General features: G+C 51.5%; 1 protein-coding gene across 1 annotated transcript; it reads left to right on the forward strand.

Moving 5' to 3' along the window:
• The first annotated feature begins 97,563 nt into the window (after positions 1 to 97,563).
• LOC121274925 (flavin-containing monooxygenase 5-like) lies at positions 97,564 to 239,425 on the forward strand. The gene is made up of 8 exons (XM_041182302.1): positions 97,564 to 97,686; positions 102,014 to 102,202; positions 109,613 to 109,778; positions 115,415 to 115,557; positions 122,593 to 122,792; positions 126,794 to 127,146; positions 128,382 to 128,454; positions 239,080 to 239,425. The coding sequence occupies exons 2-8, from the start codon at positions 102,077 to 102,079 to the stop codon at positions 239,423 to 239,425; spliced, it is 1,407 nt and encodes a 468-aa protein (XP_041038236.1). The 5' UTR covers positions 97,564 to 97,686; positions 102,014 to 102,076.
• Positions 239,426 to 288,358: the final 48,933 nt, after the last annotated feature.

A 288,358-nucleotide genomic window follows, 5' to 3' on the forward strand; every position in this document is an offset into this window, starting at 1 on the left:
GGGAAGGGGATGAAGGGCAGAGACAGGAAACTAGAGTTGAATATATTCAAGACACAGTTAGATTTATTCATGGGCAAGGGAGTGAAAGTTTATTGGTGGGGAAGGGGATGTAGGGGAGAGACAGGAAAGTAGAGTTGAATATATTCAAGGCACAGTTAGATTTATTCATGAGCATTGCATTGAAAGGTTATTGGGGGGGAAGGGGAGGAAGGAAAGAGTCAGGGAAGTGGGGTTGAATATATTCAAGGCACAGTTAGATCTATTCATGGGCAAGGGAGTGAAAATTTATTGGGGGGCAGGGGGAGGTAGGGGAGAGACAGGAAAGTAGAGTTGAATATATTCAAGACACAGTTAGATTTATTCATGGGCAAGGGAGTGAAAGGTTATTGTGGGGGGGGAAGTGGAGTTAGGGGAGAGACAGGAAAGTAGAGTTGAATATATTCAAGGCACAGTTAGATTTACTCATGGGCAAAGGAGTGAAAGGTTAATGGGGGGGAAGGGGAGGAGGTGAAGAGAGAGGAAAGTGGAGTTGAATATATTCAAGGCACAGTTAGATTTATTCATGGGCAAGGGAGTGAAATGTTATTGGGAGGTAAGGAGAGGCAGGGGAGAGACAGGAAAGTAGAGTTGAATATATTCAAGGCACACTTAGATTTATTCATGGGCAAGGGACGGAAAGGTTATTGGGGGGAAGGGGATGAAGGGCAGAGACAGGAAACTAGAGTTGAATATATTCAAGACACAGTTAGATTTATTCATGGGCAAGGGAGTGAAAGTTTATTGGTGGGGAAGGGGATGTAGGGGAGAGATAGGAAAGTAGAGTTGAATATATTCAAGGCACAGTTAGATTTATTCATGAGCATTGCATGGAAAGGTTATTGGGGTGGAAGGGGAGGAAGGAAAGAGTCAGGGAAGTGGAGTTGAATATATTCAAGGCACAGTTAGATTTATTCATGAGCATTGCATTGAAAGGTTATTGGGGGGGAAGGGGAGGAAGGAAAGAGTCAGGGAAGTGGGGTTGAATATATTCAAGGCACAGTTAGATCTATTCATGGGCAAGGGAGTGAAAATTTATTGGGGGGCAGGGGGAGGTAGAGGAGAGACAGGAAAGTAGAGTTGAATATATTCAAGACACAGTTAGATTTATTCATGGTCGAGGGAGTGAAAGGTTATTGGGTGGGGTGGGGGGGTAGGGGAGAGACAGGAAAGTAGAGTCAAATATATTCAAGATATATTTAGATTTATTCATGGGCAAGGGAATGAAAGTTATCAGAGAGATAGGGAAGGTAGGGGAGAGAGAGGAAGGTTTAGTTGAATATATTCAAGGCACAGTTCGATTTTTCATGAGCAAGGGAGTGAAAGGTTATTGGGGGGGTGGAAGGGCGGTAGGGGAGAGACAGGAAAGTAGAGATGAATATATTCAAGGCACAGTTAGATTTATTCATGGACAGGGGAGTGAAAGGTTATTGGGAGGGAAGGGGAGGAAGGAAAGAGTCAGGGAAGTGAGGTTGAATATATTCAAGGCACAGTTAGACTTATTCATGGGCAAGGGAGTGAAAGATTACTGGGGGGGTAATGGGAGGTAGGGGAGAGACAGGAAAGTAGAGTTGAATATATTCAAGGCACAGTTAGATTTATTCATGAGCATTGCATTGAAATGTTATTGGGGGGGAAGGGGAGGAAGGAAAGAGTCAGGGAAGTGGGGTTGAATATATTCAAGGCACAGTTAGATCTATTCATGGGCAAGGGAGTGAAAATTTATTGGGGGGCAGGGGGAGGTAGGGGAGAGACAGGAAAGTAGAGTTGAATATATTCAAGACACATTTAGATTTATTCATGGTCGAGGGAGTGAAAAGTTATTGGGTGGGGTAGGGGTGCTATGGGAGAGACAGGAAAGTAGAGTCGAATATATTCAAGATATATTTAGATTTATTCATGGGCAAGGGAATGAAAGTTATTGGAGAGATAGGAAAGGTAGGGGAGAGAGAGGAAGGTTTAGTTGAATATATTCAAGGCTCAGTTCGATTTTTCATGAGCAAGGGAGTGAAAGGTTATTGGGGGGGGTGTGGAAGGGCGGTAGGGGAGAGACAGGAAAGTAGAGATGAATATATTCAAGGCACAGTTAGATTTATTCATGGACAGGGGAATGAAAGGTTATTGGGGGGGAAGGGGACGAGGGGAAGAGACAGGGAAGTGGGGTTGAATATATTCAAGGCACAGTTAGGTTTATTCATGGGCAAGGGAGTGAAAGGTTATTGGGGGGGTAGTGGCGTTAGGGGAGAGACAGGAAAGTGGAGTTGAATATATTCAAGGCGCAGTTAGATTTACTCATGGGCAATGGATTGAAAGGTTATTGCGGGGGGGAAGGGGAGGAGGTGAAGAGAGAGGAAAGTGGAATTGAATATTTTCAAGGCACAGTTAGATTTAATCATGGGCAAGGGAGTGAAATGTTTTAGGGAGGTAAGGAGAGGTAGGGGAGAGACAGGAAAGTAGAGTTGAATATATTCAAGACACAGATAGATTTATTCATGGGCCAGGGAGTGAAAGGTTAATGGGTGGAAGCGGATGAGGGGAAGAGACAGGAAAGAAGAGTTGAATATATTCAAGACACAGTTAGATTTATTCATGTGCAAGGGAGTGAAAGGTTATGGGGGGGGAAGGGGAAGTAGGTGCGAGACAGGAAGGTGGAGTTGAATATATTCAAGGCACAGTTAGATTTATTCATGAGCATGGCAGTGAAAGGTTATTGGGGGGGAAGGGGAGGAAGGGAAGAGTCAGGGAAGTGGGGTTGAATATATTCAAGGCACAGTTAGATTTATTCATGGGAAAGGGTGTGAAAGGTATTGGGGGCAAGGGGACGTAGGGGAGAGACAGGAAAGTAGAGCTGAATATATTCAAGGCACAGTTAGTTTTATTCATGGGCAAGGGAGTGAAAGGTTATTGGTGGGGCAGGGGACGAGGGCAAGAAACAGGGAGGTGGAATTGAATATATTCAAGGCACAGTTAGATTTATTCATTGGCAAGGGAGTGAAAGGATATTGTGGGGGGGAAGTGGAGTAAGGGGAGAGACAGGAAAGTAGAGTTGAATATATTCAAGGCACACTTAGATTTATTCATGGGCAAGGGTCTGAAAGGATATTGGGGGGAAGAGGATGAAGGGCAGAGACAGGAAAGTAGAGTTGAATATATTCAAGGCACAGTTAGATTTATTCATGGCAAAGGGAGTGAAAGTTTACTGGGGGGGAAGGGGAGGTAGGGGAGAGACAGGAAAGTAGAGTGGAATATATTCAAGGCACATTTAGATTTATTCATGGGCAAGGAAGTGAAAGGTTATTGGGGGGAAGGGGATGAGGGGCTGAGACAGGAAAGTAGAGTTGAATATATTCAAGGCACAGTTAGACTTATTCATTGGCAAGGGAGTGAAAGGATATTGGGGGGGAAGCGGAGGTAGGGGACAGAGGAAATCAGTGTTGAATATAGTCAAGGCACAGTTAGATTTATTCATGGGCAAGGGAGTGAAAGGTTAATGGGGTGAAGGGGATGAGGGGCTGAGACAGGAAAGTAGAGTGGAATATATTCAAGGCACAGTTAGATTTATTCATGGACAAGGCAGTGAAAATTTATTGGATGGGGAAGGGGAGGTAGGGGAGAGACAGGAAAGTAGAGTTGAATATATTCAAGACACAGTTAGATTTATTCATGGGCAAGGGAACGAAAGTTATTGGGGAGAAAGGGGAGGTAGGGGAGAGACAGGAATGTAGAGTTGAATATAAACAAGGCACAGTTAGATTTATTCATGGGTAAGGGAGTGAAAGGTTATTGGGTGGGAAGAGGAGGTAGGGGAGAGACAGGAAGGTTTAGTTGAATATATTCAAGGCACAGTTCGATTTTTCATGAGCAAGGGAGTAAAAGGTTGTTGTGTGGGGCGAGGGCAGTAGGGGAGAGACAGGAAAGTAGAGATAAATATATTCAATGCACATTTATATTTATTCATGGACAAGGGAGTGAAAGGTTATTGGGGGGGGGCAGGGGACGAGGGGAAGAGACAGGGAAGTGGAGTTGAATATATTCAAGGCAAAGTTAGATTTATTCATGGGCAAGGGAGTGAAAGGTTATTGTGGGGGGGAAGTGGAGTTAGGGGAGAGACAGGAAAGTAGAGTTGAATATATTCAAGGCACAGTTAGATTTACTCATGGGCAAAGGAGTGAAAGGTTAATGGGGGGGAAGGGGAGGAGGTGAAGAGAGAGGAAAGTGGAGTTGAATATATTCAAGGCACAGTTAGATTTATTCATGGGCAAGGGAGTGAAATGTTATTGGGAGGTAAGGAGAGGTAGGGGAGAGACAGGAAAGTAGAGTTGAATATGTTCAAGGCACACTTAGATTTATTCATGGGCAAGGGACTGAAAGGTTATTGGGGGGAAGGGGATGAAGGGCAGAGACAGGAAAGTAGAGTTGAATATATTCAAGACACAGTTAGATTTATTCATGGGCAAGGGAGTGAAAGCTTATTGGTGGCGAAGGGGATGTAGGGGAGAGACAGGAAAGTAGAGTTGAATATATTCAAGGCACAGTTAGATTTATTCATGAGCATTGCATTGAAAGGTTATTGGGGGGGAAGGGGAGGAACGAAAGAGTCAGGGAAGTGGGTTTGAATATATTCAAGGCACTGTTAGATTTATTCATGGGCAAGGGAGTGAAAGGTTACTGGGGGGGTAATGGGAGGTAGGGGAGAGACAGGAAAGTGGAGTTGAATATATTCAAGGCACAGTTAGATTTACTCATGGGCACTGGAGTCAAAGGTTATTGGCAGGGAAGGGGAGGTAGGGGAGGGACAGGAAAGTAGAGTGGAATTTATTCAAGGCACAGTTAGATTTATTCATGGGCAAGGGAGTGAAAGGTTATTGGGGGGAAGGGGAGGTAGGGGAGAGACAGGAAAGTAGAGTTGAATATGTTCAAGACACAGTTAGATTTATTCATGGGCAAGGGAGTGAAAGGTTATTGGGTGGGGAAGGGGTGGTAGGGGAGAGACAGGAAAGTAGAGTTGAATATATTCAAGATACATTTAGATTTATTCATGGGCAAGGGAATGAAAGTTATTGGGTGGGAAGGGGAGGTAGGGGAGAGAGAGGAAGGTTTAGTTGAATATATTCAAGGCTCAGTTCGATTTTTCATGAGCGAGGGAGTGAAAGGTTATTGGGCGGGGCGAAGGGTGGTAGGGGAGAGACAGGAAAGTAGAGATGAATATATTCAAGACACAGTTAGGTTTATTCATGGGCAAGGGAGTGAAAGGTTATTGGGGGGGAAGTGGCGTTAGGGGAGAGACAGGAAAGTTGAGTTGAATATATTCAAGGCACAGTTAGATTTATTCATGGGCAAGGGAGTGAAATGTTTTAGGGAGGTAAGGAGAGGTAGGGGAGAGACAGGAAAGTAGAGTTGAATATATTCAAGACACAGATAGATTTATTCATGGGCCAGAGAGTGAAAGGTTAATGGGTGGAAGGGGATGAGGGGAAAAACAGGAACGTAGAGTTCAATATATTCAAGGCGCAGTTAGATTTATTCATGGGCAAGGGAGTGAAAGGTTATTGGGGGGAAGGGGAGGTAGGGGAGAGACAGGAAAGTGGTTTTGAATATATTCAAGGCACAGTTAGATTTATTCATGGGCAAGGGAGTGAAAGGTTATGGGGGGAAAGGGGAGGTAGGTGAGAGACAGGAAGGTGGAGTTGAATATATTCAAGGCACAGTTAGATTTATTCATGGGCATGGCAGTGATAGGTTATTGGGGGGGAAGGGGAGGAAGGGAGGAGTCAGGGAAGTGGGGTTGAATATATTCAAGGCACAGTTAGATTTATTCATGGGCAAGGGTGTGAAAGGTATTGGGGGCAAGGGGATGTAGGGGAGAGACAGGAAAGTAGAGCTGAAAATATTCAAGGCACAGTTAGATTTATTCATGTGCAAGGGAGTGAAAGGTTATTGGGGGGGCAGGGGACGAGGGGAAGAGACAGGGAAGTGGAGTTGAATATATTCAAGGCACAGTTAGATTTATTCATGGGCAAGGGAGTGAAAGGTTATTGTGGGGGGGAAGTGGAGTTAGGGGAGAGACAGGAAAGTAGAGTTGAATATATTCAAGGCACAGTTAGATTTACTCATGGGCAAAGGAGTGAAAGGTTAATGGGGGGGAAGGGGAGGAGGTGAAGAGAGAGGAAAGTGGAGTTGAATATATTCAAGGCACAGTTAGATTTATTCATGGGCAAGGGAGTGAAATGTTATTGGGAGGTAAGGAGAGGTAGGGGAGAGACAGGAAAGTAGAGTTGAATATGTTCAAGGCACACTTAGATTTATTCATGGGCAAGGGACTGAAAGGTTATTGGGGGGAAGGGGATGAAGGGCAGAGACAGGAAAGTAGAGTTGAATATATTCAAGACACAGTTAGATTTATTCATGGGCTAGGGAGTGAAAGCTTATTGGTGGCGAAGGGGATGTAGGGGAGAGACAGGAAAGTAGAGTTGAATATATTCAAGGCACAGTTAGATTTATTCATGAGCATTGCATTGAAAGGTTATTGGGGGGGAAGGGGAGGAACGAAAGAGTCAGGGATGTGGGGTTGAATATATTCAAGGCACTGTTAGATTTATTCATGGGCAAGGGAGTGAAAGGTTACTGGGGGGGTAATGGGAGGTAGGGGAGAGACAGGAAAGTGGAGTTGAATATATTCAAGGCACAGTTAGATTTACTCATGGGCACTGGAGTCAAAGGTTATTGGCAGGGAAGGGGAGGTAGGGGAGGGACAGGAAAGTAGAGTGGAATTTATTCAAGGCACAGTTAGATTTATTCATGCGCAAGGGAGTGAAAGGTTATTGGGGGGAAGGGGAGGTAGGGGAGAGACAGGAAAGTAGCGTTGAATATATTCAAGACACAGTTAGATTTATTCATGGGCAAGGGAGTGAAAGGTTATTGGGTGGGGAAGGGGTGGTAGGGCGAGACAGGAAAGTAGAGTTGAATATATTCAAGATACATTTAGATTTATTCATGGGCAAGGGAATGAAAGTTATTGGGTGGGAAGGGGAGGTAGGGGAGAGAGAGGAAGGTTTAGTTGAATATATTCAAGGCTCAGTTCGATTTTTCATGAGCGAGGGAGTGAAAGGTTATTGGGCGGGGCGAAGGGTGGTAGGGGAGAGACAGGAAAGTAGAGATGAATATATTCAAGACACAGTTAGGTTTATTCATGGGCAAGGGAGTGAAAGGTTATTGGGGGGGAAGTGGCGTTAGGGGAGAGACAGGAAAGTGGAGTTGAATATATTCAAGGCACAGTTAGATTTATTCATGGGCAAGGGAGTGAAATGTTTTAGGGAGGTAAGGAGAGGTAGGGGAGAGACAGGAAAGTAGAGTTGAATATATTCAAGACACAGATAGATTTATTCATGGGCCAGAGAGTGAAAGGTTAATGGGTGGAAGGGGATGAGGGGAAAAACAGGAACGTAGAGTTCAATATATTCAAGGCGCAGTTAGATTTATTCATGGGCAAGGGAGTGAAAGGTTATTGGGGGGAAGGGGAGGTAGGGGAGAGACAGGAAAGTGGTTTTGAATATATTCAAGGCACAGTTAGATTTATTCATGGGCAAGGGAGTGAAAGGTTATGGGGGGAAAGGGGAGGTAGGTGAGAGACAGGAAGGTGGAGTTGAATATATTCAAGGCACAGTTAGATTTATTCATGAACATGGCAGTGATAGGTTATTGGGGGGGAAGGGGAGGAAGGGAGGAGTCAGGGAAGTGGGGTTGAATATATTCAAGGCACAGTTAGATTTATTCATGGGCAAGGGTGTGAAAGGTATTGGGGGCAAGGGGATGTAGGGGAGAGACAGGAAAGTAGAGCTGAAAATATTCAAGGCACAGTTAGATTTATTCATGTGCAAGGGAGTGAAAGGGTATTGGGGGGGCAGGGGACGAGGGGAAGAGACAGGGAAGTGGAGTTGAATATATTCAAGGCACAGTTAGATTTTTTCATGGGCAACGGAGTGAAAGGTTATTGTGGGGGGGAAGTGGAGTAAGGGGAGAGACAGGAAAGTAGAGTTGAAAATATTCAAGGCAAACTTAGATTTATTCATGGGCAAGAGACTGAAAGGATATTGGGGGGAAGGGGATGAAGGGCAGAGACAGGAAAGTAGAGTTGAATATATTCAAGGCACAGTTAGATTTATTCATGGGCAAGGGAGTGAAAGTTTACTGGGGGGGAAGGGGAGGTAGGGGAGAGACTGGAAAGTAGAGTGGAATATATTCAAGGCACAGTTAGATTTATTCATGGGCAAGGGAATGAAAGTTATTGGGGAGAAAGGGGAGGTAGGGGAGAGACAGGAATGTAGAGTTGAATATAAACAAGGCACAGTTAGATTTATTCATGGGTAAGGGAGTGAAAGGTTATTGGGTGGGAAGAGGAGGTAGGGGAGAGACAGGAAGGTTTAGTTGAATATATTGAAGGCACAGTTCGATTTTTCATGAGCAAGGGAGTAAAAGGTTATGGTTGGGGGGGGTGGTGGGGGGAGGGCAGTAGGGGAGAGACAGGAAAGTAGTGATGAATATATTCAATGCACATTTATATTTATTCATGGACAAGGGAGTGAAAGGTTATTGGGGTGGGGCAGGGGACGAGGGGAAGAGACAGGGAAGTGGAGCTGAATATATTCAAGGCACAGTTAGATTTATTCATGGGAAAGGCAGTGAAAGGTTACTGTGGGGGCGATGTGGAGTTAGGGGAGAGACAGGAAATTAGAGCTGAATATATATTGAAGGCACAGTTAGATTTACTCATGGGCAAAGGAGTGAAAGTTTAATGGGGGGGAAGGGGAGGAGGTGAAGAGAAAGGAAACTGGAGTTGAATATATTCAAGGCACAGTTAGATTTATTCATGGCCAAGGGAGTGAAATGTTATTGGGAGGTAAGGAGAGGTAGGGGAGAGACAGGAAAGTAGATTTGAATATATTCAAGGCACACTTAGATTTAATCATGGGCAAGGGAACGAAAGGTTATTGGGGGGAAGGGAATGAAGGGCAGAGACAGGAAAGTAGAGTTGAATATATTCAACACACAGTTAGATTTATTCATGGGCAAGGGAGTGAAAGTTTATTGGTGGGGAAGGGTATGTAGGGGAGAGACAGGAAAGTAGAGTTGAATATATTCAAGGCACAGTTAGATTTATTCATGAGCATTGCATTGAAAGGTTATTGGGGGGGAAGTGGAGGAAGGAAAGAGTCAGGGAAGTGGGGTTGAATATATTCAAGGCACAGTTAGATTTATTCATGGGCAAGGGAGTGAAAGGTTACTGGGGGGGTAATGGGAGGTAATGGAGAGACAGGAAAGTAGAGTTGAATATATTCAAGGCAAAGTTAGATTTACTCATGGGCAAGGGAGTGAAAGGTTATTGGCAGGGAAGGGGAGGTAGGGGAGAGACAGGAAAGTAGAGTGGAATATATTCAAGGCACAGTTAGATTTATTCATGGGCAAGGGAGTGAAAGGTTATTGGGGGCAAGTGGAGGAGGTGAAGAGACAGGAAACTGGAGTTGAATATATTAAAGGCACAGTTAGATCTATTCATGGGCAAGGGGGTGAAAATTTATTGGGGGGCAAGGGGAGGTAGGGGAGAGACAGGAAAGTAGAGTTGAATATATTCAAAACACAGTTAGATTTATTCATGGGCAAGGGAGTGAAAGGTTATTGGGTGGGGAAGGGGTGGTAGGGGAGAGACAGGAAAGTAGAGTCGAATATATTCAAGATACATTTAGATTTATTCATGGGCAAGGGAATGAAAGTTATTGGGGTGGAAGGGGATGAGGGAAAGAGACAGGGAAGTGGAGTTGAATATGTACAAGGCACAGCTGGATTTATTCATGAGCAAGGGAGTGAAAGGTTATTGGGGGGGAAGGGGAGGAAGGGAAGAGTCAGGGAAGTGGGGTTGAATATATTCAAGGCACAGTTAGATTCATTCATGGGCAAGGGAGTGAAAGGATATTGTGGGTGGGAACTGGAGTTAGGGGAGAGACAGGAAAGTAGAGATCAATATATTAAAGGCACAGTTAGATTTACTCATGGGCAAGGGAGTGAAAGGTTATTGGTGGGGGGGAAGGGGAGGAGGTGAAGAGAGAGGAAAGTGGAGTTGAATATATTCAAGGCACAGTTAGATTTATTCATGGGCAAGGGAGTGAAATGTTATTGGGAGGTAAGGAGAGGTAGGGGAGAGACAGGAAAGTAGAGTTGAATATATTCAAGGCACAGTTAGATTTATTCATGGGCAAGGGAGTGTAAGTTTATGGGGGGGGAAGGTGAGGTAGGTGAGAGACAGGTAGGTGGAGTTGAATATATTCAAGGCACGGTTAGATTTATTCATGAGCATGGCAGTGAAAGGTTACTGGGGGGGAAGGGGAGGAAGGGAAGAGTCAGGGAAGTGGGCTTGAATATATTCAAGGCACAGTTAGATTTATTCATGAGCAAGGCAGTGAAAGGTTATTGGTGGGGGAAGGGGAGGAAGGGAAGAGTCAGGGATGTGGGGTTGAATATATTCAAGGCACAGTTAGATTTACTCATGGGCAATGGATTGAAAGGTTATTGCGGGGGGGAAGGGGAGGAGGTGAAGAGAGAGGAAAGTGGAATTGAATATTTTCAAGGCACAGTTAGATTTAATCATGGGCAAGGGAGTGAAATGTTTTAGGGAGGTAAGGAGAGGTAGTGGAGAGACAGGAAAGTAGAGTTGAATATATTCAAGACACAGATAGATTTATTCATGGGCCAGGGAGTGAAAGGTTAATGGGTGGAAGCGGATGAGGGGAAGAGACAGGAAAGAAGAGTTGAATATATTCAAGACACAGTTAGATTTATTCATGTGCAAGGGAGTGAAAGGTTATGGGGGGGGAAGGGGAGGTAGGTGCGAGACAGGAAGGTGGAGTTGAATATATTCAAGGCACAGTTAGATTTATTCATGAGCATGGCAGTGAAAGGTTATTGGGGGGGAAGGGGAGGAAGGGAAGAGTCAGGGAAGTGGGGTTGAATATATTCAAGGCACAGTTAGATTTATTCATGGGAAAGGGTGTGAAAGGTATTGGGGGCAAGGGGACGTAGGGGAGAGACAGGAAAGTAGAGCTGAAAATATTCAAGGCACAGTTAGTTTTATTCATGGGCAAGGGAGTGAAAGGTTATTGGTGGGGCAGGGGACGAGGGCAAGAGACAGGGAGGTGGAATTGAATATATTCAAGGCACAGTTAGATTTATTCATTGGCAAGGGAGTGAAAGGTTATTGTGGGGGGGAAGTGGAGTAAGGGGAGAGACAGGAAAGTAGAGTTGAATATATTCAAGGCACACTTAGATTTATTCATGGGCAAGGGTCTGAAAGGATATTGGGGGGAAGAGGATGAAGGGCAGAGACAGGAAAGTAGAGTTGAATATATTCAAGGCACAGTTAGATTTATTCATGGGAAAGGGAGTGAAAGTTTACTGGGGGGGAAGGGGAGGTAGGGGAGAGACAGGAAAGTAGAGTGGAATATATTCAAGGCACATTTAGATTTATTCATGGGCAAGGAAGTGAAAGGTTATTGGGGGGAAGGGGATGAGGGGCTGAGACAGGAAAGTAGAGTTGAATATATTCAAGGCACAGTTAGACTTATTCATTGGCAAGGGAGTGAAAGGATATTGGGGGGGAAGCGGAGGTAGGGGACAGAGGAAATCAGTGTTGAATATAGTCAAGGCACAGTTAGATTTATTCATGGGCAAGGGAGTGAAAGGTTAATGGGGTGAAGGGGATGAGGGGCTGAGACAGGAAAGTAGAGTGGAATATATTCAAGGCACAGTTAGATTTATTCATGGACAAGGCAGTGAAAATTTATTGGATGGGGAAGGGGAGGTAGGGGAGAGACAGGAAAGTAGAGTTGAATATATTCAAGACACAGTTAGATTTATTCATGGGCAAGGGAACGAAAGTTATTGGGGAGAAAGGGGAGGTAGGGGAGAGACAGGAATGTAGAGTTGAATATAAACAAGGCACAGTTAGATTTATTCATGGGTAAGGGAGTGAAAGGTTATTGGGTGGGAAGAGGAGGTAGGGGAGAGACAGGAAGGTTTAGTTGAATATATTCAAGGCACAGTTCGATTTTTCATGAGCAATGGAGTAAAAGGTTATTGGGGGAGGGGAAGGGCGGTAGGGGAGAGACAGGAAAGTAGAGATAAATATATTCAATGCACATTTATATTTATTCATGGACAAGGGAGTGAAAGGTTATTGGGGGGGGGGGGCAGGGGACGAGGGGAAGAGACAGGGAAGTGGAGTTGAATATATTCAAGGCACAGTTAGATTTATTCATGGGCAAGGGAGTGAAAGGTTATTGTGGGGGGGAAGTGGAGTTAGGGGAGAGACAGGAAAGTAGAGTTGAATATATTCAAGGCACAGTTAGATTTACTCATGGGCAAAGGAGTGAAAGGTTAATGGGGGGGAAGGGGAGGAGGTGAAGAGAGAGGAAAGTGGAGTTGAATATATTCAAGGCACAGTTAGATTTATTCATGGGCAAGGGAGTGAAATGTTATTGGGAGGTAAGGAGAGGTAGGGGAGAGACAGGAAAGTAGAGTTGAATATGTTCAAGGCACACTTAGATTTATTCATGGGCAAGGGACTGAAAGGTTATTGGGGGGAAGGGGATGAAGGGCAGAGACAGGAAAGTAGAGTTGAATATATTCAAGACACAGTTAGATTTATTCATGGGCAAGGGAGTGAAAGCTTATTGGTGGCGAAGGGGATGTAGGGGAGAGACAGGAAAGTAGAGTTGAATATATTCAAGGCACAGTTAGATTTATTCATGAGCATTGCATTTAAAGGTTATTGGGGGGGAAGGGGAGGAATGAAAGAGTCAGGGAAGTGGGGTTGAATATATTCAAGGCACTGTTAGATTTATTCATGGGCAAGGGAGTGAAAGGTTACTGGAGGGGTAATGGGAGGTAGGGGAGAGACAGGAAAGTGGAGTTGAATATATTCAAGGCACAGTTAGATTTACTCATGGGCACTGGAGTCAAAGGTTATTGGCAGGGAAGGGGAGGTAGGGGAGGGACAGGAAAGTAGAGTGGAATTTATTCAAGGCACAGTTAGATTTATTCATGGGCAAGGGAGTGAAAGTTTATTGGGGGGAAGGGGAGGTAGGGGAGAGACAGGAAAGTAGAGTTGAATATATTCAAGACACAGTTAGATTTATTCATGGGCAAGGGAGTGAAAGGTTATTGGGTGGGGAAGGGGTGGTAGGGGAGAGACAGGAAAGTAGAGTTGAATATATTCAAGATACATTTAGATTTATTCATGGGCAAGGGAATGAAAGTTATTGGGTGGGAAGGGGAGGTAGGGGAGAGAGAGGAAGGTTTAGTTGAATATATTCAAGGCTCAGTTCGATTTTTCTTGAGCGAGGGAGTGAAAGGTTATTGGGCGGGGCGAAGGGTGGTAGGGGAGAGACAGGAAAGTAGAGATGAATATATTCAAGACACAGTTAGGTTTATTCATGGGCAAGGGAGTGAAAGGTTATTGGGGGGGAAGTGGCGTTAGGGGAGAGACAGGAAAGTGGAGTTGAATATATTCAAGGCACAGTTAGATTTATTCATGGGCAAGGGAGTGAAATGTTTTAGGGAGGTAAGGAGAGGTAGGGGAGAGACAGGAAAGTGGAGTTGAATATATTCAAGACACAGATAGATTTATTCATGGGCCAGAGAGTGAAAGGTTAATGGGTGGAAGGGGATGAGGGGAAAGGACAGGAACGTAGAGTTCAATATATTCAAGGCGCAGTTAGATTTATTCATGGGCAAGGGAGTGAAAGTTTATTGGTGGGGAAGGGGATGTAGGGGAGAGACAGGAAAGTAGAGTTGAATATATTCAAGGCACAGTTAGATTTATTCATGAGCATTGCATTGAAAGGTAATTGGGGGGGAAGGGGAGGAAGGAAAGAGTCAGGGAAGTGGGGTTGAATATATTCAAGGCACAGTTAGATTTATTCATGGGGAAGGGAGTGAAAGGTTACTGGGGGGGTAATGGGAGGTAGGGGAGAGACAGGAAAGTAGAGTTGAATATATTCAAGGCAAAGTTAGATTTACTCATGGGCAAGGGAGTGAAAGGTTATTGGCAGGGAAGGGGAGGTAGGGGAGAGACAGGAAAGTAGAGTGGAATATATTCAAGGCACAGTTAGATTTATTCATGGGCAAGGGAGTGAAAATTTATTGGATGGGGAAGGGGAGGTAGAGGAGAGGCAGGAAAGTAGAGTCGAATATATTCAAGACACAGTTAGATTTATTCATGGCTAAGGGAGTGAAAGGTTATTGGGAGGGAGGAGGAGGTAGGGGAGAGAGATGAAGGTTTAGTTGAACGTATTCAAGGCACAGTTCGATTTTTCATGAACAAGGGAGTGAAAGCTTATTGGGGGGGGGGGGGGGAGGGCGGTAGGGTAGAGACAGGAAAGTAGAGATGAATATATTCAATGCACATTTATATTTATTCATGGACAAGGGAGTGAAATGTTATTGGGGGGGGCAGGGGACGAGGGGAAGAGACAGGGAAGAGGAGTTGAATATATTCAAGGCACAGTTAGATTTATTCATGGTCAAGGGAGTGAAAGGTTATTGGCAGGGAAGGTGAGGTAGGGGAGAGACAGGAAAGTAGAGTGGAATATATTCAGGGCACAGTTAGATTTATTCATGGGCAAGGGAGTGAAAGGTTATTGGGGGGAAGGAGATGTAGGGGAGAGACAGTAAAGTAGATCTGAATATATTCAAGGCACAGTTAGATTTATTCATGGGCAAGGGAGTGAAAGGTTATTGGGGGGAAGGGGAGGTAGTGGAGAGGCAGGAAAGTGGAGTTGAATATATTCAAGGCACAGTTAAATTTATTCATTGGCAAGGGAGTGAAATGTTATTGGGGGGTGAAGGGGAAGTAGAGGAGAGACAGGAAAGTAGAGTTGAATATATTCAAGGCACAGTTAGATTTATTCATGGGCAAGGGAGTGAAAGGTTATTGGCAGGGAAGGGGATTTAGGGGAGAGACAGCAAAGTAGAGTGAAATATATTCAGGCACAGTTAGATTTATTCATGGGCAAGGGATTGAAAGGTTATTTGGGGGGAAGGGGATGAGGGTCTGAGACAGGAAGGTAGAGTTGAATATATTCAAGGCACAGTTAGATTTATTCATGGGCAAGGGATTGAAAGTTTATTGGGGGGGGAGGGGAGGAGGTGAAGAGAGAGGAATGTGGAGTTGAATATATTAAAGGCACAGTTAGATCTGTTCATGGGCAAGGGCGTGAAAAGTTATTGGGGGGCAAGGGGAGGTAGGGTAGAGACATGAATTTAGAGTTGAATATATACATGACACAGTTACATTTATTCATGGGCAAGGTAGTGAAAGTTATTGGGGAGAAAGTGAAGGTAGGGGAGAGACAGGAAAGTAGAGTTGAATATATTCAAGACACAGTTAGATTTATTCATGGGCAAGGGAGTGAAAATTTATTGGATGGGGAAGGGGAGGTAGAGGAGAGACAGGAAAGTAGAGTCGAATATATTCAAGACACAGTTAGATTTATTCATGGCTAAGGGAGTGAAAGGTTATTGGGAGGGAAGAGGAGGTAGGGGAGAGAGATGAAGGTTTAGTTGAACGTATTCAAGGCACAGTTCGATTTTTCATGAACAAGGGAGTGAAAGCTTATTGGGGGGGGGGGAAGGGCGGTAGGGTAGAGACAGGAAAGTAGAGATGAATATATTCAATGCACATTTATATTTATACATGGACAAGGGAGTGAAAGGTTATTGGGGGGGCAGGGGACGAGGGGAAGAGACAGGGAAGAGGAGTTGAATATATTCAAGGCACAGTTAGATTTATTCATGGGCAAGGGAGTGAAAGGTTATTGTGGGGGGGATGTGGAGTTAGGGGAGAGACAGGAAAGTAGAGTTGAATATATTCAAGGCCCAGTTAGATTTATTCATGGGCAAGGGAGTGAGATGTTATTGGGAGGTAAGGAGATGTAGGGCAGAGACAGGAAAGTAGAGTTGAATATATTCAAGACACAGTTAGATTTATTCATGGGCAAGGGAGTGAAAGTTTATTGGTGGGGAAGGGGATGTAGGGGAGAGACAGGAAAGTAGAGTTGAATATATTCAAGGCACAGTTAGATTTATTCATGAGCATTGCATTGAAAGGTTATTGGGGGGGAAGGGGAGGAAGGAAAGAGTCAGGGAAGTGGGGTTGAATATATTCAAGGCACAGTTAGATTTATTCATGGGCAAGGGAGTGAAAGGTTACTGGGGGGGGTAATGGGAGGTAGGGGAGAGACAGGAAAGTAGAGTTGAATATATTCAAGGCAAAGTTAGATTTACTCATGGGCAAGGGAGTGAAAGGTTATTGGCAGGGAAGGGGAGGTAGGGGAGAGACAGGAAAGTAGAGTGGAATATATTCAAGGCACAGTTAGATTTATTCATGGGCAAGGGAGTGAAAATTTATTGGATGGGGAAGGGGAGGTAGAGGAGAGACAGGAAAGTAGAGTCGAATATATTCAAGACACAGTTAGATTTATTCATGGCTAAGGGAGTGAAAGGTTATTGGGAGGGAAGAGGAGGTAGGGGAGAGAGATGAAGGTTTAGTTGAACGTATTCAAGGCACAGTTCGATTTTTCATGAACAAGGGAGTGAAAGCTTATTGGGGGGGGGGGAAGGGCGGTAGGGTAGAGACAGGAAAGTAGAGATGAATATATTCAATGCACATTTATATTTATTCATGGACAAGGGAGTGAAAGGTTATTGGGGGGGCAGGGGACGAGGGGAAGAGACAGGGAAGAGGAGTTGAATATATTCAAGGCACAGTTAGATTTATTCATGGTCAAGGGAGTGAAAGGTTATTGGCAGGGAAGGTGAGGTAGGGGAGAGACAGGAAAGTAGAGTGGAATATATTCAGGGCACAGTTAGATTTATTCATGGGCAAGGGAGTGAAAGGTTATTGGGGGGAAGGAGATGTAGGGGAGAGACAGTAAAGTAGATCTGAATATATTCAAGGCACAGTTAGATTTATTCATGGGCAAGGGAGTGAAAGGTTATTGGGGGGAAGGGGAGGTAGTGGAGAGGCAGGAAAGTGGAGTTGAATATATTCAAGGCACAGTTAAATTTATTCATTGGCAAGGGAGTGAAATGTTATTGGGGGGTGAAGGGGAAGTAGAGGAGAGACAGGAAAGTAGAGTTGAATATATTCAAGGCACAGTTAGATTTATTCATGGGCAAGGGAGTGAAAGGTTATTGGCAGGGAAGGGGATTTAGGGGAGAGACAGCAAAGTAGAGTGAAATATATTCAGGCACAGTTAGATTTATTCATGGGCAAGGGTTTGAAAGGTTATTTGGGGGGAAGGGGATGAGGGTCTGAGACAGGAAGGTAGAGTTGAATATATTCAAGGCACAGTTAGATTTATTCATGGGCAAGGGATTGAAAGTTTATTGGGGGGGGGGGAGGGGAGGAGGTGAAGAGAGAGGAATGTGGAGTTGAATATATTAAAGGCACAGTTAGATCTGTTCATGGGCAAGGGCGTGAAAAGTTATTGGGGGGCAAGGGGAGGTAGGGGAGAGACATGAAATTAGAGTTGAATATATTCATGACACAGTTACATTTATTCATGGGCAAGGTAGTGAAAGTTATTGGGGAGAAAGTGAAGGTAGGGGAGAGACAGGAAAGTAGAGTTGAATATATTCAAGTCACAGTTAGATTTATTCATGGGCAAGGGAGTGAAAATTTATTGGATGGGGAAGGGGAGGTAGAGGAGAGACAGGAAAGTAGAGTCGAATATATTCAAGACACAGTTAGATTTATTCATGGCTAAGGGAGTGAAAGGTTATTGGGAGGGAAGAGGAGGTAGGGGAGAGAGATGAAGGTTTAGTTGAACGTATTCAAGGCACAGTTCGATTTTTCATGAACAAGGGAGTGAAAGGTTATTGGGGGGGGGGGGGAAGGGCGGTAGGGTAGAGACAGGAAAGTAGAGATTAATATATTCAATGCACATTTATATTTATACATGGACAAGGGAGTGAAAGGTTATTGGGGGGGCAGGGGACGAGGGGAAGAGACAGGGAAGAGGAGTTGAATATATTCAAGGCACAGTTAGATTTATTCATGGGCAAGGGAGTGAAAGGTTATTGTGGGGGGGAAGTGGAGTTAGGGGAGAGACAGGAAAGTAGAGTTGAATATATTCAAGGCACAGTTAGATTTACTCATGGGCAAAGGAGTGAAAGGTTATTGGGGGGGCAGGGGACGAGGGGAAGAGACAGGGAAGAGGAGTTGAATATATTCAAGGCACAGTTAGATTTATTCATGGGCAAGGGAGTGAAAGGTTATTGTGGGGGGGAAGTGGAGTTAGGGGAGAGACAGGAAAGTAGAGTTGAATATATTCAAGGCCCAGTTAGATTTACTCATGGGCAAAGGAGTGAAAGGTTATTGGGGGGGGCAGGGGACGAGGGGAAGAGACAGGGAAGAGGAGTTGAATATATTCAAGGCACAGTTAGATTTATTCATGGGCAAGGGAGTGAAAGGTTATTGTGGGGGGGAAGTGGAGTTAGGGGAGAGACAGGAAAGTAGAGTTGAATATATTCAAGGCCCAGTTAGATTTATTCATGGGCAAGGGAGTGAGATGTTATTGGGAGGTAAGGAGATGTAGGGGAGAGACAGGAAAGTAGAGTTGAATATATTCAAGGCACACTTAGATTTATTCATGGGCAAGGGAATGAAAGGTTATTGGGGGGAAGGGGATTAAGAGCAGAGACAGGAAAGTAGAGTTGAATATATTCAAGACACAGTTAGATTTATTCATGAGCATGGCATTTAAAGGTTATTGCGGGGGAAGGGGAGGAAGGGAAGAGTCAGGGAAGTGGGGTTGAATATATTCAAGGCACAGTTAGATTTATTCATCGGCAAGGGAGTGAAAGGTTATGGAAAGGGAAGGGGAGGTAGGGGAGAGACAGGAAAGTAGAGTGGAATATATTCAAGGCACAGTTAGATTTATTCATGGGCAAGGGAGTGAAAGGTTACTGGGGGGAAGGGGATGTAGGGGAGAGGCAGTAAAGTAGAGCTGAATATATTCAAGGCACAGTTAGATTTATTCATGGGCAAGGGAGTGAGAGGTTATTGGGGGGGAAGTGGAGGAGGTGAGGAGAGAGGAAAGTTGAGCTGAATATATTAAAGGCACAGTTAGATCTTTTCATTGGCAAGGGAGTGAAAAGTTATTGGGGGGCAAGGGGAGGTAGGGGAGAGACAGGAAAGTAGAGTTGAATATATTCAAGACACAGTTAGATTTATTCATGGTCAAGGGAATGAAAGTTATTGGAGAGATAGGGAAGGTAGGGGAGAGAGAGGAAGGTTTAGTTGAATATATTCAAGGCACAGTTCGATTTTTCATGAGCAAGGGAGTGAAAGGTTATTGGGGGGGGGAATGGCGGTAGGCGCGAGACAGGAAAGTAGAGGTGAATATATTCAAGGCACAGTTAGATTTATTCATGGACAGGGGAGTGTAAGGTTATTGGGGGGGAAGGGGACGAGGGGAAGAGACAGGGAAGTGGATTTGAATATATTCAAGGCACAGCTGGATTTATTCATGAGCAAGGGAATAAAAGGTTATTGTGGGGGAAGGGGAGGAAGGGAAGAGTCAGGTATGTGGGGTTGAATATATTAAAGGCACAGTTAGATATATTCATGGGCAAGGGAGTGAAAAGTTATTGGGGGGCATGGGGAGGTAGGGGAGAGACAGGAATGTAGAGTTGAATATGTTCAAGGCACACTTAGATTTATTCATGGGCGAGGGACTGAAAGGTTATTGGGGGGAAGGGGATGAACGGCAGAGACAGGAAAGTAGAGTTGAATATATTCAAGACACTGTTAGATTTATTCATGGGCAAGGGAGTGAAAGTTTATTGGTGGGGAAGGGGATGTAGGGGAGAGACAGGAAAGTAGAGATGAATATATTCAAGGCACAGTTAGATTTATTCATGGGCAAGGGATTGAAAGGTTATTTGGGGGGAAGGGGATGAGGGTCTGAGACAGGAAGGTAGAGTTGAATATATTCAAGGCACAGTTAGATTTATTCATGGGCAAGGGAGTGAAAATTTATTGGATGGGGAAGGGGAGGTAGAGGAGAGACAGGAAAGTAGAGTCGAATATATTCAAGACACAGTTAGATTTATTCATGGCTAAGGGAGTGAAAGGTTATTGGGAGGGAAGAGGAGGTAGGGGAGAGAGATGAAGGTTTAGTTGAACGTATTCAAGGCACAGTTCGATTTTTCATGAACAAGGGAGTGAAAGCTTATTGGGGGGGGGGGGGAAGGGCGGTAGGGTAGAGACAGGAAAGTAGAGATGAATATATTCAATGCACATTTATATTTATTCATGGACAAGGGAGTGAAAGGTTATTGGGGGGGCAGGGGACGAGGGGAAGAGACAGGGAAGAGGAGTTGAATATATTCAAGGCACAGTTAGATTTATTCATGGTCAAGGGAGTGAAAGGTTATTGGCAGGGAAGGTGAGGTAGGGGAGAGACAGGAAAGTAGAGTGGAATATATTCAGGGCACAGTTAGATTTATTCATGGGCAAGGGAGTGAAAGGTTATTGGGGGGAAGGAGATGTAGGGGAGAGACAGTAAAGTAGATCTGAATATATTCAAGGCACAGTTAGATTTATTCATGGGCAAGGGAGTGAAAGGTTATTGGGGGGAAGGGGAGGTAGTGGAGAGGCAGGAAAGTGGAGTTGAATATATTCAAGGCACAGTTAAATTTATTCATTGGCAAGGGAGTGAAATGTTATTGGGGGGTGAAGGGGAAGTAGAGGAGAGACAGGAAAGTAGAGTTGAATATATTCAAGGCACAGTTAGATTTATTCATGGGCAAGGGAGTGAAAGGTTATTGGCAGGGAAGGGGATTTAGGGGAGAGACAGCAAAGTAGAGTGAAATATATTCAGGCACAGTTAGATTTATTCATGGGCAAGGGTTTGAAAGGTTATTTGGGGGGAAGGGGATGAGGGTCTGAGACAGGAAGGTAGAGTTGAATATATTCAAGGCACAGTTAGATTTATTCATGGGCAAGGGATTGAAAGTTTATTGGGGGGGGGGAGGGGAGGAGGTGAAGAGAGAGGAATGTGGAGTTGAATATATTAAAGGCACAGTTAGATCTGTTCATGGGCAAGGGCGTGAAAAGTTATTGGGGGGCAAGGGGAGGTAGGGGAGAGACATGAAATTAGAGTTGAATATATTCATGACACAGTTACATTTATTCATGGGCAAGGTAGTGAAAGTTATTGGGGAGAAAGTGAAGGTAGGGGAGAGACAGGAAAGTAGAGTTGAATATATTCAAGTCACAGTTAGATTTATTCATGGGCAAGGGAGTGAAAATTTATTGGATGGGGAAGGGGAGGTAGAGGAGAGACAGGAAAGTAGAGTCGAATATATTCAAGACACAGTTAGATTTATTCATGGCTAAGGGAGTGAAAGGTTATTGGGAGGGAAGAGGAGGTAGGGGAGAGAGATGAAGGTTTAGTTGAACGTATTCAAGGCACAGTTCGATTTTTCATGAACAAGGGAGTGAAAGGTTATTGGGGGGGGGGGGAAGGGCGGTAGGGTAGAGACAGGAAAGTAGAGATGAATATATTCAATGCACATTTATATTTATACATGGACAAGGGAGTGAAAGGTTATTGGGGGGGCAGGGGACGAGGGGAAGAGACAGGGAAGAGGAGTTGAATATATTCAAGGCACAGTTAGATTTATTCATGGGCAAGGGAGTGAAAGGTTATTGTGGGGGGGAAGTGGAGTTAGGGGAGAGACAGGAAAGTAGAGTTGAATATATTCAAGGCACAGTTAGATTTACTCATGGGCAAAGGAGTGAAAGGTTATTGGGGGGGCAGGGGACGAGGGGAAGAGACAGGGAAGAGGAGTTGAATATATTCAAGGCACAGTTAGATTTATTCATGGGCAAGGGAGTGAAAGGTTATTGTGGGGGGGAAGTGGAGTTAGGGGAGAGACAGGAAAGTAGAGTTGAATATATTCAAGGCCCAGTTAGATTTACTCATGGGCAAAGGAGTGAAAGGTTATTGGGGGGGGCAGGGGACGAGGGGAAGAGACAGGGAAGAGGAGTTGAATATATTCAAGGCACAGTTAGATTTATTCATGGGCAAGGGAGTGAAAGGTTATTGTGGGGGGGAAGTGGAGTTAGGGGAGAGACAGGAAAGTAGAGTTGAATATATTCAAGGCCCAGTTAGATTTATTCATGGGCAAGGGAGTGAGATGTTATTGGGAGGTAAGGAGATGTAGGGGAGAGACAGGAAAGTAGAGTTGAATATATTCAAGGCACACTTAGATTTATTCATGGGCAAGGGAATGAAAGGTTATTGGGGGGAAGGGGATTAAGAGCAGAGACAGGAAAGTAGAGTTGAATATATTCAAGACACAGTTAGATTTATTCATGAGCATGGCATTTAAAGGTAATTGGGGGGGAAGGGGAGGAAGGAAGAGTCAGGGAAGTGGGGTTGAATATATTCAAGGCACAGTTAGATTTATTCATGGGAAGGGAGTGAAAGGTTACTGGAAGGGAAGGGGAGGTAGGGGAGAGACAGGAAAGTAGAGTTGAATATATTCAAGGCACAGTTAGATTTACTCATGGGCAAGGGAGTGAAAGGTTATTGGCAGGGAAGGGGAGGTAGGGGAGAGACAGTAAAGTAGAGCTGAATATATTCAAGGCACAGTTAGATTTATTCATGGGCAAGGGAGTGAAGAGTTATTGGAGGGGGAAGGGGAGGTAGAGGAGAGACAGGAAAGTAGAGCTGAATATATTCAAGGACACAGTTAGATTTTTCATGGCAAGGGAGTGAAAGGTTATTGGGAGGGAAGGAGGAGGTAGGGGAGAGAGATGAAGTAGAGTTGAACTATATTCAAGACACAGTTCGATTTATTCATGACAAGGGAATGAAAGTTATTGGAGAGATAGGGAAGGTAGGGGAGAGAGAGGAAGGTTTAGTTGAATATATTCAAGGCACAGTTCGATTTTTCATGAGCAAGGGAGTGAAAGGTTATTGGGGGGGGGAATGGCGGTAGGCGCGAGACAGGAAAGTAGAGGTGAATATATTCAAGGCACAGTTAGATTTATTCATGGACAGGGGAGTGTAAGGTTATTGGGGGGGGAAGGGGACGAGGGGAAGAGACAGGGAAGTGGATTTGAATATATTCAAGGCACAGCTGGATTTATTCATGAGCAAGGGAATAAAAGGTTATTGTGGGGGAAGGGGAGGAAGGGAAGAGTCAGGGATGTGGGGTTGAATATATTAAAGGCACAGTTAGATCTATTCATGGGCAAGGGAGTGAAAAGTTATTGGGGGGCATGGGGAGGTAGGGGAGAGACAGGAATGTAGAGTTGAATATGTTCAAGGCACACTTAGATTTATTCATGGGCGAGGGACTGAAAGGTTATTGGGGGTGAAGGGGAAGTAGAGGAGAGACAGGAAAGTAGAGTTGAATATATTCAAGGCACAGTTAGATTTATTCATGGGCAAGGGAGTGAAAGTTTATTGGCAGGGAAGGGGATTTAGGGGAGAGACAGCAAAGTAGAGATGAATATATTCAAGGCACAGTTAGATTTATTCATGGGCAAGGGATTGAAAGGTTATTTGGGGGGAAGGGGATGAGGGTCTGAGACAGGAAGGTAGAGTTGAATATATTCAAGGCACAGTTAGATTTATTCATGGGCAAGGGATTGAAAGTTTATTGGGGGGGGGAGGGGAGGAGGTGAAGAGAGAGGAATGTGGAGTTGAATATATTAAAGGCACAGTTAGATCTGTTCATGGGCAAGGGCGTGAAAAGTTATTGGGGTGCAAGGGGAGGTAGGGTAGAGACATGAAATTAGAGTTGAATATATACATGACACAGTTACATTTATTCATGGGCAAGGTAGTGAAAGTTATTGGGGAGAAAGTGAAGGTAGGGGAGAGACAGGAAAGTAGAGTTGAATATATTCAAGACACAGTTAGATTTATTCATGGGCAAGGGAGTGAAAAGGTTATTGGGTGGGAAGGGGAGGTAGAGGAGAGACAGGAAGGTATAGTTCGAATATATTCAAGGCACAGTTAGATTTTTCATGAGCAAGGGAGTGAAAGGTTATTGAGGGGGAAGAGGAGGTGAGGGGAGAGAGAGGAAAGTAGAGATGAACTATATTCAAGGCACAGTTAGATTTTTCATGGACAAGGGGAGTGAAAGGCTTTTTTTTGGGGGGGGGAAGGGCGGTGAGGGGAGAGACAGGAAAGTAGAGATGAATATATTCAAGGCACAGTTAGATTTATTCATGGACAGGGGAGTGAAAGGTTATTGGGGGGGCAGGGGACGAGGGTAAGAGACAGGGAAGAGGAGTTGAATATATTCAAGGCACAGCTGGATTTATTCATGAGCAAGGGAGTGAAAGGTTATTGGCAGGGGAAGGGGAGGAAGGGAAGAGTCAGGGAAGTGGGGTTGAATATATTCACGGCACAGTTAGATTTATTCATGGTCAAGGGAGTGAAAGGTTATTGGCAGGGAAGGTGAGGTAGGGGAGAGACAGGGAAGTAGAGTGGAATATATTCAGGGCACAGTTAGATTTATTCATGGGCAAGGGAGTGAAAGGTTATTGGGGGGAAGGAGATGTAGGGGAGAGACAGTAAAGTAGATCTGAATATATTCAAGGCACAGTTAGATTTATTCATGGGCAAGGGAGTGAAAGGTTATTGGGGGGAAGGGGAGGTAGTGGAGAGGCAGGAAAGTGGAGTTGAATATATTCAAGGCACAGTTAAATTTATTCATTGGCAAGGGAGTGAAATGTTATTGGGGGGTGAAGGGGAAGTAGAGGAGAGACAGGAAAGTAGAGTTGAATATATTCAAGGCACAGTTAGATTTATTCATGGGCAAGGGAGTGAAAGGTTATTGGCAGGGAAGGGGATTTAGGGGAGAGACAGCAAAGTAGAGTGAAATATATTCAGGCACAGTTAGATTTATTCATGGGCAAGGGTTTGAAAGGTTATTTGGGGGGAAGGGGATGAGGGTCTGAGACAGGAAGGTAGAGTTGAATATATTAAAGGCACAGTTAGATCTGTTCATGGGCAAGGGCGTGAAAAGTTATTGGGGGGCAAGGGGAGGTAGGGGAGAGACATGAAATTAGAGTTGAATATATTCATGACACAGTTACATTTATTCATGGGCAAGGTAGTGAAAGTTATTGGGGAGAAAGTGAAGGTAGGGGAGAGACAGGAAAGTAGAGTTGAATATATACAAGTCACAGTTAGATTTATTCATGGGCAAGGGAGTGAAAATTTATTGGATGGGGAAGGGGAGGTAGAGGAGAGACAGGAAAGTAGAGTCGAATATATTCAAGACACAGTTAGATTTATTCATGGCTAAGGGAGTGAAAGGTTATTGGGAGGGAAGAGGAGGTAGGGGAGAGAGATGAAGGTTTAGTTGAACGTATTCAAGGCACAGTTCGATTTTTCATGAACAAGGGAGTGAAAGGTTATTGGGGGGGGGGGGGGGAAGGGCGGTAGGGTAGAGACAGGAAAGTAGAGATGAATATATTCAATGCACATTTATATTTATACATGGACAAGGGAGTGAAAGGTTATTGGGGGGGCAGGGGACGAGGGGAAGAGACAGGGAAGAGGAGTTGAATATATTCAAGGCACAGTTAGATTTATTCATGGGCAAGGGAGTGAAAGGTTATTGTGGGGGGGAAGTGGAGTTAGGGGAGAGACAGGAAAGTAGAGTTGAATATATTCAAGGCACAGTTAGATTTACTCATGGGCAAAGGAGTGAAAGGTTATTGGGGGGGCAGGGGACGAGGGGAAGAGACAGGGAAGAGGAGTTGAATATATTCAAGGCACAGTTAGATTTATTCATGGGCAAGGGAGTGAAAGGTTATTGTGGGGGGGAAGTGGAGTTAGGGGAGAGACAGGAAAGTAGAGTTGAATATATTCAAGGCCCAGTTAGATTTACTCATGGGCAAAGGAGTGAAAGGTTATTGGGGGGGGCAGGGGACGAGGGGAAGAGACAGGGAAGAGGAGTTGAATATATTCAAGGCACAGTTAGATTTATTCATGGGCAAGGGAGTGAAAGGTTATTGTGGGGGGGAAGTGGAGTTAGGGGAGAGACAGGAAAGTAGAGTTGAATATATTCAAGGCCCAGTTAGATTTATTCATGGGCAAGGGAGTGAGATGTTATTGGGAGGTAAGGAGATGTAGGGGAGAGACAGGAAAGTAGAGTTGAATATATTCAAGGCACACTTAGATTTATTCATGGGCAAGGGAATGAAAGGTTATTGGGGGGAAGGGGATTAAGAGCAGAGACAGGAAAGTAGAGTTGAATATATTCAAGACACAGTTAGATTTATTCATGAGCATGGCATTTAAAGGTTATTGCGGGGGAAGGGGAGGAAGGGAAGAGTCAGGGAAGTGGGGTTGAATATATTCAAGGCACAGTTAGATTTATTCATCGGCAAGGGAGTGAAAGGTTATGGAAAGGGAAGGGGAGGTAGGGGAGAGACAGGAAAGTAGAGTGGAATATATTCAAGGCACAGTTAGATTTATTCATGGGCAAGGGAGTGAAAGGTTACTGGGGGGAAGGGGATGTAGGGGAGATGCAGTAAAGTAGAGCTGAATATATTCAAGGCACAGTTAGATTTATTCATGGGCAAGGGAGTGAGAGGTTATTGGGGGGGAAGTGGAGGAGGTGAGGAGAGAGGAAAGTTGAGCTGAATATATTAAAGGCACAGTTAGATCTTTTCATTGGCAAGGGAGTGAAAAGTTATTGGGGGGCAAGGGGAGGTAGGGGAGAGACAGGAAAGTAGAGTTGAATATATTCAAGACACAGTTAGATTTATTCATGGTCAAGGGAATGAAAGTTATTGGAGAGATAGGGAAGGTAGGGGAGAGAGAGGAAGGTTTAGTTGAATATATTCAAGGCACAGTTCGATTTTTCATGAGCAAGGGAGTGAAAGGTTATTGGGGGGGGGAATGGCGGTAGGCGCGAGACAGGAAAGTAGAGGTGAATATATTCAAGGCACAGTTAGATTTATTCATGGACAGGGGAGTGTAAGGTTATTGGGGGGGAAGGGGACGAGGGGAAGAGACAGGGAAGTGGATTTGAATATATTCAAGGCACAGCTGGATTTATTCATGAGCAAGGGAATAAAAGGTTATTGTGGGGGAAGGGGAGGAAGGGAAGAGTCAGGGATGTGGGGTTGAATATATTAAAGGCACAGTTAGATCTATTCATGGGCAAGGGAGTGAAAAGTTATTGGGGGGCATGGGGAGGTAGGGGAGAGACAGGAATGTAGAGTTGAATATGTTCAAGGCACACTTAGATTTATTCATGGGCGAGGGACTGAAAGGTTATTGGGGGGAAGGGGATGAACGGCAGAGACAGGAAAGTAGAGTTGAATATATTCAAGACACTGTTAGATTTATTCATGGGCAAGGGAGTGAAAGTTTATTGGTGGGGAAGGGGATGTAGGGGAGAGACAGGAAAGTAGAGATGAATATATTCAAGGCACAGTTAGATTTATTCATGGGCAAGGGATTGAAAGGTTATTTGGGGGGAAGGGGATGAGGGTCTGAGACAGGAAGGTAGAGTTGAATATATTCAAGGCACAGTTAGATTTATTCATGGGCAAGGGATTGAAAGTTTATTGGGGGGGGAGGGGAGGAGGTGAAGAGAGAGGAATGTGGAGTTGAATATATTAAAGGCACAGTTAGATCTGTTCATGGGCAAGGGCGTGAAATGTTATTGGGGGGCAAGGGGAGGTAGGGTAGAGACATGAAATTAGAGTTGACTATATTCATGACACAGTTACATTTATTCATGGGCAAGGTAGTGAAAGTTATTGGGGAGAAAGTGAAGGTAGGGGAGAGACAGGAAAGTAGAGTTGAATATATTCAAGGCACAGTTAGATTTATTCATGGGCAAGGGAGTGAAAGGTTATTGGGTGGGAAGGGGAGGTAGGGGAGAGACAGGAAGGTTTAGTTGAATATATTCAAGGCACAGTTAGATTTTTCATGAGCAAGGGAGTGAAAGGTTATTGAGGGGGGAAGGGCGTGAGGGGAGAGACAGGAAAGTAGAGATGAATATATTCAAGGCACAGTTAGATTTATTCATGGACAGGGGAGTGAAAGGTTATTGGGGGGGAAGGGGACGAGGGTAAGAGACAGGGAAGTGGAGTTGAATATATTCAAGGCACAGCTGGATTTATTCATGAGCAAGGGAGTGAAAGGTTATTGGGGGGGAAGGGGAGGAAGGGAAGAGTCAGGGAAGTGGGGTTGAATATATTCACGGCACAGTTAGATTTATTCATGGTCAAGGGAGTGAAAGGTTATTGGCAGGGAAGGTGAGGTAGGGGAGAGACAGGAAAGTAGAGTGGAATATATTCAGGGCACAGTTAGATTTATTCATGGGCAAGGGAGTGAAAGGTTATTGGGGGGAAGGAGATGTAGGGGAGAGACAGTAAAGTAGATCTGAATATATTCAAGGCACAGTTAGATTTATTCATGGGCAAGGGAGTGAAAGGTTATTGGGGGGAAGGGGAGGTAGTGGAGAGGCAGGAAAGTGGAGTTGAATATATTCAAGGCACAGTTAAATTTATTCATTGGCAAGGGAGTGAAATGTTATTGGGGGGTGAAGGGGAAGTAGAGGAGAGACAGGAAAGTAGAGTTGAATATATTCAAGGCACAGTTAGATTTATTCATGGGCAAGGGAGTGAAAGGTTATTGGCAGGGAAGGGGATTTAGGGGAGAGACAGCAAAGTAGAGTGAAATATATTCAGGCACAGTTAGATTTATTCATGGGCAAGGGTTTGAAAGGTTATTTGGGGGGAAGGGGATGAGGGTCTGAGACAGGAAGGTAGAGTTGAATATATTCAAGGCACAGTTAGATTTATTCATGGGCAAGGGATTGAAAGTTTATTGGGGGGGGGGGAGGGGAGGAGGTGAAGAGAGAGGAATGTGGAGTTGAATATATTAAAGGCACAGTTAGATCTGTTCATGGGCAAGGGCGTGAAAAGTTATTAGGTGGCAAGGGGAGGTAGGGGAGAGACATGAAATTAGAGTTGAATATATTCATGACACAGTTACATTTATTCATGGGCAAGGTAGTGAAAGTTATTGGGGAGAAAGTGAAGGTAGGGGAGAGACAGGAAAGTAGAGTTGAATATATTCAAGACACAGTTAGATTTATTCATGGGCAAGGGAGTGAAAATTTATTGGATGGGGAAGGGGAGGTAGAGGAGAGACAGGAAAGTAGAGTCGAATATATTCAAGACACAGTTAGATTTATTCATGGCTAAGGGAGTGAAAGGTTATTGGGAGGGAGGAGGAGGTAGGGGAGAGAGATGAAGGTTTAGTTGAACGTATTCAAGGCACAGTTCGATTTTTCATGAACAAGGGAGTGAAAGGTTATTGGGGGGGGGGGGGGGGAAGGGCGGTAGGGTAGAGACAGGAAAGTAGAGATGAATATATTCAATGCACATTTATATTTATACATGGACAAGGGAGTGAAAGGTTATTGGGGGGGCAGGGGACGAGGGGAAGAGACAGGGAAGAGGAGTTGAATATATTCAAGGCACAGTTAGATTTATTCATGGGCAAGGGAGTGAAAGGTTATTGTGGGGGGGAAGTGGAGTTAGGGGAGAGACAGGAAAGTAGAGTTGAATATATTCAAGGCACAGTTAGATTTACTCATGGGCAAAGGAGTGAAAGGTTATTGGGGGGGCAGGGGACGAGGGGAAGAGACAGGGAAGAGGAGTTGAATATATTCAAGGCACAGTTAGATTTATTCATGGGCAAGGGAGTGAAAGGTTATTGTGGGGGGGAAGTGGAGTTAGGGGAGAGACAGGAAAGTAGAGTTGAATATATTCAAGGCCGAGTTAGATTTACTCATGGGCAAAGGAGTGAAAGGTTATTGGGGGGGGCAGGGGACGAGGGGAAGAGACAGGGAAGAGGAGTTGAATATATTCAAGGCACAGTTAGATTTATTCATGGGCAAGGGAGTGAAAGGTTATTGTGGGGGGGAAGTGGAGTTAGGGGAGAGACAGGAAAGTAGAGTTGAATATATTCAAGGCCCAGTTAGATTTATTCATGGGCAAGGGAGTGAGATGTTATTGGGAGGTAAGGAGATGTAGGGGAGAGACAGGAAAGTAGAGTTGAATATATTCAAGGCACACTTAGATTTATTCATGGGCAAGGGAATGAAAGGTTATTGGGGGGAAGGGGATTAAGAGCAGAGACAGGAAAGTAGAGTTGAATATATTCAAGACACAGTTAGATTTATTCATGAGCATGGCATTTAAAGGTTATTGCGGGGGAAGGGGAGGAAGGGAAGAGTCAGGGAAGTGGGGTTGAATATATTCAAGGCACAGTTAGATTTATTCATCGGCAAGGGAGTGAAAGGTTATGGAAAGGGAAGGGGAGGTAGGGAAAGAGACAGGAAAGTAGAGTGGAATATATTCAAGGCACAGTTAGATTTATTCATGGGCAAGGGAGTGAAAGGTTACTGGGGGGAAGGGGATGTAGGGGAGAGGCAGTAAAGTAGAGCTGAATATATTCAAGGCACAGTTAGATTTATTCATGGGCAAGGGAGTGAGAGGTTATTGGGGGGGAAGTGGAGGAGGTGAGGAGAGAGGAAAGTGGAGCTGAATATATTAAAGGCACAGTTAGATCTTTTCATTGGCAAGGGAGTGAAAAGTTATTGGGGGGCAAGGGGAGGTAGGGGAGAGACAGGAAAGTAGAGTTGAATATATTCAAGACACAGTTAGATTTATTCATGGTCAAGGGAATGAAAGTTATTGGAGAGATAGGGAAGGTAGGGGAGAGAGAGGAAGGTTTAGTTGAATATATTCAAGGCACAGTTCGATTTTTCATGAGCAAGGGAGTGAAAGGTTATTGGGGGGGGGAATGGCAGTAGGCGCGAGACAGGAAAGTAGAGGTGAATATATTCAAGGCACAGTTAGATTTATTCATGGACAGGGGAGTGTAAGGTTATTGGGGGGGAAGGGGACGAGGGGAAGAGACAGGGAAGTGGATTTGAATATATTCAAGGCACAGCTGGATTTATTCATGAGCAAGGGAATAAAAGGTTATTGTGGGGGAAGGGGAGGAAGGGAAGAGTCAGGGATGTGGGGTTGAATATATTAAAGGCACAGTTAGATCTATTCATGGGCAAGGGAGTGAAAAGTTATTGGGGGGCATGGGGAGGTAGGGGAGAGACAGGAATGTAGAGTTGAATATGTTCAAGGCACACTTAGATTTATTCATGGGCGAGGGACTGAAAGGTTATTGGGGGGAAGGGGATGAACGGCAGAGACAGGAAAGTAGAGTTGAATATATTCAAGACACTGTTAGATTTATTCATGGGCAAGGGAGTGAAAGTTTATTGGTGGGGAAGGGGATGTAGGGGAGAGACAGGAAAGTAGAGATGAATATATTCAAGGCACAGTTAGATTTATTCATGGGCAAGGGATTGAAAGGTTATTTGGGGGGAAGGGGATGAGGGTCTGAGACAGGAAGGTAGAGTTGAATATATTCAAGGCACAGTTAGATTTATTCATGGGCAAGGGATTGAAAGTTTATTGGGGGGGGAGGGGAGGAGGTGAAGAGAGAGGAATGTGGAGTTGAATATATTAAAGGCACAGTTAGATCTGTTCATGGGCAAGGGCGTGAAATGTTATTGGGGGGCAAGGGGAGGTAGGGTAGAGACATGAAATTAGAGTTGACTATATTCATGACACAGTTACATTTATTCATGGGCAAGGTAGTGAAAGTTATTGGGGAGAAAGTGAAGGTAGGGGAGAGACAGGAAAGTAGAGTTGAATATATTCAAGGCACAGTTAGATTTATTCATGGGCAAGGGAGTGAAAGGTTATTGGGTGGGAAGGGGAGGTAGGGGAGAGACAGGAAGGTTTAGTTGAATATATTCAAGGCACAGTTCGATTTTTCATGAGCAAGGGAGTGAAAGGTTATTGAGGGGGGAAGGGCGTGAGGGGAGAGACAGGAAAGTAGAGATGAATATATTCAAGGCACAGTTAGATTTATTCATGGACAGGGGAGTGAAAGGTTTTTTTTTGGGGGGGAAGGGCGTGAGGGGAGAGACAGGAAAGTAGAGATGAATATATTCAAGGCACAGTTAGATTTATTCATGGACAGGGGAGTGAAAGGTTATTGGGGGGGAAGGGGACGAGGGTAAGAGACAGGGAAGTGGAGTTGAATATATTCAAGGCACAGCTGGATTTATTCATGAGCAAGGGAGTGAAAGGTTATTGGGGGGGAAGGGGAGGAAGGGAAGAGTCAGGGAAGTGGGGTTGAATATATTCACGGCACAGTTAGATTTATTCATGGGCAAGGGAGTGAAAAGTTATTGGGGGGGAAGTGGAGTTAGGGGAGAGACAGGAAAGTAGAGTTGAATATATTCAAGGCACAGTTAGACTTACTCATGGGCAAGGGAGTGAAAGGTTATTGGTGGGGGGGGGAAGGGGAGGAGGTGAAGATAGAGGAAAGTGGAGTTGAATATTTTCAAGGCACAGTTAGATTTATTCATGGGCAAGGGAGTGAAATATTTTAGGGAGGTAAGGAGAGGTAGGGGAGAGACAGGAAAGTAGAGTTGAATATATTCCAGACACAGTTAGATTCATTCTTGGCCAAGGGAGTGAAAGATTATTGGGGGGTAAGGGGAGGTAGGGGAGAGATAGGAAAGTAGAGTTGAATATATTCAAGACACAGATAGATTTATTCATGGGCAAGGGAGTGAAAGGTTAATGGGGGGAAGGGGATGAGGGGAAGAGACAGGAAAGTAGAGTTCAATATATTCAAGGCACCGTTAGATTTATTCATGGGCAAGGGAGTGAAAGATTAATGGGGGGAAGGGGAGTTAGGAGAATGACAGGAAAGTAGAGTGAAATATATTCAAGGCACAGTTATATTTATTCATGGGCAAGGGTTTGAAAGGTTATTGGGGGTAAGGACAGCTAGGGGAGGGACACGAAAGTAGAGTTGGATTTATTCAAGACACAGTTAGATTTAATCATGGGCAAGGCAGTAAAAGGTTATTGAGGGGAAGGCGAGGAGGGGCAGAGACAGGAAAATAGAGTTGAATATATTCAAGGCAGTTAGATTTAATCATGGGTAAGGGAGTGAAAGGTTATTGGGGGGAAGGGGAGGTAGGGGAGAGACAGGAATGTAGAGTTGAATATATTCAAGGCACAGTTAGATTTATTCATGTGCAAGCGAGTGAGTGGTTATTGGGGGGAAGGGGAGGAAGGGAAGAGACAGGAAAGTAGAGTTGTATATATTCAAGGCACAATTAGATTTATTCATGGGCAAGGGAATAAAAGGTTATTGGGGGGAAGGGGGCTGTAGGGGAGAGACAGGAAAGTAGAGTTGAATATATTCAAGACACAGTTAGATTTATTCATGGGCAAGGGAGTGAAAGGTTATTGGGGGGGAAGGGGTGTAGGGATGAGACAGGAAAGTAGAGTTGCAACCAGGACCAGATCAACCAGGGTCTTATTGATTGGCAGAGCAGTCTCCTAGGGCCGAATGGCCTCCTCCAGCTGCTGCATGTTCCTATGTTCATTTCCAGCTCTGTAAACTACGAGAGTGAGATTCAGTAACTCGTACGCACTCATCACGCGTATTCGTAAAGGGCTGCTGGAGGTGAACGCCATCCATTTTCTGGCCACGTTGATTTGGTACGTGCAGGTATAACTCCCGTCGGCGTGGGCGTTGACATTGTTGAATGGGAAAGACGCAACCCGCATGCCTGACGAGAGCTCCCGCTCTGCAATGACCGTCCCAGCTTTCAGCACTTGAAATCGCCCCCCACTGTAGCCTTGCGGTGATGTACAAATGACCCTGAAGGAGCTCCCTGTCACATGCCTGGAATAGTCTGGCTGCTGAGAGATGGATGGCCGGAGCTTGGGATCTGAAATGAGATACGACATTAAAGGTTATCTTTGGCTCAGAATCTCTAGTGCTGGCGCCTCATAGATCGTTTTACGTGTTACCCAGTCCTATTTTCCCACCTACTTTGCAATTTGCAAATAGTCCATGCCTTTTTTTTTTGTAGTGCAATGCGTTAACATCAAAGTTTTTTTTTTCAGTTGAGAGAAAGATATTACACTCAGAGGAATGTATTTTTGTTGTGAACAGGTCACATTTCAAAGCCTTGAATGGAAATTGGTAAATACACCAGTGAGATTCACACTCAGGATCTTTGGTTTACTAGACAGTTGTTGGAACTGCTTTATTCAAAGCATCCACATAAACGCCAGCACACCAACTGTCTTCCCAAGCACTTGCTCCACTGCATGCCTAGAGACTCATGGACTGGGGCTCCCAGATCTCTCAGTGCCATGCAGTCGGCAGTCTTTCTCCATTGGACCAGTGAAAGTCCAGGCTCATGAGAGTTTCCTCGCTAATACATCATCACCATCATACACACGTAAGGCATCACTGGCCGGCCCATAATATGCTGGCAGTCTCCAACAAGCCCCTTGAGAAAGCGGCGGTGAAGCCGCCCTCTGAAAATGGGTGAGTCCTGCGCAGGGGGAGGCCACTCGGCCCATCGAGCCTGCTCGCACCGTTGAATAAGGCCGCGGCTGAACCTGATTGTTAACCCCAGCCCCACACAGTCAGGCATGGCTCTTCGGTTCCCTCACTCTGGCCCAATGCGCCTCCGCCTTTGCCACTCCACTATAGCCGCGTCCCCGCTGCAGTCCTCAAAAAAAAAAGATCCACCCGTCAATGTTGTTCCACCGAATCAGTTCCTTAGAGAAGGAATGGGCCCATTCAGCCTGGCCCGCTTTCTCTGCTATTGGAGACAGTCATGGCTGATCTGGTCGTGGTCTCAGCTCTGCTTTCCTGGTTGCCCGAGCCCAGTCCGACCCGCCCCACCCCCCACCACCCAACCCCCTCCTCCATCCCCCACAGCACCCCGACACCCCATAACCCTTAACCCTCTTTGCCTGTCAAATATCTGTCCAATCCTGCTCTCCGACGAAGGGAATTCCACACCCTAACGACCCTCTGAGAGGGGAGAAAAATTTTCTCATCTCCAATTCATCCTTAAGCTGTGCCCCTTAGTTCCAAACTCCCAAACCCACGCAGCATCCACCCTGTCGATTCCCCTCAGGATCTCCTATGTTTCAGTAAGGTCACCTCTCGTTCTACCAAGCTGCAGTGGACACAGGCCCAAACTGTCCAAGCTTTTCTCATAAGGGTAACACCTAACCCCTCCCCCCGACCTCATTCCAGGAATAAGTATTGTGAACCTCCTCTTAACTCATTCCGAAGCAACCAGCCTTTCACTTTACTTTCTTTAACGTCCAATAGGGGACCAAATTCTGAGCGATGACCCTTACCTGGGCTGCAAGTCACACCCGCATCTTCGTCGTGAGCGCAGTTCTGCTTCCCCCAGCCCGTGAAGCGACAGGACCGCAGGTTAGTCTCCGCCCCCGTGCACCCAACTTCATCCATCCAGATCTTCCCGGTGCCTCGCCCGAATTGAGCGTTGGAGTGCGCAGTTACGGCAGGACCACAGCGCAGCTCCTTGCAGACGACTCTAGCGTCCAAAATGCCCCAGTTGTCGTCACACACCGTGCCCCACTGCCGGTTGTGGTAGACTTCCACTCTCCCCGAGCAACGCCCAATACCATTCACCAGTCTCACCGTCAACCCTGAAAGGGGTGGGGGGGGGTTGTGGAGACATTAAGACATTATATCTGATCTACATGACAGCAGTGCTTACAGTTAGTGCTTCAGTTCCCCTTTGTGCCTATTGATTAACAAACATCAGTGAAGCCATGGTTTCTCAGTAATGAAGTGGCCACTTTAATTCATGAGACCTGCCCGATAGGTGTTACTTGAGACGCGGTAAGAGGTAGAATGTTTAATCAACCCACATGGTTGGCCTATACACTATGAAATGGCAGATGAGGAGAGTTTGAGTCAGGTAGAAGTCGCTGGAGTTCAGAAGAATTGGGGGGGGATCTCATAGAAACCTGTAAACTTCTAACATGACTAGGCAGGGCAGATGCAGGAAGGATGTTCCCGATGGTGGGGGGAGTCCAGAACCAGGGGGTCACAGTCTGAGGATATGGGGTAGACCACTTAGGACTGAGATGAGGAGAAATGTCTTCACCCAGAGAGTGGTGAGACTGTGGAATTCGCTACCACAGAAAGTAGTTGAGACCAAACCATTGTATGTTTTCAAGAAGGAGTTAGTTATAGTTCTTGGGGTGAAAGAGATCAAAGGGTATGGGGAGGAAGCGGGAGCAGGCTATTGAGTTGGATGATCAGCCATGATCATAATCAATGGCGGAGTAGGCTGGAAGAGCCGAATGGCCTACTTATGCTCCTATTTTTTTATGTTTCTACGTTTCTATAATTACTTCTCACTTCATGGACTTGCTCTGAGAGGGCTTTGGTGCCCATGGACATCTGTGCCCCAAAGTCATGGCTGCCCTTCGTTGGTGCCACATTCATTAACTCTTTTTTTTAAAGAAAATGATCTTCCCTTGTCTCACTTGATCATTTTCTGCCATCTCTCCTAATCATCACCGTATCAATTTCGGGGTTTATCGAACCCTCCATCTAAAAGGAGGGGGTAGAAGCTGATTCAATCAGTCATTAGCAGTTGGGAGTTGGATGGGTTCCTTTATGATGACGGATTTACAGGTAAGGTGTAGAGATGCCGAAAATAACGTGACTGCCCATTGCAAACACTCAACCAGCGCTGCAAGTGTCTCCGATTTTGTGAGTCTACACCCCGGAATTAAATCGGACCTTCATCCTTGTTTAATTTTTATTTAAATACCTTCCAACCCTTCAACGGACGTGAGCGCCTTGGGGAAGTCCAGCGTTGGTTACCCATCCCCAAAATTGGCCTTGAAATGAACGATGCAGAAAGGGTTCAAGAATTAATCGTGTTGCTCTGAGTCTAGAATCACATCTAGGCCAGACTGATGAAGGCAGCAGATTTCCCACCCAAAATGATGGATTTATTTTTGTTTGGTTTACACCTGTTGGTCATTACATGGTCACCATCGTTGTCGCTGGTTTAATATTCCAGGTTAATCAATTGAATTGCAAATATTGTAGCGGTATTTTAGCCTATGCCCAGTGGGCATTACACTATTTCGCCATTTCTACATCATGAATTTTCATTATATGCCCAATTGTCTCTTCCTGACCTTGGTCAGTAGAGGTCTTTTCGCCTCAGGTTGTACTAGCACCTCTTCATTGGCAGTGTGGTGTCTCCATAGCATCCTCATTGTCCCCCCTCAAGAACCATAAATCTGGACCCTCCATCCTTCTCTGCATGGCGTCCCGGATTGTCCAGCACTCGCTTCCCTCTGTCGAAATTAGTGCGATGCAGCAACCCAGGATTGAGAATCACAAGCACGCAACAGTGATCCGAGTTCACCCAGCCTACCATAGCACCTACATCTTTGAGTGGGTGGTTGAACACCCCTAGTCTTCTCCTGTAAATCCCGGGAAATAACATAGGCAGTGTGGTGGATTATATCCGGAAGATAGATTTAGGGAGTCACTAGATGATTATTATTTTTTTATTCGTTCATGGGATGTTAGGCGCCGATGGCTAGGCAAGCGTTTATTGCCCATCCCTAATTGCCCTAGACCTTGTTCGGAGGGCATTTTTTTTTAAAGAGTCAACCACATTGCTGTGGGTCTGGAGTCACGTGTAGGCCAGACCGGTTAAGGATGGCAGATTTCCTTCGCTAAAGGCAGGAAGGAAAGTGAACCAAATTGGGTTTTTAGAACACTCGACAGTGGTTTCATGGACGCCACCAGACTGTTCATTCCAGTTTATTTTTAACTGAACTCAGATTTCCATGGTGGGATTTGAACCCAGGTCCCCAGGGCGTTGCAAACAAAAACAGAAAATGCTGGAAAAACTCAACAGGTCTCAACAGCATCTGTGGAGAGAGAAACGGAGTCGACGTTTCGAGTCTGTGTGACTCTTCATCCGCTCCGAGAAGATTCATACTGACTCGAAACGTTAACTGTCTTTCTCTCCACAGACGCGGTCAGAGCTGCTGAGGTTTTTTCCAGCATGTTTTATGTTTGTGTTTCTTGTTTCCATAGAACCACAGTACACTACAGCACAGAGAAAAGGCCACTTGGCCCTTCTAGCCTGTGCCGAAATATTATTCCGCTAGTCCCATTGGCCTGCACCCAGTCCATAACCCTCCAGACCTCTCCCATCCAAGTATCTATCCAGTTGATTCTTAAAACTTAAGAGTGAGCCCGCATTTACCACGTCAGATGGTAGCTTGTTCCACACTCTCACCGCTCTCTCTGAGTGAAGAAGTTCCCCCTAATGTTCCCCCTAAACCTTTCCCCTTTCACCCTAAAGCCATGTCCTCTCGTGTTTATCTCTCCTAATCTCAGTAGAAAAGAGCCTACTCGCATTTACTCTGTCTATACCCCTCATAATTTTGTAAACTTCCATCAAATCTCCCCTCATTCTTCTACCCTCCAAGGAATAAAGTCCTAACCTGTTTAATCTTTCCCTGTAACTCAACTCCTTAAGACCCGGTAACATCCTAGTAAATCTTCTCTTCCATCCTCAGTATTTTGCTTTTATCCCCAGAACATTACCCTGGGCCTCTGTATTACCAGTCCAATGGCAAATGCCTCTAGTCCATCATTAATTAAAGAGGATGTGTTCAAATCCAGCAACACCCCCAGTGCCCTAAACCTGGAATGATAAACCGAGTGATGGTGTGACCGTGAACCCATAACTGACTGTCGGCGAGAATGGAGTAACATCTGGCCCATCTATGCCTCCTCACCTGACCTGGCCTGGTCTATGTGTGACTCCACGCCCACCGCAAAGCAGGCTGACTCTCAAAATTGCCCCTCTCAAGTCGCCATTCAGTTCAGGGACAATTAGGGACGCTAGCCCACCAGCCATGAAAGAATAAAGCCAGTGAGGCGGGGAGGCATTACGGTGCATCCTTCATGGATGCGGTGATTGGATGTAGATGTGCCCTGTCCACATGGTACAGTCACCACCTCACAGTGACTAGGACAAACATCGTGGCGAAGGATGGTGCTCGTACGGCGAGAGAAAAGTCCCAAAATCGTTGGCAGAGGAGAATCAGAACCTGAGCCAGGATTCAGAACGAAAATCAATAAACGTGGAGAAGCAACTCTCAGAAGAATAGATGAAAATAGTTTGTCAATGACTATTTTTATACCTGTCACTGCAAACTGCGATGTGTTTAACTCATGGCGCAAAAAAAAGCAAAACGCAATTTAGAATTAACTTTTCTACAACTAAATATATATAAAGCTTATGTAACATATATGATTTAATATATGATTGTAATATGGATACTGACCTTGGGAGCGAACCTGCCGTGAAACACCCAGGAAGACTGAAACAAAGCACACAAGAAAAAAAACACAACACAATTAGATCTCCTGGTGACATTGGCTTGACTTTGCCTGCCAACGGCGTGCATTTGTGTGGCGCCTACACCGTCGCCACGGCCAGTGAGAAAGGACTGCGCCAGTGGAGAGGGTTAAAGAGGGAATCCTGGAGCTCTGGGTTGGGCCTAGGTGGAAGAATGGTGGCCGATGCTGGACATGTGGAAATCCGGGATGAAGAAACGATTTGAATTGGCAGAGCCTGGCCATGGGGATTGGATTTTAATACGAATTGAGGAATTATAAATTAGGGGCTGGATTGGTCATTTAGCGCAGGTCCCATGGCCACAATACGCAATTATTAATATTCAAGACATTTATACATATCGTAAGCATTCCAACATCTCACCAACCAGATCAATGGGTTGGAGAAATGGGGACTATGTTTTTTTTTTGATTATTCATTCACAGGATGTGGGCTTCGCTGGCTAGGCCAGCATTTATGGCCCATTTCTAATCGCCCTTGAGAAGTGGTGGTGAGCTGCCCCTTGAACCACTGCAGTCTATCCCTAGTTACCCTTTGAGAAGGTGGTGGGTGAGCTGCCTTCTTGAACCGCTGCAGTCCCTGTGGTGTAGGTACACCCACAGTGCTGTTAGGGAGGGAGTTCCAGGGTTTTGTCCCTGTGGTGTCGGTGCACCCACAGAGCTGTTAGGGAGGGAGTTCCAGGATTTTGTCCCTGTGGTGTAGGTACACCCACAGTGCTGTTAGGGAGGGAGTTCCAGGATTTTGTCCCTGTGGTGTAGGTACACCCACAGTGCTGTTAGGGAGGGAGTTCCAGGATTTTGTCCCTGTGGTGTAGGTGCACCCACAGCGCTGTTAGGGAGGGAGTTCCAGGATTTTGTCCCTGTAGTGTAGGTGCACCCACAGCGCTGTTAGGGAGGGAGTTCCAAGATTTTGTCCCTGTAGTGTAGGTACACCCACAGCGCTGTTAGGGAGGGAGTTCCAGGATTTTGTCCCTGTGGTGTAGGTACACCCACAGTGCTGTTAGGGAGGGAGTTCCAGGATTTTGTCCCTGTGGTGTAGGTACACCCACAGTGCTGTTAGGGAGGGAGTGAAGGAACAGCCGATGCATTCCAAGTCAGGATGGTGAGTGGCTTGGAGGGGAACTTCCAGGCGGTGGTGTTCCCATGTGTCTCCTGTCTTGCTCATTTGGATGGTAGTGGTCGTAGGTTTGGAAGATGCTGTCGAAGGAGCCTTGGTGAATTCTTACAGTGCATCTTGCAGATGGTAGACACACTGCTGCTACTGTGCGTCAATGGTGGAGGGAGTGAATGTTTGTGGATGGGGTGCCAATCAAATGGGGCTGCTTTGTCCTGGATGGTGTCGAGCTTCTTGAGTGTTGTGGGAGCTGCACTCATCCAGACAAGTGGGGAGTATCCCATCACACTCCTGACTTGTGCCTTGTAGATGGTGGACAGGCTTTGGGGAGTCAGGAGGTGAGTTACTCTCTGCTGGATTCCCAGCCTCTGACCTGCTCTTGTAGCTGCAATATTTATATGGCTGGTCCCAGTTCAGTTTCTGGTCAATGCTTGGAGCCAGGAAGGTTAATAAGGGATTTGATAGAGGTATTCAAATCATAAGAGGTCTGGATGGACTAGATAGGGAGAAATTGTTCCCAATAGTAAAAGGATCGAGAAGAAGAAGGCACAGATTTATAGTAATTAGCAAAATAAGCAAATGTGATGTGAAAAGAAGCATTTTTCAGGCAGAGGGTTGAGAGCGTCTGGAATTCACTGCCAGAGTGTCTGGTGGAGGCAGGTGCAACTGAAGCATTCAAAAGGGAATACGACTGTAATCTGAAAGGGGAGATTGTGCAGGGTTACGGGGAGAGGGTGGAGGAATGGCGCTAGGTGAGTTGGTCATTCCGACAGCCAGTCAATGCCACGGACCCCAATGGCCTCCTCTTGCCCCATCCCAATTCTGAGATCCTGAGATAAAGCAGCAATAATAAAATGTGAATGAACTATGTGTTTAGATATTCATTAAAATATCGTATCTCTCTACATGTATAGTCAAAGATTCATCCTCTATGAATTTGGAATTGGGTGGTAGTGTAGGAGAAATATGCAGAGATATGGAAGCTATTCGGTTAATTGTATAATTTATTCCAATGTGGCGAAACAATTAATGATAATGCAATCGACTTTGCCTTTGATTCTGCACTTTCCACAGTTGTCTAGCCAAATTTCTTTTGACAGTTACCACGGAATTAGCTTGCACAACATTGTCAATTTACACTCCATATCACAACAAATCACGGCGTGGAAACTAAATGCTTCCTCCTGTCCACTCTGGTCCTTTCTACAATCTGGGTTCTTTCTTTAATAAAGCTGGATGCCACCCGTAATATAGTCTCCCGATTCAATCTGGGAATAGCATCCATCATTTGAACACCTCTGTCCTATCTCCAATAGACTTCACTGCTCTGCAGATAAGCTAATCTTTTTCCAGTCTTGCCATGTCAATGAATTTCGCCAAGGTTGCTGCCGGTGTAGTGAGTGCCTTTTGCATCTTACCCGAGGCATTGACATCCTTCCTAGAATGTGGTGACTAAAACTGAATGTAACGGCATGAATTATGACAAACCATGGTTTCATGGATGCGCAGACCAGGATAAAGGGTCTGTGTTCCATGTAGAAACTGGCGGGATAAGCGGAATGAGGAATGAGTCTTCACAGAGGGATTTTCAGCACCTGAGCTCCAAGTTTAAACCGAGAATCTCAAAACAATAAAGAGGACTTGTCCTTTTGTTGACAGGAACATCGGGACATAAGAGCAGGATGCATCATTCTACGACACTACTGCCCAATGCCAAGTACATAGAAGATATCACTTTGACCATACATGTACAGAGTTACAATATTAAAATGAATATCTAAACATATAGTTCATTCGCATGTAATTATTGCTGCTTTATCCCAGATCACTCCATTCGGCCCATCGAGACTGCCCCGCCAGGCAAACACATCATGTGCCATTGATCCCCACTATCTCCATGTCCCTTGATGCCACCAGCATCCAAATCTCTATCGGTTTCGGTCTTGAAATGCACAATTATTGAGTTCCCACTGGGTAGAGAATTCCCAAGTTTCTCCCCCCCCCCCCCGAGTGAAGAAATTCCTCCTCACCTCAGTCTTTAATATCCTGCCCCTTATTCTGGAACTGTGCCCCCTGGTTCTAGACTCACAACCCAATGAGGAATATCCTATTTATGTCCACCCTGTCATGCCCTGTAAGAAGGTGTAAGCTTGAATGGATTGGCTTTTCATCCTGCAAAACCCAAAAGATTACTGGTCCAGTTTCCTCAATCTCTCCTCCGGACACAATACCACCATCCCAGGAATGAGTTTGATGAATATCTGTTGCGCTCCCTCTCTGGCAAGAATTTCATTGCTTAGATAAGGAGACTCAAGCAGGGCACAATATCCCAGACGCAGTCCCACCCAGGCTCTAAGCAATTGCAACAATACATCTTCAGCCCCCTGCTCAAATCCTGTAACAACGAAGGCCAACATACCATTTGCCATTTTCTTGAGCCGTCTGCCAATAAGCGTGGGGGAAACACAACATAGAAGCTAAATTCGTGGCTTAAATGGCACTTTTGGTGCCAGAGTTCCACTGTCTGAACCAGTAGCACCGCCGCAGTGGAAAGGTAAAGTAGTTTATTTTCTTCCCCTTGGGATGGTGTCCGCTTGAACTGACCTAGGACCAGTATCTCGGCAAATGGAATATTTAGGGCCGCATTGAAATCTTAAAATGAGGCCCTTGTGGGTACAGCGGGTGCCTGTGACTCTGAATCAGGCAGTCCAGGTTTGAGACTGACTCCTGAACTTAATCGTGCTCTGACCACAGCCAGTGTTAATTCCTGCACAAGTCAAATCTCAGAGGGGAACTTGGTTTTTGGGCCACAACTTTTTGCTTTGCATTCTAATAATGAGAGGAAGGCTTACCAATCACAGCAGCAAGAGGTCCAGTAACACTTCTGGAGTTTTCAAAATTAAAAGTAAAAATTTCATGGAGAGAAAAAAAGTAAATGGAAATGGAAAGGTACAAGATTACAGTTGCACAATTAAGGTTAATCTTACAATACATTCTATCAAAACATTCTACTTGGTCGAACCCATAAGTACAGCCTTTCCAGGCAACACTCTCCTAGAGATATTTCAATACTAAATCCAGTCATATCACACAAGGCGGACAGCTGTACGTTCAAGAAAGGTGTACTGCATGACCTCTTCCACTTTGCTGTGAAATAAAATCGCTAGCTGCCACCCAAAACATCTCAACAGCTCACACAGCTCCATTTGACCCCCAGCCATTTCCACATTAACGGTTCGACAGCTATACCCCTCAATAGCTATCTCTCGCTCCCCCATACCTCAACAGCTACCCACAGTAACACTAACGTAGTTTCCTTTCGCTTTCAACTTAGTCCCATCCTTCTCAAACCTCTTTCAAACTCAAAACCTTCCAAATATAAGATCATCCATATTTCCATCTAGTCTTTACTTTTGGGTCAAAAAATTATTACATCCCCGTTAGTATTCAGTTATGGACTCCATGCAGTTTGCAAACATTTCCTTTAGTACTTCTGATTCTCCTTTAGAATTCAAACAACCGGTCAACTTATCAAAAAAATGCTAGATTTAACATATTTACCTTCACCGCCAACTCAATACCAATGGCCTTTCATGTTTCCAAAGGCCCACACAGCCTGACCCCTATCAACATCTTCCCAGCCCAATTAAATCGCGCACAGCCGCAGACACCCGGACTTATTTCGAGAATAACACAATACCACCCCCCCCCCCCCCAACCCCCCACCCCCCAAATATTGAAACCAAACACTCATTCTCACAATGGCCTAGGGAATGCGTGTCCATAACGCGACCAAGCAGGTTGAGGGCCAACCTGTCAGTGATAGCACAGGTTCTTGGTCAGTCAAGTGGTGGGCGATTGAGTCCTCGCTATCCATTGCTCCAGCGTGCATATGAATTGCACTTTCCCAAAGCTAACGGGTCTCCTGACTAAAACGCAACAGGGTTTCAAACAGATAAAGGCAGGAGAGTTCAGGAAGTGGTAAATCCAAACTGAGCAAGAACAATATCAAAACACCAGAGCAGCCTTGTTGGAGGAACTAAGCCAAGTGGGTCAGGAGCTATAAAGGTTAATGTAATAGGGCATTAGCAACTAAAGTGACAAAAAAAAAATAAAAATAGCGAAAAAATAATGTCAGAACTGAAGGCGATCGACCTGAATGTGCATAGTATTTTCAACAAATTCATGGATAGGTGTTTGTGTCTTAGCAATGGCGCTGTATGTGCACATGCTTTAGGAACGCGAGCTCAAATCCCTTTCACCACTGGTAACGAGCGGACTATAAACTCAATGAATTAAAACAAAAATCTGGGATTGAAAACCTTACCTCCATATAGGATAACCATGAATCTATCATCAACTGTCGCCACAAAACACCCTAGGTGAGCAAGACCGGCCATCCTTAGCTGGTCTGGCCAATGTGTGACCCCATCGCCGACAGCAATGTGCTTGATTCTTAAATGACCTCTGAACTGGCACAACAAGCCACTCAGTTCAAGGGCAATTGGAGATGGGCAACAAATGCGGGCCTTGCCTGTGACGCTCACATCCCATGAATTAAACCAAACACACAAATGAACGAACGGCACAGCTAGAAGTCAGATGTCTGTCTTAATAGTCATCGTGGAGAAACGCTTGCAAAGTGACCAGAGCTGATAAACTAAATGTTCCAGGATATTTAAGCTTTAGAAGACTTGGGAGACAATGGAAAATGATGCTGATAAACATTAAAAAGTGTTAGGATCGAGGGAGTAGATTAAGGTACAAAAATATATTGGCTCAGGATACAAAGTAGAATTGGTTTGGTGGCAAACCGGACGCAGAAAACATTAGCCTTAGTGGTTTTATAGTCCACCTAACAATACTTCCAGTGCCGGCCAGATTGTAACCGCAGAATTAAAGGTCATACAATACTCATGAGAGGTCTATCACCTTAATACAGGAAGGGCAGACGCAAATCGCACTGATAATGTGGAGGGCGAGTTGAAGGGATATATGGAAACAAGTTTTGTTTTAGATGAATAATCGAGTAAAAGACCGACCGATCCGGATATTGTTCACCCAGTACAGTTCATTGAGTACGGTTTACGCAAAAAAAAACCTGATAGTTGAAAAAGAGCCTCTGTGTAAGAGTAATTTTAACGCGATGGCAGTTTATGTTGAGTTTGGAAGCGCTTTAGGTAAACCCGAACCTGAGGTCTTACATCAACACAATTTTATCTATCGACCTGTAAGTTGCACGATGGCCATAATGGATTAGGAGCATTCCTGGATATAACGGTACTCAACCAAGGGATAGCATTGGAAGATTAGAATCAGAATTTGAACCAATTGTGCGTGAAGACCCCCCCCCCCACCCCAAAAAAAGAGGCCTAAAAAGATGGCCCAAACGTGGCGAGCAAGTGGAATTAAAGATAACTTGAGAACAAAGGAAGGCACCTAGCAATGTGCCCAGAAGAGAGGTAAAGGCTGAAAGCTGGGGAGGATGTAATATTTCATCACAAAAGGGGGCGGGGTGACGCCATGAAATTCAAAAAGGAACAAGAGTGAATGGACCTGGGTGAATGGAAATTAAATCGTTGCAACTGCGGCTATTTTTGAGGCTGAACAATTCATTCGGGGGGTGGGGGGGTAGAAAAAAAGAGGAATTGGGGGCGTAGAGAGGGGTGAAGAAACGTGGGGAGTCATTGAAAGCAAAGAGATGGAATTGGAGACATGGATGGACAGGACTGGAAGTGACCTTGGTCCTGAGCCCGTGCACCGGGGGCTTTCGTGGCTGCCAAGGTGGTGGATGCCTTGGTCTTGCTATTGCAAAATTCCTTGGATTCTGCAACAACTCCCAAGGATCGAATGGTATCAAACGCCAGCCCACTGTATAAGGAAGTAGACACAGAGAGAGAGAGAATGGGGAGCATAGAACAGGTAACTCGACACCAGGGTTCGGAGTAGGGGAAACCATTATGCGGGCCGCGTGTAACAGGTACGTAGACACATTGTATGAGTTTAAGGATTCCATATGGACACATGGAAGAGAATTAGTGAGGGAAAATAAATAAATACCGTCAGACTTGTTATACATTATTTAATAAATTCCCAGCACAGTATGTCATTTCAAAATGCTTCAGGGACAACTTATTACCACTTGTCTTATTATATTAAGAAAATATTAGTGAATTCTTGTTTTTTTTGTGTGTTTGAAAGTACTCACCAATCACGAGCAGCAAGCAGAAGTGACTCATGTTCTCCTGACTATAGCTCGGCCACTTTCCGAAATGCCAGCCCAGCTTGATCTCAGTTGTTTATAGCGATCTGCAATGCAGAAAGGGGAACTGTCCGAGCGTGAGTAAGGGTTCTTCCGAATTGAGAAAGTAGGAACGTCTTGTGATCGAGAGTTAACTCGAAGCTTTTGCAAGACTTTCACTTTTGCAAGCAACAAAGATTCACATCTACGAACATCAGTAGCCTTTGTCACTATGAGAAGTGCTCTTGGCACATCCCTATCCACATCTAATATGTACTTATTTAATACTTAATCTATTTTTTATTTTGCGTTCATATCCATTCCAATATCGGAATCTACAAATAGATCAACCAATAATTGTGTAGAACAATGGAACCTTTCCATTTAATGAGGCTATTCATTCGGTTTTATGCCGAAGAATTATTTAATAGCAAGGGCTATTGAATTAATAACACTGCCCTAACCTTTCCACAGAAACATTCATGTATTTCCTCTTCACTTATATAGCCCAATTGCAATTTGAAAGATAACTATCAGGTTATGTATTTCAGGTCATACAAACTCGCAGCAGAGCCAAAGGTGTGTGGTTGTCTCTCCTATAGCTCTTGTTTCAATCCTTTCAAAGGTGCGTACTTTGAACCTATACATGTATAATACATAATCAAACACTTGTACCTCAGTTGACATGATATGAGAATATTGGCGCATTAGACCATAAGACCATAAGACCATAGGAGCAGAAATGAGGCCATTCGGCCCATCGAGTCTGCCCCGCCATTCAATCATGGATGATAAGTTTCACAACCCCATTCTCCCGCCTTCTCCCCTGTAACCTTTGATCCCCTTACCAGTCAAGAACCCATCCATCTCGGCCTTAAATACATTCAATGACCTGGCCTCCACAGCCTTCTGTGACAATGAATTGGGTGGAATAGTGGGAGGATGTTGCCTCTTGAGTGGACAACTAGATCAGTTAGGCCCAGAACTGTGCAGTCACACTAATTTTGAAAGGGTTTCACGTTGATGTGGCATATGAAGCGCCTCTGAAGATAACTGCGGATGCATGAGGTTTTCAAAGTGCCCGGATGCAGGTTACTTTTCGTGGGCTATTGAAACAGCTGACCTGCTGGTTAGAATCCCATTATTCGTCACGATCGATTAGGAGCACAGGGTTCAGGGCCAGGAGTAGGCCATTGGAGCCTGCTCCCCACCAGTCGTTAAAGTCATGGCTGACCTGGTTATGGTCTCAGCTCCGCCCTCCTGTCTGCTTCCCATACCTCTTGGCTCCCTTGTCGATCTAACTCAAGGATGAGTGGCATTAAAGGGCCAGCCTCCATCACCTAATGGGGAAGAGAATTCCACAACTAGAATGACCCAATAAGAGAGGAAAAATAGCCTCATCTCCAGCCTCAAAAGGGTGCCCTCTTACACTTAAACTATGTTCCCATTTCTAGTTTCCTACTCAAGAGGAAATATCCTCCCCGTATCCACCCAATTCAGCCCCTCAAGAATTTGCAGTAAGATCACCTCTCCCATCCTTCTTAACTCCAGTGGGTATAGGCCCAGCATGTTGAACGTTCCTTCGTTAAAGAGAGCACCCAAATAAAGCAAAACCCACTCGTTTAGAGAGGTGGTCGCACCGCAGCTAGGAAGCACACAGGCAGGACGTAAATGGGTGATTGCCAGAGTATCTAGGAGAAACGGTGGGGGTAGTGCAGCAATCTACTGAGGCTATATGGGCTCTCTGTGTGCTGCTGCATTTTGGATGCTGGTGAGCGAGGTGGTTCCTTAGAGGGGTACAGGAGGATCCAATTTCCCTGGCACCAGAGGTGGGTCAGCTGCAGAAGTGGGGAGGAGAAATAGTGGAAATGCTATAGTGGTAGGGGATTCCATAATTCAGGGGACCAGGCAGGGTATCTGCAGCCCTAAGTGGGACTCCAGGCTGGCATATTGCCTCCCTGGTTCCAGGGTCAATGATATGACTGCGGGACACTCGTTTGGGGGAGGATGAACAGCCAGAGGTCATTGTCCGCAGCGGGACTAAAGACATAGGTAGGAAAAGCAAGCTTTGGGGACTTAGGAAGAGATTTGAAAAGCAGGACTTCAAGACCAGTGATCTCAAGATTACTCCCAGTACCCCGTGCCAGTGAGCATAAGAATAGGTAGATTGAGCAGTTCAACATGTGGTTGGAGGAATGGAGTAGGAGGGAGTGCGTTAGGTGCCTGACGCATTGGGATGCCTTCTGGGGCAGGTGGGACCTGTACAAGAAGGAGGGGTTGCACCTTAACTGGACTGGGACTAGTGCCCTTGTGGAGAGATTTGCTAGTGCTGTTGAGGAGACTTTAAACTAGATTAGCAGTGGGGTGATGGGAACCTGGAGGGGGATTTCAGAGTGCAGGGGAGAAAAACTGGCAGTGGGAAATCTTCAGTGAAGAATCAACTGATAGCGAGGATATATCAGAGAGTATTATCAAGGTAGATAGAATATTTGGAGAGTTTGATAGAATTAGAGTAGGCAACAGCATGTCATTAGATGGGGTCAGAGTAACTGGGACATTAAAAAAAGTCAGATCATGTGCATGTATGCAAAGCACAGAGCATGGTTAATAACATTGGTGAACTGCAGACACAGGATGACAAATAGGACAATGATATTATTCCTATAACATGACACCTGGCTCAAAGATGGGCAGGACTGTGCTTTAACTATTCCTGTGTACAAGGTATTCAGGAGATACAGGGAAGGATTTAAACAGAGAGTGGCAGCATTGGGTAAAGATGGCATTACAGTACTGCAGGCAGAGGGTGTTCCAGAGGGCTCAAAGACAGAATCCCTCTGGCTAGAGGTATGGAATTGGAAATGTGCAATAACACTCTTCCGTCTAGTATACAGACCACTAACTAGTTGAAAGGATATGGAGAAACAAATTTGCAAAGAAATTGAGGAGAGGTGCAAGAATTATAGAGTAACCATAATGGGTGGGGGCGGGTCTTCAATAATCCAAATATGGACTGGGATATGAATAGTCCAAAGGGACAAGAGTGGCGAGAGTTCCTGGAATGTGTTCAAGATAATGTTGCACGACAATACCTTTCCAGTCCAAGGAGAGCACTTGCAGGTTTGGACATGGTTCTGGGGAATGAGTTGGCCCAAGTGGATGAATGTCAGTGCGGGAGCCTGTAGGGGACACTGGCCACTGTATCATGAAGTTTAGCTTACTGGCCACTGTATCATGAAGTTTAGCTTAATCATGGAAAAGGACAGAGAACAATTCGGTACGGGGATAATTCATTGGGGGAAAGCCAACTTCAATGGAAAGAGAACGTATCTGAGTCAGGTGAGTGTGCGTCAAATGTTGGTGGAAAAGTCAGTGGCTGAACAATGGGCCTCCTTCAAAGCAAAACTTTTGCAGGGAATGTCAAGGTATATTCCCTTGAAGGGGAAAGGTAGGACAAATAAATGCAGAGCACCCTGGTTGGCAGGAGAGACAGAGGTGAAGGTGAAAAGGGAGAAGTGCATGTACAGCAAATGTCAGGAAGAAAACACAATGGGGAATCAGGCTGAATGTAGAAGGGCCTGGGAGGCAATGAAGAAACTAATAAAGAAAATAAGGAGAGAGCGTGAAAAGAGGCTGGCAGTGAACATCAAGGAGAATTCCAAGGCCTCCCATAACCATGAAAATATTAAACAGTTGGAAAAGAAAGACTAAGGTTGATTAGGGACCAAAAAGGGGACTTGCATATGGAGTCTGGCGAAATAGTGCAAGTGTTGAACGAGCACTTTGCATCTGTCTTTACAAAGGAAGAGTTTGCTACCTAGGCCAAGGTGAGAAAGGAGGTAACTGAGACGCTAATGGATATCAAAATCGAGAGGAAGCAGATGTTGGAAAGGTTATCCTCACTTAAAATAGTAATGTATCAGGGCCGGATGAGATGTATCCAAGGACACTGCGGGGAGTGAGAATGGACATTGCAGAGGCACTAGTGATAATCTTCCAGTCTGCCTTAGAAACTGGGGTGGTACCAGAGGACTGGAGAACTGCAAACTTTACACCCTTGTTCAAAAGTGGCACAAGGATAAATCCAGCAATGACAGACCAGTCAGTTTGACCTCAGTGGTAGGGGAACTTCTGGAAACTATAGTGTGGGATAAGATCAAAAATCACTTAGACAAGTGAAGGATAATTAAGGATAGCCAGCATAGATTCATCAGGGTAAACTGTTTAACGAATGTTCTGGAGGATTTTTAAGGAGGTGACAGAGAAGTTTAATAAGGGTAATGCTATTGATGTGGTATATATGGGTTTTAAAACGTATTTAGTACAGTGCCACACAACAGACTTGTGAATGAAATTCTAGATCATGGGGTAAGGGGGAAAGTAGGCACTTGGATAAGAAATTGGCTGAGTGAGAGGAAACAGAATAGTTTGAATGTTTGTTTTTCAGAATGGAGGAAGTTTTATAGTGGATTTCCCCAGTGGTCAGTGTTGGGACACTTGTTGTTCCTAATATATATCAATGACATAGACTGTGGTGTGCAGGGCATGATTTCAAAATTTGCAGATCATACAATTGAAAATTGTTGTCAAATGTTGTGATGGGGATAGTGTTGAATGACATAGACATGGTGGATTGGACAGAGAGGTGGCAGATGTAGTTCAATGCAGGGACGTGTGAGGTGATTCATTTTGGACTGAAAGATGTGGTGGTGAGACAGTATAGAATAAAGGGAGAGCCTCCAAAGGAGGTGCAGGAACATAGGAGCCTCAATGTATACCCTCTCTACCGCCAATGCACAGTAGCAGCAGTGTGTGTGCCATCTACAAGAAGCACTGCAGGGATTCACCAAGACTCCTTAGACAGGACCATCCAAACCCACGACTACCACAATCTAGAAGGACGAGGGCAGCAGACACATGGGAACACCACCGCCTAGAGGTTCACCTCCAAGCCACTTAGCACACTGACTTGGAAATATGTCGGCCATTCCTTCACTGTCGCTGGGTCAAAATCCTGGAACTCCCTCCCTAACAGTGCTGTGGGTGTACCTACACCACAGGGACAAAATCCTGGAACTCCCTCCCTAACAGCACTGTGGGTGTACCTACACCACACGGACAAAATCCTGGAACTACCTCCCTAACAGCACTGTGGGTGTACCTACACCACAGGGACAAAATCCTGGAACTCCCTCCCTAACAGCACTGTGGGTGTACATACACCACAGGGGCAAAATCCTGGAACTCCCTCCCTAACAGCACTGTGGGTGTACCTACACCACAGGGACAAAATCCTGGAACTCCCTCCCTAACAGCACTGTGGGCGTACCTACACCACAGGGACAAAATCCTGGAACTCCCTCCCTAACAGCACTGTGGGTGTACATACACCACAGGGACAAAATCCTGGAACTCCCTCCCTAACAGCACTGTGGGTGTACCTACACCACACGGACAAAATCCTGGAACTCCCTCCCTAACAGCACTGTGGGTGTACCTACACCACAGGGACTGCAGTGGTTCAAGAAGGCAGCATACCACCACCTTCTCAAAGGGCAATTAGGGCTGGGCAATAAATGCTGGCACAGCCAGTGATGCCTACATCCCATGAATCAATAAAAAAAAACGTCTTTGAAGCTGACAGAGAATGTTAAGTGAGCAGTTCATATAGCATATATAATCTTAGTCTTTATTAATAGGGGCATTGATTACAAGAGTAAGGGGGTCATGTTGAACTTGACTAAGGCACTAGTTAGGTCTCATCTGGAGTACTGCGTCCAGTTCTGGGCGCCATTCTTGAGGAAGGATATGAAGGCATTGGAGAGAGGACAGAGGAGATTCACAAGGATCATTCCCAGGATGAAGAACTGTAGCTTTCTGGATAGATTGGAGAGGCTGGGTCTGTTTTCCTGGAGACAATAAGGCTGAAAGGAGACTTGATAAACGTATTCAAGATCCTGAGGGGTACGGACAGGGTAGATGGTGAGAAACTGTTCCCACTCAAGAGAACGTCAAGAACTAGGGGGCCCGGATTCAAAATGACTGGCAAAAGCAGTAGATGAGCTGTGTGGAAAATGTTATTCACCCAGAGGTTGGTTGGAGTCTGGACGAACTTCCTGAAAGGGTGGTGGAGGCAGGTTCGATCGAGGCATTCAAAGGGGGATTGGATCGCTCCCTGAATAAAAGAGACTGTGCCAAGTTATGGGGATTAGGCAGAGGAGTGGGACCAGATAGAATTGCTCTTTCAGAGAGCGAGTACGGACTCCATGGGCTGAATGGCCTCCTTCTGCGCTGCGAAGATACTGTGAAGACAAGCAAAGCAAGGAGGTTTTGGTGAACTCGTCTTCCCTGGAAACTTTCAATCATAAAGCTTATTGGTTGAAAGAGGCAGAAGTGAAATGGTGATGGAGAGCACAATCAAGTAAAGGGATTCATAAATCTGCAGCGCCAGTCAGATTCAACGACAGGAACTTAAAAAGCCACAGAACGTATTTGCTGACTTGGAAATGGACAGAGGGTGAGGCTGGAACAGTTTGCTTCAAAAAAAAGGAAATTAAAGCATAAAGTGCAAAGTCAGTATGTTCGAACTCAACTCTGGGCAACTGTGAGTCACTGGATGGGTAAAGGGAATTGTCTATTACTTCATCTTTCATTAGAAATTCTGAAGAAACTGAAAGCTAAATGTAGCCAAGTTAAAAATACATCTATATTTAGGTTTGCTTACTGGGGCAGCCTTGTGATTCTCCGTCAATGGCGAAATAAAAAACAAGAAGTTTTGGAAAAAAATACTGGGAAACAGCCAACCAACTGGACAACAATATGGAGCGAGAAACAGAATTAATTGCTTGGCATACACATGCACATAAAATTAAGAATTGACTTCACACCTGAACAAACACACACATACACAGACATAAATACATACAAACAGACACACACAAACACAAATACACACAAACACACAGATACATACACACTAACACAGAGACAAATACACACAAACACACACAAATGCACACAAGCACACAAACACAAATACACACAAGCACACAAACACACCGATACATACACACTAACACACAGAGAAATACACACAAACACACACACAGATACATACACACTAACACACAGACAAATACGCACAAACACACACACACACAAATACACACACACAGATACATACACACTAACACACAGACAAATACACACAAACACACAGATACATACACACTAATACAGAGACAAATACACACAAACACAGATACGTACACACTAATACAGAGACAAATACACACAAACACACACACAAATGCATACACACTAACACACAGACAAATACACACAAACACACAGATACATACACACTAACACAGAGACAAATAGACACAAACACACACACACACAAATGCACACAAGCACACAAACACAAATACACACAAACACACAAACACACAGATACATACACACTAACACACAGACAAATACACACAAACATACACACAGATACATACACACCAACACAGAGTCAAATACGCACAAACACACAGATACGTACACACTAATACAGAGACAAATACACACAAACACACACACACACACAGATCCATACACACTAACACACAGACAAATACAGACAAACACACACACACAGATACATACACAAACGCACACACAGATGCATACACACTAACAAACAGACAAATACATACAAACACACAGATAAATACACACTAACACAGGGACAAATACACACAAACGCACACACACACACAGGCACACAGATCCATACACACTAACACACAGACAATTACACACACACACACACACACACACACAGATACATACATACTAACACACAGACAAATATGCACAAACACACACAAAAACACACACACAGATACACATGCACACTAACACAGATACATTCACTCTACCACACAGACAAATACACACAAACACACACACACACACACACTAAAACAAACACAAATACACACACACACACAGATCCATACAGACTAACACACAGACAAATACACACAAACACACACACATACAGATACATACACACTAACACACAGACAAATGCACACAAACACACACACACACACTAACACAGAGACAAATACACACACACACAGATACATACACACCTAACACACAGACAAATACACACAAACACACACACACAAATACACACAAACATACACACAGATACACACACACACACACACACAGATACATGCACACTAACACAGACAAATACACACAAACCACAAATACATACACACAAACACAGGGACAAATACACACCAACACACACACACAGATCCATACAAACTAACACACAGACAAATACACACACACACACACACACACAGATACATACACACTAACACACAAACAAATATGTACAAACGCACACACACACACACACACAGATACACACACACACACACAGATACATACACACTACCACACAGACAAATACACACAAGCACACAGATACATACACACTAACACAGAGACAAATACACACAAACACACACACTAACACATAGACAAATACACACACACACACACACACAGATCCATACACACTAACACACAGACAAATGCACACAAACACACACACACACAGGTAAATACACACTAACACACCGACAAATATGCACAAACACACACACACACACAAATACACACAAACACACACACAGATACACACACACACACACAGATACATACACACTAACACACAGACAAATACACACAAACACACGCACATAGATACATACATACTAACACACAGACAAATACGCACAAACACACACACATACAGATACATGCACACTATTACACAGACAAATACGCACAAACACACACACACACGCACACACAGATCCATACACACTAACACATAGACAAATACACACAAACACACACACATACAGATACATACACACATACACTCTCACACACACACACACATGCAACACACACATCCATTTCATATCACTATATGTAATATATATATATGTGTGTGTGTGTGTGTGTGTGTATGTATACATAAATAAAATGGGAAGGGGTATGTATGTGTATATGTTTTATATATATATATATATATATATATGTACACATATATATTGTTTCGTTCATGGGATGTGAGGATCACTGTCCACGCCAGTATTTATTACCCACCCCTAGTTGCCCTAGTTCAGAGGTCATTTAAGAGTCAGCCAAATTGCTGTGGATCTGGAGTCACATTTAGGCCAGACCAGGTAAGGACAGCAGATTTCCTTCGCTAAAGAGGATTAGTGAACCAGATGGGTTTTTACAACAATCGGCAATGGCTTCATGACCATCAACAGACTTCTCATTCCGGATATTCTCATTGAATTCAAATTCCACCACCTGCCATGGCTGGATTCGAATCCAGGTTTTTGCCTTAGTCCGTTTCCCCTGGCGCTGAGCTACCATCACCAATGTTAAAATCACCCGTCTTCCAGTGCTGATGAAGACTTAACTCCGTGCCTCGCCCCCATCCCCCATCCCCCAGCTCCCAGCTCCCAGCTCCCATTCCCCATCTCCCCGCCCCCATCCCCTGGACTCCACCTGCCCTGCTCCATCTCTATTTCAGCTCCAAGGCTCTGTTCCAAAGAAACTCCAATGGCAAAGTCATCATCATGTTGCCTCGTCAGAATGCTGTAGGATGGCTGCTACGTTCACTGGAGGAGTTGACATGCAGACCAGGGGTCATGTCGCCGTTTTTGGTCCCACACCCTAACGAACAGACAGCAGCAACTGGCACACTGCAAACGACAGATTCAGCAACTCGTCTCTGAAGTTCCTCTTCAGCTTTTGCTAATCTCCTAAATGCCTCATCCTGGTGCCACTTCTGACCAAAGGACACACCATGACTACTTAAGGTCAGATTTCGGGCTCTGACCGGTGTTCCAGATTCCTGAATTGATGGAACTAACTCTGTGCCTGTCATTATGATTTAGCTCTCTGTTCCTATTTCCCCCAAGGCTGTTCTGATGCCCAGTCAAGATCCATCAACACCTGTCAGTCAAAAAATTCATCTTTCATCCGTGTATATTTTATTATTCCAAAGTGCTGATTATTATTTTTTGATCAAGCGAGACTGAGGGTTGGGGGAAGAATTGGATGGGCGTGAGGGCTAAATGGAGAGTAGGGGGTGGGGCCCTTGGTGCTGGGGGCTGATCGTTCTGGAAGTTTTCTGTTCATTACAGCTCGTCGGAAAGGGTGCTTGAGGACACCCTGGCGCAGTGGGCAGTGCCTGCCCTACTCACACGGTAGCTCCGAGTCCCAGTGCCTGTCGGGTCTCGATAGCAGAGGAAGGTGTATTCAAAGACACAGACCAATCAGGTTTGGGTATCGACTAGTAAATCCTTCCAGCATGTGCCTGAGGCAGACGAGAAGAGCGGGAGAGATTCCTGGTCAGTCCTGTGGGAGCAGAAGGCAGCGGCAAATGATTGCACTATGTTGGCACATCCAAGCAATCACCATCAATTCTGTGTAACGCCCTCTTTGGGCATGGTGCCAGAAGACGTACGATATGTAATGGATCCTATCAGTGACATTTATGCTTTTACATTCATTCAGGGGGTGTGGGAGTCGCTGGCTGGGACCACCATTTATCGCCTATCCCTAATTGCCCCTTGAGAAGGTGTTGGGTGAGCTGCCTTCTTGAGCCGCTGCAGTTCCCTGTGGTGTAGGTACACCCACAGTGCTGTTAGGGAGGGAGTTACAGCATTTTGTCCCCGTGGTGTAGGTCCACCCACAGTGCTGTTAGGGAGGGAGATCCAGGATTTTGTCCCTGTGGTGTAGGTACACCCACAGTGCTGTTAGGGAGGGAGTTCCAGGATTTTGTCCCTGTGGTGTAGGTACACCCACACTGCTGTTAGGGAGGGAGTTCCAGGATTTTGTCCCTGTGGTGTAGGTACACCCACAGTGCTGTTAGGGAGGGAGTTCCAGGATTTTGTCCCTGTGGTGTAGGTACACCCACAGTGCTGTTAGGGAGGGAGTTCCAGGATTATGTCCCTGTGGTGTAGGTTCTCCCACATTGTTGTTAGGGAGGAATGTTCAGGATTTTGTCCCTGTGGTGTATGTTCACACACAGTGATGTTAGGGAGGGATTTCCAGGCATTTGTCCCTGTGGTGCAGGTACATCCACATTGCTGTTAGGGAGGGAGTTCCACGATTTTGTACCTGTGGTGCAGGTACACCCACAGTGCTGTTAGGGAGGGAGTTGCAGGATTTTGTCCCTGTGTATTAAGGAAACCCACAGTGCTGATAGGAATTGAGTACCAGAATTTTTCACTGTGGTGTAGGAACACCCATAGTGCTGTTCAGGAGGGAGTTAAAGGATTTATTCCGTGTGGTGTAGGTACACTCACAGTGCTGTTAGGGAGGGAGTTCCAGGATTTTGTCCCTGTGGTGTAGGTACACTCACAGTGCTGTTAGGGAGGGATTTCCAGGATTTTGTCCCTGTGCTGCAGGTAAACCCACAGCGCTGTCAGGGAGTGAGTTCCAGGATTTTTTCCCTGTGGTGTAGGTAAACCCACAGTGCTGTTAGGGAGGGAGTTCCAGGATTTTGTCCCTGTGGTGTAGGTACACCCACAGTGCTGTTATGGAGGGAGTTCCAGGATTTTGTCCCTGTGGTGTAGGTACACCCACAATGCTGTTATGGAGGGAGTTCCAGGAATTTGTCCCTGTGGTGTAGGTACACCCACAGTGCTGTTAGGGAGGAAGTTACAGCATTTTGTCCCCATGGTGTAGGTACACCCACAGTGCTGTTAGGGAGGGAGTTCCAGGATTTTGTCCCTGTGGTGTAGGTACACCCACAGTGCTGTTAGGGAGGGAGTTCCAGGATTTTGTCCCTGTGGTGTAAGTACATCCACAGTGCTGTTAGGGAGGGAGTTCCAGGATTTTGTCCCTGTGATGTAGGTACACCCACAGTACTGTTAGGGAGGGAGTTCCAGGATTTTGTTCCTGTGGTGTAGGTACACCCACAGTGCTGTTAGGGAGGGAGATCCAGGATTTTGTCCCCTGTGTGGTGTAGATACACCCACAGTGCTGTTAGGCAGGGAGTTCCAGGATTTCGATCCAGTGACAGTGAAGGAACGGCCGATATATTTCCAAGTGAGGATGGTGAGTGAATTGGAGGGGAACTTCCAGGTGGTGGTGTTCCCATGTGTCTGCTGCCCTTGTCCTTCTAGATGATAGTGGTCATAGGTTTGGAAGGTGCTGTCGAAGGAGCCTTGGTGAGTTGCTGCAGTGCATCTTATAGATGGTTTACAAACTGCTGCTCCTGTGCGTCGGTGGTGGAGGGAGTGAATGTTTGTGGATGGGGTGCCTATGAAGTGGGGCTGCTTTGTCCTGGATGGTGTCGAGCTTCTTGAGTGTTGTGGGAGCTGCACTCATCCAGGCAAGTGGGGAGTATCCCATCACACTCCTGACTTGTGCCTTGTAGATGGTGGACAGGCTTTGGGGAGGGAGGAGGTGACTTACTCTCCGCAGGATTCCCAGCCTATGACCTGTTCTTGTAGCCACAGTATTTATATGGTTGGTCCAGTTCAGTTTCTGTTCAATGGTAACCCGCAGGATGTTGATAGTGGTGGATTCAGTGATGGTGATGCTATTGAGTGTCAAGGGGTAATGGTTAAATTCACTCTCGTTGTAGATGGTTATTGCCTGGCACTTGTGTGGTGCGAATGTTACTTGCCACTTGTCAGCCGAACCATGGACCACCAGCAGGGGTTGGGAGATAAATGAGGGCAGTGATGATGATTGTTTATTTCTTTAATCATTCTTGTGGCACCAGGCTTTTGTTGTCCATCTCTAATTTCATTTGAGCTGAACATTTCAGAGGAGAGTTAAGAGCCAACCAGATTGTTGTGGGCCTGGAGACACAGCAGGACACACAAGGACAAGAACCACACATATCCTTCCGAAATGGACATTCGAGAACCAGATGTGATTTCAATGATCACTTCTTGGCCACCATTACTAACAGAAGCTTTATATTCCAGATTTGGACCCAGAGCATTAGCTCACCAATGGTCCTTCGACAACACCTTACAAACCCATGATTACTACGATCTAGAAGGACAAGGGCAGCAGATAGATGAGAGCACCACCAACTGGAAATTCCCCTCCAAACAACACACCAACCTGACATGGAAATATATCAGCTGTTCCATCACTGTTGCTGGGACAAAATCCGGGAACTCCCTCCCTAACAGCACTGTGTGTGTACCTACACCACAGGGACAAAATCCTGGAAATCCCTCCCTAACAGCACTGCGAGTTTACCAGCACCACATGGACAAATCACTGGAACACCCTCCCTAACAGCATTGTGGGTGTACATACACGACAGGGACAAAATCCTGGAACTCCCTCCCTAACAGCACTGTGGGTGTACCTACACCACAGGGACAAAATCCTGGAACTCCCTACCTAACAGCGCTGGGGGTGTACCTACACCACAAGGGACAAAATCCTGGAACTCCCTCCCTAACAGCACTGTGGGCGTACGTACATCACAGGGACAAAATCCTGGAACTCCCTCCCTAACAGCACGGTGAGTGTATCTACACCACACAGATAAAATCCTGGAACTCTCTCCCTAACAGCACCGTGGGTGTATCTACACCACAGGGACAAAATCCTGGATCTCCCTCTCTAACAGCACTGTGGGTGTACCTACACCACAGGGACGAAACACTGGAACTCCCTCCCTAACAGCAGTGTGGGTGTAACTACACCACACGGACAAAATCCTGGAACGCCCTCCCTAACAGCTCTTTGGGTGTACATACACCACAGGGACAAAATCCTGGAACTCACTCCTTAAAAGCACTGTCGGTGTACCAACAACACCGGGACAAAATCCTGGAACTGGCCCCCTAACAGCACTGTGGGTGTACCTACACCACAGGGACAAAAACCTGGAACTCGCCCCCTAACAGCACTGTGGGTGAGCCTATACCACAGGGGCAAAATCTTGGAACACACTCCCTAACAACACAGAGGGTGTACCTACACTATATGGACAAAATCCTGGATCTCCCCCCGAACAGCACTATGCTTATACTTAAAGCACAGCGACAAAATCATGGAAGTCCCTACCTAACGGCACTATGGGTGTACCCATACCACAGGGACAAAATCCTGGAACCCCCTCCATAACAGCACGATGGGTGTACCCACACCACAGGGACAAAATCCTGGAACACCCTCTCTAACAGCACTGTGGGTGTACCTACACCAAATGGACAAAATCCAGGAACTCCCTCCCTAACTGCACTGTGGGTGTACCTACACCACATGGACAAAATCCTGGAACTCCCACCCTAACAGAACTGTGAGAGTAACTACACCACACGTACAAAATTCTGGAAATCCCTCCCTAACAGCGTTGTGGGTGTATCTACATGACAAGGACAAAATCCTTGAACTCCGTCCGTAACAGCGCTCTGGGTGCACCCACACCACAGGGACAAGATCCTGAAAATCCCTCCCAAACAGCACTGTTGGTGTACCTAAAAGACACTGAAAAAATCATGGAACTACCTCCCAAACACCACTGTGGGTGTACCTACACCACATGGACAAAATCCTGGAACTCACTCCCTAACAGCACTGTGGGTGTACCTACACCACATGGACAAAAGCCTGGAACTCCCTCCCTAACAGCACTGTGGGGTACATACTCCATAGGGACAAAATCGTTGAACTTCCTCCCTAACAGCACTGTGGGTGTACCTACACCACATGGACAAAATCCTGGAACTCCCTCCCTAACAGCGCTGTGGGTGTACCTACACCAGAGGGACAAAATACTGGAACTCCCTCCCTAACGGAACTGTGGGTGTACCTACAGCAGACGGACAAAATCCTGGAACTCCCTCCCTAACAGCATTGTCAGTGTACATACACCACAGGGACAAAATCCTGGAACTCCCTCCCTAACAGCACTGTGGGTGTACCTACACCACATGGACAAAATTCTGGAACTCCCATCCTAACAGCACTGTGGGTGTACCTACACCACGTACAAAATTCTGGAACTCCCACCCTAACAACACTGTGGGTGTACCTACACTATATGGACAAAATCTTGAAACTCCCACACTAACAGCACTATGCTTATACGTACACCTCAGGGACAAAATCCTGGAACAACCGGCCTACCAGTACTGTGGGTACACGTACACCATGGGAAATAGCCATGGAACTGCCTCCCTAACAGCACTGTAGTGTACCTACACCACATGGTCCAAATCCTGGAACTCCCTCCCGAACAGCACTGTGATTGGACCTACACCACATGGACAATATCCTAGACCTCCCTCCCTCACAGCGTTGTGGGTGTATCTACATTACAAGGACAAAATCCTTGAACTCCCTCCGTAACAGCACTGTGGGTGCACCCACACCACAGGGACAAGATCCTGAAAATCCCTCCCTAACAGCACTGTAGTGTACCTACACCACATAGTCAAAAGCCTGGAATTCCCTCCCTAACAGCACAGCGGGTGTACCTAAATTACACCTACAAAATCATGGAACTCCCTACCTAACACCACTGTGGGTATACCTACACCACAGGGAGAAAATCCTGGAACTCCCTAACAGCGCTGTGCGTGTACCTACACCACATGGGACAAAATCCTGGAACTCCCTCCCTATCAGCACTGTGGGAATACGGACAAAATCCTGGAACTCCATTTCTAACAGTACTGAGGGTGAACCTACACGACATAGTTAAAAGCCTGGAACTCCCTCCCTATCAGCACTGTGGGGTACCTACACCACAGGGAAAAAATCCTGGAACTCCCTCCCTAACAGCACGGTGGGTGTACCTACACCACAGGGACAAATCCTGGAACTCATTCCCAAACAGCACTGAAGGTGTTCCTACACCAAAGGGACAAAATCCTGGAACACCTTCCCTAACAGCACTGTGGGTGTACCTACACCACAGGGACAAAATCCTGGAACTCCCTCCCTAACAGCGCTGTGGGTGTACCTACACCACAGGGACAAAATATTGGAACTCCGTCCTTAACAGCACTGGGTGTCCCTACAGCACAGGGACAAAATCCTGGAACTCCCATCCTAACAGCACTGTGTGTGTACCTACACCACATGGACAAAATTCTGGAACTCCCATCCTAACAGCACTGTGGGTGTACCTACACCACATGTACAAAATTCTGGAACTCCCACCCTAACAACACTGTGGGTGTACCTACACTATATGGACAAAATCTTGAAACTCCCACACTAACAGCACTATGCTTATACGTACACCTCAGGGACAAAATCCTGGAACAACCGGCCTACCAGTACTGTGGGTACACGTACACCATGGGAAATAGCCATGGAACTGCCTCCCTAACAGCACTGTAGTGTACCTACACCACATGGTCCAAATCCTGGAACTCCCTCCCGAACAGCACTGTGATTGGACCTACACCACATGGACAATATCCTAGACCTCCCTCCCTAACAGCATTGTGCGTGTATCTACATTACAAGGACAAAATCCTTGAACTCCCTCCGTAACAGCACTGTGGGTGCACCCACACCACAGGGACAAGATCCTGAAAATCCCTCCCTAACAGCACTGTAGTGTACCTACACCACATAGTCAAAAGCCTGGAATTTCCTCCCTAACAGCAAGCGGGTGTACCTAAATTACACCTACAAAATCATGGAACTCCCTACCTAACACCACTGTGGGTATACCTACACCACAGGGAGAAAATCCTGGAACTCCCTTCCTAACAGCTCTGTGCGTGTACCTACACCACAGGGGACAAAATCCTGGAACTCCCTCCCTATCAGCACTGTGGGAATACGGACAAAATCCTGGAACTCCATTTCTAACAGTACTGAGGGTGAACCTACACGACATAGTTAAAAGCCTGGAACTCCCTCCCTATCAGCACTGTGGGGTACCTACACCACAGGGAAAAAATCCTGGAACTCACTCCCTAACAGCACTGTGGGTGTACCTACACCACAGGGACAAATCCTGGAACTCATTCCCAAACAGCACTGAAGGTGTTCCTACACCAAAGGGACAAAATCCTGGAACACCTTCCCCAACAGCACTGTGGGTGTACCTACACCACAGGGACAAAATCCTGGAACTCCCTCCCTAACAGCGCTGTGGGTGTACCTACACCACAGGGACAAAATATTGGAACTCCCACCCTAACAGCACTGTGGGTGTACCTACAGCAGATGGACAAAATCCTGGAAATCCCTCCCTAACAACAGTGTCTGTGTACCCACACCACAGGGACAAATTACTGGAACTCCCTCCCTAACAGCACTATGCTTATAGCTACACCACAGGGACAAAATCCTGGAACTCACCCCCTAACAGCACTTTGGGTGTACCTACACCACAGGGACAAAATCCTGGAACTCCCTCCCTAACAGCAGTGTGGGTGTAACTACACCACACGGACAAAATCCTGGAACGCCCTCCCTAACAGCTCTTTGGGTGTACATACACCACAGGGACAAAATCCTGGAACTCACTCCTTAAAAGCACTGTCGGTGTACCAACAACACCGGGACAAAATCCTGGAACTGGCCCCCTAACAGCACTGTGGGTGTACCTACACCACAGGGACAAAAACCTGGAACTCGCCCCCTAACAGCACTGTGGGTGAGCCTATACCACAGGGGCAAAATCTTGGAACACACTCCCTAACAACACAGAGGGTGTACCTACACTATATGGACAAAATCCTGGATCTCCCCCCGAACAGCACTATGCTTATACCTAAAGCAAAGCGACAAAATCATGGAAGTCCCTACCTAACGGCACTATGGGTGTACCCATACCACAGGGACAAAATCCTGGAACCCCCTCCATAACAGCACGATGGGTGTACCCACACCACAGGGACAAAATCCTGGAACACCCTCTCTAACAGCACTGTGGGTGTACCTACACCAAATGGACAAAATCCAGGAACTCCCTCCCTAACTGCACTGTGGGTGTACCTACACCACATGGACAAAATCCTGGAACTCCCACCCTAACAGAACTGTGAGAGTAACTACACTACACGTACAAAATTCTGGAAATCCCTCCCTAACAGCGTTGTGGGTGTATCTACATGACAAGGACAAAATCCTTGAACTCCGTCCGTAACAGCGCTCTGGGTGCACCCACACCACAGGGACAAGATCCTGAAAATCCCTCCCAAACAGCACTGTTGGTGTACCTAAAAGACACTGAAAAAATCATGGAACTACCTCCCAAACACCACTGTGGGTGTACCTACACCACATGGACAAAATCCTGGAACTCACTCCCTAACAGCACTGTGGGTGTACCTACACCACATGGACAAAAGCCTGGAACTCCCTCCCTAACAGCGCTGTGGGGTACATACTCCACAGGGACAAAATCGTTGAACTTCCTCCCTAACAGCGCTGTGGGTGTACCTACACCACATGGACAAAATCCTGGAACTCCCTCCCTAACAGCGCTGTGGGTGTACCTACACCAGAGGGACAAAATACTGGAACTCCCTCCCTAACAGAACTGTGGGTGTACCTACAGCAGACGGACAAAATCCTGGAACTCCCTCCCTAACAGCATTGTCAGTGTACATACACCACAGGGACAAAATCCTGGAACTCCCTCCCTAACAGCACTGTGGGTGTACCTACACCACATGGACAAAATTCTGGAACTCCCATCCTAACAGCACTGTGGGTGTACCTACACTATATGGACTAAATCTTGAAAATCCCACACTAACAGCACTATGCTTATACGTACACCTCAGGGACAAAATCCTGGAACAACCGGCCTACCAGTACTGTGGGTACACGTACACCATGGGAAATAGCCACGGAACTGCCTCCCTAACAGCACTGTAGTGTACCTACACCACATGGTCCAAATCCTGGAACTCCCTCCCGAACAGCACTGTGATTGGACCTACACCACATGGACAATATCCTAGACCTCCCTCCCTAACAGCGTTGTGGGTGTATCTACATTACAAGGACAAAATCCTTGAACTCCCTCCGTAACAGCACTGTGGGTGCACCCACACCACAGGGACAAGATCCTGAAAATCCCTCCCAAACAGCACTGTTGGTGTACCTAAAAGACACTGAAAAAATCATGGAACTACCTCCCAAACACCACTGTGGGTGTACCTACACCACATGGACAAAATCCTGGAACTCACTCCCTAACAGCACTGTGGGTGTACCTACACCACATGGACAAAAGCCTGGAACTCCCTCCCTAACAGCACTGTGGGGTACATACTCCACAGGGACAAAATCGTTGAACTTCCTCCCTAACAGCGCTGTGGGTGTACCTACACCACATGGACAAAATCCTGGAACTCCATCCCTAACAGCGCTGTGGGTGTACCTACACCAGAGGGACAAAATACTGGAACTCCCTCCCTAACAGAACTGTGGGTGTACCTACAGCAGACGGACAAAATCCTGGAACTCCCTCCCTAACAGCATTGTCAGTGTACATACACCACAGGGACAAAATCCTGGAACTCCCTCCCTAACAGCACTGTGGGTGTACCTACACCACATGTACAAAATTCTGGAACTCCCACCCTAACAACACTGTGGGTGTACCTACACTATATGGACAAAATCTTGAAACTCCCACACTAACAGCACTATGCTTATACGTACACCTCAGGGACAAAATCCTGGAACAACCGGCCTACCAGTACTGTGGGTACACGTACACCATGGGAAATAGCCATGGAACTGCCTCCCTAACAGCACTGTAGTGTACCTACACCACATGGTCCAAATCCTGGAACTCCCTCCCGAACAGCACTGTGATTGGACCTACACCACATGGACAATATCCTAGACCTCCCTCCCTAACAGCGTTGTGGGTGTATCTACATTACAAGGACAAAATCCTTGAACTCCGTCCGTAACAGCGCTCTGGGTGCACCCACACCACAGGGACAAGATCCTGAAAATCCCTCCCAAACAGCACTGTTGGTGTACCTAAAAGACACTGAAAAAATCATGGAACTACCTCCCAAACACCACTGTGGGTGTACCTACACCACATGGACAAAATCCTGGAACTCACTCCCTAACAGCACTGTGGGTGTACCTACACCACATGGACAAAAGCCTGGAACTCCCTCCCTAACAGCGCTGTGGGGTACATACTCCACAGGGACAAAATCGTTGAACTTCCTCCCTAACAGCGCTGTGGGTGTACCTACACCACATGGACAAAATCCTGGAACTCCCTCCCTAACAGCGCTGTGGGTGTACCTACACCAGAGGGACAAAATACTGGAACTCCCTCCCTAACAGAACTGTGGGTGTACCTACAGCAGACGGACAAAATCCTGGAACTCCCTCCCTAACAGCATTGTCAGTGTACATACACCACAGGGACAAAATCCTGGAACTCCCTCCCTAACAGCACTGTGGGTGTACCTACACCACATGGACAAAATTCTGGAACTCCCATCCTAACAGCACTGTGGGTGTACCTACACCACATGGACAAAATTCTGGAACTCCCATCCTAACAGCACTGTGGGTGTACCTACACCACGTACAAAATTCTGGAACTCCCACCCTAACAACACTGTGGGTGTACCTACACTATATGGACTAAATCTTGAAAATCCCACACTAACAGCACTATGCTTATACGTACACCTCAGGGACAAAATCCTGGAACAACCGGCCTACCAGTACTGTGGGTACACGTACACCATGGGAAATAGCCATGGAACTGCCTCCCTAACAGCACTGTAGTGTACCTACACCACATGGTCCAAATCCTGGAACTCCCTCCCGAACAGCACTGTGATTGGACCTACACCACATGGACAATATCCTAGACCTCCCTCCCTAACAGCGTTGTGGGTGTATCTACATTACAAGGACAAAATCCTTGAACTCCCTCCGTAACAGCACTGTGGGTGCACCCACACCACAGGGACAAGATCCTGAAAATCCCTCCCTAACAGCACTGTAGTGTACCTACACCACATAGTCAAAAGCCTGGAATTCCCTCCCTAACAGCAAAGCGGGTGTACCTAAATTACACCTACAAAATCATGAAACTCCCTACCTAACACCACTGTGGGTATACCTACACCACAGGGAGAAAATCCTGGAAATCCCTAACAGCGCTGTGCGTGTACCTACACCACATGGGACAAAATCCTGGAACTCCCTCCCTATCAGCACTGTGGGAATACGGACAAAATCCTGGAACTCCATTTCTAACAGTACTGAGGGTGAACCTACACGACATAGTTAAAAGCCTGGAACTCCCTCCCTATCAGCACTGTGGGGTACCTACACCACAGGGAAAAAATCCTGGAACTCCCTCCCTAACAGCACTGTGGGTGTACCTACACCATAGGGACAAATCCTGGAACTCATTCCCAAACAGCACTGAAGGTGTTCCTACACCAAAGGGACAAAATCCTGGAACACCTTCCCCAACAGCACTGTGGGTGTACCTACACCACAGGGACAAAATCCTGGAACTCCCTCCCTAACAGCGCTGTGGGTGTACCTACACCACAGGGACAAAATATTGGAACTCCCACCCTAACAGCACTGTGGGTGTACCTACAGCAGATGGACAAAATCCTGGAAATCCCTCCCTAACAACAGTGTCTGTGTACCCACACCACAGGGACAAAATACTGGATTCCCTCCCTAACAGCACTATGCTTATAGCTACACCACAGGGACAAAATCCTGGAACTCACCCCCTAACAGCACTTTGGGTGTACCTACACCACAGGGACAAAATCCTGGAACTCCCTCCCTAACAGCAGTGTGGGTGTAACTACACCACACGGACAAAATCCTGGAACGCCCTCCCTAACAGCTCTTTGGGTGTACATACACCACAGGGACAAAATCCTGGAACTCACTCCTTAAAAGCACTGTCGGTGTACCAACAACACCGGGACAAAATCCTGGAACTGGCCCCCTTACCGCACTGTGGGTGTACCTACACCACAGGGACAAAAACCTGGAACTCGCCCCCTAACAGCACTGTGGGTGAGCCTATACCACAGGGGCAAAATCTTGGAACACACTCCCTAACAACACAGAGGGTGTACCTACACTATATGGACAAAATCCTGGATCTCCCCCCGAACAGCACTATGCTTATACCTAAAGCAAAGCGACAAAATCATGGAAGTCCCTACCTAACGGCACTATGGGTGTACCCATACCACAGGGACAAAATCCTGGAACCCCCTCCATAACAGCACGATGGGTGTACCCACACCACAGGGACAAAATCCTGGAACACCCTCTCTAACAGCACTGTGGGTGTACCTACACCAAATGGACAAAATCCAGGAACTCCCTCCCTAACTGCACTGTGGGTGTACCTACACCACATGGACAAAATCCTGGAACTCCCACCCTAACAGAACTGTGAGAGTAACTACACTACACGTACAAAATTCTGGAAATCCCTCCCTAACAGCGTTGTGGGTGTATCTACATGACAAGGACAAAATCCTTGAACTCCGTCCGTAACAGCGCTCTGGGTGCACCCACACCACAGGGACAAGATCCTGAAAATCCCTCCCAAACAGCACTGTTGGTGTACCTAAAAGATACTGAAAAAATCATGGAACTACCTCCCAAACACCACTGTGGTGTACCTACACCACATGGACAAAATCCTGGAACTCACTCCCTAACAGCACTGTGGTTGTACCTACACCACATGGACAAAAGCCTGGAACTCCCTCCCTAACAGCACTGTGGGGTACATACTCCACAGGGACAAAATCTTTGAACTTCCTCCCTAACAGCGCTGTGGGTGTACCTACACCACATGGACAAAATCCTGGAACTCCCTCCCTAACAGCGCTGTGGGTGTATCTACACCAGAGGGACAAAATACTGGAACTCCCTCCCTAACAGAACTGTGGGTGTACCTACAGCAGACGGACAAAATCCTGGAACTCCCTCCCTAACAGCATTGTCAGTGTACATACACCACAGGGACAAAATCCTGGAACTCCCTCCCTAACAGCACTGTGGATGTACCTACACCACATGGACAAAAATCTGTAACTCCCTCCCTAAAAAGACTGTGGTTGGACCTACACCACATGGACAATATCCTGGAACTCCCTCCCTAACAGTACTGTGGGTGTACCTACACCACAGGGACAATATCCTGGAACTCCCTCCCTCACAGCGTTGTGGGTATATCTACATTACAAGGACAAAATCCTTGAACTCCCTACCTAACAGCACTAAGGGTGTACCCACACCACAGGGACAAAATACTGGAACTCCCTCCCTAACAGCACTAAGGGTGTACCCACACCACAGGGACAAAATCCTGGAACTCCCTCTGTAACTGCGCTGTGGGTGCGCCCACACCACAGGGACAAGAACCTGAAAATTCCTCCCTAACAGCACTCTGGGTGTACCTACACCACAGGGAGAAAATCCTGGAACTCCCTCCCTAACAGCACTGTGGGTGTACCTTCACCACAGGAACAAAAATATGTAACTCCCCCACTAACAGTACTGTGGGTGTACTTACACCACAGGGCCAAAATCCTGGAAATCCCTCCCTAACAGCACTGTCTGTGTACTTACACCACAGGGACAAATCCTGGAACTCCTTCCCTAACAGCACTGTGGGTGTACCTACACCACAGGGACAAAATACTGGAACTCCCTCCCTAACAGCACTGAGGGTGTACCTACACCAGAGGGACAAAATCCTGGAACTCGCCCCCTAACAGCACTGTGGGTGTGCATACACCACAGGGACAAAATCTTGAAACACAGTCCCTAACAACACTGTGGGTGTACCTACACTATATGGACAAAATCCTGAAACTCCCACACTAACAGCACTATACTTATACGTACACCTCAGGGACAAAATCCTGGAACAACCGGCCTACCAGTACTGTGTGTACACGTACACCATGGGAAATAGCCATGGAACTCCCTCCCGAACAGCACTGTAGTGTACCTACACCACATGGTCAAAATCCTGGAACTCCCTCCGTAACTGCGCTGTGGGTGTACCTACACCACAGGGACAAAATCCTGGAAGTCCTTCCCTAACAGCGCTGTGCGTGTACCTACACCACAGAGACAAAATCCTGGAACTCCCTCCCTAACAGCACTGTGGGTGTACCTACACCACAGGGACGAAATCCAGGAACTCCCTCCGTAACTGCGCTGTGGGCGTACCTACACCACAGGGACAAAATCCTGGAACTCCCTCCCTAACAGCACTGTGGGTGTACCTAGAGCACATGGGACAAAATCCTGGAACTCCCTCACTATCAGCACTGTGGGCGTATCTACACCACAGGAACAAAATCCTGGAACTCCCCTCCTAACAGCACTGTGGGTGTACCAACACCACAGGGACAAAATACTGGAACTCCCTCCCTAACAGCACTAGGCTTATACCTAAACCACAACGACAAAATCCTGGAACTCCCTACCTAACAGCACCGTGGATGTACCTACACAATAGGGACACAGTCCTGGAACTCCCTCCCTAACATAACAGCACTGTGGGTGTATCTACATTACAAGGACAAAATCCTGGAACTCCCAACCTAACAGCACTGTGGGTGTACCCACACCACAGGGACAAAATCCTGGAACTCCCTCCGTAACTGCGCTGTGGGTGTACCTACACCACAGGGACAAAATCCTGGAAATCCCACACTAACAGCACGTTGGGAGTACCTACACCACAGGGACAAAATCCTGGAAATCCCACACTAACAGCACGTTGGGAGTACCTACACCACATAATCAATATCCAGGAACTCACTCCCTAACAGCACTGTGGGGGCAACTGCTCCAAATGGACAAAATCCTGGAACACCCACCCCTAACAGCACTGTAGATGTTCCCAAACCACTGTGACAAAATCCTGGAACTCCGTCCCTAACAGCACTGTGGGTGTACCTACACCACAGGGACAAAATCCTGGAACTCCTTCCCTAACAGCACTGTGGATGTACCTATACCACAGGGACAAAATCCTGGAACTCCCTCCCTAACAGCACTGTGGGTGTACCTACACTACAGCGACAAAATCCTGGAACTCCCTCCCTAATAGCACTGTGCGTGTACCTACACCACAGGGACAAAATCCTGGAACTCCCTCCCTAACAGCACTGTGGGTGTACCTACACCACAGGGACTGCAGCGTTTCAAGAATGTCGTTCACCACCACCTTCTCAAGGGGGAATTAGGGATGGCAAATTAATGCTGGCCCAGCCAGTGAAGTCCACATACCATGATTGAATTTAATAAAAAATACACTCGGCCAGTGGCGTTATTTGATGCCTCCAGTTCCTCGAAACAATTATTTACACTGTTGAAACCAAAGATGTATCAGCGAGGCCCTCATCAACTGATGAACTTTGGTCCTGTGCTCTTACCTTGAGTCTGATTGCAGCAGGTCGAAGTCCGAAGAGGCAGATGTCAGAATGTGAGTGGTGCAGCGCATTCATGGAGCTAGCGACCCAACTGTCAGGGTCACATTACACAGCTGCATCAAGTTACGCTGGTGGTGTAGTGGCACCATCACCAGTAAACCCCAAAGGGTCCCTCTTTAATTAACCGTGGGTTCAAATACCACCACAGTATCTGTTAGCATTCGAATCCAGCAAATAAATCTTGAGTATAAGTCTAATCTTAGTAAAGCTGATGGTCGTCTAGCTAGTTGGTGGGTTGGGAGAGAACCTCAACTACTTAAGCCCTTTGAGGAAGGAAATCCGGCTTCCTTCTCTGGCCTGCCCTTTATATGACTCTCCAGACCCACGGTAACTTTATTGACTCGTAGCTGCTCCTCCGAAATGACCGAGCAAGACATTCATTGCCAGGGCAATTTGGAATACGCCACAAATCCTGCCCCTAACAGCGGCATCCATGCACCCAGGAATGAAGAAGTAATAGTGCCCAAACAGGTGCCAATCTGTGCTGGGTTTCTCCTGTGTCGCAGATACTGGGAGTCATTGGCATAGTGGCATTTTCACGGGGCTTGTATTGAGGACAGCCAGTGTAATGCTCCGTCGTGGGTTCAGATCCCACCAGGGTAGAGCACAAACCAATCAAAAGTCTGGTGATTACCATGAAACCATTATATAAATCTAGTCTCTGTAATGGTGGGCGGTGGGGGGTGGAATCTGGTGTTTCATGCCCTTTAGGGAAGGAAATCTGCCATTCTTACCTGTTCTGGCCTACATGTGACTTCCAGACCCACAGCCAATATGGTTCGTATGTAGCTTTCCTCTAAAGAAGGACATTTAAGGATGACGAACAAGAGCTGCATTTGGCAGTGACACCCACATCACATGATGGTTTATATTTTTTTAACCAGTGAATACGGTATTCAAAACGCACTTAAGTAACCGATTCACCTAGAGAGGGAAGCTGAAGGTATACTAGCAGGCGGCGCCATCAGGTGTGCGGGCACAGGAAGAGACCGTGGGAAAGGCAGAGACACTGGCCGTGATTGCACAGTTCTCAGGGGTGTCAGCTCCTTCTGCAATCGCGCGGGGACTCAGTGTTTGGCGGTGGTGCCACTGTATGTGTGAAGGTATGGTCTCGAGCAGGAGGGGGCACACTCCCTTCATCCTGCAGCCGAGGGACAGAGGTGATAGCAGGAGTGTGTGAAGTAAGGTCCGAACGCAGAACGTGGTAATAGCAGGGCAAGGGGAAAGCACTCTGGAAAGCAGTCTGAAAGGGGCACTCTGAAATGCCACTCTTTCCAGAGTGCTTACCCTTGCCCTGCTATTATCACATTCTGCTTGCTGACCTTAATGCCACCATTAGCACCTCCTTTAGTCAGTACCACTATCATTAACACCCCTTTGTCCTTTCTTCTATGACACCTTCGTCAATCTCTCCTTTGCCTCTACCTATCGCTGGCCCTCTATCCAGCTTCACCTACTCCACACCGCTTAAACAGTCTAAATCTGATCACATTTTTTTCTACTCTTTAGCTCTGTAGAAGAGACAGGCAGCCTTTCTTTCCACAGATGCTCGAGAAGCTGCTGAGATTTTTTTCCAGCATTTTCTGTTTTTGTTTCAGATTTCCAGCATCCGCAGGACCTTTTTTGACACAGCTTGGGGCTTGGGGTGTGGGGCTGGTACTCGCCGAACATGCCCTACCTCACTTCATGAGATTCGAGGGTTCTGCCAGTGTGATAGTGAAATGGGGGAGGTAGCGACTGCAGGGCGCAGTATCACGCCCATAACCGTGATGTATTTAAATGCTTAGCAATGTGAAACGCAGGAAAGGCATTTGCAGGCAGGTTACTGCAGGATGTAGCGGTGGATACAGCAGAGGCTCAGTCCACAGTCTTCCAATCGTCCTCAGGTATGAGTGCAAATCCATGAAACTAAAGGATTTAAAATGTGTTGCTCTTTGTTGCCAAAGAGGGGTGAGAGCTAAACTTTGCAAAGTTACTCTGGTCAGCCGAACACGAGAGGTGGGGGAAAAGGTAGAAGTAAGAACGCATCAACTGGCAGCTGGAAAGGTTTGGATTTTGTTAGGGTGTTTGTCAAGCTTCATAAACGTGATTGGGACTTTGATAAGGCACAGAGGGGTTAAAGGGACAAATCTTGTTGATGTCCTCCGGGTCATTCAATGGTATTTCAGTGAAGCACCACACAATGGATGATTGACTGTAGAGAACTTGAGCATTGTGACTGAGTGAGAAAATAAGCGTATTGTGTGAGTGAGCGAGTGAGAGAGAGAGTGTGTGTGTTAGTGGGAGTGAGAGTGAGTGTGTATGTTAGTGGGAGTGAGAGAGTGAGTGTGTGTGTGTGTTAGTGGGAGTGAGAGAGAGAGTGAGTGTGTGTGTTAGTGGGAGTGAGAGAGAGTGTGTGTTAGTGGGAGTGAGAGAGAGAGAGTGTGTGTTAGTGGGAGTGAGAGAGAGAGTGAGTGTGTGTGTTAGTGGGAGTGAGAGAGAGAGTGTGTGTGTGTGTTAGTGGGAGTGAGAGTGAGTGTGTGTGTTAGTGGGAGTGAGAGAGAGAGAGTGTGTGTGTTAGTGGGAGTGAGAGAGAGTGTGTGTGTGTGTTAGTGGGAGTGAGAGAGTGAGTGTGTGTTAGTGGGAGTGAGAGAGAGAGTGAGTGTGTGTGTTAGTGGGAGTGAGAGAGTGAGTGTGTGTGTGTGTTAGTGGGAGTGAGAGAGAGAGTGTGTGTGTGTTAGTGGGAGTGAGAGAGAGAGAGTGTGTGTGTTAGTGGGAGTGAGAGAGTGAGTGTGTGTGTGTTAGTGGGAGTGAGAGAGTGAGTGTGTGTTAGTGGGAGTGAGAGAGAGAGTGAGTGTGTGTGTTAGTGGGAGTGAGAGAGAGAGTGAGTGTGTGTGTTAGTGGGAGTGAGAGAGAGAGTGAGTGTGTGTGTTAGTGGGAGTGAGAGTGAGTGTGTGTGTTAGTGGGAGTGAGAGAGAGAGTGTGTGTTAGTGGGAGTGAGAGAGAGTGTGTGTGTGTGTTTGTGGGAGTGAGAGAGAGAGTGAGTGTTTGTGTTAGTGGGAGTGAGAGAGAGAGTGAGTGTGTGTGTTAGTGGGAGTGAGAGAGAGAGTGAGTGTGTGTGTTAGTGGGAGTGAGAGTGAGTGTGTGTGTTAGTGGGAGTGAGAGAGAGAGTGAGCGTGTGTGTTAGTGGGAGTGAGACTGAGTGTGTGTGTTAGTGGGAGTGAGAGAGAGAGTGTGTGTGTGTTAGTGGGAGTGAGAGAGAGAGTGAGTGTGTGTGTTAGTGGGAGTGAGAATGAGTGTGTGTGTTAGTGGGAGTGAGAGAGAGAATGTGTGTTAGTGGGAGTGAGAGAGAGTGTGTGTGTGTGTTAGTGGGAGTGAGAGAGAGAGTGAGTGTGTGTGTTAGTGGGTGTGAGAGAGAGAGTGTGTGTGTGTGTTAGTGGGAGTGAGAGAGAGAGAGTGAGTGTGTGTGTTAGTGGGAGTGAGAGAGAGAGTGAGTGTGTATGTTAGTGGGAGTGAGAGAGAGAGTGAGTGTGTGTGTTAGTGGGAGTGAGAGAGAGAGTGTGTGTTAGTGGGAGTGAGAGAGAGAGTGAGTGTGTGTGTTAGTGGGAGTGAGAGAGAGAGTGAGTGTGTGTGTTAGTGGGAGTGAGAGAGAGAGTGTGTGTTAGTGGGAGTGAGAGTGAGTGAGTGTGTTAGTGGGAGTGAGAGAGAGAGTGTGTGTGTTAGTGGGAGTGAGAGGGAGAGTGTGTGTGTGTGTTAGTGGGAGTGAGAGTGAGTGTGTGTGTGTGTTAGTGGGAGTGAGAGAGAGAGTGTGTGTTAGTGGGAGTGAGAGAGAGAGTGAGTGTGTGTGTTAGTGGGAGTGAGAGAGAGAGTGAGTGTGTGTGTTAGTGGGAGTGAGAGAGAGAGTGTGTGTTAGTGGGAGTGAGAGAGAGAGAGTGAGTGTGTGTGTTAGTGGGAGTGAGTGAGAGAGTGAGTGTGTGTGTTAGTGGGAGTGAGAGTGAGTGTGTGTGTTAGTGGGAGTGAGAGAGAGAGTGTGTGTTAGTGGGAGTGAGAGAGAGAGTGAGTGTGTGTGTTAGTGGGAGTGAGTGAGAGAGTGAGTGTGTGTGTTAGTGGGAGTGAGAGAGTGAGTGTGTGTGTTAGTGGGAGTGAGAGAGAGAGTGTGTGTTAGTGGGAGTGAGTGAGAGAGTGAGTGTCTGTGTTAGTGGGAGTGAGAGAGAGTGTGTTTGTTAGTGGGAGTGAGAGAGTGAGTGTGTGTGTTAGTGGGAGTGAGAGAGAGAGTGTGTGTTAGTGGGAGTGAGTGAGAGAGTGAGTGTGTGTGTTAGTGGGAGTGAGAGTGAGTGTGTGTGTTAGTGGTAGTGAGAGAGAGAGTGAGTGTGTGTGTTAGTGGGAGTGAGAGTGAGTGTGTGTGTTAGTGGGAGTGAGAGAGAGAGAGAGTGTGTGTTAGTGGGAGTGAGAGAGTGTGTGTGTGTGTTAGTGGGAGAGAGAGAGAGAGTGTGTGTTAGTGGGAGTGAGAGAGTGAGTGTGTGTGTTAGTGGGAGTGAGAGAGAGAGAGAGTGTGTGTTAGTGGGAGTGAGAGAGTGAGTGTGTGTGTTAGTGGGAGTGAGAGAGAGAGTGTGTGTTAGTGGGAGTGAGTGAGAGAGTGAGTGTGTGTGTTAGTGGGAGTGAGAGAGAGAGTGAGTGTGTGTGTTAGTGGGAGTGAGAGAGAGAGTGAGTGTGTGTGTTAGTGGGAGTGAGAGTGAGTGTGTGTGTTAGTGGGAGTGAGAGAGAGAGTGTGTGTTAGTGGGAGTGAGAGAGAGTGTGTGTGTGTGTTTGTGGGAGTGAGAGAGAGAGTGAGTGTTTGTGTTAGTGGGAGTGAGAGAGAGAGTGAGTGTGTGTGTTAGTGGGAGTGAGAGAGAGAGTGAGTGTGTGTGTTAGTGGGAGTGAGAGTGAGTGTGTGTGTTAGTGGGAGTGAGAGAGAGAGTGAGCGTGTGTGTTAGTGGGAGTGAGACTGAGTGTGTGTGTTAGTGGGAGTGAGAGAGAGAGTGTGTGTGTGTTAGTGGGAGTGAGAGAGAGAGTGAGTGTGTGTGTTAGTGGGAGTGAGAATGAGTGTGTGTGTTAGTGGGAGTGAGAGAGAGAATGTGTGTTAGTGGGAGTGAGAGAGAGTGTGTGTGTGTGTTAGTGGGAGTGAGAGAGAGAGTGAGTGTGTGTGTTAGTGGGTGTGAGAGAGAGAGTGTGTGTGTGTGTTAGTGGGAGTGAGAGAGAGAGAGTGAGTGTGTGTGTTAGTGGGAGTGAGAGAGAGAGTGAGTGTGTATGTTAGTGGGAGTGAGAGAGAGAGTGAGTGTGTGTGTTAGTGGGAGTGAGAGAGAGAGTGTGTGTTAGTGGGAGTGAGAGAGAGAGTGAGTGTGTGTGTTAGTGGGAGTGAGAGAGAGAGTGAGTGTGTGTGTTAGTGGGAGTGAGAGAGAGAGTGTGTGTTAGTGGGAGTGAGAGTGAGTGAGTGTGTTAGTGGGAGTGAGAGAGAGAGTGTGTGTGTTAGTGGGAGTGAGAGGGAGAGTGTGTGTGTGTGTTAGTGGGTGTGAGAGAGAGAGTGTGTGTGTGTGTTAGTGGGAGTGAGAGAGAGAGAGTGAGTGTGTGTCTTAGTGGGAGTGAGAGAGAGAGTGAGTGTGTATGTTAGTGGGAGTGAGAGAGAGAGTGAGTGTGTGTGTTAGTGGGAGTGAGAGAGAGAGTGTGTGTTAGTGGGAGTGAGAGAGAGAGTGAGTGTGTGTGTTAGTGGGAGTGAGAGAGAGAGTGAGTGTGTGTGTTAGTGGGAGTGAGAGAGAGAGTGTGTGTTAGTGGGAGTGAGAGTGAGTGAGTGTGTTAGTGGGAGTGAGAGAGAGAGTGTGTGTGTTAGTGGGAGTGAGAGGGAGAGTGTGTGTGTGTGTTAGTGGGAGTGAGAGTGAGTGTGTGTGTGTGTTAGTGGGAGTGAGAGAGAGAGTGTGTGTTAGTGGGAGTGAGAGAGAGAGTGAGTGTGTGTGTTAGTGGGAGTGAGAGAGAGAGTGAGTGTGTGTGTTAGTGGGAGTGAGAGAGAGAGTGTGTGTTAGTGGGAGTGAGAGAGAGAGAGTGAGTGTGTGTGTTAGTGGGAGTGAGTGAGAGAGTGAGTGTGTGTGTTAGTGGGAGTGAGAGTGAGTGTGTGTGTTAGTGGGAGTGAGAGAGAGAGTGTGTGTTAGTGGGAGTGAGAGAGAGAGTGAGTGTGTGTGTTAGTGGGAGTGAGTGAGAGAGTGAGTGTGTGTGTTAGTGGGAGTGAGAGAGTGAGTGTGTGTGTTAGTGGGAGTGAGAGAGAGAGTGTGTGTTAGTGGGAGTGAGTGAGAGAGTGAGTGTCTGTGTTAGTGGGAGTGAGAGAGAGTGTGTTTGTTAGTGGGAGTGAGAGAGTGAGTGTGTGTGTTAGTGGGAGTGAGAGAGAGAGTGTGTGTTAGTGGGAGTGAGTGAGAGAGTGAGTGTGTGTGTTAGTGGGAGTGAGAGTGAGTGTGTGTGTTAGTGGTAGTGAGAGAGAGAGTGAGTGTGTGTGTTAGTGGGAGTGAGAGTGAGTGTGTGTGTTAGTGGGAGTGAGAGAGAGAGAGAGTGTGTGTTAGTGGGAGTGAGAGAGTGTGTGTGTGTGTTAGTGGGAGAGAGAGAGAGAGTGTGTGTTAGTGGGAGAGAGAGAGTGAGTGTGTGTGTTAGTGGGAGTGAGAGAGAGAGAGAGTGTGTGTTAGTGGGAGTGAGAGAGTGAGTGTGTGTGTTAGTGGGAGTGAGAGAGAGAGTGTGTGTTAGTGGGAGTGAGTGAGAGAGTGAGTGTGTGTGTTAGTGGGAGTGAGAGTGAGTGTGTGTGTTAGTGGTAGTGAGAGAGAGAGTGAGTGTGTGTGTTAATGGGAGTGAGAGTGAGTGTGTGTGTTAGTGGGAGCGAGAGAGAGAGAGAGTGAGTGTGTGTTAGTGGGAGTGAGAGAGTGTGTGTGTATGTTAGTGGGAGTGAGAGAGAGAGAGAGTGTGTGTTAGTGGGAGTGAGAGAGAGTGTGTGTGTGTGTTTGTGGGAGTGAGAGAGAGAGTGAGTGTTTGTGTTAGTGGGAGTGAGAGAGAGAGTGAGTGTGTGTGTTAGTGGGAGTGAGAGAGAGAGTGAGTGTGTGTGTTAGTGGGAGTGAGAGTGAGTGTGTGTGTTAGTGGGAGTGAGAGAGAGAGTGTGTGTTAGTGGGAGTGAGTGAGAGAGTGAGTGTGTGTGTTAGTGGGAGTGAGAGTGAGTGTGTGTGTTAGTGGTAGTGAGAGAGAGAGTGATTGTGTGTGTTAGTGGGAGTGAGAGTGAGTGTGTGTGTTAGTGGGAGTGAGAGAGAGAGAGAGTGTGTGTTAGTGGGAGTGAGAGAGTGTGTGTGTGTGTTAGTGGGAGAGAGAGAGAGAGTGTGTGTTAGTGGGAGTGAGAGAGTGAGTGTGTGTGTTAGTGGGAGTGAGAGAGAGAGAGAGTGTGTGTTAGTGGGAGTGAGAGAGTGAGTGTGTGTGTTAGTGGGAGTGAGAGAGAGAGTGTGTGTTAGTGGGAGTGAGTGAGAGAGTGAGTGTGTGTGTTAGTGGGAGTGAGAGTGAGTGTGTGTGTTAGTGGTAGTGAGAGAGAGAGTGAGTGTGTGTTGTTAATGGGAGTGAGAGTGAGTGTGTGTGTTAGTGGGAGCGAGAGAGAGAGAGAGTGAGTGTGTGTTAGTGGGAGTGAGAGAGTGTGTGTGTATGTTAGTGGGATGTGAGAGAGAGAGAGAGTGTGTGTTAGTGGGAGTGAGAGAGAGTGTGTGTGTGTGTTTGTGGGAGTGAGAGAGAGAGTGAGTGTTTGTGTTAGTGGGAGTGAGAGAGAGAGTGAGTGTGTGTGTTAGTGGGAGTGAGAGAGAGCGTGAGTGTGTGTGTTAGTGGGAGTGAGAGTGAGTGTGTGTGTTAGGGGAGTGAGAGAGAGAGTGCGCGTGTGTGTTAGTGGGAGTGAGACTGAGTGTGTGTGTTAGTGGGAGTGAGAGAGAGAGTGTGTGTGTGTAGTGGGAGTGAGAGAGAGAGTGAGTGTGTGTGTTAGTGGGAGTGAGAATAAGTGTGTGTGTTAGTGGGAGTGAGAGAGAGAAGTGTGTTAGTGGGAGTGAGAGAGAGTGTGTGTGTGTGTTAGTGGGAGTGAGAGAGAGAGTGAGTGTGTGTGTTAGTGGGTGTGAGAGAGAGAGTGTGTGTGTGTGTTAGTGGGAGTGAGAGAGAGAGAGTGAGTGTGTGTGTTAGTGGGAGTGAGAGAGAGAGTGAGTGTGTATGTTAGTGGGAGTGAGAGAGAGAGTGAGTGTGTGTGTTAGTGGGAGTGAGAGAGAGAGTGTGTGTTAGTGGGAGTGAGAGAGAGAGTGAGTGTGTGTGTTAGTGGGAGTGAGAGAGAGAGTGAGTGTGTGTGTTAGTGGAGTGAGAGAGAGAGTGTGTGTTAGTGGGAGTGAGCGTGAGTGAGTGTGTTAGTGGGAGTGAGAGAGAGAGTGTGTGTGTTAGTGGGAGTGAGAGGGAGAGTGTGTGTGTGTGTTAGTGGGAGTGAGAGTGAGTGTGTGTGTGTGTTAGTGGGAGTGAGAGAGAGAGTGTGTGTTAGTGGGAGTGAGAGAGAGAGTGAGTGTGTGTGTTAGTGGGAGTGAGAGAGAGAGTGAGTGTGTGTGTTAGTGGGAGTGAGAGAGAGAGTGAGTGTGAGAGAGTAGAGAGAGTGAGTAGTGTGAGTGAGTGGAGTGAGTGAGAGTGAGAGAGAGTGTGTAGTGGGAGTGAGAGAGAGAGTGTGTGTGTTAGTGGGAGTGAGGAGGAGTGAGTAGTGTAGAGTGAGTGAGAGAGTGAGGTGTGTTAGTGTGGAGAGTGAGTGAGTGAGTGTGAGTGTGTGTGTTAGTGGGAGTGAGAGAGAGAGTGTGTGTGTGGTAGAGAGTGAGAGAGAGAGAGTGAGTGAGAGAGAGAGTGGAGTGAGTGTGTGAGAGTGTGGAGTGAGTGAGAGAGAGTGAGTGTGTGAGTGAGGTGTGTAGAGGGAGAGAGAGAGAGAGTGTGTGTTAGTGGGAGTGAGAGAGAGAGAGTGAGTGTGTGTGTTAGTGGGAGTGAGTGAGAGAGTGAGTGTGTGTGTTAGTGGGAGTGAGAGTGAGTGTGTGTGTTAGTGGGAGTGAGAGAGAGAGTGTGTGTTAGTGGGAGTGAGAGAGAGAGTGAGTGTGTGTGTTAGTGGGAGTGAGTGAGAGAGTGAGTGTGTGTGTTAGTGGGAGTGAGAGAGTGAGTGTGTGTGTTAGTGGGAGTGAGAGAGAGAGTGTGTGTTAGTGGGAGTGAGTGAGAGATTGAGTGTCTGTGTTAGTGGGAGTGAGAGAGAGTGTGTTTGTTAGTGGGAGTGAGAGAGTGAGTGTGTGTGTTAGTGGGAGTGAGAGAGAGAGTGTGTGTTAGTGGGAGTGAGTGAGAGAGTGAGTGTGTGTGTTAGTGGGAGTGAGAGTGAGTGTGTGTGTTAGTGGTAGTGAGAGAGAGAGTGAGTGTGTGTGTTAGTGGGAGTGAGAGTGAGTGTGTGTGTTAGTGGGAGTGAGAGAGAGAGAGAGTGTGTGTTAGTGGGAGTGAGAGAGTGTGTGTGTGTGTTAGTGGGAGAGAGAGAGAGAGTGTGTGTTAGTGGGAGTGAGAGAGTGAGTGTGTGTGTTAGTGGGAGTGAGAGAGAGAGAGAGTGTGTGTTAGTGGGAGTGAGAGAGTGAGTGTGTGTGTTAGTGGGAGTGAGAGAGAGAGTGTGTGTTAGTGGGAGTGAGTGAGAGAGTGAGTGTGTGTGTTAGTGGGAGTGAGAGAGAGAGTGAGTGTGTGTGTTAGTGGGAGTGAGAGAGAGAGTGAGTGTGTGTGTTAGTGGGAGTGAGAGTGAGTGTGTGTGTTAGTGGGAGTGAGAGAGAGAGTGTGTGTTAGTGGGAGTGAGAGAGAGTGTGTGTGTGTGTTTGTGGGAGTGAGAGAGAGAGTGAGTGTTTGTGTTAGTGGGAGTGAGAGAGAGAGTGAGTGTGTGTGTTAGTGGGAGTGAGAGAGAGAGTGAGTGTGTGTGTTAGTGGGAGTGAGAGTGAGTGTGTGTGTTAGTGGGAGTGAGAGAGAGAGTGAGCGTGTGTGTTAGTGGGAGTGAGACTGAGTGTGTGTGTTAGTGGGAGTGAGAGAGAGAGTGTGTGTGTGTTAGTGGGAGTGAGAGAGAGAGTGAGTGTGTGTGTTAGTGGGAGTGAGAATGAGTGTGTGTGTTAGTGGGAGTGAGAGAGAGAATGTGTGTTAGTGGGAGTGAGAGAGAGTGTGTGTGTGTGTTAGTGGGAGTGAGAGAGAGAGTGAGTGTGTGTGTTAGTGGGTGTGAGAGAGAGAGTGTGTGTGTGTGTTAGTGGGAGTGAGAGAGAGAGAGTGAGTGTGTGTGTTAGTGGGAGTGAGAGAGAGAGTGAGTGTGTATGTTAGTGGGAGTGAGAGAGAGAGTGAGTGTGTGTGTTAGTGGGAGTGAGAGAGAGAGTGTGTGTTAGTGGGAGTGAGAGAGAGAGTGAGTGTGTGTGTTAGTGGGAGTGAGAGAGAGAGTGAGTGTGTGTGTTAGTGGGAGTGAGAGAGAGAGTGTGTGTTAGTGGGAGTGAGAGTGAGTGAGTGTGTTAGTGGGAGTGAGAGAGAGAGTGTGTGTGTTAGTGGGAGTGAGAGGGAGAGTGTGTGTGTGTGTTAGTGGGAGTGAGAGTGAGTGTGTGTGTGTGTTAGTGGGAGTGAGAGAGAGAGTGTGTGTTAGTGGGAGTGAGAGAGAGAGTGAGTGTGTGTGTTAGTGGGAGTGAGAGAGAGAGTGAGTGTGTGTGTTAGTGGGAGTGAGAGAGAGAGTGTGTGTTAGTGGGAGTGAGAGAGAGAGAGTGAGTGTGTGTGTTAGTGGGAGTGAGTGAGAGAGTGAGTGTGTGTGTTAGTGGGAGTGAGAGTGAGTGTGTGTGTTAGTGGGAGTGAGAGAGAGAGTGTGTGTTAGTGGGAGTGAGAGAGAGAGTGAGTGTGTGTGTTAGTGGGAGTGAGTGAGAGAGTGAGTGTGTGTGTTAGTGGGAGTGAGAGAGTGAGTGTGTGTGTTAGTGGGAGTGAGAGAGAGAGTGTGTGTTAGTGGGAGTGAGTGAGAGAGTGAGTGTCTGTGTTAGTGGGAGTGAGAGAGAGTGTGTTTGTTAGTGGGAGTGAGAGAGTGAGTGTGTGTGTTAGTGGGAGTGAGAGAGAGAGTGTGTGTTAGTGGGAGTGAGTGAGAGAGTGAGTGTGTGTGTTAGTGGGAGTGAGAGTGAGTGTGTGTGTTAGTGGTAGTGAGAGAGAGAGTGAGTGTGTGTGTTAGTGGGAGTGAGAGTGAGTGTGTGTGTTAGTGGGAGTGAGAGAGAGAGAGAGTGTGTGTTAGTGGGAGTGAGAGAGTGTGTGTGTGTGTTAGTGGGAGAGAGAGAGAGAGTGTGTGTTAGTGGGAGTGAGAGAGTGAGTGTGTGTGTTAGTGGGAGTGAGAGAGAGAGAGAGTGTGTGTTAGTGGGAGTGAGAGAGTGAGTGTGTGTGTTAGTGGGAGTGAGAGAGAGAGTGTGTGTTAGTGGGAGTGAGTGAGAGAGTGAGTGTGTGTGTTAGTGGGAGTGAGAGTGAGTGTGTGTGTTAGTGGTAGTGAGAGAGAGAGTGAGTGTGTGTGTTAATGGGAGTGAGAGTGAGTGTGTGTGTTAGTGGGAGCGAGAGAGAGAGAGAGTGAGTGTGTGTTAGTGGGAGTGAGAGAGTGTGTGTGTATGTTAGTGGGAGTGAGAGAGAGAGAGAGTGTGTGTTAGTGGGAGTGAGAGAGTGAGTGTGTGTGTTAGTGGGAGTGAGAGGTAGAGAGTGTGTTAGTGGGAGTGAGAGAGAGAGTGTGTGTGTTAGTGGGAGTGAGAGTGAGTGTGTGTGTTATTGGGAGTGAGAGAGAGAGTGAGTGTGTTAGTGGGAGTGAGAGAGAGAGTGTGTGTGTTAGTGGGAGTGAGAGAGTGAGTGTGTGTGTTAGTGGGAGTGAGAGAGAGAGAGAGAGTGTGTGTGTGTTAGTGGGAGTGAGAGAGAGAGTGAGTGTGTTAGTGGGAGTGAGAGAGAGAGTGAGTGTGTTAGTGGGAGTGAGAGAGAGAGAGTGTGTGTGTGTTAGTGGGAGTGAGAGAGAGAGTGAGTGTGTTAGTGGGAGTGAGAGAGAGAGTGAGTGTGTTAGTGGGAGTGAGAGAGAGAGAGTGCACCTGCCTTACTCCCAGTCTCAGGTTCTTGCTCACTCTCAGCAGCGAATAACGCATACCACTCACAGTGGGTGTGTGTGAGTGACTGTGTGAGTGATTGAGTGAGTGAGTGAATGAGTGAGTGAGTGAATGAGTGAATGAGTGAATGAGTGGGTGAGTACCCTGAGGCTGCGATTGAGCCAGACACACACACACACACACACACTCTGTCGCTTACACACCCTGTCCATTTTTTTTTAATCGATACACTTTCTGATTTTAACTTAACCGCTCATTGCCATGACACTGCCCTATTTTTTTTTTTTTCTTAAGCAGCAGCTACTGGACTTAAACGTCTCAGCCTGTCTCCTGAAATTCAGTTTGACGTTGTGCCAAACCTTATTATTTCTGAAATATGCCCATCCCAATCGGAATAGTGGGAATCCAACACCAAATCCCCTCCCCCAAACACACAACCCCCTTCCCCCCTCGGGAAGAGGTTGGAGGAGCCTATGGCAAACAGTCAGGATCAGACTGTGTAGGAGGGGCTGGTGAAGAAAGTGGGTCAACCAGCGGTAGAAATAATCCTCTGCAACCAGATAGCCACAGGATTGAGCCAATGTGCACAATGGCCTGGAGCGGTATGGAGGGATTAAAGAAACATGCCAGGTGCGAGTGCTGGTTTAAGAATTTCATAGGGACAATGGGACCCAATATTTGGAGCGCTTTCTTGACAGGGCTCGGAACAGCAGCAGGTTCCTGCGGCTGGCTGGATAAACCAACGTAGTCCCAGCGCCCAACTAACTATACACAGTCGATCTACACTCCTCCCATTCTCTGTAAGGACCCCCTGGGGAAAATAATAGGGGGGGGTGCAGACGCAGCCTCTGGAGATTTCATCCCCACGATCGAACGCTTACGTTTCTCTGAAACACAGGAGGAGCAGGAGTGGGCCATTCAGCCCCTCCTTGCCCGCCCCACCCCGCCCGCCCAAATAAACCCGTGGCGGACTTGGTGGGGGTCTCAACTCCACTTTTCCGCCTATGCCCCTTGCCCTGCCCGCTACCCCTATTCCCCAGCACACTGCCCCTTCCAACAGCCCCCCCCACCCCACCCACCAACCCCCCACCCCCCCCTCCCCACACACACACACACACACACGCACCCACACACACCCACACACACACAACATCTACTCTCTAGCCTACCCAACTCCGCCTTGAATGAACTCAATAAGCCTGCCTCTGAGGAAGGGAATCTCACAGAATGACCGCCTCTTCTGAGAGTAGAAACCCCCTCCTCATCTCCTCGTCTTGACCGGCGGACAGGAAATCAAGGGATGTGGCGATAGCGGAGGTGGGGAGGTGGGGATGCGGGGTGGGTAAGAGGTAAAGGCTCAGCTGCGTGAATGGCGGGACAGTCTCGATGGGCTGAATGGCCTGCTCTCTGCTCCTACTTCCTATGCATCTCAGCTCCCACGCGTCCTATAATCCAACCACCACCCCCAGCCCCCACAAACCACCCCCCCGCCCCCCCAGCTCCCCCCAACGAGTGGAACCACCCTCGAGGTGTCCGCTCTATATCGAGTTCTCATCGGGGCCCTGAGCGTGTAGACCAGTCTACCTCCCATTCCCTTAAACTCCAGTGGGTGCAGGGCCGGCCTGTTTGAGTGCCCCTCGTGGGAAAGTAGTCGAGGGCCTAAGCCTTGCACGTTTTCAAGGAGCAGTCCTTGGGGTCAGAGGGGTCAAAGGGCGTGGGGTGGAAGAGGGGAGCAGGCGATTGAGTTGGACGATCAGCCGTGGTCGTGGTGAGCAGCGAGGAGCCGGGCCCGAAAGGCCGAGTGGCCTACCCCCCCCCCCCAAACCCCACCCCACCCCAACCCCCACCGCTGGGGTAAATCCAGCCAGCTCCCTCCGCCGCAGGAAGCGGCCCTGGTGTCTCCCGGGGGGGTTGGGGGGGTGGTTGGGGGGGGGTGGGGGCGTGGGGGATGGGGGGGGAGTTGGGGAGGGTGGGGGGGAGTAGGGGGTGGGGGGGTTAGAGGGGTGGGGGGTTTGGGGGGGTGTGGGGGGGTGGGGAGGGGAGTTGGGGGGGCGGTGGGGGGGGAGTTGGGGGGGATGGGGGGGTGGGGGTGTGGGGGGTAGGGGGGGTTGGGGGGAGGTGTGGGGGGGTGGGGGGGGGTTGGGGGGGATGGGGGGTGGGGGTGTGGGGGGTAGGGGGGGGTGGGGGGGAGTTGGGGGGGTGGGCGGGGAGTTGGGGGGGGAGTGGAGGGGGGGGCGGTGGGGGGATTTGGTGGGGGGCGGTGGGGGGGGAGTTGGGGGTGGGGGGGATTGGAAGGGTGGGGGGGTGGGGGGGGTTGCGGGGAGGTGTGGGGGAGTGGGGGGGGGGGTAGTTGGGGGGGGCGGTGGGGGGTGGAGTTGGGGGTGGGGGGGGGGTTGGAAGGGTGGGGGGGGCGTGGAGGGGTGGGGGGGTGGGGGGGGCGTGGAGGGGTGGGTGGGGTTGGAGGGGTGGGTGGGTGGGGGGTTTGTGGGGGGTGTGGGGGAGTTGGGGGGGGCGGTGGGGGGTGGAGTTGGGGGTGGGGGGGGGTTGGAGGGGTGGGGGGGGCGTGGAGGGGTGGGGCGGTGGGGGGGGCGTGGAGGGGTGGGTGGGTGGGGGGTTTGTGGGGGGTGTGGGGGAGTGGGGGGGGGGAGTTGGGGGGGGCGGTGGGGGGAATTGGTGGGGGTCGGTGGGTGGGGGGGGTGTCAGTTGGGGGTGGGGGGGGAGCATTGCCCAGTCGCGTCTTCAAACCCTGGGCGAAATTCGACCCCACACCCACGACTGCCCACCCACTCGACCGCAACCTTCCTCTGGCACACGTCCCCCGCTCTGACGCCAAAGTCCTGCCCCCTGTCAAGGTTGCGTGATAGCTCTCCCTGGCTCCCTTCCACGGGCAGATGTTTAATAAACCACCTCCACCTCCGGCAGGCAGGACACAAAAGGGGCTGGGGACAGAGCGTCAAGGAGACAAACCTGAGGACAGACCCCAAGCGCCTCTCCAGACTCTGAGAGGTAAGGTAGAGGGGGCGGTGGGTTGGGGAGGTGGGTTGGAGCAACCTCCCAGCTTGAATCTATCTCAGGGGAGGCGAGGGGAGGGGTGTTGGGTGGGGGGGGTGGGGGTTGTGCACATTTTAAACAATGTAGAGCTGCGGCATCCACGCTAGATTTTGCCTCTGGAGCGCTGTGCGGAAATCGGTGACGGCAGAACCTTTCGAAAGTCACCAGGGGGTGGGGGTAAGAGGGGTTGTGAAAGAAGCGACATGTACGGGGTGCACGTAACGAGGGTTTCGATTTGGGGAATCGCCTCTGGCGAGCTCTGGCTGCTCTCCGAGCCCCACCAGCCCGACTGTGTTTGAAACAGCAGCTGGCGCCTTGAGCCGAGGGGGATGCTCAGTGAGATCCTGGCGCTCTAGCGACGGGGGGACACCTGACCTGCACCCTGTCAGCTTCGATGGGGAGACCGCTCTCTGCGCTTTCCCCCTGCGCCTCTCTGCTCTGTAGCGCACACGCCGGCCCATTGCCGGGGACGGGTTAAGGGAGCAGCTGATTTGAACCTGCGATGGAGCCTCTCTCGGTCACTTCGGGGTCGACAGCGTCCAGTTTTGGTGTGCGTGCCTGCTCTAGCTGAGTGCCTCAAGATCCCGAAAGCTTAGGCAGGTGGTCACCCCGTGTGTATAGTCAGCACAGGATTGCCTGTCTGGCTGTACACGCAAACGTAGATTAAAAGGCAGCTGTCTCTATTTCCCTTAGTTTGTCGCTCTGTATCTCTCTCCCGCGGTCTCTGACTCTTTCTATCTATCTTTATCTCTCTCTCTCCCTTTTACTCCTTCACTCTCAGTCTCTCTCTCTCTCTCTCTCTATCTCTCTGTTGCTGTCTCTTCTGTCTGTCTCTCTGCCCATTTTCTGTCTCTATCTCTCTGTCGCCGTCTCTTCTGTCGGTCTCTCTGCCCATTCTCTCTCTCTCTCTCTGTCGCTGTCTCTTCAGTCTGTCTCGCTGCCCATTCTCTCTCTCTCTCTCTCTGTCGCTGTCTCTTCTGTCTGTCTCTCTGCCCATTCTCTCTCTCTATCTCTCTGTCGCTGTCTCTTCTGTTTGTTTCTCTGCCCATTCTCTCTCTCTATCTCTCTGTCACTGTCTCTTCTGTCTGTCTCTCTGCCCATTCTCTCTCTCTCTCTCTCTCTCTGTCGCTGTCTCTTCTGTCTGTCTCTCTGCCCATTCTCTCTCTCTCTCTGTCGCTGTCTCTTCTGTCTGTCTCTCTGCCCATTCTGTCTCTCCCTCTCTCTCTCTCGCTTCCTCTCCCTTTTTTTTTCTTTATCTCTCTCTATATCTGTCTGGCTTTCTCTGTCTCTCCCCCTCTTGCCCCCTGTCATCCTTTCTGTCTCTGTCTCTTTTCTCTCTATCTCTCTCTTTCTGTCGCTGTCTCTTCTGTTTGTCTCTCAGTCCATCTCTCTCTCTTTCTCTCTCTCTTCCTGTCTCCCTTTTTTTCCCTCTTTCTCTCTATATATCTGTCCGGCTTTCTCTGTCTCTTCCCCTCTCTCTCCCCCGTCGTCCTCTCTGTTTCTGTCTCTCCTCTCTCTATCTCTCTCCCTCTCTGTCTATCTATTTCTCCCCCCTTTCTCTCTTTCTCTCTCTCCCACTGTTTCTCTTTCTTTCTGTCTCTCGCTTGCTTTCTGTCACTCGGCCTCTCTCTTCTCTCCCTCTCCTCATCTGTCTCTCTGTTTCTCTCCATATATAATTACCTATCCATCTATCCATCTATCTATCTATTTTTCTATCTATCTACCTACCTTTCTCTCTCTGTCTCTCCACTCTCCACTCTTATCTCTGTCTCTTTTTATTTATCTATCTCTTTTCACCACTCATTCACACCCTGTTTCTCTCTGTCTGTCTCTCTCTCATATGCATACACAGATACACACACACACACGCACACAGACACACATACACCACACACAGACACACACACACACAGACACACGTACACGCAGACATACTCACACGGACGGACACACATGCACACTCACTCAGAAACACACACATGCACAGACACACACAGACACAGACACACGCACACAGACACACAAATAAAGAGTTAACGATCGTTCAAGCAGCTCCGAAAGGAATTTGGAAATACCTGTGAACTGTAACATTTGCAGAGCTATGGACACAGCAAAGTGCAAAGTTCGTAATTGTATAAGGCATTGCACACATAGCAGAACCCCCCCACCCCCCACCCACTGCAGAAATCAGGTGGCCTGAATCCCCATTCACTGGATTAGACTGCGGCACAGGAGTTAGCACTCTCACCTTTGTGTTAGAAAGTTGGAGTATCATCGCAGATCATGTTGCTGAGAGCAAAACTAGAGACTGATAACATAAAGGTCAATGCCCACTAATTTCAGATTTCACAAACTTGGATGTAATGCGATGCAGTGAGTAAGGGCCTTGCTGACTGATCCTAACAATCAACCTCTGTCAACTTACTTGAAACAGACACAAGCATAATGACAAATCTCAGAGTTGGGGAGCTTTAGAAGCCAACATACTCCCCGGGGTGGGGGGGGGGGGGGTGGGGTGGGGTGGGGTGGGGGGGGGGGGGGGGGTTTCAGCTTTGACGCAGAAGTCAAGTCTGTAGCTCCCTATTCTCGCCCTGCTTTAAGTGCCCCACATTTTGAACCATTAATGATGCTAACTTTCTGATACCTCTATGGTCACCCATTACTGATGCTAACTTTCTGATACCTCTATGGTCACCCATTACTGATGCTAACTTTCTGATACCTCTATGGTCACCCATTACTGATGCTAACTTTCTGATACCTCTATGGTCACCCATTACTGATGCTAACTTTCTGATACCTCTATGGTCACCCATTACTGATGCTAGTTTTCTGATACCTCTATGGTCACCCATTACTGATGCTAGCTTTCTGATACCTCTATGGTCACCCCTTACTGATGCTAGCTTTCTGATACCTCTATGGTCACCCATTACTGATGCTAACTTTCTGATACCTCTATGGTCACCCATTACTGATGCTAGCTTTCTGATACCTCTATGGTCACCATTACTGATGCTAGCTTTCTCATACCTCTATGGTCACCCATTACTGATGCTAGTTTTCTGATACCTCTATGGTCACCCATTACTGATGCTAGCTTTCTGATACCTCTATGGTCACCCCTTACTGATGCTAGCTTTCTGATACCTCTATGGTCACCCATTACTGATGCTAACTTTCTGATACCTCTATGGTCACCCATTACTGATGCTAGCTTTCTGATACCTCTATGGTCACCCCTTACTGATGCTTGCTTTCTGATACCTCTATAGTCACCCATTACTGATGCTAGCTTTCTGATACCTCTATGGTCACCCCTTATTGATGCTTGCTTTCTGATACCTCTATAGTCACCCATTACTGATGCTAGCTTTCTGATACCTCTATGGTCACCCCTTACTGATGCTAGCTTTCTGATACCTCTATGGTCACCCCTTACTGATGCTAACTTTCTGATACCTCTATGGTCACCCCCTACTGATGCTAGCTTTCTCATACCTCTATGGTCACCCACTACTAATGCTAGCTTTCTGATACCTCTATGGTCACCCATTACTGATGCTAGCTTTCTGATACCTCTATAGTCACCCATTACTGATGCTAGCTTTCTGATACCTCTATGGTCACCATTACTGATGCTAGCTTTCTCATACCTCTATGGTCACCCATTACTGATGCTAGTTTTCTGATACCTCTATGGTCACCCATTACTGATGCTAGCTTTCTGATACCTCTATGGTCACCCCTTACTGATGCTAGCTTTCTGATACCTCTATGGTCACCCATTACTGATGCTAACTTTCTGATACCTCTATGGTCACCCATTACTGATGCTAGCTTTCTGATACCTCTATAGTCACCCATTACTGATGCTAGCTTTCTGATACCTCTATGGTCACCCCTTATTGATGCTTGCTTTCTGATACCTCTATAGTCACCCATTACTGATGCTAGCTTTCTGATACCTCTATGGTCACCCCTTACTGATGCTAGCTTTCTGATACCTCTATGGTCACCCCTTACTGATGCTAACTTTCTGATACCTCTATGGCCACCCCCTACTGATGCTAGCTTTCTCATACCTCTATGGTCACCCACTACTAATGCTAGCTTTCTGATACCTCTATGGTCACCCATTACTGATGCTAGCTTTCTGATACCTCTATGGTCACCCTTTACTGATGCTAGCTTTCTCATACCTCTATGGTCACCCATTACTGATGCTAGCTTTCTGATACCTCTATGGTCACCCTTTACTGATGCTAGCTTTCTCATACCTCTATGGTCACCCATTACTGATGCTAGCTTTCTGATACCTCTATGGTCACCCCTTACTGATGCTAGCTTTCTGATACCTCTATGGTCACCCATTACTGATGCTAGCTTTCTGATAGCTCTATGGTCACCCATTACTGATGCTAGCTTTCTGATACCTCTATAGTCACCCATTACTGATGCTAGCTTTCTGATACTTCTTTGGTCACCCCTTACTGATGCTAGCTTTCTGATACCTCTATGGCCACTATTACTGATGCTAGCTTTCTGATACCTCTATGGTCACCCATTACTGATGCTAGCTTTCTGATACCTCTATGGTCACCCATTACTGATGCTAGCTTTCTGATACCTCTATGGTCACCCCTTACTGATGCTAGCTTTCTGATACCTCTATGGTCACCCCTTACTGATGCTAGCTTTCTGATACCTCTATGGTCACCCTTTACTGATGCTAGCTTTCTCATACCTCTATGGTCACCAATTACTAATGCTAGCTTTCTGATACCTCTATGGTCACCCATTACTGATGCTAGCTTTCTGATACCTCTATAGTCACCCATTACTGATGCTAGCTTTCTGATACCTCTATGGTCACCCATTACTGATTCTAGCTCTCTGATACCTCTATGGTCACTCCTTACTGATGCTAGCTTTCTGATACCTCTATAGTCATCCATTACTGATGCTAGCTTTCTGATACCTCTATGGTCACCATTACTGATGCTAGCTTTCTGATACCTCTATGGTCACCCATTACTGATGCTAGCTTTCTGATACCTCTATGGTCACCCATTACTGATGCTAGCTTTCTGATACCTCTATAGTCACCCATTACTGATGCTAGCTTTCTGATACCTCTTTGGTCACCCCTTACTGATGCTAGCTTTCTGATACCTCTATGGTCACCCATTACTGATGCTAGCTTTCTGATACCTCTATGGTCACCATTACTGATGCTAGCTTTCTGATACCTCTATGGTCACCCATTACTGATGCTAGCTTTCTGATACCTCTATGGTCACCCATTACTGATGCTAACTTTCTGATACTTCCATGGTCACCATTACTGATGCTAACTTTCTGATACCTCTATGGTCACTCATTAATGATGCTAGCTTTCTGATACCTCTTTGGTCACCCCTTACTGATGCTAGCTTTCTGATACCTCTATGGTCACCATTACTGATGCTAGCTTTCTGATACCTCTATGGTCACCCATTACTGATGCTAGCTTTCTGATACCTCTATGGTCACCCATTACTGATGCTAGCTTTCTGATACCTCTATGGTCACCCATTACTGATGCTAGCTTTCTGATACCTCTATGGTCACCCATTACTGATGCTAGCTTTCTGATACCTCTATGGTCACCCCTTACTGATGCTAGCTTTCTGATACCTCTATGGTCACCCCTTACTGATGCTAGCTTTCTGATACCTCTATGGTCACCCATTACTAATGCTAGCTTTCTGATACCTCTATGGTCACCCATTACTGATGCTAGCTTTCTGATACCTCTATAGTCACCCATTACTGATGCTAGCTTTCTGATACCTCTATGGTCACCCATTACTGATGCTAGCTTTCTGATACCTCTATGGTCACCCATTACTGATGCTAACTTTCTGATACCTCTATGGTCACCCATTACTGATGCTAGTTTTCTGATACCTCTATGGTCACCCATTACTGATGCTAGCTTTCTGATACCTCTATGGTCACCCCTTACTGATGCTAGCTTTCTGATACCTCTATGGTCACCCATTACTGATGCTAACTTTCTGATACCTCTATGGTCACCCATTACTGATGCTAGTTTTCTGATACCTCTATGGTCACCCATTACTGATGCTAGCTTTCTGATACCTCTATGGTCACCCCTTACTGATGCTAGCTTTCTGATACCTCTATGGTCACCCATTACTGATGCTAGCTTTCTGATACCTCTATGGTCACCATTACTGATGCTAGCTTTCTGATACCTCTATGGTCACCCATTACTGATGCTAGCTTTCTGATACCTCTATGGTCACCCATTACTGATGCTAGCTTTCTGATACCTCTATGGTCACCCCTTATTGATGCTTGCTTTCTGATACCTCTATGGTCACCCCTTACTGATGCTAGCTTTCTGATACCTCTATGGTCACCCTTTACTGATGCTAGCTTTCTCATACCTCTATGGTCACCCATTACTAATGCTAGCTTTCTGATACCTCTATGGTCACCCATTACTGATGCTAGCTTTCTGATACCTCTATAGTCACCCATTACTGATGCTAGCTTTCTGATACCTCTATGGTCACCCATTACTGATGCTAGCTTTCTGATACCTCTATAGTCATCCATTACTGATGGTAGCTTTCTGATACCTCTATGGTCACCATTACTGATGCTAGCTTTCTGATACCTCTATGGTCACCCATTACTGATTCTAGCTTTCTGATACCTCTATAGTCATCCATTACTGAAGCTAGCTTTCTGATACCTCTATGGTCACCCATTACTGATGCTAGCTTTCTGATACCTCTATGGTCACCCATTACTGATGCTAGCTTTCTGATACCTCTATAGTCACCCATTACTGATGCTAGCTTTCTGATACCTCTTTGGTCACCCCTTACTGATGCTAGCTTTCTCATACCTCTATGGTCACCATTACTGATGCTAGCTTTCTGATACCTCTATGGTCACCCATTACTGATGCTAGCTTTCTGATACCTCTATGGTCACCCATTACTGATGCTAGCTTTCTGATACCTCTATGGTCACCCCTTACTGATGCTAACTTTCTGATACCTCTATGGTCACCCATTACTGATGCTAACTTTCTGATACCTCTATGGTCACCCCTTACTGATGCTAGCTTTCTGATACCTCTATGGTCACCCATTACTGATGCTAACTTTCTGATACCTCTATGGTCACTCATTAATGATGCTAGCTTTCTGATACCTCTATGGTCACCATTACTGATGCTAACTTTCTGATACTTCCATGGTCACCATTACTAATGCTAACCTTCTGATACCTCTATGGTCACTCATTAATGATGCTAGCTTTCTGATACCTCTATGGTCACCATTACTGATGCTAACTTTCTGATACTTCCATGGTCACCATTACTAATGCTAACTTTCTGATACCTCTATGGTCACTCATTACTGATGCTAGCTTTCTGATACCTCTATGGTCACCCAATACTGATGCTAGCTTTCTGATACTTCCATAGGAGCAGGAGTAGGCCATTAGACCCTTATAGCCTGTTCCACCGTTCAATGGGCTGATCTGGTTGTGGTCTCAAGCCCAGTTTCCTGTCATGGATTGTCACTTCCTTGTCTATCAGAAATCTATGTAACTAGCTCAGCCTTTAACATGCTCAATGACCCAGCCTCGCCTGCTCTCTGGGGAAGCGACTGACACACACTGACGTTCCTCTGACAAAAGAAAAGGAATTCTCCTCATCTCAGCCTCAAAAGACTGAGCTCTTTTTCTTAAAAAGGCACCTCCTGGTTGTGGTTTTCCCCATGCATGGAGACATACTCCTGCTACCTAACCTGTCAAGTCCCCTCAGGATCATATATGACTCAACAAGACCACCTCTCATTCTTGTTAATGCCAAGGGGCATCGGTCCAGACTGCCTAACTTCATAGTCCTCACAAAATAAGCCATTCATCCCAGAACGAGTTGAGTGAACCCCCTCAGAGCCGCTTGCAATGCAATGATGCTGTTTTACAAATGAGACCAAAACTCTACACCTTACTCCAGATGTGGTCCTGACAATGCCCTGTGCAGCCGCAGTTAACCATCCCTACTTGTATGTTCCACACCCCCTCCCCTTGCAAGAAAGGAAAATAATTCCATTTGCCTTCCTAATCACTTGCTGTACCTCCATACCAACCTTTTGTGACTGCAGCAGAATGCAGCAGAACACCCAGATCCCTCTGTACCACCGAGCTCTGAAACCTCTCTATTTGAACAGTATATTGTTTATTTTTATCCATTCTTTGTGCCAATGTGGACAAGTTCACAGTTTTTATACCACACCTGCCACATTTTCCCCACTGACTTAACCAGTCTACCGCTTTGCACACTCGCTACCTCCTCTTGAGAACTTACTTTTCTACCTATCTTGGTGTCCTCGAAAAATTGAGCTACCATGCCTTCAGTCCATTCATCCAAGTCATTGATATAGATTGCCAACGGCTGAGACCCCAGCACATATCCCTGTGGTACTCCGTTAGTTACAGCTTGCTCCCCCGAAAGGGATCCAACTTTTCTATACACACTGCTTCCTGTTACATAATCAATCCTTTATCCGTGATAATGTGTTAGGGTGGATACACAGGCATGTTTAGAGATCCAGAGATTGAGCACTGCTAAATAAAAAAAGGAGAGATGCCAAAGCTTTTAATCTTGCACTCACCAGGGCGCAACACAAGAATTCCAATACAAGGGGGAAACAACAATACATGCTGCATATGCAGAGAGGGCTGGTTGGCTGGCAAGTGGGTTCCGAGTGATATAGGCGGTGGCATGGAAAAGGCACCAGTTGATGGTGACTGCCAGTAAACCACCAAGCACTGCTGGAAATTTAAACCAGGCAGCTTGTCCCTGGTTGGTCAGGGGATTGCCCTGGGTCAGCGAATGACCGCTTATTTTGTTTAGCTAAAACAGGCACAATGCATGTCCAAAATACTTGTAGATGCTGGAAACCTGAAACAGGAACAAAGAATGCTGGAAAAAAACTCAGCATCTGTGAAGGGCAAGGCAGAGTTAACGTTTCGAGCCCCTATGGCTCTTGTTCAGACCTAAAGTGAAGCAGAGAGGTGGTGAAATATATTAAGGGGGAGGGGGGTGGAATAGGTGAAGATGGATGGAAGACTAGTGATAGGTGGGGGCAAAGGAGAGATTGCAAAAGAGGTCATTAAAAAAAAGGGCAAAGGGGTGTTAATGGAGGTTGTACTGGCTAAAGGAGGTGCTAATGGTGACAGAATCCACTACACACAAATGCCCCAGGTTCAGTCCTAGAGCGTGGAATGGCGGTGAAAGTATGGGGGAGGAGCAGGAGGATGCCTACATGCTCCGGTGTAGAGAAAAATGAGATATGCCCTCATTCGAATGTCTCAAATTCTTAGAGGGCTTGACACGGTAGATGCTATAAGACTTCAATTTGCAAAGCCCAAAATTGAGTGTGTTTAAGGCCGGGAGAGATAGGTTCTCGATTGGTGAGGGGATCAAAGGTAACGGGGGAGAAGTGGGGAGAATGGGGTTGAGAAACTTATCAGCCAGGATTGAATGGCGGAGCAGACTCGATGGGCTGAATGGCCTAATTTCTGCTCCTATGTCTTATGGTCTTCTGGGTCTTGTGCCTCATTTGGCTGGGGCTGGGAAAGGTTTAATGGTTAAAGGTTACGCCTCTCTATCGAACTCCAGGATGATTTGCAGATGTAAGTTCTCGTTAGCTACAATTTGGGCACAACGTGCCCTTCGAACAGACCCAACACTAAGGCCCCTGAAGTGATTTCTATGTAACGTTCGCCTGTACCCTTCACGTCAGAGTGGTCAATGTGCGCCCGCCCCCATCGTTCACTGCCTTGGGAGGGCGATTGTTCCTAGCGCGCTGTGCTTTGGAAAGTATGTTGATTGCTTCAACCTGTTGTCACCACTCAGATGAAACCCGCAAAGCGGATTGCCATCATTGGCGCCGGCGCCAGTGGCCTGGTCAGCACCAAATGCTGCTTGGACGAGGGCTTGGAGCCAGTCTGCTTTGAGAGGAGCGATGACATCGGAGGGCTGTGGAACTTCCAGGCAAGTGCTGCTGTTTATTCAAGTACACGCGCATTATCAATTCAGCAAACTGTGGAGCAATCGTGCACATGGGAGAGGGTGGTTCAATACCTCGCCTCTGTTTCACCATTCAAATGCGTCACAGTTGACCTCCATCGCAATTCTATTTGCCCGCCTTTGGCCCACATTAAATAATACGCACTGCTTGCAAAAATCTATGAGTCTCACTCTTGCTAAACGAACTCCAGCCTTCCTCAGTATATCTTATTTTGTTTCGGGGAGGGTTGCCAATTACACCCCCCCAAAGCTGCGTGGCTCGAACGCGATTGCGAATCCGCAAACACGCATGTGAATCAGGAGCAGGAGAAGACCATTCAGCTCCTCTAGCCTGCTCTGCTTTCTGATTGTTGCCTGTACCACACGTACCCCTTGACTCCCTTGTCAGTCTAACTCAGCCTTACAATGGATAAGCCCCCCAGTGCTCCCTTCGGTCGACAATTCCACAGAACCTCAGAGAAAAAATAAATCTCCATCATCCATCTCCCTTTCATTTAAAGAGTGCACCCTGATCCCAGTTTCCACAACAAGGAGAATCATCTTTTATTCCATTCATTCATGGGCCTCACTGTCCGGGCCAGCAGTTATTCTCCATCCCTAATTCGGGGCATTTAAGCGTCCACCACATTTCTGAGGGCCTGGAACCATGTTTTGGCTAGGACAGGTAGCAGATTGCGTTCGTTTAAGTCCATTACTGGGATTTTCCACCAATTGAAAATGGTTTCATGGTCACCATTAGACATTAAACTACAGACTTTTTATTGAATTCGACTATCGAGGGATTCAAACGCTGGTTTGCCAGAGACTTATCCTGAATTTCTAAATTGCCAGACCTGAGATAACACCATTACACCATCGCCTCCCCAGTACTCACTCTTTCAAGTCTCGCCAAGGTCTGATATGTCTCAGTAAACATCTGCCTGCACAGATGCAACTGTCCATGACAGTATCAGTAGGAGTGGCCACAGCACATGCCTTGGTGAGGCAAAGTCCCGCCTTCAGATTGAGGGTACCCTCCATCGTCTTGTGCGGCACTAACGCCGCGCTAAATGGGATTAGATTCCAAACAGATCTGGCAACTCAAGATTGGGCAGCCATGATGCATTGCGGGCCTTCAGCAGCAGCAGAATTGGACTCGCTCGCAATCTGTAACCTCATGGCCCGGCATATCCCCAAATTCTCCACTTGCTTGAATCAGTACAGCTCCCACCACACTCAAGAAGCTCGACACCATCCAGGACAAAGCAGCCCCGCTTGATTGGCACCCCATCTACAAACATTCACTCTCTCCATCACCGACTCACAGTAGCAGCAGTGTGTGTACCATCTACAAGATGCACTGCAGGAATTCACCAAGGCTCCTTAGGCAGCACCTTCCAAATTCACGACCACTACCATTTAGGGGGACAAGGGCAGCAGACACATGGGAACACCACGACCTGGAAGTTCCCCTCCAAGTCACCCTCCATCCTGACTTGGAAAAAAATCAGCCGTTCCTTCAATATCACTGTTTCATAATCCTGGAACTCACTCCCTAACAGCACTGTGGGTGTATCTACACAGCACGGACAATATCCTGGAACTCCCTCCCTAACAGCACATTGGGTGCACCTACACCACAGGGAAAAAATCCTGGAACTCCCTCCCTAACAGCACTGTGGGTGTACCTACACCACAGGGACAAAATCCTGGAACTCCCTCCCTAACAGCGCTGTGGGTGTACCTACACCACAGGGACAAAATCCTGGAACTCCCTCCCTAACAGCACTGTGGGTGTACCTACACCACACGGACAAAATCCTGGAACTCCCTACTTAACAGCACTGTTGGTGTACCTACACCACAGGGATAAGATCCTGGAACTCCCTCCCTAACAGCATTGTTGGTGTACCCACACAACAGGGATAAAATCCTGGAACTCCCTCCCTAACAGCACCATGGGTGTACCTACACCACAGGGACAAAATCCTGGAACTCCCTCACTAACAGCGCTGTGGGTGTATCTAAACCACAGGGACAAAATCCTGGAACTCCCTCCCCAACAGCACTGTTGGTGTAACTACACCACAGGCATAAAATCCTGGAACTCCCTCCCTAACAACACTGTGGGTGTACCTACACCACACAGAAAAAATCCTGGAACTCCCTCCCTAACAGCGCTGTGGGTGCACCCACACCACAGGGACAAAATCCTGGAACTCCCTCCCTACAGCGCTGTGGGTGTACCCACACCACAGGGACAAAATCCTGGAACTCCCTCCCTAACAGCACTGTGGGTGTACCTACACCACAGGGACAAAATCCTGGAACTCCCTCCCTAACAGCGCTGTGGGTGTATATACACCACAGGGACAAAATCCTGAAACTCCCTCCCTAACAGCACTGTGGGTGTACCTACACCACACGGACAAAATCCTGGAACTCCCTCCCTAACAGCACTGTTGGTGTACCTACATCACAGGGATAAAATCCTGGAACTCCCTCACTAACAGCACTGTTGGTGTACCTACACAACAGGGATAAAATCCTGGAACTCCCTCCCTAACAGCACCGTGGGTGTACCTACACCACACAGACAAAATCCTGGAACTCCCTCCCCAACAGCATTGTGGGTGTACCTACACCACAGGGACAAAATCCTGGAACTCCCTCCCTAACAGCACTGTGGGTGTACCCACACCCCAGGGACTGCAACGGTTCAAGAAGGCAGCTCACCACCACCTTCTCAAGGGGCAATTAGAGATGGGCAATAATACTGGGCCCAGCCAGCGACACCCACGACCCTTCAATGAATAATAAAATCAAATCACTTCTCGTTCGACTCATGTCCAATAGGCACAGGCCCAACCTCTCCCACCTGTCCACATAAGTCAACCCCTTCATCCCAGGATTCAGCCGAGTGAAACTCCTCTGTACGCCTCCCAATGCAATTTCAGGCCACATGTTCAGAGTTCCCCCTAGGCCAGAAGAGGCAGTAACATTATTCCGCTTCTAGCCTCTTAAGTTAGTTTACCATGTTAAAATTTACAATCCAATCAACCCCCGACCCCACGCTCCACCCCCTCCCCCCCAGCTCTCTCTGAATCTCCATGGTTCCTCAAGCCAAGTTTTGGATCACTTTCCACACAATTTGGACTCTCTAGTGTGCTGTGGGTGTGCCCACACCACAGGGGCTGCAGCAGTTCCAGGTGGCCCCTCTCACCACCACCTTCTCAAGGGGCAATTAGGCATGGGCAATGTATGCTGGCCCACGTCCTGTGAACGAATGAGCCACAAATATGGCCCTGCTTAACCCTCATTCCCCTACTCCCTCCGAAACACATTTAACACTGGGTAGGTGCGGGAATGGAACAGTGAATGTGATGGTCTGAGGAAGGCTGGTCAGTGCTAAAAGAACGCCTCTCAATGCCGAACAGCATTTGCACCTGAGCTGCTCCCTGCTCAAGTTGGCGAGGCAGGTTGATACTTCACCCCAACCCCCTTCCATTCGTCAGTTCAACCTTGGCTCCCCCGAACCTCCTCCAATCACCTGGAGGTCCACGTGGATACCTCTCCAAGGCCCTGAGATGCGAGACCTTTCATGCGAGAGCCAGTGTATTGAGAACTGATTATCTACTATAATCGGGCGACACATTATAGAGCACCAATTGCTTTTGTCCCAGCACACACTTACAAAGATGAGCTTAGGGATTAAGTATCTAGTGGAGGAATAAAATAATGCATCAACGATCGAAATTCCCCTTTATTGTGTCGGTTGAGGGTCTAACATGCGCCCAACTACACCAATATTGCCTTAGCCACTTCATTGTTTTACCAATTCGTCCATGGGATCTGTGTGTGTCGCTGGCTAGCCCAGCATTTACCACCCACCCCTAATTGCCCTTGAGAACTAAGTGGCTTGCTGGGCCATTTCAGAGAGCATTAAGGTGTTAACCTCATTGCTGTGGGTCACAAGTAGACCACCCCAGCTAAGGGGTTCCCCATGGGTGACCAAGATGGCTTTGTACCCTGTCATCATCAAACTGTCAATTGCCAGACTTTTATTGAAGTCAAATGGTTGTTGAAGGGTGGGGGGGTGGGTAGGTGGAACTCGTACAGTACTCTCCTACTCAGTGCGCGCCCAGTGACAATCCCACTCCCCCACAGCCTCCACCAACAGAGCTAGGCTTTCATTGAACTCCCTGGCGCCGAATATCTGGCGCTTGGGTTAGACAGGCCTAGGAAAGCGACATCGCCCGTTTAACCCTGTTGTTCCAAGGTGAATTGTTAGCACCTGTCTTTTCTTCACTAGGAGACGGTGTCAGACCTCAAGGGCTGCGTCTACAAGTCGTTGATCAGCAACTCCTCCAAGGAAATGATGTGCTACAGTGATTTTCCATTCCCTGATGACTATCCCAACTTCATGCATAATACCAGAATTCTGCAGTACCTGCGTCTATACATCCAGAAATTTGATCTGATGAAATACATACAGCTGAAGGTCAGTGACACCGGCTGTAAAGAGTCCTGCTAGCTATGCCCTTTAAGAAGGCCAGTCACCCTGATCTGCAAGGGTGTTGGCCAATTGACAAGTCCTGGTTCATTGGGTAGCACTTGTACCTATGCAGTGAGAGGCCGGGGGTTCCAAGTGCACTGCATGGGTTTGGTACTATAAGGCACGCTGCCTCGCCCATTACCTCTGTGGTGTGGGAGACGCCGTCTTTCAGGCAAGGAGCTAGAAAGAGGGCCTGGACTCTCTACCAGGTAAATGTGAAGCAATCTGGAAGATAAGCGTGGGCCCACGCCAAAATATTCCTCAGCCAAAACCAGTGCAAAAGACAAAGTTATTTATTCTATTGTTCTCTGTAGCCAGCTTGCTGTGTCAGCAGCCTGGCACATCTCCTAAATTATAATAGTGACTGCACAAAAAATAAACATATTAAATGCTAAATGAAAAAAAAACTAAAAATATCTACCAAAAGGTGAATGGCTCTATACGTGAATTATAAAATTTAGCACAAATAATCTTAGTATTTCATTTATTGGCCTTGCTTTTATGAAGACCACTTACTTAATAATTAAGATGGAGTCCCAGATATTTGGTTTTCCCTTACTCATTTTTTTCTTCATGGGGTGTGGGAGCCATTAAATAGGCCAGCATTTATTGCCCTTGTTTAGTGAGTATTTAAGAGTCAGCCGTGTTGCTGTGAGTCTAGAGTTGCATCTTGACCAGAACGACTAAGGTCCCAGATATTCTTTGTTTTTTCTTCCCCTTACTCTTTTTATTTAAATTGGATGTGGGTGCCATTGACTAGGCCAGCATTTATTGCCCTTGCTCAGTATTTAAGAGTCAACCACATTGCTGTAGGTCAGGGTAGCAGAAAGTCTTCACTATAAGATCTTAGGGAATCACGTGGGCTTTCAAGACAATGTTGTCAGACTTTCACTTGAATTCAAGTCCCGAGGGGGAATTTGAATGCAAGTCCCCCAGAGCATGACCCTGGATTACTAGTTCAGCAGCAATACCACTACGTCACCATCTTCCCCTGCAAATCAGAAGGACAGAAGAAATATGAGCAAGAGTAGGCTATTTGGCCCCTCAAGCCTGCCCCACCATTCAGTGAGAGCACGGCTGATCTGCTCCCAGGTCTCAACTCATCTTTTTTCCAGCTCCTCATAGCCCTCAATCTACCTACCTCCACTTTAAACAATTTGTGATCTAGCCTCCACAACACTCAGGGGTAGAGAATTCCAGACATTCACTACCCTCTGAGTGAATAAATTCCTTTGCACCTCAGTTTTAAATGAGTGGCCCCTTATTATGTAACTATGTCCCCTAATTCGAGATCCCCCCACTAGTGGAAACATCTTCTCCACATTAACCCTGTCAAGCTCCCTCAGAATCGTGCATGTTTCCATAAGATCACCCCTTATTCTTCAAAACTCTAATGAATAAAGGCCCAACTTTTTTAGCCATTCTTGAAAAGACTTTCTCCCTTTCTTTCTCTCTTTCTCTATTTCTTGCTTTCTCTCTTTCTCTTTTTCTCTCTCTTTCTTTCCATCTTTCATTCTTTCTCTATTTCTTTCTACCTCCTTTCCTTTCTCTCTTTTTTTCCCTCTATTTCTTTCTCCCTCTATTTCTCTTTCTTTATCTCTCTCTTTATCTCTCTCTTTCTTTCTCTCTTTCTTTATCTCTCTTTCTTTCTCTATCTCTCTCTTTCTTTATCTCTCTTTTTCTTTCTCTCTTTCTTTATCTCTCTCTTTCTTTCTCTCTTTCTTTATCTCTCTCTTTCTTTCTCTCTTTCTTTATCTCTCTCTTTCTTTCTCTCTTTCCTTATCTCTCTCTTTCTTTCTCTCTTTCTTTCCCTCTATTTCTTTCTCCCTCTATTTCTCTTTCTTTATCTCTCTCTTTCTTTATTTCTCTCTTTCTTTCTCTCTTTCTTTATCTCTCTCTTTCTTTCTCTCTTTCTTTATCTCTCTCTTCCTTTCTCTCTTTCTTTCCCTCTATTTCTTTCTTCCTCTATTTCTCTTTCTTTATCTCTCTTTCTTTCTCTCTTTCTTTATCTCTCCCTTCCTTTCTCTCTTTCTTTCCCTCTATTTCTTACTCCCTCTATTTCTCTTTCTTTATCTCTCTCTTTCTTTCTCTCTTTCTTTATCTCTCTCTTTATTTCTCTCTTTCTTTCTCTCTTTCCTTATCTCTCTCTTTCTTTCTCTCTTTCTTTCCCTCTATTTCTTTCTCCCTCTATTTCTCTTTCTTTATCTCTCTCTTTCTTTATTTCTCTCTTTCTTTCTCTCTTTCTTTATCTCTCTCTTTCTTTCTCTCTTTCTTTATCTCTCTCTTCCTTTCTCTCTTTCTTTCCCTCTATTTCTTTCTTCCTCTATTTCTCTTTCTTTATCTCTCTTTCTTTCTCTCTTTCTTTATCTCTTTCTTTCTTTATCTCTCTCTTTCTTTCTCTCTTTCTTTCCCTCCTGATTTCTCTCTTTCTTGCTTTCTCTTTTTGTTTCTCTCATTCTTGCTTACTCTTCCTTTCTCTCTCTCACTCTCTCTTTCTTTCTCGCTTGCTTTCTTTCATCGAAGGAGTTTGGGAGAGGTGGTGATGCTGTGGTGGAAATACCATGGCTCTGGAATTCCAAAGGCACAAAACTTCCTGGACACAGCTTAAAGTCCTGCCACACAAACTGGGCTCACCTATATGTGACTCCACGCCCACATTAATGTGTTTGACTCCTCTCTCCTCTCCTGACGAGGCACTCAGCTCAAGGGCTGTTCGGAATGACAAGAAATGAAGGGCTTGCCAATAACCACCACACCGACCCCCACCAAAAGCATGTAGAGAAAACTCCAGAGAGGCTCATCGGCTTTCCAGATTCGGATACACAACCATGCCTGCCGGAAAACATATCCCTGAACACGGATATCACTGAGAATTATCACTTAGAATTTTCTGCCTGTTTCACGTAGAAAGATATAAGCAATCTCCTTTTTTGAAAATCGTCACATTAGAACAACCCTTGACCTTTGGGATCTTTGAATCAATTCGACCATGGCTGATCTGAAGGTTGACTCAATTGTGCCTCTTTGATTCTATATCCCATAATACCCGTGCCAATTGCCAGTCTGTCCACCACAACTTTCAATGATTTATTCATCTAGATTCCTCCGGGAAACTCCCCAAAAGGAGTTGTTGTGGCTAGATCAATCAATAAGTGTGATCAAACGATTTACGGAATAAGGGGACACTCATTTAACCACAATTATGGATTGATGTGGTCACAACAACTCATTTGGAGGCAGACTTTTTGAGTCCTAATAATCTGTAGGGAAAGAGAGGCTTCTTCAATCACCCCTGATGGGTAACAACAAGAAATATAAAACTGCTAATTCATTCTAAAGTGCTTTGGATTTTCTCAGGATCTTAGATGTTTCCATAAGATCACCTTTCATTCGTCCGAACTCCAATGGGTATGGACCCAACCTGTTCAACCTTCTCTTCATCGGAAAAGCCCTTGACCCCAGGAATGGGTCCAGTGACCCTTCTCTGAAATGCTTCCAACCTTAGTGTTCTGATATCCTTCACAAACTCTCCAAAGCAGAGGAAAGAGTTCCTCTCCCTCTCACCTACCAAGTCCTTTAACAATCTTCAACGCCACAGTCACATCAGCATTATTATTTATATCATTTATAGCCCAGTATGAACCTGCCCAATGCAAACAGCCCATGTAATTTATCTCTGCGAATTATTCTTTGTTGAGTGCATCTCAGCTGTCACAAAATTGCAGTTAGTTAGCTGCACTCATGAATGTTTTTATTTACCCCTCTCCAAGCCCTATTGTAACCCTATACACACTGCAAAATAAATGATTCTGGTTAATGCATGTTTTGGACATCCGGTTCATTGAGTTCCCAAACACGAACAAGGAAACAATGCTGGAAGCAATTCAACAGTATCAAGTTCCTATCCAACCGCTTTTGGGGCTGTCTACGTGAGAAGGGAAGTGGACAGAAAGAGACAGAGAGAGAGAGAGAGAGAGAAAGGGAGAGGGAGAGAGAGAGAGAAATGTATAGAGTCAACAGAGGGAATTTGGGATCTCGAGAGGGCTATTCACCCCTAAGCGCCAGCTCCGGCCATTCATTAAAAAAGGGGCCGCATAGCCTACTCCAGCAACCAAAGATCATAGCTGTGATCTCACCCCTCCCTTTCCTTTCTGCCCCACCCCCCAGCAACCCTTGACCACCCCCGTTAAAAATCTTTCGAACAGTGCCCTGAATAGATTCAATGACCCAGTGTCCACTGTTTTCAGGGACAATGGGACCCACATATTGGCTGTGGCACAATGGTGTCACTGGGCTGGTATTCAGGGGAATGTTTTGTGGCCCAGGATTCGAATTCCACCACCAGCCAGTAAATGAATGGTCTGATGATGATTGAGGTACCACTGCTGGTTGTCATGAACGCTGGTCATTATGGAAGGAGATATGTACACGTGGTTCCAAAATGTCCTCTAAGCAAGGGCACGCAATCCCATAACCAAAGCAAAAAGAACTAAGAAGGTCTATGTTGGACAAAAACAACTGATTTTTTGCCTTAAAGGGGAGAGCTATTCTTCCTAAGCTGTGTTCCCTAGTCCTAGTCTTGTGGAATCATCCTCCTTAAATCCACCCTGTCTTGTCCCCTCAGGATCTCATATGTTTCGATAAGATCACCTCTCATTCTTCAGTGAACGGCTGTCAGTCCCTTTGTTTAGCTGAAACAGGTGTAATGTTCTTCCAGTTTGTAAAAGAAAACAGAGGCCACTATGTATTAGCATCTGTAGCTTCCAGTACAGGCAAGTGCGCCACACTGCAGACCAATTTACACTGGTTGCCAGCTTAATTCCTAACAGTGAGGACGATTTATCAAATGTCCAAGTGCAAAACCACAAATTACACTTGCTGCATTATTCCGCAGGGCACTGCTTTGACCAATCAGGGTCGGGCTGCCTGGTGTGAAATTTCAAACAATTCTTGGCAGTTGACTGTCAGTCACTCTCAACGGGTGCATTCTTCATGACAGCGCCCCGAGCAATCGGAGCCCACTTGCCAACAAATCGGCACTCCCTACAGTATAAATCTGCTGCTTCCCAGCAGCCCCCACCCCCTCCACCTCTTGCTAATCGTCCTGCTGAGTGGAAGGTGGGAAGCTTTGGCAAAATATCTCTCTTCTTTCAGCCATGTTCACATCCTGTACCACCAAGCGACCGTTCTTAGAAAGAAAGATTCTCCGGCCCGATGAACCTAAATCGTTACCAAATGCAATAAAGCTCAGGAGCTAAGGACAACCCAATCCCGCTGTCAAAGGATTTGTGATTTTGTGTGGAGAAATTGTAGAGGTTCAGCCATTCACAGATAATTATCTTATTGACCATCATGCCAATAACAATTGGCATTCATGCAGCATACTTTACCGAGAAAAGCAAGTCAAAGTCTATCAGCATTCAGAGTAAGTAAGAAATCGAAGCACGGAGGTAGATAAGCAGATAAAATGCCCAAATATTTGGTCAAGGGTGGCTGGACAATTATTAACCAGAGACTTTTCCTTTGTGTACTGGGTGTAAGGTTGCAATAGGGTTTCTGCCACAAAAAAGCGACACAGCCAATTGCAACTAAACAAGTGCCCAATCTCCTGTCAAATGAAACTCTGTCAATGCAGAATGGCACTGTGGACTATAGGGCTCACTCATGGGGGCTGCTTGCATTAGGTAGGGCTGTTACTCCCTACAGACGAATGTGTGGCGAGTTAATTGTTACCGGAGTAAAAGTGGAGAGTGCGACAGAGAGACAGGGCTGTTTCGTGAGTGAATTCAAGGGCCACCATCCTAGATGCCAAAGCCCTGGACAGCAATTCTGGTTGTTCAACTGTGCTGTTTGCCAGAGAGCCCATTTATTTGCAGAATATTCCCCAATATATTTTGGGTCTTTTAGAGTGACCAGCATTCGCTGTGTTAAATCGTGGCATGCTAAAGGTGCTTAATCATTCATTGTACTCCTGTCTCCAAAGACATATCCCCCCAACTCTTTCACGTCAAGGTTCCCTATTTATCAAACAAAATGCTACAGACGTAACATATTGCAGATGTTGGAAACCTGCAATAAAACGAGGAAGTGCTGGGTAAAATCAGCACTCCTGGCAGAGTCTGTGGAGAGAGGAAAAGAGCTAACATTTCGAGTCCTTTAGGGCTGGAACTGCCATCCAAGTATCACAGTGGACTCCAAACGTTAACTCTGTTCCTCTCTCGACAGATGCTGCCAGACCTGCTGAGTTTACTTTCTCCAGCACTTCCTTATGCTCATTTGTATGTCCGTTTCTTATACACATATGAAATGAGACTTCAGCGATAAAGCCATGTTGAACAGTATCGGAAGTTTCACTAGACAAGGAACAGAGGCATGAAAGGTTTTTTTTTGTTGTTGATTTAAATAACGACTGATGCAGGAAACAAAATAATAATCCACATTAATGCAGCGCTGGAAGCACATTTGAAATTTAGTCATTGTTATCACGTGCGGAATTTCAGTAGTAAGCTTTCTCACTGCGAGATCACACAAGCACCAACATGAAAAAATGACTGGAAGTTCTGCTTCTATGTTTCCTTAGTTTATTTTCGGTGTTGGTTGAGGGATATATGTTGACCACGACACAGAGCAGAATAAAAGAGATGTCATACTGTAAGGTTGCTTGAAAGGGCATCAGTCCAAGGCTACTTCCAAAACTCCCCACACCCCTCACAGTGACACTACCTCAGGAATAAGTATAATGCCATGCTCAGCAGCCCTGCAGATGTAGAAACAGTTAGCCTTTAGGGCTGGTCACTCATTTGTTCGCACTGAAATGGCTGTCCATTTCTCGTGTACTGATCCTTTGGAGGGACAGTCGAGTGAACAACTTTCCTCTGTCCAAAGAGTCAACGTGCCAACCGATCAGCGCTCACTCCACATGCAGTGGTTGTTCTGTTTCAGATTGGGTATTCTTGTGAATATGACCTGATGAGTGCAGGTGGAAAAGATTCGACAGCTTGTCTCTCTTTTTTTTTAACACCAATAGTAAAGTGTTTTTGAAAAGAGCCCCGTAGCACATCTCAGAGTTATTCAAACACAGAAAATACAAAGGCAGACAGGCAGACACTAAGGCCATCACAGTCAAGCCCCTTCCAATTCCTTCATCGCCCAGGCACATGGATGATCGTGGTTAAGTTAAAAGTCTTGCAACTCCCTACCTAATAGCGTGGCGGGCATCACCCGGACATCATTAGGGTCACGAGTAAGGTCACCCACATTCTGAGGGGCATTTCAGAACGTGTGGCAACTGCATGACAGAGGACACCCGCGGCAGGGGCAACGCTGGTGGTTTGAACAAGCTTTCTGTCTCCCCAGACCGACGTGTGTAGCGTCGTGAGGAGAGAAGACTTCTCCTCGACCGGCCAGTGGGATGTGACAACGAAAGACAGCGAGGGGAATACGAAAACCTCGATTTTCGATGCAATCATGGTCTGCACTGGTCACCACTGCTACCCACATATGCCGCTGGACTCATTCCCTGGTGAGAATTTCACATTGTGTGTCCTTCAACTGTACCACACCACCACCACCCCGCCCCCCACTTCTCTCCACCCCCCCCACCCCTCACCTTAAACCAGCTTATATTTCACCCCTTTCCTAAGATTCAATCAGTTCTGTTGAAGGGTCATGAGGACTCGAAACGTCAACTCTTTTCTTCTCCGCCGATGCTGCCAAACCTGCTGAGTTTTTCCAGGTAATCCTGTTTTTGTTTTGGATTTCCAGCATCCGCAGTTTTTTTGTTTTTACCTGCCCCTTCACTTCCTCTCTCCTCACCGTCCAAGGGTCCAAACACTCCTTTCAAGTGAAGCAGCATTTCGCTTGCATTTCCCCCAACTTAAGTCTACTTCACTCGTTGCTCCCAATGAGCTCTCCTCTACGTTGGAGAGACCAAACGTAAACTGGGCGACCGCTTTGCAGAACACCTGCGGTCTGTCCGCAAGAATGACCCAAACCTCCCTGTCGCTTGCCATTTTAACACTCCACCCTGCTCTCTTGCCCACATGTCTGTCCTTGGCTTGCTGCATTGTTCCAGTGAAGCCCAACGCAAACTGGAGGAACAGCACCTCATCTTCCGACTAGGCACTTTACAGCCTTCCGGACTGAATATTGAATTCAACAACTTTAGATCTTGAACTCCCTCCTCCATCCACACCCCCTTTCTGTTTCTTCCCCCTTCCTTCTGTTTTTTCCAATAATTTATATAGATTTTTCTTTTCCCACCTATTTCCATTATTTTTAAATCTTTTATGCCCTGCTAGCCTTTCCACCCCACCCCCACTAGAGCTGTACCTTGAGTGCGCTACCATCCATTCTTAATTAGTACATTCGTTTAGATAAAATCACCAACTTTAACACCTCTGTGTTCTTTTGTTCTTTTGTCTGTGACATCTTTTGATTATCTGTTCCTATCACTGCTTGCTTGTCCCTACAACCACACCCCCCCACTTCTCTCCCCCCAACCCCCCCACCTTAAACCAGCTTATATTTCACCCCTTTCCTAAGATTCACTCAGTTCTGTTGAAGGGTCATGGGGACTCAAAATGTCAACTCTTTTCTTCTCCGCCGATGCTGCCAGACCTGCTGAGTTTTTCCAGGTAATTCTGTTTGTGTTATGGTTCACACATGTAGGTCATTATGACCCTGGCCAGCGTTCATTGCTTTGCCAACTAAATCCGAGAGATCCACTTGGCTTAGGGGCAGTAGCTTTGTTTTTATTCCTATTTTGAACCCAAGAATTAGTCCTGATCTTGGCAGTAAGGGGTCCACGAAGACTTCTGGGATTTAAAAAATAAAAGTGAAAGGTTTTACTAACAAAAATGAAATAAAACTTAAGCACACAAGGTTACATTTACACAACGAAGGTTAGTCTTACATAACATGTCCCAAAATTCCCTGCTTGACCCAACCCACAAAGTAAACACCTTCCAGTCAGCATTCCATTATATATGTCTATCATGAAATCCAATAATATTACACAGATCAAACCACTGTAGCTTCAATAACAATGTGCCACGTGATCTCTACTCTCTCCCACTCTGCGGTGAGGTCCACTTCAGAAAAATGCTGCTTGCTTACTGGCATGATTGAACGGGAGATTCAAAATATATCCTCTCCCAGCCCAGAGAACCAGCTGTCTCAACAGTTCTGACAGGTCCAGCTACCTTCAGCCATCTCTAGCTCAACAGTTCTGTCCAGCCGTCCACAGTAACTATACTATAACATTTTTCCCCTTTCCTCTCTATTCCATTATTCTCACCCCTCTTTCAAACACAAATCCTTCAAGATATAAAACTGGTCATGTTTCCCTCTTGTCTTTGCCTTTGGGTCAATAAAACATAATTACATCACTACAGTTTAACTATTGATCTCCTGAAAGATGCAAACATGTTTCTTTAAACCTCTGACTCCTCTTTGATCTTCAAACAATCTCTAGGCTTACCCAAAAGTGCAACTGTTAGATCTAACTTATTTACTTGCACCTGAAACTTAACACATCTATCCCTTTCATGTTCCTGAACCCCCAGGCACTGCGCTTCCTGTCAAAACCTTCCCATCTTAATTAAATCAAACACACAACCTGCCTTCTTTACACAATAACACAATATTCCTCAAAATATTTGAAATAAAAAGAACATCCATTCTCACAGGGTGACACTAGACTCAGGCAGGTATTCTTACCCAGCGAGATCATGTGCACTTCCAGACATGCACCCTATTTAAGGTAGCTGGCAATAGCTGGAACTGTTTGAGCTGGTGCCCCCTGAATCGGCCAGCATACCATTGCTCTGCAGTGCTGTCAGGCTAAGTCAACCATTGCATCACCCTAAGTGCACACACTCACAAGCCCATCACACATTCACTGGCAACCCACTCACTGCCAGCTCAAGAGGTATCACCACTCACTCTCTTGCATGCACACCCTCATATCCCCATCTGACCTCATCTCCTCCTCAGCCCCAACATGTTGAGGCCACTCACACAGACCAACATGTGCTCCCCGATGACACACACAGACACTCTGGGAAACCACCCTCCTCCATTACCACCCTCACTCTGTACCCCTCTTCCCTTGACTCCGGCTACTTCTCCCTCTTCTCCAAGCAATCCCTAGCCCCACAGCTATTTAAAAGCCACCGTGACCTTAGGGCTGGTCTGGTAGGTGACCACGCTCCCCCCTCCCCGCCTCCATTCCCAACCCCCTAAAAGGTTCTGCCTGTGAAGCCTAGCACTGATGACCATGAGTGCTACCCGAAGCAAGCTAGGCAAAGAAACCTCAAAGTCCTGGGCAAAGTGCAGCCGACGGCTTATGCCCAGTTGTGAAACACCAATGATCCAGCCTGGGGTGTTGATTCAGGCAAACAAGGCTTCTAATGAGATTCTAAAGTATTGAAATTGGCTTCCCAGCGTGGGGTGATGGGAAACGCAACCTGCCATTGACGGGCGGAGTGGATGCTCGCAAATTGGTTTCGCGAAGTTGTCGAACCGAATTTTGCTATCTCCCCGTACTTTTCACTCACGCCCGCTCTGAAACCCGCCACAAACGAGAAAACCTGGCTTAAGATTTGGGATGTATGTTGTTGCATTGAAAAGTCTCTCATTCTGTGGAAAAGGATTGTTTTGTTTTTTTTTCACAGAGTTGATATGCACGTCACAAACCTTATTCTACCACGGCCGATATCTATTCCACCTGCTGCCATTTTCAACCATATTTGCCGCAATGTCCCCACCTTGTATCTTGTGCACATCGTCCGTGTTGTGAGCTAATCAAGTGAGGTGAGAGTGACTGCTCTTGACGTCAAGGCAGCTTTTGACCAAGTGTGGCATCAAGGAGCCCTGTCAAAACTGGCCACATGGGCTATCAGTGTGGGAGATGGTGGGAGGAATGGACACTCCACTGGTTGGAGTCCTGTCTGGAACAAATGAAGATGGGTGTCATTGTTGCAGGACTTGACCCAGGACTTCCTCAGGGTATTGTACTCAACCCAACCAGCTCCAGTTGCTTCATCAATGACCTTCCTTCCATCATAAGGTCAGAAGTGAGAATGTTCGCTGATGGTTGCACAATGTTCAGCACCATTCGCAACTCCTCAGATACTGAAGCAGTCCATGTCCAAATACAGCAAGACCTGGACAGTATCCAGGCTTGGGCTGACAATTGGTGAGTAACATTCACACCACACAAGTGCCAGGTAATGAACATTTCCCACTAGCAAAAATCTAACCATCTCTCCTCGGTATTGAAAATCATTACCGTCATGGAATCACCCCACTATCACCATTTCAGAGCTTAGCAAACACCAGAAACTGAACTGAACCAGCCATATAAATACTGTGGCTACAAGAGCAGGTCAGAGGCTGGGAATCCTGCTGTGAATAACTTACCTCCTAACTTTCCAAAGCCTGTCCACCACCTGCAAGGCACAAGTCAAGAGTTTGATGGAATACTCCCCACTTGCCTGGATGAGTGCAGCTCCCACAACACTCAAGAAGCTCGACACCGTCCAGTCCAAAGCAGCCCCGCTTGATCGGCTCCCCATCCACAAACATTCACACCCTCCACCAAAGACGCACAGTAGCAGCAGTGTGTGTACCATCTACAAGATGCACTGCAGCAACTCACCAAGGCTCCTTCGATATCACCTTCCAAACCCACGACCTCTAGCATCTAGAAAAAAAAGGGCAGCAGATAGATGGGAACACCACCACCTGGAAGTTCCCCTCCAAGCTGCTCACCATCCTGACTTGGAAATATATCGGCCGTTCCTTCACAGTCACTGGGTCAAAATCCTGGAATTCCCTCCCTAACAGCACTGTGGGAGTACCTACACCACAGGGACAAAATCCTGGAACTCCCTCCCTAACAGCACTGTGGGTGTACCTACACAACATGGACAAAATCCTGGAACTCCCTCCCTAACAGCACTGTGGGTGTACCTACACCACAGGGACAAAATCCTGGAACTTCCTCCCTAACAGCACTGTAGGTGCACCTATACCACAGGGACAAAATCCTGGAACTCCCTCCCTAACAGCGCTGTGGGTGTAGCAACAACAGAGGGACAAAATCCTGGAACTCCCTCCCTAACAGCACTGTAGGTGCACCTACACCACAGGGACAAAACCTGGAACTCCCTCCCTAACAGCACTGTGGGTGTACCTACACCACAGGGACAAAATCCTGGAACTTCCTCCCTAACAGCACTGTAGGTGCACCTATACCACAGGGACAAAATCCTGGAACTCCCTCCCTAACAGCACTGTAGGTGCACCGACAACGCAGGGACAAAATCCTGGAACTCCCTCCCTAACAGCACTGCCGGTGTACCTACACCACAGGGACAAAATCCTGGAACTCCCTCCCTAACAGCACTATGGGTGTAGCTACACCACAGGGACAAAATCCTGGAACACCCTCCCTAACAGCACTGTGGTTGTACCTACACCACAGGGACAAAATCCTGGAACTCCCTCCCTAACAGCACTGTGGGTGTACCTACACCACAGGGACAAAATCCTGGAACTCCCTCCCTAACAGCACTGTGGGTGGACCTACACCACAGGGACAAAATCCTGGAACTCCCTCCCTAACAGCACTGTGGGTGTACCTACACCACAGTGACAAAATCCTGGAATTCCCTCCCTAACAGCACTGTGGGTGTACCTACACCACAGGGACAAAATCCTGGAACTCCCTCCCTAACAGCACTGTGGGTGTACCTACACCACGTGGACTGCAGCGGCTCAAGAAGGCAGCTCACCACCACCTTTTCAAGGGGCAATTAGGGATGGGCAATAAACGCTGGGCCCAGCCAGCGACACCCCACATCCTGTGAAATAATTACAATTAAAAATCTGCCCTCCACCATTACATCGTTTCCACCCCCCACATCACTGGCGCTTTACTTGGTTTAACCTTTATCAACATTCATACCTCACAGTTTTGATGAGTGGTTAGCAGCCCCTATCACTGCCCCTCTCCACACCAATGTGGCTTGGCTACCTGATTCTGTCAACAAATTTGGTTGTGTTTCACTCCCACCATCGGTAGTGCCCCATTCTTTCTGTGCAGAATTTGCAAAGACTCACCACAATGTCATTGAATGTGTCCATGTCCAGGCATCGAGAAGTTCAAAGGTCAGTACTCCCACAGTAAAAGCTACAGAGACCCCCAAAACTTCGAAGGGAAGCGAGTGGTGGTGATCGGAGTCGGGAACACTGGAGGTGACCTCGCTGTGGACATCAGCCGCACAGCTAAACAGGTCAGTAACAGGGCCTAAAACGAGGCTATGCTTTGTGGAGTGTCATGGGGATCTGGGGAGGAGATTGGATTGGAGGGTGCTAGCTGCTGCTACATGAACTGTCTACCCCTCTGGAGACTCAGTTCCATTAGAATGGGCTTAAAATTGGTCCGGGAACTTCACAGGCAGTCAGAGTAATGTTGCCCAATTTTGCAACTACCACTGCTAAATTTCTACTCCACTCCTCTAATTATTGAAAGTGTACGTGATCCATAAATTCCATGCCAGTGCAGTGACACACAGTCCGTTGGAGGAAGGCTTGATCTCGGCAGGAACATTCTGTCATGGGAGGCGCCTGGCTGAAGAAAAAGGTCCAACTTGTTCTCTACCCATTATTGCCCATCAGTTGAGTGACGAGGCCATTTCAGAGGGCAGGTTAGGGGGTCAACCTAACGCGCATTAGTGAACCCGATTGGCTGAGGAGGCCCTTTAAGAGTCCACGTTAGGGATTGACAACGTTGCTGTGGGTCTGGAGTCACCCATAGGGCCAGGCCAGGTAAGGAGGTCAACTTTTCTTCCACCGCCACCTCCCCCACTAAAAAAGCGTCATTGACGAACCAGATGACAATTGATGGTTATTTCACGTTCACCTCCACTGAGACTAGTTTTCTATTCCAGGTTATTTCATTGAATGAGATGGGAGTTGAAGGCAGGTTCCACCCTCCTGAGAGCATAAGGCAGGGGGCCCGCTTTTGGTTCCTACTCTGGTGACATTACCACCGCCCCCACCATCTCACTCCCGCGAGGGGGCACCAAACTTGGGGCTGAGTCGCTATTTTGTGACTCAGTTCTACTGAGGTCAGAGACCATTCCCTCTACGTCAGGCTGCCTATGGCAATAGCTTTCAGCTAACGTTTACGTGGTGGGGATCGGGTGGGGACCGGTCGGAGGCATCCACTTCCGACTCAGGTCAATGCAGTGGAAAACCAAAGCGGATGCCACCCTGAAAGGTGGCCGGACTTCTGCCCCCTGGCAGACTGGTAGGCTGAAGACTATGGTGCCAAGCTTTGCTGATGTTTTACCGCAGGGGTTGACCAGTTGGATTGGTCAGTGTCGGGAAAATGGCAAAAGGCACAATGGCCGATTCCAGAGTGATTTTGGCCCAGGGCTCCATGACCATAAGACCATAGGACATAGGAGCAGAAATTAGGCCATTCGTCCCATCGAGTCTGCTCCCCCATTCAATCATGGCTGATAAGCTTCTCAATCCCATTCTCCCGCCTTCTCCCCGTGACCTTTGATCCCCTTACCAATCAAGAACCTATCTGTCTCGGTCTTAAATACACTCAATGACCTGGCCTCCACAGCCTTCTGTGGCAATGAATTCCATAGATTCACCACTCTCTGTCTAAAGAAGTTTCTCCTCATCTCTGTTCTAAAAGGTCTTCCCTTTACTCTGAGGCTGTGCCCTCAGGTCCTAGTCTCTCCTACTAATGGAAACATCTTCCCCACCTCCACTCTATCCTTTCAGTATTCTGTAAGTTTCAATCAGATCCCCCCTCATCCTTCTAAACACCATCGAGTATAGACCCAGAGTCCTCAAACGTTCCTCATATGTTAAGCCTTTCATTCCTGGGATCATTGTCGTGAACCTCCTCTGGACCCTCTCCAGGGCCAGAACATCCTTCCTGAGATAGGGGACCCAAAATTGCTCACAATTTTCTAAATGTGGGCCGACCAGAGCCTTATAAAGCCTCAGCAGCACATCCCTGCTTTTATATTCTAGTCCTCTCGAAATAAATGCCAACATTGCATTTGCCTTCCCAACTACCGACTCAACCTGCAACCCTGACTTTTGTTCCTGTTACAGCATGTCAACAATTAACTGTGGAGGAGGGCTCGTTTGAATGAATTGGAGGGAGATCAGGCCCAGCGTCAACTGGGGTCAGAGAGCAGCAGGTCAAAGGGAAATGGAGCAAAATTCAACTTTAAAACAAAAGGACAGGGGATGGTTGGGGAGTGATGTAGGCACATTCTGGAGGGGGTGGAGGTGGGAAATGGAGGGCAGCCGGTGCTCGAGATCCCTGAACGAGAAATGAGGTAGAGAGCAAGCAAAAAAAAAACATAGATGGCAGGAAAAATAAATTGTGCAGGGTCACCAAGCAATCCGAAATCCCAATGGCATGCTTACACATAAATCGGTAAAGGCGCAGAAAGCAACTGGCCTGTTTCAGAGTAACAGAATGAGAGTCAGCTTGCAAGAGATAAGGAGCCGATCGTTAAAGCTTTCATAGTTCTGTGAGAAAGCGAGAGATGAGCATAAGCGATCACGGTTCCCGGAGTAGTAGAGGCAGTGCCACTTCACACCGGTACTGGAAGGAAGCAGCGGAGCTGGGGAGGTGGTGCCGTGGTGTTACTTTTAATGAACTGAAATAAGTGTCATTCGGACTCGAAGCGTTCACTTTGTGTCTCTACCACCACGGGAGCTACAAGGCCTGCTGAGTTTTGTCCAGCATTTGCGGCTTGGGTTTCAAAGTTCCAGCATCAGCATCCTTTTGCTTCTATCTTCCTGTTCCAGGGTTAAAGCTCAGGCAACCCGGGTTCGAATCCAAACAGCGCAGAATTGAATTTAATGCAAAATCTTGTCCGATGATGATTAGGAAATCATTGTAAAAAAAATACAAAAACATCCGGTTCACCAATGCCCCTTAAGGAGGGAAATCTGCCCTTCTTACCCGGTCTGGCCTACATGTGACTCCAGACCCACAGCAATGCGGTTGACTCTTAAAATTCCCTCTGTAATGTGCAACAAATGCTCACCTACCCAGTGTTGTTCACATCCAATGAATGAATAGCCAAAAACAAAATAGCAATAAATAAATCGAGGTCGTTATTGTTTACCCGTCTCCAAGTTAAGAAGCCGCAACTTATATTCTGCAACTGGTGGAGAGCCAAGTTGGGGAGCCAACTGGAGAAAGGTGTCTTAAGTTGCAGAATTGGCACAAGACAAGCGGTGATGATAAAACTAACCAAAGCCCCTGGCAAAGATGGACAGAGGCCTAGGGTTTTAAAACAGGGCTGTTAGAGTGATGTTGGACCTCTCAGAATTCCCTGGGTTCCAAATCCCTGTGGATCTGAGGGCAGCAAACTTGTTCATGAAAGGAGTGAGGGAGAAAACTAAGAGTTACAGGGCAGCGAGGCCTGACACCGGCAGTGGAGAAAATGCCAGACTGCGATGATTAGGGTTGTGGTAACAGGGAACTTAGACAATAATAATCTGATTGGGAAGAGTCCACTTGAATTCGTCAGAGAGAAATCTCGTTTTTTTTTGACAAATGCCTTAACATTTTGGAGTTTTTAACCAGCAATGCTGAAAAGGGTGGACCAGTCGATGTACTGAATTCAGATTTTCATTCAACTACTTGCAGGCCAAACAAAATTTGGGAGGGGGTGGTGGTAGACAGTTGGGAGGAGGTTGCGGGGTCTTGATTTTTTCGCTTTCTATTCGTTAATGGGGTGTGCCAATCGCTGGCTAGGCTATTGCTCCTCCTAACTGCGCTGTTCCCAGAGCAATGAAGGGTCAACCACATTGCTGTGGGTCAGGAGTCACATGTAGACCAGACAAGGATGGGGGAACTTCCTTCCCACAAGGAGATTGGTGAACCAGACTGGGCGTTTACAACAATCAGCAATGGCTTCCCGGTCATGACTTTAGTCGAATCCTACTTTCACCATCTGCTCTGGTGCGGCTGGAGACCTGGTCCCCAGAGCATTACCCTTGGTCGCTGGAATAGCCTTCCAGCGTCAACACCACTGTTCCACCACCTCCCCTCCCCATGGGTTAGTTAATCCGCATAAATAAATGAACATTTCTTGTGACGGGCGTGGAGCGGGCTGGAAGTTGGCAGAGTAGAAGTCTAAGAGTGGAATTGAGGAGAATTATTTACACCCAGAGGCTGGTGGGGGTCTGGAACTCACTCCCTGAAAGGCTGATTGAGTCAGAAACTCTCATGACATTTAAGAAGTATTTAGATATTCAACTGTGTTGCCGTAGCCTCCAAGCTTATGGGCCAAGTGCTGGAAAAAGGGGCAAACATAGCCAGATCTTTGTAGACCAATGAGGACGCGATGGGCTGAATGACCTCCTCCTGCACTGTAGACGTGTATGGTTGTAGCCTAGCATGAGCTAGAACCTGCCCCTCAGCTATTGGCGAGCTGCATTAGTGATTTGAGAGGACTGGGTGTAACACATCTAAGTTACAATTCAACTGAAACGGATAAAGTAAACCAGGAGAACAGAAGCGCCAGTGTGTTAACAGAATGAGCAGGGAGATGCGAGATGGAACATATTGCGAGGAATGTGAAGCTTTCTACTTCAGTGAGGAAAGCAGTTTTGTTTAATGCTTGAGAGGCCGGAATATTTTGATATTCAGAGGGATGCGGTTGCACTTTCACAATAATCTCAGATGCCAAGTGCCTGGAATAGGCTTAACCTACAAGACTAGGTGCAGTTTCCATTTCTGTGGATATTGAAACAGATTTGTGCAGTATCAGTCCAGAACCAATGGGTGCCTTTATGACCCAGCTCACTGCCCTACTTTGACCCCGTTTCGAGCAAGTCAATTGGTGATTTTCTCAAGACAGCATTCTGCAGAAGCATTTAGAAAAGCTATGGTCATGTTGGACTCAGTGAGAAAACGGTTGGATTGCAGAATGAAAGTGCCTTAGTATAATTGTTAGATTACACCCAGTGTACTGTGTGCTGCTTCAGTCTCCTAATATAAGAAAGGAGCTAACGCCTTTCGAGTCAGGGCAGTTAAAACTTTGATTGCACTGATTTTTGGAGTTAAAGGATTGTCCCATGCTGCCAACATGCGAAATAAGAGTAAAAGTAGTCCACTCGGTCCCTCGAGCCTGCTCCCCCATTCAATAAGATCATGGCTGATCTTGCGCTCCGATTTCCAGTTTCCCGTCTAACCCTGATATCCTTTGATCCCCTTGCCTAACAAGAATATAACCACCTCTGCCTTAAAAATAACCAATCACTGCCCCTCCACCGCCTTCTGAGGCAGAGAGTTCCAAAGTCTCACAGCCCTCTGAGAGAGAAAAATTCTCCTCATCTCTGTCCTAAAAGGGCAACTCTTAATTTTAAAACAGAGCCCCCTAGTCCTGGACTCACCCACAAGAGGAAACACCCTTTCCACATCCACCTTGTCAAGGCCGTTCAGGATCTTGTATACTTCAGTTAAGTCACCCCTCACTCTTCTAAACTCCAGTGGAAACAAATCCAGTCTGTCCAACCTTTCCTCTTAAGACAAGCCGCTTGTTCCAGATATCAATCTAGTAAACCTCCCCTGAACAGCCTCCAATGCATTTACATCCTTCCTTAAATAAGGAGACGAAACCCGCACATAGTCTTCGAGGTGCCCTCTCACCAATACCATGTATAACTGAAGCATAACATCGTTACTTTTATGTTCAGTCCCTCCCGTAGTAAAGGATAATATTCCATTAGTCTTCTGGATTACGTTCTGTACCTGCATACTAATGTTCTGTGTCTAAGGGAAGCTGGTGGTATGGTGGTATTGTCACTGGGGTGTTAATCTATGAAACACAATATAATGGCTGGGGACTTGGCATCAAATCCCACCATGGTAGACAGTGAAATTTGAGTTCAATAAAAATCTGGAGTTAAAAACCTGATGTAATAAGCCCATTTGGTTCACAAATACCCTTTAGGGAAATCTGCTGTCCTTAACTGGTCTACCCTATATATGCCTCCAGACCCAGAACGATGGGGTTGACTCTCCAATGCCCTCTGAACTAGGGCACTTAGGGATGGCTAATAAATGCAGGCTGGTGGGTGAGTGAAATGTACAATCCCTCTCCACCTTGGAATTCTGCAGTCATTATCTGCTTGATTAATACTCAGCCTTTCTTTAATCCTTCCTGCTAAAGTGAACAGTTTCCCAGTATCCCACATTATACTCCATCTGCTAGATTTTTTTTTTGAACTCAGTTTATCCCTATCCGTAGAATTGGAAGAACTTAGCTCCCGAATGACTGAACGGTAAAAGGGTGAGGGATAATCTCAGCAAAACGAGTAAAAGGTTTTCAGGGGCTTGAGAGTGGAGGGATGGGGTTGAAGGATGGTTTACCCCTGGAGAGTCTTGCGGGTTATGGTCGCAGGGTAACTAATTGAGGACTGAGATGAGGAGGTTTCTCTACACTGAACAGAACGATGAGCCTTTGGAATTCTCCATTCTAGAGAGACGTGGGTGCTTAATCAACGAGAGCACTCAAGTCAGGGTTCGATTGGTATATGCATATTATGGCAGGCAGTGAGCGATCAATCATGATCTAATTGAATGGAAGTAGAAGCTCGAAGGGACGAATGGCCATCTGCTTCTCTCATTCACTGCGATCCTATGTGCACATCATGGTTCACACATATGCTTTCTTAATTCGTTCATGGGATGTGGATGTTGTTGGCTAGGCCAGCATTCACCACCCATCTCAGTCCTCAATTTTTTATCCTGTGACCTTAGCCCCTCACTCAAGACTCTCTCTCCCCCATCTCCTAAACGTCTTGTTCAGATGGCATTTAAGAGGCAGCCACATTGCTGTGAGCATGGATTCACATGCCAGCCAGACCAGGGTTTAGAACAGTAGATTCCCTTCCCTAGAGGGCATTAGTGTGCCAGATGTGTTTTTATGACAACTGGCAACGGTTGTCAGTAGGCTTCCCAATCTGCCATGGGTGGGATTCGAAGCCAGGTCCCCAGAGTATTACTCTGGGTCTTCTGAAATGCCAGTCAGTGGCATTAGTACTATGCCACTGCGTCCCCCAATATGACTTCCCTTCGGCTCGAAACTTGGCTTAATTAAGTCGTGGGCTTCTCTGCAAGTGATTATTTAGAGGTTTAATTTCTTTCAAAGTGTGTTTTTTTGGTGTATCGAAGTAGGCGTTTAACCATGGTTTTCACACTTGTATGGTTTGGATCAATGCGCCAAGCTGATCTAACATTGTCCTTACACTGTCCGATCATCCTGTAGGTCTTTCTTAGCACAAGAAGTGGTATCTGGGTATTCAGCCGCCTCGCCACTGAAGGGTATCCTGTGGACATGATGCTGCACAATCGTTACGCATGTTTAATGGGAAGTATTTTCCCCGCTTCCCTTGTCAGCTCCTACTATGAAAGAACCTTGAACAACCGGTTCAATCACGCAAACTATGGACTTCAGGCTAACCACCGGTATGTAAGACCCATGCGGCATTCAGATGAAGGGGTTTTTGGTGATCTGCCATTATAGCGGACGACTGTAGGCTGCCGGAGAGATTGCTGAGCCATATTCAATGGTCTGTGCAATCTCGTGGGATGGACAGGGGTGTCTATTTCCTCCAAGGAAGAAACTTAAACGAGAGATGGACCCAATTATGAAGTTAAAGGGAACGTTTTAAGCGCAGAGTGAGGAACTGTTTTGTTTTAATGCCAGAATCGGTGCACGGGCCCCAGCTATCCATAATCGAGATCAATGACTTGGATTTGGGGATCAATTATAATATTTCCAAATATACGTTGTTGAAGCTTTCCATTCAGCACTCATCAGGACAATTCGCAAGAATAGCAAACGTAAAGGGAGCAACAATTTATACTTCATGAGAAGAGAGTGCTGACTGGTTGTCCAGTGGAATCTGAGTGGTAGAGGCATCGCCATGGGAGAATGCACCATCTGACGGTTAACTGCCAAGCTCTGTGGCAAATCCAAACGAGCAGGTTGTCTCTGGTTGGTCACAATGTTGCCTTGCGGAATGAACCAGAGAATGGCTGTCACCTATTTTGTTTAGTTGAGACATGCCTCCTGGCAGCACTTCTACCAATCGGATTGCACATGCCAACCAGTCAGCACTTTTTTTTTTATCATGAAGTATAAATTGTTGTTCCTTTCACATTTGATATTCTTGCAAATGATCCAAGACTGAAATGTTTCGATAGCAGGTGTCTATTTTCTTTGGCAGTACTCAAGTTCTCTACAACCCAATGGATCTTTTCAAGTTGGTTTATTATGCAAACTAGGTGGGAGTGTGATTTATGAGGAGGGTGTAAAGACTCTTCAAGGGGATTAAGACGGGCTAAATGACTGGGCAAGAAAATGGCAGGTGGTTTACAATGTGTAAAATAATGTGAAGTTACCTCCATTGGTCAGAAAAACAGGAATGTAGAGTGTTCCTTCAAAAAGTGGGAGATAGAGTAGTGTGGAATTCCAAAGGGATCTGGGTGCTGTTGGTTATGAGTCACTGAAAGCTAACGTACAGGTGCAGAAGCAATTGGGTAGGCATATGATAGCCTCCATTGCAAGAGGAGTTGAGTACAGGAGTAAAGAGGTCTTCTGTCACTCTGTGGAGCTTTGATGAGACCATACCTAGAGTATCCTGTACAGCTTGCATCATTTTACATAAAGAAATATATCAATACCACAGGGGGAGTGCAGCAAACGTTCACCTGACTGATTCTTGGGTGGGCAGGATTGTCCCATGAGAAGAGGTTGAGTAATCTGAGCTTCACTCTCTGCAGTACAGAAGACTGAGGGGTGATCTCAACCATACACCTAACATTCTTACAGGGCTCAACAGGGTAGGCACTGGTTGGATGTACCCCCTGGCTGGTGGGAACGAGAACCAGGGAGCATAGTCTGAGAATAAGGGGTAGGCAACACAGGGCTGACATAAGGAGAAACTTATTCACTCAGTGGGTAGATATTATTTGGAAGTTTCAACCCAGAGGACTGTGGAGACTCAATCATCGAGTATGTTCAAAGCAGACATTGATAGTTTGTTAGACATCAAAGACACTAAGGGAAGGCTGGAGGGAGGGGGGGGTGGGGTTGGGGGAGGGGGTCCTGATAGAGGTACACAAAATTATGGGGACATAAGTAGGAAGAAACGTTTCCCCTTAGTGGAAGCGTCAATAACAGGGGGCATAGATTTAAGGTGAGGGACAGGAGGTTTAGAGGGGATTTTAGGGAAAACTATTTTCACCCCAAGGGTGGTTGGAATAAGACCATAAGACATAGGAGCAGAAATTAGGCCATTCAGCCCATCGAGTCTACCCTGCCATTCAATCATGGCTGATAAGTTTCTCAACCCCATTCTCCCGCCTTCTCCCCGTAACCTTTGACCCCCTCACCAATCACGAACGTATCTATCTCGGTCTTAAATACACTCAATGACCTGGCCTCCACAGCCTTCTGTGGCAATGAATTCCATAGATTCATCGCTCTCTGGCTAAAGAAGTTTCTCCTCATCTCTGTTCTAAAAGGTCTTCCCTTTACTCTGAGGCTGTGCTCTCGGGTCCTAGTCTCTCCTACTAATGGAAACATTTTCCCCACATCCACTCTATCCAGGCCTTTCAGTATTCTGTAAGTTTCAATCAGATCCCCCCTCATCCTTCTAAACTCCATCGAGTATAGACCCAGAGTCCTACAACGATCCTCTGGAACACGCTGCCTGAGGGGATGGTAGAGGCAGGGACTCTCACAAAATTTAAGAAGTATTTAGGTGAGCACTTGAAACACCATAGTATAGAAGGTCTACAGGCCAAGTGCTGGAAGATAGGATTAGAATAGATAGGTGGTTGATGGCTGGCAAGGGCACGATGCATGGAAGAGCCTGATCCTGTGCTGTAGAACTCTATGACTCTGTGACTAAAGCTGTGAGCAAATGGGCTTTGAAGTAGAAGGTCAGCCATGATCTTGTTCAATGGCGGAGTTGACTCATAGGGCCAAAGGGCCTACTGTAAAAGGATTAGGGGGAGCTGGTGGCATAATGGCGAAGTCACTAGGTTTGTAATCCAAGGCTAATGCTCGGGGGAGAGAGGGTGTTAACAAACCCCACCAGGGTAACTGGTAGAATTTCAACTCAATTAATAATATTGGCAGTTGAAAGTTACCAACAGCAACTGTGACCACGGTCCATAACTGTGTGCAGTTCTGGTCACCTAACTACAGGAAGGATGTCAGTAAGATTGAGAGAGAGCGCAGAGAAGATTTACTAGGATGTTGCCAGGTCTTCAGGAGTTGAGTTACAGGGAGAGATTAAACAGGTTAGGACTTTATTCCTTGGAGCGTAGAAGGATGAGGGGAGACTTGATAGAAGTTTACAAAATTATGAGGGGGTGTAGACAGAGTAAAGGCGAGTAGGTTCTTTCCACTTAGATTAGGAGAGATAAACACGAGAGGACATGGCTTTAGGGTGAAAGGGGAAAGGTTTAGGGGGATCTTCTTCACTCAGAGAGCGGTGAGAGTGTGGAACGAGCTGCCATCTGATGTGGTAAATGCGGGCTCACTCTTAAGTTGTAAGAATAAATTGGATAGACACATGAATGGGAGAGATCTGGAGGGTTATGGACTGGGTGCAGGTCAATGGGACTAGCGGAATAATATTTCGGCACAGACTAGAAGGGCTGAATGGCCTGTTTTCTGTGCTGTTGTGTTCTATGGTTCTATAACTTCTCCTCCCAAGGGTGTCACGCACGGGAGGTTGGGACCCTCTCCTGGAAGTCCAAACGTAAAGACAGTTGGTTGCCACTCAGGAGAAGTCATGCCCCCATTGAGTGCTGTAAAAAGCATCTGCCTAGTCTGTCCTTTGAACCTGCCATCCAGACCCGGTCCGGCCTACATGTGACTTCTGACCCACATAGCAAAGGCTCTGAACTGCCCTCTGACATGGCTGAGAAAGCCACTCCAGTCAACTGCAGTTAGGGATGGGCAACATTATGCACACATGAGGACACCTTGCAAGAATGCCAATACACAGCGCCCTGCACTTTGCAGGCAGAAATAACATTGTGCTCGTTTCTCCTTAACAAAATAAGTGACAGCCATTCGCTGGTTCATTCCTCAAGGCAATGTTTTGTCCAAACAGGGTCAAGCTGCCCGATTTAAATTTCAATCAATGCTTGGCAGTTAACTGTCAGTCACTACCACTTGTTGCACCCTCCATGGCAAAGTCACTTGCCAGCCAATCAGCATTCCCTTCACATGCAGTATAAATTGTTGTTCTCCCCTCACAAACACTGTACTGGTCAACGTTACTGCTTCAAATTGTGTCTTTGCTCTTTAAGGGGCTGATGTTTACATTGTCCCTAGTGTTTGTTAATATAGTTTTCTTGGATGACGCAACAGGGTTAGACACCGTGGTTGAACGAATAAAAAGGACATCGATGCATGGCACTACCTGTTTTAATCTCTGTTGCAGGGCTCTCGTACGACAACCAATGGTGAGCGATGAGCTACCAAGTCGCATTATCTCAGGAGCCATCCAGGTGAAGCCAAACGTGAAGCACTTTACCGAGACCTCTGCCGTTTTCGTCGATGGAAGCGTGGAGGACATCGATAGCATTCTATTTGCGACAGGGTACTCTGTGGCTTATCCATTCCTGGAAGAAGCTGTCACCGAAGTGCGTGCCACCCATGTTTCCCTCTACAAGCACGTCTTCCCGCCTCAATTGGAGCAACCAACTTTAGCCATTATTGGACTCATCGACCCACTGGTGGCGATAATGCCTATATCCGAAATGCAGTCTCGTTGGGCAACCCGAGTTTTCAAAGGTTTGAGAACATTGCGCATTGACCTCAGATAAAGAGAATCGGCTGGTTAAACAAAATAGAAAAGAAACAAGGAGCCCTCTGATGGTGCACCGCTTGAGTTTCGCTCAAAAAAAAACGAGACATGTCGAAGATTTTTGTCTTGCAGTTACGGGGACACCTCGCAAGAGTGCCAGTGTGCAGGGAGAACAACAATTTATACTGCAGGTGAAGGGAATGCTGATTGGCTGGCAAGTGACTTTGCCATGGAGGGTGCAACAAGTGGTAGTGACTGACAGTTAACTGCCAAGCATTGATTGAAATTTAAACCGGGCAGCTTAACCCTGTTGGGACAAAACATTGCCTTGAGGAATGAACCAGCGAATGGCTGTCACTTATTTTGTTAAGGAGAAACGAGCACAGTGTTACTTCTGCCTGCAAAGTGCTAGGGCGTTGTGTATTGGCATTCTTGCAAGGTGTCCTCATGTGTGCATAATGAAAAGCGCAGCGGGCCAAGAATGATGCTGGCGCACAACCTAATGTTGGCACTCAGCCTTGCAGTGTGGCACTCTTACATGTACTGGAAGCTACATGTATTATTGTAGAGCAAAGATCGGTGATCAGGTGCTTGATAATGAGGACTCCTGTTTGAACGATAGCAAAAATGCCATCCTCTATAACAGAGCGGGTCACCTCGAAAATATCGTGAAAGCAAAAATACTTGCGGATGTTGGAAATCCATAATAATGCTGGAAAAACTCAGCCTCTGTGGAGAGAGAAATGGAACTCACGCTTCTGGAGTCCGTACGACTCTGCTTCAGAGCTCTCCAGTATCATCACCCAAGATGTATATTCAGCTTGCCGTCTCATCAAAGACGGAGGCTCATTTGGAAAGCTCGAGGAGGTTGCTTCTGAAGCCCCCCCACCCCGCCCCCCCCCACCACCCTACACTCCCTGTATAGGAATCACTGCCAAGGCTTAGAGTGGCGCTGCGAATAGACATTGGAAAAAGAGGCCCAGAAGTCAAAACGCGCCTGTCGTCTATTAAAAAAAGTTCGCCATGTTTTTATTAAAGTATCATGGGCGGCAGATACGATGTCAATAATATTGCAAGACTGCCCAACTTGGAAGGTATGCCAATTATGCTAATTCCTGCGCACTGAGAGAGCACTAACCTTTATGGGTTTTACTGTGGTATATCCGGGCCATTGTATACAGAGATGTGCATTGACTTTTTGTTTTCTCTTTACTCTTACAAGGTTTAGCAAAATTGCCTCCTGCTAAGGACATGTTGGCCGAAATAACCAACAGAGAAGAGAAGATTCTGGACAGGTATGCATGTCGTATACAGGCAAAGAATCATGAGGCATTATGGCACCAGTTGTGGCTTCTCAGCTATCAGGTCCACGTGCAGTAAGACAAGGATAATATTCAGGCTTGGGGCTGAGAAGTGGCGAGTAACATTCACACCACACAAGTGCCAGGCAATGACCATCTCCAACAAGGGAGAATCTAACCAGCGCCCCCTTTGGCATTCAATGGGCATTACCATCACTGAAAGCCCCCAGTATCGACATCCTGGGGGTTAGCATTGACCAGAAAGCGAACTGGGACCAGCCATATAAATACTGTGGTTACAAGAGCAGGTCAGAGGCTGGGAATCCTGCAGAGAGTAACTCACCTCCTGACTCCCCAAGGCCTGTCCACCATCTACAAGGCACAAGTCAGGAGTGTGATGGGATACTCCCCAATTGCCTGGATGAGTGCAGCTCCCACAACACTCAAGAAGCTCGACACCATCCAGGACAAAGCAGCCCCGCTTGATCGGCACCCCGTCCACAAACATTCACTCCCTCCACCACCGACGCACAGTAGCAGCAGTGTGTGTACCATCTACAAGATGCACTGCAGCAAATCACCAAGGCTCCTTCGATATCACCTTTCAAACCCACGACCGCTACCATCTAGAAGGACAAGGGCAGCAGACACATAGGGAACACGAGCACCTGGAAGTTCCCCTCCAAGCCACTCACCATCCTGATTTGGAACTATAGGGAGTTCCCAGGATAGAGGAGGGGTTTTGAAGCCCCCAAATCACACAGGACATTACTCAATCGACAGCAGTTGCCCCATCATGTTAACCAGGATTCATAACTAGCCTATTCGTCTTTTACCTTCTAAATGTTTATTTTTGAGTGTATGAGTGGTCTTTCAACACAATACTCCAGAAAACTTTGAATGCCCACCTGTACATTACAGAATCATAAGGGCAGGAGGAGGACACTCAGCTCCTTGTGTCTGCTCCACCATTCAATAAGTTCATGGGTGACCTGGGTGTGCCCCCAGCACCCACATCCAAACCCGCCCCCCACTTCCCCTTATACCACCACCTCCCCCCCACTACCCCCCACCCCCGACACGTTCTGGGGGAGAGAATTCCACATGCCAACGATCGTTGGACGGAGAAACGTTTCTCCTCATCTCTATGTTAAAAGTGAAACTTCTCATTTTTAAACCATGTCCCTAGTCTTAGTCTCTCCTCTAGAGAAAACATGCTCCGGCCGACCATCTAAGAAGGTTTTTTTATCATATAACTGTCTTTGTAACAAAAATACCAGTTCATTAAATTTTTTTAATTGCAATCAGGAATCGTGTGTCTCCAGCCAGAAAAACTGACTGACTTGTGTTTGAGTCATCTCCAATGCACTGAGTAAAGAGCAAACAAACAGCAAAGCATAAGGTAGCAAGGTTGACTTTCCAATGAATCAACAGAATATTGTTGGACGATATTGTGAGATGCTATGGCAGTTTGACCTGGGTCACAAGCAACCAATAATGTCATTATCATCACTGATTCCCCCCACTTTCAACATACTGGAGGTTACCATTGACCAGAAAGTGAACTGTACCAGCCATTTAAATACTGTGGCTACAAGAGCAGGTTAGAGGCTGGGAATCCTGCGGAGAGTCACTCACCTCCTGACTCCCCCAAAGCCTGTCCACCATCTACAAGGCACAAGTCAGGAGTGTGATGGGGTGAGTGCAGCTCCCACAGCACTCAAGAAGCGCGACACCATCCAGGACAAAGCAGCCCCGCTTGATTGGCACCCCATCCACAAACATTCACTCCCTCCACCACCGACGCACAGTAGCAGCAGCGTGTGTACCATCTACAAGATGCACTGCAGGAGTTCACCAAAGATCCATTGACAGTACCTTCCAAAACCAGCACAACACAGCTGCCAACAACCACTCACACAGCTCAGCTCAACTGCCCACACCACCCCCGCAACTCTACACCATGCACACACCACTCACGCAGAACTACACCACAGCACACACCACTCCTGCAGCGCTACACCACTGCACACAACACTCCCGCAGCACTAAAACACTGCACACACCACTCCCACAGCGCTGCACCACTGCACACACCACTCCCGCAGCTCCACACCACAGCACACACCACTCCTGCAGCGCTACAACACTGCACACAGCACTCACGCAGCTCTACACCACTGCACACACCACTCCTGCAGCTCTACACCACTGCACACACCACTCCCGCATCGCTAAACCACTGCACACACCACTCCCGCAGACCTACACCACAGCACAAAGCACTCCCGCAGCTCTACACCACTGCACACACCTCTCCCGCAGCACTACACCACTGCACACTTCACTCCCACAGCTCTACACCACTGCACACACCACTCCCGCAGCACTACACAACTGCACACACGACTACCACAGCGCTAAACCACTGCACACACCAATCCCGCAGCACTACACCACTGCACACACCACTCCCGCAGCTCAACACCACTGCACACACCACTCCAGCTCTACACCACTGCACACACCATTCCCGCAGCACAACACCACTGCATACACCAATACCACAGCGCTACACCACTGCCCACACCACTCCTGCAGCTCTACACCACTGCACAAACCACAACCGCAGCGATACACCACTGCACTCACCACTCCCGCAGCTCCACACCACTGCACACACAACTCCCGCAGCTCTACACCACTGCACACACCACTCCCACAGATCTATACCACTGCACACACCACTCCCGCAGCTCTACACCACTGCACACACCACTCCCGCAGCACTACACCACTGCCCACACCACTCCCGCAGCTCAGCACCACTGCACACACCACTCCCGCAGTGTTACACCACTGCACACACCACTCCCGCAGTTCTACACCACTGCACACACCACTCCCGCAGCTCTACACCACTGCACACACCACTCCCGCAGCTCGACACCACTGCACACACCACTCCCGCAGCTCTAAACCACTACACACACCAATCCCGCAGCTCTACGCCACTGCCGACACCACTCCCGCAGCTCTATACCACTGCGCACACCACTCCCGCAGCTCTACACCACTGCACACACCACTCCTGCGGCTCTACACCACTGCACACACTACACCCACAGCTCTACACCACTGCACACACCAAATCCACAGCGCTAAACCACTGCCCACACCACTGCCGCAGCACTGCACCACTGCAAACACCACTCCCGCAGCGCTGCACCCCTGCACAAACCACTCCCGCAGCTCTACACCACTGCACACACCATTCCCGCAGCTCTACACCACTGCACACACCACTCCCGCAGCTCTACACCACTGCACACAGCACTCCTGCAGCTCTACACCACTGCGCACACCACTCCCGCAGCGCTACACCACTGCACACACCACTCACACAGCAATAAACCACTGCACACAACACTCCCGCAGCTCTACAACACTGCACACACCACTCCTGCAGCTCCACACCACTGCACAGACAACTCCCACAGCTCTACACCACTGCACACACCACTCCCGCAGCACACCACTGCCCACACCACTCCCGCAGCTCAACACCACTGCACACACCACTCCCGCAGTGTTACACCACTGCACACACCACTCCCGCAGCTCGACACCACTGCACACACCACTCCCGCAGCTCTACACCACTGCACACACCACTCCCGCAGCTCGACACCACTGCACACACCACTCCCGCAGCTCTAAACCACTACACACACCAATCCAGCAGCTCTACACCACTGCCTACACCACTCCCGCAGCTCTACACCACTGCACACACCACTCCTGCAGCTCTACACCACTGCACACACCACTCCCGCAACACTACGCCACTGCACACACCACTTCGGCAGCACTACACCACTGCCCACACCACTCCTGCGGCTCTACACCACTGCACACACCACTCCCACAGCTCTACACCACTGCACACACCAAACCCACAGCGCTAAACCACTGCCCACACCACTGCCGCAGCACTGCACCACTGCAAACACCACTCCCGCAGCGCTGCACCCCTGCACAAACTACTCCCGCAGCTCAATACCACTGCACACACCACTCCCGCAGCTCTACACCACTGCACACACCATTCCCGCAGCACAACACCACTGCATACACCAATACCACAGCGCTACACCACTGCCCACACCACTCCTGCAGCTCTACACCACTGCACAAACCACAACCGCAGCGATACACCACTGCACTCACCACTCCCGCAGCTCCACACCACTGCACACACCACTCCCGCAGCTCTACACCACTGCACACACAACTCCCGCAGCTCTACACCACTGCACACACCACTCCCACAGATCTATACCACTGCACACACCACTCCCGCAGCTCTACACCACTGCACACACCACTCCCGCTGCACTACACCACTGCCCACACCACTCCCGCAGCTCAGCACCACTGCACACACCACTCCCGCAGTGTTACACCACTGCACACACCACTCCCGCAGTTCTACACCACTGCACACACCACTCCCGCAGCTCTACACCACTGCACACACCACTCCCGCAGTGTTACACCACTGCACACACCACTCCCGCAGTTCTACACCACTGCACACACCACTCCCGCAGCTCGACACCACTGCACACACCACTCCCGCAGCTCTAAACCACTACACACACCAATCCCGCAGCTCTACGCCACTGCCGACACCACTCCCGCAGCTCTATACCACTGCGCACACCACTCCCGCAGCTCTACACCACTGCACACACCACTCCCGCAACACTACACCACTGCACACACCACTTCGGCAGCACTACACCACTGCCCACACCACTCCTGCGGCTCTACACCACTGCACACACCACACCCACAGCTCTACACCACTGCACACACCAAATCCACAGCGCTAAACCACTGCCCACACCACTGCCGCAGCACTGCACCACTGCAAACACCACTCCCGCAGCGCTGCACCCCTGCACAAACCACTCCCGCAGCTCTACACCACTGCACACACCATTCCCGCAGCTCTACACCACTGCACACACCACTCCCGCAGCTCTACACCACTGCACACAGCACTCCTGCAGCTCTACACCACTGCGCACACCACTCCCGCAGCGCTACACCACTGCACACACCACTCACACAGCAATAAACCACTGCACACAACACTCCCGCAGCTCTACAACACTGCACACACCACTCCTGCAGCTCCACACCACTGCACAGACAACTCCCACAGCTCTACACCACTGCACACACCACTCCCGCAGCACACCACTGCCCACACCACTCCCGCAGCTCAACACCACTGCACACACCACTCCCGCAGTGTTACACCACTGCACACACCACTCCCGCAGCTCGACACCACTGCACACACCACTCCCGCAGCTCTACACCACTGCACACACCACTCCCGCAGCTCGACACCACTGCACACACCACTCCCGCAGCTCTAAACCACTACACACACCAATCCAGCAGCTCTACACCACTGCCTACACCACTCCCGCAGCTCTACACCACTGCACACACCACTCCTGCAGCTCTACACCACTGCACACACCACTCCCGCAACACTACACCACTGCACACACCACTCACGCAGCACTACACAACACTCCCGCAACACTACGCCACTGCACACACCACTTCGGCAGCACTACACCACTGCCCACACCACTCCTGCGGCTCTACACCACTGCACACACCACTCCCACAGCTCTACACCACTGCACACACCAAACCCACAGCGCTAAACCACTGCCCACACCACTGCCGCAGCACTGCACCACTGCAAACACCACTCCCGCAGCGCTGCACCCCTGCACAAACTACTCCCGCAGCTCTACACCACTGCACACACCACTCCCGCAGCTCTACACCACTGCACACACCACTCCCGCAGCTCTACACCACTGAACACAGCACTCCTGCAGCTCTACACCACTGCGCACACCACTCTCGCAGCGCTACACCACTGCACACACCACTCACACAGCAATAAACCACTGCACACAACACTCCCGCAGCTCTACAACACTGCACACACCACTCCTGCAGCTCCACACCACTGCGCAGATAACTCCCACAGCTCTACACCACAGCACACAAAACTTCCGCAGCGCTGCACCACTGCACACACCACTCCCGCAGCGCTACACCACTGAACACACCACTCCCGCAATACTACACCACTGCACACACCACTCCCGCAGCTCTACACCACTGCACAGACCACTCCCACAGATCTGCACCACTGCACACAGCATTCCCACAGATCTACACCACTGCGCACACCACTCCCGCAGCACTACACCACTGCGCACACCACTCCCGCAGCTCTACACCACTGCACACACAACTCCCGCAGCTCCACACCGCTGCACACAACACTCCCGCAGCTCTACACCACTGCACAACCCAATCCCGCAGCTCTATACCACTGCAAACACCACTCCCGCAGCGCTAAACCACTGCACACACCACACCCGCAGCGCTACACCACTGCCCACATCACTCCTGCAGCAGTACACCACTGCACACACCACTCCCGCAGCTCTACATCACTGCAGACACCACTCCCGCAGCTCTACACCACTGCACACACCACTCACACAGCACGAAACCACAGCACACAACACTCCCGCAGCTCTACAACACTGCACACACCACTCCCACAGCGCTACACCACTGCACACACCACTCCCGCAGTGCTGCACCACTGCACACACCACTCCCGCAGCGCTACACCACTGAACACACCACTCCCGCAATACTACACCACTGCACACAACACTCCCGCAGCTCTACACCACTGCACAGACCACTCCCTCAGATCTGCACCAATGCACACAGCATTCCCGCAACTCTATACCACTGCGCACACCACTCCCGCAGCGCTACACCACTGCACACACCACTCCTGCAGCACTACGCCACTGCGCACACCACTCCCGCAGCACTACACCACTGCGCACACCACTCCCGCAGCTCTACACCACTGCACGCACCACTCCCGCAGCTCTACACCACTGCACACACCACTCCCGCAGCACTACACCACTGCAAACACCACTCCCGCAGCTCTACATCACTGCACACGCCACTCCCGCTGCTCTACACCACTGCTAACACCACTCCCGCTGCTCTACATCACTGCACACACCACTCCTGCAGCTCTACACCACTGCACACACCACTCCCGCAGCTCTACACCACTGCACACACCACTCCCGCAGCGCTACACCACTGCACACACCACTCCCGCAGCGCTACACCACTGCACACATCTCTCCCGCAGCGCTGCACCACTGCCCACCACACTCCCGCAGCTCCACACCACAGCACACACCACTCCCGCAGCACTACACCACTGCACACACCACTCCCGCAGCTCCACACCACAGCACACACCACTCCCGCAGCACTACACCACTGCACACACCACTCACGCAGCTCTACACCACTGCACATACCACTCCAGCAGCTCTACACCACTGCGCACACCACTACCGCAGTGCTGCACCACTGCACACACCGCTCCCGCAGCACTACACCACTGCGCACACCACTCCCGCAGCTCTACACCACTGCAAACACCACTCCCGCAGTGCTAAACCACTGCACACACCACACCCGCAGCGCTACACCACTGCCCACACCACTCCCGCAGCTCTACACCACTGTACACACCACTCCCGCAGCTCTACACCACTGCACACATCACTCCTGCAGCAGTACACCACTGCACACACCACTCCCGCAGCTCTACACCACTGCAGACACCACTTCCGCAATTCAACACAACTGCACACATCACTCACACAGCACGAAACCACAGCACACAACACTCCCGCAGCTCTACAACACTGCACACACCACTCCCACAGTGCTGCACCACTGCACACACCACTCCCGCAGCGCTACACCACTGAACACACCACTCCCGCAATACTACACCACTGCACACACCACTCCCGCAGCTCTACACCACTGCACAGACCACTCCCTCAGATCTGCACCAATGCACACAGCATTCCCGCAACTCTACACCACTGCGCACACCACTCCCGCAGCGCCACACCACTGCACACACCACTCCCGCAGCACTACACCACTGCGCACACCACTCCCGCAGCGCTACACCACTGGACACATCTCTCCCGCAGCGCTGCACCACTGCCCACCACACTCCCGCAGCTCCACACCACAGCACAAACCACTCCCGCAGCACTATACCACTGCACACACCACTCACGCAGCTCTACACCACTGCACATACCACTCCCGCAGCTCTACACCACTGCACACACCACTCCCGCAGCGCTACACCACTGCACACATCACTCCAGCAGCTCTACACCACTGCACACACCACAACCGCAGCTCTACACCACTGCACACAACAGTTCCGCAGCACTACACCAATGCACACAACACTCCCGCAGATCTACACCACTGCACACACCACTCCCGCAGCTCTACACCGCTGCACACAACACTCCCGCAGCTCTACACCACTGCACAACCCAATCCCGCAGCTCTACACCACTGCAAACACCACTCCCGCAGCGCTAAACCACTGCACGCACCACACCCGCAGCGCTACACCACTGCCCACACCACTCCCGCAGCGCTACACCACTGCACACACCACTCCCGCAGCTCTACACCACTGCACACATCACTCCTGCAGCAGTACACCACTGCACACACCACTCCTGCAGCTCTACACCACTGCACACACCACTCCCGCAGCTCTACACCACTGCACACACCACTCCCGCAGCTCTACACCACTGCATACACCACTCCAGCAGCACTAAACCACTGCACACACCACTCCCGCAGCACTACACCACTGCACACACCACTCCTGCAGGGCTACAGTACTGCACACACCACTCCTGCAGCACAACAGCACTGCGCACACCACTCCCGTAGCACTGCACCACGGCACACAACACTCCCGCAGCCCTACACCACTGCACACACCACTCGCGCAGCGCTACACCACTGCACACACCACTCCCGCAGCGCTACACCACTGCACACATCTCTCGCGCAGCGCTGCACCACTGCCCACCACACTCCCGCAGCTCCACACCACAGCACACAACACTCCCGCAGCTCTACACCACTGCACACACCACTCCCGCAGCGCTACACCACTGCACACTCCACTCCTGCAGCTCTACACCGCTGCACACAACACTCCCGCAGCTCTACACCACTGCACACACCACTCACGCACCTCTACACCACTGCACACATCACTCCTGCAGCTGTACACCACTGCATACACCACTCCCGCAGCTCTACACCACTGCACACAATACTCCCGCAGCTCTACACCACTGCACACACCACTCCCGCAGCTCTACACCACTGCACACACCACTCACACAGCACTAAACCACGGCACCCAAAACTCTCGCAGCTCTACAACACTGCACACACCACTCCCGCAGCACTACACCACTGCACACACCACTCCTGCAGCTCTACACCACTGCACACATCACTCCCGCAGCTCTACACCACTGCACACACCACTCCCGCAGCTCTACACCACTGCACACACCACTCACAGAGCACTAAACCATGGCACCCAAAACTCCAGCAGCTCTACAACACTGCACACACCACACCCACAGCTCTACACCAATGCACACACCACTCCCGCAGCGCTGCACCACTGCACACACCACTCCCGCAATACTAAACCACTGCACACACCACTCCCGCAGCTCTACACCACTGCAAAGACCAGTCCCTCAGATCAGCACCACTGCACACAGCATTCCCGCAGCTCTACACCTCTGCGCACACCACTCCCGCAGTGCTGTACCACTGCACACATCACTCCCGCAGCACTACACCACTGCGCACACCACTCCCGACGCTCTACACCACTGCAAACACCACTCCCGCAGCGCTACACCACTGCACACACCACTCCCGCAGCTCTACACCACTGCACACACCACTCCCGCAGCGCTACACCACTGCACACACCACTCCCGCAGCGCTACACCACTGCACACACCACTCCCGCAGCGCTACTCCACTGCACACACCACTCCCGCAGCGCTACACCACAGCACACGCCACTCCCGCTGCTCTACACCACTGCACACACCACTCCCGCTGCTCTACACCACTGCACACACCACTCCTGCAGCTCTACACCAATGCACACACCGCACCCGCAGCTCTAAACCACTGCACACACCACTCGCGCAGCGCTACAACACTGCACACACCACTCCCGCAACGCTACACCACTGCACACATCTCTCCCGCAGCGCTGCACCACTGCCCACCACACTCCCGCAGCTCCACACCACAGCACACAACACTCCCGCAGCTCTACACCACTGCACACACCACTCCCGCAGCGCTACACCACTGCACACATCATTCCAGCAGCTCTACACCACTGCACACACCACTCCCGCAGCTCTACACCACTGCACACTCCACTCCTGCAGCTCTACACCGCTGCACACAACACTCCCGCAGCTCTACACCACTGCACACACCACTCACGCACCTCTACACCACTGCACACATCACTCCTGCAGCTGTACACCACTGCATACACCACTCCCGCAGCTCTACACCACTGCACACAATACTCCCGCAGCTCTACACCACTGCACACACCACTCCCGCAGCTCTACACCACTGCACACACCACTCACACAGCACTAAACCACGGCACCCAAAACTCTCGCAGCTCTACAACACTGCACACACCACTCCCGCAGCTCTACACCACTGCACACACCACTCCTGCAGCTCTACACCACTGCACACATCACTCCCGCAGCTCTACACCACTGCACACACCACTCCCGCAGCTCTACACCACTGCACACACCACTCCCGCAGCTCTACACCACTGCACACACCACTCACAGAGCACTAAACCATGGCACCCAAAACTCCAGCAGCTCTACAACACTGCACACACCACACCCACAGCTCTACACCAATGCACACACCACTCCCGCAGCGCTGCACCACTGCACACACCACTCCCGCAATACTAAACCACTGCACACACCACTCCCGCAGCTCTACACCACTGCAAAGACCAGTCCCTCAGATCAGCACCACTGCACACAGCATTCCCGCAGCTCTACACCACTGCGCACACCACTCCCGCAATGCTGCACCACTGCACACATCACTCCCGCAGCACTACACCACTGCGCACACCACTCCCGACGCTCTACACCACTGCAAACACCACTCCCACAGCGCTACACCACTGCACACACCACTCCCGCAGCTCTACACCACTGCACACACCACTCCCGCAGCGCTACACCACTGCACACACCACTCCCGCAGCGCTACACCACTGCACACACCACTCCCGCAGCGCTACACCACTGCACACACCACTCCCGCAGCGCTACACCACAGCACACGCCACTCCCGCTGCTCTACACCACTGCACACACCACTCCCGCTGCTCTACACCACTGCACACACCACTCCTGCAGCTCTACACCAATGCACACACCGCACCCGCAGCTCTACACCACTGCACACACCACTCGCGCAGCGCTACACCACTGCACACACCACTCCCGCAAAGCTACACCACTGCACACATCTCTCCCGCAGCGCTGCACCACTGCACACACCACTCACGAAGCTCTACACCACTGCACATACCACTCCCGCAGCTCTACACCACAGCACACACCACTCCCGCAGCGCTACACCACTGCACACACCACTCACGAAGCTCTACACCACTGCACACACCACTCCCGCAGCGCTACACCACTGCACACACCACTCCCGCAGTTCTACACCACAGCACACACCACTCCCGCACCTCTGCACCACTGCATACACCACTCCAGCAGCATTACAACACTGCACACACCACTCCCGCAGCACTACACCACTGCACACACCACTCCTGCAGGGCTACAGTACTGCACACACCACTCCCGCAGCTCTACACCACTGCAAAGACCACTCCCTCAGATCTGCACCACTGCACACAGCATTCCCGCAGCTCTACACCACTGCGCACACCACTCCCGCAGTGCTGCACCACTGTACACACCACTCCCGCAGCACTACACCACTGCGCACACCACTCCCGATGCTCTACACCACTGCAAACACCACTCCCACAGCGCTACACCACTGCACACACCACTCCCGCAGCTCTACACCACTGCACACACCACTCCCGCAGCGCTACACCACTGCACACACCACTCCCGCAGCGCTACACCACAGCACACGCCACTCCCGCTGCTCTACACCACTGCACACACCACTCCCGCTGCTCTACACCACTGCACACACCACTCCTGCAGCTCTACACCAATGCACACACCGCACCCGCAGCTCTAAACCACTGCACACACCACTCGCGCAGCGCTACAACACTGCACACACCACTCCCGCAACGCTACACCACTGCACACATCTCTCTCGCAGCGCTGCACCACTGCACGCACCACTCACGAAGCTCTACACCACTGCACATATCACTCCCGCAGCTCTACACCACTGCACACACCACTCCCGCAGCGCTACACCACTGCACACACCACTCACGAAGCTCTACACCACTGCACATACCACTCCCTCAGCTCTACACCACTGCACACACCACTCCCGCAGCGCTACACCACTGCACACAGCACTCCCGCAGCTCTACACCACAGCACACACCACTCCCGCAGCTCTGCACCACTGCATACACCACTCCAGCTGCATTACACCACTGCACACACCACTCCCGCAGCACTACACCACTGCACACACCACTCCTGCAGGGCTACAGTACTGCACACACCACTCCTGCAGCACAACAGCACTGCACCCACCACTCCCGTAGCACTGCACCACTGCACACACCACTCCTGCAGACCTACACCACTGCACACACCACTCCCGCAGCGCTACACCACTGCACACACCACTCCCGCAGCACTACAACACTGCACAGACCACTCCCGCAGCGCTACACCACAGCACACACCACTCCCGCAGCGCTACACCACTGCACACACCACTCCCGCAGCACTACAACACTGCACAGACCACTCCCGCAGCACTACAGCACTGCACACAACACTCCCACAGTGCTACACCACTGCACACACCACTCCCGCAGCTCTACACCACAGCACATACCGCTCCCACAGCTCTACACCACTGCACACACGACTCCCACAGCACTACACCACTACACACACCACTCCCGCAGCTCTACACCACTGCGCACCCCACTCCTGCCGCTCTACACCACTGCACAGACCACCCCCGCAGCCCTACACCACTACCCACACCACTCCTGCAGCTCTACACCACTGCACACACCACTCCCGCAGCGCTACACCACTGCACACACCACTCCCGCAGCACTACAACACTGCAAACACCACTCCCGCAACGCTACACCACTGCACACACCACTCCCGCAGCACTACAACACTGCAAACACCACGCCTGCTGCATTACACCAACGCACACACCACTCCCGCAGCTCTACACCACTGACCACACCACTCCCGCAGAACTACACCACTGCCTACACCACTCCCGCAGCACTACACCAGTGCACACATCACTCCAGCAGCTCTACACCACTGCACACACCACTCCCGCAGCACTACACCACCGCACACAACACTCCCGCAGCACTACACTATTGTACACACCACTCCCGCAGCAATACACCACTGCACACACCACTCCCGCAGCGCTACACCACTGCACACCCCAATCCCGCAGCTCTACACCACTGCAAACACCACTCCCGCAGCGCTAAACCACTGCACACACCACACCGGCAGCGCTACACCACTGCCCACACCAATTCCGCAGCTCTACACCACTGCACACACCACTCGCGCAGCACTACACCACTGCACACACCACTCCCGCAGCTCTACACCACTGCACACACCACTCCCGCAGCACTACACCACTGCACACACCACTCGCGCAGCACTACACCACTGCACACACCACTGGCGCAGCGCTACACCACAGCACACACCACTCATGCAGCTCTACACCACAGCACAAACCACGCCCACAGCTCTACACCACTGCACACACCACTCCTGCAGCTCTACACCACTGCACACACCACACTCGCAGCTCTACACCACTGCCCACACCACTCCCGCAGCACTACACCACAGCACACACCACTCCTGCAGGTCTTCAGTACTGCACACACCACTCCTGCAGCACAACAGCACTGCAAACACCACTCCCGTAGCACTGCACCACTGCACACACCACTCCCGCAGCCCTACACCACTGCACACACCAGTACCGCAGAACTACACCACTGCACACACCACTCCCGCAGCATTACACCACATCACACACCACTCCCGCAGCGCTACACCACTGCACACACCACTCCCGCAGCACCACAACACTGCACAGACAACTCCCGCAGCGTTACACCAATGCACACACCACTCCGACAGCGCTACACGACTGCACACACCACCCCCGCAGCTCTACACCACTGCACATACCGCTCCCAAGGCTCTACACCACTGCACACACGACTCCCACAGCACTACACCAATACACACACCACACCCGCAGCTCAACACCACTGCACACACCACTCCCGCAGCTCTACACCACTGCACACACCACTCCTGCAGCTCTACACCACTGCACACACCACTCCCTCAGCGTTACACCACTGCACACACCACTCCCGCAGCTCTACACCACTGCACACACGACTCCCACAGCGCTACACCACTGCACACAGCACTCCCGCTGCTCTACATCACTGCACACACCACTCCTGCAGCTCTACACCACTGCACACACCAAAACCGCAGCTCTACACCACTGCACACACCACTCCCGCAGCGCTAAACCACTGCACACATCTCTCCCGCAGCGCTGCACCACTGCCCACCACACTCCCGCAGCTCCACACCACAGCACACACCACTCCCGCAGCGCTACACCACTGCACACACCACTCACGCAGCCCTACACCACAGCACACACCAGTACCGCAGAACTACACCACTGCACACAGCACTCCCGCAGCATTACACCACAGCACACACCACTCCCGCAGCGCTACACCACTGCACACACCACTCCCGCAGCACTACAACACTGCACAGACCACTCCTGCAGCACTACAGCACTGCACACAACACTCCCACAGTGCTACACCACTGCACACACCACTCCCGCAGCTCTACACCACAGCACAAAGCGCTCCCACAGCTCTACACCACTGCACACACGACTCCCACAGCACTACACCACTACACACACCATTCCCGCAGCTCTACACCACTGCGCACTCCACTCCTGCCACTCTACACCACTGCACAGACCACCCCCGCAGCCCTACACCACTACCCACACCACTCCTGCAGCTCTACACCACTGCACACACCACTCCCGCAGCGCTACACCACTGCACACACCACTCCCGCAGCACTACAACACTGCACAGACCACTCCCGCAGCGCTAAACCACTGCACACACCACACCGGCAGCGCTACACCACTGCCCACACCAATTCCGCAGCTCTACACCACTGCACACACCACTCGCGCAGCAGGACACCACTGCACACACCACTCCCGCAGCTCTACACCACTGCACACACCACTCCCGCAGCACTACAGCACTGCACACACCACTCCCGTAGCACTGCACCACTGCACACACCACTCCCGCAGCCCTACACCACTGCACACACCAGTACCGCAGAACTACACCACTGCACACACCACTCCCGCAGCATTACACCACAGCACACACCACTCCCGCAGCGCTACACCACTGCACACACCACTTCCGCAGCACCACAACACTGCACAGACAACTCCCGCAGCGCTACACCAATGCACACACCACTCCCACAGCGCTACACGACTGCACACACCACTCCCGCAGCTCTACACCACTGCACATACCGCTCCCAAGGCTCTACACCACTGCACACACGACTCCCACAGCACTACACCAATACACACACCACACCCGCAGCTCAACACCACTGCACACACCACTCCCGCATTTCTACACCACTGCACACACCACTCCTGCAGCTCTACACCACTGCACACACCACTCCCGCTGCTCTACATCACTGCACACACCACTCCTGCAGCTCTACACCACTGCACACACCAAAACCGCAGCTCTACACCACTGCACACACGACTCCCGCAGCGCTAAACCACTGCACACATCTCTCCCGCAGCGCTGCACCACTGCCCACCACACTCCTGCAGCTCCACACCACAGCACACACCACTCCCGCAGCGCTACACCACTGCACACACCACTCACGCAGCCCTACACCACTGCACACACCAGTACCGCAGAACTACACCACTGCACACGCCACTCCTGCAGCGCTACACCACTGCACACATCACTCCAGCAGCTCTACACCACTGCACACACCACTCCCGCAGCTCTACACCACTGCCCACAACAGTTCTGCAGCACCACACCAATGCACACACCACTCCCGCAGCTCTACACCACTGCACACATGACTCCCGCAGCGCTACACCACTGCACACAACACTCCTGCAGCGCTACACCACCGCACACGCCACTCCCGCTGCTCTACACCACTGCACACACCACTCCCGCTGCTCTACATCACTGCACACCCCAATCCCGCAGCTCTACACCACTGCAAACACCACTCCCGCAGCGCTAAACTACTGCACACACCACACCCGCAGCGCTACACCACTGCCCACACCACTCCCGCAGCGCTACACCACTGCACACACCACTCCAGCAGCTCTACACCACTGCACACATCATTCCTGCAGCAGTACACCACTGCACACACCACTCCCGCAGCCCTACACCACTGCACACACCAGTACCGCAGAACTACACCACTGCACACACCACTCCCGCAGCATTACACCACAGCACACACCACTCCCGCAGCGCTACACCACTGCACACACCACTTCCGCAGCACCACAACACTGCACAGACAACTCCCGCAGCGCTACACCAATGCACACACCACTCCCACAGCGCTACACGACTGCACACACCACTCCCGCAGCTCTACACCACTGCACATACCGCTCCCAAGGCTCTACACCACTGCACACACGACTCCCACAGCACTACACCAATACACACACCACACCCGCAGCTCAACACCACTGCACACACCACTCCCGCATTTCTACACCACTGCACACACCACTCCTGCAGCTCTACACCACTGCACACACCACTCCCGCTGCTCTACATCACTGCACACACCACTCCTGCAGCTCTACACCACTGCACACACCAAAACCGCAGCTCTACACCACTGCACACACGACTCCCGCAGCGCTAAACCACTGCACACATCTCTCCCGCAGCGCTGCACCACTGCCCACCACACTCCTGCAGCTCCACACCACAGCACACACCACTCCCGCAGCGCTACACCACTGCACACACCACTCACGCAGCCCTACACCACTGCACACACCAGTACCGCAGAACTACACCACTGCACACACCACTCCTGCAGCGCTACACCACTGCACACATCACTCCAGCAGCTCTACACCACTGCACACACCACTCCCGCAGCTCTACACCACTGCCCGCAACAGTTCTGCAGCACCACACCAATGCACACACCACTCCCGCAGCTCTACACCACTGCACACATGACTCCCGCAGCGCTACACCACTGCACACAACACTCCTGCAGCGCTACACCACCGCACACGCCACTCCCGCTGCTCTACACCACTGCACACACCACTCCCGCTGCTCTACATCACTGCACACCCCAATCCCGCAGCTCTACACCACTGCAAACACCACTCCCGCAGCGCTAAACTACTGCACACACCACACCCGCAGCGCTACACCACTGCCCACACCACTCCCGCAGCGCTACACCACTGCACACACCACTCCAGCAGCTCTACACCACTGCACACATCACTCCTGCAGCAGTACACCACTGCACACACCACTCCAGCAGCTCTACACCACTGCACACACCACTCCCGCAGCTCTACACCACTGCACACACCACTCCCGCAGCTCTACACCACTGCACACATCACTCACACAAAACTAAACCACGGCACTCAAACCTCCCGCAGCTCTACAACACTGCACACACCAATCCCGCAGCGCTGCACCACTGCACAGACCACTCCCGCAGCGCTACACCACTGAAAACACCACTCCCGCAATACTACACCACTGCACACACCACTCCCGCAGCTCTACACCACTGCAAAGACCACTCCCTCAGATCTGCACCACTGCACACAGCATTCCCGCAGCTCTACACCACTGCGCACACCACTCCCGCAGTGCTGCACCACTGCACACACCACTCCCGCAGCACTACACCACTGCGCAAACCACTCCCGCAGCTCTACACCACTGCACACACCACTCCTGCAGGTCTACAGTACTGCACACACCACTCCTGCAGCACAACAGCACTGCAAACACCACTCCCGTAGCACTGCACCACTGCACACACCACTCCCGCAGCCCTACACCACTGCACACACCAGTACCGCAGAACTACACCACTGCACACACCAATCCCGCAGCATTACACCACAGCACACACCACTCCCGCAGCGCTACACCACTGCACACACCACTCCCGCAGCACCACAACACTGCACAGACAACTCCCGCAGCGCTACACCACTGCACACACCACTTCCGCAGCACCACAACACTGCACAGACAACTCCCGCAGCGCTACACCAATGCACACACCACTCCCACAGCTCTACACCACTGCACATACCGCTCCCAAGGCTCTACACCACTGCACACACGACTCCCACTGCACTACACCAATACACACACCACACCCGCAGCTCAACACCAATGCACACACCACTCCCGCATTTCTACACCACTGCACACACCACTCCTGCAGCTCTACACCACTGCACACACCACTCCCTCAGCGTTACACCACTGCACACACCACTCCCGCAGCTCTACACCACTGCACACACGACTCCCGCAGCACTACACCACTGCACACACCACTCCCGCTGCTCTACATCACTGCACACACCACTCCTGCAGCTCTACACCACTGCACACACCAAAACCGCAGCTCTACACCACTGCACACACGACTCCCGCAGCGCTAAACCACTGCACACATCTCTCCCGCAGCGCTGCACCACTGCCCACCACACTCCTGCAGCTCCACACCACAGCACACACCACTCCCGCAGCGCTACACCACTGCACACACCACTCCCGCAGCGCTACACCACTGCACACACCACTCCCGCAGCACCACAACACTGCACAGACAACTCCCGCAGCGCTACACCACTGCACACACCACTTCCGCAGCACCACAACACTGCACAGACAACTCCCGCAGCGCTACACCATTGCACACACCACTCCCACAGCGCTACACGATTGCACACACCACTCCCGCAGCTCTACACCACTGCACATACCGCTCCCAAGGCTCTACACCACTGCACACACGACTCCCACAGCACTACACCAATACACACACCACACCCGCAGCTCAACACCAATGCACACACCACTCCCGCATTTCTACACCACTGCACACACCACTCCTGCAGCTCTACACCACTGCACACACCACTCCCTCAGCGTTACACCACTGCACACACCACTCCCGCAGCTCTACACCACTGCACACACGACTCCCGCAGCGCTACACCACTGCACACACCACTCCCGCTGCTCTACATCACTGCACACACCACTCCTGCAGCTCTACACCACTGCACACACCAAAACCGCAGCTCTACACCACTGCACACACGACTCCCGCAGCGCTAAACCACTGCACACATCTCTCCCGCAGCGCTGCACCACTGCCCACCACACTCCTGCAGCTCCACACCACAGCACACACCACTCCCGCAGCGCTACACCACTGCACACACCACTCACGCAGCCCTACACCACTGCACACACCAGTACCGCAGAACTACACCACTGCACACACCACTCCTGCAGCGCTACACCACTGCACACATCACTCCAGCAGCTCTACACCACTGCACACACCACTCCCGCAGCTCTACACCACTGCCCAAAACAGTTCTGCAGCACCACACCAATGCACACACCACTCCCGCAGCTCTACACCACTGCACACACGACTCCCGCAGCGCTACACCACTGCACACAACACTCCTGCAGCGCTACACCACCGCACACGCCACTCCCGCTGCTCTACACCACTGCACACGCCACTCCCGCTGCTCTACATCACTGCACACCCCAATCCCGCAGCTCTACACCACTGCAAACACCACTCCCGCAGCGCTAAACTACTGCACACACCACACCCGCAGCGCTACACCACTGCACACACCACTCCCGCAGCGCTACACCACTGCACACACCACTCCAGCAGCTCTACACCACTGCACACATCACTCCTGCAGCAGTACACCACTGCACACACCACTCCAGCAGCTCTACACCACTGCACACACCACTCCCGCAGCTCTACACCACTGCACACACCACTCCCGCAGCTCTACAACACTGCACACATCACTCACACAAAACTAAACCACGGCACTCAAACCTCCCTCAGCTCTACAACACTGCACACACCAATCCCACAGCTCTACACCAATGCACACACCACTCACGCAGCGCTGCACCACTGCACAGACCACTCCCGCAGCGCTACACCACTGAAAACACCACTCCCGCAATACTACACCACTGCACACACCACTCCCGCAGCTCTACACCACTGCAAAGACCACTCCCTCAGATCTGCACCACTGCACACAGCATTCCCGCAGCTCTACACCACTGCGCACACCACTCCCGCAGTGCTGCACCACTGCACACAACACTCCCGCAGCACTACACCACTGCGCAAACCACTCCCGCAGCTCTACACCACTGCACACACCACTCCTGCAGGTCTACAGTACTGCACACACCACTCCTGCAGCACAACAGCACTGCAAACACCACTCCCGTAGCACTGCACCACTGCACACACCACTCCCGCAGCCCTACACCACTGCACACACCAGTACCGCAGAACTACACCACTGCACACACCACTCCCGCAGCATTACACCACAGCACACACCACTCCCGCAGCGCTACACCACTGCACACACCACTCCCGCAGCACCACAACACTGCACAGACAACTCCCGCAGCGCTACACCAATGCACACACCACTCCCACAGCGCTACACGACTGCACACACCACTCCCGCAGCTCTACACCACTGCACATACCGCTCCCAAGGCTCTACACCACTGCACACACGACTCCCACAGCACTACACCAATACACACACCACACCCGCAGCTCAACACCACTGCACACACCACTCCCGCATTTCTACACCACTGCACACACCACTCCTGCAGCTCTACACCACTGCACACACCACTCCCTCAGCGTTACACCACTGCACACACCACTCCCGCAGCTCTACACCACTGCACACACGACTCCCGCAGTGCTACACCACTGCACACACCACTCCCGCTGCTCTACATCACTGCACACACCACTCCTGCAGCTCTACACCACTGCACACACCAAAACCGCAGCTCTACACCACTGCACACACCACTCCCGCAGCGCTAAACCACTGCACACATCTCTCCCGCAGCGCTGCACCACTGCCCACCACACTCCCGCAGCTCCACACCACAGCACACACCACTCCCGCAGCGCTACACCACTGCACACACCACTCACGCAGCTCTACACCACTGCACATACCACTCCCGCAGCTCTACACCACTGCACACACCACTCCCGCAGCGCTACACCACTGCACACATCACTCCAGCAGCTCTACACCACTGCACACACAACTCCCGCAGCTCTACACCACTGCCCACAACAGTTCTGCAGCACCACACCAATGCACACACGACTCCCGCAGCTCTACACCACTGCACACATGAATCCCGCAGCGCTACACCACTGCACACAACACTCCTGCAGCGCTACACCACCGCACACGCCACTCCCGCTGCTCTACATCACTGCACACCCCAATCCCGCAGCTCTACACCACTGCAAACACCACTCCCGCAGCGCTAAACTACTGCACACACCACACCCGCAGCGCTACACCACTGCCCACACCACTCCCGCAGCGCTACACCACTGCACACACCACTCCAGCAGCTCTACACCACTGCACACATCACTCCTGCAGCAGTACACCACTGCACACACCACTCCAGCAGTTCTACACCACTGCACACACCACTCCCGCAGCTCTACACCACTGCACACACCACTCCCGCAGCTCTACACCACTGCACACATCACTCACACAAAACTAAACCACGGCACCCAAACCTCCCGCAGCTCTACAACACTGCACACACCAATTCCACAGCTCTACACCAATGCACACACCACTCACGCAGCGCTGCACCACTGCACAGACCACTCCCGCAGCGCTACACCACTGAAAACACCACTCCCGCAATACTACACCACTGCACACACCACTCCCGCAGCTCTACACCACTGCAAAGACCACTCCCTCAGATCTGCACCACTGCACACAGCATTCCCGCAGCTCTACACCACTGCGCACACCACTCCCGCAGTGCTGCACCACTGCACACACCACTCCCGCAGCACTACACCACGGCGCAAACCACTCCCGCAGCTCTACACCACTGCACACACCACTCCCGCAGTGCTGCACCACTGCACACACCACTCCCGCAGCACTACACCACTGCGCAAACCACTCCCGCAGCTCCACACCACTGCACACACCACACCCGCAGCGCTACACCACTGCACACACCACTCCCGCAGCTCTACACCACTGTACACACCACTCCCGCAGCGCTACACCACTGCACACACCACTCCCGCAGCGCTACAGCACAACACACGCCACTCCCGCTGCTCTACTCCACTGCACACACCACTCCCGCTGCTCTACACCACTGCACACACCACTCCTGCAGCTCTACACCACTGCACACAGCACTCCCGCAGCTCTACACCACTGCACACACCACACCCGCAGCTCTACACCACTGCGCACACCACTCCCGCAGCGCTACACCACTGCACACACCACTCCTGCAGTGCTACACCACTGCACACATCTCTCCCGCAGCGCTGCACCACTGCCCCCCACACTCCGGCAGCTCTACACCACAGCACACACCACTCCCACAGCTCTGCACCACTGCATACACCACTCCAGCAGCACTACACCACTGCACACACCACTCCCGCAGCACTACACCACTGCACACACCACTCCCGCAGCACTACACCACTGCCCACAAAACTCCCGCAGCCCTACACCACTGCCCACACCACTCCTGCAGCTCTACACCACTGCACACACCACTCCTGCAGCGCTACACCACTGCACACACAACTCCCGCAGCACTACACCACTGCAAACACCACTCCTGCTGCACTACACCAACGCACACACCACTCCCGCAGAACTACACCACTGCCTACACCGCTCCCGCAGCACTACACCTGTGCACACAACACTCCCGCAGCACTACACTACTGCACACACCACTCCCGCAGCAATACACCACTGCACACAACACTCCCGCAGCGCTAAACCACTGCACACAACACTCCCGCAGCACTACACTACTGCACACACCACTCCCGCAGCAATACACCACTGCACACACCACTCCCGCAGCACTACACCACTGCACACATCACTCCAGCAGCTCTACACCACTGCACACACCACTCCCGCAGCTCTACACCACTGCCCACAACAGTTCCGCAACACTACACCAATGCACACACCACTCCCGCAGCAATACACCACTGCACACACCACTCCCGCAGTGCTACACCACTGCACACATCACTCCAGCAGCTCTACACCACTGCACACAACAGTTCCGCAGAACTACACCAATGCACACACCACTCCCGCAGCTCTACACCACTGCACACACCACTCCCGCAGCTCTACACCGCTGAACACAACACTCCCGCAGCTCTACACCACTGCACACCTCAATCCCGCAGCTCTACACCACTGCAAACACCACTACCGCAGCGCTAAACCACTGCACACACCACACCCGCAGCGCTACACCACTGCCCACACCAATTCCGTAGCTCTACACCACTGCACACACCAATCGCGCAGCTCTACACCACTGCACACACCACTCGTGCAGCTCTACACCACAGCACAAACCACTCCCGCAGCTCTAAACCACTGCACACACCACTCCTGCAGCTCTACACCACTGCACACACCACTCCTGCAGCTCTACACCACAGCACAAACCACTCCCGCAGCTCTACACCACTGCACACACCAATCCCGCAGCTCTACACCACTGCACACACCACTCCTGCAGCTCTACACCACTGCACACACCACACTCGCAGCTGTACACCACTGACCACACCATTCCCGCGGCGCTGCACCACTGCACAGACAAATCCCGCAGCGCTGCACCACTGCACACACCACTCCGGCAGCGCTACACCACTGTAAAAACCACTTCCGCAGCTCTACACCACTGAGCACACCACTCCCGCAGCACTACACCACTGCACACACCACTCCCGCAGCACTACACCACTGCACACACCACTCCCGCAGCACTACACCACAGCACACACCACTCCCGCAGCTCTACACCACTGCACACATCACTCCGGCAGCTCGACACCACTGCCCACACCACTCCCGCAGCACTACACCACTGCACACACCACTCCCGCAGCACTACACCACTACACACACAACTCCCGCAGCACTACACCACTGCAAACACCACCCCTGCTGCACTAAACCAACGCACACACCACTCCCGCAGAACTACACCACTGCCTACACCACTCCCGCAGCACTACACCAGTGCACACACCACTCCCGCAGCTCTACACCACTGCACACACCACTCCCGCAGCACTACACCACTGCACACAACACTCCCGCAGCACTACACTACTGCACACACCACTCCCACAGCAATACACCACTGCACACACCACTCCCGCAGCGCTACACCACTGCACACATCACTCCAGCAGCTCTACACCACTGCACACACCACTCCCGCAGCTCTACACCACTGCACACACCACTCCCGCAGCTCTACACCACTGCACTCCCCAATCCCGCATCTCTACACCACTGCAAACAACACTCCCGCAGCGCTAAACCACTGCACACACCACTCCCGCAGCTCTACACCACTGCACACACCACTCCCGCAGCTCTACACCACTGCCCACACCACTCTTGCAGCACTACACCACTGCATACACCTTTCCAGCAGCACTTCACCACTGCACACTCCACTACCGTTTCGCTACACCCCTGCACACACCACTCCCGCAGCGCTACACCACTGCCCACACCACTCACGCAGCACTACACCACTGCACACACCACCCCCGCAGCACTACAACACTGCACACAACACTCCCGCAGCACTACACCACTGCACACACCACTCCCGCAGCTCTACACCACTGCCCACACCACTCCCGCAGCACTACACCACTGCACACACCACTCCCGCAGCGCTACACCACTGCACACACCACTCCCACAGCGATATACCACTGCACACACCACTCCCGCAGCTCTACACCACTGCGCACATCACTCCCGCAGTGCTATTCCACTGCACACACCACTCCCGCAGCACTACACCACTGCACACACCACTCCCGCAGCTCTAAACCACTGCACACACCACTCCCGCAGCACTACATCACTGAACACTCCACTCCCACAGCACTACACCACTGCACACACCACTCCTGCTGTGCTACACCACTGCACACACCGCTCCCGCAGCTCTACAGCACTGCACACATCCCTCCTGCAGCACTACACCACTGCACACACCACTCGCGCAGCTCTACACCGCTGCACACACCACAGCCGCAGCTGTACACCACTGACCACTCCACTCCCTCTGCGCTGCACCACTGCACAGACCACTCCCGCAGCGCTGCACCACTGCACACACCACTCCGGCAGCGCTGCACCACTGTACACACCACTCCCGCAGCTCTACACAACTGACCACAACACTCCCGCAGCACTACACCACTGCACACACCACTCCCGCAGCTCTACACCACTGAACACACCAATCCCGCAGCGCTGCACCACTGCACACACCACTACTGCAGCTCTACACCACTGCACACACCACTCCCGCAGCGCTACACCACTGCAAACACCACTCCCGCAGCTCTACACCACTGCACACACCACTCCCGCAGCACTACACCACTGCACACACCACAACTGCAGCTCTGCACCGCTGCACACACCACTCCCGCAGCTCAACACCACTGACCACACCACTCCCACAGCTCTACACCACTGCACCCACCAATCCTGCAGCGCTACACCACTGCACACACCAATCCCGCAGAGCTACACCACTGCACACACCACTCCCACAGCAATACACCACTGCACACACCTCTCGAGCAGCTCTGCACCACTGCACACACCACTCCCGCGGCTCTACACCACTGCCGACACCACTCCTGCAGCGCTACACCACTGCAAACACCTTTCCCGCAGCACTACACCACTGCAAACACGTCTCCCGCTTCGCTACACCACTGCACACACCACTCCCGCAGCACTACACCACAGCACACACCACTCCCGCAGCACTACACCACTTCACACACCACTCCAGCAGCACAGAAGCACTGCACACACCACTCCCGCAGCACTACACCACTGCACACACCACTGCCGCTGCTCTACACCACTGCCCACACCTCTCCCGCAGCACGACACTACTGCTCAAACCACTCCCGCAGCATTACACCACTACACACACCACTCCCGTAGCACTACACCACTGCACACACCACTCCCGCAGCGCTACACCACTGCACACACAACTCCCGCAGCTCTACACCACTGCACACACAACTCCCGCAGCACTACACCACTGCATACACCACTCCCGCGGCTCAACACCACTGCACAAACCAATCCCGCAGCTCTACACCACTGCACACCCCACTCCAGCAGCTCTACACCACTGCACACACCAAACCCAGAGCTCTACACCAATGCCCACACCACTCCTGCAGCATTACACCACTGCACACACCACTCCCGCAGCTCTACACCACTGCACACACCACTCCCGCAGCGCTACACCACTGCACACACCACTCCCGCAGCTCTACACCACTGCCCACACCACTGCCTCAGCATTAAACCACTGCACACACCACTCCCGCAGGGATACACCACTGCAGACACCACTCCCGCAATACTACAACACTGCACACACCACTCCCGCAGCTCTACACCACTGCACACACCACTACTGCAGCTCTACACTACTGCACAGACCACTCCCGCAGCTCTACACCACTGCACACACCACTCCCGCAGCTCTACACCACTGCACACCGCACTTCCGCAGCTCTACACCACTGCACACACAACTCAGGCAGCACTACAACACTGCGCACACCACTCCCGCAGTTGTACACCATTGCACACACCACTCCCGCAGCTCTACACCACTGCACACACCTCTCCCGCAGCTCTACACCACTGCACACACCACTCCCGCAGCTCTACACCACTGCACACACCACTCCCGCAGCTCTATACCACAGCACACACCACTCCTGCCACTCTCCACCACTGCACACAACACTCCCGCAGATCTACACCACTGCCCACGCCACTCACGCAGCTCTACACCACTGCAACCACCACTGCCGCAGCTCTACACCACTGCACACAGCACTCACACAGCTCTACACCACTGCACACACCAATCCCACAGCGCTACAGCACTGCACACACCACTCCCCACAGCACTACACCACTGCACACACCACTCCCACAGCTCTACACCACTGCACACACCACTCCCGCATGGTTACACCACTGCACAAATCACTCCCGCAGCTCTCCACCACTGCACACACCACTCCCGCAGCGCTACACCACTGCACACACCACTCCCACAGCTCCAGGCCACTGCACACACCTCTCCCGCAGTGCTACACCACTGCACACACCACTCCCGCAGCTCTACACGACAGCACACACCACTCCCGCAGCTCTACACCACTGCACACACCACTCCCGCAGCACTACACCACTGCACGCACCACTCCTGCAGCTCTACACCACTGCGCAAACCACTCCCGCAGCTCTACACCACTGCACGCACCACATCCACAGCTCTACACCACTGCACAAACCACTCCCGCAGCGCTACGCCACTGCACACAACACTCCCGCAGCGCTACACCACTGCCCACACCCCTCCCCCAGCTCTACAACTCTGCCCATACCACTCCCGCAGATCTACACCACTACACATACCACTTCCGCAGCTCTACACCACTGCCCACACCACTCCCGCAGCGCTACACCACTGCACCCATCAATCCTGCAGCGTTACACAACTGCCCACACAACTCCCGCAGCTCTACACCACTGCCCACACCACTCCCGCAGCTCTACACCACTGCACACATCACTCCTGCAGCTCTACACCACTGCACACACCACTCCCGCAGCTCTGCACCACTGCACACAACACTCGCTCAGCTCAACACCACTGTACACACCACTACCGCAGCTCTACACCACTGCACACACCACTCCCGCAGCACTACACCACTGCACACACCACTCCCGCAGCGCTACACCACTTCACACACCACTCCCGCAGCACTACACCACTGCACACACCACTCCCGCAGCTCTACACCACAGCACACACCACTCCCGCAGCTCTACACCACTGCACACCACTCCCGCAGCGCTACACCACTTCACACACCAAACCCATAGCGCTACACCACTGCACACACCACTCGCGCAATGCTATGCCACAGCACACAGCACTCCCGCAGCTCTATACCACAGCACACATCACTGCAGCCACTCTCCACCACTGCACACACCACTCCCGCAGATCTACACCACTGCCCACACCACTCACGCAGCTCTACACCACTGCAACCACCACTGCCGCAGCTCTACACCACTGCACACAGCACTCCCACAGCGCTACACCACTGCACACACCAATCCCACAGCGCTACACCACTGCACACACCACTCCCACAGCTCTACACCACTGCACACACCAATCCCACAGCGCTGCACCACTGCACACAGCAGTCCCCGCAGCACTACACCACTGCACACACCACTCCTACAGCTCCACACCACTGCACACACCACTCCCGCAGGGTTACACCACTACACAAACCACTCGCGCAGCTCTCTACCACTGCACACACCACTCCCGCAGCACTACACCACTGCACACGCCACTCCCGCAGCGCTACACCACTGCACACACAACTCCCGCAGCCCTACACCACCTCACACATCACTCCCGCAGCTCTACACCACTCCACAAACCACTCCCGCAGCTCTACACCACTGAACACACCACTCCCGCAGCACTACACCACTGCACACAGCACTCCCGCAGCTCTACACTCTGCACAAACCAATCCCGCAGCTCTACACCACTGCACACCCCACTCCAGCAGCTCTACACGACTGCACACACCAAACCCAGAGCTCTACACCACTGCCCCCACCACTCCTGCAGCTCTACACCACTGCACACACCACTTACGCAGCGCTACACGACTGCACACACCACACCCGCAGCACTACACCACTGCAAACACCACTCCCGCAGCACTACACCAATGCACACACCTCTCCCGCAGCACTACATCACTGCCTACACCACTCCAGCAGCACTTCACCACTGCACACTCCACTACCGCTTCGCTACACCCTTGCCCACACCACTCCCGCAGCACTACACCACTGCTCACACCACCCCCGCAGCACTACAACACTGCACACACCACTCCCGCAGCAATACACCACTGCACACACCACTCCCGCAGCTCTACACCACTGCACCCATCAATCCTGCAGCGTTACACAACTGCCCACACAACTCCCGCCTCTCTACACCACTGCCCACACCACTCCCGCAGCTCTACACCACTGCACACACAACTCCCGCAGCACTACACCACTGCATACACCACTCCCGCAGCTCTACACCACTGAACACACCACTCCCGCAGCACTACACCACTGCACACAGCACTCCCGCAGCTCTACACCACTGCACAAACCAATCCCGCAGCTCTACACCACTGCACACCCCACTCCAGCAGCTCTACACCACTGCACACACCAAACCCAGAGCTCTACACCACTGCCCACACCACTCCTGCAGCTCTACACCACTGAACACACCACTCCCGCAGCGCTACATGACTGCACACACCACACCCGCAGCACTACACCACTGCAAACACCACTCCCGCAGCAGTACACCAATGCACACACCTCTCCCGCAGCACTACACCACTGCCTACACCACTCCAGCAGCACTTCACCACTGCACACTCCACTACCGCTTCGCTACACCACTGCACACACAACTCCCGCAGCGCTACACCACTGCTCACACCACCCCCGCAGCACTACAACACTGCACACACCACTCCCGCAGCACTACACCACTGCACGCACCACTCCCGCAGCTCTACACCACTGCGCACACCACTCCCGCAGCTCTACACCACTGCACGCACCACATCCACAGCTCTACACCACTGCACACACCACTCCTGCAGTTGTACACCATTGCACACACCACTCCCGCAGCACTACACCACTGCACACACCTCTCCCGCAGCTCTACACCACTGCACACACCACTCCCGCAGCGCTACACCACTGCACACACCACTCCCGCAGCTCTATACCACAGCACACACCACTCCTGCCACTCTCCACCACTGCACACAACACTCCCGCAGATCTACACCACTGCCCACGCCACTCACGCAGATCTACACCACTGCAACCACCACTGCCGCAGCTCTACACCACTGCACACAGCACTCACACAGCTCTACACCACTGCACACACCAATCCCACAGCGCTACAGCACTGCACACACCACTCCCCACAGCACTACACCACTGCACACACCACTCCCACAGCTCTACACCACTGCACACACCACTCCCGCATGGTTACACCACTGCACAAATCACTCCCGCAGCTCTCCACCACTGCACACACCACTCCCGCTGCTCTACATCACTGCACACCCCAATCCCGCAGCTCTACACCACTGCAAACACCACTCCCGCATCGCTAAACTACTGCACACACCACACCCGCAGCGCTACACCCCTGCCCACACCACTCCCGCAGCGCTACACCACTGCACACACCACTCCAGCAGCTCTACACCACTGCACACATCACTCCTGCAGCAGTACACCACTGCACACACCACTCCAGCAGCTCTACACCACTGCACACACCACTCCCGCAGCTCTACACCACTGCACACACCACTCCCGCAGCTCTACACCACTGCACACATCATTCACACAAAACTAAACCACGGCACCCAAACCTCCCGCAGCTCTACAACACTGCACACACCAATTCCACAGCTCTACACCAATGCACACACCACTCACGCAGCGCTACACCACTGAAAACACCACTCCCGCAATACTACACCACTTCACACACCACTCCCGCAGCTCTACACCACTGCAAAGACCACTCCCTCAGCTATACACCACTGCGCACACCACTCCCGCAGTGCTGCACCACTGCACACACCACTCCCGCAGCACTACACCACTGCACACACCACTCCCGCAGCTCTACACCACTGCACACACCACTCCCGCAGTGCTGCACCACTGCACACACCACTCCCGCAGCACTACACCACTGCGCAAACCACTCCCGCAGCTCTACACCACCGCACACACCACACCCGCAGCGCTACACCACTGCACACACCACTCCCGCAGCTCTACACCACTGCACACACCACTCCCGCAGCGCTACACCACTGCACACACCACTCCCGCAGCACTACACCACAACACATGCCACTCCCGCTGCTCTACACCACTGCACACACCACTCCCACTGCTCTACACCACTGCACACACCACTCCTGCAGCTCTACACCACTGCACACAGCCCTCCCGCAGCTCTACACCACTGCACACGCAACACCCGCAGCTCTACACCACTGCACACACCACTCCCGCAGCGCTACACCACTGCACACACCACTCCTGCAGCGCTACACCACTGCACACATCTCTCCCGCAGCGCTGCACCACTGCACCCCACACTCCGGCAGCTCTACACCACAGCACACACCACTCCCACAGCTCTGCACCACTGCACACACCACTCCAGCAGCACTACACCACTGCACACACCACTCCCGCAGCACTACACCACTGCACACACCACTCCCGCAGCACTACACCACTGCCCACAAAACTCCCGCAGCCCTACACCACTGCCCACACCACTCCTGCAGCTCTACACCACTGCACACACCACTCCTGCAGCGCTACACCACTGCACACACAACTCCCGCAGCACTACACCACTGCAAACACCACTCCTGCTGCACTACACCAACGCACACACCACTCCCGCAGAACTACACCACTGCCTACACCACTCCCGCAGCACTACACCTGTGCACACAACACTCCCGCAGCACTACACTACTGCACACACCACTCCCGCAGCAATACACCACTGCACACAACACTCCCGCAGCGCTAAACCGCTGCACACAACACTCCCGCAGCACTACACTACTGCACACACCACTCCCGCAGCAATACACCACTGCACACACCACTCCCGCAGCACTACACCACTGCACACATCACTCCAGCAGCTCTACACCACTGCACACACCACTCCCGCAGCTCTACACCACTGCCCACAACAGTTCCGCAGCACTACACCAATGCACACACCACTCCCGCAGCAATACACCACTGCACACACCACTCCCGCAGCGCTACACCACTGCACACATCACTCCAGCAGCTCTACACCACTGCACACACCACTCCCGCAGCTCTACACCACTGCACACCTCAATCCCGCAGCTCTACACCACTGCAAACACCACTCCCGCAGCGCTAAACCACTGCACACACCACACCCGCAGCGCTACACCACTGCCCACACCAATTCCGCAGTTCTACACCACTGCACACACCAATCGCGCAGCTCTACACCACTGCACACACCACTCGTGCAGCTCTACACCACAGCACAAACCACTCCCGCAGCTCTACACCGCTGCACACACCACTCCTGCAGCTCTACACCACTGCACACACCACTCCTGCAGCTCTACACCACAGCACAAACCACTCCCGCAGCTCTACACCACTGCACACACCACTCCCGCAGCTCTACACCACTGCACACACCACTCCTGCAGCTCTACACCACTGCACACACCACAATCGCAGCTCTACACCACTGACCACACCATTCCCGCGGCGCTGCACCACTGCACAGACAAATCCCGCAGCGCTGCACCACTGCACACACCACTCCAGCAGCGCTACACCACTGTACAAACCACTTCCGCAGCTCTACACCACTGAGCACACCACTCCCGCAGCACTACACCACTGCACACACCACTCCCGCAGCACTACACCACTGCACACACCACTCCCGCAGCACTACACCACTGCACACACAACTCCCGCAGCACTACACCACTGCACACACAACTCCCGCAGCACTACACCACTGCAAACACCACTCCTGCTGCACTAAACCAACGCACACACCACTCCCGCAGAACTACACCACTGCCTACACCACTCCCGCAGCACTACACCAGTGCACACACCACTCCCGCAGCTCTACACCACTGCACACACCACTCCCGCAGCACTACACCACTGCACACAACACTCCCGCAGCACTACACTACTGCACACACCACTCCCGCAGCAATACACCACTGCACACACCACTCCCGCAGCGCTACACCACTGCACACATCACTCCAGCAGCTCTACACCACTGCACACACCACTCCCGCAGCTCTACACCACTGCCCACAACAGTTCCGCAGCACTATACCAATGCACACACCACTCCCGCAGCTCTACACCACTGCACTCCCCAATCCCGCATCTCTACACCACTGCAAACAACACTCCCGCAGCACTAAACCACTGCACACACCACTCCCGCAGCTCTACACCACTGCACACACCACTCCCGCAGCTCTACACCACTGCCCACACCACTCTTGCAGCACTACACCACTGCATACACCTTTCCAGCAGCACTTCACCACTGCACACTCCACTACCGTTTCACTACACCCCTGCACACACCACTCCCGCAGCGCTACACCACTGCCCACACCACTCACGCAGCACTACACCACTGCACACACCACACCCGCAGCACTACAACACTGCACACACCACTCCCGCAGCACTACACCACTGCACACACCACTCCCGCAGCTCTACACCACTGCCCACACCACTCCCGCAGCACTACACCACTGCACACACCACTCCCGCAGAGCTACACCACTGCACACACCACTCCCACAGCGATATACCACTGCACACACCACTCCCGCAGCTCTACACCACTGCGCTCATCACTCCCGCAGTGCTATTCCACTGCACACACCAGTCCCGCAGCACTACACCACTGCACACACCACTCCCGCAGCTCTAAACCACTGCACACACCACTCCCGCAGCACTACATCACTGAACACTCCACTCCCGTAGCACTACACCACTGCACACACCACTCCAGCTGTGCTACACCACTGCACACACCGCTCCCGCAGCTCTACAGCACTGCACACATCCCTCCTGCAGCACTACACCACTGCACACAGCACTCCCGCAGCTCTACACCACTGCATACACCACTCGCGCAGCGCTGCACCACTGCACACACCACTCCGGCAGCGCTGCACCACTGTACACACCACTCCCGCAGCTCTACACAACTGACCACAACACTCCCGCAGCACTACACCACTGCACACACCACTCCCGCAGCTCTACACCACTGAACACACCAATCCCGCAGCGCTGCACCACTGCACACACCACTACTGCAGCTCTACACCACTGCACACACCACTCCCGCAGCGCTACACCACTGCAAACACCACTCCCGCAGCTCTACACCACTGCACACACCACTCCCGCAGCACTACACCACTGCACACACCACAACTGCAGCTCTGCACCGCTGCACACACCACTCCCGCAGCTCAACACCACTGACCACACCACTCCCACAGCTCTACACCACTGCACCCACCAATCCTGCAGCGCTACACCACTGCACACACCAATCCCGCAGAGCTACACCACTGCACACACCACTCCCACAGCAATACACCACTGCACACACCTCTCGAGCAGCTCTGCACCACTGCACACACCACTCCCGCGGCTCTACACCACTGCCGACACCAGTCCTGCAGCGCTACACCACTGCAAACACCTTTCCCGCAGCACTACACCACTGCAAACACGTCTCCCGCTTCGCTACACCACTGCACACACCACTCCCGCAGCACTACACCACAGCACACACCACTCCCGCAGCACTACACCACTTCACACACCACTCCAGCAGCACAGAAGCACTGCACACACCACTCCCGCAGCACTACACCACTGCACACACCACTCCCGCTGCTCTACACCACTGCCCACACCTCTCCCGCAGCACGACACAACTGCTCAAACCACTCCCGCAGCAATACACCACTACACACACCACTCCCGAAGCACTACACCACTGCACACACCACTCCCGCAGCGCTACACCACTGCACACACAACTCCCGCAGCTCTACACCACTGCACACACAACTCCCGCAGCACTACACCACTGCATACACCACTCCCGCGGCTCTACACCACTGAACACACCACTCCCGCAGCACTACACCACTGCACACAGCACTCCAGCAGCTCTACACCACTGCACAAACCAATCCCGCAGCTCTACACCACTGCACACCCCACTCCAGCAGCTCTACACCACTGCACACACCAAACCCAGAGCTCTACACCAATGCCCACACCACTCCTGCAGCATTAAACCACTGCACACACCACTCCCGCAGCTCTACACCACTGCACACACCACTCCCGCAGCGCTACACCACTGCACACACCACTCCCGCAGCTCTACACCACTGCCCACACCACTGCCTCAGCATTAAACCACTGCACACACCACTCCCGCAGCTCTACACCACTGCACACACCACTCCCGCAGGGATACACCACTGCACACACCACTCCCGCAATACTACACCACTGCACACACCACTACTGCAGCTCTACACCACTGCACAGACCACTCCCGCAGCTCTACACCACTGCACACACCACTCCCGCAGCTCTACATCACTGCACACCGCACTTCCGCAGCTCTACACCACTGCACACACAACTCAGGCAGCACTACACCACTGCGCACACCACTCCCGCAGTTGTACACCATTGCACACACCACTCCCGCAGCTGTACACCACTGCACACACCTCTCCCGCAGCTCTACACCACTGCACACACCACTCCCGCAGCTCTACACCACTGCACACACCACTCCCGCAGCTCTATACCACAGCACACACCACTCCTGCCACTCTCCACCACTGCACACAACACTCCCGCAGATCTACACCACTGCCCACGCCACTCACGCAGCTCTACACCACTGCAACCACCACTGCCGCAGCACTACACCACTGCACACACAACTCAGGCAGCACTACACCACTGCGCACACCACTCCCGCAGTTGTACACCATTGCACACACCACTCCCGCAGCTCTACACCACTGCACACACCTCTCCCGCAGCTCTACACCACTGCACACACCACTCCCGCAGCTCTACACCACTGCACACACCACTCCCGCAGCTCTATACCACAGCACACACCACTCCTGCCACTCTCCACCACTGCACACAACACTCCCGCAGATCTACACCACTGCCCACGCCACTCACGCAGCTCTACACCACTGCAACCACCACTGCCGCAGCACTACACCACTGCACACACAACTCCCGCAGCACTACACCACTGCACACACCACTCCCGCTGCTCTACACCACTGCCCACACCTCTCCCGCAGCACGACACCAGTGCACACACCACTCCCGCAGCTCTACACCACTGCACACACCACTCCCGCAGCACTACACCACTGCACACAACACTCCCGCAGCACTACACAACTGCACACACCACTCCCGCAGCAATACACCACTGCACACACCACTCCCGCAGCGCTACACCACTGCACACATCACTCCAGCAGCTCTACACCACTGCACACACCACTCCCGCAGCTCTACACCACTGCCCACAACAGTTCCGCAGCACTATACCAATGCACACACCACTCCCGCAGCTCTACACCACTGCACTCCCCACTCCCGCATCTCTACACCACTGCAAACAACACTCCCGCAGCGCTAAACCACTGCACACACCACTCCCGCAGCTCTACACCACTGCACACACCACTCCCGCAGCTCTACACCACTGCCCACACCACTCTTGCAGCACTACACCACTGCATACACCTTTCCAGCAGCACTTCACCACTGCACACTCCACTACCGTTTCACTACACCCCTGCACACACCACTCCCGCAGCGCTACACCACTGCCCACACCACTCACGCAGCACTACACCACTGCACACACCACCCCCGCAGCACTACAACACTGCACACACCACTCCCGCAGCACTACACCACTGCACACACCACTCCCGCAGCTCTACACCACTGCCCACACCACTCCCGCAGCACTACACCACTGCACACACCACTCCCGCAGAGCTACACCACTGCACACACCACTCCCACAGCGATATACCACTGCACACACCACTCCCGCAGCTCTACACCACTGCGCTCATCACTCCCGCAGTGCTATTCCACTGCACACACCAGTCCCGCAGCACTACACCACTGCACACACCACTCCCGCAGCTCTAAACCACTGCACACACCACTCCCGCAGCACTACATCACTGAACACTCCACTCCCGCAGCACTACACCACTGCACACACCACTCCAGCTGTGCTACACCACTGCACACACCGCTCCCGCAGCTCTACAGCACTGCACACATCCCTCCTGCAGCACTACACCACTGCACACAGCACTCCCGCAGCTCTACACCACTGCATACACCACTCGCGCAGCGCTGCACCACTGCACACACCACTCCGGCAGCGCTGCACCACTGTACACACCACTCCCGCAGCTCTACACAACTGACCACAACACTCCCGCAGCACTACACCACTGCACACACCACTCCCGCAGCTCTACACCACTAAACACACCAATCCCGCAGCGCTGCACCACTGCACACACCACTACTGCAGCTCTACACCACTGCACACACCACTCCCGCAGCGCTACACCACTGCAAACACCACTCCCGCAGCTCTACACCACTGCACACACCACTCCCGCAGCACTACACCACTGCACACACCACAACTGCAGCTCTGCACCGCTGCACACACCACTCCCGCAGCTCAACACCACTGACCACACCACTCCCACAGCTCTACACCACTGCACCCACCAATCCTGCAGCGCTACACCACTGCACACACCAATCCCGCAGAGCTACACCACTGCACACACCACTCCCACAGCAATACACCACTGCACACACCTCTCGAGCAGCTCTGCACCACTGCACACACCACTCCCGCGGCTCTACACCACTGCCGACACCAGTCCTGCAGCGCTACACCACTGCAAACACCTTTCCCGCAGCACTACACCACTGCAAACACGTCTCCCGCTTCGCTACACCACTGCACACACCACTCCCGCAGCACTACACCACAGCACACACCACTCCCGCAGCACTACACCACTTCACACACCACTCCAGCAGCACAGAAGCACTGCACACACCACTCCCGCAGCACTACACCACTGCACACACCACTCCCGCTGCTCTACACCACTGCCCACACCTCTCCCGCAGCACGACACTACTGCTCAAACCACTCCCGCAGCATTACACCACTACACACACCACTCCCGTAGCACTACACCACTGCACACACCACTCCCGCAGCGCTACACCACTGCACACACAACTCCCGCAGCTCTACACCACTGCACACACAACTCCCGCAGCACTACACCACTGCATACACCACTCCCGCGGCTCTACACCACTGAACACACCACTCCCGCAGCACTACACCACTGCACACAGCACTCCAGCAGCTCTACACCACTGCACAAACCAATCCCGCAGCTCTACACCACTGCACACACCACTCCCGCAGTGCTGCACCACTGCACACACCACTCCCGCAGCACTACACCACTGCGCAAACCACTCCCGCAGCTCTACACCACCGCACACACCACACCCGCAGCGCTACACCACTGCACACACCACTCCCGCAGCTCTACACCACTGCACACACCACTCCCGCAGCGCTACACCACTGCACACACCACTCCCGCAGCGCTACACCACAACACACGCCACTCCCGCTGCTCTACACCACTGCACACACCACTCCCACTGCTCTACACCACTGCACACACCACTCCTGCAGCTCTACACCACTGCACACAGCCCTCCCGCAGCTCTACACCACTGCACACGCAACACCCGCAGCTCTACACCACTGCACACACCACTCCCGCAGCGCTACACCACTGCACACACCACTCCTGCAGCGCTACACCACTGCACACATCTCTCCCGCAGCGCTGCACCACTGCACCCCACACTCCGGCAGCTCTACACGACAGCACACACCACTCCCACAGCTCTGCACCACTGCACACACCACTCCAGCAGCACTACACCACTGCACACACCACTCCCGCAGCACTACACCACTGCACACACCACTCCCGCAGCACTACACCACTGCCCACAAAACTCCCGCAGCCCTACACCACTGCCCACACCACTCCTGCAGCTCTACACCACTGCACACACCACTCCTGCAGCGCTACACCACTGCACACACAACTCCCGCAGCACTACACCACTGCAAACACCACTCCTGCTGCACTAAACCAACGCACACACCACTCCCGCAGAACTACACCACTGCCTACACCACTCCCGCAGCACTACACCTGTGCACACAACACTCCCGCAGCACTACACTACTGCACACACCACTCCCGCAGCAATACACCACTGCACACAACACTCCCGCAGCGCTAAACCGCTGCACACAACACTCCCGCAGCACTACACTACTGCACACACCACTCCCGCAGCAATACACCACTGCACACACCACTCCCGCAGCACTACACCACTGCACACATCACTCCAGCAGCTCTACACCACTGCACACACCACTCCCGCAGCTCTACACCACTGCCCACAACAGTTCCGCAGCACTACACCAATGCACACACCACTCCCGCAGCAATACACCACCGCACACACCACTCCCGCAGCGCTACACCACTGCACACATCACTCCAGCAGCTCTACACCACTGCACACACCACTCCCGCAGCTCTACACCACTGCACACCTCAATCCCGCAGCTCTACACCACTGCAAACACCACTCCCGCAGCGCTAAACCACTGCACACACCACACCCGCAGCGCTACACCACTGCCCACACCAATTCCGCAGTTCTACACCACTGCACACACCAATCGCGCAGCTCTACACCACTGCACACACCACTCGTGCAGCTCTACACCACAGCACAAACCACTCCCGCAGCTCTACACCGCTGCACACACCACTCCTGCAGCTCTACACCACTGCACACACCACTCCTGCAGCTCTACACCACAGCACAAACCACTCCCGCAGCTCTACACCACTGCACACACCACTCCCGCAGCTCTACACCACTGCACACACCACTCCTGCAGCTCTACACCACTGCACACACCACTATCGCAGCTCTACACCACTGACCACACCATTCCCGCGGCGCTGCACCACTGCACAGACAAATCCCGCAGCGCTGCACCACTGCACACACCACTCCAGCAGCGCTACACCACTGTACAAACCACTTCCGCAGCTCTACACCACTGAGCACACCACTCCCGCAGCACTACACCACTGCACACACCACTCCCGCAGCACTACACCACTGCACACACCACTCCCGCAGCACTACACCACTGCACACACAACTCCCGCAGCACTACACCACTGCACACACAACTCCCGCAGCACTACACCACTGCAAACACCACTCCTGCTGCACTAAACCAACGCACACACCACTCCCGCAGAACTACACCACTGCCTACACCACTCCCGCAGCACTACACCAGTGCACACACCACTCCCGCAGCTCTACACCACTGCACACACCACTCCCGCAGCACTACACCACTGCACACAACACTCCCGCAGCACTACACTACTGCACACACCACTCCCGCAGCAATACACCACTGCACACACCACTCCCGCAGCGCTACACCACTGCACACATCACTCCAGCAGCTCTACACCACTGCACACACCACTCCCGCAGCTCTACACCACTGCCCACAACAGTTCCGCAGCACTATACCAATGCACACACCACTCCCGCAGCTCTACACCGCTGCACTCCCCAATCCCGCATCTCTACACCACTGCAAACAACACTCCCGCAGCGCTAAACCACTGCACACACCACTCCCGCAGCTCTACACCACTGCACACACCACTCCCGCAGCTCTACACCACTGCCCACACCACTCTTGCAGCACTACACCACTGCATACACCTTTCCAGCATCACTTCACCACTGCACACTCCACTACCGTTTCACTACACCCCTGCACACACCACTCCCGCAGCGCTACACCACTGCCCACACCACTCACGCAGCACTACACCACTGCACACACCACCCCCGCAGCACTACAACACTGCACACACCACTCCCGCAGCACTACACCACTGCACACACCACTCCCGCAGCTCTACACCACTGCCCACACCACTCCCGCAGCACTACACCACTGCACACACCACTCCCGCAGAGCTACACCACTGCACACACCACTCCCACAGCGATATACCACTGCACACACCACTCCCGCAGCTCTACACCACTGCGCTCATCACTCCCGCAGTGCTATTCCACTGCACACACCAGTCCCGCAGCACTACACCACTGCACACACCACTCCCGCAGCTCTAAACCACTGCACACACCACTCCCGCAGCACTACATCACTGAACACTCCACTCCCGCAGCACTACACCACTGCACACACCACTCCAGCTGTGCTACACCACTGCACACACCGCTCCCGCAGCTCTACAGCACTGCACACATCCCTCCTGCAGCACTACACCACTGCACACAGCACTCCCGCAGCTCTACACCACTGCATACACCACTCGCGCAGCGCTGCACCACTGCACACACCACTCCGGCAGCGCTGCACCACTGTACACACCACTCCCGCAGCTCTACACAACTGACCACAACACTCCCGCAGCACTACACCACTGCACACACCACTCCCGCAGCTCTACACCACTGAACACACCAATCCCGCAGCGCTGCACCACTGCGCACACCACTACTGCAGCTCTACACCACTGCACACACCACTCCCGCAGCGCTACACCACTGCAAACACCACTCCCGCAGCTCTACACCACTGCACACACCACTCCCGCAGCACTACACCACTGCACACACCACAACTGCAGCTCTGCACCGCTGCACACACCACTCCCGCAGCTCAACACCACTGACCACACCACTCCCACAGCTCTACACCACTGCACCCACCAATCCTGCAGCGCTACACCACTGCACACACCAATCCCGCAGAGCTACACCACTGCACACACCACTCCCACAGCAATACACCACTGCACACACCTCTCGAGCAGCTCTGCACCACTGCACACACCACTCCCGCAGCTCTACATCACTGCACACCGCACTTCCGCAGCTCTACACCACTGCACACACAACTCAGGCAGCACTACACCACTGCGCACACCACTCCCGCAGTTGTACACCATTGCACACACCACTCCCGCAGCTCTACACCACTGCACACACCTCTCCCGCAGCTCTACACCACTGCACACACCACTCCCGCAGCTCTACACCACTGCACACACCACTCCCGCAGCTCTATACCACAGCACACACCACTCCTGCCACTCTCCACCACTGCACACAACACTCCCGCAGATCTACACCACTGCCCACGCCACTCACGCAGCTCTACACCACTGCAACCACCACTGCCGCAGCACTACACCACTGCACACACAACTCCCGCAGCACTACACCACTGCACACACCACTCCCGCTGCTCTACACCACTGCCCACACCTCTCCCGCAGCACGACACCAGTGCACACACCACTCCCGCAGCTCTACACCACTGCACACACCACTCCCGCAGCACTACACCACTGCACACAACACTCCCGCAGCACTACACTACTGCACACACCACTCCCGCAGCAATACACCACTGCACACACCACTCCCGCAGCGCTACACCACTGCACACATCACTCCAGCAGCTCTACACCACTGCACACACCACTCCCGCAGCTCTACACCACTGCACACACCACTCCCACAGCAATACACCACTGCACACACCTCTCGAGCAGCTCTGCACCACTGCACACACCACTCCCGCGGCTCTACACCACTGCCGACACCAGTCCTGCAGCGCTACACCACTGCAAACACCTTTCCCGCAGCACTACACCACTGCAAACACGTCTCCCGCTTCGCTACACCACTGCACACACCACTCCCGCAGCACTACACCACAGCACACACCACTCCCGCAGCACTACACCACTTCACACACCACTCCAGCAGCACTGAAGCACTGCACACACCACTCCCGCAGCACTACACCACTGCACACACCACTCCCGCTGCTCTACACCACTGCCCACACCTCTCCCGCAGCACGACACTACTGCTCAAACCACTCCCGCAGCATTACACCACTACACACACCACTCCCGTAGCACTACACCACTGCACACACCACTCCCGCAGCTCTACACCACTGCACACACAACTCCCGCAGCTCTACACCACTGCACACACAACTCCCGCAGCACTACACCACTGCATACACCACTCCCGCGGCTCTACACCACTGAACACACCACTCCCGCAGCACTACACCACTGCACACAGCACTCCAGCAGCTCTACACCACTGCACAAACCAATCCCGCAGCTCTACACCACTGCACACCCCACTCCAGCAGCTCTACACCACTGCACACACCAAACCCAGAGCTCTACACCAATGCCCACACCACTCCTGCAGCATTACACCACTGCACACACCACTCCCGCAGCTCTACACCACTGCACACACCACTCCCGCAGCTCTACACCACTGCCCACACCACTGCCTCAGCATTAAACCACTGCACACACCACTCCCGCAGCTCTACACCACTGCACACACCACTCCCGCAGGGATACACCACTGCACACACCACTCCCGCAATACTACACCACTGCACACACCACTACTGCAGCTCTACACCACTGCACAGACCACTCCCGCAGCTCTACACCACTGCACACACCACTCCCGCAGCTCTACATCACTGCACACCGCACTTCCGCAGCTCTACACCACTGCACACACAACTCAGGCAGCACTACACCACTGCGCACACCACTCCCGCAGTTGTACACCATTGCACACACCACTCCCGCAGCTCTACACCACTGCACACACCTCTCCCGCAGCTCTACACCACTGCACACACCACTCCCGCAGCTCTACACCACTGCACACACCACTCCCGCAGCTCTATACCACAGCACACACCACTCCTGCCACTCTCCACCACTGCACACAACACTCCCGCAGATCTACACCACTGCCCACGCCACTCACGCAGCTCTACACCACTGCAACCACCACTTCCGCAGCACTACACCACTGCACACACAACTCAGGCAGCACTACACCACTGCGCACACCACTCCCGCAGTTGTACACCATTGCACACACCACTCCCGCAGCTCTACACCACTGCACACACCTCTCCCGCAGCTCTACACCACTGCACACACCACTCCCGCAGCTCTACACCACTGCACACACCACTCCCGCAGCTCTATACCACAGCACACACCACTCCTGCCACTCTCCACCACTGCACACAACACTCCCGCAGATCTACACCACTGCCCACGCCACTCACGCAGCTCTACACCACTGCAACCACCACTGCCGCAGCACTACACCACTGCACACTCAACTCCCGCAGCACTACACCACTGCACACACCACTCCCGCTGCTCTACACCACTGCCCACACCTCTCCCGCAGCACGACACTACTGCTCAAACCACTCCCGCAGCATTACACCACTACACACACCACTCCGTAGCACTACACCACTGCACACACCACTCCCGCAGCGCTACAACACTGCACACACAACTCCCGCAGCTCTACACCACTGCACACACAACTCCCGCAGCACTACACCACTGCATACACCACTCCCGCGGCTCTACACCACTGAACACACCACTCCCGCAGCACTACACCACTGCACACAGCACTCCAGCAGCTCTACACCACTGCACAAACCAATCCCGCAGCTCTACACCACTGCACACCCCACTCCAGCAGCTCTACACCACTGCACACACCAAACCCAGAGCTCTACACCAATGCCCACACCACTCCTGCAGCATTACACCACTGCACACACCACTCCCGCAGCTCTACACCACTGCACACACCACTCCCGCAGCGCTACACCACTGCACACACCACTCCCGCAGCTCTACACCACTGCCCACACCACTGCCTCAGCATTAAACCACTGCACACACCACTCCCGCAGCTCTACACCACTGCACACACCACTCCCGCAGGGATACACCACTGCACACACCACTCCCGCAATACTACACCACTGCACACACCACTACTGCAGCTCTACATCACTGCACAGACCACTCCCGCAGCTCTACACCACTGCACACACCACTCCCGCAGCTCTACATCATTGCACACCGCACTTCCGCAGCTCTACACCACTGCACACACAACTCAGGCAGCACTACACCACTGCGCACACCACTCCCGCAGTTGTACACCATTGCACACACCACTCCCGCAGCTCTACACCACTGCACACACCTATCCCGCAGCTCTACACCACTGCACACACCACTCCCGCAGCTCTACACCACTGCACACACCACTCCCGCAGCTCTATACCACAGCACACACCACTCCTGCCACTCTCCACCACTGCACACAACACTCCCGCAGATCTACACCAATGCCCACGCCACTCACGCAGCTCTACACCACTGCAACCACCACTGCCGCAGCACTACACCACTGCACACACAACTCCCGCAGCACTACACCACTGCACACACAACTCCCGCAGCACTACACCACTGCAAACACCACTCCTGCTGCACTAAACCAACGCACACACCACTCCCGCAGAACTACACCACTGCCTACACCACTCCCGCAGCACTACACCAGTGCACACACCACTCCCGCAGCTCTACACCACTGCACACACCACTCCCGCAGCACTACACCACTGCACACAACACTCCCGCAGCACTACACTACTGCACACACCACTCCCGCAGCAATACACCACTGCACACACCACTCCCGCAGCGCTACACCACTGCACACATCACTCCAGCAGCTCTACACCACTGCACACACCACTCCCGCAGCTCTACACCACTGCCCACAACAGTTCCGCAGCACTATACCAATGCACACACCACTCCCGCAGCTCTACACCACTGCACTCCCCAATCCCGCATCTCTACACCACTGCAAACAACACTCCCGCAGCGCTAAACCACTGCACACACCACTCCCGCAGCTCTACACCACTGCACACACCACTCCCGCAGCTCTACACCACTGCCCACACCACTCTTGCAGCACTACACCACTGCATACACCTTTCCAGCAGCACTTCACCACTGCACACTCCACTACCGTTTCACTACACCCCTGCACACACCACTCCCGCAGCGCTACACCACTGCCCACACCACTCACGCAGCACTACACCACTGCACACACCACCCCCGCAGCACTACAACACTGCACACACCACTCCTGCAGCACTACACCACTGCACACACCACTCCCGCAGCTCTACACCACTGCCCACACCACTCCCGCAGCACTACACCACTGCACACACCACTCCCGCAGAGCTACACCACTGCACACACCACTCCCACAGCGATATACCACTGCACACACCACTCCCGCAGCTCTACACCACTGCGCTCATCACTCCCGCAGTGCTATTCCACTGCACACACCAGTCCCGCAGCACTACACCACTGCACACACCACTCCCGCAGCTCTAAACCACTGCACACACCACTCCCGCAGCACTACATCACTGAACACTCCACTCCCGCAGCACTACACCACTGCACACACCACTCCAGCTGTGCTACACCACTGCACACACCGCTCCCGCAGCTCTACAGCACTGCACACATCCCTCCTGCAGCACTACACCACTGCACACAGCACTCCCGCAGCTCTACACCACTGCATACACCACTCGCGCAGCGCTGCACCACTGCACACACCACTCCGGCAGCGCTGCACCACTGTACACACCACTCCCGCAGCTCTACACAACTGACCACAACACTCCCGCAGCACTACACCACTGCACACACCACTCCCGCAGCTCTACACCACTGAACACACCACTCCCGCAGCGCTGCACCACTGCACACACCACTACTGCAGCTCTACACCACTGCACACACCACTCCCGCAGCGCTACACCACTGCAAACACCACTCCCGCAGCTCTACACCACTGCACACACCACTCCCGCAGCACTACACCACTGCACACACCACAACTGCAGCTCTGCACCGCTGCACACACCACTCCCGCAGCTCAACACCACTGACCACACCACTCCCACAGCTCTACACCACTGCACCCACCAATCCTGCAGCGCTACACCACTGCACACACCAATCCCGCAGAGCTACACCACTGCACACACCACTCCCACAGCAATACACCACTGCACACACCTCTCGAGCAGCTCTGCACCACTGCACACACCACTCCCGCGGCTCTACACCACTGCCGACACCAGTCCTGCAGCGCTACACCACTGCAAACACCTTTCCCGCAGCACTACACCACTGCAAACACGTCTCCCGCTTCGCTACACCACTGCACACACCACTCCCGCAGCACTACACCACAGCACACACCACTCCCGCAGCACTACACCACTTCACACACCACTCCAGCAGCACAGAAGCACTGCACACACCACTCCCGCAGCACTACACCACTGCACACACCACTCCCGCTGCTCTACACCACTGCCCACACCTCTCCCGCAGCACGACACTACTGCTCAAACCACTCCCGCAGCATTACACCACTACAGACACCACTCCCGTAGCACTACACCACTGCACACACCACTCCCGCAGCGCTACACCACTGCACACACAACTCCCGCAGCTCTACACCACTGCACACACAACTCCCGCAGCACTACACCACTGCATACACCACTCCCGCGGCTCTACACCACTGAACACACCACTCCCGCAGCACTACACCACTGCACACAGCACTCCAGCAGCTCTACACCACTGCACAAACCAATCCCGCAGCTCTACACCACTGCACACCCCACTCCAGCAGCTCTACACCACTGCACACACCAAACCCAGAGCTCTACACCAATGCCCACACCACTCCTGCAGCATTACACCACTGCACACACCACTCCCGCAGCTCTACACCACTGCACACACCACTCCCGCAGCGCTACACCACTGCACACACCACTCCCGCAGCTCTACACCACTGCCCACACCACTGCCTCAGCATTAAACCACTGCACACACCACTCCCGCAGCTCTACACCACTGCACACACCACTCCCGCAGGGATACACCACTGCACACACCACTCCCGCAATACTACAACACTGCACACACCACTCCCGCAGCTCTACACCACTGCACACACCACTACTGCAGCTCTACACCACTGCACAGACCACTCCCGCAGCTCTACACCACTGCACACACCACTCCCGCAGCTCTACATCACTGCACACCGCACTTCCGCAGCTCTACACCACTGCACACACAACTCAGGCAGCACTACACCACTGCGCACACCACTCCCGCAGTTGTACACCATTGCACACACCACTCCCGCAGCTCTACACCACTGCACACACCTCTCCCGCAGCTCTACACCACTGCACACACCACTCCCGCAGCTCTACACCACTGCACACACCACTCCCGCAGCTCTATACCACAGCACACACCACTCCTGCCACTCTCCACCACTGCACACAACACTCCCGCAGATCTACACCACTGCCCACGCCACTCACGCAGCTCTACACCACTGCAACCACCACTGCCGCAGCTCTACACCACTGCACACAGCACTCACACAGCTCTACACCACGGCCCACACCTCTCCCGCAGCACGACACTACTGCTCAAACCACTCCCGCAGCATTACACCACTACACACACCACTCCCGTAGCACTACACCACTGCACACACCACTCCCGCAGCGCTACACCACTGCACACACAACTCCCGCAGCTCTACACCACTGCACACACAACTCCCGCAGCACTACACCACTGCATACACCACTCCCGCGGCTCTACACCACTGAACACACCACTCCTGCAGCACTACACCACTGCACACAGCACTCCAGCAGCTCTACACCACTGCACAAACCAATCCCACAGCTCTACACCACTGCACACCCCACTCCAGCAGCTCTACACCACTGCACACACCAAACCCAGAGCTCTACACCAATGCCCACACCACTCCTGCAGCATTACACCACTGCACACACCACTCCCGCAGCTCTACACCACTGCACACACCACTCCCGCAGCGCTACACCACTGCACACACCACTCCCGCAGCTCTACACCACTGCCCACACCACTCCCGCAGCTCTACACCACTGCACACCGCACTTCTGCAGCTCTACACCACTGCACACACAACTCAGGCAGCACTACACCACTGCGCACACCACTCCCGCAGTTGTACACCATTGCACACACCACTCCCGCAGCTCTACACCACTGCACACACCTCTCCCGCAGCTCTACACCACTGCACACACCACTCCCGCAGCTCTATACCACTGCACACACCACTCCCGCAGATCTACACCACTGCACACACCACTCCCGCAGCTCTATACCACAGCACACACCACTCCTGCCACTCTCCACCACTGCACACAACACTCCCGCAGATCTACACCACTGCCCACGCCACTCACGCAGCTCTACACCACTGCAACCACCACTGCCGCAGCTCTACACCACTGCACACAGCACTCACACAGCTCTACACCACTGCACACACCAATCCCACAGCGCTACAGCACTGCACACACCACTCCCCACAGCACTACACCACTGCACACACCACTCCCACAGCTCTACACCACTGCACACACCACTCCCGCAGCGCTACACCACTGCACACACCACTCCCACAGCTCCAGGCCACTGCACACACCTCTCCCGCAGTGCTACACCACTGCACACACCACTCCCGCAGCGCTACACCACTGCACACACCACTCCCACAGCTCCAGGCCACTGCACACACCTCTCCCGCAGTGCTACACCACTGCACACACCACTCCCGCAGCTCTACACGACAGCACACACCACTCCCGCAGCTCTACACCACTGCACACACCACTCCCGCAGCACTACACCACTGCACGCACCACTCCTGCAGCTCTACACCACTGCGCAAACCACTCCCGCAGCTCTACACCACTGCACGCACCACATCCACAGCTCTACACCACTGCACACACCACTCCCGCAGCGCTACGCCACTGCCCACACCACTCCCCCAGCTCTACAACTCTGCCCATACCACTCCCGCAGATCTACACCACTGCACATACCACTTCCGCAGCTCTACACCACTGCCCACACCACTCCCGCAGCGCTACACCACTGCACCCATCAATCCTTCTGCGTTACACAACTGCCCACACAACTCCCGCAGCTCTACACCACTGCCCACACCACTCCCGCAGCTCTACACCACTGCACACATCACTCCTGCAGCACTACACCACTGCACACACCACTCCCGCAGCTCTGCACCACTGCACACAACACTCGCTCAGCTCAACACCACTGTACACACCACTACCGCAGCTCTACACCACTGCACACACCACTCCCGCAGCACTACACCACTGCACACACCACTCCCGCAGTGCTACACCACTTCACACACCACTCCCGCAGCGTTACACCACTGCACACACCACTCCCGCAGATCTACACCACTGCACAGACCACTTCCGCAGCTCTACACCACTGCCCACACCACTCCCGCAGCGCTACACCACTGCACCCATCAATCCTGCAGCGTTACACAACTGCCCACACAACTCCCGCAGCGCTACACCACTGGCCACACCACTCCCGCAGCTCTACACCACTGCACACACCACTCCCGCAGCACTACACCACTGCACACACCACTCCCGCAGCGCTACACCACTTCACACACCAAACCCACAGCGCTACACCACTGCACACACCACTCGCGCAATGCTATGCCACAGCACACAGCACTCCCGCAGCTCTATACCACAGCACACACCACTGCTGCCACTCTCCACCACTGCACACACCACTCCCGCAGATCTACACCACTGCCCACACCACTCACGCAGCTCTACACCACTGCACACAGCACTCCCACAGCTCTACACCACTGCACACACCAATCCCACAGCGCTACACCACTGCACACAGCACTCCCCGCAGCACTACACCACTGCACACACCACTCCTACAGCTCCACACCACTGCACACACCACTCCCGCAGGGTTACACCACTGAACACACCACTCCCGCAGCACTACACCACTGCACACAGCACTCCCGCAGCTCTACACCACTGCACAAACCAATCCCGCAGCTCTACACCACTGCACACCCCACTCCAGCAGCTCTACACCACTGCACACACCAAACCCAGAGCTCTACACCACTGCCCACACCACTCCTGCAGCTCTACACCACTGCACACACCACTCCCGCAGCGCTACACGACTGCACACACCACACCCGCAGCACTACACCACTGCAAACACCACTCCCGCAGCACTACACCAATGCACACACCTTTCCCGCAGCATTACACCACTGCGTACACCACTCCCGCAGCACTACACCACTGCACACACCACTCCAGCAGCTCTACACCAATGCACACACCACTCCCGCAACACTACACCACTGCACACAACACTCCCGCAGCTCAACACCACTGCACACACCACTACCGCAGCACTAGACCAATGCACACACCTCTCCCGCAGCACTACACCACTGCAAACACCACTCCCGCAGCACTACACCAATGCACACACCACTCCCGCAGCACTACACCACTGCACACACCACTCCCGCAGCGCTACACCACTTCACACACCAAACCCACAGCGCTACACCACTGCACACACCACTCGCGCAATGCTATGCCACAGCACACAGCACTCCCGCAGCTCTATACCACAGCACACACCACTGCTGCCACTCTCCACCACTGCACACACCAAACCCAGAGCTCTACACCACTGCCCACACCACTCCTGCAGCTCTACACCACTGCACACACCACTCCCGCAGCGCTACACGACTGCACACACCACACCCGCAGCACTACACCACTGCAAACACCACTCCCGCAGCACTACACCAATGCACACACCTTTCCCGCAGCATTACACCACTGCGTACACCACTCCCGCAGCACTACACCACTGCACACACCACTCCAGCAGCTCTACACCAATGCACACACCACTCCCGCAACACTACACCACTGCACACAACACTCCCGCAGCTCAACACCACTGCACACACCACTACCGCAGCACTAGACCAATGCACACACCTCTCCCGCAGCACTACACCACTGCAAACACCACTCCCGCAGCACTACACCAATGCACACACCACTCCCGCAGCACTACACCACTGCACACACCACTCCCGCAGCGCTACACCACTTCACACACCAAACCCACAGCGCTACACCACTGCACACACCACTCGCGCAATGCTATGCCACAGCACACAGCACTCCCGCAGCTCTATACCACAGCACACACCACTGCTGCCACTCTCCACCACTGCACACACCACTCCCGCAGATCTACACCACTGCCCACACCACTCACGCAGCTCTACACCACTGCACACAGCACTCCCACAGCTCTACACCACTGCACACACCAATCCCACAGCGCTACACCACTGCACACAGCACTCCCCGCAGCACTACACCACTGCAGACACCACTCCTACAGCTCCACACCACTGCACACACCACTCCCGCAGGGTTACACCACTACACAAACCACTCGCGCAGCTCTCTACCACTGCACACACCACTCCCGCAGCACTACACCACTGCACACGCCACTCCCGCAGCGCTACACCACTGCACACACAACTCCCGCAGCCCTACACCACCTCACACATCACTCCCGCAGCTCTACACCACTCCACAAACCACTCTCGCAGCTCTACACCACTGAACACACCACTCCCGCAGCACTACACCACTGCACACACCACTCCCGCAGCTCTACACCACTGCACAAACCAATCCCGCAGCTCTACACCACTGCACACCCCACTCCAGCAGCTCTACACCACTGCACACACCAAACCCAGAGCTCTACACCACTGCCCACACCACTCCTGCAGCTCTACACCACTGCACACACCACTCCCGCAGCGCTACACGACTGCACACACCACACCCGCAGCACTACACCACTGCAAACACCACTCCCGCAGCACTACACCAATGCACACACCTCTCCCGCAGCACTACACCACTGCCTACACCACTCCAGCAGCACTTCACCACTGCACACTCCACTACCGCTTCGCTACACCCCTGCACACACCACTCCCGCAGCGCTACACCACTGCCCACACCACTCCCGCAGCACTACACCACTGCTCACACCACCCCCGCAGCACTACAACACTGCACACACCACTCCCGCAGCACTACACCACTGCACACACCACTCCCGCAGCTCTACACCACTGCCCACACCACTCCCGCAGCACTACACCACTGCACGCACCACTCCCGCAGCTCTACACCACTGCGCACACCACTCCCGCAGCTCTACACCACTGCACGCACCACATCCACAGCTCTACACCACTGCACACACCACTCCCGCAGCGCTACACCACTGCACACAACACTCCCGCAGCGCTACACCACTGCCCACACCACTCCCCCAGCTCTACACCTCTGCCCATACCACTCCCGCAGATCTACACAACTGCACATACCACTTCCGCAGCTCTACACCACTGCCCACACCACTCCCGCAGCGCTACACCACTGCACCCATCAATCCTGCAGCGTTACACAACTGCCCACACCACTCCCGCAGCTCTACACCACTGCACACACAACTCCCGCAGCACTACACCACTGCATACACCACTCCCGCAGCTCTACACCACTGAACACACCACTCCCGCAGCACTACACCACTGAACACAGCACTCCCGCAGCTCTACACCACTGCACAAACCAATCCCGCAGCTCTACACCACTGCACACCCCACTCCAGCAGCTCTACACCACTGCACACACCAAACCCAGAGCTCTACACCACTGCCCACACCACTCCTGCAGCTCTACACCACTGCACACACCACTCCCGCAGCACTACACGACTGCACACACCACACCCGCAGCACTACACCACTGCAAACACCACTCCCGCAGCACTACACCAATGCACACACCACTCCCGCAGCACTACACCACTGCCTACACCACTCCAGCAGCACTTCACCACTGCACACTCCACTACCGCTTCGCTACACCACTGCACACACAACTCCCGCAGCGCTACACCACTGCTCACACCACCCCCGCAGCACTACAACACTGCACACACCACTCCCGCAGCACTACACCACTGCACGCACCACATCCACAGCTCTACACCACTGCACACACCACTCCCGCAGCGCTACACCACTGCACACAACACTCCCGCAGCGCTACACCACTGCCCACACCACTCCCCCAGCTCTACACCTCTGCCCAGACCACTCCCGCAGCTCTACACCACTGCACACACAACTCCCGCAGCACTACACCACTGCATACACCACTCCCGCAGCTCTACACCACTGAACACACCACTCCCGCAGCACTACAGCACTGCACACAGCACTCCCGCAGCTCTACACCACTGCACAAACCAATCCCGCAGCTCTACACCACTGCACACCCCACTCCAGCAGCTCTACACCACTGCACACACCAAACCCAGAGCTCTACACCACTGCCCACACCACTCCTGCAGCTCTCCACCACTGCACACACCACTCCCGCAGCGCTACACGACTGCACACACCACTCCCGCAGCACTACACCACTGCAAACACCACTCCCGCAGCACTACACCAATGCACACACCTCTCCCGCAGCACTACACCACTGCCTACACCACTCCAGCAGCACTTCACCACTGTACACTCCACTACCGCTTCGCTACATCCCTGCACACACAACTCCCGCAGCGCTACACCACTGCTCACACCACCCCCGCAGCACTACAACACTGCACACACCACTCCCGCAGCACTACACCACTGCACACACCACTCCCGCAGCTCTACACCACTTCCCACACCACTCCCGCAGCACTACACCACTGCACACACCACTCCCGCAGCGCTACACCACTGCACACACCACTCCCACAGCGATATACCACTGCACACACCACTCCCGCAGCTCTACACCACTGCGCACATCACTCCCGCAGCGCTACTCCACTGCACACACCACTCCCGCAGCACTACACCACTGCACACACCACTCCCGCAGCTCTAAACCACTGCACACACCACTCCCGCAGCACGACACCACTACCCACACCACTCCCGCAGCACTACACCACTGCACACACCACTCCCGCAGCACTACACCACTGCACACACCACTCCCGCAGCGCTACACCACTGCACACACAACTCCCACAGCTCTACACCACTGCACACACAACTCCCGCAGCACTACACCACTGCAAACACCACTCCCGCGGCTCTACACCACTGCACACAGCACTCCCACAGCTCTACACCACTGCACACACCAATCCCACAGCGCTACACCACTGCACACAGCACTCCCCGCAGCACTACACCACTGCACACACCACTCCCACAGCTCCACACCACTGCACACACCACTCCCGCAGGGTTACACCACTACACAAACCACTCGCGCAGCTCTCTACCACTGCACACACCACTCCCGCAGCACTACACCACTGCACACACCACTCCCGCAGCGCTACACCACTGCACACACAACTCCCGCAGCCCTACACCACCTCACACATCACTCCCGCAGCTCTACACCACTCCACAAACCACTCCCGCAGCTCTACACCACTGAACACACCACTCCCGCAGCACTACACCACTGCACACAGCACTCCCGCAGCTCTACACCACTGCACAACCAATCCCGCAGCTCTACACCACTGCACACCCCACTCCCGCAGCTCTACACCACTCCACAAACCACTCCCGCAGCTCTACACCACTGAACACACCACTCCCGCAGCACTACACCACTGCACACAGCACTCCCGCAGCTCTACACCACTGCACAACCAATCCCGCAGCTCTACACCACTGCCCACACCACTCCTGCAGCTCTACACCACTGCACACACCACTCCCGCAGCGCTACACGACTGCACACACCACACCCGCAGCACTACACCACTGCAAACACCACTCCCGCAGCACTACACCAATGCACACACCTCTCCCGCAGCACTACACCACTGCCTACACCACTCCAGCAGCACTTCACCACTGCACACTCCACTACCGCTTCGCTACACCCCTGCACACACCACTCCCGCAGCACTACACCACTGCTCACACCACCCCCGCAGCACTACAACACTGCACACACCACTCCCGCAGCACTACACCACTGCACACACCACTCCCGCAGCTCTACACCACTGCCCACACCACTCCCGCAGCTCTACACCACTGCGCACACCACTCCCGCAGCTCTACACCACTGCACGCACCACATCCACAGCTCTACACCACTGCACACACCACTCCCGCAGCGCTACACCACTGCACACAACACTCCCGCAGCGCTACACCACTGCCCACACCACTCCCCCAGCTCTACACCTCTGCCCATACCACTCCCGCAGATCTACACCACTGCACATACCACTTCCGCAGCTCTACACCACTGCCCACACCACTCCCGCAGCGCTACACCACTGCACCCATCAATCCTGCAGCGTTACACAACTGCCCACACAACTCCCGCAGCTCTACACCACTGCCCACACCACTCCCGCAGCTCTACACCACTGCACACACAACTCCCGCAGCACTACACCACTGCATACACCACTCCCGCAGCTCTACACCACTGAACACACCACTCCCGCAGCACTACACCACTGCACACAGCACTCCCGCAGCTCTACACCACTGCACACACCAATCCCGCAGTTCTACACCACTGCACACCCCACTCCAGCAGCTCTACACCACTGCACACACCAAACCCAGAGCTCTACACCACTGCCCACACCACTCCTGCAGCTCTACACCACTGCACACACCACTCCCGCAGCGCTACACGACTGCACACACCACACCCGCAGCACTACACCACTGCAAACACCACTCCCGCAGCACTACACCAATGCACACACCTCTCCCGCAGCACTACACCACTGCCTACACCACTCCAGCAGCACTTCACCACTGCACACTCCACCAGCGCTTCGCTACACCCCTACACACACCACTCCCGCAGCGCTACACCACTGCCCACACCACTCCCGCAGCACTACACCACTGCTCACACCACCCCCGCAGCACTACAACACTGCACACACCACTCCAGCAGCACTACACCACTGCACACACCACACCCGCAACTCTACACCACTGCCCACACCACTCCCGCAGCGCTACACCACTGCACGCACCACTCCCGCAGCGCTACACCACTGCACACACCACTCCCACAGCGATATACCACTGCACACACCACTCCCGCAGCTCTACACCACTGCGCACATCACTCCCGCAGCGCTACTCCACTGCACACACCACTCCCGCAGCACTACACCACTGCACACACCACTCCCGCAGCTCTAAACCACTGAACACTCCACTCCCGCAGCACTACACCACTGCACACACCACTCCTGCTGTGCTACACCACTGCACACACCGCTCCCACAGCTCTACAGCACTGCACACATCCCTCCTGCAGCACTACACCACTGCACACACCACTCCAGCAGCTTTACACCACTGCACACACCACTCCTGCAGCACTACACCACTGCAAACACCACTCCCGCAGCACTACACCAATGCACACACCTCTCCCGCAGCACTACACCACTGCCTACAACACTCCAGCAGCACTACACCACTGCACACACCACTCCAGCAGCTCTACACCAATGCACACACCACTCCCGCAACACAACACCACTGCACACACCACTCCCGCAGATCTACACCACTGCACACACCACTCCCGCAGCTCTATACCACAGCACACACCACTCCTGCCACTCTCCACCACTGCACACAACACTCCCGCAGATCTACACCACTGCCCACGCCACTCACGCAGCTCTACACCACTGCAACCACCACTGCCGCAGCTCTACACCACTGCACACAGCACTCACACAGCTCTACACCACTGCACACACCAATCCCACAGCGCTACAGCACTGCACACACCACTCCCCACAGCACTACACCACTGCACACACCACTCCCACAGCTCTACACCACTGCACACACCACTCCCGCAGCGCTACACCACTGCACACACCACTCCCACAGCTCCAGGCCACTGCACACACCTCTCCCGCAGTGCTACACCACTGCACACACCACTCCCGCAGCGCTACACCACTGCACACACCACTCCCACAGCTCCAGGCCACTGCACACACCTCTCCCGCAGTGCTACACCACTGCACACACCACTCCCGCAGCTCTACACGACAGCACACACCACTCCCGCAGCTCTACACCACTGCACACACCACTCCCGCAGCACTACACCACTGCACGCACCACTCCTGCAGCTCTACACCACTGCGCAAACCACTCCCGCAGCTCTACACCACTGCACGCACCACATCCACAGCTCTACACCACTGCACACACCACTCCCGCAGCGCTACGCCACTGCCCACACCACTCCCCCAGCTCTACAACTCTGCCCATACCACTCCCGCAGATCTACACCACTGCACATACCACTTCCGCAGCTCTACACCACTGCCCACACCACTCCCGCAGCGCTACACCACTGCACCCATCAATCCTTCTGCGTTACACAACTGCCCACACAACTCCCGCAGCTCTACACCACTGCCCACACCACTCCCGCAGCTCTACACCACTGCACACATCACTCCTGCAGCACTACACCACTGCACACACCACTCCCGCAGCTCTGCACCACTGCACACAACACTCGCTCAGCTCAACACCACTGTACACACCACTACCGCAGCTCTACACCACTGCACACACCACTCCCGCAGCACTACACCACTGCACACACCACTCCCGCAGTGCTACACCACTTCACACACCACTCCCGCAGCGTTACACCACTGCACACACCACTCCCGCAGATCTACACCACTGCACAGACCACTTCCGCAGCTCTACACCACTGCCCACACCACTCCCGCAGCGCTACACCACTGCACCCATCAATCCTGCAGCGTTACACAACTGCCCACACAACTCCCGCAGCGCTACACCACTGGCCACACCACTCCCGCAGCTCTACACCACTGCACACACCACTCCCGCAGCACTACACCACTGCACACACCACTCCCGCAGCGCTACACCACTTCACACACCAAACCCACAGCGCTACACCACTGCACACACCACTCGCGCAATGCTATGCCACAGCACACAGCACTCCCGCAGCTCTATACCACAGCACACACCACTGCTGCCACTCTCCACCACTGCACACACCACTCCCGCAGATCTACACCACTGCCCACACCACTCACGCAGCTCTACACCACTGCACACAGCACTCCCACAGCTCTACACCACTGCACACACCAATCCCACAGCGCTACACCACTGCACACAGCACTCCCCGCAGCACTACACCACTGCACACACCACTCCTACAGCTCCACACCACTGCACACACCACTCCCGCAGGGTTACACCACTGAACACACCACTCCCGCAGCACTACACCACTGCACACAGCACTCCCGCAGCTCTACACCACTGCACAAACCAATCCCGCAGCTCTACACCACTGCACACCCCACTCCAGCAGCTCTACACCACTGCACACACCAAACCCAGAGCTCTACACCACTGCCCACACCACTCCTGCAGCTCTACACCACTGCACACACCACTCCCGCAGCGCTACACGACTGCACACACCACACCCGCAGCACTACACCACTGCAAACACCACTCCCGCAGCACTACACCAATGCACACACCTTTCCCGCAGCATTACACCACTGCGTACACCACTCCCGCAGCACTACACCACTGCACACACCACTCCAGCAGCTCTACACCAATGCACACACCACTCCCGCAACACTACACCACTGCACACAACACTCCCGCAGCTCAACACCACTGCACACACCACTACCGCAGCACTAGACCAATGCACACACCTCTCCCGCAGCACTACACCACTGCAAACACCACTCCCGCAGCACTACACCAATGCACACACCACTCCCGCAGCACTACACCACTGCACACACCACTCCCGCAGCGCTACACCACTTCACACACCAAACCCACAGCGCTACACCACTGCACACACCACTCGCGCAATGCTATGCCACAGCACACAGCACTCCCGCAGCTCTATACCACAGCACACACCACTGCTGCCACTCTCCACCACTGCACACACCACTCCCGCAGATCTACACCACTGCCCACACCACTCACGCAGCTCTACACCACTGCACACAGCACTCCCACAGCTCTACACCACTGCACACACCAATCCCACAGCGCTACACCACTGCACACAGCACTCCCCGCAGCACTACACCACTGCAGACACCACTCCTACAGCTCCACACCACTGCACACACCACTCCCGCAGGGTTACACCACTACACAAACCACTCGCGCAGCTCTCTACCACTGCACACACCACTCCCGCAGCACTACACCACTGCACACGCCACTCCCGCAGCGCTACACCACTGCACACACAACTCCCGCAGCCCTACACCACCTCACACATCACTCCCGCAGCTCTACACCACTCCACAAACCACTCCCGCAGCTCTACACCACTGAACACACCACTCCCGCAGCACTACACCACTGCACACAGCACTCCCGCAGCTCTACACCACTGCACAAACCAATCCCGCAGCTCTACACCACTGCACACCCCACTCCAGCAGCTCTACACCACTGCACACACCAAACCCAGAGCTCTACACCACTGCACACACCACTCCCGCAGGGATACACCACTGCACACACCACTCCCGCAATACTACAACACTGCACACACCACTCCCGCAGCTCTACACCACTGCACACACCACTACTGCAGCTCTACACCACTGCACAGACCACTCCCGCAGCTCTACACCACTGCACACACCACTCCCGCAGCTCTACACCACTGCACACCGCACTTCTGCAGCTCTACACCACTGCACACACAACTCAGGCAGCACTACACCACTGCGCACACCACTCCCGCAGTTGTACACCATTGCACACACCACTCCCGCAGCTCTACACCACTGCACACACCTCTCCCGCAGCTCTACACCACTGCACACACCACTCCCGCAGCTCTATACCACTGCACACACCACTCCCGCAGATCTACACCACTGCACACACCACTCCCGCAGCTCTATACCACAGCACACACCACTCCTGCCACTCTCCACCACTGCACACAACACTCCCGCAGATCTACACCACTGCCCACGCCACTCACGCAGCTCTACACCACTGCAACCACCACTGCCGCAGCTCTACACCACTGCACACAGCACTCACACAGCTCTACACCACTGCACACACCAATCCCACAGCGCTACAGCACTGCACACACCACTCCCCACAGCACTACACCACTGCACACACCACTCCCACAGCTCTACACCACTGCACACACCACTCCCGCAGCGCTACACCACTGCACACACCACTCCCACAGCTCCAGGCCACTGCACACACCTCTCCCGCAGTGCTACACCACTGCACACACCACTCCCGCAGCTCTACACGACAGCACACACCACTCCCGCAGCTCTACACCACTGCACACACCACTCCCGCAGCACTACACCACTGCACGCACCACTCCTGCAGCTCTACACCACTGCGCAAACCACTCCCGCAGCTCTACACCACTGCACGCACCACATCCACAGCTCTACACCACTGCACACACCACTCCCGCAGCGCTACGCCACTGCCCACACCACTCCCCCAGCTCTACAACTCTGCCCATACCACTCCCGCAGATCTACACCACTGCACATACCACTTCCGCAGCTCTACACCACTGCCCACACCACTCCCGCAGCGCTACACCACTGCACCCATCAATCCTTCTGCGTTACACAACTGCCCACACAACTCCCGCAGCTCTACACCACTGCCCACACCACTCCCGCAGCTCTACACCACTGCACACATCACTCCTGCAGCACTACACCACTGCACACACCACTCCCGCAGCTCTGCACCACTGCACACAACACTCGCTCAGCTCAACACCACTGTACACACCACTACCGCAGCTCTACACCACTGCACACACCACTCCCGCAGCACTACACCACTGCACACACCACTCCCGCAGTGCTACACCACTTCACACACCACTCCCGCAGCGTTACACCACTGCACACACCACTCCCGCAGATCTACACCACTGCACAGACCACTTCCGCAGCTCTACACCACTGCCCACACCACTCCCGCAGCGCTACACCACTGCACCCATCAATCCTGCAGCGTTACACAACTGCCCACACAACTCCCGCAGCGCTACACACTGGCCACACCACTCCCGCAGCTCTACACCACTGCACACACCACTCCCGCAGCACTACACCACTGCACACACCACTCCCGCAGCGCTACACCACTTCACACACCAAACCCACAGCGCTACACCACTGCACACACCACTCGCGCAATGCTATGCCACAGCACACAGCACTCCCGCAGCTCTATACCACAGCACACACCACTGCTGCCACTCTCCACCACTGCACACACCACTCCCGCAGATCTACACCACTGCCCACACCACTCACGCAGCTCTACACCACTGCACACAGCACTCCCACAGCTCTACACCACTGCACACACCAATCCCACAGCGCTACACCACTGCACACAGCACTCCCCGCAGCACTACACCACTGCACACACCACTCCTACAGCTCCACACCACTGCACACACCACTCCCGCAGGGTTACACCACTGAACACACCACTCCCGCAGCACTACACCACTGCACACAGCACTCCCGCAGCTCTACACCACTGCACAAACCAATCCCGCAGCTCTACACCACTGCACACCCCACTCCAGCAGCTCTACACCACTGCACACACCAAACCCAGAGCTCTACACCACTGCCCACACCACTCCTGCAGCTCTACACCACTGCACACACCACACCCGCAGCACTACACCACTGCAAACACCACTCCCGCAGCACTACACCAATGCACACACCTTTCCCGCAGCATTACACCACTGCGTACACCACTCCCGCAGCACTACACCACTGCACACACCACTCCAGCAGCTCTACACCAATGCACACACCACTCCCGCAACACTACACCACTGCACACAACACTCCCGCAGCTCAACACCACTGCACACACCACTACCGCAGCACTAGACCAATGCACACACCTCTCCCGCAGCACTACACCACTGCAAACACCACTCCCGCAGCACTACACCAATGCACACACCACTCCCGCAGCACTACACCACTGCACACACCACTCCCGCAGCGCTACACCACTTCACACACCAAACCCACAGCGCTACACCACTGCACACACCACTCGCGCAATGCTATGCCACAGCACACAGCACTCCCGCAGCTCTATACCACAGCACACACCACTGCTGCCACTCTCCACCACTGCACACACCACTCCCGCAGATCTACACCACTGCCCACACCACTCACGCAGCTCTACACCACTGCACACAGCACTCCCACAGCTCTACACCACTGCACACACCAATCCCACAGCGCTACACCACTGCACACAGCACTCCCCGCAGCACTACACCACTGCAGACACCACTCCTACAGCTCCACACCACTGCACACACCACTCCCGCAGGGTTACACCACTACACAAACCACTCGCGCAGCTCTCTACCACTGCACACACCACTCCCGCAGCACTACACCACTGCACACGCCACTCCCGCAGCGCTACACCACTGCACACACAACTCCCGCAGCCCTACACCACCTCACACATCACTCCCGCAGCTCTACACCACTCCACAAACCACTCTCGCAGCTCTACACCACTGAACACACCACTCCCGCAGCACTACACCACTGCACACACCACTCCCGCAGCTCTACACCACTGCACAAACCAATCCCGCAGCTCTACACCACTGCACACCCCACTCCAGCAGCTCTACACCACTGCACACACCAAACCCAGAGCTCTACACCACTGCCCACACCACTCCTGCAGCTCTACACCACTGCACACACCACTCCCGCAGCGCTACACGACTGCACACACCACACCCGCAGCACTACACCACTGCAAACACCACTCCCGCAGCACTACACCAATGCACACACCTCTCCCGCAGCACTACACCACTGCCTACACCACTCCAGCAGCACTTCACCACTGCACACTCCACTACCGCTTCGCTACACCCCTGCACACACCACTCCCGCAGCGCTACACCACTGCCCACACCACTCCCGCAGCACTACACCACTGCTCACACCACCCCCGCAGCACTACAACACTGCACACACCACTCCCGCAGCACTACACCACTGCACACACCACTCCCGCAGCTCTACACCACTGCCCACACCACTCCCGCAGCACTACACCACTGCACGCACCACTCCCGCAGCTCTACACCACTGCGCACACCACTCCCGCAGCTCTACACCACTGCACGCACCACATCCACAGCTCTACACCACTGCACACACCACTCCCGCAGCGCTACACCACTGCACACAACACTCCCGCAGCGCTACACCACTGCCCACACCACTCCCCCAGCTCTACACCTCTGCCCATACCACTCCCGCAGATCTACACAACTGCACATACCACTTCCGCAGCTCTACACCACTGCCCACACCACTCCCGCAGCGCTACACCACTGCACCCATCAATCCTGCAGCGTTACACAACTGCCCACACCACTCCCGCAGCTCTACACCACTGCACACACAACTCCCGCAGCACTACACCACTGCATACACCACTCCCGCAGCTCTACACCACTGAACACACCACTCCCGCAGCACTACACCACTGAACACAGCACTCCCGCAGCTCTACACCACTGCACAAACCAATCCCGCAGCTCTACACCACTGCACACCCCACTCCAGCAGCTCTACACCACTGCACACACCAAACCCAGAGCTCTACACCACTGCCCACACCACTCCTGCAGCTCTACACCACTGCACACACCACTCCCGCAGCACTACACGACTGCACACACCACACCCGCAGCACTACACCACTGCAAACACCACTCCCGCAGCACTACACCAATGCACACACCACTCCCGCAGCACTACACCACTGCCTACACCACTCCAGCAGCACTTCACCACTGCACACTCCACTACCGCTTCGCTACACCACTGCACACACAACTCCCGCAGCGCTACACCACTGCTCACACCACCCCCGCAGCACTACAACACTGCACACACCACTCCCGCAGCACTACACCACTGCACGCACCACATCCACAGCTCTACACCACTGCACACACCACTCCCGCAGCGCTACACCACTGCACACAACACTCCCGCAGCGCTACACCACTGCCCACACCACTCCCCCAGCTCTACACCTCTGCCCAGACCACTCCCGCAGCTCTACACCACTGCACACACAACTCCCGCAGCACTACACCACTGCATACACCACTCCCGCAGCTCTACACCACTGAACACACCACTCCCGCAGCACTACAGCACTGCACACAGCACTCCCGCAGCTCTACACCACTGCACAAACCAATCCCGCAGCTCTACACCACTGCACACCCCACTCCAGCAGCTCTACACCACTGCACACACCAAACCCAGAGCTCTACACCACTGCCCACACCACTCCTGCAGCTCTCCACCACTGCACACACCACTCCCGCAGCGCTACACGACTGCACACACCACTCCCGCAGCACTACACCACTGCAAACACCACTCCCGCAGCACTACACCAATGCACACACCTCTCCCGCAGCACTACACCACTGCCTACACCACTCCAGCAGCACTTCACCACTGTACACTCCACTACCGCTTCGCTACATCCCTGCACACACAACTCCCGCAGCGCTACACCACTGCTCACACCACCCCCGCAGCACTACAACACTGCACACACCACTCCCGCAGCACTACACCACTGCACACACCACTCCCGCAGCTCTACACCACTTCCCACACCACTCCCGCAGCACTACACCACTGCACACACCACTCCCGCAGCGCTACACCACTGCACACACCACTCCCACAGCGATATACCACTGCACACACCACTCCCGCAGCTCTACACCACTGCGCACATCACTCCCGCAGCGCTACTCCACTGCACACACCACTCCCGCAGCACTACACCACTGCACACACCACTCCCGCAGCTCTAAACCACTGCACACACCACTCCCGCAGCACGACACCACTACCCACACCACTCCCGCAGCACTACACCACTGCACACACCACTCCCGCAGCACTACACCACTGCACACACCACTCCCGCAGCGCTACACCACTGCACACACAACTCCCACAGCTCTACACCACTGCACACACAACTCCCGCAGCACTACACCACTGCATACACCACTCCCGCGGCTCTACACCACTGCACACAGCACTCCCACAGCTCTACACCACTGCACACACCAATCCCACAGCGCTACACCACTACACACAGCACTCCCCGCAGCACTACACCACTGCACACACCACTCCCACAGCTCCACACCACTGCACACACCACTCCCGCAGGGTTACACCACTACACAAACCACTCGCGCAGCTCTCTACCACTGCACACACCACTCCCGCAGCACTACACCACTGCACACACCACTCCCGCAGCGCTACACCACTGCACACACAACTCCCGCAGCCCTACACCACCTCACACATCACTCCCGCAGCTCTACACCACTCCACAAACCACTCCCGCAGCTCTACACCACTGAACACACCACTCCCGCAGCACTACACCACTGCACACAGCACTCCCGCAGCTCTACACCACTGCACAACCAATCCCGCAGCTCTACACCACTGCACACCCCACTCCAGCAGCTCTACACCACTGCACACACCAAACCCAGAGCTCTACACCACTGCCCACACCACTCCTGCAGCTCTACACCACTGCACACACCACTCCCGCAGCGCTACACGACTGCACACACCACACCCGCAGCACTACACCACTGCAAACACCACTCCCGCAGCACTACACCAATGCACACACCTCTCCCGCAGCACTACACCACTGCCTACACCACTCCAGCAGCACTTCACCACTGCACACTCCACTACCGCTTCGCTACACCCCTGCACACACCACTCCCGCAGCACTACACCACTGCTCACACCACCCCCGCAGCACTACAACACTGCACACACCACTCCCGCAGCACTACACCACTGCACACACCACTCCCGCAGCTCTACACCACTGCCCACACCACTCCCGCAGCTCTACACCACTGCGCACACCACTCCCGCAGCTCTACACCACTGCACGCACCACATCCACAGCTCTACACCACTGCACACACCACTCCCGCAGCGCTACACCACTGCACACAACACTCCCGCAGCGCTACACCACTGCCCACACCACTCCCCCAGCTCTACACCTCTGCCCATACCACTCCCGCAGATCTACACCACTGCACATACCACTTCCGCAGCTCTACACCACTGCCCACACCACTCCCGCAGCGCTACACCACTGCACCCATCAATCCTGCAGCGTTACACAACTGCCCACACAACTCCCGCAGCTCTACACCACTGCCCACACCACTCCCGCAGCTCTACACCACTGCACACACAACTCCCGCAGCACTACACCACTGCATACACCACTCCCGCAGCTCTACACCACTGAACACACCACTCCCGCAGCACTACACCACTGCACACAGCACTCCCGCAGCTCTACACCACTGCACACACCAATCCCGCAGTTCTACACCACTGCACACCCCACTCCAGCAGCTCTACACCACTGCACACACCAAACCCAGAGCTCTACACCACTGCCCACACCACTCCTGCAGCTCTACACCACTGCACACACCACTCCCGCAGCGCTACACGACTGCACACACCACACCCGCAGCACTACACCACTGCAAACACCACTCCCGCAGCACTACACCAATGCACACACCTCTCCCGCAGCACTACACCACTGCCTACACCACTCCAGCAGCACTTCACCACTGCACACTCCACCAGCGCTTCGCTACACCCCTACACACACCACTCCCGCAGCGCTACACCACTGCCCACACCACTCCCGCAGCACTACACCACTGCTCACACCACCCCCGCAGCACTACAACACTGCACACACCACTCCAGCAGCACTACACCACTGCACACACCACACCCGCAACTCTACACCACTGCCCACACCACTCCCGCAGCGCTACACCACTGCACGCACCACTCCCGCAGCGCTACACCACTGCACACACCACTCCCACAGCGATATACCACTGCACACACCACTCCCGCAGCTCTACACCACTGCGCACATCACTCCCGCAGCGCTACTCCACTGCACACACCACTCCCGCAGCACTACACCACTGCACACACCACTCCCGCAGCTCTAAACCACTGAACACTCCACTCCCGCAGCACTACACCACTGCACACACCACTCCTGCTGTGCTACACCACTGCACACACCGCTCCCACAGCTCTACAGCACTGCACACATCCCTCCTGCAGCACTACACCACTGCACACACCACTCCAGCAGCTTTACACCACTGCACACACCACTCCTGCAGCACTACACCACTGCAAACACCACTCCCGCAGCACTACACCAATGCACACACCTCTCCCGCAGCACTACACCACTGCCTACAACACTCCAGCAGCACTACACCACTGCACACACCACTCCAGCAGCTCTACACCAATGCACACACCACTCCCGCAACACAACACCACTGCACACACCACTCCCGCAGATCTACACCACTGCACACACCACTCCCGCAGCTCTATACCACAGCACACACCACTCCTGCCACTCTCCACCACTGCACACAACACTCCCGCAGATCTACACCACTGCCCACGCCACTCACGCAGCTCTACACCACTGCAACCACCACTGCCGCAGCTCTACACCACTGCACACAGCACTCACACAGCTCTACACCACTGCACACACCAATCCCACAGCGCTACAGCACTGCACACACCACTCCCCACAGCACTACACCACTGCACACACCACTCCCACAGCTCTACACCACTGCACACACCACTCCCGCAGCGCTACACCACTGCACACACCACTCCCACAGCTCCAGGCCACTGCACACACCTCTCCCGCAGTGCTACACCACTGCACACACCACTCCCGCAGCGCTACACCACTGCACACACCACTCCCACAGCTCCAGGCCACTGCACACACCTCTCCCGCAGTGCTACACCACTGCACACACCACTCCCGCAGCTCTACACGACAGCACACACCACTCCCGCAGCTCTACACCACTGCACACACCACTCCCGCAGCACTACACCACTGCACGCACCACTCCTGCAGCTCTACACCACTGCGCAAACCACTCCCGCAGCTCTACACCACTGCACGCACCACATCCACAGCTCTACACCACTGCACACACCACTCCCGCAGCGCTACGCCACTGCCCACACCACTCCCCCAGCTCTACAACTCTGCCCATACCACTCCCGCAGATCTACACCACTGCACATACCACTTCCGCAGCTCTACACCACTGCCCACACCACTCCCGCAGCGCTACACCACTGCACCCATCAATCCTTCTGCGTTACACAACTGCCCACACAACTCCCGCAGCTCTACACCACTGCCCACACCACTCCCGCAGCTCTACACCACTGCACACATCACTCCTGCAGCACTACACCACTGCACACACCACTCCCGCAGCTCTGCACCACTGCACACAACACTCGCTCAGCTCAACACCACTGTACACACCACTACCGCAGCTCTACACCACTGCACACACCACTCCCGCAGCACTACACCACTGCACACACCACTCCCGCAGTGCTACACCACTTCACACACCACTCCCGCAGCGTTACACCACTGCACACACCACTCCCGCAGATCTACACCACTGCACAGACCACTTCCGCAGCTCTACACCACTGCCCACACCACTCCCGCAGCGCTACACCACTGCACCCATCAATCCTGCAGCGTTACACAACTGCCCACACAACTCCCGCAGCGCTACACCACTGGCCACACCACTCCCGCAGCTCTACACCACTGCACACACCACTCCCGCAGCACTACACCACTGCACACACCACTCCCGCAGCGCTACACCACTTCACACACCAAACCCACAGCGCTACACCACTGCACACACCACTCGCGCAATGCTATGCCACAGCACACAGCACTCCCGCAGCTCTATACCACAGCACACACCACTGCTGCCACTCTCCACCACTGCACACACCACTCCCGCAGATCTACACCACTGCCCACACCACTCACGCAGCTCTACACCACTGCACACAGCACTCCCACAGCTCTACACCACTGCACACACCAATCCCACAGCGCTACACCACTGCACACAGCACTCCCCGCAGCACTACACCACTGCACACACCACTCCTACAGCTCCACACCACTGCACACACCACTCCCGCAGGGTTACACCACTGAACACACCACTCCCGCAGCACTACACCACTGCACACAGCACTCCCGCAGCTCTACACCACTGCACAAACCAATCCCGCAGCTCTACACCACTGCACACCCCACTCCAGCAGCTCTACACCACTGCACACACCAAACCCAGAGCTCTACACCACTGCCCACACCACTCCTGCAGCTCTACACCACTGCACACACCACTCCCGCAGCGCTACACGACTGCACACACCACACCCGCAGCACTACACCACTGCAAACACCACTCCCGCAGCACTACACCAATGCACACACCTTTCCCGCAGCATTACACCACTGCGTACACCACTCCCGCAGCACTACACCACTGCACACACCACTCCAGCAGCTCTACACCAATGCACACACCACTCCCGCAACACTACACCACTGCACACAACACTCCCGCAGCTCAACACCACTGCACACACCACTACCGCAGCACTAGACCAATGCACACACCTCTCCCGCAGCACTACACCACTGCAAACACCACTCCCGCAGCACTACACCACTTCACACACCACTCCCGCAGCACTACACCACTGCACACACCACTCCCGCAGCGCTACACCACTTCACACACCAAACCCACAGCGCTACACCACTGCACACACCACTCGCGCAATGCTATGCCACAGCACACAGCACTCCCGCAGCTCTATACCACAGCACACACCACTGCTGCCACTCTCCACCACTGCACACACCACTCCCGCAGATCTACACCACTGCCCACACCACTCACGCAGCTCTACACCACTGCACACAGCACTCCCACAGCTCTACACCACTGCACACACCAATCCCACAGCGCTACACCACTGCACACAGCACTCCCCGCAGCACTACACCACTGCAGACACCACTCCTACAGCTCCACACCACTGCACACACCACTCCCGCAGGGTTACACCACTACACAAACCACTCGCGCAGCTCTCTACCACTGCACACACCACTCCCGCAGCACTACACCACTGCACACGCCACTCCCGCAGCGCTACACCACTGCACACACAACTCCCGCAGCCCTACACCACCTCACACATCACTCCCGCAGCTCTACACCACTCCACAAACCACTCCCGCAGCTCTACACCACTGAACACACCACTCCCGCAGCACTACACCACTGCACACAGCACTCCCGCAGCTCTACACCACTGCACAAACCAATCCCGCAGCTCTACACCACTGCACACCCCACTCCAGCAGCTCTACACCACTGCACACACCAAACCCAGAGCTCTACACCACTGCACACACCACTCCCGCAGGGATACACCACTGCACACACCACTCCCGCAATACTACAACACTGCACACACCACTCCCGCAGCTCTACACCACTGCACACACCACTACTGCAGCTCTACACCACTGCACAGACCACTCCCGCAGCTCTACACCACTGCACACACCACTCCCGCAGCTCTACACCACTGCACACCGCACTTCTGCAGCTCTACACCACTGCACACACAACTCAGGCAGCACTACACCACTGCGCACACCACTCCCGCAGTTGTACACCATTGCACACACCACTCCCGCAGCTCTACACCACTGCACACACCTCTCCCGCAGCTCTACACCACTGCACACACCACTCCCGCAGCTCTATACCACTGCACACACCACTCCCGCAGATCTACACCACTGCACACACCACTCCCGCAGCTCTATACCACAGCACACACCACTCCTGCCACTCTCCACCACTGCACACAACACTCCCGCAGATCTACACCACTGCCCACGCCACTCACGCAGCTCTACACCACTGCAACCACCACTGCCGCAGCTCTACACCACTGCACACAGCACTCACACAGCTCTACACCACTGCACACACCAATCCCACAGCGCTACAGCACTGCACACACCACTCCCCACAGCACTACACCACTGCACACACCACTCCCACAGCTCTACACCACTGCACACACCACTCCCGCAGCGCTACACCACTGCACACACCACTCCCACAGCTCCAGGCCACTGCACACACCTCTCCCGCAGTGCTACACCACTGCACACACCACTCCCGCAGCTCTACACGACAGCACACACCACTCCCGCAGCTCTACACCACTGCACACACCACTCCCGCAGCACTACACCACTGCACGCACCACTCCTGCAGCTCTACACCACTGCGCAAACCACTCCCGCAGCTCTACACCACTGCACGCACCACATCCACAGCTCTACACCACTGCACACACCACTCCCGCAGCGCTACGCCACTGCCCACACCACTCCCCCAGCTCTACAACTCTGCCCATACCACTCCCGCAGATCTACACCACTGCACATACCACTTCCGCAGCTCTACACCACTGCCCACACCACTCCCGCAGCGCTACACCACTGCACCCATCAATCCTTCTGCGTTACACAACTGCCCACACAACTCCCGCAGCTCTACACCACTGCCCACACCACTCCCGCAGCTCTACACCACTGCACACATCACTCCTGCAGCACTACACCACTGCACACACCACTCCCGCAGCTCTGCACCACTGCACACAACACTCGCTCAGCTCAACACCACTGTACACACCACTACCGCAGCTCTACACCACTGCACACACCACTCCCGCAGCACTACACCACTGCACACACCACTCCCGCAGTGCTACACCACTTCACACACCACTCCCGCAGCGTTACACCACTGCACACACCACTCCCGCAGATCTACACCACTGCACAGACCACTTCCGCAGCTCTACACCACTGCCCACACCACTCCCGCAGCGCTACACCACTGCACCCATCAATCCTGCAGCGTTACACAACTGCCCACACAACTCCCGCAGCGCTACACACTGGCCACACCACTCCCGCAGCTCTACACCACTGCACACACCACTCCCGCAGCACTACACCACTGCACACACCACTCCCGCAGCGCTACACCACTTCACACACCAAACCCACAGCGCTACACCACTGCACACACCACTCGCGCAATGCTATGCCACAGCACACAGCACTCCCGCAGCTCTATACCACAGCACACACCACTGCTGCCACTCTCCACCACTGCACACACCACTCCCGCAGATCTACACCACTGCCCACACCACTCACGCAGCTCTACACCACTGCACACAGCACTCCCACAGCTCTACACCACTGCACACACCAATCCCACAGCGCTACACCACTGCACACAGCACTCCCCGCAGCACTACACCACTGCACACACCACTCCTACAGCTCCACACCACTGCACACACCACTCCCGCAGGGTTACACCACTGAACACACCACTCCCGCAGCACTACACCACTGCACACAGCACTCCCGCAGCTCTACACCACTGCACAAACCAATCCCGCAGCTCTACACCACTGCACACCCCACTCCAGCAGCTCTACACCACTGCACACACCAAACCCAGAGCTCTACACCACTGCCCACACCACTCCTGCAGCTCTACACCACTGCACACACCACACCCGCAGCACTACACCACTGCAAACACCACTCCCGCAGCACTACACCAATGCACACACCTTTCCCGCAGCATTACACCACTGCGTACACCACTCCCGCAGCACTACACCACTGCACACACCACTCCAGCAGCTCTACACCAATGCACACACCACTCCCGCAACACTACACCACTGCACACAACACTCCCGCAGCTCAACACCACTGCACACACCACTACCGCAGCACTAGACCAATGCACACACCTCTCCCGCAGCACTACACCACTGCAAACACCACTCCCGCAGCACTACACCAATGCACACACCACTCCCGCAGCACTACACCACTGCACACACCACTCCCGCAGCGCTACACCACTTCACACACCAAACCCACAGCGCTACACCACTGCACACACCACTCGCGCAATGCTATGCCACAGCACACAGCACTCCCGCAGCTCTATACCACAGCACACACCACTGCTGCCACTCTCCACCACTGCACACACCACTCCCGCAGATCTACACCACTGCCCACACCACTCACGCAGCTCTACACCACTGCACACAGCACTCCCACAGCTCTACACCACTGCACACACCAATCCCACAGCGCTACACCACTGCACACAGCACTCCCCGCAGCACTACACCACTGCAGACACCACTCCTACAGCTCCACACCACTGCACACACCACTCCCGCAGGGTTACACCACTACACAAACCACTCGCGCAGCTCTCTACCACTGCACACACCACTCCCGCAGCACTACACCACTGCACACGCCACTCCCGCAGCGCTACACCACTGCACACACAACTCCCGCAGCCCTACACCACCTCACACATCACTCCCGCAGCTCTACACCACTCCACAAACCACTCTCGCAGCTCTACACCACTGAACACACCACTCCCGCAGCACTACACCACTGCACACACCACTCCCGCAGCTCTACACCACTGCACAAACCAATCCCGCAGCTCTACACCACTGCACACCCCACTCCAGCAGCTCTACACCACTGCACACACCAAACCCAGAGCTCTACACCACTGCCCACACCACTCCTGCAGCTCTACACCACTGCACACACCACTCCCGCAGCGCTACACGACTGCACACACCACACCCGCAGCACTACACCACTGCAAACACCACTCCCGCAGCACTACACCAATGCACACACCTCTCCCGCAGCACTACACCACTGCCTACACCACTCCAGCAGCACTTCACCACTGCACACTCCACTACCGCTTCGCTACACCCCTGCACACACCACTCCCGCAGCACTACACCACTGCCCACACCACTCCCGCAGCACTACACCACTGCTCACACCACCCCCGCAGCACTACAACACTGCACACACCACTCCCGCAGCACTACACCACTGCACACACCACTCCCGCAGCTCTACACCACTGCCCACACCACTCCCGCAGCACTACACCACTGCACGCACCACTCCCGCAGCTCTACACCACTGCGCACACCACTCCCGCAGCTCTACACCACTGCACTCACCACATCCACAGCTCTACACCACTGCACACACCACTCCCGCAGCGCTACACCACTGCACACAACACTCCCGCAGCGCTACACCACTGCCCACACCACTCCCCCAGCTCTACACCTCTGCCCATACCACTCCCGCAGATCTACACAACTGCACATACCACTTCCGCAGCTCTACACCACTGCCCACACCACTCCCGCAGCGCTACACCACTGCACCCATCAATCCTGCAGCGTTACACAACTGCCCACACCACTCCCGCAGCTCTACACCACTGCACACACAACTCCCGCAGCACTACACCACTGCATACACCACTCCCGCAGCTCTACACCACTGAACACACCACTCCCGCAGCACTACACCACTGAACACAGCACTCCCGCAGCTCTACACCACTGCACAAACCAATCCCGCAGCTCTACACCACTGCACACCCCACTCCAGCAGCTCTACACCACTGCACACACCAAACCCAGAGCTCTACACCACTGCCCACACCACTCCTGCAGCTCTACACCACTGCACACACCACTCCCGCAGCACTACACGACTGCACACACCACACCCGCAGCACTACACCACTGCAAACACCACTCCCGCAGCACTACACCAATGCACACACCACTCCCGCAGCACTACACCACTGCCTACACCACTCCAGCAGCACTTCACCACTGCACACTCCACTACCGCTTCGCTACACCACTGCACACACAACTCCCGCAGCGCTACACCACTGCTCACACCACCCCCGCAGCACTACAACACTGCACACACCACTCCCGCAGCACTACACCACTGCACGCACCACATCCACAGCTCTACACCACTGCACACACCACTCCCGCAGCGCTACACCACTGCACACAACACTCCCGCAGCGCTACACCACTGCCCACACCACTCCCCCAGCTCTACACCTCTGCCCAGACCACTCCCGCAGCTCTACACCACTGCACACACAACTCCCGCAGCACTACACCACTGCATACACCACTCCCGCAGCTCTACACCACTGAACACACCACTCCCGCAGCACTACAGCACTGCACACAGCACTCCCGCAGCTCTACACCACTGCACAAACCAATCCCGCAGCTCTACACCACTGCACACCCCACTCCAGCAGCTCTACACCACTGCACACACCAAACCCAGAGCTCTACACCACTGCCCACACCACTCCTGCAGCTCTCCACCACTGCACACACCACTCCCGCAGCGCTACACGACTGCACACACCACTCCCGCAGCACTACACCACTGCAAACACCACTCCCGCAGCACTACACCAATGCACACACCTCTCCCGCAGCACTACACCACTGCCTACACCACTCCAGCAGCACTTCACCACTGTACACTCCACTACCGCTTCGCTACATCCCTGCACACACAACTCCCGCAGCGCTACACCACTGCTCACACCACCCCCGCAGCACTACAACACTGCACACACCACTCCCGCAGCACTACACCACTGCACACACCACTCCCGCAGCTCTACACCACTTCCCACACCACTCCCGCAGCACTACACCACTGCACACACCACTCCCGCAGCGCTACACCACTGCACACACCACTCCCACAGCGATATACCACTGCACACACCACTCCCGCAGCTCTACACCACTGCGCACATCACTCCCGCAGCGCTACTCCACTGCACACACCACTCCCGCAGCACTACACCACTGCACACACCACTCCCGCAGCTCTAAACCACTGCACACACCACTCCCGCAGCACGACACCACTACCCACACCACTCCCGCAGCACTACACCACTGCACACACCACTCCCGCAGCACTACACCACTGCACACACCACTCCCGCAGCGCTACACCACTGCACACACAACTCCCACAGCTCTACACCACTGCACACACAACTCCCGCAGCACTACACCACTGCATACACCACTCCCGCGGCTCTACACCACTGCACACAGCACTCCCACAGCTCTACACCACTGCACACACCAATCCCACAGCGCTACACCACTGCACACAGCACTCCCCGCAGCACTACACCACTGCACACACCACTCCCACAGCTCCACACCACTGCACACACCACTCCCGCAGGGTTACACCACTACACAAACCACTCGCGCAGCTCTCTACCACTGCACACACCACTCCCGCAGCACTACACCACTGCACACACCACTCCCGCAGCGCTACACCACTGCACACACAACTCCCGCAGCCCTACACCACCTCACACATCACTCCCGCAGCTCTACACCACTCCACAAACCACTCCCGCAGCTCTACACCACTGAACACACCACTCCCGCAGCACTACACCACTGCACACAGCACTCCCGCAGCTCTACACCACTGCACAACCAATCCCGCAGCTCTACACCACTGCACACCCCACTCCAGCAGCTCTACACCACTGCACACACCAAACCCAGAGCTCTACACCACTGCCCACACCACTCCTGCAGCTCTACACCACTGCACACACCACTCCCGCAGCGCTACACGACTGCACACACCACACCCGCAGCACTACACCACTGCAAACACCACTCCCGCAGCACTACACCAATGCACACACCTCTCCCGCAGCACTACACCACTGCCTACACCACTCCAGCAGCACTTCACCACTGCACACTCCACTACCGCTTCGCTACACCCCTGCACACACCACTCCCGCAGCACTACACCACTGCTCACACCACCCCCGCAGCACTACAACACTGCACACACCACTCCCGCAGCACTACACCACTGCACACACCACTCCCGCAGCTCTACACCACTGCCCACACCACTCCCGCAGCTCTACACCACTGCGCACACCACTCCCGCAGCTCTACACCACTGCACGCACCACATCCACAGCTCTACACCACTGCACACACCACTCCCGCAGCGCTACACCACTGCACACAACACTCCCGCAGCGCTACACCACTGCCCACACCACTCCCCCAGCTCTACACCTCTGCCCATACCACTCCCGCAGATCTACACCACTGCACATACCACTTCCGCAGCTCTACACCACTGCCCACACCACTCCCGCAGCGCTACACCACTGCACCCATCAATCCTGCAGCGTTACACAACTGCCCACACAACTCCCGCAGCTCTACACCACTGCCCACACCACTCCCGCAGCTCTACACCACTGCACACACAACTCCCGCAGCACTACACCACTGCATACACCACTCCCGCAGCTCTACACCACTGAACACACCACTCCCGCAGCACTACACCACTGCACACAGCACTCCCGCAGCTCTACACCACTGCACACACCAATCCCGCAGTTCTACACCACTGCACACCCCACTCCAGCAGCTCTACACCACTGCACACACCAAACCCAGAGCTCTACACCACTGCCCACACCACTCCTGCAGCTCTACACCACTGCACACACCACTCCCGCAGCGCTACACGACTGCACACACCACACCCGCAGCACTACACCACTGCAAACACCACTCCCGCAGCACTACACCAATGCACACACCTCTCCCGCAGCACTACACCACTGCCTACACCACTCCAGCAGCACTTCACCACTGCACACTCCACCAGCGCTTCGCTACACCCCTGCACACACCACTCCCGCAGCGCTACACCACTGCCCACACCACTCCCGCAGCACTACACCACTGCTCACACCACCCCCGCAGCACTACAACACTGCACACACCACTCCAGCAGCACTACACCACTGCACACACCACACCCGCAACTCTACACCACTGCCCACACCACTCCCGCAGCGCTACACCACTGCACGCACCACTCCCGCAGCGCTACACCACTGCACACACCACTCCCACAGCGATATACCACTGCACACACCACTCCCGCAGCTCTACACCACTGCGCACATCACTCCCGCAGCGCTACTCCACTGCACACACCACTCCCGCAGCACTACACCACTGCACACACCACTCCCGCAGCTCTAAACCACTGAACACTCCACTCCCGCAGCACTACACCACTGCACACACCACTCCTGCTGTGCTACACCACTGCACACACCGCTCCCACAGCTCTACAGCACTGCACACATCCCTCCTGCAGCACTACACCACTGCACACACCACTCCAGCAGCTTTACACCACTGCACACACCACTCCTGCAGCACTACACCACTGCAAACACCACTCCCGCAGCACTACACCAATGCACACACCTCTCCCGCAGCACTACACCACTGCCTACAACACTCCAGCAGCACTACACCACTGCACACACCACTCCAGCAGCTCTACACCAATGCACACACCACTCCCGCAACACAACACCACTGCACACAACACTCCCGCAGCTCAACACCACTGCACACACCACTACCGCAGCACTACACCACTGCACACACCACTCCCGCAGCGCTACACCACTTCACACACCACTCCCACAGCGTTACACCACTGCAACCACCACTGCCGCAGCACTACACCAGTGCACACACAACTCGGGCAATGCTACGCCACAGCACACAGCACTCCCGCAGCTCTATACCACAGCACACACCACTCCTGCCACTCTCCACCACTGCACACAACACTCCCGCAGATCTACACCACTGCCCACGCCACTCACGCAGCTCTACACCACTGCAACCACCACTGCTGCAGCTCTACACCACTGCACACAGCACTTCCACAGCTCTACACCACTGCACACACCAATCCCACAGCGCTACACCACTGCACACACCACTCCCCGCAGCACTACACCAAGGCACACACCACTCCCGCAGGGTTACACCACTGCACAAACCACTCCCGCAGCTCTCCACCACTGCACACACCACTCCCGCAGCGCTACACCACTGCACACACCACTCCCACAGTTCCAGGCCACTGCACACACCTCTCCCTCAGTGCTACACCACTGCACACACCACTCCCGCAGCTCTACACCACTGCCCACACCAATACCTCAGCATTACACCACTGCACACACCACTCCCGCAGCTCTACACCACTGCACACACCACTCCCTCAGCATTACACCACTGCACACACCACTCCCGCAGCTCTACACCACTACACACACCACTCCCGCAGCGCTACACCACTGCACACACCACTCCCGCAGCTCTACACCACTGCCCACACCACTCCCTCAGCATTACACCACTGCACACATTACTCCCGCAGCTCTACACCACTGCACACACCACTCCCGCAGGGATACACCACTGCACACACCACTCCCGCAATACTACAACACTGCACACACCACTCCCGCAGCTCTACACTACTGCACACACCACTCCCGCAGCTCTACACCACTGCACACACCACTCCCGCAGCTCTACACCACTGCACACCGCACTTCCGCAGCTCTACACCACTGCACACATAACTCAGGCAGCACTACACCACTGCGCACACCACTCCCGCAGTTGTACACCATTGCACACACCACTCCCGCAGCTCTACACCACTGCACACACCTCTCCCGCAGCTCTACACCACTGCACACACCACTCCCGCAGCTCTACACCACTGCACACACCACTCCCGCAGCTCTATACCACAGCACACACCACTCCTGCCACTGTCCACCACTGCACGCAACACTCCCGCAGATCTACACCACTGACCACGCCACTCACGCAGCTCTACACCACTGCAACCACCACTGCCGCAGCTCTACACCACTGCACACAGCACTCACACAGCTCTACACCACTGCACACACCAATCCCACAGCGCTACAGCACTGCACACACCACTCCCCACAGCACTACACCACTGCACACACCACTCCCACAGCTCTACACCACTGCACACACCACTCCCGCATGGTTACACCACTGCACAAATCACTCCCGCAGCTCTCCACCACTGCACACACCACTCCCGCAGCGCTACACCACTGCACACACCACTCCCACAGCTCCAGGCCACTGCACACACCTCTCCCGCAGTGCTACACCACTGCACACACCACTCCCGCAGCTCTACACGACAGCACACACCACTCCCGCAGCTCTACACCACTGCACACACCACTCCCGCAGCACTACACCACTGCACGCACCACTCCCGCTGCTCTACACCACTGCGCAAACCACTCCCGCAGCTCTACACCACTGCACGCACCACATCCACAGCTCTACACCACTGCACACACCACTCCCGCAGCGCTACACCACTGCACACAACACTCCCGCAGCGCTACACCACTGCCCACACCACTCACCCAGCTCTACACCTCTTATCATACCACTCCCGCAGATCTACACCACTGCACATACCACTTCCGCAGCTCTACACCACTGCCCACACCACTCCCGCAGCGCTACACCACTGCACCCATCAATCCTGCAGCGTTACACAACTGCCCACAAAACTCCCGCAGCTCTACACCACTGCCCACACCACTCCCGCAGCTCTACACCACTGCACACATCACTCCTGCAGCACTACACCACTGCACACACCACTCCCGCAGCTCTGCACCACTGCACACAACACTCGCTCAGCTCAACACCACTGTACAGACCACTACCGCAGCACTACACCACTGCACACACCACTCCCGCAGAACTACACCACTGCACACACCACTCCCGCAGCGCTACACCACTTCACACACCACTCCCGCAGCGTTACACCACTGCACACTCCACTCCCGCAGATCTACACCACTGCACAGACCACTTCCGCAGCTCTACACCACTGCCCACACCATTCCCGCAGCGCTACACCACTGCACCCATCAATCCTGCAGCGTTACACAACTGCCCACACAACTCCCGCAGCGCTACACCACTGCCCACACCACTCCCGCAGCGCTACACCACTTCACACACCAATCCCACAGCGCTACACCACTGCACACACCACTCGCGCAATGCTATGCCACAGCACACAGCACTCCCGCAGCTCTATACCACAGCACACACCACTGCTGCCACTCTCCACCACTGCACACACCACTCCCGCAGATCTACACCACTGCCCACACCACTCACGCAGCTCTACACCACTGCAACCGCCACTGCCGCAGCTCTACACCACTGCACACACCACTCCCGCAGCTCTACACCACTGCACACAGCACTCCCACAGCTCTACACCACTGCACACACCAATCCCACAGCGCTACACCACTGCACACAGCACTCCCCGCAGCACTACACCACTGCACACACCACTCCCACAGCTCCACACCACTGCACACACCACTCCCGCAGGGTTACACCACTACACAAACCACTCGCGCAGCTCTCTACCACTGCACACACCACTCCCGCAGGGTTACACCACTACACAAACCACTCGCGCAGCTCTCTACCACTGCACACACCACTCCCGCAGCACTACACCACTGCACACACCACTCCCGCAGCGCTACACCACTGCACACACAACTCCCTCAGCCCTACACCACCTCACACATCACTCCCGCAGCTCTACACCACTCCACACACCACTCCCGCAGCTCTACACCACTGCACACACAACTCCCGCAGCACTACACCATTCATACACCACTCCCGCAGCTCTACACCACTGAACACACCACTCCCGCAGCACTACACCACTGCACACAGCACTCCCGCAGCTCTACACCACTGCACAAACCAATCCCGCAGCTCTACACCACTGCACACCCCACTCCAGCAGCTCTACACCACTGCACACACCAAACCCAGAGCTCTACACCACTGCCCACACCACTCCTGCAGCTCTACACCACTGCACACACCACTCCCGCAGCGCTACACGACTGCACACACCACACCCGCAGCACTACACCACTGCAAACACCACTCCCGCAGCACTACACCAATGCACACACCTTTCCCGCAGCATTACACCACTGCGTACACCACTCCCGCAGCACTACACCACTGCACACACCACTCCAGCAGCTCTACACCAATGCACACACCACTCCCGCAACACTACACCACTGCACACAACACTCCCGCAGCTCAACACCACTGCACACACCATTACCGCAGCACTAGACCAATGCACACACCTCTCCCGCAGCACTACACCACTGCAAACACCACTCCCGCAGCACTACACCAATGCACACACCACTCCCGCAGCACTACACCACTGCCAACACCACTCCCGCAGCGTTGCACCAAAGCACACACCACTCCAGCAGCTCTACACCACTGCACACTCCACTCCAGCAGCTCTACACCACTGACCACACCACTCCCACAGCTCAACACCACTTCACACACCACTCCCGCAGCGTTACAAACCTGCAACCACCACTGCCGCAGCACTACACCACTGCACACACCACTCGCGCAATGCTACGCCACAGCACACAGTACTCCCGCAGCTCTATACCACAGCAGACACCACTCCTGCCACTCTCCACCACTGCCCACACCACTCCCGCAGCTCAACACCACTGCACACACCATTACCGCAGCACTAGACCAATGCACACACCTCTCCCGCAGATCTACACCACTGCCCACACCACTCACGCAGCTCTACACCACTGCAACCACCACTGCCGCAGCTCTACACCACTGCACACAGTAGTCCCACAGCTCTACACCACTGCACACACCAATCCCACAGCGCTACACCACTGCACACACCACTCCCCGCAGCACTACACCACTGCACACACCACTCCCACAGCTCTACACCACTGCACACACCACTCCCGCATGGTTACACCACTGCACAAACCACTCCCGCAGCTCACCACCACTGCACACACCACTCCCGCAGCGCTACACCACTGCACACACCACTCCCACAGCTCCAGGCCACTGCACACACCAATCCCACAGCGCTACACCACTGCACACAGCACTCCCCGCAGCACTACACCACTGCACACACCACTCCCACAGCTCCACACCACTGCACACACCACTCCCGCAGGGTTACACCACTACACAAACCACTCGCGCAGCTCTCTACCAATGCACACACCACTCCCGCAGGGTTACACCACTACACAAACCACTCGCGCAGCTCTCTACCACTGCACACACCACTCCCGCAGCACTACACCACTGCACACACCACTCCCGCAGCGCTACACCACTGCACACACAACTCCCTCAGCCCTACACCACCTCACACATCACTCCCGCAGCTCTACACCACTCCACACACCACTCCCGCAGCTCTACACCACTGCACACACAACTCCCGCAGCACTACACCATTCATACACCACTCCCGCAGCTCTACACCACTGAACACACCACTCCCGCAGCACTACACCACTGCACACAGCACTCCCGCAGCTCTACACCACTGCACAAACCAATCCCGCAGCTCTACACCACTGCACACCCCACTCCAGCAGCTCTACACCACTGCACACACCAAACCCAGAGCTCTACACCACTGCCCACACCACTCCTGCAGCTCTACACCACTGCACACACCACTCCCGCAGCGCTACACGACTGCACACACCACACCCGCAGCACTACACCACTGCAAACACCACTCCCGCAGCACTACACCAATGCACACACCTTTCCCGCAGCATTACACCACTGCGTACACCACTCCCGCAGCACTACACCACTGCACACACCACTCCAGCAGCTCTACACCAATGCACACACCACTCCCGCAACACTACACCACTGCACACAACACTCCCGCAGCTCAACACCACTGCACACACCACTACCGCAGCACTAGACCAATGCACACACCTCTCCCGCAGCACTACACCACTGCAAACACCACTCCCGCAGCACTACACCAATGCACACACCACTCCCGCAGCACTACACCACTGCCAACACCACTCCCGCAGCGTTGCACCAAAGCACACACCACTCCAGCAGCTCTACACCACTGCACACTCCACTCCAGCAGCTCTACACCACTGACCACACCACTCCCACAGCTCAACACCACTTCACACACCACTCCCGCAGCGTTACAAACCTGCAACCACCACTGCCGCAGCACTACACCACTGCACACACCACTCGCGCAATGCTACGCCACAGCACACAGTACTCCCGCAGCTCTATACCACAGCAGACACCACTCCTGCCACTCTCCACCACTGCACACAACACTCCCGCAGATCTACACCACTGCCCACACCACTCACGCAGCTCTACACCACTGCAACCACCACTGCCGCAGCTCTACACCACTGCACACAGTAGTCCCACAGCTCTACACCACTGCACACACCAATCCCACAGCGCTACACCACTGCACACACCACTCCCCGCAGCACTACACCACTGCACACACCACTCCCACAGCTCTACACCACTGCACACACCACTCCCGCATGGTTACACCACTGCACAAACCACTCCCGCAGCTCTCCACCACTGCACACACCATTCCCGCAGCGCTACACCACTGCACACACCACTCCCACAGCTCCAGGCCACTGCACACACCTCTCCCGAAGTGCTACACCACTGCAAACACCACTCCCGCAGCTCTACACGACTGCACACACCACTCCCGCAGCTCAAAACCACTGCACACACCACTCCCGCAGCACTACAACACTGCACACACCACTCCTGCTTCGCTACACCATTGCACACACCATTCCCGCAGCGCAACACCACTGCACACACCACTCCCGCAGCTCCACACCACTGCCCACACAACTCCCTCAGCATTACACCACTGCACACACCACTCCCGCAGCTCTACACCACTGCACACACCACTCCCGCAGGGATACACCACTGCACACACCACTCCCGCAGCTCTACACCGTTGCACACACCACTCCTGCAGCTCTACACCACTCCACACACCACTCCCGCAGCTCTACACCACTGCACACACAACTCCCGCAGCACTACACCATTCATACACCACTCCCGCAGCTCTACACCACTGAACACACCACTCCCGCAGCACTACACCACTGCACACAGCACTCCCGCAGCTCTACACCACTGCACAAACCAATCCCGCAGCTCTACACCACTGCACACCCCACTCCAGCAGCTCTACACCACTGCACACACCAAACCCAGAGCTCTACACCACTGCCCACACCACTCCTGCAGCTCTACACCACTGCACACACCACTCCCGCAGCGCTACACGACTGCACACACCACACCCGCAGCACTACACCACTGCAAACACCACTCCCGCAGCACTACACCAATGCACACACCTTTCCCGCAGCATTACACCACTGCGTACACCACTCCCGCAGCACTACACCACTGCACACACCACTCCAGCAGCTCTACACCAATGCACACACCACTCCCGCAACACTACACCACTGCACACACCACTCCCGCAGCTCTACACCACTTCACACACCTCTCCCGCAGCTCTACACCACTGCACACACCACTCCCGCAGCTCTACACCACTGCACACACAACTCCCGCAGCTCTATACCACTGCACACACCACTCCCGCAGCGCTACACCACTTCACACACCACTCCCGCAGCGCTACACCAGTGCAACTACCACTGCCGCAGCACTACACCACTGCACACACCACTCCCGCAGCGCTACACCACTGCCCACGCAACTCCCACAGCGCTACACCACTGCACACACCACTCCTGCAGCGCTACACCACTGCACACACCACTCACGCATCACTACGCCACTGCACACACCACTCCTGCATCACTACACCACTGCACACACCACTCCCGCAGCACTACAAAACTGCACAAACCACTCCCGCAGCACTACACTACTGCACACCCCACTCCCGCAGCACTACACCACTGCACACTCCACACCCGCAGCTCTACACCACTGACCACACCACTCCCGCAGCTCAACACCACTGCACACACCACTCCCGCAGCACTACACCACTGTACACACCACTCCCGCAGCGCTACACCACTTCACACACCACTCCTGCAGCGTTACACCACTGCAACCACCACTGCCGCAGCACTACACCACTGCACATACCACTCGCGCAATGCTATGCCACAGCACACAGCACTCCCGCAGCTCTATACCACAGCACACACCACTCCTGCCACTCTCCACCGCTGCACACACCACTCCCGCAGATCTACACAACTGCACAGACCACTTCCGCAGCTCTACACCACTGCCCACACCACTCCCGCAGCGCTACACCACTGCACCCATCAATCCTGCAGTGTTACACAACTGCCCACACAACTCCCGCAGCTCTACACCACTGCCCACACCACTCCCGCAGCTCTACACCACTGCACACATCACTCCTGCAGCACTACACCACTGCACACACCACTCCCGCAGCTCTGCACCACTGCACACAACACTTGCTCAGCTCAACACCACTGTACACACCACTACCGCAGCTCAACACCACTGCACACACCACTCCCGCAGCACTACACCACTGCACACACCACTCCCGCAGCGCTACACCACTGCCCACACCACTCCCGCAGCGCTACACCACTGCAAACATCAATCCTGCAGCGTTACACAACTGCCCACACAACTCCCGCAGCGCTACACCACTGCCAACACCACTCCCGCAGCTCTACACCACTGCACACACCACTCCCGCAGCTCTACACCACTGCACACACCACTCCCGCAGCGCTACACCACTTCACACACCACTCCCACAGCGCTACACCAGTGCAACAACCACTGCCGCAGCACTACACCACTGCACACACCACTCGCGCAATGCTACGCCACAGCACACACCACTCCCGCAGCACTAAACCACTGCACACACCACTCCTGCAGCTCTATACCACAGCACACACCACTCCTGCCACTCTACACCACTGCACACACCACTCCCACAGCTCTATACCACAGCACACACCACTCCTGCCACTCTACACCACTGCACACACCACTCGCGCAGATCTACACCACTGAACACACCACTCCTGCAGCTCTACACAACTGCACACACCAGTCCCGCAGCGCTACACCACTGCCCACGCAACTCCCACAGCGCTACACCACTGCACACACCACTCCTGCAGCGCTACACCACTGCACACACCACTCCCGCATCACTACGCCACAGCAGACACCACTCCCGCATCACTCCACCACTGCACACACCACTCCCGCAGCACTACACCACTGCACACACCACTCCCGCAGCATTGCACCACGGCACACACCACTCCAGCACACTCCACACCCGCAGCTCTACACCACTGACCACACCACTGCTGCAGCTCAACACGACTGCACACACCACTACCGCAGCACTACACCACTGCACACACCACTCCCGCAGCACTACACCACTGCACACACCACTCCCGCAGCGCTACACCACTTCACACACCACTCCCGCAGCGTTACACGACTGCAACATCCACTGCCGCAGCACTACACCACTGCACACACCACTCGCGCAATGCTGCGCCACAGCACACAGCACTCCCGCAGCTCTATACCACAGCACACACCACTCCTGCCACTCTCCACCACTGCACACACCACTCCCACAGCTCTACACCACTGCAGACACCACTCCCCCAGCTCTACACCACTGCACACACCACTCCCGCAGCGCTACACCACTGCACACACCACTCCCGCAATACTACACCACGGCACTCACCACTCCCGCAGCTCTACACCACTGCACACACCACTCCCGCAGCACTACACCACTGCGCACACCACTCCCGCAGGTCTACACCACTGCACACACCACTCCCGCAGCACTACACCACTGCACGCACCACTCCCGCAGCTCTACACCACTTCACACACCTCTCCCGCAGCTCTACACCACTGCACACACCACTCCCGCAGCTCTACACCACTGCACACACAACTCCCGCAGCTCTATACCACTGCACACACCACTCCCGCAGCGCTACACCACTTCACACACCACTCCCGCAGCGCTACACCAGTGCAACTACCACTGCCGCAGCACTACACCACTGCACACACCACTCCCGCAGCGCTACACCACTGCCCACGCAACTCCCACAGCGCTACACCACTGCACACACCACTCCTGCAGCGCTACACCACTGCACACACCACTCACGCATCACTACGCCACTGCACACACCACTCCTGCATCACTACACCACTGCACACACCACTTCCGCAGCACTACAAAACTGCACAAACCACTCCCGCAGCACTACACCACTGCACACCCCACTCCCGCAGCACTACACCACTGCACACTCCACACCCGCAGCTCTACACCACTGACCACACCACTCCCGCAGCTCAACACCACTGCACACACCACTCCCGCAGCACTACACCACTGTACACACCACTCCCGCAGCGCTACACCACTTCACACACCACTCCTGCAGCGTTACACCACTGCAACCACCACTGCCGCAGCACTACACCACTGCACATACCACTCGCGCAATGCTACGCCACAGCACACAGCACTCCCGCAGCTCTATACCACAGCACACACCACTCCTGCCACTCTCCACCGCTGCACACACCACTCCCGCAGATCTACACCACTGCCCACACCAATCACGCAGCTCTACACCACTGCAACCACCACTGCTGCAGCTCTACACCACTGCACACAGCACTCCCACAGCTCTACACCACTGCACACACCAATCCCACAGCGCTACACCACTGCACACACCACCTCCGCAATACTACACCTCTACACACACCACTCCCGCAGCTCTACACCACTGCACACACCACGCCCGCAGTTCTACACCACTGCACACCGCACTCCCGCAGCTCTACACCACTGTGCACAGCACTCCCGCAGCGCTACACCACTGCACACATCACTCCTGCAGCACTACACCACTGAGCACACCACTCCAGCAGGTCTACACCACTGCCCACACCACTCCCGCAGCACTACACCACTGCACGCACCACTCCCGCAGCTCCACACCACTGCACGCACCACATCCGCAGCTCTACACCACTGCACACACCACTCCCGCAGCGCTACACCACTGCACACAATGCTCCCGCAGCGCTACACCACTGCCCACACCACTCCCCCAGCTCTACACCTCAGCCCACACCACTCGCGCAGCTCTACACCACTGCTCACACCACTCCCGCAGCGTTACACCAATGCCCACACCACTCCCGCAGCTCTACACCACTGCACACACCACTCCCGCAGATCTACACCACTGTAGAGACCACTTCCGCAGCTCTACACCACTGCCCACACCACTCCCGCAGCGCTACACCACTGCACCCATCAATCCTGCAGCGTTACACAACTGCCCACACAACTCCCGCAGCTCTACACCACTGCCCACACCACTCCCGCAGCTCTACACCACTGCACACATCACTCCTGCAGCACTACACCACTGCACACACCACTCCCGCAGCTCTGCACCACTGCACACACCACTCGCTCAGCTCAACACCACTGTACACACCACTACCGCAGCACTACACCACTGCACACACCACTCCCGCAGCACTACACCACTGCACACACCACTCCCGCAGCACTACACCACTTCACACACCACTCCCGCAGCGTTACACCACTGCACACACCACTCCCCCAGATCTACACCACTGCACAGACCACTTCCGCAGCTCTACACCACTGCCCACCCCACTCCCGCAACGCTACACCACTGCACCCATCAATCCTGAAGCCTTACACAACTGCCCACACAACTCCCACAGCGCTACACCACTGCCCACACCACTCCCGCAGCTCAACACCACTGCACACACCACTCCCGCAGCACTACACCACTGCACACACCACTCCCGCAGCGCTACACCACTTCACACACCACTCCCGCAGCGTTACACCACTGCAACCACCACTGCCGGGGCACAACACCACTGCACACACCACTCGCGCAATGCTACGCCACAGCACACAGCACTCCCGCAGCTCTATACCACTGCACACACCACTCCTGCCACTCTCCACCACTGCACACACCATTCCCGCAGATCTACACCACTGCAACCACCACTGCCGCAGCTCTACACCACTGCACACAGCACTCCCACATCTCTACACCACTGCACACACCAATCCCACAGCGCTACACCACTGCACACACCACTCCCCGCAGCACTTCACCACTGCACACACCACTCCCACAGCTCCACACCACTGCACACACCACTCCCGCAGGGTTACACCACTGCACAAACCACTCCGCAGCTCTCTAACACTGCACACACCACTCCCACAGCGCTCCACCAATGCACACACCACTCCCACAGCTCCAGGCCACTGCACACACCTCTCCCGCAGCGCTACACCACTGCACACACCACTCCCGCAGCTCTACACGACTGCACACACCACTCCCGCAGCTCTACACCACTGCACACACCACTCCCGCAGATCTACACGACTGCACACAGCACTCCCACAGCTCTACACCACTGCACACACCTCTCACGCAGCACTACACCACGGCGCACAGCACTCCCGCAGTGCTACACCACTGCACACACCACTCCCGCAGCTCTACACCACTGCACACTCCACTACCCCAGCTCTACACCACTGCACACACCATTCCTGCAGCACTACACCACTGCACACACCACTCCCGCAATACTACACCACTGCACACACCACTCCCGCAGCTCTACACCACTGCACACAGCACTCCCGCAGTGCTACACCACTGTGCTCACCACTCCCGCAGCTCTACACCAATGCACACACCACTCCCGCAGTACTACACCACTGCGCACACCACTCCCGCAGGTCTACACCACTGCACACACTACTCCCGCAGCACTGCACCACTGTGCACACCACACCCGCAGCGCTACACCACTGCACACAGCACTCCCACAGCTCTACACCACTGCACACACCTCTCACGCAGCACCACACCACGGCGCACAGCACTCCCGCAGTGCTACACCACTGCACACACCACTCCCGCAGCTCTACACCACTGCAGATACCACTCCCCCAGCTCTACACCACTGCACACACTATTCCCGCAGCGCTACACCACTGCACACACCACTCCCGCAGCGCTAAACCACTGCACCCATCAATCCTGCAGCATTACACAACTGCCCACACAACTCCCGCAGCTCAACACCAGTGCCCACACCACTCCCGCAGCTCTACACCACTGCACACATCACTCCTGCAGCACTACACCACTGCACACACCACTCCCGCAGCTCTGCACCACTGCACACACCACTCGCTCAGCTCAACACCACTGTACACACCACTACCGCAGCACTACACCACTGCACACACCACTCCCGCAGCACTACACCACTGCACACACCACTTCCGCAGCACGACACCACTTCACACACCACTCCCGCAGCGTTACACCACTGCACACACCACTCCCCCAGATCTACACCACTGCACAGACCACTTCCGCTGCTCTACACCACTGCCCACACCACTCCCGCAGCTCAACACCACTGCACATACCACTCCCGCAGCACTACACCACTGCACACACCACTCCCGCAGCGCTACACCACTTCACACACCACTCCCGCAGCGTTACACCACTGCAACCACCACTGCCGGGGCACAACACCACTGCACACACCACTCGCGCAATGCTACGCCACAGCACACAGCACTCCCGCAGCTCTATACCACTGCACACACCACTCCTGCCACTCTCCACCACTGCACACACCATTCCCGCAGATCTACACCACTGCAACCACCACTGCCGCAGCTCTACACCACTGCACACAGCACTCCCACATCTCTACACCACTGCACACACCAATCCCACAGCGCTACACCACTGCACACACCACTCTCCGCAGCACTTCACCACTGCACACACCACTCCCACAGCTCCACACCACTGCACACACCACTCCCGCAGGGTTACACCACTGCACAAACCACTCCCGCAGCTCTCTACCACTGCACACACCACTCCCACAGCGCTCCACCAATGCACACACCACTCCCACAGCTCCAGGCCACTGCACACACCTCTCCCGCAGCGCTACACCACTGCACACACCACTCCCGCAGCTCTACACGACTGCTCACAACACTCCCGCAGCTCTACACCACTGCACACACCACTCCCGCAGATCTAAACGACTGCACACAGCACTCCCACAGCTCTACACCACTGCACACACCTCTCACGCAGCACTACACCACGGCGCACAGCACTCCCGCAGTGCTACACCACTGCACACACCACTCCCGCAGCTCTACACCACTGCACACTCCACTCCCCCAGCTCTACACCACTGCACACACCATTCCCGCAGCACTACACCACTGCACACACCACTCCCGCAATACTACACCACTGCACACACCACTCCCGCAGCTCTACACCACTGCACACAGCACTCCCACAGCTCTACACCACTGCACACACCTCTCACGCAGCACCACACCACGGCGCACAGCACTCCCGCAGTGCTACACCACTGCACACACCACTCCCGCAGCTCTACACCACTGCAGACACCACTCCCCCAGCTCTACACCACTGCACACACTATTCCCGCAGCGCTACACCACTGCACACACCACTCCCGCAGGTCTACACCACTGCACACACCACTCCCGCAGCTCTACACCACTGCGCACACCAATCCCACAGCTCTACACCACTGAACGCACCACTTCCGCAGCTCTACACCACTGCACACACCACTCCCGCAATGCTACACCACTGCACACAACTCTCCCGCAGCGCTACACCACTGCCCACACCACGCCCCCAACTCTACACCTCTGCCCACACCACTCGCGCAGCTCTACACCACTGCACACACCACTCCCGCTGCGTTACACCAATGCAAACACCACTCCCGCAGCTCTACACCACTGCACACACCACTCACGCAGATCTACACTCCTGCACAGACCACTTCCGCAGCTCTACACCACTGCCCACACCACTCCCGCAGCGCTACACCACTGCACCCATCAATCCTGCAGCGTTACACAACTGCCCACACAACTCCCGCAGCTCAACACCAGTGCCCACACCACTCCCGCAGCTCTACACCACTGCACACACCACTCCTGCAGCACTGCACCACTGCACACACCACTCCCGCAGCTCTGCACCACTGCACACAACACTCGCTCAGCTCTACACCACTGCACACACCACTCCCGCAGCACTACACCACTGCACACACCACTCCCGCAGCTCTACACCACTGCAGACACCACTCCCCCAGCTCTACACCACTGCACACACCATTCCCGCAGCGCTACACCACTTCACACACCACTCCCGCAGCTCTGCACCACTGCACACAACACTCGCTCAGCTCTACACCACTGCACACACCACTCCCGCAGCACTACACCACTGCACACACCACTCCCGCAGCTCTACACCACTGCAGACACCACTCCCCCAGCTCTACACCACTGCACACACCATTCCCGCAGCGCTACACCACTGCACACACCACTCCCACAATACTACACCACTGCACACACCACTCCCGCAGCGCTACACCACTGCACACACCACTCCCGCAGCACTACACCACTGCGCACACCACTCCCGCAGGTCTACACCACTGCACACACCACTCCCGCAGCACTACACCACTGCACACACCACTCCCGCAGCTCTACACCACTGCAGACACCACTCCCCCAGCTCTAAACCACTGCACACACCATTCCCGCAGCGCTACACCACTGCACACACCACTCCCGCAATACTACACCACTGCACACACCACTCCGCAGCGGTACACCACTGCACACAGCAATCCTGCAGCGCTACACCACTGCACACACCACTCCCGCAGCACTACACCACTGCGCACACCACTCCCGCAGGTCTACACCACTGCACACACCACTCCCGCAGCACTACACCACTGCACGCACCACTCCCGCAGCTCTACACCACTGCGCACACCACTCCCACAGCTCTACACCACTGAACGCACCACTTCCGCAGCTCTACACCACTGCACACACCACTCCCGCAGCGCTACACCACTGCACACAACTCTCCCGCAGCTCTACACCACTGCCCACACCACTCCCCCAGCTCTACACCTCTGTCCACACCACTCGCGCAGCTCTACACCACTGCACACACCACTCCCGCAGCGTTACACCAATGCCCACACCACTCCCGCAGCTCTACACCACTGCCCACACCACTCCCCCAGCTCTACACCTCTGTCCACACCACTCGCGCAGCTCTACACCACTGCACACACCACTCCCGCAGCGTTACACCAATGCCCACACCACTCCCGCAGCTCTACACCACTGCACACACCAGTCACGCAGATCTACACTCCTGCACAGACCACTTCCGCAGCTCTACACCACTGCCCACACCACTCCCGCAGCGCTACACCACTGCACCCATCAATCCTGCAGCGTTACACAACTGCCCACACAACTCCTGCAGCTCAACACCAGTGCCCACACCACTCCCGCAGCTCTACACCACTGCACACATCACTCCTGCAGCACTACACCACTGCACACACCACTCCCGCAGCTCTGCACCACTGAACACAACACTCGCTCAGCTCTACACCACTGCACACACCACTCCCGCAGCACTACACCACTGTACACCCCACTCCCGCAGCGCTACACCACTGCACACACCACTCCCGCAGCTCTACACCACTGACCACACCACTCCCGCAGCGCTACACCACTGCACACACCACTCCCGCAGCGCTACACCACTGCACACACCACTCCCGCCGCTCTACACCACTGCAACCACCACTGCTGCAGCTCAACACCACTGCACACAGCACTCCCACAGCTCTACACAACTGCACACACCAATCCCACAGCGCTACACCACTGCACACACCACTCCCGCAATACTACACCTCTACACACACCACTCCCGCAGCTCTACACCACTGCACACACCACGCCCGCAGCTCTACACCACTGCACACAGCACTCCCGCAGCTCTACACCACTGTGCACACCACACCCGCAGCGCTACACCACAGCACACACCACACCTGCCGCACTACACCACTGCGCACACCACTCCAGCAGGTCTACACCACTGCACACACCACTCCCGCAGCACTACACCACTGCACGCACCACTCCCGCAGCTCTACACCACTGCGCACACCATTCCCGCAGCGCTACACCACTGCACACACCACTCCCACAATACTACACCACTGCACACACCACTCCCGCAGCGCTACACCACTGCACACACCACTCCCGCAGCACTACACCACTGCGCACACCACTCCCGCAGGTCTACACCACTGCACACACCACTCCCGCAGCACTACACCACTGCACACACCACTCCCGCAGCTCTACACCACTGCAGACACCACTCCCCCAGCTCTAAACCACTGCACACACCATTCCCGCAGCGCTACACCACTGCACACACCACTCCCGCAATACTACACCACTGCACACACCACTCCGCAGCGGTACACCACTGCACACAGCAATCCTGCAGCGCTACACCACTGCACACACCACTCCCGCAGCACTACACCACTGCGCACACCACTCCCGCAGGTCTACACCACTGCACACACCACTCCCGCAGCACTACACCACTGCACGCACCACTCCCGCAGCTCTACACCACTGCGCACACCACTCCCACAGCTCTACACCACTGAACGCACCACTTCCGCAGCTCTACACCACTGCACACACCACTCCCGCAGCGCTACACCACTGCACACAACTCTCCCGCAGCTCTACACCACTGCCCACACCACTCCCCCAGCTCTACACCTCTGTCCACACCACTCGCGCAGCTCTACACCACTGCACACACCACTCCCGCAGCGTTACACCAATGCCCACACCACTCCCGCAGCTCTACACCACTGCCCACACCACTCCCCCAGCTCTACACCTCTGTCCACACCACTCGCGCAGCTCTACACCACTGCACACACCACTCCCGCAGCGTTACACCAATGCCCACACCACTCCCGCAGCTCTACACCACTGCACACACCAGTCACGCAGATCTACACTCCTGCACAGACCACTTCCGCAGCTCTACACCACTGCCCACACCACTCCCGCAGCGCTACACCACTGCACCCATCAATCCTGCAGCGTTACACAACTGCCCACACAACTCCCGCAGCTCAACACCAGTGCCCACACCACTCCCGCAGCTCTACACCACTGCACACATCACTCCTGCAGCACTACACCACTGCACACACCACTCCCGCAGCTCTGCACCACTGAACACAACACTCGCTCAGCTCTACACCACTGCACACACCACTCCCGCAGCACTACACCACTGTACACCCCACTCCCGCAGCGCTACACCACTGCACACACCACTCCCGCAGCTCTACACCACTGACCACACCACTCCCGCAGCGCTACACCACTGCACACACCACTCCCGCAGCGCTACACCACTGCACACACCACTCCCGCCGCTCTACACCACTGCAACCACCACTGCTGCAGCTCAACACCACTGCACACAGCACTCCCACAGCTCTACACAACTGCACACACCAATCCCACAGCGCTACACCACTGCACACACCACTCCCGCAATACTACACCTCTACACACACCACTCCCGCAGCTCTACACCACTGCACACACCACGCCCGCAGCTCTACACCACTGCACACAGCACTCCCGCAGCTCTACACCACTGTGCACACCACACCCGCAGCGCTACACCACAGCACACACCACACCTGCCGCACTACACCACTGCGCACACCACTCCAGCAGGTCTACACCACTGCACACACCACTCCCGCAGCACTACACCACTGCACGCACCACTCCCGCAGCTCTACACCACTGCGCACACCACTCCTGCAGCTCTACACCACTGCACGCACCACATCCGCAGCTCTACACCACTGCACACACCACACCCGCAGCGCTACACCACTGCACACAACGCTCCCGCAGCACTACACCACTGCCCACACCACTCCCCCAGCTCTACACCTCTGCCCACACCACTCGCGCAGCTCTACACCACTGCACACACCACTCCCGCAGCGTTACACCAATGCCCACACCACTCCCGCAGCTCTACACCACTGCACACACCACTCCCGCAGATCTACACCACTGTAGAGACCACTTCCGCAGCTCTACACCACTGCCAACACCACTCCCGCAGCGCTACACCACTGCACCCATCAATCCTGCAGCGTTACACAACTGCCCACACCACTCCCGCAGCTCAACACCAGTGCCCACACCACTCCCGGAGCTCTACACCACTGCACACATCACTCCTGCAGCACTACACCACTGCACACACCACTCCCGCAGCTCTGCACCACTGCACACACCACACGCTCAGCTCAACACCACTGTACACACCACTACCTCAGCACTACACCACTGCACACACCACTCCCGCAGAACTACACCACAGCACACACCACTCCCGCAGCTCTACACCACTGCAGACACCACTCCCCCAGCTCTACACCACTGCACACACCATTACCGCAGCGCTACACCACTGCACACACCACTCCCGCAGGTCTACACCACTGCACACACCACTCCCGCAGCACTACACCACTGCACGCACCACTCCCGCAGCTCTACACCACTGCGCACACCACTCCCACAGCTCTACACCACTGAATGCACCACTTCCGCAGCTCTACACCACTGCACACACCACTCCCGCAGCGCTACACCTCTGCCCACACCACTCCCCCAGCTCTACACCTCTGCCCACACCACTCGCGCAGCTCTACACCACTGCACACACCACTCCCGCAGCGTTACACCAATGCAAACACCACTCCCGCAGCTCTACACCACTGCACACACCACTCACGCAGATCTACACTCCTGCACAGACCACTTCCGCAGCTCTACACCACTGCCCACACCACTCCCGCAGCGCTACACCACTGCACCCATCAATCCTGCAGCGTTATACAACTGCCCAAACAACTCCCGCAGCTCAACACCAGTGCCCACACCACTCCCGCAGCTCTACACCACTGCACACATCACTCCTGCAGCACTACACCACTGCACACACCACTCCCGCAGCACTACACCACTGCACACACCACTCCCGCAGCTCTACACCACTGCAGACACCACTCCCCCAGCTCTACACCACTGCACACACCATTCCCGCAGCGCTACACCACTGCACACACCACTGCCGCAATACTACACCACTGCACACACCACTCCCGCAGCGCTACACCACTGCACACAGCATTCCCGCAGCTCTACACCACTGTGCACACCACTCCCGCAGCGCTGCACCACTGCACACACCACTCCCGCAGCACTACACCACTGCGCACACCACTCCCGCAGGTCTACACCACTGTACACACCACTTCCGCAGCACTACACCACTGCACGCACCACTCCCGCAGCTCTACACCACTGCACACAGCACTCCCGCAGCTCTACACCACTGTGCACACCACTCCCGCAGCGCTACACCACTGCACACACCACTCCTGCAGCACTACACCACTGCATGCACCACTCCCGCAGCTCTACACCACTGCGCACACCACTCCCGCAGCTCTACACCACTGCACGCACCACATCCGCAGCTCTACACCACTGCACACACCACTCCCGCAGCGCTACACCACTGCACACAACCCTCCCCCAGCTCTACACCTCTGCCCACACCACTCACGCAGCTCTACACCACTGCACACACCACTCCCGCAGCGTTACACCAATGCCCACACCACTCCCGCAGCTCTACACCACTGCACACACCACTCCCGCAGATCTACACCACTGTAGAGACCACTTCCGCAGCTCTACACCACTGCCAACACCACTCCCGCAGTGCTACACCACTGCACCCATCAATCCTGCAGCGTTACACAACTGCCCACACCACTCCCTCAGCTCAACACCAGTGCCCACACCACTCCCGCAGCTCTACACCACTGCACACTCCACTCCCGCAGCCCTACAACACTGACCACACCACTCCCGCAGCTCTACACAACTGCACACCCAACTACCGCAGCACTACACCACTGCACACACCACTACCGCAGCACTACACCACTGCACACACCACTACCGCAGCACTACACCACTGCAACCACCACTGCCGCAGCACTCCGCCATTGCACACACCACTCGCACAATGCTACTCCACAACACACAGCACTCCTGCAGCTCTATACCACAGCACACACCACTCCTGCAGGGTTACACCACTGCACAAACCATTCCCGCAGCTCTCCACCACTGCACACACCACTCCCGCAGCACTACACCACTGCACACACCACTCCCACAGCTCCAGGCCACTGCACACACCTCTCCCGCTGCGCTACACCACTGCACACACCACTCCCGCAGCTCTACACCACTGCACACACCACTCCCGCAGCTCTACACCACTGCACACAGCACTCCGGCAGCTCCACACCACTGCACACACCACTCAAGCAGCACTACACCACGGCGCACACCACTCCCGCAGTGCTACACCACTGCACACACCACTCCTGCAGCTCTACACCACTGCACACACCAATCCCGCAGCTCTACACCACTGCACACACCACTCCCGCAGCTCTACACCACTGCACACACCACTCCCGCAGCTCTACACCACTGCACACAGCACTCCGGCAGCTCCACACCACTGCACACACCACTCCCGCAGTGCTACACCACTGCACACACCTTTCCCGCAGCTCTACACCACTGCACACACCACTCCCGCAGCACTACACCACTGTACAGACCACTCCCTCAGCACTACACCACTGCACACACCACTCGCGCAGCTCTACACCACTGCACACAGCACTCCCGCAGCGCTAGTCCACTGCACACACCAGTCCCGCTGCATTACACCACTGCACACACCACTCCCGCATCACTACACCACTGCACACACCACTCCCGCAGCACTACACCCCTGCACACACCACTCCCGCAACTCTACACCAATGCACACACCACTCCCGCAGCGCTACACCACTGCACACACCACTCCCGCAGATCTACACCACTGCACACACCACTCCCGCAGCGCTGCACCACTGCACACAACACTCCCGCAGCACTACACCACTGCACACACCACTCCCGCAGCACTACACCACTGCACACACCACTCCCGCAACTCTACACCACTGCCCACACCACTCCCTCAGCACTACACCGCTGCACACACCACTCCCGCAGCTCTGCACCACTGCACACACCACTCCCGCAGCGCTACACCACTGCACACAACCCTCCCCCAGCTCTACACCTCTGCCCACACCACTCACGCAGCTCTACACCACTGCACACACCACTCCCGCAGCGTTACACCAATGCCCACACCACTCCCGCAGCTCTACACCACTGCACACACCACTCCCGCAGATCTACACCACTGTAGAGACCACTTCCGCAGCTCTACACCACTGCCAACACCACTCCCGCAGTGCTACACCACTGCACCCATCAATCCTGCAGCGTTACACAACTGCCCACACCACTCCCTCAGCTCAACACCAGTGCCCACACCACTCCCGCAGCTCTACACCACTGCACACTCCACTCCCGCAGCTCTACAACACTGACCACACCACTCCCGCAGCTCTACACAACTGCACACCCAACTACCGCAGCACTACACCACTGCACACACCACTACCGCAGCACTACACCACTGCACACACCACTACCGCAGCACTACACCACTGCAACCACCACTGCCGCAGCTCTCCGCCATTGCACACACCACTCGCACAATGCTACTCCACAACACACAGCACTCCTGCAGCTCTATACCACAGCACACACCACTCCTGCAGGGTTACACCACTGCACAAACCATTCCCGCAGCTCTCCACCACTGCACACACCACTCCCGCAGCACTACACCACTGCACACACCACACCCACAGCTCCAGGCCACTGCACACACCTCTCCCGCTGCGCTACACCACTGCACACACCACTCCCGCAGCTCTACACCACTGCACACACCACTCCCGCAGCTCTACACCACTGCACACAGCACTCCGGCAGCTCCACACCACTGCACACACCACTCAAGCAGCACTACACCACGGCGCACACCACTCCCGCAGTGCTACACCACTGCACACACCACTCCTGCAGCTCTACACCACTGCACACACCAATCCCGCAGCTCTACACCACTGCACACACCACTCCCGCAGCTCTACACCACTGCACACACCACTCCCGCAGCTCTACACCACTGCACACAGCACTCCGGCAGCTCCACACCACTGCACACACCACTCCCGCAGCTCTACACCACTGCACACACCACTCCCGCAGTGCTACACCACAGCACACACCACTCCCTCAGCACTACACCACTGCACACACCTTTCCCGCAGCTCTACACCACTGCACACACCACTCCCGCAGCACTACACCACTGTACAGACCACTCCCTCAGCACTACACCACTGCACACACCACTCGCGCAGCTCTACACCACTGCACACAGCACTCCCGCAGCGCTAGTCCACTGCACACACCAGTCCCGCTGCATTACACCACTGCACACACCACTCCCGCATCACTACACCACTGCACACACCACTCCCGCAGCACTACACCACTGCATACACCACTCCCGCAGCACTACACCCCTGCACACACCACTCCCGCAACTCTACACCAATGCCCACACCACTCCCTCAGCACTACACCGCTGCACACACCACTCCCGCAGCGCTACACCACTGCACACACCACTCCCGCAGATCTACACCACTGCACACACCACTCCCGCAGCGCTGCACCACTGCACACAACACTCCCGCAGCACTACACCCCTGCACACACCACTCCCGCATCGCTACACCACTGCACACACCACTCCCGCAGCGCTACACCACTGCACACACCACTCCCGCAGCGCTACACCACTGCACACACCTTTCCCGCAGCTCTACACCACTGCACACAGCACTCCCGCAATGCTAGTCCACTGCACACACCACTCCCGCTGCATTACACCACTGCCGCATCACTACACCACTGCACACACCACTCCCGCAGCACTACACCACTGCACACACCACTCCCGCAGCACTACACCACTGCACACACCACTCCCGCAACTCTACACCACTGCCCACACCACTCCCTCAGCACTACACCGCTGCACACACCACTCCCGCAGCTCTACACCACTGCACACACCACTCCCGCAGCTCTGCACCACTGCACACACCACTCCCGCAGCTCTACACCACTGCACACACCACTCCCACACCTAACATCTAGACGGACAAGGGCAGCCGATAGATGTGAACACCAGCACCTGGAAGTTCCCTTGCTAGTCACTCACCACCCTTCCTTGGAAATATGTCGGCCGTCCTTTTACTGTCGCTGGTTCAAAACCCTGGAGCTCCCTCCCTAACAGCACTTTGCCTGCACCTAAACCACATGGCCTGCAGCAGCTTAAGAAGGCAGCTCACCCCTACCATCTCAAGCGGCAACCAGGGATGGGCAATAAACGCTTGTCCCAGCCAGCGACACCCCCACATCCCGTGAATGTATAAAAAAACCCCCACACGTGATCCCCTGCAACTCGGATAATTGTTCGAGTACAACCAGCACGGCTGCTCCCTTTGCATATTTGCATCTCTGTCGAGTTACCGCTACCCCATGAGCCTCATCTAGCAGTTCAGGCCCCCTTATCACTTCCAAATGGAATGATTAGCTGCGCTGATAAGCGCCCAACTCTGTTGCTGAGAACAATATGGGTAGACATGTCACGAGCCAATCTTGGCTCAATCAAAGCCTGAAATCTTCAAGGAAACAGCTTATCAAAAATATTGCTGGGGCAAAAAATTGAAACTTTAGAGATTCAAAAAGAGTTTTATTTTGCCTGCAAGTTATTTAGCTCCTTGTCTGATGCTGAGGCTAGAACATCAACTTGGCTGGCAGTGCCGAACAGATAGTGTTAGACTGTCTCCCCCATGCACGGAGTTGATTAAATTCGGGTTTCATCGCAGTCCAAAGCTGTAATTATCAGGTAAAGCCGCAACCCTGTAGCTGATCCAATATCGCCCCTTTTGTCTCACGTTTCATGATGGGTGACTCTCCGCTACATCCAGAACTGCTGTAAAACAAGACAGTCAATGAAATGCTTACAGCCACTGCCAAATATTATAGCCAACACACGAAGTGCTTGATGGGAAAGTGTCCACATCGCTCTTCGAGCTACACTGATGGTAATGCCATTCACACCAGAAGATCAGGAGACCACAGGGCCCATCTGGTTCACTAATGTCCCTTAGGGCAGGAGACCTGCTATCATTATGCAGTCTGGCCTACAGGTGACTCCAGACCCAGGTTGGCTCTTAAATGCCGCTGAGCAAGGGGCGATGAGAGTGACAGGCAATAAATGCTGGCCTAGCCAGTGACATCCACATCCCGTGAACCATTCATCATTTTTACACAATTATAAGAGGGAGTGGGCCAGTCAGCCTTAGTGCCCCACTGTGCCTCTCGCTGGGGTAACGGCCGGATCTGACTTTGACCTCAAATCCACTCTCCTGCCTTCCCCCACAGCACACCCACACCCCCGTGAATCACGACTCCCTGGACGAATCTGTCGAGCTCTGCATTGAATACGTGCACGGATCCAGCATCCGCTCCTCTCTGGGGGAAGCGAATTCCAGGCTACCAGCCCCTCAGGAAGAGAAAGAGATTTTATTTCATTCAAAAGTGGTAGGCCCCAGTTCTGGGCTCCACCAACAAAGGGAAACATCCGCTTAACTTCGACCCTGTCAACCCTCCTCGGGGCCTGATATGTTTCAGTAAGACCACCTCTCGTTCTTCTAAAGTCCAATGGATACAGGCCCAACCTGTCCAATCTTTCCTCCTAAGTTAACCCCTTCAGCCAGGGATCAGTCGAGCGAACCTTCTCTGAATTGCTTCCAATGCCACTTTATCCTTTCTTAAAAGGCACCAACCCTGTGCAGAGTGCTCCAAATGCATAGCAACGTGGGAAATAGGAGCAGGATGAGGCCACTCAGCCCCTCGAACCTGCTCTGCCTATTCAACTAGACCAAAGCTGACCTTTTACCTCAATGTCATTTTCCCACACTATCCCCATATCTCATTGTGTGCTTACCACCTAGAAATCTATCGATCTCTATCTCGAACGTAATCAATGACCGACTCCCCACACCTTCTAGCGAGGAGAATTCCAAAGATTCACTGCCCTCTGAGCCAAAGAAACCCCTTCTTACCTCAGCCCTAAATGGCCCACCCCTTCATTATTTTGTTTCCTAACAATTGTAAGATTGAGAGAGTGCAGAGAAGATTTACCAGGATGTTGCCGGGTCTTAAGGAGCTGAGTTACAGGGAGAGATTAAACAGGTTAGGACTTTATTCCTTGGAGGGTAGAAGGATGAGGGGAGATTTGATAGAAGGTTACAAAATTATGAGGGGTGTAGACAGAGTAAAGGCGAGCAGGCTCTCTCCACTTAGATTAGGAGAGATAAACACGAGAGGACATGGCTTTAGGGTGAAAGGGGAAAGGTTTATGTGGAACATTAAGGGGGAACTTCTTCACTCAGAGAGAGCGGTGAGAGTGTTGAACGAGCTGCCATCTGACGTGGTAAATGCGGGCTCACTCTTTAGTTTTAAGAATCAATTGGATAGATACATGGATGGGAGAGGTCTGGAGGGTTATGGACTGGGTGCAGGTCAATGGGACTAGCAGAATAATATTTCGGCACAGACTGGAAGGGCAGAATGGCCTGTTTTCTGTGCTGTAGTGCTCTATGGTTCTAATTAAAACAGCGCCATTAGCAATTGGTAGTGGTCTCCCAGTGTGTCCAAGAGAGGGCAATGGTGCTTTCTTAAGCAGCAAGAATGCCAACATCACGTGCATTCATCTTGTGTGAGGTACTGGTTGCAGCAATGTAAACACCCCCCAGTTCTTATTCCAGGTAATCGTCCTGTGAAACCAGCAGTTTATTCCCCATTCTAACCAATACCCCTTCCAACAGTCATTTGGAACATGTGCCGGCTGTAGCCTTTATAGTGAGAATGTGCCTTCATGGTCGACAGCAGGTGAATAGAATCCAAGCTGCTTTATGAAGCTGAAACCAAGACACAAAGCATTTCTTTATTGAGGGAGCTTATTGGCTTCTTCAGCCTCGCAGATATCCTCACGCTCAGTCCAGTGGCCCAGCTATCCCCATTTTTCATGCTCTCTTAATAAGCAACAAATTACCAATCAGATCCATTAATTAACTGTTAACGGAAGTGGCATCCCCTTAAAGGGGCACTCTAGCAAAAACAAATCTTTCCAAGGAAACTTAGCTAATTAAACTTGTGTTCCGGGGGCTGACCATGCAACTCTGGTGCCCGCTGTACCCACTGGCCATGGAAGGTCTCAAGCTTACTGGTGGACGCCACATGCTCTTTGTGGAGGATCACCAGGGTGTGACTGCAGCTGTAGTATAGCGGCATGCAGTCGAGTCTAAACAATCGTCTCCAGGGCCCGCTGCTTGGACCTGTAAATGGCCACATTGGCCTGGTTTTCCCCCTATTTATGTCTGCTCAAAGACATTTAATACCCAGCACCTGTTTCTCTTAACCTTAACAATGTAATTGGCATTAAAAACCCTCAAAAATGTAATTGCCATCAAAAACCCTCATCAATGTAATTGGCATTAAAAACCCTCAACAATGTAATTGGCATCAAAAACCCTCAACAATGTAATTGCCATCAAAAACCTTCAACAATGTAATTGGCATCAAAAACCTTCAACAATGTAATTGGCATCAAAAACACTCAACAAGGTAATTGCCATCAAAAACCCTCATCAATGTAATGGGCATCAAAAACCCTCAACAAAGTAACTGGCATCAAAAACCCTCAACAATGTAATTGGCATCAAAAACCTTCAACAATGTAATTGGCATCAAAAACCTTCAACAAGGTAATTGGCATCAAAAACCTTCAACAATGTAATTGGCATCAAAAACCCTCAACAAGGTAATTGGCATCAAAAACCCTCAACAATGTAACTGGCATCAAAAACCCTCAACAATATAACTGGCATCAAAAACCCTCAACAATGTAATTGGCATCAAAAACCCTCAAGAAGGTAACTGGCATCAAAAACCCTCAACAAGGTAATTGGCATCAAAAACCCTCAACCAGGTAGTTGGCATCAAAAACCCTCAACAAGGTAATTGGCATCAAAAACTCTCAACAATGCAACTGGCATCAAAAACCCTCAACAAGGTAATTGGCATCAAAAACTCTCAACAATGTAACTGGCATCAAAAACCCTCAACAATGTAATTGGCATCAAAAACCCTCATCAATCTAATTGGTATCAAAAGCCCTCAACTATTTAATTGGCATTAAAAACCCTCAACAATGTAATTGGCATCAAAAACCCTCAACAAGGTAATTGGAATCAAAAACCCTCAACAATGTAACTGGCATCAAAAACCCTCAACAAGGTAATTGGCATCAAAAACCCTCAACAATGTAATTGGCATCAAAAACCCTCAACAATGTAACTGGCATCAAAAACCCTCAACAAGGTAATTGGCATCAAAAACCCTTGACAATGAAATTGGCATCAAAAACCCTCATCGAGGTCACTGGCATCAAATACCCTCAACAATGTAACTGGCATCAAATACGCTCAACAATGTAACTGGCATCAAAAACCCTCAATAATGTGATTGGCATCAAAAACCCTCAACAATGTAACTGGCATCAAAAACCCTCAACAATGTAATTGGCATCAAAAACGCTCAACAATGTAATTGGCATCAAAAACGCTCAACAATGTAATTGGCATCAAAAACTCTCAACAATGCAACTGGCATCAAAAACCCTCAACAAGGTAATTGGCATCAAAAACCTTCAACAATGTAATTGGCATCAAAAACCTTCAACAATGTAATTGGCATCAAAAACTCTCAACAATGTAATTGGCATCAAAAACCCTCAACAAGGTAATTGGCATCAAAAACCCTCAACAATGTAACTGGCATCAAAAACCCTCAACAATATAACTGGCATCAAAAACCCTCATCAATGTAATTGGCATCAAAAGCCCTCAACTATGTAATTGGCATTAAAAACCCTCAACAATGTAATTGGCATCAAAAACCCTCAACAAGGTAATTGGCATCAAAAACCCTCAACAATGTAATTGGCATCAAAAACCCTCAACAAGGTAATTGGCATCAAAAACCCTCAACAATGTAACTGGCATCAAAAACCCTCAACAAGGTAATTGGCATCAAAAACCCTCGACAATGAAATTGGCATCAAAAACCCTCAACAAGGTCACTGGCATCAAATACCCTCAACAATGTAACTGGCATCAAATACGCTCAACAATGTAACTGGCATCAAAAACCCTCAATAATGTAATTGGCATCAAAAACCCTCAACAATGTAATTGGCATCAAAAACCCTCAACAATGTAACTGGCATCAAAAACCCTCAACAATGTAATTGGCATCAAAAACCCTCATCAATGTAATTGGCATCAAAAGCCCTCAACTATGTAATTGGCATTAAAAACCTTCAACAATGTAATTGGCATCAAAAACCCTCATCAATGTAATTGGCATCAAAAACCCTCAACAAGGTCACTGGCATCAAAAACTCTCAACAATGCAATTGGCATCAAAAACCCTCAACAAGGTAATTGGCATCAAGAACCCTCAACAATGTAACTGGCATCAAAACCCCTCAACAATGTAATTGGCATCAAAAACCCTCATCAATGTAATTGGCATCAAAAGCCCTCAACTATGTAATTGGCATTAAAAACCTTCAACAATGTAATTGGCATCAAAAACCCTCAACAAGGTAATTGGCATCAAAAACCCTCAACAATGTAATTGGCATCAAAAACCTTCAACAAGGTAATTGGCATCAAAAACCCTCAACAATGTAATTGGCATCAAAAACCCTCAACAATGTAACTGGCATCAAAAACCCTCAACAAGGTAATTGGCATCAAAAACCCTCGACAATGAAATTGGCATCAAAAACCCTCAACAAGGTCACTGGCATCAAATACCCTCAACAATGTAACTGGCATCAAATACGCTCAACAATGTAACTGGCATCAAAAACCCTCAATAATGTAATTGGCATCAAAAACTCTCAACAATGTAACTGGCATCAAAAACGCTCAACAATGTAATTGGCATCAAAAACCCTCAACAATGTAACTGGCATCAAAAATGTTCAACAATGTAGTTGGCAAGACTTTAACTTCGCAGACAATTAACTCGTCATTTTCTCTGTGTGTTCTTGCATCACTCAAGGAGTGGGGGTTCCCAGAAGCGCACCTTGAAAGTCGATTACATCCCATACATGGACGCTATGGCGGAGCAGATAGGAGCCAAACTGGACCTCAAGCACCTCTTCCTTGCCGACCCCCGACTGGCCTTTCAGATCTTCTTCGGCCCGTGTTCGCCATATCAGTTTCGCCTGATGGGACCCGGGAGGTGGGACGGGGCTCGGCAAGCCATCTTGACCCAGTGGGACCGTGCCATGAAGCCGACTAAGACGCGCATTCTGGCTGGCAGTCAGGAGGATGCCACTCTGTCGATGCTGCTGAAGGCAATGGCACTGCTGGTGGTCATCTGTGCAGTGTTCCTTTTCCTATAAATGCTTTTGCAGCGGAGTAAGGGGAGGGGGGTGGGGTGGTGTGGCTGCTGAATTTTCTCTTCATTCTCCACTGTGAGTATCAATTCGGCCCGGAAAATGGGTGGGTGGGTAGGGGGGAAATCGGATGGATGGTGCCATTTTCCTTACAGTTAACAAGAAAACAACCCATCTGCTTGAATTATTAGCCTCGCCATTCGTCAGATTACAGAATTAATCATTGCAAATTCAGCTTAAAAACTGGTGAAGCCAGCAATACTGCATTCCTCCCCACCCCTCCACCCCCCCAACCCCTGTTATCCGTCCTTCTTGGTATTCAGTCCCTTGCAAGGCACTGAAACTGAGGGGCGTAAAACCGACACATCATGCAAAAACAGAAACAGAAATACCTGGGAAAAACTCAGCAGGTCTGGCAGCATCTACGGAGAGGGACATAGTTAACGTTTCGAGTCCTCATGACCCTTCAACAGAACTAAGTAACAATAGAAAAGGGGTGAAATATAAGCTGGTTTCAGTTTGGGGGGGGGGGGGGTGGGACAAGCAGCCAGTAATAAGTGGAGATAACCAAAAGATGTCAAAGACAAAAGAACAAAGAGGTGTTGAAGGTGGTGATATTATCTAAAGGACAAAGAGGTGTTGAAGATGGTGATATTATCTAAAGGACAAAGAGGTGTTGAAGGTGGTGATATTATCTAAAGGATAAAGAGGTGTTGAAGGTGGTGATATTATCTAAAGGACAACGAGGTGTTGAAGGTGGTGATATTATCTAAAGGACAAAGAGGTGTTGAAGGTGGTGATATTATCTAAAGGACAAAGAGGTGTTGAAGGTGGTGATATTATCTAAAGGACAAAAAGGTGTTGAAGGTGGTGATATTATCTAAAGGACAAAGAGGTGTTGAAGGTGGTGATATTATCTAAAGGACAAAGAGGTGTTGAAGGTGGTGATATTATCTATAGGACAAAGAGGTGTTGAAGGTGATGATATTATCTAAAGGACAAAAAGGTGTTGAAGGTGGTGATATTATCTAAAGGACAAAGAGGTGTTGAAGGTGGTGATATTATCTAAAGGACAAAGAGGTGTTGAAGGTGGTGATATTATCTATAGGACAAAGAGGTGTTGAAGGTGATGATATTATCTAAAGGACAAAGAGGTGTTGAAGGTGGTGATATTATCTAAAGGACAAAGAGGTGTTGAAGGTGGTGATATTATCTAAAGGACAAAGAGGTGTTGAAGGTGGTGATATTATCTAAAGGACAAAGAGGTGTTGAAGGTGGTGATATTATCTAAAGGAATGTGCTAATTAAGAGTAGAGAGCAGGACAGACAAGGTACAGATAGCTCTAGTGGGGGTGGGAGAATACTAAAAGGGCTAACAGGTAGACATAAACAATGGGTGGAAATACATTTAAAAATAATGGAAATAGGTGGGAAAAGAAAAATCTCTATAAATTATTGGAAAAAACAAAAGGAAGGGGGATGAAACGGAAAGGGGGTGGGGATGGAGAATTCAAGATCTAAAATTGTTGATTTAAAATCCACCGATGCTGCCAGACCTGCTGAGTTTTATCCAGGTATTTCTGTCTCTGTTTTTGTTTTGGATTTCCAGCATCCGCATTTCTTTTTGTTTGCTTTTATCGATGCATCATGCAACCCAGAAGGCAAAACAATAAAAACTGGGATATAAGAGTACTGGCCCGAACTGATCTTGTATACCTTAAAGTAGAGCACCAGTATAAACTGGGAAATAAGAGTACTGGCCCGAACTGATCTTGTATACTTTAAAGTAGAGCACCAGTATAAACTGGGAAATAAGAGTACTGTCCCGAACTGATCTTGTATACCTTCAAGTGGAGCACCAGTATAAACTGGGAAATAAGAGTACTGGCCCGAACTGATTTTCTTTACCATAAAATGGAACACCAGTAAAAACTGGGAAATAAGCACACTGGGCTGAATTGGCTTTTCATACCTTGAAATAGAGTACCAGTAAAAACTGGGAAATAAGAGTGCTGATCATGTCTCTCCTTCAAAGAAAGCCCTTTTACTGCAGCACCTATATATTATATATCTATATTTCAGCCCGATTACTTTTGACATAGCCACCAGATTTCCCCCCTTGAGTTGACTCGATCCTTGATGCAGATTGTACTGAGATATCGGGGAGAGAGAAGCTCAAGCGTAATTGAGAAAGCCAAATTCTATAGTGTCTATTTGTTGATGAAATATCAGGCTAATAATTCTTTAGATTCATGTGCACTCAGGCTTGGGGCATTTCAAAAAGAGAGAGTGGGACTTTTAAATATATTAGAATGTCAGCATTGCTTTACGTAAACGCAAGAGGTGGTAGCATAGTGGTAACATCACTGAACTTGCACTGCAGCAAGAGTTCAAATCCCAACCTGATAGTTGGGTGGAGTTTAAATTCAAGCCATAACATTGGGCATGTGAAGCTATCGTTACTATGAAGCTATCAATAATCGCCATGAAAATCCTTAGTTGCCCTTGAACAGAGTGGCTTGCTGGGCCATGAAGTTATCGTGAAGAGTCTCAGCCACATTGTTGTGGGTCTGAACTCACCTGTTGGCCAGGCCAGGTAAGAAAAGGCAGATTGCTCTCCTTACAGGTGAACCCTTTAACAAACCCAATTGGTTCACAATTCACTGAAACTAGTTTGCCCTTTAATTGAATTGAACCCCACGAGCCCATTCGCCAGTGGTGTGGGGGATGACTAAATCCCGTGACATCGACACTGCGGCACCACCCCCCCCCCCCCCCCCCCCCCACTTCCCAGACAAGCAGAAGTAGGGATCGCGCACAGTTAGTAAATCGGCATTGTGGCATGGACTACACGCTATAGGTTTGAGCTCAGACTTAGTGCAGTGAATGCAGATGAATATATGACAATTAACGTGACTGGTGGCCTCTTTAGTGACGCCTGTTATTTTTTTCCCCCACTGCTAAGTTTCATTCCACTTTGCTTAACTGCCACTGAATTAAATTCGAAGCATCGCACATTGCGAGCGATGGATCCACTTGTGCCCGTTTTGCGCCAGTGTCAGGACTGATTTCCAGGGGAACTTGTAGGTGCGCCAAACTGATTCGGTGGATAGTTTAGGACTCGAGGCTGTGCACTGCTAATCGCTAAAACTGTGGAACCAAATGGGCCCCTGGTGTTAGCTCCTGTAAATGGATCGAATGCTCCGACGCCACTGGTACTGCCTCGCCACACGAGGCGATCTTTATCAGCCCATTCATTGAGCCTTGCTGAAAGAAGACATTGTGTCCAGGGTTTTTGCCTTGAACTCATCAGGACAATAGCAAGAACACCAATCTCAGGGGAAGTAACAACTTTATGCTGTGCGAGAATAGAGTGCTGATTGGTTGGTAAGTGGACTCTGGTAGAGGGCGTTGCCGTGCATAATGCACCAGTTTTTGGTGGCTGACAGTTAACTTCCAAGCATCGTTCGAAATTTTATTCCGGGCAGCGTGACTCTGGTTGGTCAAGGCATTGCCCTGAGGAATGAACCAGCGAACGGCTGTCACTTATTCTGTTTAGCCAAAACAGGCGCAATGTGTACACATGTCCTTTCTGTCTGCCCTGTGGATTAATATGTGCAGCCTGCAGTGCATGCAAATGCACCCTACTGCAAGCCCGGCTGACTATCGTACATTGGATGTCAGCAAGATTTGTAGCACAGTGAGGCTAATTTAGCAAGTGTTGTCCAGTCGCAGAATCACATCTAAGGTTGGACACTGTGTTTTGAGTTTGGCAAGCACAGGGTGCAGTCTGTACCTTGCCCATTGCGAACAGCTGAAGGAGCATGCTGTTTGATATGATATATTAGCGCCCTTTTTTGCGATTGCCCGTGAAAGGCAAAAAGCTTTGACACAATGTTCTTTTTTCAACAATACTCAAGCTCTGTCCCACCACACAACAAGCCCATTCATTTTTAGCGCCTGTGCATGAATCAGTTTTGGCGAGTGTTCGGGATCCATGTTGGGATCAGGCTGACCAGGGTTGTAAGTTGTACATTGTTTCACTTAAAACAATGTGTTAACCTGTTTGCCTGAAGTAAGCTGGCTCTATATGTTTGATAGGAATAATCTTTACTAACTCTGTTCAATGAACCAAACACTTGCCTTTTAGCTGTATGTGTAAGCAATGATTATCCTCTTTGCCTGTTAACTGGAATAATGTAATCTTCAAATAAAGCATCTCATTAGATTCCGAATGTGCCATTGTTGCTTGTTTCATAGTGTTCATGTTATATTTTCATGCTAATACTTTCGTGGGATGCGGACATCAGTGGCAAGGCCAGCATTTGTTGCCTATCCCTAGTTGCCCTTGAGCTGGATGACTAGCGGTGCCGTTTCAGAGAGCAGTTAAGTGCCAACCACATTACTGGGGGTTTGGACTCACAGTAGACCAGGCCAGACAAAGACGTTAGAATCCCTTCCTGAAAGGGGACTTCAATGTTCTTGTGCCTGAGTCACAAAAGGTGACTGTGCAGGTACAGCAGGTAATTAGGGAAGTTAGTGGAATGTTATTATTTATTACAAAAACAGAAATACCTGGAAAAACTCAGCAGGTCTGGCAGCATCGGCAGAGAAGAAAAGAGTTGACATTTCGAGTCCTCATGACCCCGAGGAGGACTGAATACAAAAGTAGGGAGGTTATCCTTCAGTTATGCAGAGCACTTGTGAGACCACAACTGGAGTATTGTGTACAGTACTGGCCTCCTTATTTAAAGAAAGGTGTAAATGCATTAGGAGCAGCCTAGAGAAGGTTTACCAGACTGATACCTGGAAGGGGTGGGTTGTCTTATGATGAAAGGTTGGACAGGTTAGGCTGGAGTTTAGAAGAGTAAGAGGTGACTTGATTGAAACATGTACGATCCTGAGGGGTCTTCACAGGGTGGATGTAGAGAGGTTGGTTCCTCTTGTGGGACAATCTACAACGAGGGGGTCACTGTTTAAAAATAAGGGGTCACCCGTTGAAGAGAGAGATGAGGAGAAAATTATTCCCTCAGAGGGTCGTGAGTCTTTGGAACAAAAACAGAAAACACTGGAAAAACTCAGCAGGTCTGACAACATCTGTGGAGAGAAAATAAACAAGAGTTAAGGTTTCGAGTCCTTAGGGCTTCTCTCGCCACAGATGCTGTCAGACCTGCTGAGTTCTTCCAGCATTTTCTGTTTTTATTTTGTTTCAGATTTCCAGCATCCGCAGTATTTTGCTTTTATCTTTGGAAATCCTGTCCACAAAAGGGAGTGGAAGCAGAGCCTTCGAATATTATTAAGGCAGAACGAGACGGACTCTTGATCAAAAAGGGTCTGAAACGTTATGGGGAGGGAGTAGGAGTGTGGGTTTAAGGTTACATTCAGATCGGTCATGACCTTATTGAATGGTGGAGCAGGCTTGATGGGCCGAATGGCCTATTTCTGCTCCTGTATCAAACGTTTTTTTATGAACCAGATGTTAACATCGGAAGATGGTCACCATTACTGAGACTAGCTTTCATTTATTTTTTATTCGTTCACAGGATGTGGGTGTCGCTGGCTGGGCCCAGCATTTATTGCCCATCCCTAATTGCCCCTTGAGAAGGCGGTGGTGAGCTGCCTTCTTGAACCGTTCCAGTCCTTGTGGTGTAGGTACACCCGCACTGTTGTTTGTAGGGACATCCAGGATTTTGACCCAGCGACAGTGAAGGAACGGCCGATATATTTCCAAGTCAGGATGGCTTTTGGCTTGTAGGGCAAATTCCAGGTGGTGGTGTTCCCATCTACCTGCTGACCTTGTCCTTCGAAGTGCTAGTGGGCGTGGGTTTGGAAGGTGCTGTCGAAGGAGCCTTGCTGAATTCTTACAGTGCATCTTGTAGATGGTACACACACTGCTGCTACTGTGCGTCGGTGGTGGAGGGAGTGAATGTTTGTGGATGGGGTGCCGATCAAGCGGGGATGCTTTGTCCGGGACGGTGTCGAGCTTCTTGAGTGTTGTGGGAGCTGCACTCATCCAGGCAAGTGGGGATTATTCCATCACACTCCTGACTTGTGCCTTGCAGGTGGTGGACAGGCTTTGGGGAGTCAGGAGGTGAGTTACTCTCTGCAGGATTCCCAGCCTCTGACCTGCTCTTGTAGCCACAGTATTTATATGGCTGATCCAGCTCAGTTTCTGGTCAATGGTAACCTCCAGGATGTTGATAGTGAGGGTAATGCCATTGAATGTCAAGGGGGGATGGTTGGATTCTCTCTTGCTGGAGATGGTCATTGCCTGGCAGTTGTGTGGTGTGAATGTTACTTGCCACTTGTCAGCCCCGAGCCTGGATATTGTCCAGGTCTGGTTGCATTTGGACGTAGACTGCTTCAGCCTCTGAATGCAAGTGCTACCAGCTACCATGGTGGGAGTTTGAACCCATATACCAAGAATATTAGCCTGGGGATGAACAGTCCAGTGAATGAATACACAGCCACTATATCCCTCACAACATGAAAACATGTACACGCATTAGAAGCAGAAATTCAACGCGTGAGGGTAACAGAAAATAAATTGTTTCAACGCAGTCAGCGCAACTCAGTTGTAGGGCTTGAGCGTACAGCAGACGCACAATAAGATTACAACTACATTGAGATAGTGTCCAGGACGAAATTGTATCCCACCAAGATTCTGTAGCGGAAGAAATGCTGCATTGTGGTTGCAAAACAAGGTGAGCAGTACGTTTTCTCCTCTGGAACCATGATCTGAAGGACCACTTTTTGTTCCCTCTGATGTAATATTATGACGTTCATTTCCCTGCAGGACTTAATATGGATAATTCATAGACAGAAGCCTTGCCATCTGGAAGCTTCTCCTTAGGGTAATTAGCTGATCATTGGCTTGTAGAACCATAGAACCATGGAGCACTACAGCACAGAAAACAGGCCATTCAGCCCTTCTAGTCTGTGCCGGAATATTATTCCGCTAGTCCCATTGAGCTGCACCCAGTCCATAACCCTCCAGATCTCTCCCATCCATGTGTCTATCCAATTTATTCTTAAAACTTAAGAGCGAGCCCGCATTTACCACATCAGATGGCAGCTCATTCCACACTCTCACCACTCTCTCTGAGTGAAGAAGTTCCCCCTAATGTTCCCCCTCAACCTTTCCCCTTTCACCCTAAAGCCATATCCTCTCGCGCTTATCTCTCCTAATCTAAGTGGAAAGAGCCCATTCGCGTTTACTCTGTCTATACCCCTCATGCATTAAGCGTTCAGTTCAGCAATAAGGTAATAGGCGTGTTGCTGATAAGAAGGGCACACCCTGTCGAAGCTTTTCACCTTGCACTCATCAGGACAGATGCAAGACCAGCAAACTTTAAAGGCAGCAACAGTTCATAATGCATGAGAAAAGGATGCTGATCAATTGGCAAGTCAACTCTGAACCGTCGAGATATTGCCATGGAGAATGCATTAGGGGACCATTGTACCCCACGGTCTAGTGTAACTTTTACTTTTAACGTGCACCACCAAGGTACGTCCTTTCTGGTTGCACAGGGCATGTCCCCGTGTCGGATTTTACATTGCAATGCTCCATCAGGCAGGAACCTGTCCTCTGCAAGCAGAAAGAACATGCCCAGGCATTGTACCATTTTTCTTTGACTCATACAAATGTCAGGAGGTTAATAATTTCCTAGTGCATTCTCCAAAGCCCGGGCCTTGACCAGTCAGTGTCGACTTGCCAACCTTTATCAGTATAAACCACTGCTCGCCATGAAGAAAGCCGTTCTTGCATCTGGCCTGATGAGTCCAAGACAAAAAGATTCGACAGCAGTGCTCAATCTCTGTAAAATAACGTGCCCTTTAGTTACCGTAAAAGATCCTGAGGCACTTCGTTGTGTCTCTCCGTTGACCTGTTCATCAAACCCGGCTGGCAGACAGGAGGAAGCAGCAGAATACTGGTGGAGACGTTTGGCCAGACCACAACTGATCTGGTGACCTAATTAATTCCCTTCCTGTAACCAGGGACCACGTCGGTCCAAGGCTTGACTGAACCTTTCGATCACATTCGTACCCAGTATCTGAGCGTTGCTAGCAAGACCAGTGTTTGTGACCGACCCTTCTACGTTGTTCACACCCAGTTAAATTCCTGCGTCGAACTCTCTCAATCAGAAGAAGGTGTCAGTACAGTCCGGTTAAATGCCGAGTGTTCAGTGCTGTAAAGTGCCCCTGTGCAGAGTGGATCACAGCCTGTAAATGCCTTGTCTAAGGGTTGGAGCATTGCATCAGCACTCACGGGGGATTAACTAACAGCTGGCTCAAAGGAAATATGTTATCAGTAGAGCTTCAAAGGTGAGCAGATCGGACCACAATTCCAGATCAGGTCTTTGTGCCTCCGAATGGACGAATGAACTCTTTCACCCCTGCTCCATTGGTACTCCTCGGTCCAATGCTTGGACAGTCTTTCCAGAGTGCATACAAGCAACGCGGAGCATCTAATGAGGGTTTTTTAATAAATTTTGGCACGTTAACTCTCCACCATGACAAAAGGGACGAGGTTTTCTGAATTTCGGCGTTGCAGTGGGGAGCATTCCTACCTCTGGACCACAAACTCACTTCAGGACCTGGTGGACAGGTAAACGAATGGGACGAAATGCTGCACCATGTTGAACATCAAAGAAATGGAACAGTATCGACTTCCGCTGAGAGGAAGGACACTGTGAGCACAGGACGCGACCACCCAATGACTGGGGTGCCTTTGCAATGCTACCATGCTGCTACTCTAGACGCCCAAGCTAATGCTGTTGGAACAGGGATTCAACTCTAGCCAAACCCAATTATTTAGCAAATCTGCAATTATAAGCTGCAAATTAATCACTGGTTGCTGTAAAAATAAAAACCACGAAGTTCACTAATCCCCTGTTGGGATCGAATATCCTGTATTTACCTGGGATGTCTTACTGCAGCTGTCCTCGGCCTTGGACTGGAGCATTGTGTGCAGCTCTGGTCTCCTTACCTAAGAAAGGACATTCTTGCCATAGACAGAGGGCAGTGAATGTTCACCAGACTGATTCCTGGGATGGCTGGATTGTCGTACGAGGAGAGACTAGGCCGACTAGGCCCGTGTTCACTGGAGTTTAGAAGAGTGAGAGGGGATCTCACTGAAACATAACAGATTGTGAGAGAGCTGGATAGACTGGACGCAAGGAACACGTTTTCTCCGGCTGGGGGGGTGGAGCATCGATCAAGGGGTCACAGTCTCAGGATACAGGGTCGGCTATTTAGGACTGAGATGAGGATAAAGCTCTTCACTCAGAGGGTGGTGAACCTGTGGAATTCTCTACCACAGAGGCTGTGGAGGCCAAGTCAGTGAATATATTTAAGAAGGAAATAGGTAGATATCTGGACTCTAAAGGTGTCAAGGGGTATGGAGAGAGAGCGGGAGCACGGCATTGAGATAGAGGGTCAGCCATGATCATATAGAATGGGGGAGCACGGTTGAATAACCTACTCTTGCTCCTATTTTGTTTGTTTCTATGTATGTCTTGATATTCTTTGCTTGTTTTGATGAAGTAGTTATATTGAGCTCGTTCTTGGCCTTTTTAATATTGTTAAGACCATAGAACATAGGAGCAGAAATGAGGCCATTCGGCCCATCGAGTCTGCTCCGCCATTCAATCATGGCTGATAAGTTTCTCAACCCCATTCTCCCGCCTTCTCCCCTTAACCTTTGACCCCCTTACCAATCAAGAACCTATCTATCTCGGTCTTAAATACACTCAATGACCTGGCCTCCACAGCCTTCTGTGGCAATGAATTCCATAGATTCACCATTCCCTGGCTAAAGAAGTTTCTCCTCATCTCTGTTCTAAAAGGTCTTCCCTTTACTCTGAGGCTGTGCCCTCGGGTCCTGGTCTCTCCTACTCTTGGAAAAACGTTGTGCATTGTTTAATCAATTCAAAATGTCAGTTGGTAGGTATGCTTTCTAATTGTTCTGTCCTGCTGTTGTTTGTGTTCACGACTTGAATATTAAGAAAATTAAATGTTTGTGGCCCCATAAATCGAATTTCATTCTCATCGTATTTAAGGATCCAAAGCGGCGAACTTAAGACCTGTCCTAATTGTAAATTAATTGTTGATTACAGGACATTGGCATGGAAATTACTGCACAATAAGCTGAATTAAGAGAAAAACAGGGTGGGTGTGGATATTTATTTTAATCATGGGGTGTGGGTGTCGCTGGCTGGGTCGGGATTTATTGCCCATCCCTACGTGCCCTTTGAGAAGGTGGTGGTGAGCTGCCTTCTTGAACCGCTGCAGTCCCTGTGGTGTAGGAACACCCACAGTGCCGTTAGGGAGGGAGTTCCAGGATTTTGTCCCTGTGGTTTATGTGCACTCACAATGCTGTTAGGGAGGGATTTCCAGGATTTTGTCCATGTGGTATAGGTACACCCACAGTGCTGTTAGAGAGGGAGTTCCAGAATTTTGTCCCTGTGGTGTAGGTACACCCACAGTGCTGTTAGGGAGGGAGTTCCAGGATTGTGCCCCTGTGGTGTAGGTACACCCACAGTGCTGTTAGGGAGGGAGTTCCAGGATTTTGTCCCTGTGGTGTAGGTACACCCACAGTGCTTTAGGGAGGGAGTTCCTGCATTTTGTCCCTATGGTGTAGGTACACCCACAGTGCTGTTAGTGAGGGATTTCCAGTATTTTGTCACTGTGGTGTAGGTACACCCACAGTGCTGTTAGGGAGGGAGTTCCAGGATTTTGTCCCTGTGGTGTATGTGCACCCACAGTGCTGTTAGGGAGGGAGTTCCAGGATTTTGACCCAGTTACAGTGAAGGAACGGCCAATATATTTCCAATTCAGGATGGTGAGTGGCTCGGAGGGGAACTTGCAGGTGGTGGTTTTCCCATCTGCCTGCTGCCCTTGTCCTTCTAGATGGTAGAGGTTGTGGGTTTGGAAGGTGCTGTCTAAGGAGCCTTGGTGAGTTCCTGCAGTGCATCTTGTAGATGGTACACACACTGCTGCTACTGTGCGTCGGTGGTGGAGGGAGTGAATGTTTGTGGATGGGGTGACAATCAAGCGGGGCTGCTTTTTCCTGGACAGTGTCGAGCTTCTCGAATGTTGTGGGCGCTGCACTCATCCAGGCAAGTGGGGAGTATCCCATCACACTCCTGACTTGTGCCTCGTCGACACTGGAATTGCTTTTGCTTTCATATCCATTCTCTTATGGGATCTGGGCCTCGTTGTCAAAGTGGGCATTTGTGGGGCTCTCACTAATTTCACGTGGAAGGAACATTTCAGAGCGCGGGTAAGAGTCAACCACATTACTGAGGATCTCTAGTCCCATGTCGGCCAGACTGGGACAGGCCGGCAGGTTTCCTTCCCGAAAGGGCACAAATTAGATTGTTTTTCTAAAATTATAGTCATAATGCTCTGGTCACCACTAGTGTCACAAGATGTATGTTTCAGATGTATTAACTGAAGTTCAATTCAGGTGCAGCAGGTGGGTTTTGAACCCTTGCTCTCGGAGATCTAGCCTGGCCAACTGGGTTACGCCACCACCCACCTGACCTATGGAGCGATGGGGCAAAGCGAGGATTGGAGAATGATGATGGAGCGTTAAAGGTTTTGGTGAGAACTTGGTGGGGATGTTGTCGTGAGCCAGTCCAGGGGTTCGTACGCAGGGAAAGTGGGTGCATCATTGTGAGACGTGAGATAACCTCAGGGGTAGAACCTTACATCAGTTGAAAGTATCCAGGGTCGGATGTTGGCCTTTGGTTGCACCAATGGCAAGTGCCCTGCGTTGACATTCTTTCATCTACTTGACACGCTGGGCGAGCAGCGAGCCCCCCTTTTAGGTGGGAGGTGTGTGGCGAGAGAGGGGGACAACCTCACTTGGCACGCCTTTTGTTGATGGCTGTGAAGGGCAGCCCCCGAGGTTCTGCCAAGCGCTGCCAAGTGACCTTGCCGCCTGTTGCCAAGCTGCTGTAGCGCACCCTGGCCTACAGGAGGCATCGCCATTTACTTGCTTCGCCTACTATCCACCCCCAGCGCCCACAGCCGCAATAAAAGGCTCACCCGGGGGACAACGACTTGGGAGGAGGATGGGGGGGCGAGTTGGTGAGAAGCCTGGCTCCTCGGCATTGTTGGTAACCATTGACGTGTAAAGGACATCGAAGAAGAACGACGATGGCCAGCAGAGTCCAGATTTCAGCACCACCTCCGGGACACCCTGCTCCACTCCATCATCACCCCCAACACCCGATCTCCTTCCCAAAGCACCTTCCCAGGCAATGGCAGAAGGTGAGACCTCTGACACTCTACCTCCTCCCTCCTCACCGTCCAAGAGTCCAAACACGCTTCACTGGCACCTCCTTCAAATTGGCCTACTGCATCCACTGCTCCCAATGCGGTTTCCTCTACATTGGAGAGACCAAACGCAGGCTGGGTGACCGCTTTGCAGAACACCTTCGGCCTGTCCGCAAGCTTGACCCAGACCTCCCCCTCGCTTGCCCTTTCAACACCCCACCCTGCTCTCATGCCCACATGTCTGTCCTTGACCTGCTGCATGGTTCCAATGAAGCTCAACGCAAACTGGAGGAACAGCACCTCATCTTCCAACTAGACACTTTACAGTCTTCCAGACTGAATATTGAGTTCAACAACATCAGATCATGAACTCTCTCCTCCATCCCCACCCACTTTCTGATCCCCCTTTTTCAATATCCATATTTCAATTTTTATTGTTCCATTTTTTAACTTCTACTTTTTATCCACTTATTTTTATTTATTTTAATTTCATACATTGTTTCATACCAACCTTTTATCCTATTTTCAATAGGTTTTCCCACCACCATCTCCTCCCCCCACTCTACCCCCACTAGGACCAGCTGTCCCTTGTTCATGTTGTTCTATCCAGAGTGCTTACCCCTGCCCTGCTATTACCACATTCTGCTTAGCGCCACCATTAACACCTCCTTTAGCCAGTTCCACTATCATTAACGCCCCCTTTGCCCCTTTAGTCCATGACACCTTTGTCGACATCTCCTTTACCTCCACATCTATCCAGCTTCACCTGCTCCAACCCCCTTAAACAGTGAGGAGGGAATTTTCTCCCCGTTGAGGGTGGGGAGGTGGGGGGGGAGGGGTTGGGTGGGAGTGGACGGGCAGCCAATCACCACGCTTGATTGGCTGCGTGCCGCCATTTTGCGTGGATGTGCCAAATAAGGCCCACTGAGACAGAGATGCGCCTGGAAACGCTGAGGGGAGATTCGGGGCCAGCGCTATTTCGCGAATGCGCTAGAAATAGCGTGGAAATCACGGAGCTGAATCAGGGAGATTACCTTGATTTTTAAAACCTTTAATGAAGGAAAGCAATAGTTAAGACAAGTCCCCTCATGCGTCAGTGTCACATGAGCTGAGACATGTCTATCAGCTTTACGCCAACCCTTTATAAATGTTTTAAAACCTGCAATAACCCCTTCCCGCTCGCGGATGAGAGTTCGTGATAAAGGCCAACTTGTCTCTTCACCTGCCCGCCAACCTTAAGGCCGGAGGGGCAGCTCTGTTAATTATTTTAATGGGTATTCAAATGGCCCGTCCAGGCCTTTGGCCGTTCGGTGGGTGCCCAGCAAACTGACGATCGGAATGGCGGGTGGGGTCATCGAGACGCAGGCCGGACATCACCGTGCCTCACTTTACCCGTGGGAGAGAGGGTCTCGCACCCACCCCCCCCCTTCACAATCCCGGAAGATGCAGACCAGTATATATTTCATTACATTTTAACTACTCTTTAGCTCTGAAGAAGGGTCACATGGACTCAAAAGGTTACCCCTGTTTGTTTTCTCTCCACAGATGCTGCTGGTCTTGCTGAGATTTTTCCAGCACTGCCCTTGCTTTTTGTTTCAGATTGATTGCATCTGCAGTATTTTGCTTTTAGAATACAGCGTGATCCATTGAACTGGCCCTTCCTATTCCATTATCAGTGACATCGTTTCGATTCCTATGCTTCGAATGGTCTCAGGAGTGTTATAATCCGAATAGATAAGAGTTTCTTTTAATAGCGAAAAAATTGTTTCAAAAAAAAATCATCGTAGCTTTTAGCTTATTTCATCCAACTGTGATTTGTGTGCTATGAACTTTATTTCTTGAAGTGGTTTTGCAGACACTTTGGACATGCCACTGTATATCCCACCTGGTAAAGAATTGTGAAGTAGCCGTAGGCCTTTGGTTTAAGAGGGACACAAGTGGAATGTTGATCTCTTTTGCAAAGTGTGTTGTCACTGAGCTAGTAATCCAAAGACCCAGTTAAATTTGTATTCAATATTTAAGATAAAATACTGGGATTAAATGTCTAACCATCTAGTTCATTAACCCCCTTTTCGGGATGTAAATCTGCCGCTCTTACCTGCCCTGTCCTACATTCCTCGCACCCCCACTACACCTCCTAACCCTCACCTTGAACTTATGCCCCCTCGTGACTGACCCTTTGACTAAAGGTAACAGCTGCTCCCTATCCACCCTGTCCATGCCCCTCATAATCTTGTACACCTCAATCGGGGTCACCCCTCAGTCTTCTCTGCTCCGATGGAAACAACCCAAGTCTATCCAACCTCTCTTCATAGCTTAAATGTTTCATCTCAGGTAATATCCTGGTGAATCTCCTCTGCACCCCCTCCAGTGCAATCACATCCTTCCTATAATGTGGCGGCCAGAACTGCACCCAGTACTCCAGCTGTGGCCTCACCAAGGTTCTATAAGGTTCCAGCTGTGGCCTCACCAAGGTCCTATAAGGTTCCAGCTCTGGCCTCACCAAGGTCCTATAAGGTTCCAGCTGTGGCCTCACCAAGGTCCTCGAAATGGTTCACCATTTTATTGTAATCGATGCCTGCGTTTGGATTTGCAAGTATATTCAATTAAACGCTATCACCAACAAGGTTGCTACTCTAGATAAGAGCTCACGTGGTTGATCTGAATGCATCAAGCCTGGCAAAGCACGGCTGAGGAGATGCCAGGAAACGAAGAGTCCGGGTAAATGGGTCACTGGCACGGTGGTAAGCTGTAGATAACGGGGCAAAAACAGAAACAGAAATACCTGGAAAAACTCAGCAGGTCTGGCAGCATCGGTGGAGAAGAGCACATTTGACGTTTCCAGTCCTCATGACCCTTCAACAGAACTAAGTAAAAATAGGAAAGGGGAGAACTATAAGCTGGTTTAAGGGGGGGGGTGGGACAGGTAGAGCTGGATAGACGGCCAGTGATAGGTGGAGATAACCAAAAGATGTCACAGACAAAAGGACAAGGAGGTGTTGAAGGTGGTGATATTATCTAAGAGAATGTGCTAATTAAGGGTAGGATTGGATGACAGGATGGGGACAGAGGGACAGAGAGGGGTGGAGGGTCCTGGATGGGCGTTGGTGTCGATCTGTTGTTGTAGCTCGCGTTCCTTAGCACTTGAGAGAAAGAGAAAAAGTTTCTTGTTGAGGCGTCGGATGAGACGAAGAATAAAATGAAACTGGGGGCACGCGCAGCTTTGACAAAGGGTGCAGCGGTGCTGCTGGAGGGAGAGGTTGAGTGTGTTCAATATGGCGGCGCATGGCATTGAGTGTGGACCTCAGGATGCGATGGGAACAGCAGTCCGAAGAGCGTTGTATGTCCCGGAGATACCTGCAATCCTGGGTGGGTTGGAAACGTGAGGGACGGAATTTCAGTTGAAATCCACGTGGGGTAAGTTGGAGACAGAGACAGTCACTGAGAAAGGAGATGAGGTAAAGGGGGACCCCTCAGGCAGCAATGCCTGTAATTGTGGGCTCACGTCGTTGGAGACAATGCTGCAGGTACATGTCGATCCAGACGAGAAATAGGAGTGTTTATTTTTGGCTTCCAAGTGTTAACCTTATCCAGAGAGGTACATGATAGCAATATTGAGCATTGTATGAGCAGCCAGAACGGTCAATCGTTGAACGTAAGTCTTGATTCATTCCAAGCAGTTGTTTCCAGAAGGAAAATGACTCTTCGCTTTAAGTTTTTGAATCTTCTAACAGGAACAGAACTAAGAGATAGATTAGATAGATAAGAGATGAGAACTCAGTTCTGTGGAAGGGTCACGAGGACTCGAAACGTCAACTGTGCTCTTCTCCGCCGATGCTGCCAGACCTGCTGAGTTTTTCCAGGTATTTCTGTTTCCATTTCAACTTGATAATGGTCGACCTCTTCCTCAATTTCATATTTTTACACACTCGGTACATACCCCTTGACCCTATTATCTAATAGGAAAAGACCTTCTGCTCTCAGTCTTGAAGGCTCCGAATCACCCAGCAAGCCTTCGATGAGAAAGGGTTTCGATTCTACTGCTCCGTGTGCTGGACACTTTCGGGCTGAATGAGCTGGCACAAACATGCCGTCACTTTCTCCCCCACCCCTTCTTTTATCCTTCCCCATCAGAGGGAAGGGTTTCCCTGGAATCGGAAGCTGCAAAAATTCTTTCAGCATTTCTAAATAATTATCGCTCGCTTTCCTAGACTCATGTGATCTTCAATGTGAGTGGATTCTGACTGGGATTAAAGGCGGTAGGACCAATGTAGGAATTTGCGATTAGCCCCTTGGAAAGAAGAAACATAAGAGCATTTCACGCGAACGAAAAATAATTGCAGTGTTAATATCAGCTATTTGCAATTCTCCAACAGAAGAGGCCTGCATTCATACAGCGCCTTTCGCAAACTCAGGGCGGCCACAGTGCTCCCAAACCAATGAAATGAAGTCGCAAAAGAGGGCTTGTGGCAGCCAATACAGGTTATTTTATTCATTTACAGGATGTGGGCATCCCATGTATTCCGCATCTCTATTTGCCCCTTGAGAAGGTGGGGCTGAGCTGCCTTCTTGAACCGCAGCAGTCCCTGTGGTGCAGGTACACCCACAGCGCTGCTAGGGATGGAGTTCCAGGATTTTGTCCCTGTGGTGTAGGTACACCCACAGTGCTGTTAGGGAGGGAGTTCCATGATTTTGTCCCTGTGGTGTAGGTACACCCACAGCGCTGTTAGGGAGGCAGTTCCAGGATTTTGTCCCTGTGGTGGAGGTACACCCACCGTGCTGTTAGGGAGGGAGTTCCAGGATTTTGTCCCTGTGGTGTAGGTACACCCACAGAGCTGTTAGGGAGGGAGTTTCCAGGATTTTGTCCCTGTGGTGTAGATACACCCACAGTGCTGTTAGGGAGGGTGTTTCAGGATTTTGTCCCTGTGGTGTAGGTAAACCCACAGTGCTGTTAGGGAGGGAGTTCCAGGATTTTGTCACTGTGTGTAGGTACGCCCATAGTGATGTTAGGGAGGGAGTTCCAGGATTTTGTCCCTGTGGTGTAGATACACCCATGGTGATGTTAGGGAGGGAGTTCCAGGATTTTGTCCCTGTGCTGTAGATACACCCCCAGTGCTGTTAGGGAGGTAGTTCCAGGATTTTGTCCCTGTGGTGTAGGTACACCCACAGTGCTGTTATGGTGGGTTTTCCAGGATTTTGTCCGTGTGGTGTAGGTAAACCCACAGCGCTCTTAGGGTGGGAGTTCCAGGAATTGGTCCCTGTGGTGTAGGTACACCCTCAGCGCTGTTAAGGAGGCTTTTCTGGGATTTTGTCCCTGTGGTGTAGGTACACCCACAGTGCTGTTACAGTGGGAGTTCCAGGATTTTGTCCGTATGTTGTCGGTACAACCACAGCGCTGTTAGGGAGGGAGTTCCAGGAACTTGTCCCTGTGGTGTAGGTACACTCACAGCGCTGTTAGGGAGGGAATTCTACGATTTTGTCCCTGTGGTGTAGATGCACCCACAGTGCTGTTAGGGAGGTAGTACCATTATTTTGTCCCTGTGGTGTAGGTACATCCACAGCGCTGTTAAGGAGGGAGAGCCAGGATTTTGTCCCTGTGGTGTAGTTACACCCACAGTGCTCTTAGGGTGTAGTACTAGGATTTTGTCCTTGTGATGTAGGTACACCCACAGTGCTGTTAGGGAGGGGGTTCCTGGATTTTGTCCCTGTGGTGTAGGTACACCCACAGTGCTGTTAGGGAGGTAGTACCAGGATCTTGTCCCTGTGGTGCAGGTACACCCACAGTGCTGTTAGGGAGTGATTTCCAGGATTTTGTCCCTGTGGTGTAGGTACACCCACAGTGCTGTTAGGAAGGGAGTTCCAGGATTTTGTCCCTGTGGTGTAAGTATACCCACACTGTTTTTACGGAGGGATTTCCAGGATTTTCTCCCTGTGGTGTAGGTACAACCACAGTGCTGTTAGGGAGACAGTTCCATCATTTTGTCCCTGTGGTGTAGGTACACCCACAGTGCCTTTAAGGAGAGAGTTCCAGGATTTTGTCCGTGTGGTGCAGGTACACCCACAGTGTTGTTATGGAGGGAGTTCCAGGAATTTGTCCCTCTAGTGTAGGTAAACCCACAGTGCTGTTCGGGAGTGTGTTCCAGGATTTTGTCCCTGTGGTGTAGGTACACCCACAGTGCTGTTAGGGAGAGAGTTCTAGGATTTTGTACCTGTGCTGTAGTTAAACCCACAGTGCTGTTATTTAGGGAGTTCCAGGATTTTGACCCAGCGACAGTGAAGGAACGGTCAATTTATTTTCAATTCAAGATGGTGAGTTGCTTGGAGGCGTACTTTCAAGTTGTGGTTTTCCTATGTATCTACTACCCTTTCCTTCTTGATGGTAGTTGTCGTGGGTTTAGAAGGTGCTGTCTAAGGATCCTTGGTGAATTCCTGCAGTGTATCTTGTAGATGGTACACACACTGCTGCTACTGTGCGTCGGTGGTGGAGGGAGTGAATGTTTGTGGATGTGGTGCCAATCAAGTGGGCTGCTTTGGACTGGATTGTGTCGAACTTCTTGAGTGTTGTGGGAGGTGCACCCATCCAGGCAAGTGGGGAGCATTCCATCACACTCCTGACTTATGCCTTGTCGATGGTGTGGGGTCAGGAGGTGGGTAACTCGTTGTAGGATTCCCAGCCTCCGACCTTCTCTTGTAACCACAGTATTTATATGGTCCAGGTCAGTTTCTGGTCAATGGTAACCCCCAGGATGTTGATAGTGGGGGATTCAGTGATGGTAATGCCCACTGAAGCTCAAGGGGGTGATGGTTTGATTCTGTCTTGTTGGAGATTGTCATTGCCTGACGCTGATGTGGTGTGAATGTCACTTGCCACTTGTCAGCCAAGCCTGGATATTGTCCAGGTCTTGCTGTATTTGGACATGGGCTGCTTCAGTATCTGAGGAGTCGCGAATGGTGCTGAACATTGTGCAATCATCAGCGAACATCCCCACTTCTGACCTTATGATCGACGGAAGATCATTGATGAAGCAGCTGAAGATGGTTGGGTCTAGGACACTACCCTGAGGAACTCCTGCAGTGATGTCCTGGAGCTGAGATGATTGACCTTCAACAACCACAACCATCTTCCTTTGTGCTAGGTATGACTCCAACCAGCGGAGAGTTTTCGCCCTGGTTCCCATTGACTCCAGTTTTGCTAGGACTCCTTGATGCCACACTCGGTCAAATGCTGCCTTGATGTCAAGGGCAGTCACTCTCACCTCACCTTGGGAGTTCAACTCTTTTGTCCATGTTTGAACCAAGAATGTAACGCATCAACGGTAGACATCATGATGCCTCTGTGTGACCAGATAATTATTTGCAGTCTTATTGGTTGAGGGGTAATTTCACCTAAATATGAATTCATGAATATCCCTCACACTTCTATGAAATATTGTCACGTTATTAGTTATTTTCACCTCGGAGAGTAGAAAGGTCTCACCGATAATTATTTAGACGTTAGAGCAAATATTTGGAGATTGAAACACGTGTTGCATGGTGTAATAGTTCTACAGATGTACACTACAAATCTGTGTCCAACTGTCAAGTTTTACACAGGACAAAATTTGAAACCAAGCCATTGGTTGCAAAATGACACTTGGGCGGAGACACAGAGTGGGTGAAATTGACGTGTTTATTCCCAATGAAGCCAGTGGATTGGAACTTCGGATGGGCTGCAGATGTGCCATTCCCACTAGTAACAGAAGCTGCTCGGCTAATTTCGGTTGGTTATACCACGCGGCTAATTTTGCAATGCCATGATCTTTTATCAGATATTTTTCCTGTGTAGATCGGGATCAAAGTTTGGGTTTTTCAGTCTTCCCATCCAACAGACTGGGGGGTAAAAAATTAACCTTGGGCTTGATCGCAAGAGGAGCCAAGTTGCAGAGGGCGCTTGTTACATGAGCGGCCACTTCAATTGCCGACCTTAAATATACATCTGGGCAGCGAGTATAACTGAAGACCAGAGGGATTCTGCTCTGCCACACAGAACAAATTCTACCCCCCCCCCCCCCCACCCCCCCTGCCCCCAATATCTTCATGGGTCTTCCAAATACAGTACATAAAATAGCGTCCATTTAAAATGGAGTATCATCATCGATAGCTTCGATATGAGTCACTTCATCGAGAAGTCTTTCTCGTACGTAAATCCTGTATTCTGTGGGTGGGAGAAAGATCGTGTTAATAAAGTCGTGGACATAATTGTTTAGAAACTTAGTAAGTGGGAGCAGGAGTAGGTCATTCAGCCCATCGAGACTGCTCTGCCATTCAATAAGATCATGGCTGATCCCCTATTCCAATGCCATCATTCTACTCACTCCCCATACCCCTCGATACATTTAGGGTCCAGAAATCTAGCTATTTCCTTCTTGAGTGTCTTGGCCTCCACAGCCCGCTGTGGTAGAGAATTGCACAGGTTCACCATCCTCTGAGTGAAGACGTTTCTCCTCATCTCAGTCCTAAACGGCCTACCCTGTATCCTGAGATTGTAACCCCTTGTTCTAAAGTACACACCCCCACCCACTCGCCTGCCTCAGCCAGAGGAAGTATCATCCCTGTACCCGGTCTGTCCAGCCCTGTCAGAATTTTATATGCTTCAATGAGATCCCCTCTCATTCTTCTAAACTCCAGTGAATAAAGGCCCAGTCTGCATACACAATGTACAACGAATTAGAGCCAGGTTGATTAAAACATAACATGAATTGAAACATTCTTTTTAAAACTCATTTTAGGGGGACGTGACTATTGCTGGCTTTTGCTGCTCATCTCTAATCACTCTTGAACTGAGAGGCTTGCTCTTGTTTCAGAGGGCAGGTCCGAGTCAACCACACAGGCCACATGTCAGATAGACCACGTAAGGGTGACCAATGTTCTTCCCTAAGGGGCATTAGTGAACTGCATGGGCTTTTATACCAATCGATCTTAGCTTCCCCTCATCGCCATCGTTGAGACTAATTCACATTGTGGATTTGCTAATTGAATTCAACTTCGAGATGGGTGGGGTTTGAACCCACGCCCCCATAGCGTAAGCCAGGGTTTTAAGGATTACTCACTCAGTCGCATTACCACTACAGCACCGTCGCACCTATGGCCATTCATGTTACTATTATTAACACTGTTAACCTTATTCCTACGTTGGCAGGAAAGAACGACCTCACGGAATGAGACAGTTCCTTGTGGGAACAGCGAACAAGCGGTGAAGTACTTTGAAGTGTTGTGGACGCTCCTATTTGAGGAGCTGAACATAAAGGTGAGGATGTTATGCTTCAGTTATACAGTGGCAATGGTGAGACCGCACCTCGAATACTGTGTGCAGTTTTGGGCCCCTTATTTAAGGAAGGATGTAAATGCATTGGAGGCGGTTCAGAGGAGGTTTACTAGATCGATACCTGGAATGAGTGAGTTGTCTTCATAGGAAAGGTTGGACAGACCGGGCTTGTTCCCGCTGGAGTTTAGAAGAGAGAGGGGTGATTTGCTTGAAGTATGTAAGATCCTGAACAGCCTTGACAAGTTGGACTTTGACTCTTGTGGGTGATTCCACAACTAGGGGCTCCTGTTTTAAAACTAGGGATGGCCCTTTTAGGACAGAGATGAGGAGAACGTTTCTCTCAGAGGGTCTGCCATGATCTTCTTGAATGGTGGAGCAGGATCGAGGGGACGAGTGGCCTGCCCCTGCTCCAATTTCATATGTACTGAAGCTTGGTGAGGAAAGAGGTAGCTGTGGAAAAAAGCAAAAACTCCATTCCTAGTCTTCAAATGGTTCCGCGAGATCTACTGCTTCTACCTGAGAGGGGTTGGTTTGAATGATCTTCGTAAATAGGTACCTCCGGCAGCTTTGCTGTCTGTCCGCACTACTAAATGTCTGCATTGTTACCTGCTCATGTCGACAGGGCTTAGTTTTTAACACAGAAGCTCACCACTGTCAAAAGCAATGTTGCATTCAAGGCTCCCAAGGAGCCAGAACACAAACCTGCTGTCTAATGAACTCGTGTGTTTCCTATTGTTCATTTCATGGGAGGTGGGCCAGAGGTTATTGCCCATCCCTAATTGCCCCTTGAGAAGGTGGTGGTGAGCAGCCTTCTTGAACCGCTGCAGTCCCTGTGGTGTAGGTAGACCCACAGCGCTGTTAGGGAGGGAGATCAAGGATTTTGTCCCTGTGGTGTAGGTACACCCACAGTGCTGTTAGGGAGGGAGTTCCAGGATTCTGTCCCTGTGGTGTAGGTACACCCACAGTGCTGTTAAGGAGGGAGTTCCAGGATTTTGTCCCTGTGGTGTAGGTACACCCACAGTGCTGTTAGGGAGGGAGTTCTAGGATTCTGTCTGTGTGGTGTAGGTACACCCACAGTGCCGTTAGGGAGGGAGTTCCAGGATTTTGTCCGTGTGGTGTAGGTACACCCACAGTGCTGTTAGGGAGGGATTCCAGGATTTTGTCCCTGTGGTGTAGGTACACCCACAGTTCTGTTAGGGAGGCATTCCACGGTTTTGACCCTGTGGTGTAGGTACACCCACAGTGCTGATAGGGAAGGATTTCCAGGGTTTTGTCCCTGTGGTGTAGGTACATCCACAGTGCCGTTAGGGAGGGAGTTCCAGGATTTGTCCCTGTGGTGTAGGTACACACACAGTGCTGTTAGGGAGGGAGTTCCAGGATTCTGTCTGTGTGGTGTAGGTACACCCACAGTGCTGTTAGGGAGGCATTCCAGGATTTTGTCCCTGTGGTGTAGGTACACCCACAGTGCTTTTAGGGAGGGATTCCAGGATTTTGTCCATGTGGTGTAGCTACACCCACAGCGCTGTTAGGGAGGGTGTTCCACGATTTTGTCCCTCTGGTGTAGGTACACCCACAGTGCTGTTAGGGAGGGACTTCCAGGATTTTGTCCCTGTGGTGTAGGTACACCCACAGTGCTGTTAGGGAGGGAGTTCCAGGGTTTTGACCCAGTGACAGTGAAGGAACGGCCAATATATTTCCAAGTCAGGATGGTGAGTGGCTTGGAGGGGAACTTCCAAGTGGTGGTGTTCCCATGTGTCTGCTGCCCTTGTCCTTCTAGGTGGTAGAGTTGACGGGTGTATATCTTTTTAAACTTTCGTGGGATTTGGACATCGTTGGCATGGCCAGCAAGCTTTGTCAGTCTCTAATTGCCCAACCTTGCTTCAGATGGCAGTTAAGAGTCAACCACATCCCTGTGTGTCTGGAGTCACATGTAGGTAAGGAGGGCAGGCCTCCTTCCCTAAAGGACATCAGTGAACCAGATGGGATTTCCCGGCAATTGACCTTCGTTTCATGCCGAACTTTGCAATCCTGATTTGCTAACCGAATTAAAATTCCACCAGCATCCGTGACGGGATTTGATCCCATGTCCCCCAGAGCATTGCCCTGGGTCTCTGTGTTACTGGTACCACCACCACCACTGTACACCAGCTCCCCTCGAAGGTGCTGCCGAAGGGGCCTTGGTGAGTCACTGCAGTGAACAAAGAACAAGGAAATGTGCAGCACAGGAACAGCCCCTTCGGCCCTCCAAGCCTGCGCCGATCATATTGCCCGTCAACTAAAACATTTTGCACTTCCGGGGTCCGTATCCCTCTATTCCCATCCTATTCATGTATTTGTCAAGCTGCCTCTTAAACACCACTATCGTACCTGCTTCCACCACCTCCTCTGGCAGCAAATTCCAGACAATCACTACCCTCTGTGTAAAAAACCTGCCCCGCACATCTCCTCTATAGTTTTCTCCTCTCACCTTAAATCTATGTCCCCTAGTCATTGACTCTTCCACCCTGGGGAAAAGCTTCTGACTATCTACTCTGTCCATGCCACTTATAATTTTGTAAACTTCTATCAAGTCGCCCCTCAATCTCTGTCGCTCTAGTGAGAACAATCCGAGTGTCTCCCACCTCTCCTCACATCTAATAACCTCCAGACCAGGCAGCATCCTGGTAAACCTCCTCTGCACCCTCTCCAACGCCTCCCTATCCTTCTGGTAACGTGGCGACCAGAATTGCACGCAATATTCCAAGTGTGGCCTAACCAAGGTTCTATACAGCTGCAGCATGACTTCCCAGCTTTTATACCCAATACCCCCTGCCGATGAAGGTAAGCATGTCATATGCCTTCCTGACTACCTTATCCACCTGTGTTGCCACTGTGTGGGACTAGGGACTCTGGAACGCATTTGTTAATTCCACTACCTTGCATCGCATATGTTGCAACGAGAGGACCAAGTTCACTCTTTGTGGGACTTTAGGGTGTGACCACCCCCCACCCCCCCACCCCCGACTAAGGGAGCGACCTGTAGGCTAGAGGCTGACAATCCTGCAAGGAGCTCAACGCCATTCGGGACAAAGAATCCCAAAGAGTTGGGGGGGCGGGGGGGGTGGTCATAGCTTAAAGTCCCACAAAGAGTGAACTTGGTCCTCTCGTTGCAACCTCTGCAAGGCAAAATAGCGGAATTAATAAGACATGGACGGAAAGTATCCACCTTACCACGTTTAGTCTTGCAAGTCTTCGGCTTTCGGAAGTAATACACAGAAAGAACCAGAATCATGAGGAGTATGAGCGTGGCTAAGACCCAGGCAACAATTTTCTTCACGTTCGGGGAAGCTACAACGATATTGAGAGAGAGAAAAAGAAGACAGGAAAGGTCATTTTTCACCATATCAGTTTCATTGTTTATTTGATGCCAATACATTGAACAGGATTGCATCCGAGCATTTTGTCTCTTGCATGAGGTCCCTTGGCCACGATTGCGGCAATCAGTTGTATATAGTAGGTGGAAGATGTTAGAAGCTTTATCAGTTAAGGTGCTGAGATAGTGTGATGATCTTTCTCCATCTGTGCATCCCTCTTGATCATCTCACTGTTCGACCTCAGTTCCCTTCAACGACAGCACGTGGTACTCGGAGTGTGTGATACACTTAGTGCTCGCCTTGTCAGCACTGAACGTATGCACATTCAAGCAAAATTGGCCATTACGCTTGCTAACCATCTCCTCCATCATAGCTTCCTCGCCGTTAGCGTCTGAAACAACTAGACTCTGGATTGCCTAATTGAGAGGGCAGTGTGTGTCGGGGTGAGTGTGTGTGTGGGGGTGAGTGTGTGTGTGGGGGTGAGTGAGTGTGTGGGGGGTGAGTGAGTGGGTGGGGGTGAGTGAGCGTGTGAGTATGTGCGTATATATGAGGGAAGTGTGTGTGGGTGAGTTTGAGGGGTGTGTGTGTGTGTGTGTGTGTGTGTGTGTGTGAGAGAGAGAGAGGGAGGGGTGATTTTGTTTGTGTGAGTGTGAGGGATGTGTGTGTGTGTGTGTATGAGGGAGAGAGAGAGAGGGCATGTGAGTGTGTGTGTGCACGTGCATGCATGTGAGGCGTGAGTGTGTGAGGGTTGAGTGTGAGAGAGAGAGGTGTGTGAGTGTGTGTGTAAGGGGGAGAGAAAGAGATACCGAGGTGTGTGTGTATATGTATGTGTTTAAATAGGGTGGGAAAGGGGGTGAGTGTGTGTGTGTGAGGGATGTGTGTGTGAGGGATGTGTGTGTATGTGTGTGTGTGTGTGTGTGTCTAGGAGTGTGTGTATGTGTGTGTTTACATAGGGTGGGACAGTGGATGAGTGCATGTGTGTGAGGGATGAGTATGTGTGTGTGTGTTTTGATTGTATGTGTGTGTGAGGGATGTGTGTGTGTTTGTGTGTGCATGTCTAGGAGTATATGTATGTGTGTTTGCGTAGGGTGTTATGGGGGTGAGTGTGTGTGAGCGAGGGGTGATTGTGTGTGTGAGTGTGAGGGATGTGTGTGTGTGTGTGTGTGAGGGAGAGACAGAGAGGGCATGGGAGTGTATGGGTGCACATGCATGCATGCGAGGCATGAGTGTGTGAGGGTGGAGTTTGTGTGTGTGTGTGTGTGTGTGTTTGTGTCTGCGTGAGAGGGGTGGGTTTATATGTGTGAAAGGGAGAGTGTGTGCCTGAGACGGTTATGTGTGTGTGTGCGTGTGTGTGTGTGAGTCAGTTCCTGTGTGTAGGGAGAGTGAGAGGGAAGGGACATCATGTATGTCTGCCTCACTCCCAGTCACAAGTGTTCTCATTCACACTCACCCCTACACACTCTCACCCACTCTGTTCACTTTTTCAAAATCTTGTCAATTTACTGTTTTGACATTTCAATTTTGTTCGGAAGATTGTATATTTTCATATGTCTGTTTTATTTTAATTTGATTTTGTCCATCACTTCTCAACCTTGTTTTCAAACCCTCCAGAGAATAGACTCTCCCTGTTTCGGTAAACCCGTCCACAAACATTCTCAAATTACACCATGGAAGACTCCCCACTTGCCTGGATGAGTGCAGCTCCCACAACACTCGAGAAGCTCGACACCGTCCAGGACAAAGCAGCCGCGCTTGATTAGCACCCCATCCAGAAACATTCACTCCCTGCACCACCGACGCACAGTAGCAGCAGTGTGTGTACCATCTACAAGATGCACCGCAGGAATTCACCAAGGCTCCTTCGACAGCACCTTCCAAACCCACGACCACTACCATCTAGAAGGACAAGGGCAGCAGATGCATGGGGACTCTACCAGCTGGAAGTTTCCCTCCAAGCCGCTCACCATCCTGACTTCGAAATACATCGGCTGTTCGTTCACCATTGCTGGGTCAAAATCCTGGAACTCCCTCTCTCTAACAGCACTGTGGGTGTACCTACACCATACAGACAAAATCCTGGAACTCCCTCCCTAACAGAACTGTGGATGTATCTACACCACAGGGACAAAAACCTGGAACTCACTCCCTAACAGCACTGTGGGTGTACCTACACCACAGGGACAAAACACTGGAACTCCCTCCCTAACAGCACTGTGGGTGTACCTACACTACAGGGACAAAATCCTGGAACTCCCTCCCTAACAGCACTATGGGTGTACCTACACCACAGGGACAAAATCCTGGAACTCCCTCCCTAACAGCACTGTGGGTGTACCTACACCACAGGGTCAAAATACTGGAACGCCCTCCCTAACAGCACTGTGGGTGTACCTACACCACAGGGACAAAATCCTGGAACTCCCTCCCTAACAGCACTGTGGGTGTACCTACACCACAGGGTCAAAACACTGGAACACCCTCCCTAACAGCACTGTGGGCGCACCCTACACCACAGGGACAAAATCCTGGAACGCCCTCCCTAACAGCACTGTGGGTGTACCTACACCACAGGGACAAAATCCTGGAACTCCCTCCCTAACAGCACTGTGGGCGCACCCTACACCACAGGGACTGCTGCGGGTCAAGAAGGCAGCTCACCACCACCTCAAGGGCAATTAGGGACAAGCAATCAAAGCCGACCCAGCCGGCGACACCAACCTCCCCTCAGTGAATAAGGAATAGTCAATATAATCTGGCTTGACATTAGTGCAACTACTGCTGACCACGAGAACATGACGGTTGCCTCGTGCCTTAGTTTACCAAGAGCAATGATGAGAAATTAAATCTCACTCACCTGGAAGAGCGATTAGGACAGACTCGGTGTAGGTTGAGTTGAACGATCTACCCTTGACTTGCACCTCGTACAAACAAACATAGCGGCCTGCAAAATTGCTATCGCTGTTATTCAATTGAAATGTCGAGGTGGAGTTCAACACTTCCACATGTTGAACTTGCCTGGACCCACTGGCGTCCAACTCCAGTAAGTACATTGTGCCGTTGCCTGTGTTGTTCTGGACGGTACAGTTGATGAGGTTCATCCCTCTGACTGTGAATAAGGCTATCTTGGGAGTCTGCAGGGGATCTGTTTGGATGAACGTGCAGAAGAATGAACAACCGTGCGCCATATAAACACTGTGGCTACAAGAGCAGGTCAGAGGCTGGGAATCCTGCGGAGAGTCACTCACCTCCTGACTCCCCCACAGCCTGTACACCATCTACAAGGCACAAGTCAGGAGCGTGATGGAATACTCCCCACTTGCCTGGATGAGTGCAGCTCCCACAACACTCAAGAAGCTCAACACCATCCAGGAGAAAGCAGCCCTGCTGGATTGGCACCCCATCCACAAACATTCACTCCCTCCACCACCGACGCACAGTAGCAGCAGTGTGTGTACCATCTACAAGATGCACTGCAGCAACTCACCAAGGCTCCTTTGACAGCACCTTCCAAATACACAAGTGCTACCATCTAGAAGGACAAGGGCAACAGATAAATGGGAACACCACCACCTGGAAATTCCCCTCCAAGTTACACACCATCCCGACTTGGAAATATATTGGCCGTTCCTTCATTGTCTCTGGGTTAAAATCCTGGAACTCCCTCCCTAACTGCACTGTGGGTGTACCTACACCACAGGGACAAAGTCCTGGAACTCCCTCCCTAACAGCACTGTGGGTGTACCTACACCACAGGGACAAAATCCTGGAACTCCGCCCCTAACAGCACTGTGGGTGTACCTACACCACAAGGACAAAATCCTGGAACTCCTACCCTAACAGCACTGTGGGTGTACCTACACCACACGGACAAAATCCTGGAACTCCCACCCTAACAGCACTGTGGGTGTACCTGCACTGCATGGGCTGCAGCATTTGAGTGTGTGTGTGAATGCGTGTGTGTGTGTATTTGCATAAGACAGAATGCGTGTGAGTTGTGCATATGAGTGCCTGTGTGTGGGGGCCTGTGAGTGTGCATGAGAGTGTGTGCGTGTGCAAGTTTATGAGAGTGCGTGTGTGAGATAGGGACTGTGTGAGTGTGTGTGTGTGTTTGAATGTTGGTGTGTGTCAATGTGTAAGTGTGCTTGAAAGTGTGTGTGTGTGTGTGTGTGTATGAGACTGTGTGCGTGTTTGAGTGTCTGTGTGTGACAATGTGTCTGTATGAGACTGTGTGCGTGTTTGAGTGTCTGTGTGTGACAATGTGTGTGTATGAGACTGTGTGTGTGTTTGAGTGTCTGTGTACAACAACGTGTATGTATGAGACTGTGTGCGTGTTTGAGTGTATGTGGGTGTCAATATGTCTGTGTATGAGACTGTGTGCGTGTTTGAGTGTATGTGGGTGTCAATATGTGTGTGTATCAGACTGTATGCGTGTTTGAGTGTCTGTGTATGACAAGGTGTGTGTATGAGATTGTGTGTGTGTTTGAGTATATGTGGGTGTCAATATGTGTGTGTATGAGACTGTGTGCATGTTTGAGTGTCTGTGTGTGACAATGTGTGTGTGTTTCACACTGTGTGTGTATGCGAGTATGTATGTATTTGAGCATCTGTATGTCAATGTGTGAGTGCAGATGAGAGGGAGTGAATGAAAGTGTGTGTGAGAGAGAGTGTGGTTGTGTGTGAGAGAGAGAGAGAGTGTGTGTGTGTGTGTGTGTGTGTGTGTGTATAAGAGTATGTGTAAACGTGAGAGTGTGTGTGAGAGACCGTGTGTGTGTGTGTGTGTGTGTGTGTGTGTGTGTGTGTGTGTGTGTGTGTGTGGATGATAGGGAGTTTATGTGTGTGTTTAAGGAAGGCTTACATCTTCCCAAACCTGCTGCACTTCACAGAATCACAGAAGAGGCCCTTCGGCCCATCGAGTCTGCACCAACATGTGAGAAACACCTGACCTACCTACCTAATCCCATTGACCAGCACTTGGCCCATAGCCTTGAATGTTATGAGGTGCCAAGTGCTCATCCAGATACTTTTTAAAGGATGTGAGGCTAACTCGCCTCCACCACCCTCCCAGGCAGCGCATTCCAGACCCTCACCACCCTCTGGGAAAAAAAGTTGTCCCTCACATCCCCCCCTAAACCCTCTGCCCCTCACCTTGAACTTATGCCCCCTCATGACTGACCCTTCAACTAAGGGAACAGCTGCTCCCTACCCACCCTGTCCATGCCCCTCATAATCTTGTACACCTCGATCAGGTCACCCCTCAGTCTTCTCTGCTCCAACGGAAACAACCCAAGTCTATCCAACCTCCCTTCATAACTTAAATGTTTCATCCCAGGCAACATCCTGGTGAATCTCCTCTGCAGCCCCTCCAGCGCAATCACATCCTTCATATAATGTGGTGACCGGAAGTGCACCCAGTACTCCAGCTGTGGCCTCACCAAGGTTCTATAAGGTTCCAGCTGTGACCTCGCAGAGATTCTATACAACTCCAACATGACCTCCCTGCTTGCCACTATTCAGAACAGAAACTGCGCACCAAGCAACTTGCAAAATCTCATGACGCGACACAGAATTGAGTCAACCGAAGCCGTTTGCGTGGATATTCCCATCTCCTCCAAATTCCGCACTTGCCTGTCAAGTTCCCCGGGTGTCCTGAGTTCCCAACAGGTACTATATAAATTCGAGCTCTCTCTCTCTCTGTTTCTCTTCTCTCTCGCTCGTTCCTTTGGCCACCCCCCACCCCAACCCTCCTTCTGTCACCCTTCCAGTGCCCAGGGCCAACACTGATTGGTGAAACCTGGGCAAGCCTCGGAGCAAGGCGCACAATGATTCGCCAACACGATTAGGGGCATCAGCAAGGTGAGAGGGGCATCCGAAAGAGCAAGCCAAGGCCACGATGACATCAGCGCAGCCCAACAAATGGAATGCAGCCTGGCAGAGGGCCGCAGCAGTGGGTGCAGAATCTATAAGGCGCGCACCGCAGGACTTCACCAAGGCTCCTCCAGTACAACCTGCCAAACCCGCGACCACTACCATTCCGGCCATCCCCTGGGGGGCTCCACTGCCCGACAGCGGCAAAGCAGGCGGCCTGGGTTTGCTGACCACCTTACGCTTTGTGGGATCTTGCTGTGCGCTAAGGTGCTGCCCCCACCCTCCCCCCGCATTGCGGAAGGGCGCGGACAGGAAACTTGCCGAGTGGGACCTAACATCAGCTTGTGAGGCTCTGAAATTCCGAATGCTTCTTTTCCAAGATAACCGATCACTTCTCCTTTGCTTTTACTTTCTCTTTCCTCCCTGCTTTGTTTCCCTTCCTTTATTTCATTCTTACTTTCTTTATTGCTTTTTCCCTCCCTTTTCTCCCTCTTCCTTCCTTTCTTTCCTTTTCTCTTGCTTCCCATTTTTTCTCTCTCTCTCTGTTTCTGTCCCTCTCTCTCTCTCTCTGTTTCTGTCCCTCTCTCTCTCTCTCTTTGTCTCTCACTGTCTACCTCTCAGTCTCTCTCTTGCTGTTTTCTCTGGTTCTGTCCCCCCCTCTCTCGTTCTCTCTCTCTCGCTCTTTGTCTCTCGCTGTCTCCCTCTCAGTCTCTCTCTTGCTGATTTCTCTGGTTCTGTCCCCCCCTCTCTCGCTCTCTCTCTTTGTCTCTCGCTGTCTCCCTCTCAGTCTCTCTCTTGCTGTTTTCTCTGGTTCTGTCTCGCACTCTTTCTCATTCTCTCCCTCTCTGCCTGTCTCTCTAATACTCACTCTCTCTCTCCCTCTCTCTCTCTCACCTTGTTCCACTCTGTCTATCTCTGCCTCTCTCTCTCCCCCTCCGTCTTTCTCTATCTGTCACACTCACTGTCTCTGCCTCTCTCTCTCCCCTTCTGTCTCTCTCTCTCTCTGTCTCTGTCTGTCTGTCTCTGTCCCTCTCTCTCTCTCTCTTTCTGCCTCCCACTCTCTTTCTCTCTCTCTCTCTCTCTGTCCCCGTGTTTCTCTTCCTCTGCCTCTCCCCCTCTCTGTCTCTTTCTCTCCCTCTGTCTACCCCTCTGTCTCTCTGTCGCTCCTTCTCTCTCAATCCTTCTGTCTCTCTCCTTCTCTCTGTATCTACCTTTCTGTCTCTCTCTCTCTCTCTCTCTCTCCCTGTCTCTGTCTGTCTCCCTCTGTCTCTCTCCCTCCCTCTTTTTTTGCTTCTCTCACTCTCTCTTCGCCATTCTCCCTCTATTTGTCTCAGCCTGAGTCACTTGCAGTGGCCCCAATCGTCCACCCCGACCTTCTCCCCCTCTGTACCTATCCCCCCATCCATTCCACGCGTCCCCTTGAGGTGAGTGTTCATCGGTACCTAAGCAGTGCTTGCAAACGTCTACCCTGTTCACCTGTCACAGTGATGTACACCGAGGCATCGAGAGAAGAATTAGCGTACTCCCCAGCGAGCTGGTTCCCATATTTGCAGCTGTACTTCCCAGCATCCTTCGAGGTCAGGTTGGTTACTCGGACATTGGCAGAGTTTTCCCCTTGGTCAATGTCGCGATGGGTCAGAAAGGAGTCATCCAGGTAAAAATCAATCCCCCTGCTCGTGTTGCGTTCCCAGATGGTGCAGTTGATGTTAACAGACTCTCCTTTGAGGAATATATTATAGTTGGGCTCCAGCAGGATGGTGGGTCTGACCCCTGGTGGGGAAATAACATGGCGATCCAATTAAAGGAAAGGTTAGCAGTTCGGAGACGGTTTACCAGACTAATAACGGGCATGGGCTTATCAAGTCAGGCTGATCTGGCTAAACTTGTATCCGCTTGGAGTTCCTGTTCAGGAAGAGACTCTCCCCCAAGAGGAAATAACCTTTCCACATCCACCTTGTCAAGACATCTCAGGATCTTACATGTTTCAATTAAGTCACCTCTTACTGTCCTCCAAGTTACTGTTCATTTCACTAACTGTTTTTCACATGAACCATGCTGGGACCAGTGCTCAGGCGAGTCTTATAACTAGTGCTATCAAGAGGGCTTTAAACTGAGTAGTGAGATGTGGAGAGTTCACGTGTAGAATTTTAGAAAGTTAAACAGAAAGGTTGAGGCAGGATAGAGATATATTTCACCAAGAAAGGACATTGTTGCAAGAAGAAAACAAAACAGAATTACCTGGAAAAACTCAGCAAGTCTGGCAGCATCGGTGCTGAAGAACACAGTCAACGTTGCAAGTCCGCAACACCCTTCAACAGAACTAAGTAGAAATAGGAAAGGGGTGAAATATAAGCTGGTTTAAAGGTGGTGGGGGGGGTGTTGTTGGGACAAGCAGTCAGTGATAGGAGGAGATAACCAAAAGATGTCATGGACAAAAGAACAAAGAGGTGTTGAAGGTGGTGATATTATCTAAAGGACAAAGAGGTGTTGAAGGTGGTGATATTATCTAAAGGACAAAGAGGTGTTGAAGGTGGTGATATTATCTGAAAGACAAAGAGGTGTTGAAGGTGGTGATATTATCTAAAGGACAAAGAGGTGTTGAAGGTGGTGATATTATCTAAAAGACAAAGAGGTGTTGAAGGTGGTGATATTATCTAAAGGACAAAGAGGTGTTGAAGATGGTGATATTATCTAAAGGTCAAAGAGGTATTGAAGGTGGTGATATTATCTAAAGGACAAAAAGGTGTTGAAGGTGGTGATATTATCTAAAAGACAAAGAGGTGTTGAAGGTGGTGATATTATCTAAAGCACAAAGAGGTGTTGAAGGTGGCGATATTATCTAAAAGACAAAGAGGTGTTGAAGGTGGTGATATTATCTAAAAGAATGTGCTAATTAAGATTGGATCGCAGGACGAGCAAGGTAGCTTTAGTGGGGGTGGGGTGAAATAAACCATGGGTGGAATACATTCAAAAATAATAGAAATAGGTGTGAAAAGAAAAATCTATATAAATTATTGGAAAACAAACAAAAGGAAAGGGGAAGAAACAGAAAGGGAGTGGGGATGGAGGAGGGAGTTCAAGATCTAAAGTTGTTGAATTCAATATTCAGTCCGGAAGGCTGTAAAGTGCCTAGTCTGAAGATCAGGTGCTGTTGTCAACTGTGCTCTTCTCCGCCGATGCTGCCAGACCTGCTGAGTTTTTCCAGGTATTTCAGTTTCTGTTTTGGATTTCCAGCATCCGCAGTTTTTTTGTTTTTATCTCAGTGTTGCAAGAAGGATGCACCATGCGTGGTTAAGGAAGCTAGTGACGCTATCGAATTGAAATTAACAATAACTCGGAGAATAGTAAGAGGTGACTCAATTGAAACATGTAAGATCCTGAGGTGTCTTGACAGGGTGGATGTGGAGAATATATTTCCTCTTGAGGGGGAGAGTCTAGAACTAGGAGTCGCTGCTTAAAATTGAGGGGTTCCCCATTTAAAGCAGAAGAGGAGATTTCTCTCTCTCTTGGAGGGGTCATGAATTCCAAGAACTCTCTTCCTGAAAAGGGGTGGGGAGAGGGCCTGAGTACTGGCCACTTCTCCTCACCAAAGCTCAGCGTTGCCCAGCTGGCCTCAATGGGAACATTGTGTGCCAATTTCCTCCTCATCGCCAGTCTGGGACTGACGCCCTGGTGGTGGGGTGGGGTGGGTGCGGCGCTTACTGAGGGAGTGCAACGTTGCCGGTGCAGCTTTCTTCTTAGGATCTTTGCTCTGGTCTCTCAACTAGAGGTTAAGAATAAAGCACCACGCTGTTACCCAAACAAGAGTGACGGAATTCTCTTAAGGATATCAGTAAGATTGAGAGAGTGCAGAGAAGATTTATTAGGATGTTGCCAGGTCTTAAGGAGCAGAGTTACAGGGAAAGATTAAACAGGTTAGGACTTTATTCCTTGGAGCGTAGAAGGATGAGGGGAGATTTGATAGAAGTTTACAAAATTATGAGGAGTATAGACAGAGTAAATGTGAGTAGGCTCTTTCCACTTAGATTAGGAGAGATAAACACGAGAGGACATGGCTTTAGGGTGAAAGGGGAAAGGTTGAGGGGGAACATTAGGGGGATCTTCTTCACTCAGAGAGCGGTGAGAGTGTGGAACGAGCTGCCATCTGATGTGATAAATGCGGGCTCGCTCTTAAGTGTTAAGAATCAATTGGATAGATACATGGATGGAAGAGGTCTGGAGGGTTATGGACTGGGTGCAGGTCAATGGGATTAGTGGAATAATGTTTCGGCACAGCCTAGAAGGGCCGAATGGCCTGTTTTCTGTGCTGTAGTGTTCTATGGTTCCATGATTCTTTGATGTCCAGCCCAATATTACATTCAAGTAGCAAGGTGGGTCTGCACTGGCTATTTTGCAATCTACCCAGGCGAAGAGACCCACAATAACTCAGCCAGGTGAGCTGCCCATACTAGGCTGTGTGGGAATACGAACCTACGGACAAGGAGCAGGAGTGAGGCCACTCGGCCCCTCGAGCCTGTTCCGCCATTTAATAAGACTACGGCCGATCTGACCCTAACCTGAAACCTGAATCCCACCTCCCCCGCACCCCTGATAACCTATCACCCCCACCCCTTGCTCACCAAGAATCTCTCCACACCTGGCTGAAACATATCCAAAGGCTCTACTTCCAAATCCTTCGCAGGAAGAGAGTTCCGGACACTCACGACCCCCTTGAGAGAAAAAAATATTCTCCCCATCGCTGACTTAAACGGGGACCACCTTATACTGAAGCAGTGACCCCTGGTTCCTGATTCTCCCACAAGATGAAACAACCTCTCCACACCCACCCTGTGAATGGTGCTGAACATTGTACAATATCAGTGAACATCCCAGCTTCAGACATTTTGTTGGAAGAGAGGTCATGGATGAAGCAGTGGGCTGGAATCCCACTCTCGGAATTCAGTTAATGATCGGTGCTGGGACCCCAGTGATTCACAATATATATTAATGATTTAGGTGAGGGAGCAAAATATAATATCTCCAAGTTTGCAGATGACACAAAGCTGGGTGAGTGGATGAGCTGTGAGGGGGATGCAGAGATGCTTCAGTGTGATTTGGACAAGCTGAGTGAGAGGGCAAATGCATGGCAGATGTAGTATAATGTGGATAAATGTGAGGTTATCTACTTTGGTAGCAAAAACAGGAAGGCAGATTATTATCTGAATGGCTATAAATTGAGAGAGGGGAATGTGCAACGAGACCTGGGTGTCCTTGTACACCAGTCGCTGAAGGTAAGCATGTAGGTGCAGCAGGCGGTAAAGAAGACAAATGGTATGTTGGTCTTCATAGTCAGAGGATTCGAATACAGGAACAGGGATGTCTTGCTGCAATTGTACAGGGCCTTGGTGAAACCACACCTGGAATATTGTGAGCAGTTTTGGTCTCCTTATCTGAGGGAGGATGTACTTGCTATAGAGGGAGTGCAGCGAAGGTTTACCAGACTGATTCCTTATCTGAGGAAGGATGTACTTGCTATAGAGGGAGTGTAGCGAAGGTTTACCAGACTGATTCCTTATCTGAGGAAGGATGTACTTGCTACAGAGGGAGTGTAGCGAAGGTTTACCAGACTGATTCCTTATCTGAGGAAGGATGTACTTGCTATAGAGGGAGTGTAGTGAAGGTTTACCGGACTGATTCCTTATCTGAGGAAGGATGTACTTGCTATAGAGGGAGTACAGCGAAGGTTTACCAGACTGATTCCTTATCTGAGGGAGGATGTACTTGCTATAGAGGGAGTACAGCGAAGGTTTACCAGACTGATTCCTTATCTGAGGAAGGATGTACTTGCTATAGAGGGAGTACAGCGAAGGTTTACCAGACTGATTCCTTATCTGAGGAAGGATGTACTTGCTATAGAGGGAGAGCAGCGAAGGTTTACCAGACTGATTCCTTATCTGAGGAAGGATGTACTTGCTATAGAGGGAGAGCAGCGAAGGTTTACCAGACTGATTCCTTATCTGAGGAAGGATGTTCTTGCTATAGAGTGAGTGTAGTGAAGGTTTACCAGACTGATTCCTTATCTGAGGAAGGATGTTCTTGCTATAGAGGGAGAGCAGCGAAGGTTTACCAGACTGATTCCTTATCTGAGGAAGGATGTTCTTGCTATAGAGGGAGTACAGCGAAGGTTTACCAGACTGATTCCTTATCTGAGGAAGGAGGTACTTGCTATAGAGAGAGTGTAGCAAAGGTTTACCAGACTGATTCCTTATCTGAGGAAGGATGTTCTTGCTATAGAGTGAGTGTAGTGAAGGTTTACCAGACTGATTCCTTATCTGAGGAAGGATGTACTTGCTATAGAGGGAGAGCAGCGAAGGTTTACCAGACTGATTCCTGGGATGGTGGGACTGACATATGAGAAGAGATTGAGTCGGTTAGGATTATATTCACTGGAGTTCAGAAGAATGAGGGGGGATCTCATAGAAACCTATAAAATTCTAACAGGACTAGACAGGGTAGATGCAGGAAAGATGTTCCTGATGGTGGGGGGAGTCCAGAACCAGGGGTCACAGTCTGAGGATATGGGTTAGACCATTTAGGACGGAGATGAGGAGAAATGTCTTCACCCAGAGAGTGGTGAGACTGTGGAATTCACTACCACAGAAAGTAGTTGAGACCAAAACATTGTGTGTTTTCAAGAAGGAGTTGGATATAGCTCTTGGGGAAAAAGGGATCAAAGGGTATGGGGGAGGAAGTGGGAGCAGGTTATTGAGTTGGGTGATCAGCCATGATCACAATGAGTGGTGGAGCAGGATCGAAAGGCTGAATGGCCTCCTCCTGCTCCTAGTTTCTATGTCAATAGCGCAAGTTAATCAATTTTAATAATGGGAATAGAATGCGAGCGTCAGTAACGGCGAAACGATCACTGATGGTGGTACAAACCCATCTGGTTCACTCATGCCATTTTGGGGAGGGAATCTGCCACCATCACTTGGTCACTCTCAAGCCATGACATAGTGGCTGATTCTCAACTGCCCTCTGTCTGGTTAAGGGCCGGCGCCACATGCTGGCATTGCCAGTGATGCCCACATCCCAGGAGGGGAAAAGTGCGCCTGTTCCCAAGAGCCTTCAACGCACTTGGCGATTGGCTGGTAAGCCGATTCTGATTAGTCGGGGCACCGCTATGCCCTTCCTCCTGCCCCCATCGATGGCCGCTACCCTCTAAAATTTGGCTTCCTTGCGCCTGTCCTCAGAGTGAGGCACGATCATATCCCTTCACTCCCAGCCAACGAGTGGAACGTCCATCGTTTCGCTTGTCCGGGTTACTCTGCGCCCTTCGAAGCCGGGGCTACCCTTTCTTTTGGGAAGGGCCCGATCGAAGTCGGCCGCCGCCTTCGAAGGTGGGTCAGTGTGTGGCGCTCTCTGACCCCTTCCACCGGGAAAAGTGCGCCGCCAAGATGGAATGGTCGATGACGATCGGTGGCATTTTGCACCGCTCCTGCCCACGACTAAGGTGGGGGGGGTGGGGAGATAGGAAAATCCGAGCCCTAGCGCGAGGCTACCGCTCGGCCTTGAACTTACCGGTGCAGACGACGCTGGCGTCCTCGCCATGGTGGCAGTTGTGTGACCCCCAGAGCCGGGAGCTGCAGTACCACAGGACGGTCTCGTCCCCCCGACAGGCGACATCGTCCAGCCAAATGGGGCCGGAGCCCCGGCCGAAGCGGGCGTGGGAGGGCGCGGCCAGTGCTGCCCCGCAGCCCAGAGTGCCACACACCACCTTGGCGTCGTGGAGCCCCCACTGGTCGTCGCAGATGGTGCCCCAGCTGTCACCGAAGGAAATCTCCACTCGACCCTCGCAGGGGTTGCTTCCGTTCACCAGCTGCAGCTGCATGTCTTCTGCGAGGGGGTGGGGGTGGGGGGGCGGGGAGGGGGTTAAAACAAACAAACGTGAGGCACGTTGGGTCATTTGTGCTTAAATTATTTCCTACGGTTCCGTTTTATTCTTCCACCGAGCGACGGAAAGACTGCGGCACAAGATCGGGCCTATGCCGGCCAAGGAAGGAGCCACCCAGCCTGGCCTCGCTTAGCCCAATCCCCTCCGTGACCGTCCGGTTAGGGCGCTTGACCCAGCCACAGAGAAGGAACGGCCAACATACTCCCAAGTCAAGGACAGTGAGTGGCACCTTGTGAATGAGTCCATAAGACCATGAGACATAGGAGCAGAAATTAGGCCATTCGGCCCATCGAGTCTGCTCCGACATTCCATCGTGGTTGATAAGTTGCTCAACCCCATTCTCCCACCTTCTCCCCGTAACCTTTGACCCCCCTCACCAATCAAGAACCTATCTATCTCGCTCTTAAATACACTCAATGACCTGGCCTCCACAGCCTTCTGTGGTAATGAATTCCATAGATTCACCACTCTCTGGCTAAAGAAGTTTCTCCTCATCTCTGTTCTAAAAGGTCTTCCCTTTACTCTGAGGCTGTGTCCTCGGGTCCTAGTCTCTCCTACTCATGGAAACTTCTTCCCCACGTCCACTCTATCCAGGCCTTTCAGTATTCTGTAAGTTTCAATCAGATCCCCCCTCATCCTTCTAAACTCCATCGAGTATAGACCCAGAGTCCTCAAACGTTCCTCATATGTTAAGCCTTTCATTCCTGGGATCGTTCTCGTGAACCTCCTCTGGACCCTCTCCAGGGCCAGCACATCCTTCCTGAGATACGGGGCCCAAAATCGCTCACCATATTCTAAATGTGGTCCGACCAGAGCCTTATAAAGCCTCAGCAGCACATCCCTGCTTTTATATTCTAGTCCTCTCGAAATAAATGCCAACATTGCATTTGCCTTCCTAACTACCGACTCAACCTGCACGTTAACCTTAGCATTTGCTTGCCTGAACCCTGCGACCCTCTTGGGTTGAAAGACTTTTACCTCATCTCCCCTCTAACCTTTAATACCAAGCACTGTAATTCTACGCCCCCCTGGTCAGTAGCCTCCCTGCTGAAGTTAATAAGCCCTCCGCTCAGGCCCCTCACAGTTTTGTGCATCTCAATCAAATCTCCTTTCAGTCTCCTCTGCTCCAAGCAGAACAACCCCCAGTCAGTCCATTCTCTCCGCTTAGCTGCAATTTTCCAGTCCTGTCAAAAGCCTTGCATATCTCCTGTGTGCCCAGTCTAATACAGTTATGTACATAGCACGTAGACAGCTGGCTGGGCCCAGCTTTTATTGCCCATCCCTATTGCCCCTTGAGAAGGTGGTGGTGAGCTGCCTTCTTGAACTGCTGCAGTCCCTGTGGTGTAGGTACACCCACAGTGCTGTTAGGGATGGAGTTCCAGGATTTTGTCCCTGTGGAGTAGGTACATCCACAGTGCTGTTAGGGATGGAGTTCCAGGATTTTGTCCCTGTGGAGTAGGTACACCCACAGTGCTGTTAGGGAGGGAGTTCCAGGATTTTGTCCCTGTGGTGTTGGTACACCCACAGTGCTCTTAAGGACGGAGTTCCGGGATTTTGTCCCTGTGGTGTAGGTACACCCACAGTGCTGTTAGGGAGGGAGTTCCAGGATTTTGCTCCTGTGGTGTAGGTACACCCACAGCGCTGTTAGGGAGGGTGTTCCAGGATTTTGTCCCTGTGGTGTAGGTACACCCACAGTGCTGTTAGGGAGGGTGTTCCAGGATTTTGTCCCTGTGGTGTAGGTACACCCACAGTGCTGTTAGGGAGGGAGTTCCAGGATTTTGTCCCTGTGGTGTAGGTACACCCACAGTGCTGTTAGGGAGGGAGTTCCAGGATTTTGTCCCTGTGGTGTTGGTACACCAAGAGTGCTCATAGGGAGGGAGTTCCAGGATTTTGTCCCTGTAGTGTAGGTACACCCACAGTGCTGTTAGGGAGGGAGTTCCAGGATTTTGTCCCTGTGGTGTTGGTACACCAAGAGTGCTCATAGGGAGGGAGTTCCAGGTTTTTGTCCCTGTGGTGTAGGTACACCCACAGTGCTGTTAGGAAGGGAGTTCCAGGATTTTGTCCCTGTGGTGTAGGTACACCCACAGTGCTGTTAGGGAGGGAGTTCCAGAATTTTGACCCAGTGACAGTGAAGGAACAGCCGAAATATTTCCAAGTCAGGATAGCGAGTGACTCGGAGGGGAACTTCCATGTGGTAGTGTTCCCATGTGTCTTCTGCCCTTGTCCTTCTAGATGCTAATGGTCGTGGGTTTGGGCGGCGCTGTCTAAGGAGCCTTGGCGAGTTGCTGCAGTGCATCTTGTAGATGGTACACACACTGCTGCTACTGTTCTTCGGTGGTGGAGAGAGTGAATGTTTGTGGATGGGGTGCCGATCAAGCGGGACTGCTTTGTCCTGGATGGTGTCGAGCTTCTTGAGTGTTGTGGGAGCTGCACTCATCCAGGCAAGTGGGGATTATTCCATCACACTCCTGACTTGTGCCTTGTAGATGGTGGACAGGCTTTGGAGAGTCAGGAGGTGAGTTACTCCCCGTAGGATTCCCACTCACTAAAGTATTTAACTGATAGTAATTTCTTGAAGAATTAACCCTGTCAGCTTCACACCTGGAAGTTCCCCTCCGAGTCGCTCGCTGTACTGACTTGGAAATATATCGGCCGTTCCTTCACGGTCACTGGGTCAAAATGCTGGCATATTCATCTTGGGGCTGAAGCAAAGAAACTGGTGATCGTGCTGCTGGTGCCTCATATAGTCCTCTCCCGGAGAAAGGACGGGGTATTACCAGCGTCTTATCTTCCACTATACAATTTCATTGACACAAATCGAGGTGAATTTCAGGCAGCTATTTTCTACCTCATACAAGACAGTACCATTGTCCCATCCACACTTCAGGTCCCTGTTTGGTGTAGCTCAACTGCAGGATCGCGCAGAATTACAGAATGATCGCAGCACAGAAGGAGGCTGTTCGGCCCATCCTATCCGTACTGGCTCTTCAACCGAGCAACTCACCACTATCCCGCTCTGCCTTCTCCCTGTAAACCCTGCACAAACTTCGTTTTGGGATCCCAGTTTACTTCTCTTTTCAAGGCCTCGATTGTTCTCCGGCAGCGCATTCCAGATCGGAACCACTCGCTTTGTGAGGCTGTATCTCCCTGTGTCGCTGTTGCTTCTTAATCTCCTTAAATCCGTGCCCTCCCCTTCTTGAACTCCTTCCCCAACACCCATGACCGATGGGAACAGGTTCATCCTCTCTACCCTGTCCAGACCCCTCGTGATTTTGAGCACCCCTATCAAATCGCCCGGCAATCTTCTCTTCTCCAAGAAAGACAGTCCCAGTTTCCCCCAATATATCCACGTCACCGAAGTCCCTCATCCCGGGAACCGTTCCCGCGAATCTTCTCTGCACTCTCGAAGGCCTTCACAATCTTCTTAAAGAGCGGTACTCAGAACTGGACACAACACTCCAGCTGAGGCTAAACTAGTGTCTTATGCAAATTTAACATAACCTTCTTGCTCCTGTACTCCCATAATAAATCTTAGGGTACTCTATGCTTTGAAAAGGTTTGCTTAACCTGCCCTGCCATCTTCAATGATGTATTTTAGGTCCCTCTGACACTGGTGCCCCTTTTAGAATTGGGTCCTCTGTCTAATGTTGTATAATCGAAAGGGAAGTTCTGCATGGTGCATGCCAACATCAGATAAGACATTGGCTACTTTCTAAATGTATCCTAAGTCTGAAATCACTCATTTATTGGACTGCTATCATGTTAACTTCATATAAAGGGGCTACATTTTTCAAAGTGTCCTCCAATCCAATCCAATTTCAATTCGAAACAAAAACAGAAACAGAAATACCTGGGAAAAACTCAGCAGGTCTGGCAGCATCTGCGGAGAGGGACACAGTTGACGTTTGGAGTCCTCATGACCCTTCAACACAACTAAGTAAAGATAGGAGAGGGGTGAAATATAAGGTGGCTTAAGTAGGGGGTGGGACAAGTAGAGCTGGATAAAGGGAGATAACCAAAAGATGTCACAGACAAAAGGACAAAGAGGTGTTGAAGGTGGTGATATTATCTAAAAGACAAAGATGTGTTGAAGGTGGTGATATTATCTAAAGGACAAAGAGCTGTTGAAGGTGGTGATATTATCTAAAGGACAAAGAGGTGTTGAAGGTGGTGATATTATCTAAAGGACAAAGAGGTGTTGAAGGTGGTGATATTATCTGAAGGAGAAAGAGGTGTTGAAGGTGGTGATATTATCTAAAGGACAAAGAGGTGTTGAAGGTGGTGATATTATCTAAAGGACAAAGAGGTGTTGAAAGTGGTGATATTATCTAAAGGACAAAGAGGTGTTGAAGGTGGTGATATTATCTAAAAGACAAAGAGGTGTTGAAGGTGGTGATATTATCTAAAGGACAAAGAGGTGTTGCAGGTGGTGATATTATCTAAAGGACAAAGAGGTGTTGAAGGTGGTGATATTAACTAAAGGACAAAGAGGTGTTGAAGGTGGTGATATTATCTAAAGGACAAAGAGGTGTTGAAGGTGGTGATATTATCTAAAGGACAAAGAGGTGTTGAAGGTGGTGATATTATCTGAAGGAGAAAGAGGTGTTGAAGGTGGTGATATTATCTAAAGGTCAAAGAGGTGTTGAAGGTGGTGATATTATCTAAAGGACAAAGAGGTGTTGAAGGTGGTGATATTATCTAAAGGACAAAGAGGTGTTGAAGGTGGTGATATTATCTAAAAGACAAAGAGGTGTTGAAGGTGGTGATATTATCTAAAGGACAAAGAGGTGTTGCAGGTGGTGATATTATCTAAAGGACAAAGAGGTGTTGAAGGTGGTGATATTAACTAAAGGACAAAGAGGTGTTGAAGGTGGTGATATTATCTAAAGGACAAAGAGGTGTTGAAGGTGGTGATATTATCTAAAGGACAAAGAGGTGTTGAAGGTGGTGATATTATCTAAAGGACAAAGAGGTGTTGAAGGTGGTGATATTAACTAAAGGACAAAGAGGTGTTGAAGGTGGTGATATTATCTAAAGGACAAAGAGGTGTTGAAGGTGGTGATGTTATCTAAAGGACAAAGAGGTGTTGAAGGTGGTGATATTATCTAAAGGACAAAGAGGTGTTGAAGGTGGTCATTTTATCATAAGGACAAAGAGGTGTTGAAGGTGGTCATATTATCTAAGGAATCTGCTAATTAAGGGTAGAAAGCAGGATGAGCAAGGTACAGATAACCCTTGTTCGATTCCTTCACCCCATCCCACCCGCCCCCTCCCCCCCACCCACCCCCCCCACCCCCACCCCCCAGGGCTATCTGTACCTTGCTCGTCCTACTTTCTACCCTTAGTTAGCACATTCCTTAGATAATAATCACCACCTTCAACACTCCTTTGTCCTTTTGTCTGTGACATCTTTTTGTTATCTCCACCTATCACTGGCCCTCTAACCAGCTCTTCTTGTCCCACCCCCCAACCCCCCTTAAACCAGCTTATATTTCACCCCTTTCCTATTTTTACTTAGTTCTGTTGAAGGGTCATGAGGACTCGAAGCGTCAATTCTTTTCTTCTCCGCCGATGCTGCCAAACCTGCTAAGTTTTTCCAGGTATTTCTGTTTCTGTTTTTGCTTTGGATTTCCAGCATTCGCATTTTGTTGCTTTTATCAATTTCAGTTCCACTCAGGTTGGCCTCTCTGGACTGTGTAGCTTAGGAACTTAATTGAGGGGTACAGGCACAGCTTGGAAACTTAATTAAAAATAACCCCTATTCTATTCTATTTGCTTTCAGATATTTTCCATCATATTTGCTGCGTGGCGAGGACACACAATATTACAACCTCAGAGGCAGCAACATAACTCATTCGAACTGAAAGCAGAATTTGTACAGGGGGTAGCGCCCAGTTCAATGCCGTCCACTGTTCAACTACTAGATTCCGAATGGAGGCGTTGAATAACATTAGGGCCAAACTATCAGGTTTTCCCCGTGAACTGAGTCAAAATCCTGGGACTCTTTTCTGAACAACAGTCTGGGTGTACCTACACCACAGGGGCCACAGCTGTTCAAGAAGGCTGCTCACCACCATCTTCTCAAGGGGCAACTAGGGCCAAGCCAGCCACGCCCACTTCCCATGAACGAACAAATAAAAAAGCAATTGTTAGAGAGCAGATTGACACCGATCAACCCAACGCTGCCACCATGTGGGATACACTCGTTTTGACTCCTGATTTCCCTGAACAGGCCTTCAGCTACCTACCTGAAATAGTGATCGTGAGGGATTCACTTTGGGTGGAGTTGTACTCTCTCCCTGCGATGGTTGTCCGGTATGCACAAGTGTAATCTCCCTGATTGGCCATCGTTGTGTTCACGATGGTGAACTCTGCAACTGAGTCACGCACAGTCAACCTGGTGCTTATCTCCAGTCCATTCTGGTACAGTTGGAAATTGCGGGTCCGGTAGGCTTTCGGAGCTGTGCACAGCAGGGTGAGTAGCTGCCCTTGCGGGTACAGATGAAACTCGGTGTTCTGGGATATTATGGGCCTTTCTGCCCTGCCTGAAAGATAAAAGGGAACACAACTCTTGTGAACGCAAGACCTGAAGCTGCTCTGCAAGTCAACCCGATCTTTTGGCATCTCTTACCCCTGCTTTGCACTGACGGACAAAGTTGCCGATTCCTGGGAGCAAGAGTCCTGATTTCTACTGTGGGAAGGTGGTGGGGGGGTGGTGCGATTGGTTGTGGGGGGAGGTGGGGTGGTGGGTGAATTAAGCTCAGTGAGGAGGTAGGACGATGCAGAATATAATCCTGCACATCTGCAAGTAGAACCACCACCTTGCAATGCATAAGAGGCGTACAAAACATACGACACTACGAAATCACCCCAGACATTAAAGGGCCATGTGTGCTGATACGGTACTAATGGATATGTTCCATGAAGATGAGGAAGATTTAGGTGTAATTGAAGAGGAACCCATTGCCACTGGCAGACGAACTTACAATGATTTAGAGAAGATGTACATGTCTGAGATTCGGCAGTATCTAAGAGAATTGAATTTCATTGTCAAAATCTTCAGGCAACCCTTTGTATCAGATGGGAAGCTGTTTTTTTGCAATTTTATGAATACCTTTTCAAAATGTATATATCCTCATAAGTTTGTTGCCCTCTTAAGAATAAAGAATTGCAAGGTCTATAAAGCAGGTATGTATGATCGAATGTGGAAGGGGGTCAAAATTGCCTCACAAGGAGGAACACATGATGTCTTCAAATATCGTGGCGCGTAAATACACGAGCGCCTGCAATTGTTCCATCTCGCCCTATCCTATGTTTATCATATGTCTCAGTCGCTCGCAGTGCAAAACAGGACAGATGCCGAAATGAGAGACACGCTGTCAAAGATTCACGCCTTACACTCATCAGGGAAAACACCAGAGCGCCAAGTTTCCAAGCATCACTACAATGTTTGCGACAGGACAAACGGGTGCCGTTTGGCGGGCTGGCTGACTCTGATTGCTCGACGCGTTGCCATGGAGAAAGCAACGGGGTTCTGTAGGCTCCCCAGGCTCCCGGCTTCAACCAAAGGCATAAGGTTTGACCATATTCCTTTTGTTTCAAGCGACCGTTGTTTCAAGTGTACATTGCTTCTAGCACGTATAAATGAGCTGCACCACGATCTTGACTCCTGACTTCTGAACCTGCATCTAAACCTCAATTATCTTATCTTAATCATGTGCCCTTTTGTTACTAGCCAGAAAAACTGTCCCACCTTCTGCCCCCACACCTTCACGCTTACCCCTATCCCAATTCTATTGAAACCCCTGATAATTTTGATCAACTCAATGAAATCTCCACATAACCTTCTTTGTTCTGAGGAGAACATGCATGAGTTCTCTATTCTCGTCATGTTGCTGAATTCTCTCGTTCTTGGCGCCAAGCTATCAATCTTAGTTGAACGTTCTCTGGTCTAAATCAACCCCAGTAGCTCCACACAACCAGATTCCCATATAAAGGCTACCATTGTGGTAAATCTCCCTCGTTTCCCTAAGACTATGGTGACCATCGTGTGATGGATCCACATTAAGAAGGACGCAAGGGCATAAGAAACAGGAATTGGAGTAGATCATTCGGCCCATCGAGCCATTCAATATGCTCATGGCTAAACTTGGGGTTCGACTTCATTTTCCCGCTTGGTCCCCATATCCCATCATTAACTGGGAGACCAAAAATCTGTCCATCCCAGCCTTCAGCAATGGAGCATCCACAACCCTCTGGGCTGGATTCCCAACCCTTTGAGTGAGAACATTCCTCCTCATCTCAGTCCTAAATGATCGGCCCCCTTACCCCGAGACTCTGACCCCACGTTTTAGATTCCCCCCGACCAGCGGAATCAACCCCTCAGCGCCCACCCTGTCAAACCCCTTCACAATCCTGCAGGTCTCAATGAGAGCGCCTCCCATTCTTCCAAACCCCGGAGAACATCAACCCAATTGACTCAGCGTCTCATCATAGGGACCAATTTAGTGAACCTTCACTGCACCACCTCCAGTGCAAGCACATCCTTCCTTTAACACAGAGACCAGAACTGTATATCGTATTCCAGATGGGGTCTCACCAAAAAACCCTGCACAACAGTAACAAGACTTCTTCATTCTTGTACTCCAATCCCACTGCAATAAAGGCCAACATGCCACATGCCTTCCTCCAACTTGCTGCGCTTGCAGGCCAACTTGCTGCATTCCTTCTACAAACACACCCTTTGATCTTTGACACTTACAATTCCTTCACCTTTTTAGAGAAAAAGAAATTCTGTTTCCTTGCATTCTTATGGCCGATTTGGACATCTTCGCACTCCACTGCATTACATTCCCATCAGTCATCTTTTGTCCACTCGCCCAACTTGCAGCCTCTCTGTATCCTCCCCGCAGCTTACCTTCCCACCCTAGCTTGGCCTTTTCAGCAAACTTAGATACGTTACTAAAACAGAAACAGAAATACCTGGGAAAAACTCAGCAGGTCTGGCAGCAACGGCAGAGGAGAGCACCGTTGATGTTTCGAGTCCTCATGACCCTTCAGCAGAACTAAGTAAAATTAGAAAAGGGGTGAAATATAAGCTGGTTTAATGGGGTTGGGGGGGTGTTGTTTGGACAAGCAGCCAATGATAGGTGGAGATAACCAAAATCTGTCATAGACACAAGAACAAAGAGGTGTTGAAGGTGGTGATATTATCTAAAAGACAAAGAGGTGTTGAAGATGGTGATATTATCTAAAGGACAAAGAGGTGTTGAAGGTGGTGATATTATCTAAAGGACAAAGAGGTGTTGAAGGTGGTGATATTATCTAAAGGACAAAGAGATGTTGAAGGTGGTGATATTATCTAAAGGACAAAGAGGTGTTGAAGGTGGTGATATTATCTAAAGGACAAAGAGGTGTTGAAGGTGGTGATATTATCTAAAGGACAAAGAGGTGTTGAAGGTGGTGATATGATCTAAAGGACAAAGAGGTGTTGAAGGTGGTGATATTATCTAAAGGACAAAGAGGTGTTGAAGGTGGTGATATTATCTAAAGGACAAAGAGGTGTTGAAGGTGGTGATATTATCTAAAAGACAAAGAGGTGTTGAAGGTGGTGATATTATCTAAAGGACAAAGAGGTGTTGAAGGTGGTGATATTATCTAAAGGACAAAGAGTTATTGAAGGTGGTGATATTATCTAAAGGACAAAGATGTGTTGAAGGTGGTGATTTTATCTAAAGGACAAAGAGGTGTTGAAGGTGGTGATATTATCTAAAGGACAAAGAGGTGTTGAAGGTGGTGATATTATCTAACGGACAAAGAGGTGTTGAAGGTGGTGACATTATCTAAAGGAATGTGCTAATTAACAGTAGCAGACAGGACAGACAAGGTACAGATAGTCCTAGTGGGGGTGGGGGAATACTAAAAGGTAGAAATAAACAATGGGTGGAAATACTTTTAAAAATAATAGAAATAGGTGGGAAAAGAAAAATCTCTATAAATTATTGGAAAAAACAAAAAGGAGGGGGAAGAAATAGGAAGAGGGTGAGGATGGAGGAGAGAGTTCAAGATGTAAAATTGTTGAACTCAATATTCAGTCCAATAATTTATGGAGATTTTTCTTTTCCCACCTATTTCCATTATTTTTAAATGTATTTCCACCCATTGTTTATTTCTACCTTTTAGTATTCCCCCACCCCCACTAG

The sequence above is a fragment of the Carcharodon carcharias genome (assembly GCF_017639515.1).
Source record: "Carcharodon carcharias isolate sCarCar2 chromosome 39 unlocalized genomic scaffold, sCarCar2.pri SUPER_39_unloc_1, whole genome shotgun sequence".
Lineage (NCBI taxonomy): Eukaryota > Metazoa > Chordata > Chondrichthyes > Lamniformes > Lamnidae > Carcharodon > Carcharodon carcharias.

Bases quoted from the DNA above. Each gene is read 5' to 3' on its own strand.
- LOC121274925 (XM_041182302.1), top strand. From the start codon at position 102,077: ATGATGTGCTACAGTGATTTTCCATTCCCTGATGACTATCCCAACTTC. The intron at 102,203-109,612 runs GTCAGTGACACC...CTGTCTCCCCAG, and splicing joins TGAAATACATACAGCTGAAG to ACCGACGTGTGTAGCGTCGT. The intron at 128,455-239,079 runs GTATGCATGTCG...GCATCACTCAAG, and splicing joins GAAGAGAAGATTCTGGACAG to GAGTGGGGGTTCCCAGAAGC.